This window comes from Lampetra planeri, chromosome 54, assembly GCF_965212315.1.
Source record: "Lampetra planeri chromosome 54, kcLamPlan1.2.h2, whole genome shotgun sequence".
Lineage (NCBI taxonomy): Eukaryota > Metazoa > Chordata > Hyperoartia > Petromyzontiformes > Petromyzontidae > Lampetra > Lampetra planeri.
The window spans coordinates 6333312-6577104 of NC_136160.1; the positions used below are offsets into that span (position 1 = coordinate 6333312).

Consider the following 243793-nt stretch of genomic DNA (forward strand, 5'->3'; position numbering starts at 1 on the left):
ACATCGCTGTCTCGTAACAATTCCCATGCTACATTTATTGTCACAAGATTTTCTTCCCCACAAATAGCAACAACTTAAACATAGCATTAACTCAAGAGCTCTTGGAAAATAAAGTTAAAAGTAAAATGTTACCACAACTTTGAGGTTTACGCTTTATATGTACTCGTTTAATGGAAGAACATTTACATTTTTAGAATCTTAAAAGTATAATACAGGAACACCTGGCCAAACACGGTTTTATCGTATGCGTTTTTCGATGACACGGTTTCCTAAGAAAGGTCTGTTTTCCAAAACACAGGGGTGGACGTTTCGGCTTTGCGCGGTTTTACGCTGCTTAAGATTCTCATCTCCACGTGTGTCTGTACTCCTGCTGCGTGACATGGTTGTATTATACAATATTGTATATGATATCTTGTCACCATCTTCCCTCGTGCACACACATGCATGCGGTCTCATTTTTTTTATTCTGGCCCCAAAGTGTAAGTTGAATGGTGGTGATTGTAGTCAAAAAAAGCAGAGAAAGTGCACTTCTTGCACCAGTTATTTTGTGAGCTAGGTTTTGCAAGAGGTGAGAGTGCTGCATCCATTAGAGGGTACCACTGGGGTGAATGAATCGACTTTGAGAGAACAATTAAAATAATCGGAGAACTAGACAACAATCCCATGAGAACATCACCTTCACCGCGAGTTTAAAAACATCACTTTCACTTATTTTAATTTATTCCACGTATTCATAGATTTTATTATATTTATACGTGCAGGAATACCTTGCACTTTCGTCTGGTTAGGGACCAGAGCATAGACAAATGTCAAAAATGGACGAATGTTTAGCCTTGCTCATTAAGTTTGATTATGTCAATCTTTTCTTGCAAATTTAGAACCTTATAGGTTATTTTAGCTTTACCATCACCACACTTAGGACTCATCATGAATATATTAAAGCAGAAAAAATAAGTATTTTACAGTAATCACAAAAATAAGCACAGTATGAATACTGTACACGTGTTTAATGATCATGAAAATAACTATGGACACTGTAGTATTATACTGTTATCACTAAAATTATGATGAATTGTTTACAGTATAATCACAGAAATAAGTACAGTATTTATAATATGAACACAAATATAAGAGATGCTCACTAAACGACTTCTATTCAAAGACTGAACGAAAAAGATGGCGCGTGGCGCGAACGTCGTGGAAGGTTTGGGATGAAATCCGTCGAATGAGGAAAGCACGTGGACGACATTTGAAATGTGGTTATAATTGAAAACGGCCGAAAGAGCGAAATTCAAGTGGACAAAAGTCAAGATATCGCTGTACATTTTTATTTTTTTTAACGTGATACCAAGTGGGGGGGTAAAAAAATTATTAGGAACATAATACCCTGGTGTACGGCGAAGTTTTCCTCTTACGTGGAATGGAAGACAAGTGTGTGTAGCAGCTGCGTGTAGATCTTACCTTTTCTGTCCGGACGCGAGAGGGATGGGAGGCGGCATTGTGCTCTATAAAGCCTTCATAGCTTGGCGTGCGAAACTTGCATTGGCGGCACACGTAGATCGGATTGGGCACCGCGGTGGGATGCGCTCTCTTTAAATGGTCCGTAAAGGCTGGCAGGCCTTGCGCTTGGAAGGAGCAGTGCTTGCACACGTAAGTTATCCGAACATCGGTTTTCACCAATGGATGTTCTTTAATGTTCTTTGCAAGCTCCCAGTCTGCATTATTTCTATCACTGGACCTTGCCTCTGGATACTTAAAAGTTGCTCCGGTAATTTCGACATCGTCCACATCCGTGTCATCAATAAGAATCACTGCATGCGGTGACTTCCTTCGCCTTCCCATCTATGGTTGAAGAACAATTAAAAACACACATGACAGGAAAAAAAACTGTGCATAAAAATATTATTCTAAATTTAAAAACAACATGTTAATCAAAAGCTGTATACAGTTATGTATATTTTAAAATATAAACACACACGAGCTTTAACGACCAATATTATGATTCATAATAGTTTTTATTTAGATTGCTGGTGTTTTAATTCGTTACATTATAATAAAAAATGAGTTGATGACGTGCAAATGGTACAAGTTGGTTAGTTGTTATAAATGTAGCAGTTCAACTGAGCCAAAAGCTATAAAGTGAGTGGTGCCCGAAACGTAATTATAAATGATTTAATCAACCATATTATATAACACCTAAATTCGTCACGAGCCAACTCCTGCCATTATTAAATTACATTACGTGCATAACTGCCAATGATGACATGGCATCTACTTAAGGACCCGGATCAGGCAGCACTTTCACCTGAGATCTGAGCTCTGTTAACAACCTGATGATGCTGGATGTAATCTCCAGTGAAACCACTGTACTCATGAAAATGTTGCGAGGTGACGCTTCAAACACCATCATGCTGACTGGTTATAAATTTGGCACATTTGATCGTGACATTTATGAATTCGTTGTCATATGGAGGATCGTTTACACGCATTTTTACATGACCAAACCCAAAATATAGCAATTATGAATCATATTTTTTAATGTTACGAAGTGCAATTGTGCAAAAACAAAACATCTCTGAATAAATATAATACATAAAACATTTTAAATACACGAAATTTAGTTTACATCTTTTTCGCCAATACAGTACAAAATACTGAAATTACTGCATAATGCAAGCACTTAAAATGGACAAACGACTGAAATGGTTGGAAACGTAAATTTTCTCAAAGTATCATCTTCAATCACGGAACGGTTGAAAGGACCCCATGGATACAAGTTTATATTTGAGATTGTGACCCAAAGAAAGTCATAGATGGACCTGAGATTTTACGGAACAATTGCGGCATACCAATGCCCACTGGAATGGATCGAAACAGGGCAGTCACGGGGAGAGGTTCTAACGTACCAATGTACAATGAAAACTGATTCTGCCATCACATTAATTAGATCTTGAAGCTTTGTCGTGGCAATTTCATTTAAGAAATCAAATAAGCCCCCAAAAATGAAATAGGTCACTTTCAATCCACTGGTGGATAAAGGTATCGCCACGACATCCCACGTGATCCTTTGATGCCACATCCCATGTGGCTTCTGAGGATGAGATGATCTCTGCGGTGGTGTTTGTACTCTAGGGCAGTGGTTCTCAAATGGGGGTACACAGAACCCTGGGGGTACTTGAAGTGAATTATAAATGTTAAATTATAATCATACATGAGTCATTGGTGAATAAGCATGCATTAATCTGGCAATATAAAATAAATATGATAAAATGTTAATACATATGGTAATCTAGAACGATATAATATACCTTTTTTAAACTCATTGGACGCAAACAGTAGTTTTAAAGAGTAACCAGCGGCGAGCGTAAAATAAATGACGTTATATATGCAGAGCATCCGTTGCATTTTTGTATTCACTTGTAGTTTCTAGCTACTTAGGATGCCTACGTGACTTTACCGAAAGAACTAAAGAGTATGCTCAAAATATTCCTGTTCATTATACATACCGTTATTTCTCAGAACCATGTTGGGTCAGGCAAGGGAGTACTCGGTTGAAACAAAATTCTACAAGGGGTACAGTCGCCAACAAAGGCTAAGAACCACTGCTCCAGGGCTTGTTCCCCCTTTTCCTGTCACTCTGCCCATCAGCTAGTATCCCTTCATGGGAGGCGTGTACTACTGAAACCCATTTACTTTCCTGAATAATAAACATCTCTTCAATTCGAATTTGTTCATCCACATTTTACACAGGTGTGTCTTTGCTGAATGAGCATTCTTTATGAAAATTCGTGTTATAACGAGCAATATGAATTGAGCCCGATTTGTTCGCAAAACGAGCAAATGTTCACTTAACGAGCGGAAACCGATGGCTCAAATGCGTTTTTGGTCGTGAGGGAAATGGGCCTCGTGGTAGCAGTGTAATGGGTGGGCATGGAGAGCGGCAGCGTAGAAGTTCGCGCGCAGCGCCACATACCCGGCGACCCAAGTTAAATTCCGGCTCACGGCCAACACCAGCGACGATTATCTGAACCGGTCCTGAGTCTCCGCTAGGTCGACTCAGCCTGCTGCAGTGTATAAACATGACCACTAGGGATACAATGGTGGACGGGCGTGGTACTGGCTACCCACCCCTCGTGTGCCGAACTGGCCTTCGTAGGTGCTCGCCAAAAGCAATTGCCCCAAGTCTGTGAAGGCTATATGGGGGTTATTATAATGTGGTCGCTATTGTATTTCATGTTTTATGATTTTTTTTTGTATTTCTCATGTAATGAAAAGTTGTTTAAGAGAGGAACATTTTGGGGTTGAAACGTAGCTCAGCTGTTTTTGCAGAACGTATCTAGCTCGTTAAGCGAGACATGCCCGTACCGACCAAAAAAATGGGTCCCATCGATGTTACTCTTTTTATCTGTAATTCTAAGCACGCACCTCTCCATGTTTCCCTGTACACTTGAGCTCATTACATTTTATTTTGTCAGTCCACGTTTCTGATCCACGTCATGACTGGTAACGTCCATAGATTTAAAAAGGTCTTCTGGACACATTATTTACCATTATGAAATACCCCCGCACGAGTCTTTTTCAACATTTTGATCCCAGTGTGCCTTCAAAGATTGAAAACCTGAAGGCGCGCACCTAGGAAGACACACCGAGGTACAGGCAGACTTTGCCTTGCTTTCAAGATGCGTTTCCCGGAGACGTGAGCGCTAATCGAATCAGCGCAATAAGGAGTCATACTATTGTATGGGGATGCGTTCCCCACAAGCATTATTCCTTTCATATGAGTAGTAGATGAACACTTCATTGGGGTATCGGTAAGTACTAATACAATTGGAAAATATTTTACAAATAAAAATATTTATTTATTAAAACGTCAGTATTATGTACTGTATTCACGAGTGCATTCTGGTGTACTCCTACAAGGTACCGGTAGGGGACGAGGATGGAGAGACTGCAGCGCTGCTAATCCGGGGCATTCTCAAGAGACAGTTCCAGGACCTCGGTGATCTAAGCGATGTCCTCAGCCTAAATTTGTGGCGAGGTTTCTTTTAGGTGAGCCTGAGACTCTATCCTAGTCTTGTGATTTCTCATCTGTTTCTTAATTTTTGGGGGGAAATGTTCAAGGACATAGAGCACTATAACAAATCAGGGTTCTACCGAGTCGCGCTAAACGAGGTCTGCCTGTACACTCAGATGTGACATCCAGTAGTATTCTAATTTTATTTCAAAATTTCTTCCCCCCCTATTTTATTTTGTTGAACAAAAGATAAAATGGCGCCGCTCCAGGAAGTAGGGCCAGAGCACAAAAAAAAACGCGTAGACCCTACCAGGAAACGAGTCGCGTATCCCCCAAAAGTACTTAGTACAAAACCCACTAATCTACGCGTCCCAACCATTTCACAAATAAGGGTGCATATCAGTGGTTGCTAGGGATTACGTCATCACTCCCATTACACCAGCCAATCAGCTACTAGAAAATCAATCCTGATGCAACACAGCTTCCGTTATTGCATCATTTCCCTGTGCAACATGACCACTGTCATATCAACTTCTTGACTGAGGGTAAGTTGTACGTTTTAAAAAGTAATGATTGTGTACATTTATTTGTGCGATTGTATGAGAGTGCGTGTAATTGTTACTTTGTGTAAATTGTATGTGATGGTATACGCGTTTGTGTGTGCGCGTGTTTGCGCAGGCATGTTTCGATGTAATTGTAAACTTAAGGTTGCTGTACCACTCTTACATCTCACAGAAATGCATTCTCGTTGCCTATATCCGGTAGAGAATCAAAAACGGGAGAAATCTTGGCCTACGCAATTTATAACCGCGCAAGCCCTTCGGTACCCGGGCGCCAGATTCTTCGTGGACCTCGCCGCTGCCAAATTGGAGCAGCGCAAAAAGACATTTCAAAAGTATCGTTCTTCAAACTAAAGTCCTAACTTTTCCCAATGACGAGGGGAAAAGCAGTCAACATTAAAATTCAAGTTTCCAAAGATTTAATTTCAACCCAAACCAAAATATATCAATTTGGCCTCGTGGACCTCAGACATCGCAACCGCCATTTTGTGTCAGTTGGCAGCCATTAGGAAGCATAAGGGGTGCAACACTTTCATTAGATCTTCAGCACTTCAACAGCCGTGGTACCTTTTTTTTAAACACAAGATTCTTTTATTTGCCTTCTTAAGAATGTGTAACGCCAGAAAACACCCCCCCCTCCACCACATTCCATCCCTCGTAAATATAAAAAACACGCAAGAGTCTCCTTCTTTTACCCCCCTCGCCTCCCAATAATCTAGACCGGGCCTCAGGCTTGGGGGCAGCCCTTTCCTCGCGAGCGTTTTAAAATAAATTAAATCCCCACACACGGCACGGTGAAGCAGACAACAAATAAACACGGCGATATAAACCCTCCCCACCCCCCCACCCCCACCGACGACGCGTTAATTCACAGGCACGGCGTAGCACGAAGCAGCCTCGTACCTTCATCGCGGCTGCGTCTTCTTCGCTGGTGACGGACCCCGCCATGTTGAGGCGATTCGCGTCCTTCTCTTCTTTGTCTTCGCGCGGTCTTTTGCCCCCTTAACCTCCACCACCACCGGCTACATCGCAAACATTTGCACGAACGACGCTTCTAAACGAGGGCGAACATTACTAAAAAAAACTCGCGCGCGAACGCCTCGCAAAAGTCTGTGCCGCAGTTTAAAAAAAAAGGTTTGAATTAAAAAAAACAACCACCACCACCCCCAATCCTGTCAACTTGTTCACGTAATGCGATCGATTTGCGAACACGGCAAAAGCGCGCGAAGATGCAGCCGCGAGTTTGCTTTGTAATCACCCCCCCCCCACCACCACCTCCTCCCTCCTTAAGGCGACTAACTTTGTTCTTCCCCCTCAAACCTTCGCCTCCATTTCTCCACCACCACCAACCGCAACGAGGAGAACAGCGGCCTCAAAGGAAGAATGAGAGGGGAGAGACCACGGGGACGGGGAGGGGGGGGGGCAGTGGCAACGAACGCGGCAAGATTCACGACCATAAAAGAACGAGGTGGGTGATTAGAGAGGGGCGAAGACGAAGTTGAGGCGAGTGGTGGTTCGGGGCAATGGAGAGGGACGAGTTAAAGCGAAGCCGGCGGGTTACCTAAAGCAAGAGAGGCCTCCCCCCTCACTCACTCCCTGTGTGTGTGTCGCTGCCTACGTCACGTCCTGCTCTTAAAGGGACACCAGCACCACGTTGCCCGCCCGCTCCCAACAACATTCAGTTCAATTTCATTTATTTGGTGGTATAGCCCTGTGAGCCATTCGGATCTTGAGTCGGGTACAACCGCAATAAAAAACTAAAACGTGAACAATAAAACATCTTAAAGTGACTGTGTGACTATGGGCTAATAGAAATCCAAGGCAAGACAGCAAAATATTGCAGAAAAAGCACCGTAATCCAATGCTGTGTGCAAAAATCCCAGTGGGATGCAAGTCAAACAACAATAACCACAAGACAACTTAGATTAAGGCCATCAGTCTAACTCCGTACTACAACAAACAAACATTGCCAAACCAAAAAACTTTCAAAATCACCAAAATAAAGCCATAAAAGCAATGTAACAGTGATCATAGAAACTAGATTTGAAGTTTTCGTGACTGCAGGGATCCATACTCTTTGGTTCTTTCGGTAAATTCACGTAGGTATAATTTTATATATATAATGACAACACGCGTTACAATTATATATAGTACACATCAACACGCGTTACAATTATATATATAATTTTCTACCTACGTGACTTTACCGAAAGAACTAAAGAGTATGGATTCCTGCAATCACGAAAGCTTCAAATCTCGTAGATAGGTTCAAAAACATTTTTCTTTTTTAGAAAAAATTACGACGTTTCGACCGCAACACAAGCGATCGTCATCAAAAAAGTGCCTACATTATTACAGACTAATTCAGACCTTATTGGTCACCCCGTGCTCTTATCAATCTCAACGTTCATCCTACAAAGTTCCATCACAAGGGAGAAACACAAACAAATAGACACTAACATTGTTTTCCCCGTATTGAAACGGCTGTACGCCGTATGGACCTGAAAACCCAATTTCCACGTACAAGAATACGGGTAAACCGTATGGGTTGACAGGTATTGTATAGTGTAGTAGTGTAGTGTATAGTAATGTGTAAAGTAGTATAATGTATAATGTATAGTAGTGTATAGTGTATAGCAAACATGTCAACCCCTTATCAGTGCTCTACCTTACTACAGACCAATTCAGACCTTATTGGTCACGCCGTGCCCTTATCAATCTCAACGTTCGTCCTACAAAGTTCCATCACAAGGGAGAAACACAAACAAATGTCTATGTTTTTGCCCGTATTGAAACGACTGTATCTAGTATGGACCTCAAAAGTCAATTTGCCTGTACAAGAATACGTGGTAAACCGTCTGGGTTGACACGGTATGTGACTGAGATGACTGGTAGATGCACCAGCTGTGACCACCAGCACCACCAACTCCGACACGTTGTGCAAAGACAAATATCAACGGTTTTATTACCTTTCGATTTAAAGCTTTCGTGACTGCAGGGATTCATCTTCTTGGTTCTTTCGGTAAAGTCACGTAGAATGGAAATTATAAAATAATTAAAATAAAACATAATAAAATAATTCTCACGACGTTTCGGCCACGACTTTACTGAAAGAACCAAGAAGAGGTTTTATTACCTTTTATTTTTGTTGAATTTGATTTTCTGGACGCGTTGTGTGTGAAGGCCGGGGAGAGTTGAAGTCTTATGCGTTGTATTTTTGTCCTGTATTGTTAATTCATGTCAATTCACCATAGGTTCATGGGGGGATGGAATGGAATAGGTTGTAATTAATGTTTTAAAACATACGTGCATTACGATACAATGTGGTCGTGTGAAATGGTATCATGTATATTTGTTTTGCTCGAACCTCTTGATGTGTACGGTCTGAGAACTATATAAGGTAAGGGAATTGTTAATGCGGGGACTATGTAAACGTTTTTTGCTACGTACGGTGCGAAAGAAGTTAATTGTAACGCGTGTTGTCATTCGCGACCGATATGATTCAAAACTGTTTGTTTTTTTTGGAGGTCAACTCGCGTAAATAAATGTTTGTATCGATCACCATTGCACAGCACGTAAAGTTGTCAGGGTATAATAAATAAACCGTGGCCAACTTAACGATTCACCGCTTCGGCAACATCGGTGATGTTGGCGAGCGATCTCACAACGTGCGATGATGATGATGATCTTTAATAGTTGACACTGGGTGGTGGACGAGGATGGAAAACCACGCATGTTATTTACGCGATCTGACCGAGCTAAATTTTTTGTTATTATGAATGCAGAAGTTACCGTCGGAAAAGTTTGAGTTTTTTCGGTTTTTTAATTCATAGATCAACTTTATATCTACCGCTGTTTACAGTTTTCTCATCTGGGATGATTAAAACGCTAATATTTAACCACACATCAAAGTAATCAATCGTCTTAATTGCTCATCATTTAAATCAGTGTAAATCCTGAACGGGAACGTGTTTAATCGGGTTGTTAGAAGCGGTCACGATCTCTAATTCAAGTGAGGAGATCGGATAATAGTCACGAGATAATCGATGTTCGTTTAACAGCACGTCTTTTAGATTCTCCGTGAATGTATATTTTGTATTTCCTTCATTCAAGTCACGCAAAGACTAAGTACGATCTAAACTCAAGACCAAAATCACCACCGTGTTATCCTTTAATGTGGCGTTTTGAGATAATTCCAGTGGCGGAAGGCTCTACAATTGCGTTTAACGTTTCAAGCCATCCCACGGGGAGCATCCTTGGGACAACTTAGCCGAGTTAAGTCGGAATTAGGGGTCGGCACGGTTTGGCTCAAACCACCAAACCGCGGTTTGAACCGAACCAAATCGGTTTGGTTTGGCTCTGTTTGAACTGGTTCGGTTTGGTTTGGGGCTACGAAAACCGACTCGGTTTGGCTCGGACAGGGTGGAACCGGCTCAAACTAGTTTGGTTCAAGCCAACTTAAGAGGTTTGGTTTAGCTTAGTTTGGTTTGGTTTTGGTTTGGTTTGGTTCAGTCGTCGCTGGTTTGGTTTGGATTGCTCAATTTGAAACCAGTTTGAGTCGGTTCAAACCGTGCCGACCCCTAGTCGGAATCTTCTTTGTTCTACCAGAATATGCGTGTTGGTGGTGTTGTTGTTGTTAGTGGGAAGTCATCGGTGATATTAACAGTGCGCCCGATGGATTTGCGATTTGGCGAGAAGCCCCCTTCTTTATTGATCGTTCCGTTTATGGAGTAAAATATCCTCCTCATTTACTCTTTATTTTTTTCGGTAAAGTCACGTAGGTAAAAAAATGAAAATAAATTAAATCACGAGATTTCAAACATTTCAAACGTCGTGATTAATTTATTTTCCTTTTTTTACCTACGTGACTTTACCGAAAAAAACAAAGCGTATGGACCCTTGCAGTCACGAAAACTTCAAATCTAGAATCTTCCTCACTTGTTGTTGGGTAACGATTTGCGAGCGATCATCACAGGGCCGTTCTCCTTCGAGGTGCTCTCACCATTACCGCACTGAATTCAAACGGAGCCCAACCTTAAATTCTTATTGGGCCAATAATAATGACAAAAATAATGGTGACTTAAAATTTTCGTGACTGCAGGAATTAATATTCTTGGTTCTTTCGGTAAAGTCAGGTAGATATAAAATACAAATAAAATCATTATAATCTTTAATAATTTATATTTTTGATTTTATTAGATTTTTTTTTTATCTACGTGACTTTAAAATAAAAAAATATTTTATTTTATTTTTATTTTCTATCTACGTGACTTTACCGAAAGAACCAAGAATATGAAAATAAAAATAATGGTGCCGCTTCACAGTTGCGAAACAATATTTAACACCAATTTTTTTTTATTTGTTTAGAAAATCGCTAAAATATGGTAACGTCGACAGAGCAAGCCACGTGCTGAACCAACTCTTGTAGGATTCAATCTTGATTTGAAGCTTTCACGGCTGCAGGAATCCATACTCTTTGGTTCTTTCGGTAAAGTCACGTAGGTATAAAATAAAATAAATCACGACGTTTCGGGCGCAACACAAGCATCCGTCATCAGGTCTTGTGGGATTGACGGCGGTGGGCCATCGTTCGCTGTTAAAAGGGGGAGAGCCTTTCTAAATGTGCCCTGCTGCCAGGCGCCTTTAAGAGCCCCGTTGGGCGACGTTATTTATTTAATTCCATTCGACGCTGGGAATTTTCTCCGCCTCCTCCGGTCCCGTGTGTTCCCCCCCTTCTCCATCTGTCACAGCAGCAGCAGCCAGCCAGCCCCCAACGCCGCCGCCTTTCTCGATCTTTCTATCCAGGGCACCAACAACCAAAAAAACCCTCCCCCACGCAGTTGCGTAGCGAGAGGCGTGGTTTGCTTCTGGCCAATAGCAAGCGGGCACGTCGTCGCCTGCCGATCATTGGCAAACCCAAGCACCCGTCCGAGCGAGAGGAGGGCCAGCCCCCGACCATCGCGCGTTAAGGAGTGGTTTTATTGGCACGCCTCACAAGGCGACAAGTCGACTGGTCCCCCGTCCCCCTCCCGCCATTTGGTAGGGTTCTTGCTGTCTCACCGGAAAACAGCCCCATTCTCATCAGGTCAGGGCAAGAATCGGTGATTTTAGAGAACGATGTTTCGCACATGATGGGGACAGGCTGCCCTGTCGGTCGTGGTAAGACTCCCCGGAGATCTTCCCGAGCTGTTAACCCTTTTATGATTCAGAGGTCTTTGAATGACAAGGTATTTTAGTAGTTTGGACCTTGTTTGTCTGACCCATATGTCGTCACTATATATATGGCTAGGATGCCTGGCTTGAACATATTTTTTTTGCCAAATTGATTTTCTGCTCAAATTCACATTTGGACGGTGCTCATCTCCTGTTTACATCCCTGAGCCAGTGGTGGAAATTCCCCGTTCCTATGGCAGGGTTGAGTCCACAGAACAACTACTGTTGGATTTGACCATACTTCATACTGGTCAACGTGGGTTGGGGAAGTGGAGCGCCCACAACCATTTCAGGCATCACTTATATTTATCAGCGTCTGGAAATGTAACTGAGATTGCCGAGTTCATGGTGCAACGTGCTGGTGGTCATGTTTACGGTACAAGAGATTAGTTGCAAGTGCTCTAGTAATCGAGGAGGGGTTTACTAATACCAGTGAGGGCCTGGGGGTGTGGGTGGAAGAGATGTAATTAGATACCGGAGACTAATCCTGAGACAAGAGGTGGAACCTGGCAGGAAAACATTTTGAATCGGACGCAACGAGACTTGTTTCCTTGTGTGCCACCATTCATAAGAAAGGACCCTACCACGTCACAGCTTTGTCACCCTTGGGTGCTCAAGGTTGCCCTTCTCACTCCCTACTACCCAGTAGGGCTTCTGCCCACGCATCTCCACTTATCTTGTATTGGCACAGAAAACCCCCCAGGACCTTTGGGCAAACACCCAACAACTAAAGACGGACACGCCAAACTACCGGGAGCCAAATAGAAGGCCAAACATCTGAGACCAAGCACATCAATCTAAACCGAGACCCAGGCAGCCCAAACTGTGGGGACACTGCACAGTCCCATAGTATAGAATTAGCAGCTCTGGATGCCTCTTTTTGGACCAGGATGACTCCCCAGCACACGAGACTTAAGGTTTTAGCACCCTGACTCCACTGCTGAATGCACAGCCTCTTCGGATCATACCACCACCCTTGAAGGGGCAGTTCAAAAGGGTCAGCAATACACCCGTGCACACTCTGCCCTGAAAACAATGGCAGGAAGGCTCCCAGAAACCACGTATCCTCGACGGTACAATATGACCATCTAATTAAAAATCTCCTTGCCAAACTTGTTTCACTGAACACAATGTATATTACAACATGACACGCAAAGTGCAGTGTATCATACACTGAAAACACAAGAGCCACGTGCAGAGCTTACGAAACGTGACAACCTAAGTTCAATTCATGCTAACGGCCACTAACACTTTTGACGATTTTCTGAACTGGTCCTGGGCCTCCCTAAGGTTGACTCGGCCTTAAATAATTACCTGGTGCGGTGTATAAACATTGCCACTAGGTGACTAGGGAGACAAAGGTAGCTGGGTGTGGTGCTGGCCAACCCACCGCTTTGTGTCCCGTGCCGGCCTTCATGGGTGCTTGCTAACAGCACCTTGCCCAAAAGTCTGTTAGGCTATATAGGGGATCTTTGTCTTGTTGCACTGGTGCGTCAAGTGGTTCATCAGCCTCTTGCACCGTGCCAATTGTTTTGACATCCCCACTACATGTTCATCCCTGGTATCTTCGGTTTTGGCACAGCAATCGTCCTGGGATACCAGGACAGAGCTCCACTGCTCCTGTCGGTTCAGGGGGCAGGAGACAAAAAAAATAATCACACAACAAGACATGCATGCCCATAGCTGTTGAAAGTGATGTACTATTAAATATATTATAAAGTACAATAGATGGTTTGAAGTTTATGCTAAGGTCCCATTGCTATTGGAAAGTGAACTGGAATGTTTTACAAACTAGGCAGGTTGACTTGGCACCGACTTCCCCTGGTAGCCTTACCGGCCAATCCAGCACTAACCACACTGTGCCGGTTCTCTTATATGCTACACATTCACAATCCTCTCCCACTACCTTTTCTTCCTTTTTTCAGACGTTGGAGAGAAGTTATTTATATATATATTTTAACAAGGCTTAAATAGCTGGGCTAGATCATGCTATCACAAGATAAAATATATAACATTTGTAATTTCTGCCCTTATTTGCTCGATAGAAATGCAGTTCAACTAAGCAAGAACGTCATCAGGATATCAGAAAGGTTACTACTAATGAGAGGGGGTCGTTAAGTCCAATAGTATGTTCATGCAGGTAATTACAGAAAAGCTTGAGGGCAATCAGAAACCAACACCGACAATTGTTGTAATTGGCAAGAAAACGTGTACACTCTCTTGCAGCTTGCATGTCTCTGGGATATTTGATGGCAGAACGTTCGCAAGTATAGGGAGGTAGGTAGGCCTCGGCAAGGTAAGGTAAAAGTTAAAAGGTAAAAACAACGAGCCTACCTTTACCCTACCTTTTACTTTGCCACAATACCATCACTCTACCCTACCTTTTAGCCTTTAGCAGGTAAAGTAAAAGGTAAAAAGCAACGAGCCTACCTTTACCCTACCTTTTACCCTTACCCCATACAAATTGCCCGATTACAGGGTAATTACTGGGGTACTACTACACGTGAAAAAGGTTTATAATGGTAAATGCTAGGTAGAGTGCTTTATTCATATAGAATACTCTCGATGATTCCAATTTTACACGCTTGTTGTCGTTGTTGTTGTTGTCATTGTTGTTGTCGTTGTCGTCGTTGTTGTCGTCGTATCCTCATATCTTGTAACTCAATTTTAACCCACTTCCCAATGTGGTATCGACTGCAAACTTGGTATACTTATGTCATACTGATGACAATATATTCTATCATAAAAAAAATAAAAAAATGTAAACACTTTTTTATATGTTGTGTTTCGGATTGGGTCTAATTGTCCACGCTCAACTGACGTTGGCTGTAATTGGCCACGGTCCCTTACGTTATGGCAAGCTTTGGGGCCACTTCCTGGAGTCGTGGAGTTCTGCCATTACTCGTACGGTACATTTCATTAAAGCGTGTTTTAAAAAAAGTATTTTTAAATATAACTTTTTAAATGGAGGCCACGGACTGCGCCACGGAGCTTTTAGCGGTAAACAAGGTACCAAATTTACCGGGTAATACTGCGCGCTAACTTTACCCTACCGGGTAATTATTCCATGCTACCTTTACCCTACCCTTTACCTTACCCCTTGGCATGTTGACACCTTTACCCTTTATTATTTGGTTCTTTCGGTTAAGTCACGTCTAAAGATAAAATAATAAATTAAATTAAATAATATAATACGACGTTTCGATTGCAACACAAGCAATCATCATCAGGTATAATGAAATAGCGACATAAAATCTAACCAGAAAACTATAAACAGACATATTAGCAGACAGATATCACCAAGATACATAGAGAGAGCAACACAGGTAACAGAGAGAGGTGATCGTCTCTGTGGGGTGGCCTTAAATAGACAGAGGAGGGCGGACGCAGAGAGAGGGAGGGGGGTTAGAGAAAAAATTAGCATATCAATGAGTGGACAACAAAACGTGGTGCTGCAAGTGCGATGACACGGCAAGCAAGCCTGAAAATCAGGAGAAGGACACACTAAAATTAAATAACCTAGCAAAATATCGAAATGTAATGTAATACAACACAGAGGGTCGGTCAACACACAATTAACGCATAGCCTGGTTGATTACGTATTTCAAAGATTGCTAAGTTAGAATTTAAGTGTGAACATTCCAAAGAGAGGACACAGGCAGAGAAAACAAGTAGTCAGAGAGAGAGAAAAAAGACGATCAGTTTAAAACTTCCCCGTAGAAGTGGTTCAATCTTAATTTTAGAACTTTCGTGACTGCAGGAATTATTATTTGGTTCTTTCGGTTAAGTCACGTCTAAAGATAAAATAATAAATTAAATTAAATAATAGAATACGACGTTTCGATTGCAACACAAGCAATCATCATCAGGTATAATGAAATAGCGACATAAAATCTAACCAGAAAACAATAAACAGACATATTAGCAGACATATATCACCAAGATACATAGAGAGAGCAACACAGGTAACAGAGAGAGGTGATCGTCTCTGTGGAGTGGCCTTAAATAGACAGAGGAGGGCGGACGAAGAGAGAGGGAGGGGGGTTAGAGAAAAAAATAGCATATCAATGAGTGGACAACAGAACGTGGTGCTGCAAGTGCGATGACACGGCAAGCAAGCCTGAAAATCAGGAGAAGGACACACTAAAATTAAATAACCTAGCAAAATACCCTTTACCTTTACATTTTTACCCGGTAAAAAGGGTAAATTACCTTACCTTGCCGAGGCCTAGAGGTAGGGGAATGGTGCCAGTTCAGTGTTTCGGTTATGATGGGCATTGAGTTCTTTAATTGTGCATCTATTAGTTTTGTGTACGAGCTCCTGGACTAGGCTAAAGCACAGTGATAGGGCGGCAGATCGCAGAACATTAGCTGAAGCATCCCACATCATTCCTACACGTTTCTGTAGCAGGGTGATTCTTGATTTGGTCTTTTTACAGATCTGTTTTATGTGAGGTTTGAAAGTCAAACGTCTATCCATGATAATCCCTAGACATCTTGGAATGGGGCCATAGTGAACTGGGCTGCTATAGAAGGAGACATCAATGGTGGAATCTGCTGCATAATTGTTGAGGTGGAAAGAACGTGTTGTGGATTTGTAGAGATTTGGTTGGAGTTACTAGACTACTAAATGCGGTCAAACGTGGCCGCTTAGTGCTGGCTCGACTCAGTGTCACCCCTTTACCATTCGCACATCCAAGTCATGTCAGCACGGGGCCAGAACGGTAGTGGCGTTTTTCCACTGGCATTTTACTGGGCCAAGCCAGAACCAAGTCATGGTACGCTGACTTCACAAGACATCTGAATCTGGCTCGGAGTAAAGCTGTCTTGACATCACAAATCTTACTTATAAAAGGCATTCTTTGTCTGTCTGTCTGTCCGTCTGTCTGTCCGTCTGTTTGTGTGTGGATGCAACTTGCGAAGGATTTGGCTTGCAAGCCGTGGGGTTTACGTTTTAAAAAAGTAGCCAGGTTCCACGCCGTAAGCCGCGTGGTGAGCCAGCGCTATTCCGTTTTCCCATCCGTCAACTTTAAAGTAGTTAAATACAAATTTTAGTGGGGGTTATTATTTAATTATTTCCTTGCGCCACTTCGCGAGCGACACAGCACGCATTTGCGCATGCGCGAAACGCTGACGGGGGTTACCCCTAGCAACGCACACACGCGATAGGTGGAGGGGGGGATTCTCAATTGCGATAAAAATGCAAACAAAAATACACAATGCTGAGGTAAATTATTCACAGTGTTATGTCCTCTTCTCCCCTCCCCACCCCGATGCGTGCAGTTACTACTATAGAGTCGGTAGATGCTACTGCTATAGGCCACACATATTACTGCAGAGCGGTCGGGGGGATCGTGGGTGGGGGGGGGTTAGCAGCCCAGCCCCCAGCCTGCCAAGGTGCCACCTAGGCCAGCTGGGCAATCTAGGTGAGGCCGGGGGCTCTGCGCGGGACGAGGCCTCACCACGTCAATTTTAAGTAAGTGCTAATTTCTTGCTTCTTTCGCTAAACTCACATAAATAGAAAACTGATATTTAAAAAATAAGTTTGGAAACATTAAAATAATAATGTTTGTGTGTAGACAACTAATATTTCAAAATTAAGTTGCTAAATATTAAAATATTAAGTGTGTGTCGATGTCCTTGTGTGCATGTGAGTCGATGTGCGTGTCTGCCACAATGTGTGTGTTAGTGTACGTCCGTGTGTGTATAAGTCGATGTGTGTGTGTGAGTCCATGTGCGTGTCTGCGTCGATGTGTGTGTGTGAGTCGATGTGTGTGTGTGAGTCGATGTGTGTGTTAGTCAATGTGTGTCCGTGGTGTGTGTGTGTAGACAACTAATATTAAAAAATTAAGTTTGTAATTTTTTAAATTATAATGTGTGTGTCTAAGTCCATATGTGCGTGTGAGTCGATGTGTGCGTGTGAGTCGATGTGTGTGTCTGCGTCGATGTGTGTGTGTAAGTCGATGTATCTGTGTGTGTGAGTCGATGTGTGTGTGTGAGTCGATGTGTGTGTGTGAGTCGATGTGTGTGTGTGAGTCGATGTGTGTGAGAGTCGATGTGTGTGTGAGTCGATATATGTGTGTATCAGTCGATGTGTGTTAGTCTATGTGTGTGCGTAGCTCCATGTGAATGTGTAAGTCCATTTCTTTGTGTGTGTGTCGGTCCATGTGTGTGTGTTTAAGTGAAAAAAATCAATTGTGTGTGCGTGTAAATCAATGTGTGTGAGTCGATGTATGTGTGTGTGTAAGTCGATGTGTGTGTGTGTGGGTCAATGTATGTGTAATTCGATGTCTCTGTGTGTGTAAGTCCATGTGTATGTGAGTCGATGTGTGTTTGTAAGTTGATGTGTGTGTGTAAGTCGCTGTGCGTGTGTGTACGTCGATGTGTGTGTGTAAGTCGATATGTCTGCGTGTAAGTTGATGTGTGTGGGTCGATGTATGTGTGTGAGTCGATGTGTGTGTGTGTATGTCCATGTACGTGTGTGTATAAGTGGATGTGTGTGTATGTGTAGGTCGATGTGTGTGTGCGTAAGTCGATGTGTGTGTTAGTCGATATTTATGTGTGAGTCAATGTGTGTGTAAGTCAATGTGTGTGCGTGGGTCCATGTGTGTGTGTAAGTCCATTTCTTTGTATGTGTAAGTTCATGTGTGTGTGTGCAAGTTGATGTGCGTGTGTGTGGGTCAATGTATGTCTGTGTGTAAGTCGATGTGTATGTGTGAGTCGATGTGTGTGTATGAGTCGATGTGCGTGTGTGTGGGTCGATGTATGTCTGTGTGTAAGTCGATGTGTGTGTGCGTGAGTCGATGTGTGTGAGTGTGTGTTTAAGTGGATGTATGTGTGTGTGAGTCGATGTATGTGTAAGTCCATGTGTGTGTGTAAGTCAATGTATGTGCATGGGTCCATGTGTGTGTACATCCATTTCTTTGTGTGTGTAAGTCCATGTGTGTGTGTGTAAGTCAATGTCTGTGTGTGTGAGTCGATATGTGTGTGTGTGTGTTTAAGTGGATGTATGTGTGTGTGAGTCGATGTATGTGTAAGTCCATGTGTGTGTGTAAGTCAATGTATGTGCATGGGTCCATGTGTGTGTACATCCATTTCTTTGTGTGTGTAAGTCCATGTGTGTGTGTGTAAGTCAATGTCTGTGTGTGTGAGTCGATATGTGTGTGTGTGTGTTTAAGTGGATGTATGTGTGTGTGAGTCGATGTATGTGTAAGTCCATGTGTGTGTGTAAGTCAATGTATGTGCATGGGTCCATGTGTGTGTACATCCATTTCTTTGTGTGTGTAAGTCCATGTGTGTGTGTGTAAGTCAATGTCTGTGTGTGTGAGTCGATATGTGTGTGTGTGTAAGTCAATGTGTGCACATGTAGTGACTGGGAATGTCACTGTGTGGTGCCAGGCCTAGGAGGCCACGGCGGGATGTATACTGTTGTGTGTACACCCCGGACACGGGGTGTAGTACCAGCCCTAGGGGGGGCTTGGGTGAATGCTGGTTAAGCGCGGTGGCACCACGCACAGTGTGCGGTGGGCTCCCGTTGAGAGAGCGAGAGAGTGTCAGCCAGCTTGGGTTACGTTGGGGGAATGATACTCTGGCTGACCTGGGGAAATGTGACCGGACGATACTGGAGTGGGGCCACCGGTGGAGGGGGCCGATAGGTGGTCACATGGTCTGGGAAGAACTCTCGAGAGCCTTCGGGCAAGGGGCGAGAGAGATCGAGAAGGTGGGCGGGGCGAAAGGCGGAGCCAGCCCCAGCCCGGCCCAATATAAGGCGGGCCCTGTGAGGGGCTCGGGGTTCTTACTGTTGGAAAGGCAGAAGATCCACATCAAATTTGAAGAAGCCTCCAGCCACGCGGTCCGGGACCCAGCTTGTGGTCCGGACCAGGATAGTGGAACCGTGTCTAGTTCCGCTGTAGCGTGGTTAGTTGGGTGGTCACCACCCGAGAGTATATTGTGTTAATAGCCTCGAGTATGTTGTGCCAATAATTAATAAAACGTGTTGCTCCCTAAGACAATGTCCGCGAATCCGTTGGACTCACTACAACTGGTGTAGGAAGTGGCCAACTTGCGAGGAAATAGCTAGCGGTAGACAGTCATGTCTACATGTCACAGAGTTCGTACATGGGCATCAGACGACGAAGACGATGAAGAGCTAATTCTGCCCACGGCTGTCAATGAAGGAGCAGGGGCGCTGCCAGCAGAGCAGAGCGCCGTCAGAGCGTGCGGCGCCTCGCCATCGTTGGAGGCGCTCGTCAGAGACGCGCATGGTTGCCTTGCGGAGCTTCTTCAGACGGCATCCTCGATCCTCGCCGAGCTGCGTCCTCTATCTGCTGCGGCGAAGGAGGGAGCGGCGGAGTCATCTGGACGGAGCGACTCGGCCGGCATTTCACAAAGGGTGGGAACATCGATGGCGCAGCCCACGCTCGCGGCCGCCAGTTTACCCCCAGCGCGGAGCCCGCCAAGCTTGAAGCGGAGCTGTCCTCGCCGATGGACATCCCGTTGCTCCGCCACTGACTGCCCTTAATTAAATAATTTGTTGCTGCCATCGGCAATTGGGTAGCGTTTAAGCACCGATTTCTCACCAATGCCGACTTGGCGGGATGGACGGAGGCGGAGGCACTGAAAGCACTGCCCACCACTCTTGACAACGATGCCTTGGCGGCGTTCCTCGCCATCCCGCCGTCTGACAGATCCACCCTCACGCGTTCGACCAGATGGGGGCTGTTTGTGAGCCTCCGCTGAACACCCAGCAAAAGTTCGCCATAAAACGTAAAGGGGAGGGTGAGTCGGCTCTCGCCTACCATAGCACGCTTTTGATGCTAACGAAGGCCACGTGCCCTAAAATGGACCACAACGGTCTAGACGTCTTTATCCTCGAGAAGATTCTGGGAGTCGCAAAAGACCTCCATGCTGTGCTTCCCGGCGCAGCAGACCCTGCATCGCGACAGGGTGTTGGTGGCGTACGTCACATCCTCCACAGAGCCGAAGGCCTGCGCGGAGACCGAGCCTGCTCCTCCGCACTCTACACTCGGCCCCGGGGTTCACTTCACCCATCGGGGGGGTCCGACTTGTGTCGGGGTCGTGCGCGGGTTCGGGGGGAGTCGGGACGTGTTCGTGACGCGCACCCGCTCCGACTGGATCAGTGGCCGGAGCTGGCCCATCAAGTGGTCGCGGCGGCCGCGGGTTCGTCGGCCATGCTCGGGTTTATTGAGGGAATGGAAATCCGTATGCTCTTTGATACCGGCGCGTCTTCGACCATTATTTCTGAACTTGTCTAGAACATTTTACCTCCCCGGTGTCGCGTTTTGGAACATGTGGATGCTCCGTGTTTTGCCGCCAATGGCGGATCGTTGGGAATAATCGGATGGATAACAGCTGAGTTGCGTATCGCCAATGTCAAATTGTCGAGCCACATTTTGGTTTCTACGGCCCTAGCCGTCCCGTGTTTGCTCGGGACCAATTTTCTGGGCAAGATGCCCTTGAAGATTTGTGTTGATCAGGGCTGTCTGGAATTGCCGTCGGGATGGCATATGGCATTTCTTCCGTCGCCGACTCGTATGGCTTCCGCTAACGCAACGGTGCAGGCTATTGCTTGCCGGACAGTGCGGATTCCGCCTGGCGCACAAATGTTAGTGCCCCTCCAGTTGCGAAAACCGCTTGATGTGCGCACTGTGGATGAGGGTGTTGTTTTGGGGCCCTCCAATAAACTTAGTCTCGGTATGTCGCTAGTGGCAGCCCAGACATTGGTGTCCCAGGTCCAAGAGCCTTTTATTCAGGTTCTTAATGCTGGGCCGGACACAATGGTCATCCAGGAGGGTACCGTGCTGGCACATGCTTCGTCAGCACATCCAGGGAGGGACGTTGTGGGAAGTGTCGGGGTCAGCACTCAAGCTCGCTGGTTCCGGGATGTGGACGAGGGATAGATTGATAAACTTTGCTCTGACTGCAGCGATTTATCTATGGGACAAAGGGGGAAGCTGCGTGTTCTCTTGCGTGAATTTTCTGACATTTTTAATAAAAGTACATTTGATATTGGCCGCACGTCCCTTTTGAGCCAGCATATTGATATGGGCGATGCTGCCCCGATTTGTCAAAATCCTTACCACTTGAGCCCGGCCGAGAAGGAACACGTTCGTGTGGCGGTTGATGAGATGATGGCCGCGGACAATCGTATGGAAGATTCCCTGGACGCCCTGGCGGGAGCATGGTTCTTTTCCACCCTCGACCTTCTATCAAGATTTTGGCAATTGCCGCTCGATGAGGCTTCCAAGCCCAAGACAGCCTTTCGTACGCCGCAAGGGTTGTTCGAATTTAACCGGCTCCCTATGGGCCTCCACTCCACGCCGGCCATGTTTCAGAGGCTGATGGAGCTGGTTTTAGCGGGCCTCTAGTGGGATTCATGCCTAATATATTTGGATGACGTTATTGTCTTCGGTCATACGTTCGATGAACATTTGGATCGCCTGCGGGCTGTTTTTCTTAAGATGCATGCGGCCGACCTGAAATTTAAACCACAGAAATGTCACCTCCAAAAATAGGTTCGATATTTGGGTCACATAGTGAGCTAATCGGGTATTGCTACGGACCCGGAGAAGACGGCGTATGTCCGCATGTGGCCGACACCCACCTCGGCGAGCGAGGTGCACAGTTTTATCGGCGTTGCAACGCGGGCTTCGAGCGCGGAGGATCCGTCAACCCGGCCTACTGCTCCCCGTGAGGAGCCGGTTTCGGTGGAACATTTGCACATTCCCCCCGGGACCTCCAGGGGGAGCGAGCCCACCTCCCCTGGGGGCCCGGCATCACGCACTCGCTCAAAGACTATTTTTTTTTTATTCCCTTGCACACACGCTCCCACACTGTCAGTTGCTTGTCGTGCTCGCTGTGTCGTGGTGGTCATTGGCTGATCCTGGCCACCATTGAGCTCATGAGCATCGTTACACGGTGAAGGCTGGGAGGTGTGATGGTAAGAGGGATCCCGAGGGTTTATACAGGTGGTGTTGTTGTCGTTACGGGTTCGTTGGTTCACACCCTTCTCACTGTTGGTTTGATAGTTTCATTTTTGTACAGGTGGGTTGGGGTATTTTTTTTTGTTCTGTTATTGTGAGGCACACTATGTTTCTTGCATTTCTATAATTTGTTCGGTTAAAAGGGGGACTTGATAGCCGGGATGGCTGAATGCTTTAAAGGGGGGGGGGGGGGGGGGGGTGATGTAGTGACATCAGGTATGTTACTGTATGGTGCCGATCTGAGAGGGCCACGGCACGCGATGCACTGTCATCGCGTACACCCCGTAGACGGGTGTAGTACCAGCCCTAGCGGGGATTGGTGTGCACTGGGATGGCACGGGCACCACGAATAGCATGTAGTGCGGGCTCCCACAGGGGGGAGTAGGAGAGTGTCAGCCCAGGGGCAGGGTTGCCCCGGGCCATGGCACTCTGGTTGACCCCACAAACATGTGATCTGGAGTGTCCACAGAGAGGCCCCCAGGTTGGGGGGACTAGGGGGTGATCACGTGTCTGGGGAGAGCTCTCGAGAGCGATCGAGAGGGAGCTAGAAGGCTCCAGAAAGCGGGTGGGGCCAAGGGCGGAGCAGCCCCAACCGTGGGAGGATATAAGGCGGGTCCCTGAGAGGGACCGGGGTCACTGCATCCTACAAGCTGAAACTCCACGTCCACAAGCTGAAGCTCTACATCCTACAAGACATCAACACGTGGTCGAGGACCTGAGAGAGAGGGCCCGACCCTTCGTAGCTGTAACTCCTCAGTATAGCATAGTTAGCTGGGTGGTCACCACCCTAGGCTGTATCTGGTAAAGGGGCAGTTACCCCTTTGTGTTAGGTGTTGATGTTCCAATAAAAGTGTTGCCTCCAAAGAACAACGTCTGCTACTCAGTTGGACTCACTACACATGCATGAGAAGATTCAGCATGCCATGACGTACATCAGCCAATATGGCAGGCCCGATCTCTTTATCACGTTCACTTGCGATCCTAAATGGAAGGAGATCCAGGTTGAGCTTTATCCAAACCAAAAGCCAACAGACAGACATGACATCATTGCAAGGGTCTTCAAACTCAAAGTTGATTAACTCATGAGGCTTATTACGACTAAGGAAGGTGGCGTCTTTGGGAAGACAAGATGTAACTTGCACACCATTGAGTGGCAAAAACGTGCTCTTCCTCATGCTCATATTTTGCTTTGGATGAGGGAAAAAATTCATGCAAGTGACATTGACACATTTGTCAGAGCTGAGCTACCTGACCCCCATCAAGACCTTGCCCTTGTTGATGTGGTCTGCAAACAAATGGTCCATGGCCCATGTGGGCAGTTCAATCCAAATTCGCGATGTATGCAAGACCGCAGGTGTACCAACAAGTATCCATGAAATTTCTTGAAAGACACTCAGTCAGGCCATGATAGATATCGTTTATATCGTCGCAGAAATACTGGGCATGGTGGATTTGAAACAATGCTCAGACCTGGCACTAACTCTGAAATGAAGGTTGACAACCAGTGGATAGTTCCCTACTGCCCTCTTCTGTGCAAGATCTGTGAGGCCCACATTAATGTGGAATTCTGCAATTCTGTGCAAGCCATCAAATATGTTTGCAAATACATCAACAAAGGCTCTGATATAGCTGTCTTTGCCTTACAAAAAGAGGGGCAAAGTGTGGATGAGATAAAACGTATTTTCCAAGGAAGATACATCAGCAGCAATGAGGCCATTTGGATAATTCTTGGCTTCCCCATCCACGAGTGTTCAACCACAGTCGTCCATTTGGCAGTTCACCTCCAAACTGGTCAACACATTTACTTCACCAAAGAAAATGCCCAACAGCAGGCCCTGGCTCCATAAGATACCACCCTCATGGCATTCTTTGTTTTGTGCCAAAGTTACCCATTTGCTGCCAACCTGATCTACTATGAAGTTCCCTCCTACTATACATGGACTGCTAAAAAAAAAATGGAAGCGACGTGCTGGTGACGGTGAATCCGATTCCTTAGGAAGAGTCGACACAGTTCATCCTAACAATCAGGAGTGCTACTTTCTCCGAATGCTTCTCCATGTTGTCAAAGGGCCCAAATCTTTCGAAGACCTCAAAACAATAGAAGGAGTTGTCTGTCAAACATACAGGGAAGCTTGCAATGTTCGTGGAATTCTTGAGGATGATCAGCATCTTGATAAAGCTATGACAGAAGCTTCTGTTAGTCAGTCCCCTTCTCAACTGAGATTGATCTTCTGCATAATTCTTCAGGTTTGCAGCCCATCTAACACCATGGGACACACGCGTGAGGACATCCTCCTCGGAGCTCAACGAGAAAATCCAAACCTAAACATCATTAACCAGGCCCTCATCCTCCTTGAGGACTAACTTCACTCCATTGGACTACCAACACCCTACAGGAACAACCTGCATGTCCTTGCTCAAGAGATCCTATGTGAAATATGCTACGATGGTTTAAAGCTTCTTAAATGTATTGAGGAAAATGAACCAAAGGCAATTCTAAAGGTGAAGACGTCTTTCTCCCTCGCATACCTATAATCCCAAACGACACAGTCTTTGATTTTAGGAGGCTTCAATTTCCCATCCAGCTCAGCTTTGCAATGTCCATTAACAAGGCGCGTGGACAATCTTTAACAGTGGTGTGACTGATTTTGTCAAATCCGTGCTTTTCTCATGGCCAACTTTATGGTGGATGCTCTCGTGTAGACAATGACAAATATTTACATTACTTTGCACCAGCAGGCAAGACCAGGAACATTGCTTACAAAGAAGCTCTTTGATAGGGGGGTGCGGCTCAGCAATAAGTGGCAGTTTCATTATTTTGGAGAGGCTCTATTTTGTGTTTCATTTCTTTGGAGAGGCTCTTGCTTTGGTTGGGGATGCGACTCCCCTCCCACGTGTGCACTTTACCCCACGCCTGCTGGGGGGCAGTTCGGCTGTCGGCGGGTGCTCGCTGAACCGCGCCCACACCTCGCTGCCCTGTGCAGTTTTCACGTCGCTTTCTTCCCGGGTCTCCTGCCTGCACCCGCGCCTGCCGGCCACCATTTCGGCGGCCTGGCTGCCGGCGACTGTTCGTGACGGCGCTCATGCAGTGTGGCTTCTTCGCCATCCTACATCTCATCGCTCCATCCCCAAGTCTCCTGCCTGCCTCCGTGCCTGCCAAGTGTCCTGTCGGCAGTCTGGCTGCCAGCGGTTGTTTGCGGCACCGCCCGCGTGCTGCTCTTATGTCGCTTTGGCCATTACCTGCCCTCTCTCCCTTCTCCCCATTCACCCCATTTATGTATTACATATTGTAGACCGCCTTGTGCTTCCTCAAGCGCCTTACTACAGTACTATTAAAAACAACAGGAATAAAGACTACAGTACGATTAACCATTTACTTATGACTCATAGCATTCAATACAAGACAAAGACATATCATACAAGTTAAGTATGACCTTCACCTTCGATTACAGTGTGGTGATCCTCAAAGGTACATTACCAATTGTTTGCATTTTCCCTCTTACTTGGTTCTTTCCTTAACATGACTGAGATAGTAACCGAGTTAGTAAATAGAAAAGTTCAAATGTGTGTGTGTGTAAGTCGATGTCTGTGTGTGTCTTTTTCACCCGGGCAATGCCGGGTACTTCCCGCTAGTTGAATATAAAGTCAGTGGCATGGGGTGTGCAGTGGAAAAGCAACCGGTGTCTCCTGACCCATGCCACGCTGGTTTGGCAAAGCCCTAGCATGGCTCTGGTACCATGGAAATTGGGGCTGAGCCCATTTGTTGAATTCATAAAATGGGCCAGCTCTACTCCCAATAATAGGAACATGGCATTGGTAGGTATTGTGTATATCTTGTCTTTAGAGGGTTAGAACGAGAAGAAACATGGAAGTCAATGCAAAAGAGATGTGGTTCACAGTGCTCCTCAGTCGAATGTTATGGCAATGTTTTTGTAAATAAAACACGGTAAAAATAACTGAAAGATGTGTTACACCTGCATAAAAACACGAGAGATGTTAAACTATAACCGGTAAAACAATAACCATTTTCATAATAGATTTCCGGTTCCAGAAGTCAGAAACCAGTAATCAGCATTGTGCATCTGCGTCCACTCCAGTAAGTGTTGAATGCTGCCGCTCGCCTGATAATTTGTAAGTGAAAAATGTATTTGATCACGACCTCATCTACAAGAGTCTGCATCATCAATCCACTCGACCCTATCTTGCCGAGCAGTGTGTGTCAACCTCAAAAGACCCTAAACGACGGCTTCTCCATTGCCGCAGCCCATGGTGATGCTGCTGCCATACTCAGGTGAAAACCTCGTGTAGATATGGCCAGTGCAGTTTCGGGGTCTCAGGCCCGAAGACATCCTATGGTCAGACATCAAAGAAAAGGTGGTTGGACATTTGATATTCGTTTGACATTCATTTGACATTTGCAACGAAAATACTTAGCCACACCATTTCAACAGGGATATGAATAACTTGTGGAAATGTGTGGTTACCACTGCTTTCGCTGATTCCCATAAAAAACTCACGTAACACACTGTAACGCTTTTAATTCAATAAACAAATCCTACTTTAAACTCTCACGGAAAAAAACAAAGCACTCTGCCACGCAGCTGAAAAGCTGTGTTTTACGTTCTATGCTTCTTCCAATGGTTTCGAGATGAAAGAGTTTTACTATTACAGGAACATCCTGAGTGTGTGATCACCTTTGACTATACAAGTTAGTAAGGTACTGGATAAGTAAACAGACTACACCTGGGGAATAAATTAGAAACTTGCAACCATTATTTGAAGTGCGATGCCGGGAGGTGAAATCAAACTGGCGACCTCTGGATTGCAAGTCTAGTGGCGCTGCTCACGATTCCACCACCATTGTGGAAGCTCCCTTTCTCATTCATTGCTCTGGTAATTGATATGTGTAAAACCTGTTTTTCCGCCCCTATGCGGTTATATTTACTGTGTCCAGATATTTAAAGTATTTGTGAGCTCCTCACACTATCCAGCCAGGTTAAACCCAGGATGGATCGTAGGCAGGCCAGCCTGAATGTTTCTAACCGGCGTAGATTTCCCATTAGGGAGGTCCACATTTCGCAAGCATAGAGAAGAGAGGGCATGACTGTGGCCGAGAAGACCCGAAGCTTCGTGTGGAGAGACAAACACACAGTCATACGCAGCCGATGACAAGACAATGCCGCTCGACTGATTCGGAGTGAGACCTCTGCTGGTCTTAAGCACACTGCTCAGGTACGGTAACGTCTCCACTCTTTCCACACCTGCCCCGCAAATAGGGAGTTGAGGGTGGAGTGTTTGATGATACAAAATACCCAGGCAGGTGCGACGTTTTGGAGGGGATCATGGTAAGGCCCGACCTTTAAGCAGCATGCTCCAGATCAAACAGCGGCGCCTCCAACTCCTCTGAGTGAGCAGCAATCACCAGATCATCAGCATTCGTAACATGGTTGACCAATAGGGAGCCATCCCTCGACCGCACCCGGGCATCAATCAGCCTCCAATTGTATCTTTAACAGATGGAGATTCCTGCAGTACAGCCATGGAAAGCTACTCGAACTATGTGGTTGAAAAAGTTGTTGAAGAATATAGGAGCGAGAGGACATCCATGTCGCACCCCAGGGTGAACAAGGAATGGCTCTGACTCCCGGCCACGTAGTTTCACCAGGGCCTGCCCACCATCATGAAGGTCCTTAATGATTGTGAGCAGAGAGTCAGGGACTCCGAAAACAACCCAGAGCCCAGGCCTATTGATGCTATCATAGGCCTTGACCAGGACAACCACGTGTGTGTGGTTGTGTTTTTTCAACCACGTATGTGGTTGACGATCGCCGAACTGATGCGAACGCCGAAGTACACAACTAAACTTTTCGCCGGATCGCACTCTTTACTTTATGTTTGTATCAATTATCAGTTACGGTGAATGCATTTACGTGCAGCGTTTTAATTGCTTACGTCGTGTTGTTGTACGTAGTGTATAATGTACTCTATTTAATATTTACACTTAAATAAAACAATAGCTATTTTGTTTTTGTCACACACGTCGTTACTGTTCGCCGGATTGGGTTACAGCCTTTGGAGCGGTTTAGCCGGATCGGCCCTTGACCGCCCGATGGATAATGTTGGAAGCAGCCGAATAACACTATGTAACACAATTTTTGTTCCTGGGTAGTAAGTGTTATTTCCTAATTGCTTATGCCTAAAAAGTATAGAAAATGGCTATTATTCCCCAATGAAAAAATGGGCGAATTTGTGTCTTTTCGTTCACATAAAGTCTGAAAAAAACAACATATCAATCAAAATTAACATGTATTTATACTAAAGTAATATCAAAATAACAACAAAAGATTTAGAAGGGAGTAGTTTTTCGAGATTTATGATTATACTGTAAATCACTTTTACGAATCAGCCCCCAAATAAAGTCTCCCATCATGTTTTCGTTATACTGTCCTTGGTCGCGGCGTTCAAAGTCCAGTATATCCCGGTGGAAGCACTCACCTTGCTCCTCCGAGTACGCTCCCATGTTCTCCTTGAATTTATCAAGATGAGCATCAAGGATATGGACTCTGAGGGACAACCTACAGCCCATTGTGCCGTAGTTCTTCACCAGAGTCTCAACCAGCTCCATATAGTTTTCGACCTTGTGATTGCCCAGCAAGCCACGAACCACTGCGACAAAGCTGTTCCATTCTTTGGTTCTTTAGGTAAAGCTGTTCCAACCCGATTTCTCCTTACTAGTGAGCTTCTTGGGGAATTCATTGCACTCCAGGATCTTCTTTATCTGTGGTCCGACGAAGACACCGGCTTTGACCTTTGCCTCAGACAGCTAGGGGAAGAAGTCTTGAAGGTACTTGAAGGCTGCCGAGTCCTTATCTACAGCTCTGACAAATTGTTTCATAAGGCCCAATTAGATGTGCAGTGGTGGCATCAGCACCTTCCGGGGGTCCACCAGTGGCTCCCACTTGACGTTGTTTCTCCCCACAGAGAACTCGGTCCGCTGTGGCCAGTCCCACCTGTGGTAGTGCGCCTTGGTGTCCCTGCTGTCCCAAAGGCAAAGAGAGCAGGGAAACTTGGTAAAACCGCCTTGGAGACCCATCAGGAATGCCACCATTTTGAAGTGAGCCAGGGGAAGAGACGGGTACTTTTTAAATCCTTTATATTAAGTTCACTTGCTTGCTTGCTTGCGCGCTTACGACCGTGCAAATCTTTCGGTCGTTTTTTAACCCACTTCCCGTGATCCAATCGAGCTGATATTTTGCACACAGACTCGTTGTGCGTGACAATTTATTTTCGTGAAAATTGTTTTCCAAAATTTTACACTTTTTAGGAAAAAATAAATTATATTTCATTACCAATTGCTTAATGGTGGCAGGCAATCATCTGACCCATAGGTGGCAGCCATCTCAAGCCAGAGGACGAGAGGACTCTAGCCGCCACGCATATAAAGGATTTATAGTGAAAAACTTTGTTTTTACGGGTTAATTTTTTACCATTATGGAGCAGCACGGCTTTGAGGCTCCTGGATGAGCTGTCAATGAAGAGGTGCCACTCATTATGGTTACAGGCGATTCCGATTGCCTCGAACAGACTGGTCACATTGTGGCAGAAGTAGAGCCCATCTTGACGGCTGAGGAAGCTGCAAAAAAGGTTGGTGACGCTTCCTCTGATCTGCGACTTGCACACTTTCATCCGAACAAGTTCCACTGCTTGGGCCCAGACATCAAAAGCTCGGCATTGGACTTGGTGAGACCAAGATCTCTGATCAAGTCGTTTGAGGTTTTTTTTGGTTGGGGTAGTATGGGTTTCTCTCCTCAGCTCCACCTCTGAAATTGTCATCTGGATCTACAACGTCTTACTCGCTCTTTGACTTGCTGCTCTCTTCTAAAGACGGCTGCTCTCTCTCCGAAGGCGTGGGTATGGGGAGCTCATGGCAGTGTGGCACCGGGGCGATGGATGAAGGAAGGTCCGGATACATGATAGCAGGTGCATTCTTGCCAGTCCGACGTTTGGAAGGGTCCACCATGCAGAAGTAGCAGTTGCTTGAGTGGTCAGTGGGTTCCCGCCAATTTCTTGGGATAGCGAACTTAATGGCTCTCTTTTCCCCTCTGTACCATCCTACAAAAATACATTTATTTCACCCATGACTAATGTGTAAGAGATTTTCGCAACATTTTTCATACATAATATATTTTTTCAATAACATTGAAAATTGTTAAACATTTTTTTATTTAAAATTTTTTACAATTTTGTTTACAAATTTTATAACATCAAATTCCGAGCAACAATTGTCCATCTTACCTTCCACAGTTGTTTTGCATTGCTTGGAGGTGAAATGAGGTGCCCAGGGTTTGTCTTGATCCCCGACAGGCATGCCGAAATATGCCTTGTAGGCCTCACACATCTTAGCAGATGCTTCCACAGAGTACTTTTTCGCTCTTGTCTTGATAAATTGGCCGCAGACATAGCAAAATGCATCTGCCGGATGCTTGCAGCCTCTTGATGCCATTTCAGAAAAATGTAAATATGTATCCACTTAGGCAGCTGTAACGAAACTGAACTGGTGGGCTTAAGGCCCCTGTATTTTCCTAATATTTATATTACAGGAAAGTTCTAGAATGTTCTAGAAGTTCCTCCAAGTTTACTCAGCACTGAATCTATCTGGAATGTTCTGGAAAATAGGTAAATTTTAAAATATCACTGTCCTGGTCACAAAAGCAAAGTTGGTGACGAATAATAGCCATTTTCTGTACTTTTGAGGCATAAGCAATTAGGAAATAACACTTACTACCCAGGAACAAAAAAAATGGTTACACAGTGTAATGGAAGATCAATAGTATTCATCTGCTCAAATGTCCACACAACGATAAGCCACTTCGTCGAGCTATCATTTGTGATAGACAGGTCGCTTCTGAAAAAGAGCTTACGTAGCTTCGTAGAGTCTTGCCTTTGTAAAATAATGAATAGTTTAAAATATGAATACATCGAGTATGATCTAGATTTGAAGTTTTCGTGACTGCAGGGATCCATATTCTTTGGTTCTTTCGGTAAAGTCATGTAGGTATAAAATAAATTAAATCACGACGTTCAGCAATTGTGTCTTGCTGTGGTTGTCCCACCTGATGACGGACGCTTGTTTTGCGCCCGAAACGTCGTGATTTAATTTATTTTATTTTATACCTACGTGACTTTACCGAAATAACCAAAGAGTATACATCGAGTACAAGTTGATCGTGCTTGTGCAGCACTGACGAACACAGCAGCAGGAGTATCACCAAGTCATTTATTTGGAATTTTTCTTTCGATTTAAAGCTTTCGTGATTGCAGGTATTCATATTCTAGATATGAAGTTTTCGTGATTGCAAGGATTCATACTCTTTAGTTTTTTCGGTAAAGTCACGTAGGTAATAAATAAATAAACTACTAAATTAAATCACGACGTTTCGGAGGCAACACAAGCTTCCGTCTTCAGGTGGAACCGTTACAGCCTTATTACAGTGAATTTGCCTGTAACGATTCCACCTGAAGACGGAAGCTTGTGTTGCCTCCGAAACGTCGTTATTTAATTTAGTTGTTTTCATTTATTTATTTTTTACCTACGTGACTTTACCGAAAAAAAACACGTAAAAGGGAAATAAAATAATAAAACAATAAATAAAACAATACAATTCTCACGACGTTTCGATTGCAACACAAGCAATCATCATCAGGTGTGAAACCCACAGCAAGAAATTTTGAAAAAAGTAGCGGTTTTATTTATTCGGACATCTTTAAGAACTCCCTGTGTCATCCTTAAGAGTTCACCCCCCCTCACAGGGCGGTCTCCTTAAGAGTTCCGGAGCCGCCTCCTCCGCTGCGCCGCGTGTTCGAGCCACGTGTTTGGCCAAGCCGCCGCGAAGCAGCCGCTGTGCGTTCTCCCGTACAGTACTCCCGAACTGAAATCTAATTATATTTATAGAAGTAAAACTCCGCAGTTTCCACCGGCCATCCAACGCGATCACCTCGCAGGTTCGCGCGACACTCTTATGGCTGTCGTCTCCGGGTATTTTTCGAATGTGCAAGAGTTGTGCGTTTGCGCGGTTTCCCGGGCCGGTCTCGCCTGGTTGGGTAGCCGGATAAGGTGGCGCTTGGCCGGCATGCGGTACAGGCTTAAGGGGGTCCTTGATGCCTGTAACGTTTTGTAGTGGGCCGTAAATCACACGCTGGCTATGGTGTTATAAGATTGTTAAATATAACACTGGTTTGTGTATACGTTGCTTGTGAGTTGCCAGGAAACTGGCAGTATCACCAACATGTGGTTAATATTGTATATGTTCTGTGCTGTGATTGTGGAGCGGTGGGGCAGTTGTTAGTCAGCGGGCTGTGTACACCTTCACCGAGTTTGATTTTAGGCCACGGCTAACATCAGTAGCGAGTTGCATCTTAACCGTTCCTGTGCCCCCCCCCTCCTTTAACAATCTGTACTATCCAGCGTGGTGAAGTATGGTCATACAACCTCCACGACTGCAACGGCGTGGGTAGGCCTCTATCTAGCAGTGAATTGATCAATGTTTGTGAATTATAGTTTAAAGCACCGCAGACCAACTTCGTGTAGGATGTCAGTTGTTAATACTAGATTGTTTTCTTATTTAAATGCCAAACTTTTCATCTAAAATAAACTCCACACATTCGTCAATATTACTGCTTTCAAAGAAAAAATACAATAGGTAACGTTTCGAGCAATGCCCCTTATTCATGACGCACAGAGAGACCGGAGATACAGAGTCGGTGTTATTGAGTAAATGTGTTTTAGTTTGTGTTAATTGAGCTTTTGCATCATTACCAACACGTACAGCGCCCCATACATTCAACTAACGGGGGTATTGTTTTTCATTAACCGGTTACTGGGTCGTAATGGTTGGACTGCAAGGGGTATCCTGGAGAAAATGGTAACCCACATTTGCTTGTCAAGTGTTTACTGTATTCTTAAGATAACCCACCTTGGTTTGGGTCTTTCCCATAAAATATTATCCATATTGTGCTATCGGCCGTCTTGTTGCAAGATGATGAAACCACTCTGTACTCCCACAGAGCAATGTAAAATCTTCATGCTTAGAGAGTGCGGCTGTGACCTCTTGCCCACACGGTGGAGGGCACCTCCCTCTCACCATTCCCGCTATACAGTAATATTCACGGCATGACAAACCGATAATTCAAGTTCTTGGCCGAATTGAGAACAAACCAAATTTAATCTGGGGAGCCTTTATGCGTAGCCGTTGGTGAGCGGGTTCTGAGACCATCAACTCAATGTACTTGAGAACACGGTTTAATCAGAGGCAGCTGCCTAGCTTGGAACCCCACATCTCAGCGGTGTCAGCTCAGCGCTCATGAAAACGACAGTAAAAAAAATAGGTTTATAGCAGAGGTGTGGACTCGAGTCATGTGACTTGGACTCGAGTCAGACTCGAGTCATGAATTTGATGACTTGCGACTCGACTTGGACTTGCATAACAATGACTTTGTCCCACCTATGAGATGTGGACTCGAGTCATGTGACTTGGACTCGAGTCAGACTCGAGTCATGAATTTGATGACTTGCGACTCGACTTGGACTTGCATAACAATGACTTTGTCCCACCTCTGGTTTATAGTAATGCTCTTCTCCATCACAGTTGCACAAACTAATTGTGTTTTTACTTGACCCCGCGCGCAGGTAACAACTCCGGTTGTTGCGCGTCTCCCCATCGACATGGGGGAGTTCTCCGTGCATCGGGTGCGTCTCTTTGACTGGGTGCCGAGCGCCGCGCGCTGTCTCGCCTACTGTGCCGTGACGGAGCGCATCGCGGTGGGGCGAGCGGACGGCTCCATCGAGATCTACAATGCCACGGATAACTTCTACCTCGAAAGGGCAAGTGTGGCGTCGGGAACGGGGGGGGGGGGCTATGCTTCACAAGTGTGGGCGCCACGGTGGCGAGATGTTATCTCCCTCGCCTGGTATGCAGAGGGTCGTGGTTTCGATCCCGACTATGACGCCTGCTGTATATTTGGAGTTTGGTCCTCTGGGTTTTCCCTTCACATGTAGAAACATGGGTTTAGAGCAGTGGTTCTTAACCTGGGGTGCGAGATATGCCAGATTTTTTTAGAAGGTAAATCATCAAAACACAAATTAAGCATGGGCACGTAAGTCCAACTACTTTGTTTCATCAACCCTATGTATTTATTAACGTTTTTTTTTACGATGGAGAACCAAAGGGGTGCAAGGCAGCAGTAAATGTTAAGAACCACTGGTTTAGAGTATTTGGCTGCTATAAATATCCACATGATAAGCCACTTTATTTAGCTATCAGTTACGTCCAGGTTGCTTCTCAAAAAGAGTCATATAGCTCGGTGAGCCGTACCTGGTAAAATATGAAATAGTTTAAATATTTGAGTTTAAGTATACACAAGTATACCGGCAGTGTACACCGTTTACGGGATTGTGCGCAGCGTAAGCTCTTACAGAATGTATTCTGCTGTTGTGAAACATTTTCGACGAGAACAAAACGATTGGGTTTTTTTGGCCTTCTCCACCACCACCTACTTGCTACCCTGTAAATCGCTTCTATTCACGTCATTTCGATATTCGTCGTCGCACCTTTCAGGAATGCATCCCCACCCCCCCGACGTAAACCGGGGTATTGCTGTCGTTCAGTTGTCGCGCAACCCTGACGATGCCGCGTGCTGCTGCGTGCCACCGCAGGCGATCCCGGGGGGCTCGGGGCGGGAGCCCGAGGCGCTGTGCTGGGCGGGCGCCGGGCGTTTGTTTGGCGCCGGGCTGGACGGCGCCATCCTCGAGTTCGACCTCCAGAGGCTGCGCGTACGCTCGCGCGTCGACGCCTTCGGCGGCCCGGTGTGGTGCATGGCGCCCGACTCAAACGGGTCGCGTCTCGCCGTACGTACACGCAAAATCATGCACGCACGCGTCTACAGACACACTCTGCTATGAGATGGCAAGAAACTCAATTTAACCCGATGGCTTTGTCTGGCTAGGCATTGGTGACCGGGATGAGACAATCGACCCGCTACACATTTGTCATAGGCGGTTGGATCCTGGATGTGATCCCAGGATCATGGCAGTGTAAGCTCGATGTGCTGTGACCTCTTAGCCACCAAAGACAAAGATCTTTCATGTCGCCTTAACAAATTGCTCGGGCAAGTGCTGTTAGCGAGCACCTATGGAGACCAGCATGGCACATGAGGGGGTTGGTGGCCAGCATCACACCCGATCGCCTGTCTCCCAACTGGCGATGTTTACACATTGCATCAGGTACTCATTTAAGGTTGAGACGACCTAGGGGAGGCCCAGGACTGGTTCAGCTATTTGTCACTGGTGTTGGCCATGAGGGGGAATTGAACTCGCGTCGCTGGGTTCATCGTGCAGCGCGTTCAACTCTGCGCCCACCGCTCCCTACCAGACCCCTTGTGACATACGATGCTTGCAAGCGGAAAATTGTGCTGCAAAGTGAAAATAATCTTTGCGCGCAGGTCGGGTGCGAAGATGGATCTGTGAAGATATTCACTGTGAACATAGAAGGCATCCAGTTTGAGAAAAATCTTGAACTTCAGAAAGGTATTCGCCCCCTTCCCACCCACATAACATAAGCACATGGCTGGTAGAGTGACCGACTGAGTGGGTTCATGGTGCAGTGCAATTACCACGTTAAATCGGGGTGGATCGTTGGTTCGTGCCACTGTCAATCCACTGCTGGGTGACGGGGCCCCCCCATGCATTTATCAGTCACGGGCTTCTTTGACAGTACTTCACACTGGTCAGTGCGGTTTAGTGAAGCATGGCATGCACTCTGAGACCGGATCACTCGCTGCTAATGTTAGACGTGGCCGGGAATTGAACTTGGGACCCTGGCGTCAAAGAGCAGCGTGCAAACCACTGCGCCGCCGTTACAACCAAATCTGATTTATAATATCGCCGATGAAGATGCCCGTGTGAGTTTAGATGAACTGTGCACAGAAAAGCGTGGAGAGGTGCACGCTGGGAATTACACTTCTGCCAATACGTGGCGAGGCCTTCACTTTTTCCCATTGTTTTACCTTCGCCATTTTGGTGACCCCAGCTCACTCTTGCAAATGAGACTCTACTCCGTGTCTCTTAAGTTTCTCCCTCGGGTTAAACAAAATAAAAGCTTGGGGCACTTCATCTTTTCAGTACTCGTGAGTGGCGATTCAGCGCCGTAGCCGTGGCGCGTCGGCCCTGCCCTCGAGCGCCGTCTTTGTGTCCCCACGCAGGTCGCGTCGTCTCCATCGCGTGGCACCCGTCGGGCGCAAGGCTCGCCACCGGCTCCCTGGACAACATCCGGGTCTTTGACGTCAACTCTGGTACACTGGGACCGCGTTTCTCGCTCCGTCTCCTCGCGTCGTGCCCTGCGGAAAGTCACTCCGGCCTTGTCGGTCGTTTGCCTCGTCCGTGCAACGTCTGATGATTAGTGTTTGATTTATGTGCGAGCGAGCGAGTGAAGGAGCGGGTAGATGAATGGTTGGGTGACCGAGTGGGTGACGAGTCAATGGATGGATGAGTGAGTGATTATATGGATGGGGGGTGGGGGGGGGGAGTGTGCCGAGTGAGTGCATGAATGACATAACAAACGGATGTGCGAGCGAGTAAACGAGATTCTGCAGGAATCGGGAGAGTGAACGAGATGGCAAGCGTGCAATGGAGTGCAAGTTGGCGAGTGAGCCAGTGACGCACAGCAAAGACGAATTGTGTTGACCGGCGAGCAATCGCACGAGCAGGCGAGCGAGCGAGTAAACTGCGAGAGCGGAAATCCTCGACCGAGCGCGCAAGCAAACGATCGCACGGTCTCCCGACTTTCACCGGCGTGGAACGCAGGTCGCTGCACGCAACGAATGGTGGTGGGGCGGCGTAGCGGCAGCGTGGTGAACCAGGAGACGGTGGTGTGGGCCGTGGCGTTCCTGACGGACGGCACGGTGGCCGGCGCCGAGTCGTCGGGGCGGCTGCAGCTGTGGGAGGCCGAGCACGGCACCCTCGTGCGCGGCTTCACGCTCGGCCAGGCCGACATCTTGTCCCTCGCCGTCGAGCAGGTGTGGTGAGATGCCTGGTTGGTGACCGACCTCCCTCCTCCTCTTCTCCTCTCTTCCTTCCCCATCCTGGATCCTCTTTTCTGCTACTGCGTAGGTGGGGGGGGGAGAATCGACCGCCCCTTTTGCCCTTCTCCTTCGGTTCCGCCGTGGTGCATGGGTCGGTTCCGCCGTGGTGCGCGATGGGGCGTTGTTGGTGCGATTGGATGTATGTAGAACTTCTTTCGCACAGTACATAGCCAACTTTGCTAATCAGAAATGCGGGGGAAGGGCAAAAACTAAACACAAAAAGCAGTTCTACAGAAATGGGTTTTCAATCTAGATCATGTAAAAGTGCATAGCTCCAGTGGCTTCCTAATATCGGAAGAAATAACGTTCTAGTCGGCCGCAGAAGCGTATCTGAAAAAGCGCGATGTAGTGACCGTCTTTGTATGTCCGCACGAACGTACGTCTGTACGTACTTTTAACTTCTTTCGCACCATACGCAGCCAACCGTGCTAATCGGAGGTGCGGGATTAACTTCCGTCGCATGCCGCCCCCCTCCCTCGACTCCACCACCGCAGGATGAGACCAGCATGTTCGTGGGCACGAGCGACGGGCGCGTGGCGCAGCTTCAGCTGGTGGAGTCGAGGGTCGACGCGGCCGCGTGGGTGCGGACCAAGACCTTCAAGTACCACACCCACGACGTGCGCGCGCTCGTGCTCAGTGGCAACGCTGTCATCTCCGCCGGTACGACACCTTGGGCCGACCAACGATGAGTGCCGCTTCACGCGGAGGTTTTCTAAGTCGCTTGGATCTCAAGTGCGCGTTTTTGTTTTCCCCTACTCCAAGTTGGGCCACGCGTTGAGCGTTTCCTCTCTTTCCCCAGAGCTTTTGCCACACGCTACTGTGGGCTCCTTAACGAGTTGAATTATCCTGCGGGAGCTGAATTTAGATTTGGTTTGCGGGCCTCGGTTTCGAAGTGTTAAGCCTCGCCTATGAAATTAACCCGTGGGTCTTAGGTTCCTCACGGCTAACTTATTCTAAAATAATAAAAATAAAACAATTATTTCCCTTCTACGTGACTTTACCGAAAGAACCAAGAATATTAATCCCTGCAGTCACGAAAGCTTTAAATCGAAATTTAACTTATTCTAGTCGTGTTTTGTTTAACTGGGCAGGAATTCGAGAGACCAGGATTGGTTTCATTTGCAAGAGTTAACCTGGGTTTGCGAACACCACAAAAGCAATAACGCTACACAAAGCACAGCAAAAAACGGAGAAAATACAACCAAAGAGAAATCGGAGATAATCCTAAGCGATGCACAATCAATATGAAACGGGATTCCATTTCCTGCGCTCGCATGAATTAATTTTACAAAACTGTCCATGGTAACGTTACCTTACAGAAACATCAAAATGGATTCGGTGGCGACGATTGTACGAGAGCACGAGCGAGCGGACAGGGATGTGCGTTGAACACATCGCGTCTCCGCCGCTGCTAAATATGATCCCCTCCACCCCCGTGTGTGATGATGGACGCGCCAGGCCTGGACGCTCAGGTAGTCGTGCGTCCGCTCATGGAGAGGATGGACGGCCCATCGTACGAGGCTGCGCTTCGCAGGATCCTCTTCCCCCACGTGAGTGGTGTCGCCGGTGGCGTTGCGCCGGCCTCCCGGTCTCTCCCCCCCCACTCCTGCTCGCTCGGAAACCCCCGTGGCACCGAACCCACTCAACGAGGTCACCACAAAAGCAGCGTCGTCATGGTCGCCTTTGCGTAATTGCTACGTCATTTCAGCTCGTGACATGCGCTGGGTCGCCAGGTAAAATGTGGTGTGGGAAAACCCACGCCTTGCACGAAGTGGCAACACAATCACCGTACAGATGGAAACGGATGGAAATCGGTCCACTTGCCGTTTGGCGAGCGAGGGTGTACGGCACCTTCTCGACGCCCACGGGGAAAGGAGTTTCGCGACATCCGTACGGCGATCCGCCAACCCTTGCTGCCGCCTACCGCGGCGCTGGCTCACCGCGTGCGCCAACGCCCCCTCGCCTTGCGCCCGCTCGTTCACCGACCGTGCGTTGTGTCTCCCGCAGCGACGCCTGGTGTCGTGCGCCAAGAAGGCCGGGCGACTCCTCTTCCAGTTCCCCCGGCAGCTGGAGCTGTGGTCGCTGGGCGGCACCGACTCGCGCACCGGTATGCCGGGACTCGCACCGCCCTCCCTGCGCCGGACGGCCCACCCGTCGTGTGCAACGACGCGGCACGCCATCGCGAGTTGCTTCTTCCGCATTGATGGTTGTACACCGATTGCCGCGCTGTACGGACGAGTCCTGGCGAGGGCGAAACCAGTCCACGGGGTTGTGTCCGCTGTTGGGACGGTCGTCGTTTTTCCAAAAAAAATTTGAGTCGCCGTTCTAAACAACAGCCACAGCCGCACGTTCAGCTCTTTGAGCCGGTGGTCTGCCACAGGGCTGCGAGCATTCTACGTGCAGTGCGGTGGTGGTCACGTGACATGTGTGCAAGGCATGCTGGGGGTTGTTGTTTTCGCGCTGTTTGTGAGCGGCGCACCTTTGTTGTTTAGTCTTTATCTTGCAGCCTGCATGGAGGTTTAGGGAGTGTTGGACGTAGCACTGTTTAGCATCTAAGCATCCGAGTCCACATCCAAGCACGCTGCACAGATACAGGTGGGGGGAGGTGGGGGTTGGCTATGTATGGTGCGAAAGAAGTTAAACGTGCATACACAAGCAGCGTCGCTTTTGTGTAATTATTACGTAGTTTCAACTCGTAACGCTCCGCTGGCGGACAACTCGTATCGCGTGACGAGGAACAACAGACGAGCGGCTGTCCGAGCTCTGCGATTCTCTACATATTTTAAGGTGTTATCGGCCAATTAATGAGTGTGTGTTACTTGTGGGAGGAAATCGGAGCACCCGGAGAACATCCACAGATGGGGGAGAGGGGGGGGAAGGTGGGCGGGGGACAGACGTGCACCTTGAGATGATTTGAGGAATTTGGGAATTTTTTTGTTGTAGTTAGGAGAGAATGTGGTGCAGCGGCTCGCGCATTGTGCTTTGAATGCGATGGCCCCGAGTTCGAATCCCGTTCCGTTCCCGTTCCATTCCCGGCCACGGTTGCCAGTATCGGAACCGATCCTGGGTGCCCCCCCCCCACCCGATTCACCAGTACGGTCACAACAAACCCCCACGCTACGCGTGTTTATACCCGCACAGATTGGCTAGACACTCATTCAGCGGTAGATTGAAAAAGCGGCTGTACTTGTGGATTGGGCGGTGAGCCACCACGCTTGGATGTAACCGCCACACCGTCCTCCATTGCCACAGGAACAGCCGAGTCCCAGAGTGGAAAGGGAGCGCCCCTGTGGATGTGTGTATGCCATCGAAGTCGGCTTTTGGCATATTTTAATAACTCTTTGTAATGCTTACGCTTGTTTACCCAGGGAAGCCTCGCCGAGTCCCATGATTCTTAATTCGGGAGGGTCCCACCAAGGTTTGGCAGTAGAGGGCTGACAATTGCTCTGCATCACCCCATCGCAATGGAGTCATCTGCTGTGTAATTTTTTTGTTACCACGACACCTTCATAAAGTGGCCTATTCTTGCGAATGAGGGGAGGGGGGGGGTGATCCGTAGCGTCTCAACTGTGAAACAGCCTGCGCCGGTAGCATATTTATACAGTTCACGCAAACGCCGCGGTAACATTAATCGGGGTGGCTGCTGGACTTGAACCGTGGATGCCTGCAACAAGCGGCGAATGTATCGCCGCGGCCGCCCCGTGATGACGACGACGCGTGTGTGTGTGTGGCTCTTGTATCCGCAGCCCGGGGTCAGGACGGAGACGTCCTCCCCATCACGAAGCAGCCCGTGAAGCTTCTGCAGCTCAAGTGCAAGGTGGGCGGGCGGGCGAGGTGGTGGTGGCGGCGGCTGCGGCTTGTGTAACTAAGGCACGAATCTTTTTGGTTCTTTCGGTAAAGTCACGTAAAAGGGAAATAATAAAATAATAAAAATACAACATAATAAAATACAATTCTCACGACGTTTCTGCCACAACGCAAGCAGCCATTCAGACGCTGTCTTTCCGACAGATCTGTTCTTCACCTGAGGACGGCTGCTTGCGTTGTGGCTGAAACGTTGTGAGAATAATTTAATTATGTTTTATTTTTATTATTTTATTCTTTTTCTTCTACGTGACTTTACCGAAAGAACCAAGAAGATGAATCCCTGCAGTCACGAAAGCTTTAGATCGAAATTTAACGCACGAATGCCACCTGGTGGCCAGATTTTGTGTCGCTCAGAAATAGTTTTTGTGTCTTGGGATTTTGCGGCTATAAAATTGTCCAGACCTCTACGATCGCCGCGAGCTCTATTGCGGCCGCCGCAAGCTCGACGAATTAACGATCTTCACGAGCTCTCGACGAATTTACGATCTTCACGAGCTCTCGTGCTGTGGGTTTTGCGGCGTTGCAGGACGACGAGAACGTTGGGTGCAGCGCGGTGTCGCCGTGTGGCACGTGGCTGGCGTACGGCACAACGGAGCGCGTGCGAGTCTACAGGCTTCACGAGAGCGGAGGCGAGGGCCCAGTCATCAGCAAGGTGAGGGGCGGCCACCTCGTCGCGTTGCCCACGACTGTCTTTGTCGTCGTCCTCGGCAGCGATGCAACTGGAGCCATTGTCATGACAGCAGTGATTACACCATCAATCTATCAATGATATCGTGATCGCAGGAGTTGATCTTAATCGCCAATACTTCCGGTCATCCTCGCATGGGCTTTTGACGAGCCATCGAATGACGACACTCAATGCATCATCACGTGCTTTCGGATGCGCTTCTGCATCTTATAAATGTAAATTGAAAACTCATTTATTTAGAGCTGCTTTTTTTGTTTAGTTCGTTGCCCTTTCCCCGCACCTCTGATTCAGCACGGTTGGCTACGTACGGTGCGAAAGAAGTTCAACATACTTGCATGTCAGCCGTGACTCCACATCGCTGCTTTGACCTTTATCATTGCGATGACAGCAAGTGTCTGACATCCGAACCAACAACCCCCATGACGGACAGGGCATTCCCGATACTTTCATCCAGCAGTGGATGGACAAAGGGTTCTAAGTTATTTGTCACGTCATTCCTAAGCATAATGTTAAAATATTCAAGCAACTCAAACGCCCCACGTTTGTAGACGACTCGCCGAGCTCGGCACAAACTAAATCGACCGCTGCCACCTGCTCAGGCTCTCCACGTTGGTACGACTCGCTCGCCCGCTCACTCTCGTGCGCGCCTTGTGAACCTGTGCAGGTTGGGGGGCTGCCGTGCGCAGCGAGGGGGGCCCACCAGCTGGCGTTCTCGGCCGACTCGTCCCGCCTCCTCGTCGCGGGGGACACGGGCGCCCTCCACGTGGTCGCCCTCGGCGCCAGGCGCCCCAAGCTCCTCCACTCCTTCAGCCCGCCCAACGGTCAGAGCCGCCGGATGGTTGCCCGCTGCTGTGCAGGGTGATGGGTGACCACCTCTCGGCAGGGTGATGGGTGTCCACCACTCTGCAGGGTGATGGGTGACCACCTCTCGGCAGGGTTGATGGGTGACCACCTCTCTGCAGGGTGATGGGTGTCCACCTCTCTGCAGGGTGATGGGTGTCCACCTCTCTGCAGGGTGATGGGTGTCCACCGCTCGGCAGGGTGATGGGTGTCCACCTCTCTGCAGGGTGATGGGTGTCCACCACTCTGCAGGGTGATGGGTGTCCACCACTCTGCAGGGTGATGGGTGTCCACCACTCGGCAGGGTGATGGGTGTCCACCGCTCGGCAGGGTGATGGGTGTCCACCGCTCGGCAGGGTGATGGATGTCCACCACTCTGCAGGGTGATGGGTGTCCACCTCTCTGCAGGGTGATGGGTGTCCACCACTCTGCAGGGTGATGGGTGTCCACCGCTCGGCAGGGTGATGGATGTCCACCACTCTGCAGGGTGATGGGTGTCCACCGCTCTGCAGGGTGATGGGTGTCCACCACTCTGCAGGGTGATGGGTGTCCACCACTCGGCAGGGTGATGGGTGTCCACCGCTCGGCAGGGTGATGGGTGTCCACCGCTCTGCAGGGTGATGGGTGTCCACTGGCCATAGTCAGTTGGGGATGTGTATTGATTTGCGAGCTGTAGCGGGGCGGGTGGGAAAGTGCTGCTGCCCCCCCCCCTACTCTGTGGACCAGGGAGCTCTGTGCTATGCACTCCCTGTGGGCCGTTCTCTTCACACGGGGTGATGCACCGCTCTTCAACGTGACACGTTCACTCGGCCAGCCAGTCGGTGTCTGCGCTCGCCAGGAGTTTGTCAACATTTTTATGTTTTTGGCTGGGCCGCCATCGAAGTGCAGGGGCGGGGCTGTAGCTGTGTGCGTTGGCCTCTCTTAAACAAGGATATGTCCTGTCGCCACAATTGTATCCCAAGTTGCTGTAGGTTTCATGCCAAGACGAAAGAATCAATTCAGATCTGTCGGCCCACGTAAGCAGATCCTCTCCAAGGGACTTCTGATGCAGAGAGTAGGGGGCGGGCAGCACTGGGCCCGAGGAATAACGTTCATCGCACGGGAGTCAAACAGCTGTTGTCAATTCACACGCCGCATTGTGGCGACGACGATTTAATATGGACGATTACGGTCATGATCCTGTCTGGTGGGATGTTTGTGGTCGTGATGACGGTGATCAAGGTGATGATGCTTCTGGAGATTTTTATGGTTCTCGTGACCGTGATGATGACGATGCTGATGACGGTCGCGTGCCCGACGCACGCAGGCTCGGTGGAGCCGATCCAGCTGCTGGCGGTGAGTGAGGACGGGGAGTGGGTGGCGACTGCCGCCTGCGATCGGGCCGTCCACGTCTACAGCCTGAGCAAGTTCCGAGTGAGTCCCCGGTGACGCCACCAATGACCCACTCCCCCCCTCCCAACCCTTACAACCGCTTCGGCCCCCACAACCGCGATCACGCTTCTGCTGCACCGCCCATCATCCCCACCACCACCACCGCCGCCGCCACAGAGACAAAGGTCCCCCGTATAGCCTTGACCGACTGTTGGGGAAAGTGCTGTTTGCGAGCACCTATGAAGGCCGGCACGGCACACAAGGGGGTGGGTGGCCAACACCACGCCCGGCCGTCTTTGTCTCCCGAGTGGCGATGTTTTTACGCACTGCACGACGTTCTCATTTAAGGCTGAGTCGACCTAGGGAAGGCCCAGGACCGGTTTAGATAATCGTGGCTGGTGTTGGCCGTGAGCGGGCATCGAACTCGGGTCGCCGGGTTCGTAGCGCAGCGCGCAGACCGCTACACTGCCACCACATCATCCGCGCGCCGCGACCAATTTCCAACCACGGCCACCGACGGGTGTAAATCGCGGCGACGCACCGGCCGTGGCGACGTCTGTTGGGCTAAGAGGTGTGCACCGTGCAGGACCCTCGTCCGCACGGTTGAACCCAGGGGGGTCGGCAAACCTGCGGCTCTTCGGGGAACCGGTCCAGCGGTGTTTACTTATTTATTAAGGACCAACGCCGTTCTCGTAGTCACCATACGGTGCATCGCGGCTCTTGAAATATTGAGTTTGGTTGTTTTTTTACCGATTTCGAAACAAATGGCTCGTTCTTGTTGTTTTGGTTGCTGGATCCACCTGGTCTAACCACTGCTGACCGATATCACGAGTCATGGTCTAGCCACTGCTGGAGATATGATGAGCCCGACACTGGAGGAAACCCATGACTAGTGGCAGCACTCGAGTAGAGAGGGACCACAACCACTCTGCTGCCACAACCGTCATCCCCACGGCAACCACATCGTCATAACCACTTGTTCACGACGCAACCGCTCTCCTGACACAGCCACAACCGCTCCTCACCACACTGACGTCACCCCATCCCCACCGCTCCTCACCACAATGACTTCGCCCCATCCCAACCGCTCCTCTCCACACTGACGTCACCACATCCCCACCGCTCCTCACCACACTGACGTCGCCCCATCCCCACCGCTCCTCACCACACTGACGTCACCACATCCCCACCGCTCCTCACCACACTGACGTCGCCCCATCCCAACCGCTCCTCACCACACTGACGTCACCACATCCCCACCGCTCCTCTCCACACTGACGTCACCACATCCCCACCGCTCCTCACCACACTGACGTCGCCCCATCCCAACCGCTCCTCACCACACCGACGTCACCCCATCCCAACCGCTCTCCTGCCAGTCAAGATCCTCGCCGCCACTAGAGCCCCCCCCCCCCCCGTGCCACGCAAGAGGGGGTGGGGCTTTCGATTTAAAGCTTTCGTGACTGCAGGGATTCATCTTATTGGTTCTTTCGGTAAAGTCACGTAGAAGGGAAGTAATAAAATAATAAAAATAAAACATAATAAAATAAAATTATTTTATTTTATTATGTTTTATTTTTATTATTTTATTACTTCCCTTCTACGTGACTTTACCGAAAGAACCAAGAAGAGGGGGGTGGGGCTCTCGTCGTCGTAGTTCCTCCGCGGTGTTCATTGGACCACGACTTGTGTCTCGCACTCCTACTTGTATGATCTCAAGTGTGTTCCGTTGTAATATTAAACCTGCTGCTGCTTCTTCTTCCACCCCCACCCCCCGCCTCCCGCCAGCACCACTGCGCCCTGCCGATGTACGGCTCCCAGCCGTGCGCCATCGCCATCGCGCCCGGCACCAACAACGTCGTCGCAGTGCACGCCGACCACCAGGTCCCACGCGCCACCACCACGCTCACCCAGCGCTCGCACCCAGACCGGCTACTCCCGCTGAGACCAATAACTCCCACTGAGTACTCCCACTGAGACCCAAACCTCCCACTGAGTACTCCCACAGAGACCCAAACCTCCCACTGAGTACTCCCACTGAGACCCAAACCTCCCACTGAGTACTCCCACCGAGACCCAAACCTCCCACTGAGTACTCCCACTGAGACCCAAACCTCCCACTGAGTACTCCCACAGAGACCCAAACCTCCCACTGAGTACTCCCACTGAGACCAAGTACATTCACGGAGACCCAGAACTCTCACCGAGTACTAGCACTGAGACTCCTCAGTACTCCCACTGAGACCGACTTAAACACAGACTCAAGTTGAGACCGCGACTGACTCGGTCGTGGTCGAGCAAGTCCCCTAGCCTAGCCCCCCCACCGCCTTCTCTCACCATCCTGCAATGGAGCAATCCGCCTGGCGCCCGCACACGGACCGATTGTCGTCGCTCCGTCTCCTCGGTGGACGTGTCCTTCCCTCTGGGACGCACGGCGGAATGCGTAAAGCTTCCGGGCGCTTTCCGTGTTCGCCCTGGGTTTGCTAACCCCCCCCCCCACCCTTCTCTGCCCCTCTCCCTCCTCCCCCCGGCGTTAGGTGTTTGAGTTTGGCGTGCGGGAGAAGCAGTACACGGAGTGGAGTCGCCGGCAGCGGAAAGCGGGGCTGCCCGCGAACTGGCAGCGGCGCGACACGCCCGTCACGCACGTCGCCTTCCACCCCGCGCGGGCCGAGCTGCTGCTGCTGCACGACGCGTACCGCCTCGTCGTCATCAGCACGGAGGAGGCGAGCAGTCGACCCACCTGCTTCCCCCTCCCTCGCTCGCTCGCTCCTCACCCCGCTTCACACTTCACCCTCGCTTCCCTCCCCCCCTTTTCCCACCTTAATCCCCCATCTCGCTTCTACCTCGCTTCCCAATTGCTACACATTCGCTACCCCCCCCCTCCCCCACCTTTGCTTTGCCCTCGGTTCTGCCCGGTTTTCCTCCTGGCTTTCACCCTCCCTCGAACGGACAGTCATCGGCGTGGCCAGGCTGCGAGGCCATCGACTCCGCCACCCTTGAGAACCCGGTTTTAACCACAGGCAGTGGCCGTACCCTGGATTAGAACCCAGGATCTCGGCGTCTCGGACATCTTGAGTCACCCGTCCTCATCGCTCAGGGCGATGCCCACGATACGGAGCCGAGCGGCTCATAGAGCCCTTGCTGCCGAAATTAAATCGAAATTTTTAAAAATCCTTAAAAACCCAGAATCCATGTCTTAATCTTTTTCTCGACTGCTGGAGGAATCCGATGAACTATTGAAGTTCGTTTTTACGGATGTCCAGTATGGCCCGGTTGGCAAGTTACAAAAGCAAATATTACAAAAAAAACGCAATTATCTGCTAATTGCATTGTCCTTGTCCTCTTTGCCTTTTGGTGTTCTCTGGTCTGACACTGGTGGTGAGACTCGGCCATAAAGAAGTCTGTCTATGGTATAGGCCAATCAGTTTCAAAGGCAATGCATCACATGTTGTCAGAGCATGGTTGTTTGCATGATCAAGTACTGCGTGTGGTTAATGCAGGCTTGATTCCTCGCGAAAAGGTATCTTATTTGGTGTTTCAACGTCTGAACACCTGTTTTATTGCCAGAAAGGGTTAAACCTATTCCTGTTTTTCACAAGTCACTAAATATAAATAATGAGGGCGTTAAGTATATAAGTCCGATTCACCAAGATTTGCCGAGGCAGCAAAAATGAACAACGAATCAGTCCCAGACCTCACCAGGGTAACACACAGCAGTAGTCCCTTAATGGTTGTCAGTGTCAGTGATTCATTTTAATTATTTCCCCCCTCCCCCTTTGTCCCATGCAGACGATGGACTCGATGAAAGAATGCAAGAAGTACCAGGTGAGTGTCACGGTCTTTTGGATTGAATTGTGCCGCTGTAGTGAGATGTTAACTTCCTCGCCTGGTGTGCAGGAGGTCGTGGGTTCGATACCGACCCTGACGCCTGCTGCTGTATATTTGGAGTTTGCGTGTCTCTCTCTCTCATCATCATCACGGTGGCTAGGAGATGTTAACTACCACGCCTGGTATACAGGAGGTCGTGGGTTCGATCCCAACCCTGACGCCTGCTGCTGTATATTTGGAGTTTGCGTGTCTCTCTCCCCGTGGTCGTGTGGATTTTTCTCCGGGTCCTCCGGTTTTTCCCATCACATTTAGAAACGTTCGTGACGAGTATTTGGCTGCTATACATTTCCACACGATAAGCCACTTCGTTGAGCTATCATTTGTGGCCCGGTCACTTCTGAAAAAAGAGCTGTATAGCTCAGTCGGCCTTACCTAGTAAAATAAACATTTTTTAGTTTACTTTAAATGTGATTCTGCCTGTAACGTGGTGGCAGCGTGCGTGTTGGCTGCCATACAGAGAGGCAGAGCCCTGGACCAAATCACGTGAAGTCGCCCAACTTCATCAAATCTCGGAAGCTAAGCAGAGTCGAGCCCGGATAGTGGGCTGCTCAGGGGCTACGTTGAGGGAGCGGTGGACATTACAGCAAAATCCATCGTTGTACTGCACCTCTGTGTTCCAACTAGAGGCCGACCGAAATTTGGTTTCGGCGCCGAAAGTTGGCAAATGGCCTTTTTGGCATATAGTTTCGGTTTCGGCCGAAAGTAAATTTTTTACTTTCGGTCTGGTTTCGGTTTCGGCAGAAACCAGAAATTAGTTTTTGGCCGAAACCAGAAATCCGGTTTCGGCCGGCCTCTAATTCCAACGTCTGTGTTCGCCACCTTCACCAACCCGCCCCGACCAGCGTGGTGAAGTATGGTCAAACCCACACCACCCGCTCTGCCCTCCGCTACCCACCACCTCTATAACGCCACAGCCCCGTGGTGGCAACCTGTGGGGTGCAGCCGCGGTGTTCGCCGGTACGAGCACTCTCCAGGCTTAAACCTGTTTGGCTTCTGAGATGTGACGAGGCTGCGTCCATTCTGGGTGATCATCGCAGCGTTGTAAACTTGAAACGCGTTGCGTTCGTGCGACGTTACAATCCGGGCGTGGCGCTCGCCACTCCCCCCCTCTCTGGCGCCGTGCCCGGAGCGTCATCGGTGCTCGCTGAAGTCACTTGCTCCCAAACTCTCTGTTCGGGCTGTACGGGGTTTTTTTGCCTTTGTAGTTAGCATGCTGTAAGCCGCTCAACATACCCATTTGTCCCCATCAGCCACTGCTCTACCTGGACGTGCTGCACGGCGGAGACTCGCTGGTGGTGGTGGAACGACCTCTGACCTTCATCCAGGCCCACCTTCCTTCCGCCGTACGGCAAAAGAAGTTTGGAACCTAAACGAAAAACACAACGAGCGGAGGGAATGTCAACAAGTCTCTGCAAGCTACGCGGATTGGACGCTGCCAAAACCGCCCACGTACGACGAGACAAGCCGCTCTTTTATAACGTTTTCCGCGCCGCCTCTGCCCTGCGGCACGTCTTATCTGATCTGCTGCTCACACGGAGAGAGAGAGCCCGCGAGTTGAGATAACAAAAAATAAGCACGTTTTCAAGTTGACGTGCGGCTCCCCACCTCCACTCCCCGGACTTACGCGTCTCGTTTTGAGACGCGTAACAAATAACAAGCAGCAGTACAATCGAGGCGGTCACATGCCGATCGTTTTTCGCATCATATCGATAACGTTAATCGAATCGTCAATAATGTGTAAATCGTCACGGGAGCGTTGATGGGGCGTTCGGCCCCATCGCGCCTCGACGCGGAGTGTCAAGAGTAGAAGCCTGGCTCTGCTGAAGCATCCAAGAGGTCAAAACCAGTACACAATTTTCTTGCTTAAATTACCTGAAATAAGCCCGATGGACTCAAACTAATTTGCTACGTGGAGACGCGAAATGGCGTACTTTGCTTTTACCAACAAATTCCGCACAGCATCGCGTCTCTGTGTCGTTATGTGCGTGCGTAAGCACGCAACGACACAGAGACGCGTGCGAGGGCAGAGCGTTTTATAAATCCCGTGTCCCCCTCATTCGTTTTGTCGTCCGGCTTGGTTATTTTTTTTGTTTCGAGAATTTGTCGGGATTTGTACGTTGGAGAGGGGGGGGGGGGACGGGATCGTGGGGTCGCGCTGCCACGCTGGGACCTGTCGGTTTGCTCGAGAGAAAGAGATAATAAAACTATTCGCTTATCTTCCAAAGCGCCGCTTCTCCTCGCTTCACTGGCGCTGTGGGGGAAAGTCCGTGTGTGCACACCAGTGGTGGTAGTGGTGCATCCTGAGAGGTGAACTTTATAATATAAAAGGCAAAGGTGCAGCCCTGGAATTGCTTGCTCGTGCCACTGTTTGAAGGTTCCTCCACCAGAGGGAGATCTGTAGAGCCGCTCTAGCAGAAGCTTCCTCCACCAGAGGGAGATCTGTAGAGCCGCTCTAGCAGAAGCTTCCTCCACCAGAGGGAGATCTGTAGAGCCCCGGGAGAAGTAGGTCCCTCTACGAGAGGGGCTCTGTAGGGCCCATCTGGGAGTATTTTTAGAATATATAGAACTCGTCCACGCTGGTCAGACTAATTTAACGAGGTTGGAGTCCTCACATTTTATGCCGTCACCTGCCGATCGACTCGGGTTACAAATGTAGTGCCGATTATTTTTGGACCGTATGCGGCGGGTTGTGAAATGTCCTTGATGGCGAAGTCGGATTTCTGAATAACAATGCAAACGGTTTAATTGTCACAGGATTGACATTTGGAGGATGGTGGTTAGCGCACTTCACGATGAGCCTGTCAACCCAGGCTCGATTCCCACGCCGTCTTGCATCAGTGGCGAGTGACAACCTGAGCCGGAAGACCAGACCAACATCTGAACCGGTCCTGGGTCCCACACGAAGTGCGGTCAAAACAACCCCGATGGCCGGCACGTGGTGAAGAGGCCTTCATATGATGGGGCCTTTTTGCCAGTATCAAAGTATGAACAATAATAGGGTTTACCCTTTCTGGCAATGAATCAGGAGTTGTGTTAAGATGTTAAACCACAAAATAGATACGTTTAGCAAGGAATCATGCCCGCATTAACCACGCACAGTTATTGCGGTGAACATGCAAACAAACTCTGATAATATATGCATTGTCTTTGAAACTGATTGGCCTACACCAGAGACAGCCTTCATCCAGCAGTGGATTGAACAAAGGGCTCTGCTGCATGAATAATTGAGAGTCTCTGTCGCCACGGAGGCTTTGTTTGGACACTGGAGCAACTTGCCCAATGTCTTGAGCAAGGCGCTCGTGTTTTGTTTAGCGAGCTTGCCGGACAATAACTCACTTATACGGAGCCTAACTCTGTAAACTGCGGCAGTGGTTGACGTGCAAACTCAACACTCGACGCACGCGCGCGAGCACGCGGGCACGTGCAGCAGAAATCCGCGGAGTCTCCACGTGGATCCGCCTCCTGTTGGGTGGGGCGTGGCACGCGGGGTCGTATTCGGCAGCCTCAGCACTCGACCGGCGAGCGCCGGCAAGTTTACACGAACACGTCCAGCTGGCGTTACATTTGCTATACAATTGTAGTGTCAGCGGAGGTTTTTCAGGAGCACCTTTCATAATGAGTTTTCTTTGGGTTAGATCGCGTAAATATATAAATGTGTCGTTAAAACCCGCCACCACCCGACACGGCCAACTAGTAAGGGTTGTCACGTAAACAGAACGTGGCCAATTCGTCACTAGTACAGCACTAGTGTGTAGTGTATAGTGTAGTGTATAGTAGTGTATTGTATAGTGCATTGTGTAGTGTATAGTGTAGTGTACTAGTACAGCATCACCGGTGTGTTGGAGAGCCAAGCCACAACATTTACAATCTTGACTACGACGTTTCACCAGTAATTACAACTAGCTTCAATTACTGGCAAAACGTAATCAGATTGTTGTGGCTTGGCTCTCCAACACACCGGTGACGCTGTACTAGTGACGAATTGGCGTGTTCTGTTTACGTGATGACCCTTGTTGGCTGTGTCGGGTGGTGGCGGGTTTTAACAACACATTTATATTTAGACTTAAAACTTTCGTGACAGCAGGAATTCATATTCTTGGTTCTTTCGTTAAAGTCACGTAAATAGAAATAAAAAAATAAAAGCAAAAAACTCACGACGTTTCGATCGCAACACAAGCGGTCTTCATCAGGCGGAGATTTATATATTTACACGATCTAACCCCAAAAAACCTCTTTTGGATGATATTGGTCACGAAAGCCTCCGTGTTAAAGCACCTTTATTAACGCCTTCAGGTTCACAGGTTCACCCTCGCACTCTCCTTAGTCGTCTAGCCGAGCCTTAACACAACCCTAACCGTGTAACACCCACGGCGCCGACCGGGACAGCCACCAACTCTCCGGCCGCACAATATCTCGTGAAGACGACAGCGACGACAGGACGAATCCACTCCCAGAACCGGCAGCCCCGAGCTCCCGCTCTCCGCTGCTTTTATTCTACTCGGCACGGCCTGGCTTCGCCCTGGCCGCGTCTCCCTTCTCGAACTCACTAGCGGGTTCCAGGGGCTTCCAGATGAGGTCTTCTTTGACCCTTGCCCCAGTTCCTCCGCCCTGCCGGCACACATCCGCGTATATGCTCACCGGCGTGTGTACTGCTCGTCCACCGCAGTTGCCGTTGCTGGACAACAGTTGGCGCTCTTACACTACACAATTGACGAATAAAGTCGCAATTATTGGGGCGTGCACAGCCCGTTTGTCAATCCACTGATGGATGAGGGAGACAAAGGCGGTCGGGCGTGGTGTTGGCCACCCACCACCTCGTGTGCCGTGCCGGCCTTCATAGGTAAACGCTAAAAGCACTTGCCCCAATAGTCGGTTACAGGCTATACGGGGTATCTTTGTCTTTGTTTAAACCTGGGTAAAAAATAATGAAATTAATCTTTTGGTTTGCAGTTCACTCGCTCGTGAAGTTTGTGCGTGTCTAATTGTGTGTATGTTGAACTTCTTTCTCAGTGTACGCAGCCAACCGTGCTAATCTGTGTGAGTCTATGGGTCTCTTTGTGAGTCTATGGGTCTCTGTGTGAGTCTATGGGTCTCTGTGTGATACTGTGGGTCTCTGTGTGAGTCTGTGGGTCTCTATGTGAGTCTGTGGGTCTCTGTGTGAGTCTATGAGTCTCTTTGTGAGTGTATGGGTCTCTGTGTGAGTCTATGGGTCTCTGTGTGAGTCTGTGGGTCTCTGTGTGAGTCTATGAGTCTCTTTGTGAGTGTATGGGTCTCTGTGTGAGTATGAGTCTCTTTGTGAGTCTATGGGTCTCTGTGTGAGTCTATGGGTCTCTTTGTGAGTGTATGGGTCTCTGTGTGAGTCTATGGGTCTCTGTGTGAGTCTGTGGGTCTCTATGTGTGAGTCTATGAGTCTCTGTGTGAGTATATGGGTCTCTGTGTGAGTCTGTGGGTCTCTATGTGAGTCTGTGGGTCTCTGTGCGAGTCTGAGTTTCTGTGTGAGTCTATGAGTCTATGTGTGAGTCTATGAGTCTCTGTGTGAGTCTATGGGTCGCTTTGTGAGTCTATGGGTCGCTTTGTGAGTCTATGGGTCTCTGTGTGAGCCTGTGGGTCTCTGTGTGAGTCTATGAGTCTCTGTGTGAGTCTATGAGTCTCTTGAGTGAGTCTATGGGTCTCTCTGAGTGAGTCTATGAGTCTCTGTGCGAGTCTATGGGTCTTTGTGTGAGTTCTTCTTTCTCACCGTACACAGGCAACCGTGCTAAATCGGAGGGTGCGGGTTGATAAAGCCGGGAGCAAAGTACATTAAAGTGGAATGTTTCAGCACCGTGCTCTCTTACCCGTCATCATCATAATCGATTTACACGGCATTCCAACAACGCCGATGACACAGCACTGTGGAGGGCAGCTAGCGGGGATTGGTGGATCACCGCACAGATGTTGCCAAACTCCCATCCCGTGGGTGTCGAGGGTGTGCCGTACTTTATCTCGCCAGGAGAAGGCGGATACGGCAAAAGTGCGGGCTATTCTCCATCCGTTCCATTTGTACGGGATAGAGCGTTGCTCCCTCGCACGCGTGGGTCTTTCTCAGTGAGGCCAGTCTTCTTCTGTCGCATGCTCTGCCGATGTAGATGTAGAGCAACGACCACGATTTCACATTCACGTGGGTCAAGCCAGACAACCGAGTGAGGAGCAGCGGAGTTTATCGCCGTGATGTATCCTTAGTATGTGTGGATCGAGGGGCATTGCGTCGTTAGGGGCCGTCCATAAATGACGTCACGCGATTTTAGACGATTTTTGACCCCCTCCCCTCGTCACACGGCGTCACAAAAAGTCAGACCCCCCTCAACTATGACGTCACAAAGCTCTGCCCCCCCCTCCGAGTAAAACATGCTTCAAATCGCTTTAAACTATTGTCATTGTAGTGCGTATTTAATGTGGCGCTGCACTCTGATGTTGTAGGAGAAAACATTTATTAAAAAGTCTATTTAATTAAGTAGAACGTGTTGTCTATATTTATTTAAAGTTGCGCATTTTGATGTGACGTCATATTTCTCAAACCCCCCCTCGTCACACATCGTCACAAATGTCTGACCCCCCTAGGTGCGTGACGTCATTTATGGACGGCCCCTTATGCATTGTTACGGTCTGCTCTGGATGACCGCCAGTCGCACACCGGATAGTTTTTATTTCAATTTGTGCATCATCAAGGTGTCCGCATCTACCGCTGCCATGGTTTGTGCAGCGAATGTGGTTTATTGTGGACCGTGAACTTCGTAAAAGATGAAAACCCCAGGGACCTGCTGCTGCGTTGGCTCTTTCTCGGCATCGTGTTTGGTAGCTCCTTTGAACTCCGTTCAGCCCCTCCAAGCTTCATCGGGGTCGGTGAGGCCGAGAGACTCGCATGGATACCCATCGACTCGCACGGAGATCGATACGAAGGAGGCATCGTCCCAGCGATAGACCAACTCAGCTGCTCTACGCTAACAACGACTACAGCAGCAGCAGCCATCCGAAGAACATTTGATCCTTTTGGCGGGACCCAGGGGTTAAACAATAATATAAACTGGCCGAGGCAATTAAACACATTCCTGCGGAGGGAGCTGGTGGGAACGTTGGGTTGCTCGGTCAATGGCCAGGGTCAACGGCGACGTGGTGTATTCCGCAAATATGCCCGACTGTGAGGGCGCGCACAAGCCGGCGTGAGTAGGTTAAACGTTGAGTTTTATAAGGGCACCACGGGGTGACCAGCCCCTCCCCACCCAGCAACACCCCTCCCACCCCCCACCCAGCCCCTCCCCACCCTCCCCTCCCCACCCTTCCCTCTCCACCCAGACCCTCCCTCCCCACCCATCCCCTCCCTGCACGACGGACACAATAATCCCGTGGGCTGGTGTAACCAGGAAGTTCCTACCAGTAATATTTTATTTCAGGGACACTTTTTTTTCCAGGGGTGTTACTTAACTCCGCGACTGCGGTACCAATCGATCCGAAATCAGTGCCACACTACGCGATGTCGCAACGCCAAACATGAGTATAAAAAATCCGTTATCGACAAATTCAACTTTGAACAGTGCATCGTGCACAGCTCGTCGAGATGAGTCGATTGCCGCATCGCCGACCACCAACAGACTAAAAATGACTGAATCACGGCAAGGCCGTAATTATAATATATATTCAATATTCAAATATGCTCAAAATGCCCCCCCCCCCCCAATATATTGCTATGAAATAGATTTCTGTTTATATGATTGTGGTTATGGTTGTACTTTATTCACCCCTAATCTCTGCCACTACATACAATGAAACAAGAAAAGGTAAAAAAGAAAAAAACAGAGCAATGTAATACAATACACTACTAGACATTATTGTAAACAAGTCAATCCTGTGTGTTAGTGATTTTTGAAAATATTTTAGGCAGGAAATTAGTTTTAAAATTTAATTTTTTTCTGGGGGGGGACCCCCAAACCCCCTGGAAGATTTGCCCCCCCCCCCCCCAATGTTGACTTCATGGCTACGGCCTTGCATCACGGGCGAGAGCTGGGGTCCTACGGTGACCCCGGGATACCGCCATAAGGTTCACTTTATTCTGATCTTAAATAAACAAAATAAGAACTCCGTGGCCGAGCGCTCACGAGCCTGGCGCTAGGTTTCCGATTACGATCCGGGCCACGCGGGCCCGTGACGCCAGCACGAATGAGGTGACGTGGGGGGTGGGGGGGAGACGTGGGGGGGAGACGTGGGGGGTGGGGGGGGGAGACGTGGGGGGTGGGGGGGGGAGACGTGGGGGTGGGGGAGACGTGGGGGGAGACGTGGGGGGCGGGGGGGAGACGTGGGGGTGGGGGGAGACGTGGGGGTGGGGGAGACGTGGGGGGCGGGGGGGAGACGTGGGGGTGGGGGGAGACGTGGGGGGTGGGGGGGAGACGTGGGGGGCGGGGGGGAGACGTGGGGGTGGGGGGAGACGTGGGGGTGGGGGAGACGTGGGGGGCGGGGGGGAGACGTGGGGGTGGGGGGAGACGTGGGGGGTGGGGGGGAGACGTGGGGGGTGGGGGGGCAGAGGTGGGGAGCGGAGCCGGAGGAGGAGAGGTGGGGCGCAGGGGGAAGAGGGAGGAGGAGGGAGAGGGGGGGCAGAGTGAGGGGAGGGGGCAGAGTGAGGAGGAGGTTGAGGGAGCAGGGTGAGGGGGAGGAGTGGAGGGGGAGGAGGCAGAGTGAGGAGAGGGGGAAGAGGAGGGGGGGGCAGAGTGAGGAGGAGGTTGAGGGAGCAGGAGAAGGTGGCAGAGTGAGGAGGGGGGAGAAGGGGCAGGGGCATGAAGGGGCAGGGGGAGGAGGCAGAGTGAGGGAGTGGGTGGAAGGAGGGCAGGGGGAGGAGGCAGAGCGAGGGGGGGAGAGGGTGGGCAGAGTGAGGGGAGGAGGCAGAGTGAGGGAGTGGGTGGAAGGAGGGGAGGGGAGGGGGAGGAGGCAGAGTGAGGGGGGAGGAGGAGGCAGAGTGAGGGGGGAGGAGGAGAAAGTTTGCGCCACCACCAGCAGCAGCAGCGAGGGAGCGAGGGAGGATTTTGTCCTCAAGGCAGCCGCGCAACTCGCGGGAGTCGGCGGCCAGGACGTCGCTGCCGCTGCTTTACATTCAAGTGAATTGCAGCTCCGTTGGTTCATAACAATAACAACAACAATAACAAGACGACGACGACGAGGGGACTGATTCATTCGCCCGCGTGTGAAGTTGCCGACGCGTCCGCTCCTGAGGTTGTTGTGGCCGGGAAAAAGGAAACACCAGCAATGAAGGTCGGATCGGTGTGATTATCATTCATTGCGGGTACGTGCGCGCGCGTGCGTAAGTGTGTGTGTAAGTGTGTGTAAGTTTGTGTGTGTGTAAGTGTGTGTGTGTGTAAGTTTGTGTGTAACTGTGTGTGTGTAAGTTTGTGTGTGTGTGTAAGTTTGTGAGTGTGTAACTTTGTGTGTAACTTTGTGTGTGTAACTTTGTGTAAGTGTGTGTGTGTAAGTTTGTGTAAGTGTGTGTGTGTAACTTTGTGTGTGTGTAAGTTTGTGTGTAACTGTGTGTGTGTAAGTTTGTGTGTAACTGTGTGTGTGTAAGTTTGTGAGTGTGTAACTTTGTGTGTAACTTTGTGTGTGTAACTTTGTGTAAGTGTGTGTGTGTATAAGTTTGTGTAAGTGTGTGTGTGTAAGTATGTGTGTGTATAAGTTTGTGTAAGTGTGTGTGTGTATAAGTTTGTGTAAGTGTGTGTGTGTATAAGTTTGTGTAAGTGTGTGTGTATACGTTTGTGTAAGTGTGTGTGTATAAATTTGTGTAAGTGTGTGTGTGTAAGTTTGTGTAAGTGTGTTTGTGTAAGTGTGTGTGTGTAAGTTTCCGTGTGTAAGTTTGTGTAAGTGTGTGTGTGTAAGTTGGGAGTGGTAGTGTAGCGATTCCCGCTCACGGCCAACACCGGTGACGATTAGCTGAATCGGTCTTGGGCCTCCCCTAGGTCAGCTCAGCCTCAAATGAGTATCCGGTGCGGTGTGCAGTAAACATCACCACTGGAGAGACAAAGGCGGCCGGGCGTGGTGCTGGCCACCCACCCCCTCGTGTGCCGTTCCGGCCTTTATAGGTGCTCGCTAAAATCACTTACCCCAATAGTCTGTTACAGGCTACACGGGGGATCTGTCAATTAATTATTTGGTTTGCAGTTCACTCGCTCGTGAAGTTTGTGCGTGTCTAATTGTATGTATGTTGAACATCTTTATCACCGTACGTAGCCAACCGTGCCAATCGGAGGTGTGGGGGAAAGACAACAAACTATGGGTCTCTGTGTAAGTGTATGGGTCTCTGTGTGAGTCTATGGGTCTCTGTGTGAGTCTATGGGTCTCTGTGTGAGTCTATGGGTCTCTGTGTGAGTCTATGGGTCTCTGTGTGAGTCTATGGGTCTCTGTGTGAGTCTATAGGTCTCTGTGTGAGTCTATGGGTCTCTGTGTGAGTCTATAGGCCTCTGTGTGTGTCTATGGGTCTCTGTGTGTGTCTATGGGTCTCTGTGTGAGTCTATGGGTCTCTGTGTGAGTCTATGGGTCTCTGTGTGATGAGTCTATGGGTCTCTGTGTGAGTCTATGGGCCTCTGTGTGTGTCTATGGGTATCTGTGTGAGTCTATGGGCCTCTGTGTGTGTCTATGGGTATCTGTGTAAGTGTATGGGTTTCTGCGAGTCGACGTACGTGTGAACTTCTTTCGCGCCGTACCGAGCCAACCGTGCTAATCGGAGGCCTTGGGGCAAGGACCACAAGATTGATGCTGTTGTTGATGTTGTGTCGCTGTGTGTTGTTGTTGAGGTAGTGAAGCAGTGGGACAGAGCTTCACGGCTCCCTTGCGAGGAAACGGAAGTCACGGCAGCCGGGTTGGGCCAGGCGAGGTGAAACGGAGACCACCTCCAGAGGACAATTTCAGACTTTCCGAAGTAGATTATTCTTTTATTACAACGTCCACCGTGGAAGTTTAATTAATTGCAGGAAAGGAGATTAGATCCGGGCAGGGCGAGATTGTAAAACTTCTCGAGAAGAACGAGAGAAGAGGAGGCTTTAGGCTAGAGAGATCCCAACAACAGGAGGAGATCATCATCATCACCACCGCCATCATCAGATTTGACGCTACCCTCAGCAATCCGGAACGACTGAATCCGCGTGCACATCACCAACAAAACATCACCTCGAGACCAAGAATTTAGCGTCCTCGGAAAGAAACAGAAACATTTGGTCGAGCGGTAAAGAAAACAAAGTCAGAAAATATTTTAATTTAATTTGCCCCACGATGGCTTCTACGGGGCGCGTGCGCGGGGCCCAACGGAGCGGCCTGCTGGAGGTGCTGGTGCGGGACGGCGGCTGGTGCCGAGTCCTGGCCACGCTCGGCGAGGACAGCCTCACGCTGAGCGCTGAGGAGGCCGCCGCCGCCACCAACAACGGCGGCGGCGGCGGTGTTGGTGTTGGCCCGGGGGCGGGTGTCGAGAGCAGCTTCAACGGCCTCAACGGCCCTCCGTCGACATCCCCGCAGCAAGGACGCGGCCCGGCGGAGGACGAGGGGCCTGAGGAGGCCGTGCCCGAGTCGATCGCCAACATCAAGCGGGTGGTGCGCGTCCTCAAGCAAGAGGTCGGCGGCCTGGGCATCAGCATCAAGGGCGGCAAGGAGAACAAGATGCCCGTGCTCATCTCGAAGATCTTCAAGGGGCTGGCGGCCGAGCAGACGGGCGGCCTGTACGTGGGCGACGCCATCCTGTCGGTGAACGGCGCGGACCTGCGCGACGCCACTCACGACGAGGCCGTGCAGGCGCTCAAGAGGGCCGGACGCGAGGTCGTGCTGGAAGGTGAGCGGGCCGAGCAGGGCGGGCGAGCGGCCGCTTCGTGCCCCTTGCTGTGGAGGACCGCGCCCGGTTCGCCGTCGAATTGCGAGTGCGAGTCTAGCCCTGTGTGGTGCTCCGGGAAAGTAGGGGGTACAGCTGGTGCATCTACCAGTCATCTCAGTCGGCCATCGCAAAGCACTACCTGGATCTGTCCAGAGACCTTCTGTCAGCGAGCCTTAGACACTTCACGTGGCCTCAAGGTGCACCTCGCCTGGCACAGGCGCTTGGGGAGGTCACCGTCACTTAGTGGCGAATGGAGAGTGTTGGTATTGGTACTCCGGGAGGAGAGAGCGGTGGTGTCGCGGTTGCGTGTGTGTGTGTGCAGCTCTTTGTACCACATGTTGAAACTTCATTCACACCGTTATGTAGACAACCGTGCTATGAACCCGGCGTTCCGAGTTCTAATTATATAAACCGGTGTTGGGCTTCCTCCTCGGTCGATTCGGGCTCAAATGAGTACCTGGTGTGCTACTCGCTAACAGCACTTCCTCCAAAAGTCTATGAAGGATATACGGGGGATCTTTCTCTTTGGTGCCGTGTGTGGGGAGCGGTAGTGCCGCAGTTAAAGCGTGCTGCGCTACGAATCAGAGTTTGCTCGATTCCCGCTCGAATTATCTGAACCGGTCCTGGGCCTCCCCTAGGTCGACTCAGCCTCGAATGAATACTGTACGTGGTGCGGTGTGTGAACATCACCATTGGGGAGATAAAGGCTTTCGGGCGTGATGCTGACTCCCCCCCCCCTCATGTGTTCATAGATGCTCCTCGCTAACAGCACTTGGTCCAGAAGTCTGTTGAGGCCATACAGGGGCGGGGTGGGATCTTAGTCTCTATAATTGGTAAAAAATCTGGTCTGTGGACCAATGTCTGGTCTATAATTGGGATGCAAATGTGCAGGGATAGCAGTTTCTTTGCCTGCATCTCCGGGGACAGCAGTGTCCAACTCCTCAAATTTGCTCGTGGTCATCCTCCACATGCTGTTGATGTCGGTGGTCGGGTAAAGCTTTTGGAGAGGAACGATTTGTTTTCGGTGGCCCGAAATATTTGCCTTGCGCATGTCACATTCACGGCCAGCTGCGTGTGACCGTACGTCGGGAGTGTTGAGAGGGGCCTTGGGAAAAAAAAAGTGTTCATGAAAGAAGATGTTGTGTGTGAACAATGTTGATGATGTTGCAATGGTAATAGGAGAGCCATTGTATCCAGAAGGGTTTCGACGAGTCTCAAGACTCATTTTCAAGGGGGGGGGGGGGCTGCAGCATTGGGATGTCTGGCAAGTTTCTTTTAAGGAGTTTTATTGAAGTCATGGGCTCATGTTAAATTTAGCTAGGCTTTATAACGCGTGCATATTTCGCGTATCGGACGCAATGTTTGATCGAGGTGAGGGCCTGAGAAAGGTGAGGGCCTGAGAGAGGTGAGGGCTTGAACCAGGTGAGATGCTTGAGCAGCTGCTTGAAGGTAGATGGATGCTCCAGGGATGTGTTTGCGGGAGTGCAGCAGTGGGAAAGAAAGAGCGTTCCAGACGGCTGCTGCCGGTGCAGCTATGGAGAAACGTCACTCGGCCTGGACACAGGTCCTGGCTGTGGGTTGTTAGACGCCCTCCATCCGTCGGTCGCAGCGGTTTGCCGTGGTCAGTAGAGTGGGTTAGGGTGGAGAGGAGCTACGGTGCCGGAGCCTGAAAGATTGGAGCCGAACTAAACTCTACAAACGAGACGGTAATCGAGGAGTCAGTAACAGGGGAGGACATGCTAGAAATGAGACAAAAGGTTTATTGATTCCAGCGGCCGCCGGGCAAACGCTCGCACGCCTCCTCCTCCTCGTCGCTCTCATCCAGGCAGCGGCTCGCAGTCGGAAGGTTGCGGGTTCAATTCCTAGTTGTGGGTTGACTCGGCTCACCACCGTCACTCCCTCCGGAGGGGGTCAATAAAATTAGTACCCCCCCCTCCCCACAACACAGGAATGTGGAATTTGCACCACCGGCTCTGACAGCGTTGCGAACAGGAGATGAGCACCAACGCCCGCCGCTGCTCATCGGAGCAGGAAATCACCTCGACTCTTCTGAGTTACCGCAGGAACATGAGGAGACTCCCCCCTCCCCCGCATCATCGAGGATCGAGTTATCCATGATGGGATGAAAGTTAAAAACTCGGGAGGCAGTCGTCCCCCAGCCCAACCTAACCCTCCTCTCCCCCCAATTCCGATACCTTCGTGCGTTTTGAAACACCCCTCGCCCCCTGACGCCCGCTCGGCTCGCAGCTCCGCACAAGACGCACAACAAGCGAAGGGAACACTCGCTGCGAGCCGGCCTCGTCAGCTGTTGGCTGTCGATCCGCCAGGCCACCCCCGAGCGCGCGGCGGTCACGTGGGTTAACAGGTGCTCCCCGAGCGGGCGGGTCCCGTCTCGGCGCGCCGTTTTGGCACGGGGTGGCGGTTGGGATTGGGTGGCACCGAAAGTTCGCAAAGAAGTGCGGAGAGATTTGTCGATTGTTTTTTGGACGGCGGAAACACCCGTTGGGCAAGAAATGCACATTTTTCGATGGGAACCTGGGGTTTTCGCGATAAAAACCGGATCACGGCAGCAACAACAACATCTACAACAACACACGAAAAAACACGTGATGAAACTATTTACAAAAAAACAATGGTGCTTTGCACGGTCACGTTTCCGAACGTGGCACGGTAGAGCATTGCTTTGGGATCGCAAGGGAGAGAAAAGGGATTTTTGGAATGCGTGGACGAGGGAAGGGGGTTGGCTGTTGAGAAGAGTTCGCCGACTGGGAATGGACGCTTCGTGGTTGAAAGCGATGACGGCCGGCGGTCGAGGCTGGAGACAAGAGTGGCAGCTGAAGGAGATGTTAACGACTCGATGAGGCAGGCCTTCATCCAGCAGTGGATAGATAATGGCTGCTTCTGCTTATGGTGGTGGTGATGATGATGATGCATGCAGGTTTCAAGATGTAATCCCGAGTAGATTTGATTTGCATGAGGCTCTTTATGGCAGTGGTCAAGTCAAACGTCCCCCTACTCAAATGAGTAATGGCTACAGGATATCGCCTGTTGCAACGTTGCAACATACGATTACCGTATTCTCTGGATTGTAAGATGCACATTCACCACCCACCCACACGGTGTTGAAAAGCTACATTTGGGGGATGCCTTTTTTAAATCCGGAGAATCGTCTCCAGGAAGACAGTCCTCCACAGCAAAACCTGACCATGCAGACGGGGGAACACGAGAGACGCCACGAGCGTCATCTTCCAGAGGGGCATCCCTGCCCATTTCAAAGCAGCGTGCTCATGATCACCTTCTGGCAAGACGGTGGGACCCTCCGTGGGAGTTACCGTATTCTCCCGAATATATTCCTCGCACGTCTATTTGTCGTTGTGGTCAAATGACCCCAGAGTTTTGAGACTCCGTTTTACTTTCCGGAGTGACTTACGCTCCAGAGAATGCGGTAGTGATGCCGGAGTGGAGTGGGGTTGAGCGCAGAGTTTGTTATCGCTCGGTGCGTGCGGAGGAGTGGGTCAGGGGGTTTGCTCCCGGGGAAGATTAGACACGGGTTGGGGGACAGGATGGGGGGGGGGTCAAGGTGAGGGCCAGTGCGGTTAGCGAAGTCGCCCATCGTTTTTTTTTGTTTCCAAAAAAGTTCACCCGTGACGACTCGAGGGATTCATTCATTGGTGGAGGGAGGAGGGAGTCGCGGACGAAGCTGGGTGATTCCCCCGCCCCCACCCCCAATGCGAAAATAATAATTTGCAGCCCCCTTTGCCAATCCACTGCTTTACCCCTCACCCTGCCGGTTGTCCATACTTCACCGCCGTAGTCAATGCGCGTCGGTGAAGTGTACGTACGTATGTACGTTGAAATTATTTTCGCACCGTATGTAGCCGACCGTGCTCATCGGAGGTTGCGGCGGCGGCGGTGGTGGACCCAGGGCCCGATTCGAATATCACTCGCCAGCTGATGTCAGCCGTGGCCTCGAAGTCAAAAGGCCCAGCTCTCCAGGTCCACAGTGCGGTGCCGCTGCCCGCTTCACCCCCGCGTAGTGTAGGAGTGTACTCTATACACGGGCGTTCTGCAACGGGAAGAGCCGGCTGCTCTTGCCTCGTCTGGTGAGTCTGAGATCACAACTGCGCCACCACAACCCCTCCCAACACTGGCAGCAGCAGCAGCAGCAACAATAATAATAATTACGAGCATGTCCTTTATCCAGAAGAGCGTCACGGAGGCTCAAGGAAGCCTCTTGTACCGGACGGCCTTGAGTGGGAAGTTTGGCAAAATAGCACGTGGAAAAAAAACGAAACGCCCACTGGGATGCGAGTGGGGCGGCATGATGGCGAGATGTTAACTACATTGCCTGGTATACAGGAGGTCGTGGGTTGGATCCCTACCCTAACGCCTGCTGTATATTTGGAATTTGCGTGTTTCTGTCCCCGTGGTCGCATGGATTTTTCTCTGGGTTCTCCGATTTTTCCCTCCACTATTTAGAAATATGCATTTCGGATATTTGTCTGCTATAAATTTCCACACGATGATAAGCCACTTCGTTGAGCTATCGTTTGTGACCAGGTCGCTTCTGAAAAAGAGCTATACAGCTCAGCAGGCTCTACTTGGTCAAATAAAAAAAATCGTTTAACACGCGGAACTCTGTGCGCGAGTAGATCGACAGCCTCCTTGTACCAGAATGAGAGGGGGAAAGGAATGGTGGGAAAATATTAGACGTTCGGTAATGGTGACAAGTTCCAAACCTGCGAGGCAGTCAAACCTGGCTTAACCGCAGGCAGCTACCGGGATTTGAACCCAGGTTCTCGGCGATGCTGGCTCCGTGTCTCTGACCTCTGAGCCACCTGGTGACCTCTGCAGGGGGAGGGGGGGGGCGGCTTTTGAAGGCGGTGGCACCGTTTAATTTTAGGGCGGCGAAGTCGGGTGCACTGACCGCTCACACACACGCTCGCACACATGCTCGCACGCTCACACGCACGCATGCTGACGCTCGCACGCACACATGCCCTCATGCAGGCATGCACACACGCTCACGCACGCACACTCACACACACACGCTCACACGCACGCACGCACGCTCACATGCACACTCGCATACTCGCACTCACACATGCTCACACGTACGCACACGCTCACACTCTCACACTCTCACATGCTCGCACTCTCACACGCTCGCACTCTCACACGCTCGCACTCTCACACGCTCGCACTCTCACACGCTCGCACTCTCACACTCTCACACGCACACACTCACATGCTCACATGCTTACACGCACGCACACACTCACACGCTCACATGCTTACACGCACGCACACACTCACATGCTCACATACTCACACGCCCACGCACCCGTCCAGCCACAAAGAGAGAGCAAGAGGCCACTGCGTAGGTTTTTGCGGTTGTGCTGATCTGGCGCGTCTCTCCCGATTGTACCGCGGGTTGTTCGGCATGACGCCCGCTGCCGACGTTTCGCGTCCAGCACACGTGGAGAGAAACGTCGGACATCGTGCCGAACGAAGATGCACGTTGGAGCGCCGTAGAGATAGAGAGGGGTGGAGTCACGGCAGCTGTCGAGCACTGGCCCCAGTGACGAAATACGGCCGGAGCTAACGGCCCTCCTCAAATCAGCCGGCTTCATGCGTCCTAGCGCTGGGTCTCTGAATTTTCGCTGATTGTTAGGGGTGTGCGCTTGTGTCCCCCCCCCCGCCCGTTGTTGAATGAGTGAAAAGAAAAAATTCAAATAACAGCGCGCTCGGGTGTCCGTTTTCCTGCACGTCTGTGCTCTCTCCTCCGCGAGCTGCCGAGTCTCTGCCGCCCGAGTTCAACTCCGATTACCCGTGACCTTTGGTCGTGACTGTGTGCACACGCGCCCGCGAGAGAGAGGGAGAAACAGCAGTGCGACGTTAATTACTCGAGCTGATACGATAAGCACGATTATTGTGGTGCAGCGTCGCAGGTGCCAAGACCCGCTCGGCCGTCGGGGTCGCGCGATGACACATTGACCTTGGCGGATTTTGTTTATTCGTGGCAACAAGAAATGAACTTGTTGAGCAAGCCTTCCAGACAAGGACTTGGGGATTACTGAGTGGGGAAATAAACCGAAATGTTGTATTTGCTTTTTCAGTGGCGCAAAAAAATAGTGTGTGTGTGTAGAAGTGGTTTTCCAAACATTGTAACAAGACACTCGGGAACTTGGTGGGCAAAAGACAAATGTCATGTTTGTAGTGCCCCATCGAGTTGGGTTAACAGACGGGCGGACAGAGGTCGCCTTACTAATAGAATGGCGAATCGGGAACATTCAGTCCCCGGGTGCGGAGCGACACGGTGAGTGACTCTCGCATTAGGTGGCACAGGGACACGGTGACACCGATCCCAGCTCTCTCAGTGACACTGAACACAGCTGATAGTGGCACGGTGTCACTGAGATCAGCCCTCTCGGTGACATCCCAGCTCTCTGCTGACACGGTGACACTGATCCCAGCTCTCAGCGACACTGAACCCAGCCCTGTCAGTTACACGGTGTCACCGAGGCGCAGCTCGCTGATGTATATGCATCCCTGTAAATCCCCGCCACGTCATCATCATCATCATCGCGGTTCGTTACGATCGGCTTCCAGAACAAACAAACCGACGACCTTCAACAGCCGTTCCGTGGCGCCGCTGCCACCTGTGGTGCCACCCCCGCTCCGACCGTTCCCCTGCACCCGGCTCCCGTCCAGCCACAGCAAGCAAAGAGAGGAGAGAGAGGGGGGCCACTGCACAGGCTTTTCGCGGTTGTTGCTGGTCTGGCGGTGTGTCGTCCTCCGGGTTGCCCGGCACGACGGCCCGCCGACGTTTTCGCGTCCAGCACGTGGAGAGCGAAACGTGCATTCCCCCACGGCCACCACCCTTCCACCCCATCGTCCTCAACTTTCCCTGCTCTTCCTCCCGCCGTCCGAGCTGTCGACTCCCCTCTTTGCCACACCCGATTCAAGTCCACGGCGCGCAAGGGCGTCTCTCTATTTTTAAATTTGTTCGCGAGGATTTTTTTTCCTCCGTTCTTTTCTCCCCCTCCAACATTTATAATGAGCACCACACGCCTTTAAGAGTATTTCTTTCTTTTTTTGACCGCTGCTATACATTTTCCCACGTGGTGACGATTGACTATGATGATAAGCCACTTTCGTTGAGTTTTTTTCGTCATTCGCAATGGCCACGAAAAAAGAGCTTGCGTAACCTCAGTGGGCCTTACAACCTGGTAAAATAAATATGGGAAAAAATAACAGCCGAAGTTTTAGTTTCTCACCATAAGAGAAGTGCCGCCCACGGGGTGAGATGTGGCAAGTCGCAGTGGGACGCCGCTACACGAGTACAGTACAGCGTCGTCTCGTATTCTGCAGGACGGGGCTGTGCACAGACCCCGTTTTGACCTCAAGGGCGGTGGCTGCTCACGCGTCGAGTGAACTTGACGAGGTTCATTTCTTGACTCTTACCTCCCAACCGCGCCACGAGTCCGTCGTCCCGCGTTGAAAGTGTTCCGGCTGTGATGAACCGATCCAGAGCCCCCCGCTGTACCTGTACCGACCGGGCCGGCGTGGTGAAGTATGGTGAAACAGCCCTCACGACTTGACAACTGCTTGGGGGGATATGCCTTCATCCAAACTTGGATTGACAAAGCGCCGTAAATTATCATTCCTTTTCATGTAATTATTGAAAATTCGATTAATCAGCCATCGTAAGATTTGAGAATGTGAACACTCAAGCCAAATAATTTCACTGAGACTGATAGCGTCAAGGGGCATAAACCATCATCACGCAAACTCCAGTCATCCTCGCAGCAGCAGGTTTTGGCTAACCATCAAACAAAAACGGTGACCACAACACGCGCTTTCAGATGCGCTTCTGCGGCCGCCTGGAACGCTCTTCCTTCCGACATTAGTAAGCCACCGGGAGCTATGCACTTTTAAATCATCATCTAGATTGAAAACTAATTTCTGTTAAAACTGCTATTTGTGTTTAGTTTGTTGACCTTCCCGCGCACCTCTGATTAGTGCGGTTGGCTACTTACGGTGCGAAAGAAGTTCAACATCCAGTGCATACATCCACAATACAGGTTTTTTGTTGGATTAAATCTCGTAAATATAAATGAGTCGTTAAATCTGCCGCCACCCGACACAGCCAATTAGTAAGATTTTTCAAGTAAACAAAACATGCCAATTCGTTACTAGTACAGTACACCATTGTGTTGGAGAGTAAACCCACTACAATATTTATAATTAGAGTTCCGTGACATTTCGCCGGTAATTACAACCAGCATCATCAGGCGACAGCCAGAGTTGTAGACAAATCCTCCTCCTGTTTCGGTCTTAAATAGAGGAGGGATAAATATAGAGATAAAAAAACAAGTACATAAATGCGTCCGTCATATCCAGCGAAACCAGCCACACCTGGTCAGCCCTCGCCAACACATTCATACCCTAGCCTCTGCAAACAATGCACCGTTGTCGAAACAACACTAACACCACCACCCCATCCTCCCAGGTACCAATACAGCTGGGACTCTGTCGCTACGAACCATAGGTGCGGGCGGGGTAGCAGCGCAGTGGTTCACGCATGCACCTCGCAGCAAGAAAGCGCCTGGGTTCGATTCCTGACTCGGGCGCCTTTCTGCGTGTGGAGTTTTGAACGTTTTCTCTCTTTCTTTCCTCCCCGCCGTGTTCTGCGTGGGGTTCCTCCCGGGTTCTCCGGTTTCTTCCCATAGCTACGGTGCGATATGCTGGTATCTTGGCCAGAACGCCCCAATGCTGGAAATCTACCTGCAATTATGACTCAATTGGGATTCGACATTGCAACATTTGGCTAGCCACTCGGTGAGGCTGAGCACAACAATAACATGAAGAATAACAACATTTTTCAATATACCCACATCGCGCTCGCAACCGGTGTGTTTGCAAGTCATACGTGCGCCGATATGTTTCGGTGACGTGTGAACACGCAGTTACACATTTGGCATCGTCGTCTGTAAAGCCAGAGAAGAAACCGGTCCCACCAAATTATGCGACGCTTTCAAGCCGTACCGATTTAGTTATGTGGCTGAGAGCAAATAACTTGATACCGGCCCCACTCATTTCAAACGGTTATCACATAATTGACAGTTATTTTGTACGTATGCATGTTGAACTTCTTTTGCACCGTACGTGGCCAACCGTGCTAAACGGAGGTGCGGGGCAAGGACAACAAACTAAACACAAAACTCGGTTCGAAAGAAATGAGTTTTCAATCTAGATTTAAAAGTGCCTAGCTCCAGTGGCTTCCTAATATCGCGAGTAAGAGCATTCCAGATGGCCGCCAAAAGGAAGAGCGTTCCAGACGGCCGCAGAAGCTCATCTGAAAGCGCGCGATGCGGTGGCCGTCTTTGTTCGATGGCTAGCAGCCAAAAGCCGCTGCGAGGCTGACCGGAGTTCACGTGATGGTTTATGCGCCGGGTGGTTATCGCATCATTCACTATTATTGGCCACGTAGAGAAGTAAAAAACACAGAAGGGATGCCACCTCACGTGGAGCTGACGTGTTCGATATCGGGCCTGGGCTGGGGGACTACGAGAAGAGGCTGGGCATTGACGCGGTGAAGGAGGGGGGGTTTGCCCAGAGAACTCAATGCCTGTGCTTCCCACACAGCTGCGCTCAGATGCAGGGGATGATAAAAGCACAAAGGTTTAATGATAATAGAACACAGATCGTCTCTGTGTTCTGTTTTTTAAAACAAGGTCTTCTACCCGCACTGCCGCACCGTTAACTTTGTAGAGAACTGCATTCCACAAGGATTCCCATGACCCCACCCTTAATCTCCACCATCACTCACCACCACCTTCGCCGACCACCACCACCTTCACTGACCACCACCTTCACTGACCACCACCTTCACCGACCACCACCTTCACTCACCACCACCGTCACCGAGGGCCCGTCGAGCTAACGCGCATCCAGATCTCGAGGTCCCTCTCGGCGACAGTTAAACAAACCAACCCCACCCCCCCACCCCCCTTGTTAAATTATGTGTGTTCCGCTATCCTCCGAGTGCGTCCGCAAGCAGCGGCGGTAACTTTGACAAAGCGCAGCGGCGTCTTTGAGACGCCCTCGGAGATCTTTTACTACTTTCTCGGCACCAGTAAAGTAATTTTTTTTCCTCTCCCCAACTCGTTACTTGAAGTATAAAACATTTTACGCGCTCGGTAGACGAGGTCAAAGTGCCCCTCCCCGCTCTCAAGCACCTTTGTCCCATGGCTCAAACTGCCCTTAAGCTGGTGAGTGGAAATTCCACATTCCTATGGCACGGGCCGGTTTTTTGCTTCGATAACCACCGTTGAAGCGACGTAAAATGGAATACATTTTAATGATAGCAATCAATGATAATAATAACAACACCTGAGATGTTACGGGCCTTTGTCAATCCGCTGCTGGATGAAGGCCTCCCCGTGCTGTGTCGTCGGACAAGGGGGTTGTTTGACCATGCTTCACCACGCTGGCCCACCGCCACTCTCGGCAAATCATCCCTTCGGGGTTCAGTAAAGAGAGCACCCGTAACCAGTTTGTGGGGGAAGTTTAACAGCGGTTGTCCTTTGGGTAGACTCGGTCACACCATAGGAATGTGGAATGTCCACCACTGGCTCAGAGGTGCAAAGAGTTGATGAGCCCCGTATCAACGCCCATTTGAGCAGCAGGCCACACACACTTGAATACGTGGAGCCCAAACACCGGGGAGAATCAGTCGTTCCCATGCCTGTTCCCATGCCTTATCAGTGCCCTGCCTTATTACAGACCAATTCAGACCTTATTGGTCACCCCGTGTCCTTATCAATCTCAACTTTTATCCTATACACCACTTTCCATTTCCATACAGGGAGTTTAAAAAAATTGGACCCAATTTCAAAGCAGTATATTTCACGATGGAAACATGTTACAATTACACAAAAAGTTACAAACAGTTTAATGAGTTATCAAGTTTTAATTACCTTTTTATAAATGCTCTATGTGCCCTCCACCTGCTGTATGGACAACATCGAGACGATAGTTGAATTCGTCCCAAATGCCTCTCAAAGTGTCTTCTTCCACTGAAGTCACCGCTGCCGTGATTCTGTTTTTGAGTTCATCCAGATTAGTCGCTAACGGTGGCACAAAAACACCACGGGTCTTTGACGTATCCCCACAAGAAAAAGTGGCAGGGTGTGATGATGTCTGGGGATCTTAGGGGCCAAGAGTGTAGCGCCAAGTCTTGGGGTCCCGTGCGACCTCTCCAACGTTGAGGCAGCGCGTCTCGCGAATGACTGAGGCTCGGGGCTGTTTGTGCGCTGGGAGAGGCATCTAGCGGTTATCATTTGAAACTCTATGCCCCGCCCTCTCTATGCCCCGCCCCCTCTATGCCCCGCCCCCTCTATGCCCCGCCCTCTCTATGCCCCGCCCCCTCTATGCCCCGCCCTCTCTATGCCCCGCCCTTTCAAGTGGTAAGAGTTTTATTCATGGGCGGTTCGTGGTTGCAGAGATATAGCGATTTTAAAACCCCATTTCCCTGCACGAGAATACGGGGTAAACCGTATGGGTTGACAGCTCTGCGGTCGTTTATCGAGTAAACATTTTTAGCACGTCGTTTGCGTCGGCCTCCGAAGCCTTTTATTGCCTCTTTTTTTACTTGAGCAGCTTTGTCAACCCAATCAGCATAAGGGTGCAACGTTCGCAATTGCGTTTCGCGAGGGGTAAAGCCGTCGGTTCTCATGCGTGCAACGCGGTGACTTCAAGTCGGGGGGCGGGGGGGGGTGCGGTCGCTGCACCCAGGAGGCCGTGCGTTCCGGCCACTCCGTCGCGACCCCACAAAACCCTCGGCTGCTCTTTTAGGAGGGCGGCGGTGACAGCACGTGTCCCCGTTGGTCTCCGTTGGTCGTGAGCCCGACAGGAGGCGCGTCGTCGAAGGCGGCGTGCCCTCAAACCCGAGATGGCTAAGTATAGAGTGGACCAGTAAAGATCCCGCCCTGGGTACGGGAGAAAAATCCACGCGGCCACACACGGAGAACACGCAAACTCCATGTATACAGCAGCAGGCCTCACGGTCGTGTTCGACCTCATGACTTCCTGTGTACCAGGCGAGGTAGTTAACATCTCCTAGCCACCGTGATGATGATGAGAGAGAAAGAGACACGCAAACTCCAAATATACAACAGGCACGGTCAGAGTCGGGATCGAATCCACGACCTGCTGCATACCAAGCGAGGTAGTTAACATCTCCTAGCCACCGCGGTGCCCTGTCTTGCGATCCTGTGGCCACCCGGACGTGTGCTTGTATATTGAGGCTGGATGAAAAAAAATAAAGATAACGATTCTCATTCGTGTCGGTGCACGGGCGTGCGCAAACGTGGACGCGCGTTCTAAGCGCGTGCGCACCTCAACGGCGCACCGCTCGCAGCGCACCTGCACCGATCTCCCCGCGGCGCTTGGGACGTATTCGTGGCACTGGCCGTGGTTAATTCGTTTTTTTTTCCACCGTAACCGCCAGCAAATGCGGACGCCCCTGTCCTCGTGTGACCCCGGCCGATTGGCGCAAAGCCGCGGCGGCTGCCGGTGAATTTAAATTTTCTCTTTTGGCAGCGGCGGCGGCGGCGGATGGAGGCGCTGACCCAACAATAAAAAATCTTTGGACAAACGAAAGCGTCGCTTCCCGGCTACACCATCCCACAGCGCCGCTGCCCCGTGGCGTGGGGGGCGGGGATGAGCCCCCTCCCCACTCCTGCAGAAGGCCGAACCACCCCCCCCCCACTAAAGTTTTATAGTCGAGTACAAGAATGTTGGTACAATATTTAACAAGTGGACGATTCTATTTTCAGGATGCCCACACCGATGGTGCTTTATCTGCTGCAGTCTCCTTGTGTGCATGCATGCATGTACGAACTTCTTTCACACCACCGTACGTAGCCAACCGTGCTCAACGGAATCACGGGGAAGGACAACAAACTATGGGTCTCTGTGTGAGTCTATGGGTCTTTCTGTGAGTCTGTTGGTCTCTGTGTGAGTCTATGGGTCTCTGTGTGAGTCTGTTGGTCTCTGTGTGAGTCTATGGGTCTGTGTGTGAGTCTATGGGTCTTTGTGAGTCTGTTGGTCTCTGTGTGAGTATGGGTCTCTGTGTGAGTCTGTTGGTCTCTGTGTGAGTATGGGTCTCTGTGAGTCTATGTATTTATGTTGAACTTCTTTCGCACCGCACGTAGCCAGCCGTGCTCATCGGAGGTGCGATGCTTGTGTAATTTGCCAAGCGTCATGTGGTGATGCACAGGCTGTCTGCAGTAGTAGGCTGAGATATCCTCGATAGAGGCTCGCGAGAGAGATGGATCTGGTGGGGAGCCCCTTTCGTCAGCGGTGGCGGTGTGAGCGAGCGATTGCAGGGCTCCACCTTTGCAGTTTTAATGTCTGTGGTAGAGTCGACGCAGCCTCAAATGGAGTGCCTGGTGCGGTGTGTCGTAAACATCGCCGCTGCGGAGACAAATGTGGCCCGGGCGTGGTGCTGGCCACCCAGCCCCTCGTGTGCCATTACGGCCTTGATAGGTGCTACTCGCTAACACCACTTGTCCCGACAGTCTGTCAAGGCTATACGGGGATCTTTGTCTGTGGGGGGGGAGGGCGGGCAGGGAACGACCACAATGTGGTGAAGTACGTCACAGCGTTCCCTGCACAGGAGGGGGGGGGGGTGGCGGGGAGCGGAACGCACGACGGACAATAGCGGACCGTATCGTCGCGCATTCCCTCCGGCGTTCGTTTAAAGCCCATTGAACGTTGACCGTGTCGTGCCTCCCCCCTTCCGGAGGTTTTGTTTACCCCCACCCCCGACCCCTCCCCCCACTGAAGGTCAGGCGACAAGGCTGGAACGGCAGAGTGAGGGGGTTAACGTCACGGCTTGGCGCTGCGGGGAAGTTGCTCACTTTCGCGAAGTGGATTTCTCCTGGGCGTCCGAAACCCGGGTTGAACCCGGGCTCCCTCGGCAGTGCTGGCTCAAGCATCTCCGACGTGGCCAGAGCGAGCACCCAGCCACCTCACATTGTCAATGCAGCATTCCCTCGTTATTCATGAGCTTGCTGTCCGCGATTTTGGCTATCTGCAAATCGTATCTGGAACTCTACACGACTGCATCTCTCTCTCTCTCGAGAGAGAAAATAACAGAAAGTGATGATATAAAGTGACGAGAGATAAAGAGATGAGATGTTTCGATAATTTTCATGTATTTAATCGGTTATTTACGTATTTATTTAAGGTGATTAATTACAAATATAGGTTTTCGTAGGCCAATATTATTACGCGCGAAATGTACTACTCGCGAGCATCTCCGGAACGTATCCCTGGTGTATAACGAGGGAACGCCGTATTTTCCGTCATCTGCATTGTTTCGGGATGTTGCCTCCCAGTCGCGTGGTGGCAACGCGTGCGGGGTAATCGGTGGTGGAAACCTGCCGGTGTGCGATGGTCGGGCATGCCACGCCGGTGCATCCCAGCGACGCGCCAGCTGCCGATAGCGGAACTCGTCAGAACGGTTCTCCTACTCTCCGCCGTGTCTCCGCGGAGGTTTAAGCCGCCGTGAGCGCGTGGGCCCGCGGGCAGGGCAGGATGGGTTTCGCGAGGGCACGTCCACGTTTTAATTTGGGTAAATCGTGAGCACAACATCATCACAGAGGGGCTTTTTTTAATCCGGGTCGTATCGCATCGACCGAATGGGGGCTCTTGAGTCAAGATATTAATAACCAGTGGACCTTTCCTGATAGGGGGTGGGGGGGGGGAAGAGGTAGGGGGGTTAAAGACGTGCAAATAACATACCGGGGGCGCTGTTGGACGTAATCAAACGATTTGACCTTCGCACACAGCCGGTAGAAGGAGCGGGGGAAACGTTCGCCCCAGGGAAATAATATTCATTCCTCCCCTGGGGGTGGGACGGGGGACTAAGAAAAATATTCAATCCTTCCCGGTAGGGTGGGGGGTGGGAACAAATATTCTTGGGGGGGGGGGGGGACCAATATTCGTTTACACCGGCAACAGTTGTGGCTATATCCGGAGGTGAATGTGACCGCACACGTGCGGCATGCGTTGGCACTTGGGTGGCCTGCGCGCACCCCCCCCCCCCAACGCTTCCAGCAGCGTTTGTTCTCTCCCTCTTCTCACCTGTGATGAGAGGAGGGAGCGAGGAAGAGGAGAGAGAGAGCGAGGACCCCCTGAGAACACAGAGCACGCTCGTGTTGAATAGAAAAAGCCCGTTGCCGCGCCGGTGGCGTCGGGCTCCGGGGATGACATTTTAGCTGTTTTGCGATCAAGCAAAAAAAACATCTGTTCCCGCGCCCTCTGACCAGCCGTCACGCTCCGCCGGCTCGTTTAGGGGCAAGGTGGAAAATTTACGCGGTCGCGCATCGGTGCCGGCGGCGTCGGCGGCGGTGACGGTGATGGAGGGAGGAGAACTGACGAGCCGGGGGTTGGGAGAGAAGCGGGAGTTTGGGAGCTATGGAAAATGCAGTCGTGGCTGAGCAGTGGTGGGGCGCAGTTGTCACGGGCCCTGGTGCATCTCCACCGCCTGCACACTCGATAGCTGGCGCCGCTGACCGAACCCTAGGGGAGCCTTGACACTGAACCCAGGGGCGTAGCGTGGTTGGCACGGGCGCTCGTGCAAAGAATGAGATGGGGGCCCATATCCAATTTCCCTCATCTTCTTCATAGCCCAGTGCCCGGGCCTCTGTGATGAGATGTTAACGACCTGGCCTAATATGCAGGAGGTCGTGGGTTCGATCCTGACCCTGACGCCTGCTGCTGTATATTTGGAGTTTGCGGTGTCTCTCTCTCTCCCCATAGTCGTGTGGATTTTTGTCCGGTTTTTCCTCCCACATTAGAAACATGCGCGACGAGTATTTGGCTACTATGAGCTGATTTCTGAAAAAGAGCTACATAGCTGAACGGAGCCTTACCTGGTAAAATAAAAAAAATTGTGTTTCGTTTAATTCTCTAGTTTAGTTTATGGGCCTTGGTGCAGCCCCACTGGCTGCACGCTCAATGTCTGGCACCATTGACTGAACCCTCGGGGGGGAGACTTAAGTGTGGCCCTGTGAGCCTCATTAACACAGAGCCCAGGGGCATAGCGTGGTTGGCATGGGCCTTAGTGACAGTAATCAAATGGGGCCCCTCTCATTGCTCCATCTTGCATGCAGATACGCCGGATGGATTGTTGCATTGGTGCCCGTGAGATGACAATGACTTTGGGGATGCCTTTATCCAGCAGTGGATTGATCATGGCTACTGTTGCTGCTGCTGCTGATGCTGACGAAGGCAACTCGCGCGCCTGTGAGTACGTGTGTCGAACTTCTTTCTCACCGTACGTAGCCAACCGTGCTAATCGCGGGCGCGGTTGAAGGACGTCAAACTAAACACACAAAGCAGTTCTGATGAAACGAGTTAGCTTCATTGCGAAGGGCAAAGCTGATTAAACAAACGGGCGCCGCGGGAAGAGTGCCACGTGCCCGCGATTGAAAATGCCAGCGTGGGGCTGGTGGCGGCGCAGAGTGGGGGAGACGAGAGACAAATAAATAGATAAATCGAAAAGGTAACATTCGCAATAATTCCTCTCTCTCTCTCCCTGCGGCCGGCCGGCAGAAGAGGAGCGCGTAAATATTTGGCCGCTCCAGAGCACGCGTGGAATGTGACGCGAGCGGCAGCTGCGCCCTGTGTGTCGGCCAAAGAGCGCACGTGGGAGTGTGGGCGCTCACCCGCTCACCCTCCCACTCGCTAGCCCGCTCACCCACTCGCCTGCTCACCCTCCCGCTGCCTCGCCCGCTCACCCTCCTCCCGCCCGCTCACCCTCCTCCCGCATGCTCACCCGCTCGCCCATTCACCGTCCCACTTGCTCGCCCGCTCGCTCACCCCCCCACTTGCCCTCTCACTCTCCCACTCTGCTCACTCAGCCTCCTGCTCGCACGCCCGCTCACTCGCCCTCTCACCCAACACGCTCATTCTGTTCTACCAATCATGTCAACTCGCACTCTCTCCCACACGCCCGCTCACCCTCCCACTCATTCACTTGCTCATCCTCCCGCTCATTCACTCGCTCACCCTCCCACTCATTCACTCGCTCACCCTCAAACTAATTCACTCACTCACCCTCCCGCTCATTCACTTGCTCACCCTCCCACTCATTCACTCGCTCACCCTCCCACTCATTCACTCGCTCACCCTCCCACTTATTCACTCGCTTACCCTCACACTCATTCACTCGCTCACACTCCCGCTAGCTCGCTAGCACCCACGGCAGAGATGGAGCGACGAATTCTGTTCGTTCATGAGATCCAAATCGATTGCTGCAATGTGAGACCGTGAAAGATGTGATGACATGGGAGGGAGGCCTTCACCCAGCAGTGGATAGATCATGGCTGTTGATGATGATGATGACGACGATGATGATGCTTATCCAGTGGGCATTTAAAAAAAAAAACTCTTGACCGGTTTTGACCTTTGGGGTCTCACCAGCATGATTCCACATCAATGTAAGTATTTGGCTATGAATGTCCACATGATGAGCCACTTCGTTGAGCTATAATTTGCAATAGCCAGGTCACTTCTGAAAAAGAGCTATTTAGCTCAGTGGGCCTTACGTGGTTTAGTTTTAAAATTAGTTTGTATGCAAAGAGTGATGACGACCATGATGGAGATGTCAAAACCGGTCCAGGGTTTGCTTGTATTGAACCAATGCTGGTGAGATTACGCACTTCTCAGAGGGTCTTACGGCTGATAGGAAGTGTAATCTATTTTTTTTCCTTTTAAATACAAACTAAAAAAACACTTTTATTTATCACGTGGAGGGACAGAAATATAACGGCGGTGCATTGTCGTCCCCTCCGAAACCGGGACGTGCGAAGCCCTCGTCAATGTCCTGATGCGACTCGGTCAGACATTGGCGAGGCGGTGGCGGTGGCGGTGGCAGCCCCAGCAGTTTCGCGGCCGCAGCGTGTTCGGCGTCGTTTGTGGAGTGTGTCTCTCTCCGCTGCCGGACCCTCCGTACCCGGACGCGCGCGGCCACGAGTGGCAGCTGTTTTTGCCCACGTGGAGGGGCGCGCGCGTTAACGGGTCAACACGCGTCGCCAAGTGCTCCGTGGGCCACGGCAGAAATTAAAGCCTGCGCCGGTTGTTTTATACGGCCGATGAGGTGCGATGTTGTGTTCATGATAAAAACCCCGGTCAATTCGCGTGGTTACCACATAATTCACTGCTATTGGTGGCCTGCGTAAATAAATTGGAACCGGTCAAGTAATGGCACCTCTGGGCGGGTCGGGGCGGGGCGGGGAGTACCAACGAGTGGGATACCTGGTCTGGGCTCATGGGACTACAGCGAAAGAATCCACACGACCTTCGGCACCGCTCCGGGTGGGCGCCGTTTGCGAGCGCCTATTGCACACCGGGCAGCCCGGCGCGGGTGCGGCAGCTGCGTTGGGGAGGCCTTCGTCCGTGAGTGGACGGACAAGAAGGGCCGCACGTCGTTGTGTTTGCCGACTCGTCGGGAGTTTGTGTAACTGCTTAGGTGGCCTTCTGCAATGTCACGTGCCTTCCTCTCTGTGCATCACCAGGCTCAATAGCTCCTTGCTCTCCTGCTCTCTCTATGACTGCATCGCTCTCTATGAAGTGTCTTCTCCCCCCCCCTCCACACCGATCCTCTTCCCATCTGAAAATAATCCTTCCTCTGTGACTTGCTCCCAAAATATGGGAATCCACCCCGCTACCCACCCCCCCACCTTTTCTCGACTCTTTGTATAGCATCTTGTGCCGTGTAGCAGCAAGTACAGATGTAACAACTACTGTAACTTGCACCGACAGCGGACGTTATGCTTGGCAGGGTTTGCCGGGTTGGGTTTGCCGGGTTGGGTTTGCCGGGTTGGGTTTGCCGGGTTGGGTTTTGCCAGGTCGGGTTTGCCGGGTCGTGCCACGTGTTGAGCGTTGCTTCTCTCAAGCTGATGCCACTACGACACTTGCTACTGGGCGTCTCCACACGTTGAATCCGGCGATGTTTGCCGAGTGTTCGACCGCCTGACTCAACTCCTGAAGCCCGACCCGGATAAGCGTGCTTGCGTAACCGACAGCCCTTATGTCGATCCACTGCTGGATGAAGGGCTTCCTATCGTCGTGTTGGCTGTAGGGGGTTGTTTACCCCACTGATAACTTCACCACGCTGGTCATTGCAGGTATTGTCCATGCCCGCGTTTCGGATCCACGCGTATTCGAGGATCGTAAAAGTTATTTTATGCAGACCCCCACAAAAGTTTTTTACGATTTTTATTGTTTGCCCAGCCACTGCCGACCGCGAACTCGTAGCACTCCGCGCGTCTTACTGCCCACGGTCGAAACCTGGATTAGCACCCAGGTTCTCAGCGGCGGCAGCTTGGCGGCTACGACACGTTACTCCCCCCCCCCCGAGCCACTCGACCACCACCACCTCACCCCTCGCCTTTTCGAGCAACGGCTCGAGCGAGGCCTCGAGTCACCGGATACAGGAAACGAAAGGAACGGGGGGGGGGGCATCATCGATCTGGTAACTGAAAATACCCAGCAGCGGCTGTCCCCGTCGCACTACGCGGCATTGGCGGTGGCGTTACACCGCGCCGTCAATATTCCCGCGCCACTGGGCGCCACGCTAACGCCCAAGCTGGCGTGCGTGCGTGTGTGAGTGCGCGTGTATGTGAGTGCGAGCGTGTGTGTGCGCACGTGTGTGTGTGCACACGTGTGCGAGTGTGTGAGTGCGTGTGTACGAGCTGGTGAGCCGGCTGCAGCCCCCTTTCCTTTCCAAGGGAAAGGTTTTGGCCACGGATGCTCCATTGCCTTGACGAGAGAGGGGTGCGTTGGCCTCTGCTGGAATTTAGGCCGTCGGTGGGGTCAAAGTTTTCCCCGAGCCGGGGGGCGTTGCCGCGCCCTGGAAGTTGGGCGCACGCTCCGAGCCAACGGATCCCGACGGTTATCCGTTCGATGAAAAGACGCAGAGTGGTGATGCATTATGTTCGCTCGCGCTCTTGTCAATTACCCTTGCCACGTGCTCCGCACGGTGGACTGACGAACCGTTTAGCAAAATTTGAACCACCGATGCTACTTTAATATTAAAGTCTGCCCAATGAAACTACCAGCATCTGGAATTAATAAAGTGAGCTCCACCTGATGGGACCGCATCACTGTGAGAAAATTCAGTGGAGTGGGGGGAGGGCAGATTTTTTTTTGGGGGGGGGGGGCGTTCTAAGGGGAGATGGATCCTCACCATAAAAAATGTGAATCTCTGCCACTTGCCGTAGAGTGCCTGTGGGAGATGAATTCCTGGACCCGCGAGGTCTCCCTAAAAAAAATAAAGACACACGTGTGATCTCATCGGGCTCCCACCTGGTTTAAATACACAACATCAATCGCATCACTGTATACGTGTCCATATTCTGGTTTAGGGCGCTGAGCTTTGTAACATTTCCCCCCCCCACTCCATACGAGAAAACTGCTCTCAACTTCAAACACGGATCCAAAACCGCAGCTGTGCCACGTTTTATTTATTTAAATTGTATTTCTTTTTTCTTTCCCCGTTCTTCTTCTACTTAAAGGAGCCGGCGAAAGGGGCCGGGTGTGGGGGGTTGGGGCGGCCAGTGGGCGGCTCCCAGGAATTTTTCGGAGGAATTTCCCTGCCACGAGTGGCCGTGCGGGCCCCAGGACAGGAGCGGGAGGGTTTGCTGGCGTCTGCGTGCGCGCAACGGCGGCTTCGCAGCGCTCTCTGCTCGCCGGCTCGTCGTCTTCCCCACGTGGACGCTGTTTAGCGAGCAAACCCCCCCATCCACCCCCATGTTGAGATCACGGTAGCGTCAAGCAACGACTTTCGCACGCCTGGCAATGTGTGGTGGCGGCGTGAAGAACGTTCGACGCACTTGCAGGCGTGCGTCAGCGCTCACGCGCGCGCAGATTCAAGACACGCACGCAAAATTTGAGATGTCCGTATCGACCGATGAGAGCGGTTAGCGGGTGGGAGGGGGGGGGGCCTTGGGCAGGATGCGTCGCTCGTAGTGGTGGGTGGACGGTTTGGGTGGGGCGAGACTAAGGATGGAGTGGCAGCCAAAGGAGGGAATGCGCCCGGTGCAGGTCGCACGCCGCGGAGATGGAGCGATGAGATTAGCTCGTGCGCAGGCGCTTGACAGATTGTTTCATCCTGGGACGGTGAGGGACAGCGACAACGTGGGGAGGCCTTCATCCAGCAGTGGATTACGGTTGGGGATGATGGCCCCCCATCGTGTGCCGTGCCATTCTTTCATAGGTGCTCGCACTCGCACACGAAAATCCCCCCAGGAGCCAACACGGACTGATAAGCGAGCAACTATGAAGGCCGGGATTGTGCACAGAGGGGTGGCATAGCTGATGTAAGCCGTGGTCAGGGATTGAACTCGGGTGGTCCGGGTTTGTGGCGAAGCGCGCTGACCGCCAGACCCCACCGCTCCAGCCCAGACGTGGGAAAACTCAACAAGGCCCGCGCGGAATTGACGGACGCTACGTTTGTCCGGGACGTGCAATTACGGTGGCGGGAATTGTGCAGGCAGGGTGGTGGAGGTGGGGGGTGGGAGGGCGTGTGGAAGAGGTGCTTCAAGGTCTGTGGGGTGACGCCGCTGCCAACGTCTCTGCCACCGCCTCGCCTGGGGCGTTATATGTCCCCGTGAGCCGCTCGCCGCGGACCCAAAATAGGCAAGCCGAGCGGTGCCCGTTTACTTAAAATATCCCCCGCGGGCGTTGGGTTCTTTGGGCACCGCGAGTGGCCACTGGAGGTAAGGGGGGGGGGGCAGCGTGGTTGGGCGGCGGGGAGGGGGGCGGGATGTGACCATTAAAAAAAAAGAAGTCTGGTCTCGTGTTACTTGGCGTGTCGACGAGGATTGTTGTGCGAAAACCCCGAGTGCGTCGCTCGGTTTTGGTCCGGTTCATTGGAATCGTCGCATGGGGGGGGGGGATGCAATCCAATCCGTGCGGCAGCCGATTCAAGCGAGGTGTCCAAACAAACGTGGGCGTCACATTCATCCAGTGTACAGTTACTTGCAGCCCTTTTATCATTATATAATGCCGGATGAAGGCGTCCCCCCCGTGCAGCGTTTGATTATGAAGAGAGGGGTTGTTTGACCATACTTCACGATAGTTAGTCCTGGGTGATAAAGCGGATGGGGGGCAGGGTATGCCCCCCCCCCCGCCAGGAACCAGTTCGCACATCACTCACCACTGATGTTGGCCTTGGCTAGGAATTGAACTCAAGCGGCTGGTCTATCACACGAACTCCGGTCGTCATCCTCGCAGCAGGAGCGGCTTTTGGCTGCCAGCCATCGAACAAACACGGTGGTCACCGCATCGCGCGGCGCTTTCGGATGCGCTTCTGCGGCCGTCCGGAACGCTCTTCCTTCCGACATTAGGAAGCCACTGGGAGATGTGCACTTTTAAATCGTCATCTCGATTGAAAAGTAATTTCCTGAGAACTGCTTTTTGTGTTTATTTTGTTGTCCTCCCCCCCCCACACGTCCAATCAGCACGTCTGGCTACGTACGGTGCAGTGCGCGAACCACTGCGCCACTATTCCAGCCAGTGTTGGTCGAGAGTCATAAATAGACAAGGAGTTGGGAGAATCGTTTTAGGCGTGGCCTGGTGACGGTAGCTCCCCTGCTGCTCGCGGCTGCCTGTGACCCAGCGCTGTGGAGTCAGCAGCGAGGGTCGGTGGATCACACACAGATGTTGTGAAACTCCCTTCCCCGTGGGCGTCTAGGTGCCGTAACCCTGCTTGGCTCGCCAGGTGTAGGCAACGAAGCAAGTGGACTCATCGCCATCTGTACGGGGATAGAGCGTTGCACCCTTGCGCAACGCGTAGGTTTTCTCCGAGTTGATCCGATTTTCTCCCACGTGTTTCACAGAGGCACCGATTGGCTGAAAATCTCTTAAAATAAAAACCCAGTGCAGGGGACACAGCTGAAAAAGATTCCGATGACTCAGTGTGGCTTTCCTATATAAATAAGTTAATTATAATTATTAATATTCGCTTGAAAAAATATTCTGAGCACGAACAGAAGCAGACGAAGCCGCCTCGTTTCTCAACATTTCCGCTGCCGCAAGTGCGCTGAGCCCTGTGCAGTCTTCCTCAGGGGCTGGACGGCCGCCGTAAAATGCATTGGCGGCCAATGGCAGCCGGTCGCCAATGGCAGGCGGTCGCAAGCATCGCGTCACCAGACCGGGGGGGTCGGCAACCCACGACTCCGAGGCCACGGGTTGCCTTATTAAGGACCCACCGTCTCGTATTCAGGACGTCCACCGCAGCTCTTGAAATACTGTCGAGTTTTTTTTTGGACCGAATTCGAAAAGAATGGCTCTTCTCCCGTCATGTTGGTTGCCAACCTCCTAACTTAGTTCCAACGGAAATTTGACCAAAACATCCAAATGCAGGTGCCTCCTGAGGAAATGCCTTGACGCACTTATTATTATTCTTGTTTTGTGAGCATCCAGAGGTCAGTGATCAAAGGGGAAGACCTACACCCAGATGGTGGTGATGATGTTGAGACTAATAACAAGCCTCCAAGAAGGACACGTTGACCACGTGACCTCTGAGGGCGCTAGCAGAAGGTATACAGGTTTGTTGGTGTACGTATGTATGTTGAACTTATTTCACATCGTACGTAGCCAACCGTGTTAATCGGATGTGAGGGGGGTGGGGGGAAGGACAACAAACTAAACAACAAAAAGCAGTTTTAAAGAAATTAGTTTTTAATCTAGATGATGATTTAAAAGTGCAGAGCTCCAGTGGGTTCCGAATATCGGAAGGAAGAGCATTCCAGACGGCCGCAGAAGCGCATCTGAAAGCGCGAGGCGATGACCGTCTTTGTTCGATGGCGTAGCCAAAAGTTGCTGCTGCGAGGATGACCGGAGTTCACGCGAAGGTTTATGCTCCTTGACGAGACCAGTAAGGTCATTGTAGTTCACTTGTGGAAAGCACTTTGTGTGTAATAAGTGCGACCTTCCAACGTATCTGATCGGCAACCGGAAGCCAATACAGCTCAGCGAGCACTGGACAGATTTGGTCGGATCTTGCAGTGCCCGTCACGAGACGCGGCAGATAATTTTGTGCAATTGCGGCATCACCGACATCGTCCGTGACGACCTATTGACCTTGACCTACTCTCTCCCTCCCTTCCTCCCCGCGCACGCGCCAGTCAAGTACCTGCGTGAGGTGACGCCCTACTTCAAGAAGGGCTCTCCCATCGGAGAGCTGGGCTGGGAGGTGGCGCCTCCGCTCACGCCCAAGCCCAGCCTCGCGGTGGCGGCAGCGGCCGGCAACGCGGCGGGCGGCTCGCCGGACGCGGGGGTCCACGACGCCGCCAAGGACAAGAAGCGGATCCCGCTCAAGATGTGCTTCGTCACGCGCAACCTCAGCAAGCCGGACCCCGAGAACAGGTGGGTCGGGGGCGGATCAGTGGGGCTCGGGGGACAGGATGAGCCCGTGTGGTTCGGCGACACGGATTCATTGGTTATTCTTCTTCTTCCCTCGTACGGCTTACCGACGCAGATGCAGAGCAACAATGACAGCCTCACGTTCAGCCGGAGCAGCAGAGCGTATCGCTGTCATCTCTCCTTCCTATTTGTGGATCGGGCATTGTTAGACGTTGTGTGGTCTGTCCTGGATGACCACAGTCGCACACTGCTGGAGAGTTTAAAATTTTCCAGCGGATGCGGTTGAGGGTGGACCATGAGCTTCGTGAAAGCTTCGTGAAAGCTCATGGGACCATGATCTTTCATGGACCATGAGGGATCTTTTGCGTTGGGTTTTTCACAGCAGGTGTTTGTTTGCGAGTTTCTTTCAACTCCTTTCAGCTCTCCAAGCTTCATCGGGTTGATTTGGTGATCGCTCGGATTGAGGCCTTGTTAAGGCCCGCACCCGAGCACGTGACGGTTAACCCCTGTGCCCCACCGCTCCATCCCACTGCAGTGTCCCCGCACTTGTATAAACACTCAGAAGTGGAGTTGGCCAGACATCCCAATATCGTTCATAATACAGGTTTTTTTTGGGGTTAGATCGCGTAAATATATAAATGTGTCGTTAAACCCGCCACCACCTGACACAGCCAAACTAGTAAGGTTTGTCACGTAAACAGAAGATGCCAATTCGTTACAAGTACAGCACACCGGTGTGTTGGAGACCCAAGCGACAACATTTACAATCTGAGTACGACGTTTCACCAGTAATTACAACTAGCTTCATCAGGCGACAGCCAGATTTGAGGAGAAGGCCTCCTGGCGGGTTTAACGACACATTTATATACAGTGGTACCCCGGAGATCGAACTTAATTCGTTCCAGAAGGCCATTCGAACACCGATTTATTCGAACATCGAATTAATTTTCCCCATAAGAATTAATGTAAATGACATTAATTGGTTCCAGACACAAGAAATCTCTCATTATAAAGCATTTTTACACGAAGTTTACAGTAATTACATGCATAAAATCATACAAAAAAACAAGAAACACAATAAATAAATGGAATAAATGAATAAATATATGGAATAAATGAAATAAATTAACATTGAACTTTACCTGCAGTAAGGAGAGTTATTGGCTTGAGTGGAAGGTGGTGAGGAGGAGGAGGGTGGTGGTGGTGTTATTGTTTGGAAGGGGAGTCACCTTTGTCTGGGCAAGCGTCATGCACGCTGGGCCATACGCGTCTCAGCCGTACAGTTTCTTTCAAGATTTCCCGTTCGACCTCCGAATTTAGTTCGGTTTCTGGGGCAAAAAATGTTCGGAAATATCGTTCGAACACCGATTTGTTCGAGTTCTGGTTCGTTCGATCTCCGAGGTTCTACTGTATTTACGTGATCTAACCCAAAAACAATGGCATTATGGATGATGTTGGTCGCGAAAGCCTACGTGTGAAACCATCCCAATATAAGTTCACAGAGCTCGGGCAGTCGTTGGCGCCGGTTCTGGCCGCCTTCCCGCTCGCCTGTGGTTTCCTCGCCGCCGTGCGAACAGAGACGCACACGTTACAAACTCTGCAACGCCTCTGAGATGTGCTCAGCAAGAATGACACTGGAGTAAAATAGAAACGATGACCTTGTTCTGTATTTTTGACCATTCTTGACCAGTAACCTGACTGTGTCCCGTCCAGTGCTCGCCGAGCTCCATTGGCTTCCGGCTGCTGAATGAAAACATTAGAAGGTCGCACTCGTTACGCACAAAGCGCTCGCCACAAATGAACCGCAATACCTCGCTGATCTCGTCAAGGAGCATAAACCATCATCACGCGAACTCCGGTCATCCTCGCAGCAGCGGCTTTTGGCTCAGACATCTGACAAAAACGGTCACTGCATCGCGCGCTTTCAGATGTGCTTCTGCGGCCGTCTGGAACGCTCTTCCTTCCGACATTAGGAAGCCACTGGAGCTATGCACTTTTAAATCATCATCTAGTTTTAAAACTCATTTCTTTAGAACTGCTTTTTGTGTTTAGTTTGATGTCCTTCCCCCACACCTCCGATTAACCCGGTTGTCTACGTAGAGTGCGAAATAAGTTCAGCATATATGTGTGTACATTTGGTCACGTCTCGCCCCCCCCCCCACCCCCCGCGACCAGGCTGATCGAGCTGCACTCGCCAGACAGCGCTCACACCATCGTGCTGCGCTGCCGCGACTCTGCCGGCGCCCACGCGTGGTTCGGCTCGCTGCACGCCAACGCGGCCGCCCTGACGCAGGCCGCGGTGCGAGAGGCCAACCAGCTGCTGCAGGCCGCCGGCGGTGGCGGCGGCGGCGGCAACTGGGGACCCGTGCAGCACATGGGCTGGCTGGCGCAGCAGGTGCGTGAGGTCCGGGGGGTGGGCAGTGCCCTGCGTTGTATTTGGCAGGCCACGCGATATTTAAAAAGCGTATTTACACAGAAAAGCCACACCGAAACCGAATACTCTTTATCGAGAGGGTCCTTTCTGCATTGTTTGGATGTTTGGCCAACGCTAATGACGTCGTAACGTTTATAGCGATGGGAAGTAACCGGTTGGGCCGGAGGAAACCGATGCAGAATGGGGTGGTGGACCGACTGCACGCGCTCGCGGAGAGGCGCCGGAGTGAGGAATCGAGCCCAATTCTTCCCGATGATCGCGCAACAATAATACAAAAAAATATCACCAACCGAAGGGTAACAATTGAACAAATTAAATACTGTGGAAATAATTTACAGCCATCGGCCCCCTAGATGGCCTCCATGGTACTTTGGTCGTTGTTTGACCATACTTCACCACGCCGGTGATGGTGATAGACGTGAAAAAAAGTACCTCTCAACCCTTCTAACCCTTTTACCCTCCCTCCCCCCCTATCCTTGGTGTCTCCCCTAAGTCTGTTGGTTATTTCTGCCTCCCCCCCCCCCCACCTTTTTCCCAACCCACCCCCCCCCCATATAAAGCTTCACCCCCACCCCCCTGCCCCCCCCCGACGCAGGGTCCCCACTTGACTGGGGCAGCGAGTCCAATACCCTCCGCCCCGTCGAATTTTCTCAGATTCTCCATCACCCCCTCCCCCCCCCACACACACGTCTGCTGGTTACCGGGGGCGTTGTACCGGGGGGCTCGCGCTTTTGTTGCAATAAACCTCCCCCCCCCCCAAACGAAACTAACGTCACTCACGACGCATCCCGTGTTACCCCCCCCCCGCACCGTCTCAGGTGACGGCAGAGGGCCACTCGCAGTGGAAGGCCGTGCTCATGGTGCTCACCGACAGAGACCTGGCGCTGCACCAGACCATGCCGTGGACGCGCGAGGCGTGGGCGGCGCCCCTCGTCAGCCACCCGCTGCTCGCCACGCGGTGCGGCCACGCAGACACGGTGGTGGGAGGGGGGTGGGTTGGGGGGGGACATGCTGAGATTGACACTTGACGGAGACAGAATCGGAATATTTATTTGTACTGGAGGAATCTGATGAGCTGTGAAGCTCTTTGTCACAGATGTCCAGTAGGGGGCACGGGGTCAGAACGTGACAACAACAACCGATACAAAAACACCATGGGAGTGCAAAGTTTAGGAAAGGTAAACAAAGCACTTGTAAAATTATATACAAATACAACTAAAATATTTTTTTACGAGCTAAAAAATTTACGAAAGAACCTTTTTTACCTGACCAGGTAGAAGCCCACCGAGCTTTTAGCTTCTTTTTCAGAAGCAGCCTGGCCACAAATGATCGCTCAACAAAGTGGCTTATCATCATGTGGACATTTATAGCAGCAAAATTATCTAAACGCATGTTTCTAAATGTGGAGGGAAAGACCAGTTGTGCTCTTGATACATGGGCACACGTGGAGCATGGGAACAGGATAGCGGTGGAGGGATGACACAGGACACGGGGTACACATCGAGCAAAACGTTTTCTAATTCAAATTGCACACACGGTACGAATGTTGAAATTCTTTTGCACCGTGCATAACCAACCGTGGCAATTGGAGGTGTCCCATGGCCCTCACAGTGTGTGGGAACACACAAAGGACACGTGGAGGGAATAGGGCACTCGGCGGAATAAAAATATGAAATGTTGCACTTGAGGCCCATGGGAACGTGACATTAGTAGCACGGGACATGGGGCACGTGGGAACATGACATTAGTAGCATGGGGCATGGGGCACGGGGCATGTGGGAACATGACATTAGTAGCATGGGACATGGGGCACGTGGGAACATGACATTAGCATGGAACTTGGGGCACGTGGGAACATACCCCGGAGATCTTAGGTGTTGGGTCTTTCAAAGATGGACGTATTTGCACAAGGCTTGCTTATCCACAGACATACATCTGTTGCATGCACGCACGTGTCAGCGCCCGTAGTACCACCGTCATAACCCGGCCCCCCCCCCCCCCCAACACGGCCACCGCCTGCAGGCTGGTGCACTCGGGGGCACTGCACGGCTCTCCTCCGCCGCCCCACACGGAGCTGACGTTTGCGACTCGCACGGGCTCGCGGCACGGCGTGGAGACGCGCGTCTTCCGCGCCGAGACGAACCGCGAGTTGGCGGCGTGGACGCGGCTCGTCGTGCAGGGCTGCCACACTGCCGCCGAGCTCATCAAGGAGGTGTCCGTGGGTACGCGCATAGACGACGAATCAACGTCGTCCATCCTAAAAAAACACATCTTACACTCGCAATGAGCGCATCCCAATCGTTCGCGCGAGAGCCGATCAAAAGCGATTCGCGTGTCCGCCCCTGGTCCCTCAGCGTGCAAGCTGCGGGACGCCGACTGCACGCTGAGCATCCACTTTGAGGAGGGGTTCTGCCTGAGCCGCGACGGCGGGGGAGGCTCGGTGGGGGGGGCGGCGGTACCGACGCCCATCCTGCGCTACCCGTTCGAGCGCCTGCGCATGTCGTCCGACGACGGGGACCACGCCCTCTTCCTTGACTTCGGTGGCCCCGAGGGCGAGCTGGTGAGTGAGCCCCCGACTCCCGACAACCCCCACCCCCCTGCTGCTTGCGTAGCGAGCTTTATAATGGATATTAAATCGATATTCAATCGATGGGAGTGAGGTAATAATCAGTGCACGGACGCTATGAACATGACGGGCTCAGTTCGATTCCCGGTCATGGCTAAGATCAGTGGCCAGTTATATCTGAAAAGGTCCTAGGCACCACGCCCCCCCCATTCACCAGCTCGCACTGACCGGCATGGTGAAGTATGGTCAAACAACCCCCTGACCAACACTGCATGAGGAGGCCCTTGTACAGCAGTGGCTTCACTAAGAGAGAGTATTCAATTGACGATTCGAAGCGTCTAATCGCCCGCAGGGTCTTAATTTTAGAGCTTTCGTGACTGCAGGAATTACTCTTTGGTTCTTTCGGTAAAGTCACGTATAAAGATAAAATAATAATAAAGAAAATAGTAGCTATTATTTAATTTATTATTTTATCTTTATACGTGACTTTACCGAAAGAACCAAAGAGTAAGCCCGCAGGGCGCTTAGCGGCAGCAGCGTGTCCGTGTCGCTGACCACGCCGTTTCCGTGCGCTTGTCCCCCGACTGCAGCAGCTGGACCTGCGCTCGTGCCCCAAGCCCGTGGTGTTCATCCTCCACTCGTTCCTCTCCGCCAAGGTGACGCGGCTCGGCCTGTTCGCGTGAAGCCGCACGCGACGTCACCTCGCACGCACTCGAGAAGCGCGCAGGGATAACGACGAACTTTCGGGATGAGCGCGAGGTCACCGGGAGAACGGCGCGCGCGTGTGAGCGAGCGCCAAGCCGGCCGACGACGAAGTTGCTCGCTTTGTGTCAATTTTGAGCGAATCGGCGCCCTCGTTACGGTGAAGTTTTTTCCAGGGGCGTTGGGCTTCCTTGGGAACACCCACAATGCATTGCGAGGAGCACAAAGAGAAGGGGGGGGGGTGCGGCTGTAAATCCGACCTCGTGTTTAGCGCTGTACGCCAGACGGGTCAACGCAAACACCGGCATTGTACACGGTTTTGGGGGGGTGGAGGAAGGGTGCCCGAGTGTTAACGTGGAAGCGTTGTAAATTAAAACAAATTAGTCAAGTCGGTTCAACCTTTGTGTGATCCAATGATGTTTGTGTGCCTGCTCCAGCAGTGTGCCTGCATTCATAGCAGCAACGAGGACCGCAATTGTTGACGAGAAACTTCCATCGATGCCATGCTCACAGTTGTGCACAGTGAATAAACTGTGTAAAAAAGAGAAAACGACGTGTAATTACAGACCTATGCAAGAGACGTAGAGGTACAAGGTACGCAAGTATAGAATTTAGAGTTTGTGATGGATGACTGTTAATTGTTTTACTTTTAAAAGGGCTATGCAAATGTGTTAAAATCTACCACATTACGACATCATTAAGAAAGACAATGGTATAATTTGTGTTGCTGCTGCTGCTGCAAATATTTTCCTTTTTAATGGCATGAACTTGACAAGAAATCCACTCGGTTATCAAATTTTACAGTGCATTTTTTTGGAAAATAAAATAATAATCCGTTACATGAGAAAATGTTACGAATAATTATTCGTATTTTCTTTCACTTATATTTGCCGAAGCTGCATGAATTCAGCTTAAGCTGAAATGTAGGTTGCAGTGAACTTAGTAATACATAAAAAGTTTAACTTTACTCCTTAGATATCTAAAGTATGTATTTAAAAACGATTATAATAATATATTTCATTGTATTCCCTAGCCTGTGCCAAATTAACTACAATCTTATTTATTTGCTCAAGTGCAAGTATTACAAAAGTGAATTGCAGTGGTCCATGCAGTGACCAACTACCTAAAACTGTCCCCAATTTAAGTAAAACTAAATAAAACTTTTTTTTTATTTTACCAGGTAAGGCCCACTGAACTATATAGTTCTCTTCAGAAGTGACTTGGCCACAAATGATAGCTTAACGAAGTGGTTTATTACCATGTGGAAATGTATAGCAGACAAATACTCTAAACGCAGGATTCTAAATGTGGAGGGAAAAACCTGAGGACCCAGAGAAAAATCCATGTGACCGGCGGGGAGTACATGCAAACTACAAATTTGTATTCGTCAGGGGCCGGGATCAAATCCGCAACCTCCTGTTTACCAGGCGAGGTAGTTAACATCTCACCACCGTGGTGCCCAAGTCTAAAGAGGTCCTGTCTGCGATATGGGCGAGAGTCATCGGGATTGGTGGCTTCATTTCTCCATGGATATTTTCTAGGACATTTGGGAGACTGGAGTAGGCACGTGACTAGCATGCGACTAGCAGCCATAGGCGAGAAGGCACACTGTACGTGGAAATATTTTTAAGGTCACTGACCCGGACAGACCCGGCTAAAAGTAAGCCAGCCCTGGCCAAAACGTGCCAGCTAAGAAGTGGGTTGCCTGAACTAGAGACCTTGGCGATTTGACCATTGGGGACACAATTGCAAGGCCTCTTCCTCAAGATGAAATGTCAGGGACAACATTGGCAGCGGTGGAGAAACGCAGGCTCGAACCAACTTTTCCGTCGTGGCTGCCAGTAAATTCCTTGTTGGCGAGGCCCTTCCAACGCTGCTACTGCCGCCGCAACGTCTTGCACAAATTCGTAACGTCGTTAAAGTAAGCAAGTGAATGAAGTAATTTTGATAGCAAGATTAATAACTAAAAAGGAAAATGTAACAAAATACTGAAACGGTCTGTGATGTAAATGCATGTTTATAGTAAATTGTTAATTACGATTATATTTGAGGCAGTGAGTCACGTTGCCTACACATTACTTACAAATACCTATTGTATGAAAATTATACTTTCATGTCTCGCGTGGCACGGATAATTAAGTGACTTTTGCCAAAGATAATAGGGGGCAGAACGTGTATTCACGACTTTTTCTTGGCACTGGATTGGTTAAAAGAACATATTAGCATTCAACCTTAAAGACATTTCAAAACTCTTGCCTTTCCCTCCTGCCATACGAAAGAAGAAAAATGGCACGATCTTACGTGGAGCACTGATGCAGCGCACTCACAATGTGTCGGATCCGAGGTGTGGTCACACACGACGATGCCGCATCGCACGCATTTGCTCGGGAAGCGACTCGAACTTTGTTTGACACCATCTAAAAACACGAATTCAATCCGATTTGTTTTTCACCGTCCGGGTAAAAACATTCGAGGCTTAACGATGCTGTCAATTCGTCAGCAATATTACATTTGGCTAAGAATCATGAAAGTGACTGATAAAATACCACAGGCCTGACACAAAATTGCAACTCATAACTTGAAATGTGTTGTTACAAATTATTGCCAAACGTGTACATCCATAATTATACGCTGCTTGTGTTAAAAGTGCCTTAACCTGTGCTGCAATGTGTAAGGGAAAAAAATAAACAATAAATACCGATACATACTTATAAACGTTCCTGCCCATTGTCTCCAAGCATGCACCTCGACACATTTCTTCGTACACGGCTCCACTTACGTTCCATTTTCATTGTCAATGACGTGCGCGAATCGTCTGTTCGTCAAAGTGAGCGGGCTAGGACAAGTTGCAGCACGAAAGGAGTGGGGATGCTGGCCAGAGCAAACATGCCCTAGAAGACATCCGAAGTGGCGATGGAGCAATGAAATCAGCTCGGTGCGCAGGAACGAGACGGACTGTTCCTCCACGAGACTGAGGGGATGGCGACAGCCTGGGAGGGTCGTCATCCAGCAGTGGATACGATTATGGCTACGATTTCAAAAATATTTTTTTTGGCTGCACGGTGTGAGCAATGACATTGGTGGTTCTTGAATGCAGAAACAGCCACAATCACAGTGTTGGGGGCTGACACTTTGAACGATGCTTTGATGGAAACACCTGCTATTTTTTTTCTAAATCAAGAGCCCGTTTGTGTTATCCCAACGGCTGTTTGATTATGATGTAATTTACTTCGTTTATCGATTAATCCGTTCAGTTGCTCGACTATTCGAATCACGAATCGAGTTTGGAGGGAGGGGGAAAGTGTCACCGTTTCCACGTGTCGGCAATGTCATCGGCAATATCAGCCCCATCATGCTTGGGGCGCAACTTGTCGGGGCTTTCCTGCCTTCTGGAGGCAGAATTTTTCAAGGGGCCCCCCCCCCACGTAATCGACTCCAAATTAAGTTCATCAAATACATATTCTTTGGGTCTTTCGGTAAAGTCACGTAGATAGGTACAAATTAATAAAAAATATAAAATAAACCAAAAACTACGATGTTTCGATCACAACACAAGCGATCGTCATTAGGATGACGATCGTCAGGAGGATGATGATCCCTTGTGTTGTGATCGAAACGTCGTAGTTTATTGTTTATTTTATATATATATTTTTGTACCTATCTACGTGACTGAAAGACCCAAAGAATATGACTTCCTGCAGTCACGAAAGCTTTAAGTCAAGATTTAATCAAATACAAATTTTAAAAATATTTTTCCAAGTTATATATTTTTTAGACAAATGCTCGTTCAATATTATATTTGAGCGGCTTTATTTCCAAAATGTAAGCTTAAATATGGTAACACAGTCCGTTTAAGAAACAAAAGTGTGCGGGATAAACATTATTTGAACAATACCACAAAACGGCAGTACAATAAAAACACATGTAAAAAAAACTCTAAGATTTCAGTTAAAAGCTCACACCGAAACAATGTTAACACACGGGATCTCAAGCCGTTCCTGCTTGCCCAAGTTGTGTAGCACAATGCCAGTTAAAACAACAGTGGAACTAGCCGTGTAAAAATAAGCGACACGCTCCGTCTGTGATGAGGGTGTCTGGTTCACAACTTACCACAGAAGTAAAACTTACAATATCACGAGGGTGCCACAGACCGGCACGGGTGCTGCGCTAATTCTATAAAAGGTCGCGAGCACAGATGCGACCAATTTTTTAGAAACACAGAGTGCATAAAACCACGCTGAACATTCTACGGAGAATCTCAAGGAGACGTAGAAGCTTCAAAAACACCTCCAGGGTCAATTGTACAAGTAGACTGTCAAACGTTGCAGGGTAGGGTTTCGTTTTGTTGGCTTGGGAAGGCTTTCATCCGGGTGAGGCTATATCATGGCTTGATGATGAGTTTTTTTCAAAGTAGCAGACGAAAATCGCATCATTTTTTGGCATTTTTCTCCAGAACCCACTCCACCACCTGTTTGTGAAACAGATCAATAATTACACTCTTTGGTTTTTTCGGTAAAGTCACGTAGGTGAAATAAAAGAAAATTATAAAACAACTAAATTAAATCACGACGTTTCGGAAGCAACACAAGCATCCGTCATCAGGTGTGACTGCTCCAGCAAAATTACTGTAGCGTATGAAGAGAGCTATTTAGAGACACGTGTTTATATAGGGTACTAGGGGGGGGGGGGCATGCAGCAGGCCGTGTGGCGTCGCGGGCGGTTGTGCAGGGGATTAGCATGAGTTAAGCCGATAGATAACCATCTTTTTTTTTGTGATGCCAGGGGAGGTGTACGACAAATGTGGCGGTGGGGGAAATGGGGGGGAGGGGGAAGAGTAGGATGGGGGGGACAAGATAAATAATTACCAAACCGCTTTGGCGTTGTCGCCCAAGTCACTTCAACACTACGTCCCAGCAGCAGTGTGATTTGTGAGCAGCTTAAAATAGCGTAACATTTGAAACATTTCCAAAAGTGCATTGCATATTAAACATGTTTTCATCAACGTTTTAACAAATAATTTGTTCATCCAATTTCAAAACCGCACCCTCCATCTTCAAGATCATCCATGGACTTGTGCAAGCCTACATCTCCCTTCTTATCTCACTCTCCTCCATGCACTCTCCTACCTCTCCCCTCTCATCTCACTCTGCTCCCCTCCATGCACTCTCCTACCTCTCTCCTCTCATCTCAATTTACTCCCTTGCATGCACTCTCCTACCTCTACCCTCTCATCTCACTCTACTCCCCTCCACGCACTCTCCTACCACTCCCCTCTCATCTCACTCTACTCCCCTCCATGCACTCTCCTACCTCTCTCCTCTCATCTCAATTTACTCCCTTGCATGCACTCTCCTACCTCTACCCTCTCATCTCACTCTACTCCCCTCCACGCACTCTCCTACCACTCCCCTCTCATCTCACTCTACTCCCCTCCATGCACTCTCCCACTTCTCCCCTCTCATCTCAATATACTCCCTTGCATGCACTCTCCTACCAATGCCCTCTCATCTCTCATCTCACTCTACTCCCCTCCATGCACTCTCCGATCTCACCCTCTCATCTCACTCGACTCCCCTCCGTGCACTCTCCCACGTCTCCCCTCTTATCTGACTCTACTCCCTTCAATCTAGATTTGAAGTTTTCGTGACTGCAGGGATCCATACCCTTTGGTTCTTTCGGTAAAGTCACGTAGGTATAAAATAAAATTTATTTATTTTAAAATAAATTTTATTCTAATCACTTCCATTCACTGTATGCTAAAGCAAAGCAAGGATCTAGTGTCAAAGTCCCCAGTTAGCTTTCGATTTAAAGCTTTCGTGACTGCAGGAAAGACATTCAGACGCTGTCTTTCCGACAGACCTGTTCTTCACCTGAGGACGGCTGCATGCATTGTGGCCGAAACGTCGTGAGAATTGTATTTTATTATGTTAAAATTGTATTATTTTATTATTTCCCTTCTACGTGACTTTACCGAAAGAACCAAGAAGATGAATCCCCAGTTAGCCTTTTGCTCTATGGGAGGTTTCTTGTTCTCCTCAGCTGCCTCCAAAGGCTGGAACTCCAGTCCTCCAACTGTCCAATGCCTGTCCCTCTTCAAGTCTTGGCTCAAGACCTTTTTTATCTCCTCTGCCCATGACCGACCACCTCTTGAGAACTCCTCTGCTTCTGCGCAGCGTCTTGACATATGGTCGCATTTAGCCGCTACACATTGTATTTGAATGCCGCGTGAAAATCTGGCACTGCGTAAACTTCTCTACGTTGCTGTGCACAATCGACCATTGGTCGCCGCCAATGAAGCAAGATGTAAAAGTCACAGTGGATCAATTGTGCTCAACTATGAAAGATGGATTTAATTACATAATGCTCACAAACAAGCTCACACACAACCACTTATTTCTGCAGCAGTGCTTGAAGCGAAAGCTTAGGTCAATCTTACAGACGAGCCTTTACTCGTCGCGAATTTTAAACTTGAGTTAGCCTGTAAAAAAGGTTCGTGCCACTGGGTCCAGCAGCAGCGTTAATAAAATAAAAAATTGATTCGTTTATGAAAATGGATGCCACCGTTCCTAATACACGCATTGAATCGTGCGTAAGAATGAGAATATTTTACAACCATTTAGTGAATCTACCTTGTGTTCGTTCTCATATTTTGGACTGCTCAGTGCGAGTGCGCATCTCTCCACGCTTCTGTGCGCACGTTTCGACTTTTGCTCCAATTCTCAAGGTCAAATTTCCTACCTTGGGTCGCAGACGTTAATCTACGCCGACTCAAAACTTTTCTCACAAAGCATAATTCGAGCGTAAGCGTCGATTTTAATTGATGATTAATCGATGCAATGTCACCTCCCTACGGAGCCCCAAGGAGGAGGCGGCGGAGGGACATACGTACCTGCTGGACATTGTTTTTGGCCGACTTGATCATCTCTTCGTGTAGACCTCTTGACGTGGTCAGATCCTGCCCAGGAGGAAAGGGAGCATAACGAACCTTCAGAAAATCTCGTTCGCTCTCTCAAGAAATATTCACTCTCAAATATTGAATAAGAATTTACAGCCCTTTGTTGAGCCACTGCTGGAAGATCTTCCATACTTCACAACGCTAGGAAGTGTGGGTTTGTGACAGGGGCAGATATATCCATCACCGGCCGCTGTTAGCCGTGGCCGGGAATTGAACTCGGGTTGCTGGGTTTAGAGTGCAGTGTGCTACATCTTCCGTAGATGCTTGGCATGAAATTATCTATTCCATCAAAATCAATTTGTCGCGCCAGCAGTGACATTTACACACCACAGCAGGTACTCATTCACGGCCGAGTAAACCTACTCGGGGCCAGATAAAATAATCGCACCTGATATTAGCCATGATCGGGAATCGAACTCGTACCACTGGGTTCACGGCACAGTGACTAAACTAAACAATTTTTATTTCATCAGGTAAGGCCCACTGAGCTATATAGCTCTTTTTCAGAAGCAGCCTGGGTATCACAAATGACAGTTCAACGAAGTGGCTTATTACGTGAAAATGTATAGCAGCCAAATACTCTAAAACGCATGTTAATTTTTAAATGTGGGGAGAAAAACCAGAGGACCTGAAGAAAAATCGACACGACCACGGGGAGAGAGAGACATGCAACCTCCAAATGTTCAGGTGTCAGGGTTGGGATCAAACTCGCGACCTCCTGTATACCAGGCGAGGTAATTAACTTCTCGCCACCAGTGGCTACGACGGTGGACATCCAGTGGAGCCCTCACTCACCTTGAGGTACAACTTTGAGATCTGGAAGAGGCGTTTGCTGCACGCGTCGTAGCACGGGTGCCCGAGGGCGATGCCGTGATCCTCTACGGCGCGAGAGACGACCTCAAGCAGCATCTAGGAGCGAGGGAGGGGCCGTAGAGACTCTTTTGGGAACGCTACACGATTCCCGCACAACTGACGTTGCCGCGGCTAAGTTGCAATAACGCAACTGCCGTGTTCGTTGGGACGCCAGCTTATACGTACATTCATTCATGCATGTATGTTGAACTTCTTTCGCATTGTATGAAGACAACGGTGCTAATCAGAGGTGTGGTGGAAGGACAACAGTTTTAAAGAAATTAGTTTTCAATATCGGAAGAGCATTCCAAACGGCCATAGAAGCGCATTTGAAAGCACGCAATGCAGTGACCATCTTTGTTTGATGGCAAACCAAAAGCCGCTGCGAGGATGACCAGTGTTCGCGTGATGGTTTATGCTCCTTGATGAGATCAACAAGGTATTGTAGTTCATTTGTGGCAAGCACTTTGTGTGCAATGAGTGCGACACACAAGGCGTATAATAATTCACCCCCATTGCAACGAGTCACGATCCAAAGTCATACTTTTATTAAAAAGTGGTTTCTTAAAAAAGAAAGAAAATGTTATATGACGCCTCCATGGCTGCAGGAGTTAGGTGAACGCACAACATCTAACGCTCCCGAAAGTAAGCTGTTGTTGAGAATATGCAGATTAAGTAGACGATCAAAGCTAGATTTGGGCGAGGGTGCATCAACAAGCCAGGCGGGGCACGGTGTTTCCGAGGCACGACAGAGCCGCAGTCCGTGCCGTGGCATACTGGCAAAGCGGGGGAGCGAACTCCGGCTCGCCGAGGAGGAGCTGCTGCTGCTGCTGCTTACCCGGTTGTGTTTCTGCAAGCGAGACTCCTTGGGCCTCTTGGAGGCTCCGTCTGAACTCGAGTCGAGCGACCTCCGACCTTTCTCAGATGCTTGCGCTTGCTTCTCGTCGTGCACCTGTTCCTGGAATTTGTGGAGAACCAAAATAAGAAACGGGGAAAACATTCAACGTCGCACTGGCCGACCTTTTCCAATAACATTCTCACGTAGCCGAAAACCTTTATGTAGATGATTGAATCCTAAATTAGTTCTTCAATTCATTAAAAATGTGAATCAAATGAAGTTTTAAATAGAAATAAAATGGTGTCCATCAACCCATGGCCTTTTTGGAAAGATATTTTCAGCAGCAGTTGTGTTAGTAGGAAGCCTTAGACTATAACTCGTCTACTCAAATATTTTTCTTGTCACGGTTTATATAGCGAAACAAACCGGTATCAGTTTGCTGTTTAAATTCCGTTACCCACAATCCATCATTTCTGCGCATAGCAAAATAACATGCATGTAACTACTTACATGTTGGCACCAGTTAAGTTTTGCATCCAACGAGAAGCACCGCCATGTGGAATATTTCATTCATCTGGACGATATGCTGCATGCCAACAACGTGGCATGTAGCAATGTGTCGACAAGGCTCGATTATTGCAACTCACTACTCTACGGGATGTCTGGCAAAAATATTAGAAGGCTGCAACTTGTGCAAATTATTTGGCACATGTCGTAATGGGTACCGCAAAATCCGACAGTGTCCGTCCGGGACTCGTTGAACTGCATTGGCTACCGGATGCTGAACAAATACATTATAAGGTCGGACTCATTGCACACAAAGTGCATGCCACAAATGAACCTCAGTACCTTGCTCATCTCGTCACAGAACATAAACCATTATGCAAACTCTAGTCATCATCGCAGCAGCTTTTGGATAATCATCAAACAAAGACGGTCACTGCATCTCACGCTTTTAGATGTGCTTCTGCGACCGTCTGGAGGGCTCTTCCTTCCGATATTAGGAAGCCACTGGAGCTATGCACTTTCAAATCATCCAGCTTGAAAACGAATTTCCTGAGAACTGCTTTTTTGTTGAGTTTGCTGTCCTACCCCTGCACCTCTGATAAGTACAGTTATCTATGTACAGCGCGAAAGAAGTTCAACATACATAGATACGAGTAAAGATATTGAACTGAAATGTGGCACCGTGTGGCGTGGGAGCGATGGCGTGCCGTCTGTAGGTGGCGCGTCCCGCGAGGGCCCTGGGGGTCGGCACTTGACGGGGGCGACCTTGCTGCCACCACCACCACCGCTGCTGCTGCTTTCGACGGAGGCGCTGTAACGCAGGGACGACCAGGAGCTGAGCGACTCACCGCTCTCCGAGCGCAGCATCCTGCCGCTCAAGCGAGAAAACGAAGAATGTAATTTTCGTAAACAGTATGAACAACAATAATGTTGATGTTACTAATCAAGGATAGCATCACTGACATTAAACACATATTGAATGTCAGTTAGCAGCACAACCTCCTTTTATAGAATCAATGGCATAGAGTGGGGGCAGGATGGTAAACGTGAGAATAGGTTTTCCCCTTTTTTCTGGCAACAAACAGCTGTGTTACGATGTTAGGACACCAAACTGAAACCTTTTACAAGGAATCATGTCTGCATTAACCACAATACTTGTGGTCAGAATGCAAACAAAAAACATACTCTGATAATGTATGCATTGTCTTTGAAACTGATTGGTCCACACCAGAGACAGCTTTCTTTTGAGCCTAGTCTCAAAACGGTGTTAGACCAAAACGGTTTAACACCGTTTTGAGACTAGGCTCAAAAATAAAACTGACCATGCTTCACCATCCTGGTCTGTGTGGATTAGTGAAGGCAGATCATGGATGTGGACATATATATACAGTATAATCATGTTTTTTGCTGTATTGCCCACAATGTAGCGCCACATTATAAGTTTGCACTCATTACACACAAATTGCTTGCCACAAATGAACCACATTACCTTGCTGATCTTGTCAAGGAACATAAACTATCACACAAACTCCGGCAATCCTTGCAGCGGCTTTTAGCCAGCCATTAAACAAAGATGGTAACTGCATCGCGCACTTTCAGATGCACTTCTGTGGCCGTCTGGAATGCTCTTCCTTCCAATATTAGGAACTCACTAGAGCTATGCGCTTTTAAATCTAGATTGAAAACTCATTTCTTTAAAACTTATTTTTGTGTTTCGTTTGCTGTCCTTCCCTCGCACCTCCGATTCACACAGTTGACTTCATACAGTGTGAAAGAAGTTCAACATACATACACAACCTCCAATAGCAGTAAGGCACGCTAATCTTCAATTTAATCACCAGCCAGGCTCAAACAGTCTTAGCTTCTGAGATCTGCCGAGGTTGTGTGCATTCCAGGTGATTTGGTCAAGGGCCATTAGCTTAAGATTCGCATAAATTCACACAAGCGATATTCAATCACAAGAACTTAGGCCAATCGATTAAACCGACGCGGCCACTCCACGCCTAGTGCTCTCACCTCTTGCCGATTCCAGGCGGCTCAGCCGCCCCCCTGCTTCGCTTACGCAACCTCTCGCCGTCCAGAACGCTGCTGCTACTGCCAGCTTCCGGGGCCCCGGGCGCCGGCGACGGAGCAGGCGACGGCGCTGGCGACGATGCAGCAGTGGCGGCGACGGAGTAAGCGATGTCTCCGCCGAGGCCGCAGGGCGATCGCGTCTCGTGCCGTACGCAGCGGGACTGCAGCAGAGCCAGTGTGCGGTCGACCTGCAGTGACCGCTTGCTGTCCAGGCAATAGCTGGAATGGAGAACCGTGGAGGAGATGCGGAAACCAGCGGCCAATTAGCGAAGGGATGTTTTAACTTGACTGGGTCAGGTGTAATGAGGTGACCGTGTGGCTCAGAGGTCAGAGGGCCGAGCTGGCACCACCACTGGGATCTTTGTATCTCATTTGTGTTTCAGCTGCCCGTACTTAAACCAGGTTCTCAATTTTAGCAAGTTGATGGTCCCAGCCCGATTCACATCAGAGTCCTATATAATTACACCTAATGAGTTGTAAGTTGACTGAGGTTCTCAAGTGTCGTGAGTTGATGATGGACTCAACCTGGTCACCAATATGCTTCCGTGTTTAATTTAGGCAAACTCAAGCTCTGATAATTCAATATATTGGTGTCACCGTCATCCTGCAAACTTTACTCTCGTTGGCAGCGTAGGTGAGAGGTGCTGCTTTGATGAGGATGAGAGGGCAGAGGTACCTCTATGATATCCAACAATGAATTAACAAAGGGAGTGTAGATTAGTATTTTGTTACTTGAGGCTCCTGCAAGCAGTAGTCACATCAGAGTGGTGAAGGTTTTAGGGTATGTTTGTATGAAATGTATACCTTGAAGTGTTTATTCTGATTGTTCTTTAACAAAGTATGCCTACTGTATTTACTTTGTTGTCAAAGGTTAATGTTTGATTTAGTTTTTTTTTTATCGCTGTATTGCTCGTTTCCTACTGAAATATACTTAACATTCCTTATTTTACACAACAGGTCTCCCTTGCAAAATAAACCGATCTTATTTTGGTTATAAAATTCACGTGTGTGTCGGTATTTTCAGGAACACAGCAACCCAAGTTCAATTCCTGGTCATGGCTAACATCAATGGCGAGTAATATCTGAACTTGTCCTGGGCCTCCCCTATGTCAACTCAGCCTTAAATGAGTATCCAGTGCATTGTATCAACACCAGAAAATGGGAGATAAACGCCATCGGACGGGGTGCTCGCCACACCACACTGTTGCGTATCGTGCTGGCCTGAATAGGTGTTCACAAACAGCACTTTCCAGATCAGTCTGTAAAAGGCTATACGGAAAAATATTTGTCTTTTGTATGTAAGTCTGGCTCACGCACCCTACGGTGGCAAACGCAGAAACAAAACTTCAACTCAATCCTCAGCTTAGTGTTAAGCTCAACACATAAACCTAACCGACACTCGAAACAGCATGTGGCTCACCTATTATCGGACTATTATTATTATTTTTTAAACTGGAATATCCATGATGTTCCTTCCTTGACTGTGTGTTTCATAGTTGTATTTTTGTTTCAAATAAAAACATTTATTTAAGACCAATGTATCATTAAAAAGTGTATACATTGCCATACTACCTTATAAATAAACTATTAAGCTGTTTAAGGTTATAAATTGAGATTAGGTTTTCTCCTGGCATCTCATAACCCTAAAAAAGAGATGTAAAAACGGGTAGTATACGATCCAATTAACTACCACTTATTAATAAGTGATAGGTAAAACTGCATTCACAATACAAGTTGTAGGATTAAGAATGTGCTCAACGTCCCTTATGTTATAATCATAACACTGTGGAACGCCACAGGTTAACACAAAGTTTAGGATGTACTGCACCAAACAATCCTCACCATCAACATGTGTTAAAGTTTGTTTCAGTAATTATTTTTTAAACCACTTGTCTCATCCTGACAAAAGTTACCAAGATGAGCATTGGACAACGTAGAGTGTGGCACTACATTTTTGCCGATTGTTGGCGTTTAAAAAAAATTATAAAAAGATTTCACTTTGTGATACTGGGCGGAGAAATTTTATCGCTGGCTGCGTGGCATGCCTGGCTGGTACGAGAGGGCACGTGAGACCCTGCTAACCCTTTCCCGTTGTTTATTTTTAACTGGGACGGCCGGTTACAGAGTGCAGCCAAAAAACACTACGCCAGCACGGGTACAATTGGGCGATGGGTATGGAGCCCACGGGCGGGTTATGTTCGCCTATTATAAAGCGTTAAGGAAAGCTCAATGAAGGTAAAAAAATATATATATTTAGCCAGAAGGCTTTTAAAACAATGTCACAGGACATGACAAAAATACGATTCAGCAATTGTGGATAAAGAGCCCTCTATTATTGTGGGGACTTCAGAAGGCATTATGCAATCTCATCTTCTTGAGCCGTTTTCCCTGCTCCTTGCTGCAAGAGTTAAAAATGCAAAGTTTCATACAACCTGGCAGAAAAGTCCATATATTCCAAACTCTCCAAGCATCTCGCTCCATGACGGTCAGTCAGCTCCTTATCACTCTTCTATAACTACAGCCAACATCTATTGTTCCATAAACATTACCCCCTGATTCCACCACCTATGTTGAGGACTTGGTCTACCACACGGACCGTTTTGTCTCAACCACACTGTTCAACCACCACCAACACTGCAGGTCACAACGCTTCTCTTTCTGCTTCTTCCCTCCCACTTCTCCACTTTGGAATTACCTTCCATCGTCTCTTTTCCCAAACGCGTATAATCTTGCTAAATTTAAAAAAACGTGCTCACTCTTATCTCTCACAAATTTTATCGTGCCGTTTTCCGATGGCTGCAGTTTTGGTCACTTGGGCCTGTGCTTAGTAAACATGTTTTTAAAATTAAATGAATAATTATTATTTTAATTTAAAAAAACTCTTCTATCGATTGCACAGGTTATAGTCGTGAAGGTGGAGACAGAGGGCATGGTTGTCTGTGCCCACTATTCAGTTGCATGCATGTGTGGGCAAGGGAGCAAGTTGTCCTTGTGGGTACACTTTGTAAATGTGTCATAAGGCAGGGGGTGGGAAGTGACTATACATACCCCGATCTGCTCAGACGCCTTCAAAGCCCCCATGGGAGTAGGCTTTTTTAGAACAGGACCACCACCTCTTAAATACCTCCTGTACTTTACGGAGTAACCCTTACCACTATGTAAGCTTAAAAAATAACTGGATAAGCAATGACTGAAGCGCTACTTTCTTTTTATCCGAGCTGCATGTGAGAAGTTTAACTCTGAGTGAGAAGTCATTGCGTGTATCACTTCTGCCAAACAGGCAATGTTTTTTACTTAATACCGAAAAAATACGTGAAACTGCTCTGCTAATTAGGTGCATTCAGGTACATTCTAAAAAACAACACTTTGGGTTAATATAGTCAAAACAATTAAACAAGGTGTGGTCTGGGGGCTCAGAGGTCAGAGTGCTAAGCTGGCACCATTAAAATCTTGGGTTCAAATCTCGGTGTCTGCCTGTGATCACACTGGGCTCTCAGTGCAGTGAGGTTTTGAGCGCACCCCAGACACCAATGACTACACTTAAATGTTGCTACATTTCACCTCTGAGGATTAAAAATATCAGTTGAGTTCTTCTTGGTTCTTTCGGTAAAGTCACGTAGAAGGGAAGTAATAAAATGATAAAAATAAAACATAATAAAATAATTCTCACGACGTTTCGGCCACAACGCAAGCAGCCGTCCTCAGGAATTATATTATTTTATTATTTTATTATGTTTTATTTTTATTATTATATTACTTCCCTTCTACGTGACTTTACCGAAAGAACCAAGAAGATGAATCCCTGCAGTCACGAAAGCTTTAAATCGAAATCAGTTGAGTTGTCATGAGACGAATATTTTTCTCATTGGCAGAGCTGGTGGGCTAGGGCTGGCCTTTACTGTGTACAGCAAAGGCCACTTTAAGGCATCTTAGAGGTCACTCTGTGATATCTGCTTCCATGGGACATTCTCGAACACATCATGGGAGGGGTGGCACTGATCTAAGAAAGATATGAAGAAAAACTTTGTTCAATGACATGCCGCCAGTGGCACAACCGGGATAACACTGAGTAAAAAGCGAGTGTTGATTAAATTAAACAAAAAAAAAAGATGTGCGAAGCCAGGGTATGGACAGATCCTAACCACTTGGCACACCACACTTGGCAAACTCTGGCAGGATTAACGAGGAAGCAGGCTCTGTGACTCTGTCAGGAGAGACGGGTTCACTTAAATTTTTTTCGCGACTGCTGCACTCACTCGAGCCCGTGGAACCGGCAGTGTTGAAGCTCCTTGAAGGGCAGGGATGAGAGCTTCTCCACGGTCAGCCCTTCCGTCCACCTGCTCAGACCGCCACTGAGACAAACCAAAATAAATCACGACCAATCACAGCACGGTCAAGATTAAACAACGAGGCAGCCAAGCAGGATGGCTTGGGACTATTCTCCCACTACTATCCTTAGGATCTGCACGAAGTTGCTTTTGTTATGCGTTTGGAGCCTCTAGAGCCCATAGTTAAAATCCGAAACATGGTCTGGTGTGACGTGGGTAACTTGCAGACATGCGGTTCTTAAGCTGGTTGTGAAGGATTTAATCTTCTTTTGAGTAGTATTGTTCACATGCAGTACAAGATGTGCTGTTGTGCACAACCATGAAGTAAACAAATATATATTTATTTAATAGCTATTGTGTAAAATTGAAATTCTTAAATTGTGCGTTTTTTAAAACTATGCGTATTTGTGATTTCAATTCGGAGGCCATGAGCTTCAAAATTTATTTAACCTTATGTTTAAGTTTGTTTTGAAAACTCACCCCTTTAAATTGGTCTTCACCCCCTAGTTCTGGCCGTTAACACTGCAGTTTCTGTTTATTTCCTGATTTTCATTGGTGGGATCTACCGATTAAATGCGCTTTACAAATGTACATTATTATTATTTGTAGGTAATGTCTGGGTGAAAAGGGTGGGGCTATTTACCTATTATGTTATAACGAGCCTTTTGCCCGTCCAAGGACGTGTGTATTGCAGTAAATCTGAAAATTGCAAGCGAAAAGCAGACCGAGACGTGATATTCATTGCATCCATTCGTGTGCATTTTGTAAGGCTGCGGTGACACAGACTTATTTGATTTAAAGGTTATAATCCCTTGTTCATCATGACGTCCTTTTTACTTCTATGTCTCAACAGCGTTACGGAGATCGCGTGACGTGAGGGTTCTGCCTTTGTAGTGAGGGTTGTAAGTTGACGCTGAGGAGGGGGGAGGAAGCGCCTCGCCCCCCCCCCCGTGGATTGACGTCACCCTCTTAATTATTATTAATGGGGGGGGGGGGGGGTCCATTTGGAGGACGTCACCTGTTCATGATTATTAATGAGGGGGGCTGGTCGACGTGGAGTGACGTCACGCGTGGGACACACAGACATTCTTGGCTCATTATAGTAGTAATGTATATTTGTATATGAAACTAACTGGCCTTACATGATAAACATCTACCAGATTGACGTTTCAGGCAATTGGCCACCTTAAAGTATCCCAGATGGTGGAATACTGTAAGAGACACAGACCTTGGAGGTCAGATGTACACTATGCAACAGCTGAGGAATCTGGTGGAAGGAAGAGACTGCAAGCTGTCGTATCATTCATTACAGGAGTCCCATCTAAAGTTTAGACCAAGAAAAGTAGACGCACATAAATACTCCTCCTCGAATCCCAATGGGAAACTTTGGATACAACGCCCATAAGCGGCACTGGTCACGATGATATCTTGACCTATGTAGCATGGTAATTGGAGGCAAGCAGGCTGGAGTGTTTGGCTTGCGGATTTGGCTGTGGGACAACCTCGGGGGTTTTGCATGAATGGCTTTCGTCCACACGCATAACAAAAAAAAACTCAGTGACATTTTGACCAAACAGAACCCTTCTATAAAATATTCCAAAGGCTCGGCTGACACATTTTTGAGGAAGTAAAATACTACAACTGTAATGATTATCATTATTACGAGCATTAACAATGGGTGAATATTTATTCACAAACGATTCTCACGAAAATGAACCGACTTTGGCCTTACTGATTTAATGATCACTTAATTAGTCATAGGGAAATTCATACATTCGTTCAAGAGCCCTCTTTAATATATTTTCATTAATAAATGCAGAGCAAGCACTCGCCAGGGAAAATAGGGACAGAAAAGCACTGCCAATGCCAATTGGCAAAGCTCACCACAACACGCGGCCAGCCCACCGCATGAGCACCACCTTAACATCACCCCAATATATTGTTCATTCAAACCTTTTCCCGGGCAACCACACAAAATAATGACCTTCAAGTGTTATTGCTACAGAAACAAGCCCCATTTTGTTCATAATACGTTTGAAAGAAATGTTCTACTTTCAATGCACTTCACCAAATTCCTTCAGAACGGAAATTGCAGTTTCCTTTGACAATCCTCTTAAACAGGCTGCTCTAAACGTCAACAGGTCGAGGCTCGTCGTGCTAACGAGAGGATTTAGCGGAATTACTCTACGCGGCGGGGACGAGACTACGACAATCGCACCGGCTTGCTTCTGCACTCAACGACGTTTCAAAAAGCCCTCCCCGGTTACCGTTTCTTTTCATTTTACAAACAAACCATCTGCTCACTCCCCCCCCCACGCCCTCCCTTCCCAGACCAACACTCCACCATCCTTTTCTTGTCTGAATCGAGATTAAGAAGATTTTTTCAATCCGGCAGTAGGTATGCTTATTCTTTCACTGCACATAATTTAAGAACCACATTATTAACGCACAACAGCACTGTTAATGAGATTTACCAGACTGCAATTCTATGGAAACCAACTCAAGAGCATCACCTGCTGTTTAGAAAAAGGCTCTTGTCAGCACCAGTACAAAATGTCGCGCAAATAAGTTAAAGATACAACCACGCAATTGCTTGCTCACGCCACTGTTGGAGGAAGTGCCTTCACAAGAGCAAAATCTAGAGAATATTTGGCCTACTCTTCCACGCTGACCGGATGTGTGTTGGAAGAGGTTAACTGTAGTGAAATGTAATAATAAATATAATAATTTGCCAATCCACTCAGAAATTAGGGCCCCCCCATGTCGTGTCGGTCATGAAGGTTTGTTGGAACATATTTCCCCATGGTGATCAGTGCGGGTTGGTAAAGATGGTGTGGGGCAGCGCAGGACAGGTTCAGAAAACACTTGCCACTTTCCGTGGTCGGAAATCAAACTCAGGTCATAGGGTTCATAACACGGTTTCGCTAACCACTGCATCACTGCTTCTGATAAAACATAAACCAAGCAGAATGTCTTTAAAGGAATATACAATAAAACTACAAACATCTTTTAGCTTGGGAGATAGGTATTTGGGGGCTCTGTGCTCCAAGCAGAGTCAGCATGGAGCCCTCACAGTATGGCTGGTTTTCCACTGGATATTTGCAGTACCGCGCTGGAACCAAACCATCATATATTGGCCCCAAAAGAAATCCGAATCTGCCTCAGGGCCAAGCAGGGCCAGGGCTAATGACATATTCGTTCTGTGTGATATCAGCGGCATGGCTTGGCTAAAAAAACCTGGTGCTTCTCAAGCGATGCCAGGCTGGCAAGGCCCTAGCGAGGCTTTGTGGTAGAGTGTCAAAATATATTTATCTGAGTTGGACTCAGTGCTCTGACGTGGTCCTTTGGATGAACTGCCATGCCTTCAACAAGCCTTCTCTTGCTCAAAAGGCAATGGGAACCCGCCTATAATAACCTTCACAGTTTGCCTGACGTGTCCTCTTACCGTACGGGTGCCGGCAGGGTGGCGGCTGTGGTCCCCGCCGCGGCCGTGCCGTCCTTGTTAAAGAGAAGCAGCAGCTCCCGTGCCGAGAGGACCCCTGAGGGGCCCGAGGGACGGGTCCCGCGGACGGGCCCCTTGGCTGCCGCCCACGGCTGACGCTCGGCGCTGCTCAATGTGGACGAGAGACGAACACGTGTCTGTGGCGTGGCTGAGCGTTAGCGAGTTCGATGCTTGTAGGATCAAGCAACCCAATAGCATGTCTCTCCTAATAAAAACCGTCTCGAGACACAGAAAGGCTTTCCTGGATAAATATACATTATTACACACATACAGTGTAGACACGTGTGGACACATGGATTGTTAATGCACACTGAAATGAATTATGCAGTGTGCGCGTGTGGGGACAAATGAACTTACTCACACCGCTCATCTGAAAAAACTGACTCACTCCGCTTACCTGACTTGACTCACTCACTCTGCTCACATGAATAGACTCACTCACTCCGCTCACCTGCGACCCTGTGCCCAGCTCTCGGCTGCTTCGCGATTCTGCAGTGCCCGGATTTCCAGCTGCGTTGATGCCCTCCGACCTGTGGTTTGGGCCCGGGAACAAAGGTTACGGCTCAAGAGTTCAGGGCACCATGATAAATGTTCGTTTTGCATCGTAACAAAAAATATTCCGCGGCTTTCATGGAAATGGAACCTCCAACTTTAGGTGTTGAGACCGAGTGGCAGGCAGGCTGATGGCTAGGTTATATAGTGCCATTGTTAACATTATGAGTGATAGCTTGGTTAAGTGTAAACATCACAGTTAACTACGTACAATGTCAGCATCATGGTTGTTATCTTTTAAACCTGGTTTTAACACAATCATATTGATCACTACCATATTTTAGACACGCTCACCATCATCGTTATCACATAATTAAGACCCTTGCTGTCTCGTGTTCATCTCACTAACTCTACTGTCATCCTAATCATGGCTACTGTCTTTTAAACATTATCAGGATAATTGTTAAGAATTTAATCTGGGTGCCACGATTGTATTATTATGAATATTACGACAATGCTGAGAGGGTTTATGAGGTGGCAGCAATGAATGTAAGAATATCCATAAGGTAGTTACAACGACTGAGAGTTTGTTATGAAAACGATGGCACCAATTCGGTTAACGCGACAATACCAACCATAGCAAGAATGTAAACACACCTGTCAACGTCGTTATGTATGTATGTATGTGTAATGAGTGACTTCCGCGACACGTCGTGTAGAGGGTACTCTCTTCTTTATTCACATTCGGGCAGACCACAGGCCAACCTTATCCTCTTCCTTCTCCGAGTACACACGTAGATATTAGCATCCCTACAGGCTACACGTGGTCGATCCCACGATCCCACAGCGTGGTTCTGTCCGCCCACTCCCGGCCTCGCCGCTGGTTGACGGCGTGCCGGCGAGGGTGGTGGGACTTCGCAGATCTGCCACGTGGCCGAACGACGGCGAGAGATGACAGCGAACAGCGAGGCAGTCCGGACCCAAGGCTCCCCACGTCGACCACGAGTCCTCCTCCGCCTCCGCTTATATTGCCGCAGGCACGGCTAGGCTCCGACTCTGGCCACGCCCTCTCGTGGAACCATCTAGCCGGTTCCCGGAGTATCTCGGCCATCCCCGCCCTTTACCTTTGGCCCAGATACCTCTCCCTTTGGGATTAGATGATGTTTATAGTGGTGTCTGTGCCTCTCTTTTCCAACCAGTAGATGTCACTATGTCATTACATATGTATGCATGCTGAACTTATTTTTCACCATACATAGCCAACCGTGCTATCTTTCCTACAACCTCGTGGGCACCACAGCCGTCACCCATCACCGTTGCTCTCACCGCTCTCTCCGTAGCGGGTGATGTGGATGGGATGTGAGTCGGAGGTAGGGAGGGGACTCACGTGCGGCAACGAGTTGGGCGAGCGATGGGCACGGGCGCCGGGCAACGTGGGCGAGAGCGGTGGCTCCCCGGGGCAGCTCCCGCTCCGCTCGCTCCACGCAGCGCGCGCGGCACTCGCGTAAAACGTGCACCAGGTCGTCGTCCGCCTTCTTCGGCGCCTCCTCCGCTCCGTCACCACACTTCTCACGCCGGCCTACGGCACCACCAGTGGTGGACTTTACTATCATTCACCCGCCCGTTCACACGTTCGGCCAAAAGTACGCTCGCTCATGACTTTAGTACAACAGGAATAATAATAACATGATAATGGAGCGAACTTGTCAAACCACTACTGGATGAAGGCTTCCGCGCTGGTCATGTGGGGATCTTTGAACATACTTCATCACACTGATCAATGTGGGTTCGTGAAGGGGGATGCACAGGACCAGTTCAGATATCACTTGTCATTGATATAAGCTGTGGTCAAGAATCGCACTGAGGTAGCCAGGTTCATAGCAGTGTGAGAACCACAATAAGTAGGTAGTACAATTAGGTAGAAGGCAGTACATCAAGTAAGATGTTTACTTATCCATTGGCAATTTTTAGGGGACTTTTATTCTCTGGCATTTCATTTCTCTGTTACACGTAAAAATACCTGGAACGATGTTAATTTTAGCCATTTGCCTTTTTGTTTTTGTGAAGAAGTTTTGGCAGAGGGGTGTGGAAGGAGCCCGAGGTGTTGCTCACCATTCCACTCCTGCAGCATCAGCATCTGCAGATGGGCCACGCTCATCTCCACGGCGACCAGCTCATCGCCGCGGTAAACAGGCAGGCGACCCAGAAAACCCATGGCGTCAAAACCTATCGGAGGCACGCGTTTGTTAGAAACCATATCTGCTCCTTTGTTCACTTACGACAATCAAGGGAAATATATTTTATCGGCAGAGAAAAATACATCTTTTTTTGATATGCACATATACATAACGAGGATAAACTCACTGATACCATACTCATTTGTTAACTCTACTAAAATTTACAATAAAGTATAGTGCTTTGTCATGTTACTGCTGGATGAAGGCCTCCCTCCCCACGTCATTTCGTTCATTAAGATTGATCGTCTATACTTCACCACACCAGTCCGCGCAAGCTTGTGAAGGGCTTAGGAGGCGGCGTAGATCAGCTCAGACACCCCTCGCCGGTGAAATTATCCACGGCAGGGAATCAAACGTAGGTCACCGGATTCATAAGGCAGTGTGCTAAATGATGTGCCACCAGTCCCCCACCCTCGGTAACGCTTTCAACATTTTGAAGCTTTAACTTTCACGCTGATTTGCTCTCCAAACTTCGTGCCATGTGTTTTTGCTTTGCCAGCTATGTCACACAGCATACCAGGCAAGGTCAGACTGATCAATTCCCATGCATTCCGTGTGCATATAAGTCATGCTAATAGTACCACGCCTCCCCCCCCCCCACCATCCTAACCCTACTTCATAATTTCCCAATGGTCTCACGCCACCACCACTAGTTAATCATCATGCCCCCACCCCGCCCTCCACATCCACAATGGTTACAATGCACAGAAAACGCGAACTGGATGATTTGATGAATTGTCACTTTTTGCAGTTGCTATTTCAGCTAAAATCATTGATTAGAGTTTGTGCGAACCAGTTACATATTCTAACATGCACAAGGCATGTGTAGTGACACAGCGACGACTGCTGTCCAGCAGCGGCAACTGCGGTGGACAGTTAGCGCACACACCGTCGAGTAAATACACGGCTGTGTGCCGGCAGGGCGGAGGAACTGGGGCAAGGGTCACGGAAGACCTCATCGGGAGGCCCCTGGAACCTGCTAGTGGGTTCAAGAAGGGAGGCGCGGCCAGGGCAGAACCAGGCCGCGCCGAGTAGAATAAAAGCAGCGGAGAGCGGGAGCTCCGGGCTGCTGGTTCTGGGAGTGGACTCATCTCATCGTCGTCACCGCATTCGCCCGATCATTGCGCGGCCGGACAGTAGTTGGCTGTCTCAGTCGACGCCATCAGTGCAAAGCGTTCAGGGTTGTGTCTAGGCCGGGCTGTACGGCAACGTAGTCGAGAGAGGAGGCGATCCGAGCGAGTGTGAACGGCCGGAGTGGTGTAACGGAAATAAAGAGAGAGAAGGTGCCTCCTGCAACTACCTCGTCTCTGACTGAGTGTGTGCCACACACACCGAGGACACTACACATGTATAATGAGTGGAATAGCTGATTTTAAATTGATTAATCGATCCATTGTTACTTGCCCAATACACAACACACAAACAACTTCTGCGCAGACTTTAAAGTGATTCAGATTTTAATCTATCTATATATATAAAAAATTCACAAATTGCGTGTGGGTTTGTGGCGGGGTTTGTGTGTGGGTTTGTGTGTGGTCGTGCGCTTGGCTCTCCAACGGTGGGGTTTACGTCAAAACAAAATTGCCAGGTACCACGCCGTAAGCCCCGCGGTGAGCAAGCGCTATTCCTTTTTCACATCCGTAAACTTTTAATTAGTTTAATTGGTGATTTAGTGCGCTTCCCATTTGTTTCTTTATCTATAACGCGTGCACGACCATACCAACTAACGCGCCTTTGGTGGAGGGGACGGTCCATGCCAAGTCGTAGTGAGGGGGACATTTGCTTTTGCGTAAAAAATGCTATAAAAGTACACTAAACGCTGACGTTAATTCTTCACTGTGTGATGTCCCCCCCACCCCGATGTGTGCAGTTACTAATATATACAGTCGCTAGATGCTACCACTTTAGGCAGTAGACCGTTTAGGGGTAGCAGCCCAGCCCCAGCCTGCCAAGGTGCCACCTCGGCCGGCTGGACAATCTAGGCGAGGCCGGAGACTCTGCACGGGACTAGGCCTCACCACGCCACTCTGTCAGGTGAGTACTTTGTGCTATACAATCGATAAATACTGCTATAGAGTCAGCATGTACTACTGCAGTGATAGCAGGTACCACCACAGTCGGTATGCACTGTTGTAATCATAACAGGTACCACCATAGTCGGTATGCACTGCTGTAATCATAGCAGGTACCACCACAGTCGGTATGCACTGCTGTAATCATAGCAGGTACCACCACAGTATGCATTGCTGCAGTGAAAGCAGGTACCACCACAGTATGTACTGCTGTAATCATAGCAGGTACCACCAGAGTATGCACTGCTGTAATCATAGCAGGTACCACCAGAGTCAGTACGCACTGCTGTTAGATTTTTAAGAGTAGTTGTGAATTATTTTTAAGACCCGGGCAACGCCGGGTACTTCCCGCTAGTGTTTTATAAAATAGATTTTGTGGTAGGACGTAGACGCAGTTGTTAGCACACTCCGTTACGAGTCTGGTAAACCGAGTTCGATTTTTTGGCATGGCTAACAGCAGTGCCGAGTGGACTGTGAACAGGTCTTGGGCCTCCCCTTTCACCAACCCCCACTGACCAGCTCAGGAAAGTGTGGTCAAACAACCCCCATGGCAAGGGAAGTCCTTCATCCAGCAGTGAATTGACAAAGGGTTGTGAAATATTATTTGTAAAATACATTTTATCAAAGTTTTCACCTGTTTAAGTGCAACAGGCTCACTCAGTACCGGTGCAATGGAGTTTGTGGCTTGTGCTGATCAGCTGTTGCGCGATGGTTGCTGCTGCCGCTCCATTTATCCCGTCGGCCGTCCGTATCAGCGTTGCGCGGCAGCCATTTTGGCCGCCCCCCTGGACGAACAGGAAGCGGCTGCTGCTTTCGCCTTTGACTTTGACATTGGGCACTGGTGGGGAGCAACGGGAAAACACAATACTTATCACCAATAGTAGACTAAAGTAATCATCAGCCATGATCACTCCACTGCTAGATGACATTTTAACTATTTTTTTCATATTTTACCAGGCAAGGTCCACTGAGCAATATAGCTTTCTTTTAGAAGCGACTTGACCATAAATGATAGCTCAACGAAGTGGCTTGTCATGTGGACATTTACAGCAGCCAAATAAATGCTCCAAATGCATGTTTCTAAATGTGGAGGGAAAAACCGGAGGATCCGGAGAAAAATCCGCGCAATCACGGGGAGAACAAGCAAACTCCAAATATATAGGTGTCAGGGTTGGGATCGAACCCACAACTTCCTGCATACCAGACGAGGAAGTTAACATTTTGCCATTGTGATGCTTCGGCAGAACAAGTCGCTTGAAGGGATGACAACCGATGGTCAATAATAATAATGGAGTGGCAGTCAAGGAATGGAACGCATCCAAAAGGATGTCCACTACTGAGATGGAGTGGTGAAGTCCGCTCATGTGTAGAATCTACATTAATTGATACATTGCAGGATCATTAGAGATGGTGCAGCATAGGGAGATAAGTAATGCATAACCAAAAAAACTAAAAAGGAAATTACACTTATCTTGGAGACACATCTAGGGTTTGTGTCCTAGGTGGGCCCACATGAGACTCAAGCTTAATTAAAATATATATACTGCATGGAACACCGTTACAATACTTTAGTGATGTAACGATAATGTCACTAGGGCACAACAGCAACACGTTTGACTACAACTTTAGAGTGTTTTCTCATGCGCAAAACTTTAAACGCAAGTGTCTGGAACACAGTTTCAGTATTTCAGAGATGGAGGGATGAGATCAGCTAACGTGAGTGAGGGTTTCAGAGGACTGTGAAGGATGGTGATGATGTGAGAAAGTCTTCACACAGCAGTGGACAGCTTTTGGCTGATGGTAACGATGACAAGCGAGAATAATGTACAAGAAGCAAGCGCTTCAGCTAATGGTTACTTATTTAAGGGGAAGCTGCATGAACACTAACATTTATTATGGGCTTTTAAAAAAGTGTTGTCTTTCCCCACAAATGTATCGCTGATTAGACTGTTGGTGTTGTCATGAGACAAAGTATCCATTCAGATTTATTCAAGAGCCACGTATCCCTCGTATTAAAGAATGGCCCACAAAAAGCAGATGTCAGAGAGCGACTACTGAAATCCCTTCAACCGACATCTGGTCCACACAGTAGGGGGGCAATGCTTTCCCACCCATTCTGCCGCTTCGGAAAATGTTCACCGCATGACAGTTCAACAAATATTTTGAGTCTCAGAGCTGAAATGAACAAAATAAAGCGCAGAACCAAATTTAATTTCAATGGTTTGTTCATGCAATCATCAGTGACCGAGCTGAGACTATCAACTTGCTACACTTCAGAACCTGGTTAACCATAGGTGGGCTGCTGGTTTTCAAACCCTAGATCGCAGCTGTGTCAACTCAGCGCTTTGAGCCACCCAGACACCCCATCCTGGGCTCTTTTTGTCGAGGACAACTTGCCGGAAGAGTGATCCGACTTCTTAGCTTTCAGCTCCTTCCACTTGCTGTAGCTGCGCTCACTGGGCGGTGGCGCCGCAGTGCCAGTGATGGTGCAGCCCAGGCGAAACAAGGCTCCCACCTGCATGGGGAGTAGAGGTTATTAGTTAATACTGGTAGGAACGAAGTGAACCAGCCTACAATAGATTATATCGTCCGTCCGTCCGATGTCCGATTAGGTGTAGCAACATCGCCCCCTACTGCAAACACTTGGCAGGACCCTACAAAAACCTTTACACTCAGTGAGGCTTTCCTGGCTAAACAAGTGTAATAATACATTATGTTTATATTCTTTGGTTATTCGTTCTTATCAGCCCACCCCGCAGGGACCTGTTTCACCTCCATACTTTGCTGAATTGTGAAAAGTCTGGGTAAAGACAATAGTCAAGAATTTGTTATTTTACGTCTCGTTTGCATCATCTGTCTCAAATGATCTGTTTGGTGTGTTTTTTCTGCATCAACCTACAGGTTAACACGGGTATATTATTTCCACGATGAAAACAATTAATTGTAATGTGCGCACTTCAATGTGTGTAGTGTTTTGGTATAAAAAAAAGCAAGTTGGCAGTGAGGAGCACAGGTGGTGCATGTGCCAGTCATCTCAGTCAGTAACACATAACACTTGGGGGTCTCTCCCGTGACCTCTTGCCAGTGAGCCTTCCACACTTCGCATCACCTCAAAGAGTACCTACACTGCACTGTGGAGATGTCACCATCAGTTAGTGGTGGACAGAGGCTGTTGTCGTTGCTGTGTCTGTATAAACGTGTCTGTGTGTGCGTGTCTTTGTATCCGAGATCTGTGTTGTCTGTAAGTCCCTTGTTATATTCTTATCCCCACCACAGGTGAGAAGCAGAGTGTGTGGGGCTACAAATAGAGACTCTAGGGGGGACTTGAACAGTGGAATATTTACAGGCATATTATCGCAACAAGCAAGTTGGCAAAGAGGAAAGTATGCAATATATTACACTTCATAAAATATATACCTAAAGATCTGCTTTCATGATTACTTGAAGCTTAGGGTCTGCAGCGTGAATCCAAACATTATAACCAGAATGCCCTATTGTGTAGCCGATCTCGTACCGTCCCCTTTAAGGCGGAAAGCTTTTCCAGGAATCGCACAGCGGAACCAGTTTCATCCTCCGCTACACTGTCCACAGCACTCAGTCAAAGAACTTTCAAAAGATGGAACCAATGCAAAAAAAAACAAACATAGATCTTATTTTTGTAGATACCTGCCTGAGTTATGCATCATACCTGAGGTATGTATCATCCGAACAACATTACATGCAGGGCATGTGGGAAAGAGCACCATTTAGGGTGGTTAAGAGGCAATTGGAGTGACCTCAGAAGTAGGTTCTGTGACATCAACTTCCAGGCTCCATACTGACACATGGCCATACACTGCGAGCTGCAAGAGTCAGAAACAACAACTTCCTAGGCTCATAACAACATGCCGCATACACCACAACCGTAGGCCCTCGTGCTGGGTGTAGGATACAGCTCAAGACGAGTGGCTGAGATGAGGTGAGCCGGGATTGTCGTTGCGTCTACCAAACCGACCAGGTCGAGGCTCTGCCCAAAGTACAGGCGCACCTAGCACACGGTCCAAAGCACGCACAGATTCACACCATGAAATTCGATAAATACAGGGTGCTTCAAAAATCTTTTAACACTTCTGAGAATTTGCAACAATATCACAAGAAATGTGCCTCCAGGCTCTGGAGACCACCAGCAGAAGATTCAAGGCATGTGTTGAAAATGATGGTGAACAAGTGGAGACTCTGACTTTTTGAAGCTATTAACATACATTTGTTATCATGTTACCGTGTATTATTAGTTATTTTTCCATTAAAAACGATAGTCCTATATCAGTGTTAACTGTTTTTTTAAAGCACCCTGTATATCTACTGCTTCACCTTAAATGGCGGGGAAATTAAAGAGAACACAACACCTAATTATAAAGCCTCTACACGTCTCCCACTAATTTCAATACACAAATAAAGTATGCTTAACACTCCTGATATGCTTTATGCAATAACACTGTGGGCCACAAAATTAAATTACTGTGAGCTGTTGCGCAATGTGACGTGTACAGACGTTACGATGTCACGTCGCGTCATCACGCCATCTCACCACCCCTGTGTTTCTAATTTCAATTTTTTTTATATAAAATCAGCTGTTACGCATAATATGTCACTAAAGCTGCAACCTTATGTTATTTGCAGTATAGAACTAGTTTCCCTTTAGTTACATTTTCCCTCTCAACTTATATTGGTGGAAATTTTCCATTTAGTAAAGCAATATAAGTTTACGGAGAAAATACTGTAAACCTAAGGTGTTACATGTCACGAGCCACTGGTCTGGACCCAGTGACTACAACAAGCACCTCTGGAACGGCGTTCCTCCTCCACCCTCTGGCGTTCCTTCTCCGCGGTGTTTTCTCCGCTGTCGAGTTGACGGGTGGGTCCAGGGCCTCCGAGAGAGAATCTCTGGGCAGCGTCTTCAGCTTCACTCCTGGGAAGATCACATCCGAACCCGGTGCCTGCGCAGAAGTCAGCGTACAGAGAACAGCACGTTTTTACTGTCCTGCAAAGTACATTAACTCGGGATCCTGCCAGATCCAAATTCAAAGATGAATAGTAAATCTGACTTTTTTTTAGATACACCAAAACGTTCAGTTGCACTCTGAAGCCCACAGCTTCTCGAGCACAGACCCTCCCCCTCACACCCAACTACCCCTCAACAAACACCTCACCACGCACCCTGCTACCACTCACCACCCACCTCTCACTACGTAACTCTCTCCACCAACACAGCAACGACTCACCCCAACGCTTTACTGCCAGTGGCCTCTCACCACACACACCACACCCTGCCATTCATCACCACACTCCGGTGCACTGAGTCGTGGAACCGATTAGCACGGTTGGCTACATACGGTGCGAAAGAAGTTCAACATGCATACATCTCCTTGCCACCACACATCCCCTACCAGTTAATCACTCGCCACATGCTCTGCTACCACTCACCACACATCATGCCACCACAATACATTTGTCGAGGAATCCATACATATGCATCATTTTGTGTTCCTTGCTTTGCATTGCATTATACTTTCAGGCCACGGGGACGACGCTCACCTCGTTGTTGAATACGCGTACATCTCCCCGCCACACCATGTGCACATCCACGGTCCTTGCAACGTCCGCTGGACACAACACACCGTCACCCAACTCACACGTGCGCGCCTGTAGGAAGCTCACAATGCCAGGGCTCACCCTGTGCCACAAAAACAACAAAACATGCAAAAGAACAATATGGATTCTCCTCGCTAGCACTGTGATTCGGGTGCCTACAGTCGAATGCTCACAAGTTTAAATCCAGCATCTGTGTGCGAATCAGCTCATCATCAATACGGAGTCCACAAAGTGGGAAGTGAATGGTGGTAAACCCACGCAAATAATGTCTCTCACAGTGAGAATGTAGAATTTGTAAAGAAAGGGCGGCTACAATGATCTTTTGAGCAAGAGTAGAGAAACACTTGGCAGCTCACCATCATGAAAATCATATTTAATTAAATATCAAACCTCTCTTGGTGCAATATGTACAGGAACCAGTTGTGTAATATGAAAGAAAATCAAGCAGACTGCAACGTGAAATTGCAACGTCATAATTTTTTTGTGGAGTGCTTTCATCCACTCTGCAATGATGTCCTCGCCACTCTGTATCGACCGTGGAGGTTGTCGGACCACACTTCAGTGTGGGTTAGAGAAGCAGGGGAGCCCAAGACTGGTTCAGATATCACTCCTAGCCACTGATATTAGTGGTGGCCAGGAACTGATCTCCGGTCGTAGTATGCTTCTAACCTAATAAAAACTGACAGTTAATTAAACGTAATGTTGGCTGCTTCGGTACTACTGCATCTGCGTTGCCGAAGGTGGTTACATTTACCGTAAAGTGTAGACCGTTTCATCAGCAAAGTGTAATTAGGGAAATAACAGTGAGGGGCGGACGTACGTGAAGGTGCCCGACGAGAAAACGGAGATCCGTGCTGCATGCCACTCTGCCATGCGCCGCAGAGCTCCGAGCAGAGGGAGGAACTCGAGAGGGGAGGGCAGGCGGTACGCGGCCCATGTGACGTCCAACAGCGCCCGGCCTTGTTGCACACCGCGGAAATAAAAATGAAAAATAACAAATGCACAATTAAGACCGTGCAGGAATTATGACCGTGGGGTCGGAGCAGAAATTATAGATATAAAAAAGACAAATAGATAACTTGTCTGTTTTACAACAAGATAAAGTCAATTGTTGGTGTAGGCCCATGACTGATAGAAGGAAAGCCTGCATGGTTCGTCACCTGGCGGTGGGAGATCGTTTGCCAAACGGTGCAAACACTCGGCCGCTTCACCAATGTGACACCTGCTGCATCACAGAATGGACGAGAATTCAAGTGAGACCTGAGAGTCCATTATCAATGACAATTTCACGAAAAATTGCTGAACAGTACTCAAGCACCAGCTCAAAACGGACACTTGTGCTATTATTCATCACATTTTTTATTCTCATAAGCAACATGACACTGGAGGAGATAGATGTTGAAATAGTGGAGAGGGTGCAGCGTAGGCACCTGTCCTCGCCATTGTCTTGGCTGTCCACCTCGTCCTCATATGACCGCACAGCTGACAAACACTCGGCCAAGGCTCCATCCGCCTCCGAGCCCACCTCCAACCACTTGGGGCTGCACACCTGCGCAGCGTGTGGATAGAGACACTGAGAAAAGTGTGGCAATTTCAATGCCAAGTAGTCAGGCTTAGTGATGATCCAGCACAAACTGATTCACTCCAGCAACTCGACCACCGGCGTGTCAGTCACCTGCTTATTACTCTACTTCTATTACCATGGTTACTGTTCCTGTGAACTTCAATCAGCCATGCTGAGAAATCAATCTAGCAGACTGACTATTTCACCTCATCCATCCTGCGTTCAACCACCACCTTACCATAGGTTTAAACAACTTTTGTGACTGTGTCTTTCCCTGTGCTGCACGACTTTGGAATTCCCTCTCATAGCTTATTTTCCCAAATTCTTATGGTCTTATTCAATTCAATAAACGTATTAAGTTTTAATTATTGCACCTTCAAAAGTGCTGTTTGTTGCTGGCCACTTGGTGTTTTGGGCCTTTGGGCATGTGCTCAGCAGCTGCGATTTAGAGAGAAAAAAACCACATCATCATTTCATGGGTCCTGGCTACAGCACTTCTGGCCAGCATGGGAGAAAGATGCAAACGCCCACTAGAGGAGCTCTCTAGAGCTTCTTCTAGCCAAGGTGCTTCTACCAGCAGGGGCATGAGAAAGAAATTGCACAGCTCCACCTTTACACCTTTATTTGTAAATGCGAGTGACATTGCACCGATGTGTAACGACCGAAAACGTACCTCAAGCCAATGTGCAGCCTAACGGCTATTCGAAGATAAACCAAAGTCTCCGATTGGCGGAAAGAGGCCTCCACAGGGATTGTTCGGGAGACAGGCGTTTGAAGTGATTGGAGAAAAGGGTTTTCATGAGAATAGGCAGGAAACAAAGTGGAACCCAGAGGCGACAGTTAGGATGCGTTAGAGGGGAAGGACAGTGAGGGAACATTTGAGAAAGGGGACTGGAACGATATAAAAGGGCAGAGGACAAGGGGAGGGCACGTTCGAGGGAAAGTACAGCTTCAACTTTAAGCACAAAGCCTGGATTGTTCTGTGTGAATAAAGTGGCTCCTATACTTTGCCATCTGGGTCATTACACTTGTACATTTAAGTATGCATTATCATTGACAAAGATACCAAATCTTGTCAGACAGGCCAAGTAGGAAATCACTGAAGCAATGCGCTTTTAAACCTAAATGTAAAACTAATGTAAAATACGTTGTTTGTGTTTAGTTTGTTGTCCTTCCCCCGCACCTCCGATTAGCAGTTGGCTATGTACGGTGCAAACGAAGTTCAACACACAGGAGAGGCCTACCCTGGGTTTGTGTAGCAGTGTCAACACACAGGAGAGGCTTACCCTGGGTTTGTTTAGCTGTAAAAGACGTGGAAAGGGTAAAACCTATTCTAATTTTCATCATTTTGGATACTGGCAAAAAAGGTCCCACAGATATAAAAGAGGTGTTTGTGTTGAACATTACAGCACCTGGTAATGTTTTCCCACAACTTGGACAGCAAAATACCAGCGTGGGGGAGCAACGGTGTGTGGAGAGCATTCTGTGAGAAAATAAGAACAGCTTAATGTAAAACAAGTCAACATAGCTCCAACACGGTGATTAGCGATTTTACACAATCAAGCAAACGTCTGTCAAGTGCTAGCCACTAAATTGTAATATTACGCAACAAAAAACTTAAGGTTTTTCTGTTTTTTGGGTGCATTATTTGTGACAGAAACAAAAAATTTTCTCATTGTTTATGATCTAAATAAATTCACTAAAATAAAAATTAATTAAAGATTCTAAAATTCAATAACATACTTTTTTCAAGGTGTGTTCTATTAATGCTCTGCGATGTTATTTTTTAAAATAATCATTGGTACTCACTCAAATTAATCATCTCATCAGAAACCCACTCCACATATTGCACGTTGGACTGTTACCTGAAAGGCAACGTGCTCGGTTATTGTTGACGCTCTCCACAAAACACTCCTTGGTGTGTGCGTAGAACTCCTTAGCTGTGGTGAACTCCTCTGGTTCGCCTTGAATAGAGCAGAGAAGTTTAGAGAGGTCTGCATACCCATGAGTAAGAAGATTGACAGTGCAGTTACCTGGATGCAAAAGGGTTATTCTGTAATGTAACTCTGGCACAAAATATAGACATTAATGTGAGTTGCTGTATGGGTATAGACTTAACATTATCTTAAAACGTAGGTTTTCGTAGTAAATAGGTTCACATATTTGATTTGGGGTTTGGCCACTTAGTGTTTGGATGGCAAATTAGTGGACATTCCAGCAGTCACGAAAGCTTCAAATCAAGATTATTGGACATTAGTTAAGGGCAAGAATATTGGCATAAAACTACTCACTGTGTGGTTTAACCTAAATATAAATATGGATCGGACTTAACATTGTTCTACAGTACTATAACCGCATGATAGACTGCACAGTGGACTTTATTATAAATTGCAACATTGGTCTGTGTTATCAAATGTAATGTGGCATGTACAGGAGCACTTAGCCACATCATTCCAACTCGTATATGATGGAACGCGCTTGTGAAAATGTGTCGTACCACTGGTTTCGTTGTGAATCCTATTCAAAAAGCCGATAAACATATCAAAACTAAATACAAGGGATCATGTTTGCAATAACCACAACACAAGCAGTCAAAATGCAAACAAAAATAAACTCTGATAATGATATGCACTGTCCTTGAAGTTGATTGGTCCACACCCGAGACAGCTTTTCTTAGAGCCTAGTCTCCATGGATCCCTTGTATAAAGGTGTCAGTTTTTGTACCAGTTGAAAGGGTAAAAACCTATTACTATATTTTGCCACTGGTAAAGGAGGTCTCATAGTATATCAAAACTTAGGTTTTTTCGGTAAAGTCACGTAAGCAAAAATAATAATAATATAATAATAAATGAAAATAACTCAATTAAATAACGACGTTTCGGAGGCAACACAAGTCTCCGTCTTCAGGTGGGACCGTCACAGCTAAAACACCTAAGAGTATGACATCTTGCAGTCACGAAAGCTTCAAATCTAGAACTTATCAAAAGTCCAAGCAGCGTGTGACCTGTGTCATAGACTACATTGCAGAATGTACAAGCTGGTCCAGATGTCTTGTCACCCCCCCCCCCCCCCCCCATTGAATTATCAAACAGTGAATAATTTTAAGTGAGGTTTATTTAAAACAGAAATGAATATGCGAAAGAAAAAAGTGTTTAGGGGTCAATCAATTGGTGGGTCACAAGACATATGGACCTCCCTGTACAATGGGACGTTACATTAAGGTGCAATTCGTGCTGTATTGGAGTACACACTAGATTCTAGTACATAGAGATACACGTAGGCTGTGATAAGTGTAAATTGTCATGACTACTACGTGTTAATTGACAAGAGACTGCTTGAATCGGCCAGTCTGTTCTCAACGTTCAATGCGTACGATAGTTCTTCTTTAAAACCCATCGGCAAGATCCCTTTAAACTTTACCTCAGCGCATGGTCAAAGGCCGCCGCATATTAAAGTACAACTGCAGTGCACGTTGCTCGAATATGATAAAACGTCAGACCAGACTCACGTTCATCATCGCCGCCCACGTCAAGCGAAAGCGCGACAGTGTACACAAAGTACCTGTCCATAAAAATTAAAATAAAACGCTACGATTTAAAATTACAGACTAAAAGTCAGGTCTAAACAAAGAAATCAGACGAATAAAATCTGTGCGCGAAATAAAATAAGACTGAACACTTAACGAAAGTGATCGGAGCGAGACACGTTTAAAAGAACTCCGCGACTTCCCGCCAAAATAAAAGGGTACCGCCCACTCCGGGTCCGCACAGCGTGGGGGCGGGTTCCGGTCCGGGTGGAAACAAATATGTAACTCCGCCGCGACTTTTCGGTTCCGAGTTCACGAATGTAAAACAACTTCAAAGTGTACCACAAATAAGCAGGCGTCTCTCCATAATAGAGGTGTTTAGGGGTTAGATCGCGTAAATATACACACACACGTGTCGTTAAACCCGTAACCACCCGACACAGCCAACTAGTGAGGGTTGTCACGTAAACAGAACGTGGCCAATTCGTCACCAGTACAGCACTAGTGTATAGTAGTGTATAGTAGTGTAGTGTATAGTATTGTAGTGTATAGTAGTGTAGTGTATAGTGTAGTGTATAGTAGTGTAGTGTATAGTGTAGTGTATAGTAGTGCAGTGTATAGTAGTATAGTGTATAGTAGTGTAGTGTATAGTGTAGTGTATAGTAGTGTAGTGTATAGTGTAGTGTATAGTAGTGTAGTGTATAGTAGTGTAGTGTATAGTAGTGTAGTGTATAGTGTAGTGTATAGTAGTGTAGTGTATAGTGTAGTGTATAGTAGTGCAGTGTATAGTAGTATAGTGTATAGTAGTGTAGTGTATAGTGTAGTGTATAGTGTACTAGTACAGCACACCGGTGTGTTGGAGAGCCAAGCCACAACATTTACAGTCTAAGTACGACGTATTTCCAGTAATTACAACTACAGAAGCTTAATCAGGCGACAGCCAGATTCATAGGGCGACAGACACATCTGGCTGTCGCCTGATGAAGCTAGTTGTAATTGCTGGCGAAACGTCGTACTTAGACTGTAAATGTTGTGTTCGAGAGTAGATCCACAACAATCCGTCCCATAGTTAGTAACGAATTGGGGGGCGTCCATAAATGACGTCACGCGATTTTGGACGATTTTTGACCCCCCCCCTCGTCACACGGCGTCACAAAAAATCAGACTCCCCCTCAAATATGACGTCACATAGCTCTGACCCTCCCCCTCCCCAAATAAAACATGCTTCAAATCGCTTTAAACTATTGTCATTGTAGTGCGTATTTAATGTGGCGCTGCACTCTGATGTTGTAGGAGAAAACATTTATTAAAAAGTATATTTAATTAAGTAGAACGTGTTGTCTATATTTATTAAAAGTTGCGCATTTTGATGTGACGTCACATTTCTCAACCCCCCCCCCCTCGTCACACATCGTCACAAATGTCTGACCCCCCCCCCCCACCAGGTGCGTGACGTCATTTATGGACGGCCCCTTATTTGCGGTTTGTGACGTCAAATTTGAGGGGGGGGTTTGACTTTTTGTGGCGCCGTGTGACGATGGGGGGGGGGCAGAACTTTGTGACGTCATATTTGAGGGGGGTCCTGACTTTTTGTGACGCCGTGTGACGATGGGGGGGGGCAGAGCTTTGTGACGTCATATTTGAGGGGGAGTCTGACTTTTTGTGACGCCGTGTGACGAGAGGGGGGCAGAGCGTTGTGACGTCTTATTTGAGGGGGGGTCTGACTTTTTGTGACGCCGTGTGACGATGGGGGGGGCATAGCTTTGTGACGTCATATTTGAGGGGGGGGGGGTCTGACTTTTTGTGACGTCGTGTAACGATGGGGGGGGGGGTCAAAAATGGTCCAAAATCGCGTGACGTCATTTATGGACGGCCCCTAAGCCTCCACGCTAGAGGGGGCTGCACTGCGCACGCACGTGCACTTTGAAGTTCAAACAGCGTAACCTCGGCTAACCTTAACCGCGAATTAAGGAACCGCGGACGTTTCCCGACCCCTCTAATTGTATGCAGACAGTACTTTAAATAAAGCGACATTCAAAAAGTGTGAATCGTAAATAAAAAGAAAGGCCGTGGGCATTTTGCGATGTTAGCAGCACTGACGCTGGGCCCGAGGCGCGGGCTTCCCGCGGGGTGGGGCGGCCTCGGATGGAAGCTCTGCCCGGCTCGGGGTCGCATCGCCGGGCACGACGGAAGGCCCGAGCCGGTCTCGATGCCCCGACTCGCTTCAACTTCTTATTCTTCTTGTGCCTTCACCGAGGGTGGTTTGTTTGACAAAGTGCGTTTATTATAAGCACAGTGATAATGTTCATAAACAGTAACATCGGCGTTGGCTTTACACGATCGCGTGCTTGTTGATAATTTCGATTGCTTATGTTTTCGGTTCGGATTTGGTCCACGGGGACACGTTTGTATTTTAATTGGTACAACACAACAGACTTTATAGTTTGTTTAACACGTAGGCTTTCGCGACCAATATTATTCATAACGTTTTTGGGTTTAGATGGCGTTATTTATAAATGTGTCGTAACCCTCCACCACCCGACACTGCCAATCAGTAAAAAACTGTCACGTTGACAAAAGACAAAATATTTCACTGCTTTACCCACCGGTGTGTTGAAGCGTGAAACCACAACATTTACAATTTTTGAGTAGCACGACGTTTCGCTGGTAATTGCATCCAGCATCATCGGGCAATTCTGGCTTCAACACACCGGTGGGCTAAAGCAGTGAACTATTTGTCTTTTGTCAACGTGACACTTTTTTGCTGATTGGCCGTGTCGGGTGGTGGAGGATGACACATTTATAAATAACGCGATCTAAACCCAAAAACGTTGATTATATATAGTTTGTGTATTCTAATCTGCTCTTTTGGCAATTTCATGTTTTTTTCTGGGTACCAGTGTACTGTGGATTAACCACTTTTAGTAAATATTGCCTTTAATTTGTAACGCGCCCATTTGACAGACAAATGAGCAGTTGACCAATAACATCTATTGCAGTATTCGGTATATGTTTTGTAATGATAAAGCAAGGGTTATTAAGGAATGTGACGTATTATCTTTGTTATTGTTAGTATTTATGCTATTGTAAGCAACTGTGTAGTTGGTGCCGAATTGCCATTGGCTGGGTAATTTTTGTTGCAGTAAGTGCCCGTTTTATTAAAATAATCTTTTTGTGCAATTTCTTGACAATATTTCACCATTTTTTATTTAAAGCTTTCGTGACTGCAGGGATTAATATTCTTGGTTCTTTCGGTAAAGACACGTAGAAGGGAAACAATAAAATAATAAAAATATAAAACAATCTTTTTATTATGATAAAAATATAAAACAATCTTTTTATTATGTTATTGTTTCCCTTCTACGTGACTTTACCGAAAGAACCAAGAATATAATGTTTCACCATTCACAGTCTTGTGTGATTGATGGCCGGTCTTTCTGCTTGCTCTCAGGTAACTCTGCAAGCGTCACGCTGGCGGCCGTGGACCAGACGGGGCTTGTGCAGCAAGGTGAGCGGTGGGTCGACCGCCTCTGCTCAAGGGTGGCTCATCTACGACGGCAACTTCACCAGCAGAGTCCGAGGTGGGTGGTGGTTGCTGCTGCTGCTGGTTGTTCTTAGGAAGGGGATAGTCCTAATTAGGGGTCGGCACGGTTTGGCTCAAACCACCAAACCGCGGTTTGAACCGAACCAAATCGGTTTGGTTTGGCTCTGTTTGAACTGGTTCGGTTTGGTTTGGGGCTACGAAAACCGACTCGGTTTGGCTCGGACAGGGTGGAACCGGCTCAAACTAGTTTGGTTCAAGCCAACTTAAGAGGTTTGGTTTAGCTTAGTTTGGTTTGGTTTTGGTTTGGTTTGGTTCAGTCGTCGCTGGTTTGGTTTGGATTGCTCAATTTGAAACCAGTTTGAGTCGGTTCAAACCGTGCCGACCCCTAGTCCTAATTCCATTGTGTCCTTTGGGTGCTACGGTGGCGAGATGTTCACTACCCCGCCTGGTATGCAGGAGGTCATTGGTTCGATCCCAACCCCTGCTGTATATTTGGAGTTTGCGTGTCTCTCTCTCATCATCATCACGGTGGCTAGGAGATGTTAACTACCTCGCCTGGTGTGCAGGATGATCATGGGTTCAATCCCAACCCCTGCTATATATTTGGAGTTTGCGTGTCTCTCTCTCATCATCACGGTGGCTAGGAGATGTTAACTGCCTCACCTGGTATGCAGGAGGTCTCGTGGTTTAAATCCAGACCCTGACGCCTGTTGTATATTTGGAGTTTGCAAGTTCTCCCCGTGATCGTGTGGATTTTTTTCTCCGGGTCCGCCAGGTTTTCTCTCTACATTTCGAATCAACGTGCATTTCGATTATTTGGCTGCTACAAATTTCCACATGATGATAGGCCTCTTGGGCTATCATTTGTGATAGCCAGGTCGCTTCTGAAACAGAGCAATATCTTTGAGTGGGCCTTACCTTTTTTTTTTCGATTTAAAGCTTTCGTGACTGCAGGGATTCATCTTCTTGGTTCTTTCGGTAAAGTCACGTAGAAGGGAAGTAATAAAATAATAAAAATAAAACATAATAAAACAATTCTCACGACGTTTCGGCCACAACGCAAGCAGCCGTCCTCAGGCGAAGAATGAAGCACCTCCAAGCTTGGAGCGTATATTTAAGCTGGGTTAGAGGGGGGGAGGTGGGAAGAAGAGCGCCTAAACAAAATAATTTGCATATCAAGAGGAATTCAGCATATGGAAAATGCGTAGGAGGTGGGCGGGGGGGGTTCCAAATCAATACTATGCCCGTGCATTATGCAGGATTAGCAGCATCAAAGGGGGGGGAGGGGGGGTAGCATTAACAAAGGAAAGGAATGTTAATAGTATGTAGCTGCAGTTACTAAACAACCACGTAAAAAACTAAAGTAAAAACTGCATAACAAACTAAAGTATAAACTACATAGCATCATCAGTATACTTACTATACTCTACAATAAGCTGAGTTACTAACAGTAAGTAATACATAAAAATTCTACGTAGTAAAAAATTATATAATATGCTTCCATCTAAACTTTATTCTCTTACATCACACGCGTCTATACCGTACTATATACTGCCATAGGCCAACCCAACATTAAATTACATACTGTATTGCTATAAACCACCTTATACATTTTAATATAACACTATGTATTATTCTACCCACCGTAATGTGTATCGAAATGGTTTATTACGTCCTTCCAGTGATTGCTAAGCCAGAATCCATCTTCTCGGTTAAAATTGTCTCTGTGTTTGTATATGTGGATCGCCTCATGAACGAATCTCTCATGATAGCCAGATGGCTTGCAGAGAACCTCTGTCTTGGAGAAGTCAATGTCATGTGAGCCCACTGAGTTGTAACAGTGATCTGCCACGGCTGAGGTGTTTGTCCTACCGTGTTTCAGGTCAGCTTTATGTTCACGGATGCGGTCTGAGACATGTCGTTTGGTTTCCCCAATGTAACTGCTACCACAGAGGCAACTTAGTTTGTAGACACCAGGGTACTGTATGTCTGGAACCACATCTTTTACAGACGGTACCAGATCACGGATTTTATGTACTGTGTTGAATCGGACCTGGATCTTGTGTTTAATCAGGATTTTGGAGATCTTTTTTGTGACCCCAGCAATGTAGGGTAAGGTGATGGTCTTGAAAGGCTCCTCAACCGGATGCTTCTTGATGGTTGGAGTGATGGCTTTGCGGATTGTGTAGTCGGAGTAACCATTAGCCTTAAGAGCTTGGCGTACGTGTTTGAGTTCACTGGAAATGTGTTCATGGTCGGAGATGCATTGGGCTCTATGATATAGAGTCTTGATGAGGGAATTCTTCTGGGATGGATGGTGGTGGGAATCCGGTTTTAGATAAGCATCCGTGTGGGTGGCTTTCCTGTAGACAGAGTGGCTCATTGAACCATCAGGTCTCCTTTTGATTAGGACATCCAAAAAGGGTAGCTTGCCATCATTTTCGACTTCCATGGTGAATCTGATGGCTGGGTGTATGGAATTGATGTGGTCGAAAAATTGGTCTAGAGCAGGCCGGCCATGTGGCCAGATGACAAAAGTGTCGTCTACGTACCTCTTCCATAAGGTCGGGCGTAGAGTGGCAGTCTGGATGGCGTCCGTCTCAAATTTCTCCATGAAGATGTTGGCTACAACCGGAGATAGGGGGGAGCCCATTGGGGTGCCCTCAATTTGCTTGTAGAAGGTTCCATTCCAGGTGAAGTATGTATTGGTTAAGCAGTGTCTCACCAGGGGGGGTACCCCAGCATTCAGTCCTTGATGAACCAAGTCTTCAATGATTGCGATGGTGTCAGGCACAGGCACCTTGGTGAACAAGGAAACCACATCAAAACTAACAAGCAGGTCGTCTGGGGACAGGGCAATCCCCTTGATTGTCGATACCAGGTCAGTAGAGTTTAGTACTGCAGAAGTGGTTTTTCCAGTGAAAGGCCGTAGGATTTCGGACAAAAAACGAGCCAGTTTGTAAGTGGGGGAGTTGATAGTAGAGACAATGGGACGAAGAGGTGTATCTTCTTTATGTATCTTTGGCAAGCCGTACAATCTTGGTGGCCTGGCTGCAGAAGGTTTCAACGAGAACTGTTTGGTCTGATCAATTAATGCGGTTGAAGCAGAAATGATGTTGTTGGTTTTGGAGACGAGGCTGTTGGTGGGGTCTCTTTTTATTTTTGTATAGCTGCCATCGTTGAGTAGTTCTTGAATTTTGTTGTTGTATTCTATTTTGTCCATGATAACAGTGGCATTGCCTTTGTCGGCTGAGAGGATGACAATGTCATCCCTCTTTTTTAATTGAGCTAATTCAAAACGCTCATCTTTGCTGATGTTGCTAGCTGGCATCTTAGCGTTTTTGAGGGTTACAGAGATTTCAGATCTTGCTACGTCTGCAGCGATGTGACTCAAGCCCTTGAGAGCTACATCTACTCGAGCAATTATATCATTAACTGGTATGTGTCTAGGTGTGACTGCAAAGTTTAGTCCTTTAGCTAAAACGGATTTCAAACCTTCAGAAATAGGACTGTTACTGCGATTAATTACGACTTTGTTAACATCTAGCTTTTCAATGTGTGGGTCCAGTTTCTTGTTTGAGAGGCGGTTGAATTTGGAAATCAAGTTGTCCTTACATTTAGTCGACATAGCGGCAGCTGAAGAGGCAGTCATTTTTTCCACATGTTCCCAATCCGATGTGGACATTGTTGCACTCAAAGATAAGTGTGATTTGTAGAGTGTCTTGTCTAACTGATCTAGTTCGGTGCGCGTAAGTCTGATTTTCTCTGAGATAAGAGCTAAGCTAGTTCTAGACAGAATTCGTTTCGCATTAGAAGAAGTTACAGCAGCAGATGTTAGTGTAAATGCGTTTGGTATTACCTTACAGTCGCGGCATCTCTTCAGAAAGGTGAGAGACTCGATTAGCTGAGCCTTCTTATCCCGGAGCTTGTTGAAGGATCTCAAAGTTATGTGGAAACCCTCCCCGTAGAGGCGGTTAAATTTCGATTTAAAGCTTTCGTGACTGCAGGGATTCATCTTCTTGGTTCTTTCGGTAAAGTCACGTAGAAGGGAAGTAATAAAATAATAAAAATAAACATAATAAAACAATTCTCACGACGTTTCGGCCACAACGCAAGCAGCCGTCCTCAGGCGAAGAATGAAGCACCTCCAAGCTTGGAGCGTATATTTAAGCTGGGTTAGAGGGGGGGAGGTGGGAAGAAGAGCGCCTAAACAAAATAATTTGCATATCAAGAGGAATTCAGCATATGGAAAATGCGTAGGAGGTGGGCGGGGGGGGTTCCAAATCAATACTATGCCCGTGCATTATGCAGGATTAGCAGCATCAAAGGGGGGGGAGGGGGGTAGCATTAACAAAGGAAAGGAATGTTAATAGTATGTAGCTGCAGTTACTAAACAACCACGTAAAAAACTAAAGTAAAAACTGCATAACAAACTAAAGTATAAACTACATAGCATCATCAGTATACTTACTATACTCTACAATAAGCTGAGTTACTAACAGTAAGTAATACATAAAAATTCTACGTAGTAAAAAATTATATAATATGCTTCCATCTAAACTTTATTCTCTTACATCACACGCGTCTATACCGTACTATATACTGCCATAGGCCAACCCAACATTAAATTACATACTGTATTGCTATAAACCACCTTATACATTTTAATATAACACTATGTATTATTCTACCCACCGTAATGTGTATCGAAATGGTTTATTACGTCCTTCCAGTGATTGCTAAGCCAGAATCCATCTTCTCGGTTAAAATTGTCTCTGTGTTTGTATATGTGGATCGCCTCATGAACGAATCTCTCATGATAGCCAGATGGCTTGCAGAGAACCTCTGTCTTGGAGAAGTCAATGTCATGTGAGCCCACTGAGTTGTAACAGTGATCTGCCACGGCTGAGGTGTTTGTCCTACCGTGTTTCAGGTCAGCTTTATGTTCACGGATGCGGTCTGAGACATGTCGTTTGGTTTCCCCAATGTAACTGCTACCACAGAGGCAACTTAGTTTGTAGACACCAGGGTACTGTATGTCTGGAACCACATCTTTTACAGACGGTACCAGATCACGGATTTTATGTACTGTGTTGAATCGGACCTGGATCTTGTGTTTAATCAGGATTTTGGAGATCTTTTTTGTGACCCCAGCAATGTAGGGTAAGGTGATGGTCTTGAAAGGCTCCTCAACCGGATGCTTCTTGATGGTTGGAGTGATGGCTTTGCGGATTGTGTAGTCGGAGTAACCATTAGCCTTAAGAGCTTGGCGTACGTGTTTGAGTTCACTGGAAATGTGTTCATGGTCGGAGATGCATTGGGCTCTATGATATAGAGTCTTGATGAGGGAATTCTTCTGGGATGGATGGTGGTGGGAATCCGGTTTTAGATAAGCATCCGTGTGGGTGGCTTTCCTGTAGACAGAGTGGCTCATTGAACCATCAGGTCTCCTTTTGATTAGGACATCCAAAAAGGGTAGCTTGCCATCATTTTCGACTTCCATGGTGAATCTGATGGCTGGGTGTATGGAATTGATGTGGTCGAAAAATTGGTCTAGAGCAGGCCGGCCATGTGGCCAGATGACAAAAGTGTCGTCTACGTACCTCTTCCATAAGGTCGGGCGTAGAGTGGCAGTCTGGATGGCGTCCGTCTCAAATTTCTCCATGAAGATGTTGGCTACAACCGGAGATAGGGGGGAGCCCATTGGGGTGCCCTCAATTTGCTTGTAGAAGGTTCCATTCCAGGTGAAGTATGTATTGGTTAAGCAGTGTCTCACCAGGGGGGGTACCCCAGCATTCAGTCCTTGATGAACCAAGTCTTCAATGATTGCGATGGTGTCAGGCACAGGCACCTTGGTGAACAAGGAAACCACATCAAAACTAACAAGCAGGTCGTCTGGGGACAGGGCAATCCCCTTGATTGTCGATACCAGGTCAGTAGAGTTTAGTACTGCAGAAGTGGTTTTTCCAGTGAAAGGCCGTAGGATTTCGGACAAAAAAAAAACGAGCCAGTTTGTAAGTGGGGGAGTTGATAGTAGAGACAATGGGACGAAGAGGTGTATCTTCTTTATGTATCTTTGGCAAGCCGTACAATCTTGGTGGCCTGGCTGCAGAAGGTTTCAACGAGAACTGTTTGTTTTTATGTATTACTTACTGTTAGTAACTCAGCTTATTGTAGAGTATAGTAAGTATACTGATGATGCTATGTAGTTTATACTTTAGTTTGTTATGCAGTTTTTACTTTAGTTTTTTACGTGGTTGTTTAGTAACTGCAGCTACATACTATTAACATTCCTTTCCTTTGTTAATGCTACCCCCCTCCCCCCCCCTTTGATGCTGCTAATCCTGCATAATGCACGGGCATAGTATTGATTTGGAACCCCCCCCGCCCACCTCCTACGCATTTTCCATATGCTGAATTCCTCTTGATATGCAAATTATTTTGTTTAGGCGCTCTTCTTCCCACCTCCCCCCCTCTAACCCAGCTTAAATATACGCTCCAAGCTTGGAGGTGCTTCATTCTTCGCCTGAGGACGGCTGCTTGCGTTGTGGCCGAAACGTCGTGAGAATTGTTTTATTATGTTTTATTTTTATTATTTTATTACTTCCCTTCTACGTGACTTTACCGAAAGAACCAAGAAGATGAATCCCTGCAGTCACGAAAGCTTTAAATCGAAATTTAACCGCCTCTACGGGGAGGGTTTCCACATAACTTTGAGATCCTTCAACAAGCTCCGGGATAAGAAGGCTCAGCTAATCGAGTCTCTCACCTTTCTGAAGAGATGCCGCGACTGTAAGGTAATACCAAACGCATTTACACTAACATCTGCTGCTGTAACTTCTTCTAATGCGAAACGAATTCTGTCTAGAACTAGCTTAGCTCTTATCTCAGAGAAAATCAGACTTACGCGCACCGAACTAGATCAGTTAGACAAGACACTCTACAAATCACACTTATCTTTGAGTGCAACAATGTCCACATCGGATTGGGAACATGTGGAAAAAATGACTGCCTCTTCAGCTGCCGCTATGTCGACTAAATGTAAGGACAACTTGATTTCCAAATTCAACCGCCTCTCAAACAAGAAACTGGACCCACACATTGAAAAGCTAGATGTTAACAAAGTCGTAATTAATCGCAGTAACAGTCCTATTTCTGAAGGTTTGAAATCCGTTTTAGCTAAAGGACTAAACTTTGCAGTCACACCTAGACACATACCAGTTAATGATATAATTGCTCGAGTAGATGTAGCTCTCAAGGGCTTGAGTCACATCGCTGCAGACGTAGCAAGATCTGAAATCTCTGTAACCCTCAAAAACGCTAAGATGCCAGCTAGCAACATCAGCAAAGATGAGCGTTTTGAATTAGCTCAATTAAAAAAGAGGGATGACATTGTCATCCTCTCAGCCGACAAAGGCAATGCCACTGTTATCATGGACAAAATAGAATACAACAACAAAATTCAAGAACTACTCAACGATGGCAGCTATACAAAAATAAAAAGAGACCCCACCAACAGCCTCGTCTCCAAAACCAACAACATCATTTCTGCTTCAACCGCATTAATTGATCAGACCAAACAGTTCTCGTTGAAACCTTCTGCAGCCAGGCCACCAAGATTGTACGGCTTGCCAAAGATACATAAAGAAGATACACCTCTTCGTCCCATTGTCTCTACTATCAACTCCCCCACTTACAAACTGGCTCGTTTTTTGTCCGAAATCCTACGGCCTTTCACTGGAAAAACCACTTCTGCAGTACTAAACTCTACTGACCTGGTATCGACAATCAAGGGGATTGCCCTGTCCCCAGACGACCTGCTTGTTAGTTTTGATGTGGTTTCCTTGTTCACCAAGGTGCCTGTGCCTGACACCATCGCAATCATTGAAGACTTGGTTCATCAAGGACTGAATGCTGGGGTACCCCCCCTGGTGAGACACTGCTTAACCAATACATACTTCACCTGGAATGGAACCTTCTACAAGCAAATTGAGGGCACCCCAATGGGCTCCCCCCTATCTCCGGTTGTAGCCAACATCTTCATGGAGAAATTTGAGACGGACGCCATCCAGACTGCCACTCTACGCCCGACCTTATGGAAGAGGTACGTAGACGACACTTTTGTCATCTGGCCACATGGCCGGCCTGCTCTAGACCAATTTTTCGACCACATCAATTCCATACACCCAGCCATCAGATTCACCATGGAAGTCGAAAATGATGGCAAGCTACCCTTTTTGGATGTCCTAATCAAAAGGAGACCTGATGGTTCAATGAGCCACTCTGTCTACAGGAAAGCCACCCACACGGATGCTTATCTAAAACCGGATTCCCACCACCATCCATCCCAGAAGAATTCCCTCATCAAGACTCTATATCATAGAGCCCAATGCATCTCCGACCATGAACACATTTCCAGTGAACTCAAACACGTACGCCAAGCTCTTAAGGCTAATGGTTACTCCGACTACACAATCCGCAAAGCCATCACTCCAACCATCAAGAAGCATCCGGTTGAGGAGCCTTTCAAGACCATCACCTTACCCTACATTGCTGGGGTCACAAAAAAGATCTCCAAAATCCTGATTAAACACAAGATCCAGGTCCGATTCAACACAGTACATAAAATCCGTGATCTGGTACCGTCTGTAAAAGATGTGGTTCCAGACATACAGTACCCTGGTGTCTACAAACTAAGTTGCCTCTGTGGTAGCAGTTACATTGGGGAAACCAAACGACATGTCTCAGACCGCATCCGTGAACATAAAGCTGACCTGAAACACGGTAGGACAAACACCTCAGCCGTGGCAGATCACTGTTACAACTCAGTGGGCTCACATGACATTGACTTCTCCAAGACAGAGGTTCTCTGCAAGCCATCTGGCTATCATGAGAGATTCGTTCATGAGGCGATCCACATATACAAACACAGAGACAATTTTAACCGAGAAGATGGATTCTGGCTTAGCAATCACTGGAAGGACGTAATAAACCATTTCGATACACATTACGGTGGGTAGAATAATACATAGTGTTATATTAAAATGTATAAGGTGGTTTATAGCAATACAGTATGTAATTTAATGTTGGGTTGGCCTATGGCAGTATATAGTACGGTATAGACGCGTGTGATGTAAGAGAATAAAGTTTAGATGGAAGCATATTATATAATTTTTTACTACGTAGAATTTTTTATGTATTACTTACTGTTAGTAACTCAGCTTATTGTAGAGTATAGTAAGTATACTGATGATGCTATGTAGTTTATACTTTAGTTTGTTATGCAGTTTTTACTTTAGTTTTTTACGTGGTTGTTTAGTAACTGCAGCTACATACTATTAACATTCCTTTCCTTTGTTAATGCTACCCCCCTCCCCCCCCTTTGATGCTGCTAATCCTGCATAATGCACGGGCATAGTATTGATTTGGAACCCCCCCCGCCCACCTCCTACGCATTTTCCATATGCTGAATTCCTCTTGATATGCAAATTATTTTGTTTAGGCGCTCTTCTTCCCACCTCCCCCCCTCTAACCCAGCTTAAATATACGCTCCAAGCTTGGAGGTGCTTCATTCTTCGCCTGAGGACGGCTGCTTGCGTTGTGGCCGAAACGTCGTGAGAATTGTTTTATTATGTTTTATTTTTATTATTTTATTACTTCCCTTCTACGTGACTTTACCGAAAGAACCAAGAAGATGGGCCTTACCTGTTAAGATTAAATAAAATAAAAAATTTGTTTAGTATTCGCAAGCACCGGAACAAAAATTAACCATGCTAATTTCTTTGGTCAGTGTGATATGCAACTCATTTGAAATGTTATAAAATATCGTATTGGATATTTAAAGAAATGAGTGGGGTGGAGTGGTGGCGCAGTCGCTAGCATACTGCTCTCTGAAATTACCGATCCGAGTTCGATTTTCGGGTTACGACTCGCAGTGGCAATATCTTTGAGTGGGCCTTACCTGTTAAGATTAAATAAAAGAAAAAATTTGTTTAGTATTCGCAAGCACTGGAACAAAACTTAACCATGCTAATTTCTTTAGTCAGTGTAATATGAAACTAATTTAAATGTTATAAAATGTATTGGATATTTAAAGAAATGAGTGGGGTGGAGTGGGGTGGCGCAGTCGCTAGCATACTGCTCTCTGAAATTACCGATCCGAGTTCGATGTTCGTGTTACGACTCACAGTGGCAATATCTTTCTGAACTGGTGCTGACTTCTCTTTCACCAACCCTCACTGACCACTCTTAACAATCAACAGGAATTGAACTCATGTTGCTGGATGTATAGCGTGATGTGCTAACCACTGTGTCATTGTTCCACCCCATTAATAAATAACTATATATTTCTGAATTTAAAGCTCAACAAAGTACACACCTAACCCATTCCTGAGATATCTTAATTCCCATTATAAGTCTAGTGGGACTACTTGGAGAGTGTATACGTGTGTGGGGAGCGGTAGTGTAACGGTTAGCGCGCAACGCATTCGATTTCTGCTCATGGCCAACACCAGTGACTATTATCTTGAACTTGTCCTGACCCTCTCCTAGGTCGACTCAGCTTTAAATGAGTACCGAGTGCGGTGTTTAAACTTCGCCACTCAGGAGACAAAGGTGGCCGGGCATGGTGTTGGCTACCCAACCCCTCGTGCACCATGTCGGCCTTCATAGGTGCTTGCTAACATCACCCCGACAGTCTGTTAAGGCTATACGGGGCATCTTTGTCTTTGTGTAATAATGGATGTCTGTCGGATGTGTAGGAGTGAAGGTGCTATCTTACTCATCCAGTGTGATGAGCCTGGCCATAGCCCCTACTCTGATGGCTCAGACTGGACTCGCTGAAGCAGGTACTGCCTTCCAGGTATGTCTGCCACCCTTTTCCAAACCTCTGCTGAGGAGATGTCTGTGTAGTACCGTTGAGGACGCGTGGACAGCGGAGTAGAGGCACACGTATTTATTTCACAACAGTTACTGGGGACATACAGTACTGGAGGGGGTATCGGCCCCCTCACCCGGATAGCTGGGAACACACGGCTAGCTACCCCTAGCCTGCCCCGACACTGGTCAGTCGGGCTACGGTACCCGGAGTCCCAGAGCACTAGCTCTGGTTCTCGGGACCACGCCGCTGGCTCGGTCCTGCGCGGCCCTGACAAGGGCGGCGTCCCAGGGGAGTCCAGGGCTCTAGCTAGACGATCTTCGGTCTTCACTGGTTTAGCTTTAACATTCTGCCCCGAGCCCTCTGACACATCCCCCTTTATACTCAACCCCCGCTGAGGGGTGGGGCCCCGGGCTGCCTGGTGCGGACGTCGTTGAGAGCACCCCCCCCCCCGTGCACTCACGTAGCCCCGCCCACTGTGTTTGTTTCCCATAAGCTGCCATGCATAACGGCTCTCTCTCTAACACCCCTACACATACAGCTCCTCCGTAACACCCCTACATCTGCAACAGCCATAGTTTTTAAGAAAATCCAGAAAAACTGTGTAGCGTCGTTTTTATGCATCATTCATTCATGCTCCAATGTAACACATCTTTGCGTTTTTTATCAATCATCTTCAATTGTTTTTCCATGACAAAATATTTATCACTGTACATAATTGGTATATATAGCTTTTATGTTCTTTGCAAAGTAACCAATAATGAGCGCTAGATAACATTTACCAACTCTCCTTTGGATACATTTTTGCTAGATTACAACGAACATCTGAAGGTTACGCATTGATGCACTTTGAATTGCGTATCATAAAGATGGCCACACACCTCAGCTTGCAGATATTTTTTTGACAATGCACGTAACAAAAATAAAACATAATAAAATAATTCTCACGACGTTTCGGCCACAACGCAAGCAGCCGTCCTCAGGTGAAGACCAGGTCTGTCGGGGAGACAGCGTCTGAATGAAACAACACCACGCTTGGAGCGTATATTCAAGCTTCACCTGAGGACGGCTGCTTGCGTTGTGGCCGAAACGTCGTGAGAATTATTTTATTATGTTAAATTTTTATTATTTTATTATTTCCATTCTACGTGACTTTACCGAAAGAACCAAGAAGATGAATCCCTGCAGTCACGAAAGCTTTAAATCGAAATTTAATGCACGTAACATTTTTGTTCTTTACGTGCAGGCGTTGCTGGGCACGGCATGGCTCATCTTCACGTTCATGACTCCGGCAGCACTGCACTTTATCACACGCTCCTACGTTAGCCGCCTCTACCACAACCCGGAGTGCGAGGAGTACACAGCCGTCACGCTAACCGCGTTTCTGACCGAGCGCCACACCTCCTTCCACCGCGATGCCGTCGCCGTGCCGGGCGTGGCGCGCATGTTCACCACCTTCACCGCGGCCGGGCGGCCCTTCCTCGTTGACCCGTCGCAGTTCCGCGACTACCTGGACTTTGCGCACCTAATGGGCCACGACCAGCCGTTTGTTTTCAAGCAGGAGGAGAGCGTGCACGATCGAGACGACGACGACGACGATGACGTTGTTGTTCCTGAAAAACCGCGGGAAAAGGAGGAGGCCAAGATGGCACGCAAGGAGTAAATCACTGCAGGGCAGAGCCACGTCTCCCTCCCTAGCCCCCTTGGAGTTCAGATGGATTGTGGCAGTCGTTGGAAACAACAGTATGGACTATTGTGCTTCCTTTCAATGTCACTGGAATCTGTTCACTGCAGATCTTGTTGTTTTTCCTCCGCAAAAAATAAGAGGTTTATTAATGTGAGTGAATGTGTCGTGCGATATTTGTTTTCTGTCTGTGAGAGATGTGTTGCCGTGGTGTTAAGATGGTCAAGACATGCTTGGGAAAGGCAATGGAAATTGGATATTAATTGACAGTGTGATTGTATGTCCTTACAACCCGGATAATTCCCAACAAAACCCAATTTTTTTCCGTAAACACACATGTACAGCTCGTAATGTTATTTATTTTATGTTTAAAATATGGAAAGCAATATTACTGCTTATGAACATCGCTGAAACCACCTAAAATCACAAAGTAATTCTGTATCGCGCAATCTAATGTGAAAGTAGCTACTGAACAATACAGTACTAAACTGGCACTACCTGACGTGATATTTCTGCACAATGTGGATATGCAGCTAATAATAACTCAGCATTGCTTGGCATGCTGTAACATTTTTGAACTTCAGAGAGTTGAATTTTCATTGTTTTTTTATATATGTGGGAAACATGGCCACGTTGTTTCAAGAACAAACTATACCCAAACTGGCAATGCACACCAACAGCCACTATTCACGAATGGATATGGCGTTGAGACTAATTGTGTTGCCCTCATCACTTTGCGTATTTATTTTGCGGAGAGATGCAAAGCAAGCGGGTCTTGTTGGGTTTCGAGGAGGCCTTCAAATCGTTGCACACAACTGCTTCGCCACTCTCCCAGGTGCATCATACCACCCGATGTAGCAGTGAATGAAGTACCCCAAACGTTTTCGAGAAGATTCATGTCATTGCACTTAACAAGTGTGAATAAATCTACAAATTTCCTTATCACCCAAAATATAGTTTTCTTGTACTTTTTTCACACTATTCTACATATGTCAAAAAAACAACACGAACATTATATTTCACAGTATAAATTCTGTTTAGTTTAATCGCTATAGGGGGGTGTGTTCTGGAGACGCTATGGTGATATCTAGTAAGTCCAACAGCCTGTTGATTTGCAAACAAGTGGCAGTGTTTGCTGATCCTGCGTTATGTCTAAAACGTGACTGGGAATCAAGGCGATCATCTGATGTGCTTAGCCTCCTATGGCTGTAGCCCTCCCAAGTCTTCCACAGTTGCTCCATAGTATATACCAGAGGTGGGACAAAGTCATTGTTATGCAAGTCCAAGTCGAGTCGCAAGTCATCAAATTCATGACTCGAGTCTGACTCGAGTCCAAGTCACATGACTCGAGTCCACACCTCTGGTATATACTACACAGTAGCGTACATTATGTAAGCCCACTCTTAACGTCTGGTGACATTTTAGCAATTCACAAGCTCCGTTGCAGGTTTAGCGTCACCGCGCCAGTGAACTTTCTGACGTATTTACGAAATGCAGCAACGTCGCCACCCATGTACAGCCGTACCTCGGTTTACGTCGGGGATGCGTTCCTGAAGGCTGCGACGACGGATATAAAAACGACGCCAAAGCAACTTAGAGGGTAAGAGGTGGAGGCGACGGATACGAGAAAGGACGGACGATGCTGCCGGCGACGTAAGTGAGGGTTGAGGCGACGCAAATCGGGTCGTGGTGTTCATTACGTGACGACGTCTTTGTGAAACGACATCAAAGGAAGACGTAAACCGGGGTATGACTGGATGACGTTTCGATGATTTTGCTGCTTATACATGTCCACGTGATATGCTACCTTGTTGAGCTATCATTTGTGGCCAGGTCGCTTCTGAAAAATAAGCGAATAGCTCAAGTGGGCTTTACCTGGTAAGATGAAACAAAAATGTGTTTATCTTTCCTATACCTTGCATCGCGCGCGAGCGTGCGCGGGCGATATTGCGTCATCGCGAGCGCGAGCGTGCGCGGGCGACATTGCGTCATCGCGAGCATGCGCGGGCGACATTGCATCATCGCGAGCGTGCGCGGGCGATATTGCGTCATCGCGAGCGCGAGCGTGCGCGGGCGACATTGCGTCATCGCGAGCATGCGCGGGCGACATTGCATCATCGCGAGCATGCGCGGGCGACATTGCGTCATCGCGCGCGAGCGTGCGCGGGCGACATTGCGTCATCGCGCGCGAGCGGGCGCGGGCGACATTGCGTCATCACGCACGCCGGCGTTTTAAAAAAAAAATTTTAAATCTCGGTGGGCGGATGCGCGCTGTGCATTTGCTAGAGCGGATACGCGCACCCTGCCGGGGCCCATTCCACCACCATACGCGCTGGGAATTCTAATCGGGGTGGCGTGCAGGTGAGTCGGGGGTTACCTGTTTGACAACGCTGTTGTGTCTCCTCGTCGTCGGTTGTTGTTGCTGTTGTTGTTGTGGTTGCTGCTGTTGTTGTTGTTGCTGTTTTTGTAAACCGAACGCCGACCCAACGTTGCGCGTCGTACCGGGGCGAGTGGGGGGAGCCGCCTTTGGAACATCCGAAGCGGTGCCGGGCCTCCTCTAGGTCGACTCGGCCTTAAAACGAGTATCCACGCGTGCGGTAGGGGGGGAGGAGGGGGAAGACAAAGGCGGCCGGGCGTGGTTTGCTGGCCCACCCCACCCCCCTCGTGCGTGCCACGACACACACGCGGGGATTGGCAATCTACTGCTGGATGACGATCTCCACCCCCCCCCCCCCTGGCACGTGCTACGGGTCGTGGTGGTTTTATTTGACCATACTTCACCATCCCGGTCACTGGGGGTTGTTGTTAAGGTGCGAATTCACCGTCGACGTGGCAGAATAATACAGTACAATGGGTTTTTTTTTTGCATAATAAAGGTAATTTTGTCGTGTGGTTAGATCGCGTAAGTAAATACAAACGTGTTGTTAAATCCGCCACCATCCGACGCAGCCAATTAGGTTTGTCACGTAAGGGGCCGTCCATAAATGACGTCACGCACCTAGGGGGGGGGGGTCAGACATTTGTGACGATGGGGCCCCCACCTTAACAGCACTCGAGCACGTAAACTCATGTACGCGTAAACTCATGCACACGTAAACGCATATACGCGGCTGTGTGCCGGCAGGGCGGAGGAACTGGGGCAAGGGTCACGGAAGACCTCATGAGGAGGCCCCTGGAACCCGCTAGTGGGTTCGAGAAGGGAGGAGCGGCCAGGGCGGAGCCAGGCCGCGCCGGGTAGAATAAAAGCAGCGGAGAGCGGGAGCTCCGGGCTGTCGGTTCTGGGAGTGGACTCGTCTCGTCGTCGCTGCCGCCTTCGCCCGATAATTGCGCGGCCGGACAGTTGTGGGTTGTCTCGGTTCGACATCGTCGGTGCAACGCGGTTAGGGTTGTGTCTAGGGCTCTAGGCTGGGCTGTATGGCAACGTGGTCGGTAGAGGAGGCGATCCTGTGAGTGTGAACGCCCGGAATGGTGTAATAAATAAAAGGTGCCTCCTGCAACTACCTCATCTCCGACTGTGTGCTACACACACACACACACACCGACACTACACATACATTAAGGCAGGCATACATACATAAATGTAGAAATACATAAACTCGTACATTATGCATACATAAACTCAATCTTTAATTGAACCTCAACACGTTCATCAATTCATAATAAACGTTTGTGGGTTAGATCGCGTTATTTATAAATGTGTCGTAACCCTCCACCACCCGACACGGCCAATCAGCAAAAAAGTGTCACGTTGACTAAAGACTAATAGTTCACTGCTTTAGCCCACCGGTGTGTTGAAGAGTGAAACCACAACATTTACAATTTTTGAGTCGTACGACGTTTCGCTGGTAATTGCATCCAGCATCAATAACACTGTGGATGACGCCCGACAATGAAAATAAACAGACGACGTTTAGGGCAGTGGACCTCCCGCGTGGCGATGACTGTCGGCGTGTCCTCTACATCTCAGGACATCCCCGCTGCCACACGCCACGCAATGGACAATGCCGCAGGCGCAGCCGAGGTGGACGGTGGAGAGAAGTTCGTGATTACGGGCGGCGGCGGATATTTTGGATGCAGGTTTGTCCGTTCCGCACAACCGCCACCGCAACGGTCATCATCACCTGTCGACTCGAAATGTATCTAGTAGCGCCTTTAACCGAGGCGATTTACAAAGAATTAACAACGGTACAACAACAGCAACGCGTGTGGGTGTAATGGTGGACATGAGGTGAATGAAATAGAGAGGAAGCGATGGGGGAGGATCTGTGATGATCGGTGAAAGCGAAATTGGTGATGGTAAATGATGATGAATGGATTTAAAGAAAGGGTTTATGAGTTATAGCCGTGCAATGGGAATATGAAGAGGAAACAGTAACGGTGGCGGTGATGACGGGGAGATTAAGAAGCGGTCGTGGGGTGAGCTCGGGAACAATGAGTGAGTTTTGAGTGAGGAGTGGAAACTTAGCGAAGGTGACCACTGAATGTGGAGGGGGAAGTTTGTTCCAGTGAAGGGGGGCGAGAAGAGAGAGAGAGCAGCAGTGTGGATTGAGCATGAGGAGGAACAGAGAGAGACTCCCCCTTCCGATATACCTCTCTCTGTAACACGTCGCCAAACCACCTGGATTGCCCACCGTGGCCATTGCAGGCGTGAAGCCATCGCTTGCAATTGAGAAACATGGAAAAGTCACGTAGATAAAATGTTTTAATAAATTAAATCACGACGTTTCGGAAGCAACACAAGCCTCCATCATCAGGTGTAACTGCTCCAGTAAAATTGCTGTAGCGTATGAAGAGAGCTATTTAATTTTTTACCTACGTGACTTAATCGAAAAAAATCCACATGATTTTCATGCCACTTCGTTGAACTATCATTTGTTGCGAGGTTACTTTTGGAAAAGAAGCTAACGACTCGATGTACTTTATCTGGTAAAAAAAATAGTTTATTTGAAAAAAAAGCAAAATTTTTGTTATATATATTTTTTAATGATTTGCTTACTTTTCCTATACTGTGCACTCCTATCGTGTTTTATGTTGTAACGTTCTGACTCGCCCCTACTGGGCATTTGTGAATAAGCTCTTCATAGCTCATCGGATTCCTCTTGCAGTATAAATAAAGATTCCGATTCTCTGACCCGGGTCGCCGGTGCCAGGCTCGGTGCGGCGCTGGCGGCGCGGGGACACCGCGTGCTGCTGCTGGACCTCATGCCTCCGCCACCGTCCGTGCCGCTCGCTCCCGGCATCGACTTCCGCCAGGGCGACGTTACGGACGAGCGCTGCCTCGAATCGGCCTTCGCCGGTGAGTCGACCGCTTCTCTAACAGCCCGTTGTTGCCGATGGTGCCCCGGGCCGCACACAAAAGAGGGGCCCCCCCATAACGTGGCCTGGTTTTTCTTGGTCACTCGTGAACACGGAGGGACCCCACTTTTGGCATTCTGTACTGGGCCCCAGGCCATGGGACCTCCAGGAACCTCTGGGTGGCGCTATGTGGTGGTGACGGTTTAGACCCACATCTATGGGGCAACTGATCCCATCGATCGACAGTGGGGGATACCTTCCGATCACTGGGGTTGATCAGGACTCTGGAATGACTTTGGCTGGCAACGACACTTGAACGATCGCCTCAGTTACTTCTGTCCCCGCAAGAAGCCCCTGCAGTGCCAGAAGCAAGTGAGCGCGCTAACGTTAGGAACGGTGTTGCCAGGTCGAACATGTGCCCCTCTGGTATCCGATTAGTGCAGCGAAGATGTGTGCAATGAATGAGAAATATAGCGTGCGGGCAGTTTGTAATTTGGTAGGCCTCATGAAGCAGAGGATCAGTTCCTGAAGAAGCTCCCAGCATGTGAAGTGAAACGTCGGACATGACGCCTAACAATACGTGCTGCAACCCAACAAACACATCGGAGAGTTGGACAGCATAACCGTGAACACCTGCATGGTAAGAAGACACATTCGCCTTGTATTGTATTGTTCGTAAAGCAACGACATTGCCCAAGCTCATTTCCTCCCTTTCCGTGTATGTGCGTGTGTGTGTGCGGGAGAAGTGGTTGTGTAGCGGTTAGTGCACTGCGCTACGCACCCGGCCACCCGAGTTCGATTCCCGCTCACAGCCAACACCAGTGACGATTATCCGAAACGGCCGTGGGCCTCCCCTAGGTCAACTCAGCCTCAAATGAGTACTCAGTGCGGTGTGTAAACATTGCCGCTCGGGAGACAAAGGCAGCAGGGCGTGGTATTGGCCATCCCCTCATGTGCCGTCGCCGGCCTTCATAGGTGCTCGCTAACAGCACTCGCCCCAATAGTCTGTTGAAGCTATACGGGGGATCTTTGTCTTTGTATGTGCGCGCGCGCGCAGGTGCGGACTGCGTGTTCCACACGGCATCGTTCGGCATGTCTGGCCGCGAGCAGCTGAAGCGTCGCCGGATCGAGGAGGTGAACGTGGGCGGCACGGAAGCCGTGCTGCGTGCATGCGTGAGCGCCTGCGTGCCGCGCCTCGTCTACACCAGCACCTACAACGTCGTGTTTGGCGGGCAGGTGTGGCACACTGAGCACATCTAATAATAACAATGCAATTTATGAAGCGCGCAAATTTGCGGACGTAACGGCCGCACCTCAGAGGCGCGGAGCCAAGCTCAGAGTCGCTCGAAAGCGCGGTCGTAGAGGTGAGTTTTTAAGTGTCTCTTGAAGGAAACGATTGAGGGGATGCTGCGAATGTGCAGAGGGGATGGCGTTCCAGGCTGTTGCGGCAGCCACCAAGAAGCGGCGCGTAGACATGACCATCCTGGATCTTGGTATAAAGAGGAGGTCGTGAGTCGCACTGCGATGGCATCTGCCGTGTACTGTGCTGCAAGTTGTCAATAATGAAGAGAGGTACGGGGGGCAGGCAGATGTGAAGGCGCGGTGGCAGAGGCAGGCGATCTTGTACGTGACCCTGCTGGCAATGGGTAGCCAGTGGAGGGCACGGAGAGAGGCAAGGGAGTCGAGACGGGGATGAGTGCGGCCAATGACGACGCGTGCCAGGTTGCTTTGTAGTCTTTGAAGTTGTTTGAGGTTGCCAGAGGAGGACCGGACGAGGACGGAGTTGCGATAGTCGAGGCGAGACCCAACTATGCAACGTGCCAATGTGTTGGCAGTTTCAGTGGAGATGAGAGGACGTAGGTGTCCGAAAGCCTTCAGGTGAAAGTTACATGTACTGATGATATGATTGGTTTGACGGTCGAAGGATAAAGTTGAATCTAGGATGACACCGAGGTAGCTGAAGTGATCGGTGAACCTCAATGTTAACTGCCTCGCCTGGTATACAGGAGGTCGTGGGATCGATCCCGACTCCGACGCCTGTATATTTGGAGTTTGCATGTCTCTCGCCCTTGTGGTCGTGTGGATGTTTCTCCGGGTACTTCGGTTCAGATTATATTTACTCCACCCAGGCTGTGTACAGGAAGAGGTAAAAAAATTAGTCCTAACCACTCTTTTACAACGCTCTTTATAGGATGGAATTGGTGCGTCTCTCTCTCTCTCTCTCACCGGTCGTCGTGTGGATTTTTCTCAAGGTCCTCCGGTTTTTCCCCTCCGCACTTAAAATCAACGTCACGCGTCTAGAGTTATTTGGCTGCAATACATTTCCACGTGACGACAAGCCACTTGGTGATAGTCAGGTCGCTTCTGAAAAACAGCCATAGAGCTCAGTGGGCCTTACCTGGTATAATGCGCATGCATAATGTACGTTGATTATACAAAATAACCCAACCTTCAATGGTTACCCATTGTCATTTATATGCATTAATTAATCCCCTCCACTTCACTCAAGAAGGGTTCACAAGTGACGTCATCACATCTATCCCTCTATTTAAGGAACGAAACAGGAGGATTTCTCCACAAATCTGGCTGTCGTCTGATGAAGCTGGTTGTAATTCCTGGCAAAACGTCCTACTCAGATTGTAAATGTTGTGGCTTTGCTCTCCAACATACCTGTGTGCTGTACTAGTGTAGAGATGTACGCAGTGTGCGCAGATGAGCGGGTGCAATCGAGGACGAGCAGGTGTGCGTATTGGAGCATGAGGTTGGCGCCTTGGAGTGCCGGCAGTAATTAAGGGGAGAAGCGGGTGCAATCGAGGACAAGCAGGTGTGCGCGCTGGGGCAGGAGGTTGGCGCCGGAGAGACAGGAGATGGGGGCTTGGTTAGGGATTAATGAGTGCGAGAGGCACCGTGCAGGCGACAGCTTCAGTGGGGAGCACGCGAGGACTCGGATTGAGGAGGGGTATATAAGTGGAAGTGTGCGTGAGCAGAGTTGAGTTGTTCGGGGACCAAGAGAGAAGACATCTCGCCGTTGCAGGTCGAGCCGTCAACGGGACCTTGCCCCTCACGCCGTCGCTGGGCGGGTGTTGGCTGAACCCCCCGCCCGGGACAGACGGGTGAGTGGGTACGGGGCAGCGTAGGAGAGGGCAGTGGCGAGATAGGAGAGAGTAGGCGAGATAGGAGTAGGTCAGATGCAGAGTAGGTGAGGTGCAGAGTAGATGAGAGCGGGTAGTAGGAGAAGCAGAGAGTGTGGTGACAGTGGAAGGTAGTCATAGGAGTGCCTACAACGGGTGCGAGAGTAAGATTAATAAAGTATAAGCAGGTGACCTGTTACTCCGTGTCAGTGTGAGTAATTTTAAGACACTACACTACTAACGAATTGGCTACGTTCTGTTTACGTGACAAACCTTACTAATTGGCTGTGTCGGGTGGTGGTGGGTTTAACGACACATTTATATACAGGGTGCTTCAAAAAAATGCTAACACTTCTGAGAATTTGCAACAATACCACGTGGAATGTTACTCTTGGCTCTGGAGACCACCTGGACAAGATTCCAGGCATGTGTTGGCAATGATGGCGAACAAGTGGAGACTGACTTTTTGAAGCTATTGAAATCCATTTGTTATCATGTTACAGTGTATTATCCGTTCTTTTTCCATTAAAAACGATAGTCCCATATAAGTGTTAAAAAAATAAATTAACCACCCTGTATTTACGCGATCTAACCCAAAACAAACCTGTATTATGGATAAAAAAAATAAAGTTAAATAGTTAGAAATAGTAAACCCCATCGTGGTCGACCCGCTGCCTCCCACCTGCTCGCCTGCTGTCGTCGTGCAGGTCATCGAGAACGGCGACGAGTCCCTCCCCTACCTGCCCCTGCACAAGCACCCGGACAACTACTCGCGCACCAAGGCCGTCGCCGAGATGGCGGTGCTGCGCGCCGACGGCAGCGCCCTCGCCTCCCATCGGCCCGGCGCGCTCCGCACGTGCGCCCTGCGACCCGCCGGGATCTACGGCCCCGGCGAGCGGCGCCACCTGCCGCGCGTCGTGAGCTACATCGAGCGCGGTCTCTTCGCGTTCGTGTACGGCCGGCCCGACAGCCGCGTCGACTTTGTGCACGTCGACAACCTGGTGGACGCCCACGCGCTCGCGGCCGACGCCCTCCGCGCCAGCAGGGGCAGCCCCGCCGGCGGGCAGGCCTACTTCGTGTCGGACGGCAGGCCCGTCAACAACTTCGAGTTCTTCCGGCCGCTCGTCGAGGGGCTCGGGTACGAATTCCCGCGCACGCGGCTGCCCCTGCTCGTCGTGTACGCCGTCGCGTTTCTCACCGAGTTGCTGCACGCGGCCGTCGGGTGGGCCGTCGACTTCCAGCCGCTGCTCACGCGCGCCGAGGTGTACAAGACGGGCGTGACGCACCACTTCAGCGTGGGCAAAGCACGCCGGGAGCTGGGATACGCGCCCGCCGAGAAGGAGTTCGGCGAAGTGGTCGAATGGTTCCGGCAGCGCGGGCACGGGAAGCGGCGGCGCCAGCAGCAGCAGCGGCATGGCCGCTTCGGCTCCGTGCTTCGAGACCTGGTGCTCATCGCCATTTTCGCCGCGCTGGTTTTGGCGTTTCTTCCGACCGTCACCACCGCGCTTTCGGACAGCTGACGTTTGGGCGAAGGTGATCCACGGGTAATGAAAAGTCTCCACGTGACTTTTTGCTACCCTTTCAGTGGCGCCGATCAGTGCAGGTTCGTGAAAGGTGGGGGGAGGGGAGCATTGACATGGGAGTGCTGGACTGCCCTCTGCTGCCCACAACGTAGCCCCCACAGTGCACCAAACGAATAACGCTCGCGTTACTTGCATTCCAGTGCGGCGCATTCTGCTACCGCGCAATAAATAATGTCAGACTGCTGGGTAATCACGTCCCTCCGCTATCTCTTCCGGTGGACATTTCTCCCATTCAGTGGAACGCTTCTCTCCTGCGCGCCGCCCTTTAGCACGACGGGGAATATTCACTTCGAATAATTAAGAAGAGATGACGTGGGTGCCAATGTTGAATTAATAAATAAAAACAAATTCAACTAATAAAAAACTGTGTTAAGAGTTAAACAATATTGAGTGTCCTGGCTGTAGCTGTATGCAAAACAATGCAAATCTGTCTCTGACTGTAATATAAACATTACATCAATCATGTAATTGTAATTGAAAGTTAGCCATGGTACCCAACATAAGGGAATAAAAGTTCAAACGTGTGTGTGTTTGTGTGTGTTTTGTTTTACCTACCTGCTGACAACGTTTCTGCCTGTGAAAGATGGTCCTTCTGGCGTTTGCCTCCCACAGTAATGTACTTGTCCGTTTTCATACAAATTATGCACAAGGCAGAAAGCACAGGACCAGCACAAGCTACTGGCAGGCCGGTCCTGGACCTCAGTTTTTTTGCGGGACAATCAACTGCAGCGATACTAACGTTACTACTCGATGGCACAGGCTGGCCTTGATCTTGAGCTTCAGGACGCTGTGTGGCCCGTTTCTCGGCCGCATCCAAGCGCTTTTTGTCAATGAAACGCCTTTAGCAAGTGGAGTGAAACCCAGCGTCTTCGGGAACATTTTTAGACAATGTTTGTATGTTTATGCTATTCTCCGATTCTCACCTTGCAAAAAAAGCCACCGTTTGACGCAGTTTCTGAATGTATCCCACCGTGTGCGTGTAAAATCCTTTGTTTCTTCTTTCTTTATGGACGTGAGATGCATGTAGCATTGTTTAAAATACTTTTTACGCACTTTTGAAGGAGGTCTGGCCGTAATTTCCTCCTCTTCACTACTCGATATTGACAAGGGCGCAGACATCTTGGACTAATGTTTACCTCTCGTCCCAAAAAAGCGGCCACCTTATTGGTCTAGCGGGAAGCACGTGACAATTGTTCCGCGAAGCCTCATCACTGATGATCAAAATGTGATTACGCGAGGAAAGAAATATTGCCGACTTTAAACAGTAATAAAAAATAAACTGCAGGATTAGACATGGAGAACTTTTATTTTCACGCCCAAAAACAATAAATCTTTTTATTAAAATGAAAATAATTTAGTGCCCCATATATGGGAACGGGATTAAACGTAGAACGTCTTCACCTTACGGCCTACATTTAAAAAAACATGCATTTAGAGTATTCGGCTTCTATACATTTCCATACGATAAGCCACTTCATCGGCCTATCATTTGTGATGGCCAGGTCGCTTCTGAAAGAGCTACATAGCTCAGGTGGGCCTTAACTGGTCAAATAAAACACATTCCTGCGGAGGGAGCTGGTAGGAACGTTGGGTTGCTCGGTCAATGGCCAGGGTCAACGGCGGCGTGATGTATTCCGCAAATATGTCCGACTGAGGGCGGGCACAAGCCGGCGTGAGTAGGTTAAACGTTGAGTTTTATAAGGGCACCACGGGGTGACCAGCCCCTCCCCACCCAGCCCCTCCCCACCCTCCCTTCCCCTCCCCACCCTCCCTTCCCCTCCCCACCCTCCCCTTTCCACCCAGCCCCACCCCTCCCATTTTTGGATGCACGACGGACGGACACAATGATCCCCTGTGGGCTGGTGTAACCAGGAGGTTCCTACCAGTAAAATAATTTCAATAGTTGAGATAAATCTGGAGTCATGCTGAACAGAGATGGAGACTCCACTTGCCCGCATCGTTGGACATTTCCAGGAAACCTTGGTGAAAAAAAACATTTCATTCCAATAAATTTTGAGGGGCGTGTATTATTGCTGTTAAAAGAAAACAATGGGCTTTGGGTGTTTGTATGTCCACAATAAAGACCACTCGGCAGCTTCTGGAAGTAAATGTTTTATTGGAAATTACATGATCGATATGGATAAACAGAGAGCAATGACATGGCTACATGGAGCCAGTTTGTAGTCTACAAAGATGAGACTCGAAAAAATTAAGGGGGGGGGGGGGTGGGGGGGGGGAAACAATATAAAAAGCGACACACAACGTAGTTTATTAACGACTATGTTTTAAAGTATTAAACGCAACTGAACCTCGGCAGCGGTTTGACAAATACATGATTAAAAAATTACGCAATAAATCAAAAGGCAGTGAAAGCTGTAAAAATGGAACTGCAATGGACTTGAGGGGGGGGGGTGGTGGGATAGGGCCGGGTCGCACTGTAAAATTAAAACCTAAAAATCTTTCACAGCGCCGAGTCCTTTCCTTTCAACACGAGAGGTCGCTTATGTTGGTCTCTAACGGCCGCGTGTCCGTGCAAGAGCCCGCGACGTCTTCCGTCGGTCCTCGCACAGCGTTTTTAACGAAGCATTTTTTTGTGCGATCGTTCTATCACCGTTCTTGACTGGCTGCCACCTCGCCTTGAGCCGGGGCCCACCCTTGCCATACACGTGCGCGCGCGCACAGAGTGAAAAATACACAGGCAAGGTCACGGGAAAGGGCGCTGCTGCGCGTTGATGGTGGCGGTTCCTTCCGGAGCGACCGTCCAAAAAAAAATTCCAAGCCGTCCATGAAGTGGCGAGGGGCAGTAAATTGCGTTCACGAACTCCGCTAGGTTCCGCCGCCTTAAATCGGGAGGCTGCCGAGATTTGCTGTAATGAAAAACACTCCTGCAACCAAGCAGAACCCACTTTGGGGGGGGGGGTGGTTACTATGGTTGTGTTAACGGCCATGCCATAAATAAACTGTAGGGCGGGGAGACAAAGGGGATGCCGGATTTGGGATGGGATTGGGCGATGGGGTTCGGGGCTTCCGACGAGTTGCAGCGCTCCTCCAGAGTGGGGGTATTTTAACATGAGTAGCAGCGCACGCACCCTCCTCAGCGCGAGCCAAACTGCAGTGCAGGCAAAACTTCGTGTGTGGGGGGTCGGGGGGGGGTCCGGCGAGGTCAGTTTCACTGCCAGCGGCTACTAGCACACCCGCACGTCAACGTTATCGGCTTCCCGAACCAACTTGAGCCGTCATTGGCAGGCTAGCACAGTGCGGGTGCCCCTCAGCACAGCAAGGATGCTGGGTTATATTCCCGATTTTGGGTGCCTTGTGTGCGGAGTTTGTATTCTCCCCCCTCCCCCCCCCCATGCTGCTTGGGTTTGCTCCAGGTTCTCCGATTTCCTCCCACAGCTCAAAACGTTCAATGTCACTGGCGTCGGACAAACATCCCAGTGGCAGGACCCTCTTTGAAAGAGAGGCTCCGGACTGCCGTGTGGTTTTCCTGGGTGAAACGAGCGATTATTACTGGCAGGGTCGCGAGGCGTTTGCTCGACGACCCCTAGTAGCGGTGAACGGTCCCCTACCCGACGGTTCCGTTTTACGAGCGGCTGAGTCGCGGCCGTAGAGCTTCGTAAGCGAACGCTACAAAAAAGACAGCAAGAGATTAGGCTGGGTAGTGAATATAAATGTCGGCGCTCGGTTTCGTCGGTTTTTTTGGGGGACACCGCACTCCTGGGTCTCTCCGCGTGCGCCGAGGATTGTACTGCAGCACAGTGATGCTGCCTACGCGTCGCTAAAACATTCAAAGGAGAATCGACAAGGTAAAGTGCAAGATAGAAATACACCATCTGAACAGGACGCAAGACGTAATCATCGCAGGACTGTTACATCGTTTTTAGCGAGTACAATTCCAGGCCCTTAGCACAGGTAGCCCCCCCCTCCCCACAGTGGCCTACACCGCCTGTATTGAGCACAGTGCGGTAGGTCGTAGGCAGTGGAGGGCATCGTTGTACTATCACACGTCCGTGCTACCACGTCCGCCGTCTTCGCGAAAAACCGCGCCAATCGGCGTGGCGAATCGCGGTCAGGTAAACCGTCATCACGGCCCATGCAGTGTGAGGTGTGAGGAGGCCCTTATCCAGCAGTGGATTGACAATGGCTGCCGCGGGTACCTTTCCAGGGTGGAGTTGTTTGACCATCAGTGTCGCTTGCCATCCAGCAGAATTCACTCTTTGAATTCGATATTCTACACACTCGAGCAGATCCTTGCAGGACCACACGGTCATGTCGTTTCTCAAATAAAACTTCACGCTCAACGCACACCAAAGTCGTGCCCTACCGTGTGCAACACAAACTTGTCCGCGGTGTTGCATTTCCCAAACCACTGTGGACAAAGCGATCGAGGGCCGCCCACACTCGGCATGTAGGCGTGAGAGAAGCGGCCCAGAGGTTAGCGCAGCGTGCCATCCACCTGGCGACCTGAGTTCGAACCATCGCCACGGCTAACATCACAGGGGCGAGTAAATGTACGAAGTGGTCCAAGGGATCACCCCTTTAGCAACCGGCACGAACTATGGCCAAACAACTCCCGTGACTTACACGGAAGCGAGGAAGCCTTCGCCGAGCAAGGCCGGACGGCGGTAAGCTAAAACTATCGGCATGCGCAGGTGAGGTGGGGTTGTTATCAATAGTTCGCCAGACGGAAACATTTTGCATCCAAACACTCGGTACAACAGTCGGCGTCAGTGCGATCCCTGAGTTGAGGAAACGTCAAGTAGTAATTAACATTGTCATAGGTTCACAGACGCCTCCCTGGCATCCAAGACTGGGTCCACGCAAAATACTTAAAACACCTTCCCCCATTTGAAATCGACGGCAAATAAAAGCTGGCGGCCACCTTCCGGATCGTAACGCTAACCGTGCCGCAACACAAACCCCGACCTGTACCCGTGTGTCGTGAAGCGATGACAATTTTACGACTGCAATTGTAAGATAATGGGGCGAGGCTTTTTTTTCTCATCTCTTCACTTGAAACTCATCGTGACGTCTCTTAAGAGACGTTAAAGCCATTTCTGTTTTTAGGACACTTCAGCAAATTACTTGACCCGGGTCGTTAAACGTAGCAAGTTTTTGACACGTGTGCGCTTCGGAGAAAACCTTGCTCCAACGCTTAACTCCTTAGGGCCGGGGGCATCGACATGCCACACGGACCGAGCGTTCGTTTCAGCGTTGAACACTGCAATCAAACAAACGGACCTCTTAACCCTTTCCCGCTCCGAGACGTCTGCAAGTTGCAGGGTGGGTGTCCCATTCAACACCGAATCTCGGAACCCGCAAGCAGTTCAGTGTTAATATTATTTAGAGGCGGCATAGCGCCGCTGTTTTTGAAGACATTGTGCTCACCGCAGAGAACTGTAGCGACACGACCGCCGCACTCTATGATAGCTGGTGCAAAACTGTGCCCACACGCCCCCCTCCCGCATGGCATTGTTCTTCCGATGACGTACCGTGTACCTACACGGAACGGAATCAGAAAGGAGACCGATGACGTACATGCACGCTAAAACACACACACAGCTTGGTGTGCGATTGTTTTTCCTTAAGGGGGGTAAAGTCGCAGGGTGTAGTTGTAATCGCGTGTCGTCGGCAAACTACGCGCAAGGTCAGACCTTTCCGCTCAGTAGCTCACCATCCTCCCTCCTGCAAGAGATCTGCATCTTAGAACTGCATAGCGCCGGAGGCTAACATGACAGAAAGGATATTTCACCCTTTCGCGCACAAACTATTAAAAGCAAAAAACCAAAGTTTGTTTTTGGTTTAACGCGAGTTGTAGGGGTGTTATGGAACCCCTTCCAAGTTTGTTTTAAAAACGCCACAATTTTCACGAGCGTATAATTTTGGGTGACACTCGCACACGTCACGCGTCGAATAGCCGCCCAGTGACCGTGGATCACGAAGTGGGGGGGGTTTAAAACGCCATCAGTCTCCGACGAGGCGGTGGCCGTTCCGATTGGATCGCACGCACGTGGACGGGCACGTGGACGGGCACGAGTCTCCGCAGATGGGTCGCCATTCTGTGACCGCCGGGTAGCCCACAGCCGCGACTGTGGGCGGACTGTGCGCTCTTCCCAACGAGGACGCGTGGCGGCTTTAGTGTTTACGCCCCAGCGCAAACATTTCGAAACAATTTTTTTTTCTTTTTACAAACAGATAAGTGCTTAGCTTTTTTTGTTTTGCCCAAGACCACAGCTGTGGAATGTAAAACGTAAACTCGCGCTCGTCGGCGGCGCGTTACCCTTGGGGTGTTGCAAGGTGGGGGGGGGGGGCATTTCCATCACACGGGGCTTTGCCCTCGTGGCGACGTTTAACGGTATCCACGTGCCGCCACCTTTCTGCCAAGACGCCGTTGGCAGCGAAATCGTCTCCCCGTTCCTCACGCGGGTTTGGAGGCAATTCACTGCTCATCTCCGTTTGCAGCCAGGCGGGGGAAATTCCTCACGCGCACTCCATAAATGGTAGATAAAACCGCCGACGACTTCCCACAAAGCGGTACTGACAAACACGCAGCGTCGATCAAATGAGTCCACGTAGCCGAACCGTGCCAGTTCAGGATGCACACGTAGCAAAGGTCAACCGAACGGCTCAGCCCTGGCTGGAACTGGAAAGGAGAACACAATTTTGTCGGTTTCACGACGATTAAACTAAAAAGTGGGGATTGAAGCAACGTCTTAAGGCCCACGGTGCGTCCAACGTTTCGCAGACCGAAACCGAACACCGTCGCATCAGCAGTGCCAAGTTGGCGTTTCTTCTCCTCCGTGCCCCTCAGCTGTACCACCAGCCCCCCCCCCCCTTTCCCAAGAAATCTTTAACATACAACTCGTCCGTCATAAATGTTGTAGTGTACTTCCTAGTGTTCTCCTGCCAAACTGAAACTCGTAATGCTTTAAGACGCACTCGTGACATTGCAACCGACTCCGAGCGGCGGACAGTTTCCTGATCCCCGATATACTCCACATCGCCGAGCGCACGGCAGTGCTGCTCGGCGTTCGTTAAATCGCAGAGCGACTTTTTGGTTGCGACGACGGAACTATTGACGACGACGACGACACAAAGGGCGACGGGCGTGCGAGCTCGTGCAAATGCCAACACGTCGGAGCGCCGCGCAGCGCAACCACCAAAACGTGCGCGCAAACGACGCCGGCGTTTCGTCGTCGTCGTCGTCAAAACACGGGAGAGCAATTGCTCGCGTTTGTATAAAACACGTCTGTGATTGTGGCGCAGCGGCGGCACATGCGTACAGAGTGCCGTTAAGATTCTCCGTTGAACACATGCACAATTTATCGTAGCTTCTGAAATGTTTTTGTTTGTTTTTCGTTAAGAAAAGACGAGAGATTGAGGTTAGGAGGAGAGATGCGAGCCCGCGCGCCGGCGTCCGTTGCGACGCCTTCATGCAATGGAAAAAGGTTCTCCTCTTTGCCGCTTAGTCCATTTTTTTATGGAACAGAAATTTTAAAAACCTTTTAAAGTTGCTTGCTCAGGTGAAGTATTGGGAGCAGCCGGCGGAGGGGGGGGGCACACGTGGATGAGGTGCAGTCCCCACCTACACAGGGGATGCCACTTAAGTGCGCACCCCCCCCCCCCCCCAATTTTTCATTAGCAACAAAAACTCGAGGCCTGGGACAAATGCTCCCTTTTAACCCCCTCTCCCGCTACCTCTTTGCAGCCCTGGGTGGCAACTTAAATCAGGACCCTCCGATGCCAATCTGGCTACAGCAGAGGGAAGGTCAGAAGAGGCGGGGGCACCGCTCGATTTTCAATCGCGTTCTTCGCGCGGTTTGCTCGGTGACGTGCCATTGGCCCCGTGTTGCGATCAGTAGTGGCCCCCATTGAGGCCTCCTCAACCGTGGCGTTCAGATTGCGACAAAGACACCAACCATCGGGCGGCCCAAGCTACGCATCATTTATGCCTGGTCTGCGCTCTATTAAAACTTTCTAAAAAGCCTATTTTTATTTTACCAGGTAAGGCCCACCGAGTTATATAGCTATATATAGTGACCTGGCTATCACAAATGACAGACCAATGAAGCGGCTTTTCACGTGGAAATGTATAGCAGCCAAAGACTCTAAACGCACGTTCATTCTAAATGTGGAGGGAAAAACCAGAGGACCTGGAGAAAGATACACGTGACCACGGGGAGAGAGAGACACGCAAACTCCAAATATACAGCAGCAGGCGCCAGGGTCAGGATCGAACCCACGACCTCCTGTATACCAGGCGAGATAGGAAACATCTTGCCACCGCAGCCAAACATCCCAATATAGAATCGCAGACCTCAGGCAATCGTTGATGGCGGTTCTGGCCGCCGTCATCGTTTGTGGTTTCCCTCACCTCCGAATCACTCTCTACTCTCGGAGTCAGAGATAATTGTGCGCGTGTTTATAATGATCAATTCCGTGCCTTAAGAGGTTCGTGCGTGGGCCGGATCGGTTTGGGCTGAGAGATATTCATGGCCCCCCCCCCCGCACCCCCCCCCTACACCCCCCCCTACACCCCCCGACCACCGAATGTTTGCACCGCGGTCGCCGAAGGTCAAGCGCTCGGCACACGGACGGCCCGCGATCCGGTTCAGACGCCAACAACATAAATAAAAAATGAAATTACCAGGGGTGGCGAGCTCATCCCCGTTGTTTTAGTGTCTGCATTGAAGTCGTCCGATTATTTAAAATAAATAAATAACCGTAGCCTAATCATGATAATAGGAATAATACACCGCACATAGAGATGTTTAAAACTCCCCAATCACGGCGCTGTCGTCCCCCCTTTTAATGCGTCGCTGTTTGGGCACGGCAAGCAGGCAAAGGTTAATTTAAGTTAAAATTATTACCGTATTTTCTCTTTCCTTCTCTCCGGGGCTCGGTTTGAAGCCGACCTCAGCTCAACCAAAGCCCGAGCGTTCACCAGACGCTTGCACAACGCACAAATAAATACGTTCGGTAACGTTAGGTCACGCCAAGGTTCATCTTCCTGGGGGTCCCTAACGCCACCTTTCCTCCCACCCCCCCCCCCCCCAATCCACTCACAGCCTCTCCTCCGCTCCCCCTTCTCCGTTTCTCCTCGAACAAGAGACCCGCATTTCGGTCCCGAAAGATCTCGTCCTCACAACGCCACCACCACCACCACCGAGCTCGCACCACCACCGAGCTACCAGCGTTACATTCGTAAGACGGTAAGAAAATGGAAAGAAAAAAAAGCTGAACAAGTCCAGCTTTTTACCAAAACTGAAAACCTAAAACTGTCTCTCCCCCCCCCCCTCCCTGCAACGGGACAGAAGCGGCAGGGCTCACAGTGCGTGTGCACGCGGGCGCGTTGGGCACAACACAACGGCTTTGCTACGCTGCCGATACGCAGACAGGCGGGAGGGTGGTCCAAGCGCTGCCCATCGCCCGATCTCGGCCGGTGGGGGGCGATGAACGTTCAGAGGAGGCGTGCGCCCGGCTCAGCTGTGCGCGTCTTCTCCCGCGCGGTTGCGAGGACGAGCGCGCCCAACCGTGGGACCAGCGACGGCCGTACCGCGTCGGCTAACTCACAGCCGCGGGGGTGATGCCCGTAATGCGACGCGTCGCCTGCCTGAAACGTTTCACGAAGTAAAAAAAAATTGCACCGGGCAGCGTTATCCTCCCCGTGGGGGGGGGGGGGGGGGGAGATGGGAGAGCTGGGAAGAACGTGCTAATTTAGGCCTGGCTACGGGATGGTGTTGGGCTGCGTACATAATAACGGAAAGCGAAGATGGGAAAAGCTCCGGCAGCTCCCGGGAAGAACGTCACATGCACGCGGGCGTGCGTCGGTTCCGTCCCGAGTTCTCTTCGGCTGCCCGCCGCCACAACCCCGAGCGGCGTCGCAAACTGCGGCGAGCGTGAAAGCACCCTTGTGTGAATTTTTATTTTCTATTCTATAAGGGAAAGGCACCGGAGGAGTAAAGAGGCACGGACGCCCAGAACGGCAGCCGCCGCGGGCCGGAGCGCCGGGTGACCGAAGGCCAACGATCAACCGATCGGCGGCGAAGACGCTCCCGATGATGATGTGACCCCCCCCGTTCGGCTCCCTCCCCACCACCCCCCCCCCTCCCCCGCAGGCGTGGGGAGGGGGGGGATGACTATGCGTTTGGTCAAGGCGGTCGGTGGTGAAACGAATGCCGAGTCCTCGTCGCGTTCGTGCAACTCCTGGCTTGCCGCGACGGTGACGGCGACGTCGCTCGGCACGTTGTTTTGTTTCTCTCTCTCTCCTTCTTTCCTTTGCCCGATTCTCTTCGCGGCCACGGCACGCAGAGGCCGCACCGCCAGCTCTTTGCGCTCACAAGTTGCGTTCGCGAAGGTTGGTTGGAGGATGTTCGGCAGCAACGTCCGCGCCAGCCTTTTTTGTTTTTTAGAATCCTCTGCGTGCCTGATTGGTCATTTCTCGCCTCCGACGGTCTTCCTTCTTCTCTCTCAACCTGCGCGGAAAATTTGCAGAACCGGTGATGTCATGGTGACGACAATCGCAAACAACCAAGGCAGGTGGCGGCTGGCGGGCCACATCTGGCCCACGAAGGCTCGGAGTGGCCCGAGATACCGATTTAGGAATAATGGAGATACATCTAATGGTACCTCCCCCCTTGCCAGTATCAAAATATAAGTATAGGTTTTACCCTTTCTGGCAATAAAACAGTTGTGTTAAGATGTTAAAACACCAAACTGAAACCTTTTGCACGGATTGATGTCTGCATTAACCACATATACTTGTGATGAACATGCAAACAAAAAAATGATCTGATAGTATGTGCATTGTCTTTGAAACTGATTGGTCCACACCAGAGATAACTTTCTTTAGAGTCTAGTCTCGAACATTGATAGACTGGAGGTTTGAGACCAGCGACGGCCGTACCGCGTCAGCTAACTCACAGCCGCGGGGGTGATGATGCGACGCGTCGCCTGTGGTTATAAAAGAAAAAAAAATCGCACCAGGCAGCGTTTTCCTCCCCGCGGGGAGGGGGGGGGAGATGAGAGAGCTGGGAGGAACGTGCTAATTTATGCCTGGCTATGGGATGGTGTTGGGCTGCGTAGATAATAACGGAAAGCAAAGATGCGAAAACCTCCGGCAGATCCCGGGAAGAACGTCACATGCACGCGGGCGTGCGTCGGTTCCGTCACGAGCTAGACCAGAGGTTTGAGACGAGGCCTAAAGAAAGTTGTCTCTGGTGTGGACCAATCAGTTTCAAACACAATGCACATACTGTCAGAGCATGATTTTTGTTTGCATGTTCACTACAAGTTTACGTGGTTAATGCAGACATGATTCCTTGCAAAAGGTTTCTGTTTGGCGTTTTAACAGCTGTTGTGTTGCCAGAAAGGGTAAAACCTATTCTTAGCATAACGGAGGAAGGATTTGCATTTACAGGGTGCTCCTCCGATTAGCACGGTTGCTACGTACGGTGCGAAAGAAGTTTAACATGCATCATTACATACATATGCCCTACAAACTCGGAACACCTTTCATCTCATCTCGGCGACTCCGATGCCCAACTGTAGTTTTTTTTACTTTCGTTTTTATCCTACATTAGTGAGACGCAAGGAAGGTGAACGAGCAATCGTGACGAGACAGCTGGAGACGAGAGGTAGAGATGAAGCGGTCACGTGTACGGGGGCGTCGTGACGTCACAACGCAACACGTATGGCATCACGTGCCCCCCCCGCCCCCCCCCCCCCAATATTATTCCACGGCCCGCTGCAAGGAAACCAGGGCTCAAGCACCGCCGGCTGAGTCGACAGCCGCAAACGACAACAACAACTACAGCCGTGGTCGTACCTGGTGTTCCTCTCCTCCGTGAGCTGCACCAGCTGCTCCTGCGTGGCCCTCAGCTCGTCCAGCTGCTGCTGGTAGTGCCGATAGCGCGCGTCGAAGGACGAGTCCGCTGCTCGTCCGTTAGTCCCACCGCCGCCGCCACCGTTGCCGCCGTTGCCGCCGCCGCCGCCGCCGTTGCCGCCCTCCAGCGCCGCCAGCTGCCCCCGCAGCTCCGTGGTGCGGTCGCGCAGCCGCTGGATGGACGAGTAGAGGTCGTCCTCGCCCTCCTCCTGCGCGGCGGAGCGGCAGGGGCGAGAGTCTACGCGGTGCTGCGGTTCGGGAGCACGCCCACTTGCCCCCCCTTAAGCTCTTCGTTTATACGGGAAGAGGTGTAACACCACACACCTCTTCCTAACCGCTGTTACCAACGCCATTTACAGGACGCTTTGCCAATTGCTCATTTGGAGTTTGCATGTCTCTCTCTGTCTCTCCCCTTGCGTGGATTTATCTCCGGGTCCTCCGGTTTGTCCCTCCACATCGGGAAGTCGCTCATTCTCCTCTGCTGCCCCCGTCGTCTGAAACTCCATTCCCCCAGCCGTCCGTGCTCTCGACTGCCTGCCTCTCTTCCAGTTCAGGCTCGGGGTCTCTTCATCCTCCTGCCTTTAAATGGTGCCACGGTGGCGAGACGTTAACTACCTCGCTTGGTATACAGGAGGTCGTGGGTTTGATCCAGACCCTGATGCCTGTATATTTGGAGTTTGTGTGTTCTCCCAGTGGTCACGTGGATTGTTCTCCAGGTATTTGGCTGCTATAAATTTCCACATGATGTTAAGCCACTTCGTTAAGCTATCATTTGGGGCCAGGTCGCTCCTGAAAAAGAGATGGATAGCTCGGTTGGGCCTCAGATGGTACATTTGTTTTTTTTAATTTAAGTTCAATTAATTAGTCAAATCAATAAATTTCGCTACGTTTCGTTTTTCTTCCAGCGCAAAGGTTATGACGACGGTGCTTCTCGCCATGTTACACTGACGGTATCGTCTGCATTAGTAACGCCACCACCCGCTTCGTTCAATCGCCGGCAGCGTTTTTCAGATATTCGCCAGGTATGTGCGCGCGAGTCTTTGAGTGTCGCTACGAGTCTGTGGGTTTCTACGCAACCCTACGAATCTCCACGGCAGTCTCGGTCAAACAAAGCGTGGACCGCTACGGTCACCCCCCACTGGCCGCTTCGATCACTCGCTGGCAGCGTTTCGGGTATTTCGCCACGACGCTGCACGCGAAGCCTTTCACTGGCTCACTCACTAGCTCACCGACCTCCACACAAACGCTAAAATCAGCTTAGCGCGCTTTCGCTTTGGGTTGGATCACGAGAATATAAATTCTGATGAAGCCGGTCGTAATCGCCAGGGAAACGTACTCGAATTGTACCGAAGTAGTAACTAATTGGCATGTTTTGTGTACGTGACAAACCTTACCAAGTGGCTGTGTCGGGTGATTGGCGGGTTTAACGATGCGATCTAACCCAAGAAAACCCCTTTATTATGGACGAAAATCAACGCCTCGCCGTACGAACGAAGAAGAAGCGGAATTCGCCGGTCTCTGGCGGAACGTGCGGAACGTCCGTCTGTCCGTCGCTCGAGAGCCACGCGCTCGAGAGCCACGCGCTCGCCCACCACCCGACGTGCCGGCGCCGGTGCCGGCGGCGGGGCCGAGCCAGCCGTCACCTTCGCGTTGGTGACGTCGATGTGAATGAGCAGCGAGGCGAGCTCCAGCTCCTCGCTGTAGCTGTTCTTCAGCGGCACCGAGCGGTACCCTGCAGCGAGAGCGCAGCGAGCGGTTAAGAGCTGGCCCTGAACAAGGCCGTGCGCAGCATGCACACAAACAAGGACGCACGCGCACACGCGGGGCCCCGGTGACGACACGCGACGCTCAAGGCATGACGGGAGGGACCGAGCCAGTGGCCGCGGTCGTGCCTTGCGCGGTCGAGACGTCACGGTGCGTTATCACTCGACGCGCGTGGCCGACGAGGCTTCTCAAGAAACTCCACGGCATCTCCCACATCTCCCGCTTACCACCCCCCAGCTCGAGGCCCCCTCCTCATCCCGACGACCTCAGCTACTGCAGCTCTCCCCCCTCCACGGCCTCCCCCAATCCCTCACCCTTCAAACCCCAAAACACGTCATCCCATTACTCCGATCGATTAAAATGACTACTGATACGATCCCGGATCAATGTTAAAATCGCACTCACCGTTTTCCAAAATCCTACATGGACTTCCCACGACCTACCTATCCCCTCATCTCACTCTACTCCCCTCCATGCACTCTCCTACCTCTCCCCTCTCATCTCCAAGCACCCAGTCAACCTTCGCTCATTGGGAGGTCGCTCATTCTCCTCTGCTGCCCCCATCATCTGAAACTTCATTCCCACATCCGTCCGTGCTGTCGACTGCCTGCCACTTCCAGTTCAGGCTCAGGGCCTTTTCATCCTCCTGCCTTTAAATGGCGCCACGGTGGCGAGATGTTAACTACCCCGCTTGGTATACAGGAGGTCGTGGGTTCGATCCCGACCCTGACGCCTATATATTTTGAGTTTGAATGTCCACGCGACCTCCGTGGTCGTGTGCATTTTTCTCCGGCACCTCTGGTTTTTCACTCCACGTTTATAATCAACATCCGTTTTAAATTTCCACGTGATATAGCCAATTTGTTGAGCTATGCTTTGTGGCCAGGTCGCATCCGAAAAAGAAAGAGCTTCATAGCTCAGTGGGCCTTACCTGGTCGAATAAAAGAAAAAAAATTGTGTTTATAGGTTTAAAATGCCACAGGGGCTTATGATGACCACACTCAAGTCGCGTGACCACTGTCTACGGCCTCATCGTGGGCGGCAGCGCAAACTCGGTTGGGCGCCATCCCCACCCCAATCTTCCCCCCCGTTCCCCACCCCCCGCCCCCACCCCCCAACGTACCCGGCTTGAGCCCCTTGATTGGGAACGTCGCCTGCGCCAGGAAGTTTGGATCGCTGAACATGTCCTCCTCGTACACCACGAAGCGCAGGAACGAGAACTCGGGGTTGTTGACGTCGAACACCGTCGGGGCCACCTTGGGAGTCCACACGGGGTTCAGGCCGTTGTCCGCTGCGGGAGGTCACAGAGGTCACCCGGCTCGTCAATCTTGCTGCGTCTCCCTCCACGGAGAGTCATGTTCGTGTGTGTGCGCGTGTGCGTGACCCAAGTTCGACTCACCGCTCACGGCCACCGACACCAGGTGACAATTTTCTGAACTGATAATGGGCCTCCGCCCTAGGTCGGCTCAGCCTGAAAAAGGAGGACTTGGCGAGGTGTGTAAACATCACCACTGGGGAGAAAAAGGCTGCTGGGCCGGCCTTCATAGGTGCTTGCTAACAGCACTTGCCCCAACAGTCTGTGCATGCGCGTGCAACGCGAAACCACAGCCTCATTCGACCGAGTTTCTGAGACAATCGTTCAATTTGGCAACGACACAAAGTAGCAGCCATCTCCACCGGTGACGTGGTCGAGCGGTGGTGCATTTGCCGATTGTTGCAGATGGTTTGCGGTTCGGGACCGGCGATCGCCCTGGTTGGTACTGCGGGCGCATTAACCATAATGATATGTGCTTCGTCTGGTCGTAAACAAATCCTGTGACGTTACTCGAAAACAGAGAGCGCCACGTCACGATCCAAAGTTGCCAAATTACCCGCCAATGACTTAACCCTTTCCCGTTCCGAGACGAATGCAAGTTGCGGAGAGGGTGTCCCGTTCACCGCTGAATCTCGGAGCGCGCGAGCGGTTCAGCGTTAATTTTATCCAGAGAGGCGTAGCCCCGCTGTTTTTAAAAAAACATTGTGCTCACCGCAGAGAACCGCAGAGAGCCGCAGCGACACGACCGCCGCAATCTACGATAGCTGATGCCAAACTGTGCCACACGCCCTCCCGCATGGCCTTGTGGGAGCCTCGGAACGATAAAGTTATTTTACTTTGGTTTTTCTTCTGGCTCCGTTCCGATGACATCAAGTGCACGTCATCATAAGAAAGAAAACAAAAAAAGGGTGACGTATACACGTGAAAGGGTTAACTGGATAAAATTGACTGCGCAGCAAAGGCGCTACTCACGCACGACCTCCGTCTTGTACTTGCTGTAGTCGTAGTCGGCTCCGCACACCTCCACCTCGACGAACGGACACGCGATGCCCCGGCCGTTCTTCGGCAGGTGCCGAGCCGCCAGGATCTGCGGTGACCGTGCGGCCAAGGTGAGGGGGGGGGGGGGCGGGGGACATGGGTAGCGGCGGTGGTGACGGTGGCGCACAGCGATGTATCGACGGACGCAACCGACGTGCGGTCGAGAAGGAACGCGGGCGAACGAACACGAGAGCGGCAGGTCACGAAGACATTCGCCGCACTCATCTTATTCTTCTGGGCATCGGTGAAATGGATCTCTACGAGGCTCAACGGATTTCTGCAGCACGAATAAAAGATCCCGAAAGATGAAGATATCCGATTCTTTGGCCAAACATCCCATCACGGCATAGATAAAAAAAACGCGCGACGTGCTGATGCTTCGTCGGCAGTGGTGCAATAAGCACAATTAACAAAAGCGCTCGGCACATTTGTCAATAATAACACTTTGCGAGTATGGCATTAACAGGAAAAATAGAAACTAGGCGACGTTTCGGCAATGGCCGATCTGCATGGCATAGAGCGAGGTTATTATTACATGGGGTCGGCTGCTCCAATTTGTTTCTCCAAGTCACGTATATTCTGTGCCTCTGCCCACGGTGACAAGATGTTAACTACCTCACCTGGTATGCAGGAGGTCGTGGGTTCGATCCTGACCCTGATGCCTGCTGCTGTATATTTGGAGTTTGCGTGTCTCTCTCCCCGTGGTCACGTGGATTTTTCTACGGGTCCTCCGGTTTTCCCCCTCCACATTTAGAATCAATGTGCGTTTAGATTATTTGGCTGCTATACATCTCCACGTGACAATAAGCCGCTTCTTTGAGCTGTCATTTGCGGTCAAGGTCGCTTAAAAAAAAAAGAGCTAAATAGCTCAGTGGGCCTTACCTACTGGACACCTGTGAAAAAGAGCTTTATAGCTCCAGTATAAATAAATATTGTGATTTCTGATTACCTGGTAAAATAAAAAATAGTTCAGTTTAGTTTTATACTCTTTGGTTCTTTCGGCAAATTCACGTAGGTAGAACATTTTAATAATAAAAATATCACGACGGTTCGGTCGCAACACAAGCTCTCTCGCTGGTTTAGCAGTTCCACTGCTGGATTATTTTTTCCGCCTGAGGACGACCGCTTTCTGTTGCGATTGAAACATCGCGATATTTTATTTTTAGTTTAGTTTTAGTCGCATCCACTCTCCTTCACCCCCCCTTCTGCCTCGCCCTCCCTCAACTCCTTCGTGCCCTGCAGCGGCATCTCTGCAGAATGAACCCGAAGCAAACACCCTTGGCCCCCCTCTACGCGGGCGAGTAAAACCAAGCAGCACAGCGCCGAGCAGAGAGATTTCGCCACACGGGCGCCGTACAAACCCACGCGGCCTTTGCACTGTGCCAAGTGGACCGTCGGAGGACAGTCATGAGGGTCACGCCCGGCAAATAAACAGATGCAACCCGAACAAAACAAACAGCCCTAATCTTGTAGTTACCTACCGAGGCTGTGTGTGTCCGCCGCTGCCCGACATTTAGTTCAACGCTTCATTGTCATCAACAGCCCCGATCTATCCGCTGGTGGATGCAGGCCTCCCGTCCTCCAAGCGACACTTCGCTCCGTACATAGCCAACCGTGCGCACCTCCGATTAGCACGGTTGGCTACGTACGGTGCGAAAGAAGTTCAACATACATACTTGGGTGTTACGTTTTTAGAGAATCGGGGGGGGGAGGTGGTGGCGGTAGGTGGCGATGATGTCACCGCGCCCCCCACCCCCCTACCACCTCGACCCCGAGCTGCCAGGGAACCCGGACTTGCGCGCGAACCGCCGTGCGCCCTCACCGTCAGCTGGATGCTGATTGGCTCGAGGGACTTGAGCGACGTTTTGTCAAAGGGGTCGAAGGAGTCGTCGCGCATGATCTCCGGCTGCAGGACGTAGCCGCTCCGGCCGCCCAGCAGGAACAGGGCCTGGTTCAGCTGCATCGGTTTGTCTGCAACCACGACGACACCGCGTGTGAGCAGCACCGCCTCAGAGATGGCCGTAGGCCGGCTCTGAGCCAATCCGCTGCGTTCGTGGCGCCGCCGCGGGTGTTAATGCACGCGTACGTCTACGAAGACAAACATCCCCCCCCCCCCATTCCTTGCCCGCTTGTATAGCCCTAACAGACTTATGAGGCAAGCGCTGTTAGCGAGCACCAATCAGATGGATGACTCGCTCTCGCACTGTCATCTTCACGTGAATGCGCACACGCGCTCGGCAAAGACAAATATCTCCCCCCCCCCCCCCCCGTATTAGATGTAACAGACTGTTGGGGCAAGTGCTGTTGGCGAGTTGCTCCTATGAAGGCCGGAATTGCACACGAGGGGGTGGGTGGCCAGCACCACACCTGGCCACCTTTGTCTCCCCAGTGGCGATGTTTACACACCACACTAGGTACTCATTGGAGGCCGAGTCGATCTAGGGGAGGCCCAGGACCAGTTCAGATAATTATCACCGGTGTTGGCCGTGAGCGGGAATCGAACTCGGGTCGCCGGGTTCGTAGCGCAGCACGCTGACCCGCTGCACCACCGTTCCCCACAAGCACAGAAACACACGAGCGCGTGCTGTTTGCGAGCAACTGTTATCACCAACACACACGAGAGGCTGGTGTGGCCAAGCGCTACACAAAGCTTGGCTTGCACTCCACACGGCCCCCCCGCACCCTCTCCGCTCATCTCGTCAAGCGATGGTGCCGATGCAAAGTGGCCCGTAGGCCAGCACGGTGAAGGCAACGAGCGTTAGGGTGGATGACTGCACAAATGTTGCGAAACTCCCCGTGGGCGTCGGGGTGCCATACAACTGGTTTACCAGAAGAAGGCGGTACAGCATTGTGTGGACTAATATCTGTACTTTCTATATGGGATACAGCGTTGCCCCCTTGCACACGTGGGCTTTCTCTGTGTGCTCTGGATTCCTCCCACACGTATAAACATTCAGTTTATAACAAACAAATGTATTTTTCGATTTAAAGCTTTCGTGACTGCAGGGATTCATATTCTTTGTTCTTTCGGTAAAGTCACGGAAAACAATAAAATAATAAGAAAAACATTTCAAATTTTCTTGCTGTGGTTTTCATACCTGATGATGATTGCTTGTGTTGCAATCGAAATGTCGTGATAATTTTGTTTTATTTTTATTATTTTATTGTTTTCCCTTCTACGTGACTTTACCGAAAGAACCAAGAAAACTAATTTATATATAGAGGGCTGCAGATCTTGGGCAACTGTTGGCGCTGGCTCACCGCCTGGTTGCCTTCCCACTTACCTGTGGTTCTTTGCACCTCAGGGTCGTTGCCATTTTCTTCTCCTCCAGATGAGTGAATATGTTACAAATTGAAGTTATTATTATCATAAAGATACTATCATCATCATCACATCTCGATCCCAGCGCCACCGCCCCGCGTACCGGGCGTCTGGAAGTTGAGCGCCACCAGCTGGCTGCCGCAGGCCCACAGGGGCAGCGGGTCGTAGTTGGAGGAGTCGAGGCGTTGGCCCTTGGGGTAGACGCGGCTCAGCTGGCGACGGTTGTACTGGAGGAACTTGCGGCCCTTGTTGCGGTTGGCGTACTTCTCGGCCTTCGTCTCGGGGAAGGACGACATGTCCTTGAAGGACGCGCGCTCCGTGCCGATTTCTGCCGCGGGGGTGGGGGGGGCGGGATGAGAAAAGACACGCATTTTTTTCCCCTCCAAAAGTCTTTTTTATTGAACAAACGATTACGGTACACACAGAGGGCATGTTACGGGACACTGACACCGGTAGTAGACACAATGCCAAGTACAATGATTACGAACGTTTTATATTTTGAACCTGTCTTTGCCGTGTGTTTCAATAAACTCTACCATGGTGTCGACTTCCTGAACTCCGATAACCCTCTCGGGAATGGACAGAGGGTGGAGGGGGGGGATAAAAGGGAGGGGGTGGGCACAGATACATTTTTTTTATCACAAAGCCATGATCACTCCACTGCTGTATGATGACCGCCTCCCCAAAACCGATGTCATCTTCTCACGTTCCTGTTTGTCTCCGTGTGTCTCTGTCCGTTCCTTTGTATCTCTCTCCTTCTCTCCCCGTGTCATGGAATCTTTTCCACGCCCGGACCACACTCAGAATCTCCTCGCTTCCAGCGGATTGAGGGAGACGCGAGGAAACTTCCGTCACGTGAATGGTATCACACGTTTGCGAGCGTGACATCGGCGCCGCGTTTTTCCGAACGCCGCGTCGCGAGAGCGATGGCGCCATCACGAGGCCTACACTTAAGGAGGTGGCAGAGCAGGGGCGGCGCGATTCACTCACTCTCCTCGTCGAAGGGCACAGGACGGCAGTAAACGACGAGCTCGGAGAGCTCCAGGGCGATCTTCTTCCTCCGCTCCATCTGCTTGCCCTCGCTGAGCTGCACGAGCAGGAGTGCACGCACGCACACGCACGCACACACACACATGCATGCACGCACACACACGCAGACACGCGCGCACACACACGTACACACGCAGGCACGTACACACACTCGCAGGCACGTACACACGCACGCACACACACACGCAGGCACGTACACACATACACGCAGGCACGTACACACATACACGCAGGCACGTACACACGCACGCGCACAGGCAAGCAGGCATACACGCGCACACACACAGACACACGCAGGCACGCACACTCTTGCACATGCAGGCACGCACACACGCACAAACACACCCAGGCACGTACACACGTGCGCACAAACACACACACGGATGCACGCACCACATTACACACATGTATCACATTGCTACAGAGACATCATTATTGATTGTCACTAGGAGAGTCCGATTGGATTCCTCTGACATCACACTCCACCGCCCACACCCTCCCTCCCAGCCTAGGCATCCGTGCAGCATAATCGCGAAACCACCACCGCCACTTTCGACCGAGTTTACGAGAAAAGCTATTAAAATCGCCGCACCGCCACGGATCGATGCCGTTTCGGTAACGGGAAAAAAAACAGCGGCCGTCCGCCGCCAGCGACATGGCCAAGCGGTGGTCCGCTTGGCGCTTGTTGCCGAGGTTTGGTGGTTCAGAACTGGCGGTCGCCCTGGTTAATACCGCGGGCGTGTTGAGCAAAGTAATACACACCGTCCGGCTTGCAGTAAAAAAAATCCCGTGACGTTACTGGAAATTGTGGAATTCCACGTGTGCCGGCGTTCTGGTCCAAATTTGCCAAATCAGAAAATTTACGCCGCAAATTACTCAACTGGGTAAAGCCACACAAGCAACGTCGCCCTCGGCTGGCACACCAGACCCGTCCGTGAAACACGCCTCGCGCCCTCGAGAATGGCGCGATCACCAAATCACGATCGTAATCGCCGTCGCCGTCCTCATCGCCGTCGTTATCCGACGGCTCGGTCGTCGCGCGCACGTGCCTTCATGTCGGCGGCCGACGCGGCGTCCTTGACCTTCGACACCCACTCGTGCAGCTCCTCCAGCGAGGGTGCAGCGATCTCCAGCGGCTTGGGCAGCGGCGGGTGCATGTGTATCGACTGCACGCTGAACACGTAGCGCTGGGCTCCCTTGCCGTCCCGCGGCACGACTTCCACCGTGGTGGCGGTGCAGAGGTGCGCGGGGAGAGAGGCAGACGTGAAGCCGCGTCGCAAACATCGCCACCCACCCCCCCCCCCCCTACTGGCAAGACTTGCCGGCTGCTGCTGCGATGTACCGAGTTGGAGGCGTGGCGAGATGTTAACTACCTCGCCTGGTATGCAAGGAGGTCGTGGGTTCGATCCCAACCCTGAGGCCTGCTGTATATTTGGAGTTTGCGTGTCTCTCTCGCTCCCCGTAGTCACGTGGATTTTTCTCCGGGTCCTCCGGTTTATCCCTCCACATTTAGAATCAACATGGGTTTACAGCCTTTTGGCCACTATACATTTCCACGTGGGAGGTCGAGACACGGAGCAGATTAGCGTGGTTGGCACGGGCCCTGGTGTAAGGCATTAGACGAAACAGTCAAACAATCGCTCAAGGAGAAAGCGATTTTCCAGTGACAATTTCAGAGATGAGATGAGGAGTTCACCCCTTGCAGAAATTAAAACCCTGGAACAGCGACGAAGCAAGGGGACCACGTAGAGAGTTCATCTTCTCTTCTCTCAGTCAGGCCACGGACCTTCGTAATATCTCCCTCCTACCAACGCGATGATTCATCGCCCTCCCACCAACCATACTGTTAAATCACCCTCCTACCAAACACGACGATTAACCCCTCTCCCCCCCACCAACGCGATGATTAAATCAACCCTCCCGCCAACGCGATGATGAACAACGGACGGGGAGGCACTTACCCACTGTGCACGTGGTCACGTCAATCATGCCCTTCTGGAAGTTGCCCAGGGGGCTGTTCTCGACGGCGGCGGCCTGCAAGGAACGACAGCGCAGTGACGTTGAAAACTCGTTTAGTTACAACTGCTTCTCGTTGTGTTAAGTCCGTTGTCCTTCGTCGCCCACCGCCACCCACCTCCAATTAGCACGGTTGGCTACGTACGCTTCGGAAGAAGTTCAACGTACGTGCGAGGCAAAGGCGCAACCCTGCCATGAAACGCTCGCGTCACTGCCAGCGGAAGGGCCTCCATTGAAGGGAGGTCGATTAGATCCCCTTTGTGAAAAGGGTAACTTGGACTGCTCTTCCACAATGGGGTGACAGTACCCAGACTGCATCCCACCGCGCGCGACCTGCCGATCCCGCTCTCTGTGGTTGAACTCATTCATTCCGCTGGGCGGACCAGAAGCGCTGTCGATTATTGATGGTGGTGCGATTTACGATAAAAAGACCCCCATGACCAAATCACCCGGAATACTCCTGGCCCAAACCGGATTTAGGATCCGATTCGCCTGCCCGCCCGCCTTTTGACTCCCCAGTGCCGATGTATACACACCGCACCAGCTACTAATTTAAGGCCAAGCCGACCTAGGGGAAGGCCCAGGACTGGTTCATCATATAACCGGTCGCTGGTGTTGGCCGCGAGTGAGAATCGAACGCGGGTTGCCGGGTCTGTCGAGTAGCGCGCCAACTGCTGCACCACCGCTCCCCATACACACACGCACACAAAGACAAACATCCACCGGATAGCCTTAACAGACTTTTGTGGGGCAAGTGCTGTGGGCGAGCACACGCACGCACTCTTTCTGGCAAGATTATAAGTTGCATAGTTGCATCCACAACTTTTGCTTAAAATACACAGGGGGGGGGGGGGTAGCTGAGGGACAAAAAGCAGCGCCGCGACCTGGGAGAACCGCGACGGGCGTGCGACACTCAAGTGCCCTGGACTCACGGCCTCCTCCAGGCCTTGCGGCAGGGTGCAGGTCATCTCCTCCACGTAGTTGGAGGGGAACCACAGCTGCTTCTTGCCGCCGTAGTCTCCTCGCCACCTGCAGGACGACGCACGGAAAGAACCGGGCGCGCATGCCGCGTCGCAGCGCAGCCGGTGAGCACGGGGAGGGGAAACGTTCCACCACCACGCACCACCTGACCCCCCACATCCTGCCCCGTCCCCCCCACCCCTGTTTCTCCTCCTGCCCCCCAAGAGCAAGTCCCGATGAGCGGTCACAATTGGGGGTCGTGAGTCGGAGTCAATAATCGATTGTCGTGTTCTTGTACTGTTTGTTGTTGTAACGTTCTTACCCCGTGCCCCGACTGGGCAACTGTGAGAAAGAGCTTTATAGATCATCGGATTCCTCCAGCGTGAATAACTATTCTGATTCTGATCTGCACGTCTCGTTGTTGCCGTCTGGCTCGTGCCGACGTCTCGTTTCTCCTCTGGCTCGCCGGTCGAACCGTTTTGTTTTCCGCGTTACACAAATCGTATATACAGCCGCATAATTCAGAATCGCTCATCTTTATTTGGACCGGAGGAATCCGATGGCCTACGAAGCTCTTATTCACAGATGCCCACTTAGGGGCGCGTCAGAAATTTGCAACAAACGATGCAACAATCAAGAGGAGTACGAAGTTAAGCAACATTAATCTAAATAAAGTATAATCTTTCGTATAAGTACATCAACTCCGCTCACATTGTGCACAAATAATCAATATCTCAAACGCGCCTATCACTGGACGTCTCTCCTGAGCACAACACATTGTTTTATATACAGATATTTAGTTTTTACTCAAAAGACACAGAAGTTGATTTGACGCGGCGATTTCTTTTTCGGCGCGCGGCCACCGGCAATGGGCCCGAGGCCGCCACCTCGCGATACGTGGCAACCCGGGTCTAACCACGGGTGGTGGTGGTGGCCGACACCCGGATTGGAAACCCCGAATCTCGGCAGCGCCGTGCTCGCCGGCATGCCCTCCGTACGGCCCGGTCGCCTAGGGCCAGTGGTGAAGGCGTCGTCGGCCAATTAACGAGTGTTTGTACTTGTGGGTAGAAACCGGAGAACCTGTGTGCGAGAGAGCAACACTCTATCCCAGTGGTTCTCAACCGGTGTGGGGTAAGCGGACCACCTTGGGGAGGGGGGGGGGGGTACGTGGCGATGTCCCAGGGGTTACGAGAGGCAATTGATAAATGTGTGAAATTATAATCGCACGTGAGAGTCGTTGGTGAATAATCACGTCGGATGAATCTGCCAATATAAAATAACTACCGTAACATTTAAATCCATATGGTAACCTAGAACGATAAACTCATTGATCGTACACAATGCGGTTTCCAAGAGTAAGCAGCGAGCACAAAGTACATCATGCATGCAGAGTGTCCGTTGAATAATGAACATCGACGTTCAATATTCATGAATTTATTTCTCAGGCAAGGGGGGGGGGGGTAACTCGGTTGAAACAAAATTCAACAGCGGCCAAAAAACGTCGAGAACCACCGGTCTCAACCGTGGCGAGCGGCCCTCACCAGCCTCCATCCTGCTTGTCCACGCCGGTGATGATGGCGTGCTTGCAGAAGGAGAGCTCGTCATCGCGCTGCGCTCGGTAGTCGTACAGCGCCTTCACTACGCACTGCAGAGCGGGGGGCGGGGGCGACGGCCCTGCGTTACACGAGTGCTGAGCAACAATGAGTGACTGCTACAACAACAGTGCTGCTACAGCAAGTGCTGCTACAGTAACAGTGTGTGACGGCTCCAGCTACAGTGTGACCGCTACTGTGTGTCACTGTTGCTACAACGAGAGGCGGGAGACGGAGTCCGCCGCTCACCTTGGACACGGCCATCTTGTTCGCCTCCACGTAGTTGAGCTCTGGGTTGCGTGCCTCGTACAGCGCTCCGTAGTCCAGCTCCTGTGGACACACACACACACGCGCGCACACACACACGCACGCCGGTCATCATCATCGCAGCAGCAGCCATCGAACAAAGACGGTCACCCCATCGCGCGGTTACAGATGCGCTTCTGCGGCCATCTGGAACGCTCGATATTAGGAAGCCACTGGAGCGATGCACTTTTAAATCATCATCTAGATTGAAAACTCATCTCTTTAGAGCTGCTTTTTGTGTTTAATTTGTTGTCCTTCACCCCCGCACCTCCGATTAACACGTTTAACTACGCACGGTCGGGAAAGAAGCTCAACTTACATACGCAAGGCAGCCAGATGATTCCCCTCCATCTCCTCCATCCCATGGCACCACGGACTTCCCCCCCGCAACCCAACCCAGCTTCCAACCTACTCTGACTTTTGTGTTTAACAACAATAAGTATGTATGTACATGGTATGTTGAGCTTCTTTTAGCACCGTACGTCGCCAACCGTGTTAATCGGAGGTGCGGGGGAGGGAGAACAAACTAAACACAAAAAGTAGTTCTAAACAAATTAGTTTTTTGTTAGGTTATTTATAACGTGTGACATTTCGGGTTGGCTATAGCGGGGGGGAGGGTGGGGGTGGGAGGATGGGAATCTTTATTCTTTGTGCGCGAGCGAGAGGCACGCACGTATGTGCCCAGTTTTTCGAGCGTCTCCTCGTTGATGGCGTAGCGCAGGCGCATCTTGCGGTAGAGCGGGTGCTTCTCGTAGTAGCACACGAGGTCCACGAGGCTCTCAAACTCCGCCGAGTTGCCCAGCAGGAAGAGCCGCCCCTCCTGCTGCACACGGCAGTGCTTGATCTTCCCGTCCGCCCTGCCGGGGGTTACGGGAGGGGGGGAGCGTGGGTTACAGCGAGAGGATGGGTTGGTTGGGTGGGTGAGATGGTGGGTGAGATGGTGCGCGAGTGGGTGTGCGAGTCGGTGGGTGGGTGGGTGGATGTGTCGGTAGGCCGGTGGATGGGTGCAAGGGTGTGCGGGTGCCTTGCGTGGATGCGTGAGTGGGTGTATTGGTGCATGGGTGGGTGCATGGGTGTGTGGATGGAATGGTGTGTGGGTGTGTGGGTTGGCTGGTGCGTGGGTGTGTTGGTGGTTGGGGGCGTTCGTCAGCGAGTGGATGCGTGGGTGGGTGTATTGGTGCATGGGTGGGTGCATGGGTGTGTGGATGGAATGGTGTGTGGGTGTGTGGGTTGGCTGGTGCGTGGGTGTGTTGGTGGTTGGGGGCGTTCGTCGGCGAGTGGATACGTGGGTGCATCGGTGTGCGTGGCACCGGAAGGTGATGGCGTAGGAGCTGGGGTCGCTGCGCTTGCGCACGAGGAAGGCGCCGTCCTTGGGAACGCGCATGAGCCAGTGCTCGGCCTCGGCGCGCGTCAGGCTGCTGTGGTACCACCTGCGGCGCCACGGCACGGGCAAACGAGCGGTCACGGGAGCTTGCAAGTACGCTGAACTTCTCTTGCACCGTACGCAACCGAACGTGCGAAATCGGAGGTGCGGGGGGCGAAGGACAACAACACCGAAGCACAAAAAGGGCTCCAGTGGTTTGCTAATATCGGAAGGAAAAGTGGTGGTGAGGGGGGGCGAAGGGGCGAGGGGGGGGGGCGAGGGGGGGGGTGAGGGGGGGGCGAGGGGGGACGAGGGGAGGACGAGGGGGGGGGGGCGGCCGCTCACTCTTTGCTCTCGTGGGCGTTGGGCTGCGGCACGGGGTCGGAGAGGCGCATCTCGAACTCGTTGCAGCGGAGCGGCACCTCGCGGTAGTGCTGGATGAGCGAGTAGAGCGAGTCGAACACCAGGTTGTCCGTCAGGAAGTAGCGGATGGTGCCGGCCTCCTGCCGCGAGTGGATGCGGCAGTGCTGCACGCGGCCCGACCGCCTGCCGCCACGCGGGGGGGGGGGGGCGGGGCAGGGATCAGAGGTCGCAAACGGGTTTTGATTCCTAACCCATACCTGTGTAATGCGGGCGAAAGCGACCTTCCGGATGTGACGTCACGAGGAGGCGGAGCCAGGTGACGTGGGTGAAAGGTTGGGGGTCCTTAAGCGGGTAAACCGGAAAGAGAAGGCAGTCGGGTTGTGAATGGAAAAGGGTGAGGCCACGAGGGCGAATGAGAGGAGGGGGGCACCGCCGGCGAGCGGGAGCCGACCCCAGAGTACAGCCAGGAAGGCTGTGTGTTAGAGGCAGCGGTGTGGCTGCAGAGAGTCGCAGGAGCGACGAAGAGAGAGAAGAGTACAGCCAGGAAGGCTGTGTGTTAGAGGCAGCGGTGTGGCTGCAGAGTCGCAGGAGCGACGAAGAGAGAGAGACAGCACGAGTCTGTCAGAGCGCTGCGGAGTAAGCAAGAGCGAGAAGAGCAGCAGCGATTACAGCCAAGGGGGCTGAGAGTGAGTAACAGCAGCGGAGCTGCTGTGGGGCTGCAAGAGCGACAAAGAACAGCAGCGGGGCTGCTGATGGTGACTGGAGTGACATCGGAACCAGCACTGAGAGAATAAGAGAGACAGCCGTGTGGGAATGCAGTACGGACCAAATAAAGGACACTGAGCCAGAGATCGTGGTCAAGTCTTTTATTACACTGGTGTCAGAAGTGAAACGGCTTGTCAAGACGGCTCGGAAGAAAGAATATTCCTGTGCCATCATCTGCTACATCATCCGACTTACGATTGAGACAGATGGCGCAGCTGGAGACCTGGAAAATCGTGCTGGCGAAACCGTGTGAGCTCACCACGCCGACGACGGCAGTGGGGAGAGCCGATGGTGGTCTGCAGGCCGACGCCTTGCCTGCGCTGCCAGCGCCATCTGCCACGCGGCACGAAGACGCCATCTTGGGCGTGGCAGGGGAGAAACGGCGGGAAGCCGCCATCTTGTCTTCACCGCGGCGGGGAGACGCCGCCATCTTCAACATCGCGGCGGAGAGGCAGCCTTGCGCTGCCATCTGGAGGTGCCGCGGGGAGAGCAGCCTGCTGTGAGCTGCTGTTTTGCGAGGGGGAGCTGCGAGGAGAGGACGACGACGCTACAGCTGCTGGGGCGGGAGCTCTCCCGTCCTGGCTCGGGTGCGTGACAACGGAGCAGTCAAGTCGCCGAACGAGTTCTGCGAGACGACTCAAGTTGCCGCCCTGCCGTCCTCTTCTTGCTGCAGCCCCGGGCGGGTCGTAACGATACGCAACCGGCCTTTACACACACCTCACCCATCTTTCGAGGGCCGGGTGGGGGCGATTTTGTTTTCTCTCATGACTCGATTGTGCGGAGCGCGGTTCGGACTGTGAGTATGTCTGTGTAATAACGATGAACGCGCTATCTGCTTGTTGCTCGGTGTCAATTAAAGTGTGTACGTGTGTTGAGAATGGACGGAGAGTATGCTGTGCTTGCTGAGTGTTAAATTGTGTGTGTGCGCTGCGGTGTGGAGTTGTTATATTGATGGCGAAGTTAATTATTAACTCGGGAGCGTCGGGTATCTTGCGCTGTATCATCTCGTGGGTTACCTTGTGCGATGTCCTTAATTGGAAAATATATATATTTTTTTTGGTGTATTGTGCTGCGAGGTGCTATGTGCGATGTGGTTGTTGCAAGAGAGAGAATATTTGTGTTGTTGCTGCAATGTTACGACTGGATTAATGGTGTGTTGGTTACCTGCAGATCGGTTTGCTATTGTGCTTAAATGTGCGCGTGTGATCGCGATATGCTGACTGTATGTGCTGTTACACCGTTCTGTACGGTTATGGGGTGCGATGCATTGATTGACTATTGGGATTGGGATGTTATTAATTGTGCGTACCTGTTTGGAAATTGGTAACAAATTCGAGGGGGACCCTATTATTTGGTCGTATGGATGTTATGTACACGCGATTTTGTGTATATTATGGGTAACGGCGCTTTGTGAGAGAGAGAGCGCGCTTTGAGGGTGCGTGATGACGCCGTTGTGGGTGTCTCAAAGGTTAATGCTAATGGGACCGTAATTGGCGCCAAGTTGCGTCGCGTATTCGGTTGGTCGCATGCAGCCACGAGTTGCTTTGCGAGTTGGGTTGTGTAACCAATGTGGTTGGTAAAATATTGGTTAAAAATTCCCCGATATGACTGCTGCGCGCAGCAAGCTGGGGCTGTGCGTCTATCGTTGTTGGGATTGTTACAATAAGACGGGGGAAGCAATTTGTGACCCCCAGCAAAGGGAAGCTGGGGTGCACGAATGGAGAAAACTGGCCACGTGTTCGCACGTTGGGCCGCCATTTTGCGCACACGCGGGGTATGGCGTCGATGCGCTTTGCGGAAAGGGCCGCCATTTTGAGTGCGCGCGAGATATTGCGCGAACGCGCTGGGCGAAGGGGGCCGCCATTTTGAGCGCGTGGGAAAAACCTCGGTGGGGCAAATATTCCATCTGTTATGCCTGCCATTGTTGATTGGGTGATGCACGAGTGGTGGTCACGTCGGCCTATGGCTGATGGCTGACCTGACAGCCCGGGGCGAAACCTCCGTGGTATGTCTTAAACTAATGGGCCGTGTGCCCATATGGCTCGGGGAGTCATGGTTCAGTTGTGCGGTGGCAGACTGAACCTGGTGTGCCGGGGGCTCACGGGTTTTGGGTTAGGGCGTTATTGTCTCTATGAGAACATTACCCCGTGGGGGGGGTCGTTGATATCTGGCCTTGCCAAGGGATTGATCTTCCCTTGGCTATGAAGCACATTTCAAAGATTGATGGAGCTCGTCTGACGGGGTTGCAGTGGCAGACGTGTCTTATATATTTGGACGATATCATTGTCTTCAGCCGCACATTTGAGGAACATTTAACACGGCTGGAGACAGTGTTCACGAGGATGCGCTCTGCGAATTTAAAATTTAAACCAAAGAAATGCCACCTACTGCAACGGTCCGTCCATTATCTGGGGCACATTGTGAGTGCTGAGGGGGTGTCCACGGATCCGGAAAAGACGGCGTGCGTCCGGGATTGGCCGACTCCGGCCACCGTGGGGGATGTTCGGCGGTTTTTGGGATTTGCCTCGTATTACCGAAGATTTGTGCCGGGTTTTGCGACGATTGCGAGGCCCTTGCATCTCCTTACGGGTAAAGGACGGAAATTTGTTTGGGGACAGCCGGAAGAGGCGGCCTTTCGGAGTCTGCGTGATCTATTGGCTACGGCTCCGACATTGGATTATCCCGATTTTGATCGCCCTTTCATTCTTGATACGGACGCGAGTGACACAGGTAAAGGGGCGGTATTATCACAGTCTAAAGGGGGCGTAGAGCGCGTCGTGGCGTATGGTAGCCGAGTCTTGTCGCCTGCGGAAACACGCTACTGTGTCACTCGTAGAGAACTTTTGGCGGTTGTTTTTTCCTACGGCAATTTCGACCGTACCTTTACGGTCGTTCTTTTATTGTGCGTACGGATCATGCGGCCTTGCAATATGCACTTAAAATGGACCAGCCATCGGGACAGTGGGCACGTTGGTTGGACACGCTGCAGGCATTTTCCTTCCAAATTCAACATCGGAAGGGAGTGCGCCATGCGAACGCTGACGCACTTTCCAGATTACCAGGGCGCGCCCCTTGTAAATGTGCATCGGGGACGCATAGGTGTTCGCCGATTCTAAACCCCCCTCAGCCGCTTACGTTGGCCGTCGAGAAGTCGGATACTCCGATGGAACCGGGACCGACTGACGGGGTTTTGAATCTGCCGCGGTCTGTCTGGATTCGGGAACAAATGATGGATGAGTTGTTGTTGTCCATGCGGAAGCGGTCTATGAGGGACAATGGGAGTCCGAGTACGGCTGTGGGGCCGCGAACCGCTCTCCGAGATGGTCTGCTTATGTGGCGAGAAGGGTTCCAGGAAAGCTGGCGTGTGGTGCTACCAACGTCCTCGCGATTCGAGTTGATGAGAACTCTCCATTGTGACACACTATTGCAATTAGGGGTTGTTGGTTTGTTGAGAGTGACTGTGGGTACATGCTGTGTACGTCTGAGGTCTGTGCTGGTCCTCAAGGGAGGACTGCTGGTGGGTAAGAGCAGAAATTTTTTTGTTGTTGTTTTCACGTGTAAATAATATTGTTGTTAAAATGTAAATACTGGGGCGTCCATCGCGGTTATTTGGGTAATTATTGGGGTTTTCTTAAGCGGCCCGGAATTACATCATCTCCACTACCCTGGGGCCGGGTGGCTGTCGTGTACGACATGCGGATGTGCGTTGTTGTGCTTTGTGCTGTTGTTGTTCTTGTTGTTATATTACATGCTTAGTGTCCTTTAAGGGGGAAGGTCGGTTCACCGCATTACGCTTTGGTATTGTTCAGCCGAGGTCGGCTGGGTTTTTTCTATGGGGGAGGGTGGTGTAATGCGGGCGAAAGCGACCTTCCGGATGTGACGTCACGAGGAGGCGGAGCCAGGTGACGTGGGTGAAAGGTTGGGGGTCCTTAAGCGGGTAAACCGGAAAGAGAAGGCAGTCGGGTTGTGAATGGAAAAGGGTGAGGCCACGAGGGCGAATGAGAGGAGGGGGGCACCGCCGGCGAGCGGGAGCCGACCCCAGAGTACAGCCAGGAAGGCTGTGTGTTAGAGGCAGCGGTGTGGCTGCAGAGAGTCGCAGGAGCGACGAAGAGAGAGAAGAGTACAGCCAGGAAGGCTGTGTGTTAGAGGCAGCGGTGTGGCTGCAGAGTCGCAGGAGCGACGAAGAGAGAGAGACAGCACGAGTCTGTCAGAGCGCTGCGGAGTAAGCAAGAGCGAGAAGAGCAGCAGCGATTACAGCCAAGGGGGCTGAGAGTGAGTAACAGCAGCGGAGCTGCTGTGGGGCTGCAAGAGCGACAAAGAACAGCAGCGGGGCTGCTGATGGTGACTGGAGTGACATCGGAACCAGCACTGAGAGAATAAGAGAGACAGCCGTGTGGGAATGCAGTACGGACCAAATAAAGGACACTGAGCCAGAGATCGTGGTCAAGTCTTTTATTACACCTGTACCCGGCCGCACCAGGGTCGCAAATGGGTACCCATACCCGTACCCGGCCGGATACGGGTACCCGTTCCCTACCCGTACCCGTACCCTACCCGTACCCGTACCCTACCCGAAATGAGTGACAAACGGTTACTCACCAGTGACTCACGGCCTACCCGTACCCGTACCCGGCCGCACCAGGGTCGCAAACGGCTACCCGTACCCGTACTCGGCCGGGTACGGGTATCGGGTATCCGGTTGCCACCTCTGGCGGGGATACGGAATACTCGCAATGCGAACGTACGTCGCCGGAACGGGAACGGGTTAACGGCTATACGGGGCGTCTTTTGTCTTTGTGGCGGCGGCAGCGAGCGGTTACCAGAAGGACAGCGTGTAGTCGCCCACGAAGGTCTCGCTGTCGCGCACCAGGAAGGTGCCGTCCTTGCCGCCGTTCTCCAAGCAGTAGTCGAGCAGCAGGCGCTCGGCGATCTGGCGCCCGTCGCGCCCGCCGCCCAGCTTGCCGTGGAACCACTTCTCGCTGAAGTGCAGCTCGTTGTTGTTGGACTCCTGCAACGGGATGCGATCGAGCGGCTCAATTCACGACGGCAGCGGTGACGACAACCGCAACCTCCGCTGCTCGTAACCCAACCCGCCATCACCTCGACTATCTCGGTTCCTGCACCTCCGATTAGCACGGTTGGCTAAGTACGGCGCGAAAAAAGTTCAACATACATACGTCCCACTGCTCGTACCACAACCACCACTACCACCCGCTGATATTACCACAACTACAACTCATGTGACCAACTGCTAACACGACCCATCACCACTGCTCCTACTGCACCCATCACCACCACCACCAATACCACGAACAAAGATTCCACCTGCCCCCCCCACCACCCAACATAGCCTTAACGGACTGTTGGGGCAAGTGCTGTTAGCAAGCAGCACCTTTGAAGGCCGGCAACGGCACATGAGGGGGCGAGTTGCCAGCACCATGTCCGGCCACCTTTGTATGCCAAGTGGCGATGTTTACATGCCACACCAGGTGCTCGTTTCAGGCAGAGTTGATTGGGGGGAGCCCCAGGACCGGTTCAGATAATCGTCACTGGTGTTGGTGGCCGTGAGCAGGAATCAAACTCGGGGTCGCCGGGTTCGCAGCGGAGCTCGAAAACCACTGCGTCCCTGGCTCCCCACACCACAACCACCGCTGGCAGTGGCGGTGGCGGTACGGTAGGTGCCCCACTCTGTAGTGCCGTTTGTACGTGGGTACACGGCCCTTTTGCCAATCCACTGCTGGACAAGCGCCCGTTCATGGCGGTTGTTTGTCCATACTTCACCACGCTGGCCAGTGCGGGGGGGGGGGGGGGGCGAAGGCAGGCAGCATAGACGTTGGAGCACAGTACGGTACGACAACCCGTTTAATGCACAGCGGTGGCGGTCGCCAATTCACGCGCAATCTAGGCTCACGCCCCCGCCGCTCGGCTTCGGAGGTCTGACCAAGGCTGGACGCATCTCTGGGCAATTCGATCACGGACCGGTGGCCTTGAACACGGACCGGTGGCCTTTAGGAGGGACCGGCGACCCGCACGTCCGACGACAACGTCGGCTCGGCCCGTACCTGGCTCTTGGTGTCGTCCTCCTCCTCCTCGTCGTTGGACTGGTTGACCGTCGTCTCCTCCGAGTAGTAGATCTTGTTGCTCGTCAGCACGAAGAAGTGAGGGTTCCACTCCTGCGCCGGAGCGAGAGGGGTGGGGGGGGCGCACGAAGGGGCGAGCGGGCGTCACACGTCGCCCGCACCACGCATCCAGCACCTGCCGTCTTTGGCGTCACCACCAGTGGGGGCGCCACGGTGGCGAAATGTGAACTCCTTTGCCTGGTACGCAGGATGTCGTGGATTAGAACCCGACGCCTGTATACTTGGAGTTTGCGTGTCTCTCTCCCCGTGGTCGCGTGGATTTTTCTCCGGGTTCTCCAATTTTTCCCTCCACATTAGAAAGGTGCGTTTAGAGTATTTGGCTGCTATAGATTTCCACGCAATCAGCCACTTTGTTGGGCTATCATTTGTGGCCAGGTCGCTCTAGAAAAAGAGCCATATGCCTCTGTTGGCTTTACCTGGGAAAATAAAAATAGTTTTAGTACCGCTTGAGAACATGGCAGTTGTTGCACCCCAATTCAAAACCCGGATTTTCAGCAGCAGCTCAGCCCTGTGACCTCTGACCTCTGAGCGACACGGCCATCTGGGTAACGTTTTTATTTTAAACTGGCGACTGGACCCAGATCAGCAAATCGCCGCACCACAGAGCCCAGTTTAATCCCGGCTGGGCAGCTGAAGCCCTGATTCAAACCGAGAATAAATCTCAACGGTGGTGCCAGCTTTGGCACTCTGGACCTTTGGAGCCAACCGGTGACCTCCCACCAACTCACGTGGTTGATGGGGTCCTCCAGGTAGAGGATGCCGTTCTTGATGGAGTTGCTGATGTCACACTCCGAGTAGCTGCCGCTGGAGGCCACCTCGTCGGAGTTCCCCTCGCCGAGCTTCTTGTGCTGCGCGACGCGGAGCGAACGAGCGACCGCCATCATCACCGTGATCAAAAGTTTCAAGCTACATCATTTTTACTCTTTGGTTCTTTCGGTAAAGTCACGTAGATAGAAAATAATAATAAAAAATTAAGTGGAAAAAAAACCACGACGTTTCCGGTCGTCATTATTTTAATTTTTATTCACTTAATTTATTATTCTTTTTCTATCTACAGGACTTGACTTTACCTAAAGAACCAAAGAATATGAATTCCTGCAGTCACGAAAGTTTTAAGTCAAAATCCTACTTCATTTTGTTCAAGCAGGCGAAAACTCAAGAGGCCAGGACGAGCATTAATCTGCTGCAAGCAAGGGCTCAGGATTGCTGGCGTGTGCGTGCAGAATCCCAACCGAGTAATTTGCGGTGTAATTGTTCGACTGGAGCACATTCGAATCCATCACGCCGGCACGCGGTGGCCTTCTCGTGTCAATGACGTCACAGGGTCTTAAACATCCACTGGGAAAGCGGACAGCGCGGAGTGTTCGTGCTATTACTAGGGTTAGTAGTACACCGGCAATATCATCATCAGCCACGGTAAATCCACTGCTGCACGAGGCCTCCCCAATCCGTCGACTCTAACGCGTCCAACAGTCGACTATGCAGGGGTTGGGGGGAGGGAGAGGTGGCGTAGTGCAGCACACAAACCACCCTAGTGCAGCACACAAGCCATCCTAGCGCAGCACACAAACCATCCTAGCGCAGCACACAAACCATCCTAGTGCAGCACACAAGCCATCCTAGTGCAGCACACAAGCCATCCTAGTGCAGCACACAAACCATCCTAGTGCAGCACACAAGCCATCCTAGTGCAGCACACAAGCCATCCTAGTGCAGCACACAAACCATCCTAGTGCAGCACACAAGCCATCCTAGTGCAGCACACAAACCATCCTAGTGCAGTACACAAGCCATCCTAGTGCAGCACACAAGCCATCCTAGTGCAGCACATAAACCATCCTAGTGCAGCACACAAGCCATCCTAGTGCAGTACACAAACCATCCTAGTGCAGCACACAAGCCATCCTAGTGCAGCACACAAACCATCCTAGTGCAGCACACAAACCATCCTAGTGCAGCACACAAGCCATCCTAGTGCAGCACACAAACCATCCTAGTGCAGCACACAAACCATCCTAGTGCAGCACACAAGCCATCCTAGTGCAGCACACAAGCCATCCTAGTGCAGCACACAAGCCATCCTAGTGCAGCACATAAACCATCCTAGTGCAGTACACAAGCCATCCTAGTGCAGCACACAAGCCATCCTAGTGCAGCACACAAACCATCCTAGTGCAGCACACAAACCATCCTAGTGCAGCACACAAGCCATCCTAGTGCAGCACACAAGCCATCCTAGTGCAGCACACAAACCATCCTAGCGCAGTACACAAGCCATCCTAGTGCAGCACACAAACCATCCTAGTGCAGCACACAAGCCATCCTAGTGCAGCACACAAGCCATCCTAGTGCAGTACACAAGCCATCCTAGTGCAGCACACAAACCATCCTAGTGCAGCACACAAGCCATCCTAGCGCAGTACACAAGCCATCCTAGTGCAGCACACAAGCCATCCTAGTGCAGCACACAAGCCATCCTAATGCAGCGCCAATGCCCGGGCGTCCAGGCTTGGCTCCGCGTGCGTGTCAGGCCCCCCCCCCCCCCCACCTTGATGAGGATCTTCCCCTTGAGCTGCGTGGGCGAGGGCAGCTCCTCGGCCTGGGCCTCCACGGGCTTGATGAGCAGCATGTCGCCGAAGACCTTGCGGAAGAACGACGCCATGTTCCTCTGCTGCACGATGCTGCAGTGGTCCTCGATGGAGAGGACCACGGGGTAGCTGTGGGCGACATCGCGGGGGTCAAGTCGCGTAACCCCCCCCCCCCCACCACGCCGCGCCGGATGATGCGTTGGCTCGGCTGCAGCGCGGCCACACACCGGGCTGGTGCATAGAGCCGCCCGCCAACCCCCCCCCCCGCCCAACACCGCCAACCAACCAACTGCCGGCTCTTCAAATTCCAGCATCAATGAAACATTCCACTTCTGAATTCCGAGCGTGCATCTCAGCGCACATTTTTTGTCAACTTTTCTCCGTGTTTCAGTAATGTCGGTATTTTAACACGAATGAAACAATACCACTTTTATTTTACCAGGTAAGGCTCACTGAGCTGTGTAGCTCTTTTTCAGAAGCGACCTGGCCACGAATGATAGCTCAACGAAGTGGCTTATCACGTGGAAATTTACAGCAGCCAAATACTCGCGTGATGTTGATTCTAAATGTGGAGGGAAAAACCGGAGAAAAATCCACGCAACCACGGGGAGACACGCAAACTGCAAATATACGGCAGCAGGCGTCAGGGTCAGGACTGAACCCACGACCACCTGCATACCAGGCGAGGTAGTTAACATCTCCTAGCCACCGTGATGATGAGAGAGAGACACCCAAACTCCGAATATACAGCAGCAAGCGTCAGGGTCGGGACTGAACCCACGACCACCTGTACACCAGGCGAGGGAGATAACATCTCGCCACCGCGGCCGCACCATTACGCGGCTCATTACACGATTTATAAACTATGTAAGAGCTTTCGTTTAATACGTGCTCATCAAAAACTCTCTTCATTCAAAACATTGGGAGCTGCTCGTCGTTAATCAATTTCGGTTTTCCAGCAAGCATGCCAACCTGCTGACCGCTCACCTCTTTTACTGTGGCCACACTTCATCGTTTTACTTTCATCACCACTACGCCACTACGCCACTACGCCACTACGCCCGCCACTACGCCACTCACTCGGACGTGACGAAGGCGTGCTCCTTGATTGTGTTGAGGACGTCCAGGAACTTGATCTTGGAGGTGAGCGTGTGGCCGTGGTAAATGATGGGCATGTCATCCGGGCCGTCCCAGCAGTCCACTGTGCGGACAGTGGCAGGACACGTGTAAATTCAGTGGGGGCTCTGCGGACATTTCGGACCCGCGCGACACACTTCCTTGGGGGAGCAGCATCTCCATCCAAAGGTTCACGTGAACGCAAGAGTGGTGTACGGCATTTCCCCGTCATTCACGAACTTGCTATCTGATATTTTCCCTATCCGCGAATCACATCTGCACATCTACATGACTGCATCGAGACAGCGAGAGAAAAAAAGTGATGAGATGAAATGATGAGATATAAAGTGATGAAAGATAAAGATATGTGTTATGATGATAATTTTCATGTATTTAACTGCTTATTTATGTATTTATTTAAGGTAATGCATTAAAAAGATTTTCGTAGGTTTTCGTAGGCCAATATCATTTGTATATATGTATGTTGAACTTCTTTCACACCGTACGTCGCTGACCGTGCTAATCGGAGGTACAGGGGAAGGACAACAAACTGAACACAAAAAAGAAATGAGTTTTCAATGTAGAGGAGGAGGAGGAGGCGCTAGCAAGGAGAGGAAGGACACGGAAACATCAGCAATGGATGGGATATGACGACGATGATCGTTAAGAGTGGCAGACTGCCACTGTAGCTGCCAGAAGTTCACAAACCCAGGTGCCTTCATAAAGAGGCCGAATGCTTTTACCTTTTGTGTGTTTAGTTTGTGGTCCTTGCCCCGCACCCCCGATTAGCACGGTTGGCTACGTACGGTGCGAAATAAATTAAACATATATACATTGAACTGCTTCATAACGACAATCCACTCCCTGTTGCACACACCTCATCCGCCAGTGGGATGTAAAAAAAAAAACCCATAAACTATTGTCATTGTATCAGGTGTAAGGCCCACTTAGCTATGAAGCACAGTTGGCTATGAACGGTGCGAAAAAAGTTACATACATACGAACATACGGATAAGAAAAGGGAATAAGAAGAGACCATGAATGGCAAAATGTTGAGAAAACGAACGTTCAGCCAACACGTCACAACAGGTCCCCCCCTCGCCGGGGACGTGAGACCCGAGCGTCGCAACGGCCGCCCCGTGGGCTCCGCGGGGACTCACGTTCGATGCAGCGGCAGCCCATGCGGAGGCAGCGTGCGTAGGCCTCCAGCGACGACTCGCTCGAGAACTGGTCCCCTGTCAGGTAGCTGTGGGGGCAACAACGGCCGCAGCAGCAGCGGACAGCCGCCGGTCAGAGTGCCGAACCAACCAATCGGTGGCTTAGTTGTATGACGAAGCGACCAATCAGTGGCCTAGTTTTACGACGAAGCGACCAATCGGTGGCTTAGTTGTACGACGAAGCGACCAATCGGTGGCTTAGTTGTACGACGAAGCGACCAATCGGTGGCTTAGTTGTACGACGAAGCGACCAATCGGTGGCTTAGTTGTACGACGAAGCGACCAATCGGTGGCTTAGTTGTACGACGAAGCGACCAATCGGTGGCTTAGTTGTACGACGAAGCGACCAATCGGTGGCTTAGTTGTACGACGAAGCGACCAATCGGTGGCTTAGTTGTACGACGAAGCGACCAATCGGTGGCTTATTAGTATGACAAAGCCACCAATCGGTGAACACAGCACCCAAGATAAGCTGCGTTCTGCCGGGAATTTTACGCAGTAAAACACACAAATCAAGCACAACGGTCAACTTAAAGCATTAATGATGAAAATCAATGTTTTTTTTATATATTAGCGTCATTAATTGCAAACATCATCTCATACCTCTTCGCAATCCACATCACACGGAGGCGCGTGTAGATTAAGATGTTTTCAGCCAATTGACGACGAGCCAATCGCGTGCGTGGAAAAACCCACGCACGCGAAGAGGCAACCCTTTATCCACGACAGATGGGACAGATGGAAATTAGTCCACACTTCCTGTACCGCCACCTCATGGCAAGCCAGGAACGGCAACCTCCTCGACGCCCACGGGGGAAGGGGAGTTTCACACCGTGTGTGTGGCGATCCACCCACCCTCGTGCTGCCTCCGCAGTGATTGATTAAAGGCTGCCAATGTGTGCATAGCCACCACCGCCGCGCTCATGGAAATATTGATGCTCAGCTCGACTCCACCATGGGAATATGGAATTTCCACCAGACTCGAGGCGACTAAGGAGATGAGCAGCACCCTAAGCTCATCTGAGCAGGAGCCTCTTCAACTGTTTATTGTGGAAGGCGCGGTTGAAATTTTAACATACGGGGTGTGCGGAGGCATACGCACGCGTATCGACACGCACCACACACGTGTGTGCGTGTGGGGTGCGTGCGTGTGGGGAGCGGTGGCGTAGCGGTTAGCGCGCCGTGCTACGAACCCGGCGACCAGAGCTCAATTCCCACTCACACCGGTGACGATATTCTGAAACCGGTTCCGGGCCTCTCCTAAGTCGACTTAGCCTCAAATGAGTACCTGGTGCTGTGTAAAATCACCACTGGGGAGACAAAGGCGGCCAGGACGTGGTTCTGGCAACCCTACCCCCTCATGTGCCGTGCCGGCCTTCATAGGTGCTGCTCGCTAACAGCACTTGCCCCAACAGCCTGTTACAGGCTACACGGGGGATCTCCGTCGTCGCTGCCGTGCACGTGTGTGCACTCACGTGTTGTGCGAAGATGAGATCCAGTAGTGCGACAGCGGGTTGTTCATCTGCTCGGCGCACACCTGGTTGTATTGGCTGTCCCACACGCAGTTCTCACGGGAGAACAGGTACGTCAGGAACTGCGCCACGCGGGGGGGGGGGGGGGGACAGGAGGATAAACAAATGTCCACATCGACGACGACGACGACAACCACACGACGATTCGCAAAAAAACGGCGACGACCGGCAAACGTGTCGCACGCCGGTTCGTCGAAGCCGCTCGTAATTCACGCGCGCCCTTTCGGGGGTGGGGCCGCGCGTTTGAGCGTCTCGGAGGGCAGAAAGCCCGGACGCCCCCGATCGATCGCCAATTTCGAGGGTGCATTGCGCCGAGTTTGTTACACGTTACCTTCCCTCTTTGTTGCCCAGCTTTCTGAATTCGACATTGTAGTCTGGGTTCGTGAATGACAATATTGACTTATTTATTAATTAAATATAAAAACTGTCAATCGTGCCGAGCACGCGGGAAGCGGTGGGCCTGCGATGAGAACTATCGGGGCTCGGATCACGGCTCTCGGCCGAATCCCTCAAGGCAACACACCTCTACGTTAAAGTTTTGTTGGAAATAAATCATTATGCACGTACGTATGTTGAGCTTCTTTCGCACCGTACGTAGCCAAGCGTGCTAATCGGAGGTGCATGGGCAGGGGAGGGGGAAGGACAACAAGCTAAACCCAAAAAGCAGTTCTAAAGAAATCAGTTTTCAATCTAGATTTAAAAGCCCACAGCTCCAGTGGCTCCCCCATCACGAGAGTTTTCTTGCCGCCTCGTTGCAGACAGACGGACAGAGCTAAAATAAGTATCTACGTCCTGCAAGCTCAATCGCAAAGCGTTAACCCCCCCCCCCCCCCCCCCAAATAAGGCAGGCCAAAGAACTCCTTCGCTCAAACTCATTCAATTTAAGTTTGCGCATGTGAAGTACTTAACGAATGAGAGCAGGGCAAAATGTATTAACATTTCTTTAGACGGCCCCAGACGTTCTCCAGGTTCGGTGCAGAACTCTCTCCATGCCTTCTGTCACTGCGTGGATGTGGCGAAGCCTTACGGCGAGGTCGCGTGGGTTCATCAATGACCTTAGTGGCACAGACTTGCCCCCCACCAATAGAGGAGACCTCATGGGGATTAAGGCCTCCCGCGGCCTCAAGGCACCAGGCGCGCTCTCCTGCAGACTTTCAATATCATAGCCCAGGAAGGTGATTTTGACCAGCTGGAAGAATCACACGAAACCACCCACGTGGACACAACGGTGCAGTACGCTTATGGCGCATTGCGGTGTGGAACACGTGAGCCGTAAGCTCAAGGGAAAGGAAGTGGAATTCGAGGCCAGATGGTCCCCCCTCGCACAGAACAACTTCAATAAGTTAGCAGGATGGAGGGTCGGGAGACGGGGACTGGGCGTACGAGGCATAACCACTGCAAATTAGATGGGAGCCGGATTCGGAGGGGCCTCTTGTGTTTTTTCTTCTTCTTGTCAGGCGTGTTTCCCTCGCTCTCCCCTTGTCATCCCTCCCCCCTCGCTTAAAATAAAATGTACCCTCTCCCCTTTCGGTGGGACCCCCCCCCTTGTGTGGTTCAGAGCAGCGAGCCCATCCCTCACCTTTCTATATCCCCCTGCTCTTCACGACCGGTTTGGCTTACGTCGACGGTGTGTGTACTACGTGCGTCACGACGTGACGTAACGGGCCCGCACATTGCCTCGATAACGTTTTTATATTTACAACAAAAAACTCCCAAAAGGGAGGCGTCCCAAAGCTCGCGCCCCCGGATTCGGCTTTCGCTCGGCTCCGTGGACCCCCACACCCAACACAGCTGGCGGGCACCTCCGGGGCGTCGATAATAAACACACGGCAAGGGGGGCGGGTGTGTGGGCGTGGGCGGGCGGGCGGGCGTCACCTCCTCGAGGGAGAAGCAGGGCTCCTCGCTCTCGCGCGCGCCGTCACACAGGATGCGGAACATGAGCTCCCGCACGCACGCCAGGTCGCTGGCCCACGGCTCCTGCGGGGGGGCAGGGGGGGGAAGGGGGGGGGCAGGGGGGGGGGATGGTCCCAAGGAATATTCAGCCTCGCCTGGGGAGGGGCGGGGGGAGGCCGACAACCGACAAGGCAGCCGTGCTGGACGGCCCGGGACGGTTCTCCCTGCGATTTGCTTCTGTGGATCTGAGCTTGCGTTAGTTTGGTTGTCGGGAGCATGTGTGGCGTTCTCATCTTCCTCGCCTGGTATAGAGGAGACCTTGGGTTCGATCCTGACCCTGACGCCTTCTGCTAGATATTTGGAGTTTGCGTGTCTCTCTCCCAGTGGTCACGTGGATTTTTTTTTCCAATTTATCCAGTTTTTCCCTCCACATTTAGAAACATGCATTGAGATTATTTAGATTATTTGGGTACTATAAATGTCCAAATGATTGTCCACTTTGTTGAGCTATTATTTGTGGACACTTCTGAAAAATAAGTTAATACGTCAGTGAGCTTTTGGCTGGTAGGATGGGGATGGTTTAGTTTTATTTTGATGTTTTTGAGTGATTTGTTTACCTTTCTTGTCATTTGCACTCCTATCGTGTTTGCGTACTGGTGGTGTTATGTTCTTACCCGCCCCGACTGGAGATCTGTGAAAGCGAGCTTTATAGCTCATCAGATTCCTCCAAGATAAATACTGATTCTGATTCGGAGACACGGTCTGGTATTTACTTGAACAACTTGCAGCGACCTACAGTTTTCAAAGGTATTCCTTTTATTGTTATTAGTCAGGAGGATTATTATTGTTTTTGTTATTCACTTGCGTGTGAAGGACCCTACTGGGCAGTTGGAGGCGGTCACCCTTCAACAACAGCAGAGGGCAGAGGAGCGACGTTCACAACAACGAGCGGAGCGTCGGGTGGCTAAAACGGTAGCAAGTTGGCACCACAGGTGGTGCCATCTGCCGGTCATCTCAGTCAATCAACCTATAGCACCTGGGTTTGTCCCGCGACCTCCTGCCCAGCAGCGAGCCTTCAACACTTCATGTGGCCTGAAAGTGCACTTAGTCTGGTACAAGTGCCATGGTGACACCACCATCACTTGGTGCCTAATGGCGGTTGCTGTTGCTTGGTTTGCTGTGCGACACGTCTCATTACCGCTATGCGGAGCTGTTGCATGGCAACAGCTCCCATTGTTTGCTATTATAGGCTGCTACTGATGGGGTCACGGGGCCAGCTCAGACATCACTTGCTGCTGATGTTAGCCATGGCCGGGCATCGAACTCGGATAGTCAGCTCCATAGCACAAACCAATGCGATTCTACTCCACCTGGACTTAACGTAACGAGCAGAGCTAGACAGGACCACGGAGATTCCTCCAGGATAAATAAAGATTCTGATTCCGATTATATGAAACGAAGAAGTGAGATGGACAACACAAACAATACTAAATGACAGTATAACCCTGATGAAAAACTATTCTTGAATCTTCTAAATCGCGACTCTGCATCCTGGCGACTTATCTGTACAAATCAGGGTATCTGCACTACGGCCGCCCTGGTTGATACTGCGGTGGGTGTAATAACCGTGACAATACGTGCCGTCTGCTTTCACAGTGGACAGTGAAGATCCCCTGACGTAATTCGCAAGAGTAGGCTGACGTGTGCCAGTGGCGTCAGGGCCCACACAATTGCCAGGAAGAATCATCTTTAACGCGTAGGCTTTCGCGACAAATATCATCCACAATACAGGGTTTTTTTGGGTTGTGGCTTCGCTCTCCAAAACACCTATGTGCTGCACCAGTAACGAATTGGCACGTTCGGTTTACACGTCGGGTGGTGGCGGGTTTCTCGACACATTTTTATATTTACGCGATCTAACCAAAAAAAAAACTGTATTATGGAGGAAAAATCATCATCGGCCCCAGGTCAATCCTGCAAATGAGGCTCTATCCCCAGCCCCTCGAATTCACAGCGGGCTAAACAACATCAGCTCAAACGTTCATGCCCTCACCTTCTGCTCGATTTGCAGAAACCTCTGGAAGTCGTGTAGCGTTACGGAGCAGACGTCCGGCCGCTCCGAGTTCCTGGACGGCACACAGGGGTCGGGGACACGTGGGGTTACAGACACGCGGGGGTCGGGGACACGCGGGGTCACGGACACGCGGGGTCACGGACACGCGGGATCACGGACACGCGGGGTCACGGACACGCGGGGTCGGGGACAGGTGGGGTCACGGACACACGGGGTCACGGACAAACGGGGTCACGGGCACGCGGGGTCACGGACACGCGGGGTCACGGACACGCAGGGTCGGAGACAGGTGGGGTCACAGACACACGGGGTCACGGACACACGGGGTCGGAGACACACGGGGTCACGGACACACGGAGTCACGGACACGCGGGGTCGTGGACATGCGGGGTCACAGACACGCGGGGTCACGGACACGCGGGGTCACGAACACGCGGGGTCACGGACACACGGGGTCACGGACGCGTGGGGCGAGACAACGTCGGCATGCCAGTGAGAGACGCGGTGGAGAGATGTTAACTGCCTCGCCTGGTATACAAGAGGTCACGGGCTCGATCCCAACCCAGACGCCTGCCGTATATATGGAGTCTGCATGTTCTCCCCATAGTCGCGTTTTTCCAGCCTCATTTAGCATCAAGTATTTGGCTCCTACAAATTTCCACGTGATAAGCCACTTCGTTGAGCTATAATGTGTGGCCAGGCCATTTCTGAAAAAGAGCTGTATAGCTCCGTGGGCCTGACGTGGTAAAATAAAAATAATAAAAAGCTTAGTTTATCATTTGTAGATGCCTGCACAGGTGAAATTGTACACATGACACCGCAAAACAAACATTTATGCATGTTCTACACCAATAGAGCGAGACCAGCTGCGCTTGGCCCGCGACTGGAAAATGCTAGCTGACATTGGCCGGCAACTTGTGTTTCCTCCGGAGATCGCAACCACCACCCTAAGACCTGACATGGTGCTCTGGTCCCGTTCGCTCAAGAAGGTCTTCATCATTGAGCTCACAGTACCCTGGGAGGACTCAGTAGATGAGGCTTATGAGCGAAAACATCTGCGCTATGCCGATCTAGCTGCCGAAGCACGGCATCATGGCTGGAACACAGAAGTCCGACCAGTGGAGGTGGGCTGCAGAGGTTTTGTGGCAACATCTACAACCAGACTGCTTAGAGACCTGGGAATTAAGGGCCAGAGCCAGCGTTCGGCAATCAGAGCTGTATCGGAGGCGGCAGAAGGCAGCAGTCAGTGGCTCTGGATGAAGAGGAAAGACCCCAGCTGGGCCCCAAAGTGAGAGGGCCAGGAGGTATGCAGTCAACAATACTTGACTCAGGGAGGAGGACGCCCCTGCCATGCATAGTCCCATGGGATGCTGGCTATCAACAACAAGGCAACTCCTATGACTAATTGGGAATGGGACGCAAGCGTAGGATTGATCACCCTGTCGCTGGCCGCCTTTGGGGAGGGTGTATAGTATGAAAGGCCGAAACACCCTAGGAACCAAAGGTTCACTACTGACGATGCGCTCCCCAAATTTCACCAGGCTCACTGTTCATGAACTCTTGGAAGTGCTTGCACAAAGGATAGTAACATCTCATCCTGTGTTCTTTGGAATCTGAATTTGTATGGTGAACTAAACACGAAAAGCAGTTGTAAAGAAATTAGTTTTAAATCTAGATTTTAAAGTGCATTGCTCCAGTGGTTTCCTGATATCGGAAGGAAGAGCGTTCCAGACGGCCACAGAAGCGCATCTGAAAGCGCACGATGATGCGGTGGCCGTCTTCGTCTGATGGCTAGCAGCCAAAAGCCGCCACTGCTGCGAGGATGACCGGAGTTCGCGTGATGGTTTATGCTCCTTGACGAGACCAGCACGGTATTGTGGTTCATTTGTGGCCAGCATTTAATATGCTTAACAACGTTTGGATTGCTAGTTTATAGACGATGAATACAACTGACCAGGCCACACGTGGTTCCCGCTCTTAATGGCCAGATGGGCCACTTCCCTGGGCACTGCAGACGAGTTTATACCTTGGTGCTAATATTTGCTCTGAGGCATTGAAAATGGAGTTGTGTTTTTAGTATTTTTATGGCTTTTTGATGGCTAGTAGTGTTGGTTTGAACTAAATAACATTTTTTTTAAACAAAGACCTCCCCCCGTATAGCCGAAAATTGACAATACACACACACAAATGTTACAACAAAATCCACCCTTTACTACAAATGATAATAATTATTAATTTTATTTATCATCATTCATGCAATGGCATCCCACAACGCTGCACATCAATTACCCAGTTCCGTACACAGATAATACACAAACAAAACCCCACTAATTAGCAAATAAAAAATGAATACATAAATAACGAGAAAAAAAATAATCGCAGAGAAAATAAATGAAAATAAATAAATCCATTCGGTCTCCATGATAATGGCTGTGATGATAACTGTGCTGGGATACAAATAAAGCGGTGGGTGGGAGGGGAGCGGGTGTGGGGGATTTATTTAGAACTTACCGAAGAGGGACGCAGAAGTCTATCTGCTCAACGATCTGTAAGACAGGAGAAGAGGCATGATTTAAGGTTTAGCCACGCTGTGAAAAAGGCCCATCTCCGTTCAGCGAGGTTGGCTGCGAAAGACGTTCAATATACATTACACTAATTTCCCGAAACGTTGCCGATAATATATTTTTTACTTTTATGGCCACACACACACACGATGTTTGTGTATTGTGCTTGTGCGCCACTGCCAACACAGCAGCAGAATCATCACCAACGTATCTGTTATATCGCATGTAGCGTGCAAACAAATGTTAACATGTAAACGAGATATTTGATTTAATGCAGTTTTATAGTTTGTAGACTCAAGAGGTACGTCTGACAAGTCGCCCGTGTAAGCAACAACAACAACAAAAAATCGAGCAAGAATTGGCAGGACAATGGGCGCCAATTGGAACTGGGCGTCGTGAGCAACAGCCGAATGAGAGGTGAGACCAAGCAAAAGTGAACTATGGGTGGAGGAGACCGAGAAAGGGGAAGAGGATCAGAGGGAGACAGCGGAAGAGGGAGACGGCGGAAGAGAGGGCCATGACCAGGCACTAAGACGAAACCGTTTTTGATTTTACCAGGTAAGGCCCACTGAGCTACGTAGCTCTTTGTCAGAAGCAACCTGGCCACAAATTATCGCTCAACGAAGCGGCTTACCATCGCGTGGAAATTTGTATCAGCCAAATACTCTAAACACGTGATGTTGATTCTGAAAGGTGGAAGGAAAAACCGGAGGACCCGGAGAAAAAAATCAACGCGACCAAGGGGGGAGAGAAAGAAAGAGAGAAAACATGCAAACTCCAAATGTGCAGGCATCGTCAGTGTCGGGATCCAACCCACGACCTCCTGTATACCACGTGAGGGAATTAACATTCCGCCACTTGTGGCACAAGCAACTGAGGAACGAAAGAAATGGGAGAAAATGGAGGGGGGCTTTTGTTTCAGCAGTGGGAAGCCGAAGGCCGACCACGACCACGTCAACAAGCTCCATCGCAGCCACCTCGTCCAAATGTGTCTGCGAGAGCCGCCAACCCCCAACTTGTAGTGCACCGCAGAGAATTTGCTCGCTCTCGAAGAGAGAGGATGACTCGGGAGGCGTGCAAGGGGGAACCACAGACAACCAGCGAAAGAGCAGCAGCAACAGCAGCAGCAGCAACAGTAGCAGCATCAGCAGCAGCAGCAACAGCAGCGGCAACAGCAGCAGCAACAGCAGCAGCAGTCAGCAGCAGCAACAGCAGCAGCAGCCAGCAGCAGCAGCAGCAACAACAGCAGCAACAGCAGCAGCAACAGCAGCAGCAACAGCAGCAGCAACAGCAGCAGCAACAGCAACAGCAGCAGCAGCAACAGCAGCAGCAACAGCAGCAGCAACAGCAGCAGCAACAGCAGAAACAGCAGCAGCAGCAACAGCAGCAGCAACAGCAGCAGCAACAGCAGCAGCCACGCGTTGAGCCAGCACCAACAATTGCCCAAGCTCAGTGGGTCCTCTGTATATTACGGTGTTATCGGTCAATTAATGAGTGTCCATACACGTGGGAGGAAACCAGAGCACCCACACGTGCGAGGGGGAAACACTCAATCCCACACGGAAGGAACAGGTGGAGTCCACACTGCTGCCGCACCGTCGTACGGCGCCCTCCGCGACGACCACGGCAAGGGAGTTTCGCAACATCATCGGTGTGCGATCCGCCAACCCTCTCCTGCTGCCTCCATGGCGGTAGGATCACGGAGGCCGGCCACGTAGTGTAGCGGCTTAGTCACCATCACCGCCGCCGGTCGGCTCACAGGTCGACGGCACCGCGCCCGGTAAAGCGTGGGCGAGCACGCGTGCCGTGAAGGCCGGGCGAGCGTGCGCAGACATTCCCGCGGAGCCTCACCGATCTTTGCGCGTCGAACATGAGGTTTTTGTAAAAGGCCACAAACTGCGTGAAGGAAATCTCCCCCTTCCTCGCTTCCACTTCCTGCAAAAGACGTTAACAAAAAAACTAAACATTTGTGTTTGAAAAAATAATAAATGTGCGCGAGCATACTTTTGTTGTTGTTGTGAACAAAAAGCGCTCGTTGTGTCCATAAGAGGTTTTTTTGTTGGGTTAGATCGCGTAAATATTAATGTGTCGTTAAATCCGCCACCACCTGACACGGCCAATTATTAAGGTTTGTCACGTTAACAAAATGTGCCGATTTGTTACGAGTTCAGCACGCCGGTGTGTTGGAGAGTAAACCCACAGCATATTCAATTCGAGTGCGACGTTTCGCCAGTTATTACAACTAGCATCATCAACCTCCATTAAGGATAATATTGGTCGCGAAAGCCTACTGCGTGTTAATCTCACTTGTTGTGTGCTCACACGAAGGAAGGTTTAATAGAAAAACCTTAGGCCAAACAATCGGCACGTCACGCGGTGCGGAGCCCGTCATCCAGCAGTAGAATGACAATGGGAACTCAACTGTTGCTATGCAGCACGCAAAGCACGCGGATGGTCGTTAACCTTCGTGGGACTTCATCGCGGCTGTCGGCGAGCGGATTTTGTCACGCGACGTAACCGAGCTCATGAACGCCAAGTCACTTTCCGAACTCCGAACCGACGGTAAAGCGATGGAGGGCGAGCGACAGCGCGGCCGTCGCGGGTTACCGCAAACTTGTCCCGCAGTTGCCGCGTGTTCGGCAACTTGAAGTTCAGCTGCGGCAGCATAGCCTTCAGGTCCTTGCGATTCACCCTGCAGACAACGCAACGGCGTTTAACGGGCGCGAAAAGGCCGGGGTAAAAACGCCGTGGGCAACTCCAAAAACGCCGGTCCAGCATGGCATGGGTCGGCTAAATACCCTGTAGAGGAGCGATCTCTAGCACTAGGCCCTTCCGACGGCAGTCGCGAGCGCAAGTAATTGCAGGGACTGCACCTTTGCCGTGGACGCTTGTGCATGTGCCTACGAACGGCTCGCGGGAACCCAGAAGCCACTGTTGACTGTTAATCCTACTGCACAAGTTATAGTGTGCATGGAATCACCACGATGGCGAGGGCACCACAGTGGGGAGATGTTAACTACCTCGCCTGGTTTCCAAGGAGGCGGTGGGTTCGATCCCAACCCCTGACGCCTGTTTATTTGGAGTTTGCGTGTTCTCCCCGTGGTCACGTGGATTTTTCTCCGGGTCCTCCGGTTTTTCCCTCCACATTTAGAATCAACATCGCGCGTATTTGGCTGCTATAACTTTCCACGTGAAAAGTCGCTTCGTTGAGCTATCATTTGTGGGCAGGTCGCTTCTGAAAAATAGCTATGTAGCTTAGTGAGCCTCAGCTGGTAAAATTATATATTAAAAAGTCTGCCTTTAGTTTTTAGTTGAATTGTTACCCCAGAATCGTGGTCGCACGCGGAATCACGCGGGGAGTGGGGGTCAATCATCGCGTAGCTACTTCCTGTCCATGCGCACAAAAACCCCCTCTCTCAACTCTTCAAGTCCCATGATAAAAAAGATCCCTTCCTGCACTGCTGTGTTATCAGCAAGGCACAGATTTCCTTTGTCCTATTTTTGGGATTGTGGAAAGAAAGGGGAAAAAAAGAGAGAGAGAGAAAAACATTTCCAGCCGCTATTCTCCGTATTTTCCAGCCCGAACTGAACAAAGAGGGAAAGAAAAAAAGAAAAATAATTCGTGCAGATGTGCGAGCCGTTCTATTTTGCTTCAAACACGCGGTGGCGAGATGCTAACTACCTCGCCTGGTATACAGGAGATCGTGGGTCAATCCCAACCCTGACGTCCATATATTTTGAGTTTGCGTGTCTTTCTCCCCATGGTCGCGTGGATTTTTCTCCGAGTCCTCCGGTTTTTCCCTCCACACTTAAAATCAATGCGCATTTAGAGTATTTGGCTGCTATAAATGTCCACGTGATAAGCTACTTTCGCTGAGCTATCATTTGTGGCCAAGTCACTTCTGAAAAAGAGCTACATAGCTCAGTGGGGCCTTACCTGGTAAAATAAAAATAGTTTAGTTTTTCGTTTCGTACAGGTTTAACATCTGCTCCGGCACAGAAATCGCCGACTCACGTACGCGGCATTGGGGGAGGGGGGGGGGAGGTGCTTGTGCAGACGTCCGTTGACGTAACCCTGCACGACGTGATGAAAGAGCGTTTTACATGCGGGAGGGAAAACTGCAGTGGCAGGAGAAAACCCACGGTGCACTGGGGTGATATAACACGCAAAAGGTCCGCGCACAGACGGGTTTCAACGTCGCCACGCCACTTACTGGACTACCCGCCTGCCGGACAAAACTTGCATCTCCCAGCTGGCATGAACGTTTCGCGAATGTACGCACGCGCGACCCACCAACCCTTGCCTCGCAAGCACTGCATTACCACAACGGGCGACCGAAACAACGCACTTGTTCGTGCGACAGGAGAGACTCGACACTACCTCTCCCCTCCATAGGAACGTGTAATTGATGCCCATCCAATGGGAAAGGAGCAGCACGCAAGCGAGGCTCTCGCACGGCGGTGGTGGGGGGGGGGCGGGGGTACACACTGGCGGCCAATCGCGCGGCGCCCACAGACGATCACGGCCCGCTTCTCAAAACCTTTTCCTGTTCAATTGTTAAACCCCCTCCCCCCAGCTGTACCCCCTGCCCCCACCCCACTACAACGAATTAGAGCAAACCGAATGAGCCCACTGTGACATACACCTCGTATTATCCCCCTTTAGGGCGGATATTCACAAAATCTCTGGGTTCTTGGAACCGGCGATTTCATGGGACCATAAAAAAAGTCGGAACTCGCCACACCCTGGCTGGCCGACCGACTGATGGCCGACCCGCGGCCGGCCCAAGGCAGGCCCGAGGCCGACCGACCCACGGCCGACCATCGGCCAACCGACGCCGGCCGACCCGCGGCCGACCATCGGCCAACCGACGCCGGCCGACCCGCGGCCGACCATCGGCCAACCGACGCCGGCCGACCCGCGACCGATCCGCGGGCCAACCGATGCCCGGCCGACTGACCGCCCGACCGCTCGGATGGTACCCGACACGCCTGGGCGATAACGCAAGAACCGCGGTGACGCGGACTCACCCGTTTCCCCGGTTCCTGTCCATCGCGTAGAACTGCTTCCTCAGCCACCTGTAAGGTGACAATCAGACAACAAAGATAAAGATCAACGCCTGCTCCTCCCCCGTGTAGCTTTAACAGACTGCCGGGGCAAGTGCCGCGAGTGAGTAGCACCGATGAAGGCCGGCACGGCACACGAGGGGGGTGGGTGTCCAGCATCACGTCCGGCCGCCTTTGTCTCCCCAGTGGCGATGTTTACACACTACTGCACCAGGTACTCATTTGAGGCCGAGTCAACATAGGGAAGGCCCAGCACGGTTCAGATAATCGTCACTGTTGGTGTTGGCTATGAGCGGGAATCGAACCCGGGTCGCCAGGTTCATACCAAAACGTCGCTAACCGCTACACTACCGCTCCCACTCGGTGACATCAGACGCATGCACACGTATGCTAGCGTGCACGCACACGCATGCTCGCGCACGCACACACACACACACGCCTAATACGACTTGTATTTACTGCACATCGTGTCGTCTACGCGCTGCCGCAACCCAAGCCGCTGTGGAGAAACAGAGGGACGTATTTTGTCGTAGTGGCAGTCGGCCACTGTAATCACCATCATCGGCCATGATCGATCCTCTGCCGGATGAAGGCCTCCCCACGCCGTCGCCACATCTCACGTTCCCGCGATGTGACGATCCGCCTACGAGCCTGCACACGAGCTCGTTTCATCACTCCACCTCCGCGGTGGACGTCCCTCTGGGGCGCATGTGACCTCCTGCGGCTGCCGGTCACAGACCATCGTCCCTTCTCACGATGTGTCCCGGTCCCAAGCCCTCTTACTTTTCTCCGTGGGTCAATACGACGTCTTTCTCACTCGTTTCTTCGTTCTCTAACCCACGTGCTCTTCTAGCCGTCTCTGCGTCTCATTCTAAACGTGCATCTCTCCTTGCTTATTTGCGCCCTCTTCATCTATAATTCCCTTATCCTTGTCAACGTCCACGCAGGTGACACACACATCATAGGCAGGTCAGACACACACATGTCATAGGTAGGTGATATACATACACACATAGACATCACAGGCAGGGTAGGTGATACACACAAACACGTGATAGGCAGGTGATATATATATATAAAAAGCACACACACATACGTGTCATAGGCAGGCGAAACACACACATGTCAGAGGCAAAGAATATGTCATAGGCAGGTGATACACACACACTCATCACAGGCAGGGCACGTGATACACACACACAGTCATAGGCGGGTGATATCATTACACACACATATCATAGGCAGGTGATTAGCAATGCTGATAAGCACTTTCTTTAGGGACATTGCCGCTTTCCAAGTTCAGAATTTCAAAAGCACTCCGACCCGTATGAACAGTGCAAAACAAGTTCAACGTTGAACTTCTTTTGCACTGTACATAGCCAACCGTGCTAATTGGACCTGCTCTCGTCCACAAGACTAGGGTAGCCGAGAGGCAACGTGCAGATGCCGTACCGACATTGGTAACGCAACAGCAGCGTTATCCTCGCCGGGGTGGCCTAGCAGGAGAGCGAGTGGCTCGCAATTGGAAGGTCGAGAGTTCGAATCCTGCTTGAGGGTTGACTGCCTCCATCAACCCTCGGGCGTTGATAAAATTACTGCCACACTTTGTGGGCAAGTTAATGGTGGTTGTTTTGCCATAGAAGTGGAGCCGAGCACCGTCTCGGTGCTCGCATAAGCGGGGGGGGGGGGAGGGGGTCACCGACTCTGGTTAGCGAACGCAGCAAGAAGAGGAGGTTGCAAACTGCCACGTGCCGTCAGATCCAAAAATCGGGGATCTAAAGCGAGACAGAAAGCGCTCCGAGTTGAGCAAGACTTCTCCCCAACGGACGGCGTTACGGACGAGAAAAATAACACCGTCCCCCCCCCCCCCCGTTTGCCTCCGCGTGTTCCGAGGCACCCCCCCCCGCGCCCCCCCCCCCATCCCCCGAGGGAAGCGAGCGATCGTCACACCTTTCTATCTGTAGCGCGGTCGGAGCCCAGAGAGTGTCCGTCAGGAGCCAGTTGAGTCCCGTCACCCAAACGGAGGCCTCCTCCTTGCTGTCGGCTGACACACGACACACAACGCACGTCCCTCTCGCATCCAGCCCACGACGCTCGCTGCAGCAGGAGGATGACGACGACGGTGAACCTACAAAGGTGCGGGCAGCGGTGGCCACGCACGTGGCTTCTATCGCGCCGTGTGTAGCCGACCGAGCTAATATCGGAGGTTGCGAGAGGGTTGGGGGATCGCCGCGCAAATGTTGTTCCTGCGGGCGTGGAGCAGGTGCCCATACCCTGGCTCATCGAGAGAGGGCAGTATAGCAAGTGTGGACTAATCGCCAAACACGCCATCCCATACACAGGGGATAGACTCCCAACACACCATCCCATACACAAGGGATAGACTCCCAACACGCCATCCCATACACAGGGGACAGACTCCCAACACACCATCCCATACACAAGGGATAGACTCCCAACACGCCATCCCATACACAAGGGATAGACTCCCAACACACCATCCCATACACAGGAGACAGACTCCCAACACACCATCCCATACACAAGGGATAGACTCCCAACACACCATCCCATACACAGGGGACAGACTCCCAACACACCATCCCATACACAGGGGACAGACTCCCAACACACCATCCCATACACAAGGGATAGACTCCCAACACGCCATCCCATACACAAGGGATAGACTCCCAACACACCATCCCATACACAGGAGACAGACTCCCAACACACCATCCCATACACAGGAGACAGACTCCCAACACACCATCCCATACACAGGGGACAGACTCCCAACACACCATCCCATACACAGGGGATAGACTCCCAACACACCATCCCATACACAGGGGACAGACTCCCAACACACCATCCCATACACAGGGGATAGACTCCCAACACACCATCCCATACACAGGGGATAGACTCCCAACACACCATCCCATACACAGGGGATAGACTCCCAACACACCATCCCATACACAGGGGACAGACTCCCAACACGCCATCCCATACACAGGGGACAGACTCCCAACACACCATCCCATACACAAGGGATAGACTCCCAACACGCCATCCCATACACAAGGGATAGACTCCCAACACACCATCCCATACACAGGAGACAGACTCCCAACACACCATCCCATACACAGGGGACAGACTCCCAACACGCCATCCCATACACAAGGGATAGACTCCCAACACACCATCCCATACACAGAGGATAGACTCCCAACACACCATCCCATACACAAGGGATAGACTCCCAACACACCATCCCATACACAGGAGACAGACTCCCAACACACCATCCCATACACAAGGGATAGACTCCCAACACACCATCCCATACACAGGGGACAGACTCCCAACACACCATCCCATACACAGGAGACAGACTCCCAACACACCATCCCATACACAAGGGATAGACTCCCAACACACCATCCCATACACAGGAGACAGACTCCCAACACACCATCCCATACACAAGGGATAGACTCCCAACACACCATCCCATACACAGGGGACAGACTCCCAACACTCCATCCCATACACAAGGGATAGACTCCCAACACACCATCCCATACACAGAGGATAGACTCCCAACACACCATCCCATACACAAGGGATAGACTCCCAACACACCATCCCATACACAGGAGACAGACTCCCAACACACCATCCCATACACAAGGGATAGACTCCCAACACACCATCCCATACACAGGGGACAGACTCCCAACACACCATCCCATACACAAGAGATAGACTCCCAACACGCCATCCCATACACAGAGGATAGACTCCCAACACACCATCCCATACACAAGGGATAGACTCCCAACACACCATCCCATACACAAGGGATAGACTCCCAACACACCATCCCATACACAGAGGATAGACTCCCAACACACCATCCCATACACAGGGGACAGACTCCCAACACACCATCCCATACACAAGGGATAGACTCCCAACACACCATCCCATACACAAGGGATAGACTCCCAACACACCATCCCATACACAGGGGACAGACTCCCAACACACCATCCCATACACAAGGGATAGACTCCCAACACACCATCCCATACACAGAGGATAGACTCCCAACACACCATCCCATACACAAGGGATAGACTCCCAACACGCCATCCCATACACAGGAGACAGACTCCCAACACGCCATCCCATACACAAGGGATAGACTCCCAACACGCCATCCCATACACAGGAGACAGACTCCCAACACGCCATCCCATACACAGGGGACAGACTCCCAACACGTCATCCCATACACAGGGGACAGACTCCCAACACGTCATCCCATACACAGGGGACAGACTCCCAACAAGTTGACTCGCCGCGTCCCCGTTATTATATTTTGTGGTTGTCTCAGCACATTATCTATAACTCCCCCCCCCCCTCTTCCCTCTGCTTCCCCTAAAATTACCACATTCCCGACCGCTACCCGTACGCGAGTAGGGGGGCAGTAAACCCAATCGCCCTTCCCTCCCCTCGCCCCGTGGCGACCTGGCCTAGGGCGTTCGCATTATTTAGATGACGTGGCTGCTATAAATGTCCACACGATGCTGAGCCACTAACGTTGAGCTATCACTTGTGGCGAGGTCGCTTCTGAAAATGAAGGTCGACTCAGCGGGCTTTACCTTGTGAAATAAAAAGTTTCGTTTTATTTGTCTATATTTTTTTTACGATTTTCATACATTTCCTATTCTTTGTGCTCCTAACGTTGTTTTGGTTTTAACGTTCTGGATCTGTGCCCTTCACTGTACATTCGTGAGTAAAAGAGCTTCATAGCTCATCGGATTCCTCCAGGATAAATAAATATTACAGGTAGGAACAACAGTTCCACACTGCCCACCAGGGATTATTTGTCTGTCGTGCATAGCCCTGCCCCACCAGAGCCCTCCCATTGGCTCCGGGGCGCCGACCAATGGGAGCGGTGGGTTGGGGTTGGTAGAGGGGGGTGTTAGTGGTGGGGGGGGGGGGACCACCGCGACTCGGGCCAATGAGGAGACGGACGATGTTTCATTCACAAAATGGAACTGGGTGGGAGGGGTGGAGCTGGGTGGAGAGGGGCTGGTCACTCTGTGGTGCCCTTATAAAACTCAACGTTTAACCTACACACTACACTATGCACGACACAATACACTACACTTATACAGGGAGGAACAACAGGTTCCACACTTCCCACCAGGGATTATTTGTCTGTCTGTCGTGCACGAATGCGCTGTCCAACCAAGGTCCTACCTGCCCACTCCGAAGGAACGTGTTCTGGATTCTGACTGTCATCCGCTCGTGCTTAGTAATGGGCTCTTGTTTGAAAAAAAAAAGAAAATGCCGGACAAGGAAGGGCGACGCTCACCGACGATGCTGAGGGTCTTGAGGCGGAACTCGGTGCCGTAGAGGACGACGAAGCACAGCAAGGCGTCCACCTTCCGTGCCTCGTCCTGGTACCGCTCAAAGTCGCGCGAGTTTTTCCCGGGCCTGATTTCTTTGATCTCGCGAATGTCAACTGTGCACGCGCACGGGTGGAAGGAGATAGATAAACGCAGAGCACACACACACGCACACACGTGTGAAATTAATCATTGCATATATGGTGGCTGTACAAAGACAAAGATCCCCCGTATAGGCTTAACAAACTGTAGGAGCAAGTGCTGTTAGCGAGCACCTATGAAGGCCGGCACAGCACACGAGGTGGGTGGCCGGCGCCACGCCCGACCGCCTTTGTCTTCCCAGTGGCGATGTTTACACAACGCACCAGGTACTCATTTGAGGCTGAGTGGACCTAGTGGAGGCCCAGGACCAGGTCAGATAATATAATCATCACTGGTGTTGGCCGTGAGCGGGAATCGAACTCGGGTCGCCGGGTTCGTAGTGCAGCGCGCTAACCGCTACACTCCCGCTCCCGCGACTGTACATGGACACACACACACACATAGACACAAAGGCAAAGATCCCCCCCTCACCAATAGCCTTAACAGACTTTTGAGGCAAGTGCTGTTCGTGAGCACCTGTGAAGGCCAACATGGCACACGAAGGGGGTGGTTGACCAGCACCACGCCCGGCTGCCTTTGTCTCCCCAGTAGTGATGTTTACATACAGTCCCAGGTACTCCTTGAAGCCGAGTCGACCTAGGGGAGGTCCAGGAATCGCTGCACTGCCGATCCCCACAAGTATATAGATACAAAGATCCCCCGTTTAGCTTTAACAGACTGCTGGGGCAAGTGCTGTTAGCGAGCAGCACCTATGAAGTACACACACACACAGACAGACTGACTGACCAACAGGCCACAACCGGTACAGCTCACAGCAGCCATGCACAGCAGGGGAAGGAAACAATTCCTCACGGAGGGCCGACCAGGACACCTTTGGGCGGCCACACATCGCACACTCCGGGTGCACGGGGAACCGCAGCGGCGTGCCATTCACGCGTGACGAGTACACCAACCGCGGTCGCCCAACGCGAAAAGCGTGACCCCTGCCGTGGGAACGGGGAATTTCCACCACTGCCTCGTATCCGCCCACAAACGGGCGAGCACTGGGAGGGGGGGGTTAGACCCTCCGCGGAGACGGAACGACGAAAAGCAAGAGACAGAGCTGGATATCTGCGCCGCTTGGCCGCGAGAGACAGCCACGGGAAGGCCTTCGTCCAGCATTGGATAGCTCATGGCTGCGGGAGATGTTGACGATGACGACCACCACAACAGTGACGAAATCGGTGGGGGGGGGGGCGGCTTGGTGGGGGAAGTGCAACTGCTCGCGCCAACCGAGGACCCCGCCCAGAACGGTGCCAACTTGGCACCAAGCTGCTGCACGGCGCAGGCCGGAGTGCGGCAGGACGGATGACGTCCGGCGCACGGCAGCGGCGGTGACCGTGGCGGCGGCGACGACGCTCGCACGCGCACACCCGCACGTCCGCACGCCACGCCACGATTTAATTTCGCGTCTGCCGTGAGCGCGAGGCAGCGGGGGCCACCGGTGCGGCCAAGCTGGGGCTGGGGGGGGGAGAGGCGACGGACGAGGAGCGGCGAGCGAGTTACAAAGCGCACGAGCGGGCACATGACGTCCTCCGTCAACAGACCACCCACAAGGCCGTGGGGGTTGGGGGGGATCCTATCGATTGCGTAAGGAATTTTTTAAAATGCCCGTGAATTTACAAATGGGATTTATCCCCTCTTTGTATAATTTGTAACTATCCTTTAATTTTTTTTCCGCTCCATTATTCTGTAGTTGGGTTCCGGTGCAAGTCTTGAGTGGGTTTACGTACAACGGAGTCGAGGTGCGATCGTTTAATTCATCTGCGGAACACCTGCTCTGTCATTTTTCCCCTCAGCTTTTTTGCCATCCATTCTGACCGCAGTTAGTCCGAATCCCGAATCGGACGGTGAAACTGTAAACGACGACACGACCCTCGCCTCCCTTCTTCACGAGTGCCCTGCTCGCCGCGGACATTCATCTCTCCGCAGACGCCCACCCAAGAACCGTCACGCGAACGCCGTGTTTACGCACGTCTGCCAAGTTCGAACAAGGGGCGCCGCGCTGGCGAGATGTTAACAGTCTCGCTTGGAACACAGAAGGTCATGGGCTCGATCCCGACCCCGACTCCTGCTGTATATTTGGAGTGTGCGTGTCTCTCTCCCGGTGGTCGTGTGGATTTTCCTCTGGGTCTTGCGTTTAGAGTCTTTGGCTGCTATGAATTTCCACGTGATACGCCACTTCGTTGAGCTATCATTTGTGGCCAGGTCGCTTCTGAAAAAGAGCTGTGCAGCTCGGTGGGTCGGAACTGGGAAAATAAAAAGAGATTAGTTTAGTTTCCTCCAGGCGCACCGGCCTCCTCACACGTGTGTATGCATGATAATCACTCGTGCGTTGGCCGAAAACTTCTTAATATGTCGAGGGCCGCAGAGCTCGCTGTGTGCCGGCTCACCGCTCACGGCATGGCTACTGCTGCCTTCACGCTCGCCTGCGATCTGGAACTCTTCCTTCCGATATTGGGAAGCGACTGGAGCTATGCGCACTGAAACTCATTGCTTTAGAGCTGCTTTTTGTTTTCTGTTTGTGGTCCTTCACCCGCACCTCCGATTAGCACGGTTGGCTATGTACGGTGCGAAAGAAGTTCAACATACACACGTACACTCTCTCCTACTCACACCGCATCACTACTCCTACTTACCCCACCAGACAAAGCCTCACTCACTCAACACGCACTCACCGATTACCACCGCAAGAGAAATCGCTCGCCCTCCACGACACTAACCATCGAACAAAGACGGTCACTGCACCGCGCGCTTTCAGGTGCACCTTCTGTGGCCGTCTGGAACTCTCTTCCTTCCGATATTAGCAAGCCACTGCAGCTATGCAGCGTTACATCACATAGATTTTAAACTCATTTCTTCAAAACTGTTTTTAGTTTTTAGTTGGTGGTCCTTCCCCCGCACCTCCAATTAGCACGGTTGGCTACGTATGGTGGAAAAAGGAATTGGACATACACACACACTGTGTGGTGGCGGCGCAGCGTTACAAGTTTAAATTATTACAAGACTAGTTTGTGCATTTTAGAATTGTGTTATTTGGTGGCAGATGGAATTTTTTTCAATATTTTATGGATTTTCTTTCATCGATTCATGCAGGATTTATAACGAAACAAAGTAAGTGTATTACAAGCCGTAAGTGGCCTCTGACAGGCGCACGTGAAAACAACGGGCTTGATTTTGCTAAGGAAATGGATATATACCGGGGCACCCCGTCCCGGAATTAACCCGGTATTCCGGGGACACGGCGTATGCAGCAGAGCAGCGAACATTCGTACCCCACCAACAGGAAGCGAGCGTCCGCATTCGAGCGGAAGGCGCACGAAGAATATACCGGGGAGAGCGCGACTACCGCAGCAACCGTCCGATAACCAAGACTCGTGGCTGCGAACAAAGGCCAGGGGATGCAGGCGGCGGTGCGTCAATTCCACAGCGGCGGCGGCAACGACATTGACGACGATGCGTCCGGTACCGCAATAAAATTCACTACGCAAAAAAACTGCACGCAGTGAACTACCTTCCAGAACCAGTAAATTATTGCCGGGCCGGGCCGGGCCAGGCCGGGCCAGTGGGGGCGGGGGTGTAGAAGAGGGGGGCGATATCATAAATATTTTCTCCAACGTGCAAAAAAAAAATCCCCGCAGAAATCCAAAGTTGCTCGCAAAAACCCCCCCACCCCACCCCACCCCCACCCCACCCCACGAAAAACAGCAAAAATGCGACGAGAATAACTCTTCCCAGCGAGTCGCGCGATCGCTAAACAGAGCGCTGAACTTTTACCCTCCGTATAAACCATCGTGTGCAACTGCACGCCACGGCAATGCCACGACACGCTACAGCACGGCACGGAACGCGCGCGTATGCGTGTGTGCGCGTGTGTGCGTGTGTGCGCAACACCAGCCCACGCGCTGCCTGGGCGCAGCTTCTCCCCTAACAGGACGGACCGGCGACGCGAGTGCCAAGCGAGCGCGGCCCCGAGCGCGGGCCCAACGGGTTTGCGGGATCGTGCAAGAGAGACGGGAGCGTCGCGTCCGCGTGCGATGCGGTGCCCGTGGGAGGCAGCGTGGCGAGAGCAGGCTGCCCAAAATACGATTCTGCGGGATGACGTTTTCCTTTAAATGACGGAGCGGCGGCAAAGTGGTTAGCGCACCGCGTGATAAGCCCGGTGTGCCGTCTTCGATTTCCCGGCAAACGTCGGTGGCGGGCGATGTCTCAGCCCCGTCCTTCACCAACCCGCAATGACCATTGTGTTGAAGCACGGACAACTGAGGAGGCCTTCATCCAGCAGCGGATCGACAAAGGGCAGCCGTACACACCGCGGGTTATATAAAGTTTTTATAGTGTTGCATTACGATTTAAAACAAAACTCTTTTTTATTTTACCAGTGAAGGCCCACTGAGCTTTGTAGCTCTTTTTCAGAAGCAACCTGCCTATCACAAATGATAGCTCAACAAAGTGGCTTATGACGTGGAAATTTATAGCAGCCAAATACTCTAAATGCGTGATGTTCATTTTAAATGTGGAGGAAAAAACCGGAGCGCCCGGAGAAAAATCCACATGACCACGGGGAGAGAGAGACACACAAACTCTAAATATACAGCAGCAGGCGTCAAGGTTGAGATAGACCCCACGACCTCCTGTATACCAGGCGAGGTAGTTAACATCCCGCCACTGGGGGATGTTAACTATCGCCACTACTACGAACTTGGTCCAACGGCGGCTCCGCTGCTGGGGGTGTGTTGGGGAGACGCACGGAACGAAAAGATGACAGAGAAAAGTGAAGTGGAATACATTTTCCTTTAAAGAACAAAAAAAGATAACAAGAACCCACCAAGCTCCAAGAGCGGGTCGCGCTCCTGACACGAGCGGCGGGCGGCCAAATTCGTAAAACGCCGGAGTCCCAAAACGTGGGTCTCACTGGGGCACGGCGCGTCGAAGGCAAAAAAGAAAGCACAAAGATGAAGTCACCGTGGACGCCGCCACACAAGGGCCGACCCTGTTGCTTGCTTCTTTTCCCTTCCCCCACCCAAATAGATTTTTATACATTAACGCCAAATTTGAAAACTAAAATTGACGGGAAAAAAAATAACCTCCCCCCCCCCCCCACCCACCACCGTTGGAATGGAGGAAAAAAAATCCGCTCGAGAGTTTAAATAAAGTTTAACGGGGGGGGGTCTTTCTCGCACCCCCGCAAAACGCAAAAAAATAAGCAGGCCCGCTGAGCGCGAGGTATATTTCACGGTGTCGGCAGGCAGGCTGCGTAAACAAAAGCGGGCCTTTACACCCGGGAGCGGCTTGGAGAGAAAAAAAAAATCTTGGGATGTGAGCAGCAATTAAGTTTGACACTGGGCAGCATGCGAACGAACACGCGCGCGCAAGAACCACGCGCACGCGCGCACGCACGCAAACACACGCACGCACACAAGCAAGCAAGCAAAGGCCACGTGCGAGCAGACACTGGCCTCCTTTCTAGTCTGGCTGCTCCACCGGGGCGCGCGCTGTCAGCGAGCACCTATTAGCGCAGCGGTAATTGCAGCGGCGCGGCCAGAGCCGGGAATGCCTGGCTGCCTTTGTATCCGCAGCAGCAGTGTTTGTTGATGTAGCGCGGCCGGGGCACCGATGATTTCTTTAGGCCGGGGGGTCGACAAGCAAATGAACAAGAGGAGGCAATTTTTTGCGAATTCGGTAAAAAAAAGAGCCGCAATGCACGTGAGCACGAGACAGTGGTGGTCCTTAATGATTATCGTCACGAAGCCATCGTTAACGAGCCGCATGCGGCTCCGGAGCCGCAGATTGCCGACCTCTGCTGAAGGCCGAGTTGACCTAGGGGTTGGCCTTGGCCTGGTGTTGATGTAAATGAAAAAGAAAAAAATGTATCGAGGAAAGCCTCGCCAAATCTCAAGCCTCTCCTGGAGGAGGGTCCTGCCACGTTGGAGATGTTTGGCCTTTTTACAGAGAGTGCTGCTACGTGCGTGATGATCGGTCGGAATGTAACGATTAATAATTTAATCGATTAAACTTGATTGATCCCACAACTCCAATTAGCACGGTTGGCTACGTACGGTGAGAAAGAAGTTCAGCATACATAGCGATCATGATAAACGCGTCGAATTGCGCGTGCAAGAGCGGCGTTATTCAACGTTTACACAAAACTACGTGGAAACGTCGTCTTCGGGCCCAGTGCGAGAAAGGGGGAGAGAGAGACGACTGACACGGCAGACCCAAACGACAGAGACACCACAAACGTGAGCTTTTAGACAGATGAGAGGAACAGGAATATGCGTTCTTCTTTGGAATCGTGACCAAATGACGATGTTGAAAAACAGATTCCCGCACCAGGTTTATTTTGCTGAACCGTCGTTACGTGCGCCAGTTGTTTTTATTTATTAAAACAAAACCGCGTCATTTTACAGCGCATTGTCAATCTGCTGACGGATGAAGGCCTCCACCACACACAGTGTCGATTGTTCAACCATACTTCAACACGTCAGTCAGCGCGGGTTGTCAAACAGCAGGAGAAAGTGGATGGGGGGCTGCTTGGCTTGGACAGCGCACGCCGACGACGTTCGAGAGCCAAGGCCTGAAATCAAAACTCAGGCCGCCGAGTTCAAAGCGCAGTGGCGACGCCGCGACCTGCCGGCAACGCGCCAACGCACGCCGCCCTCGACACGTGTGGAAATCAAATTGAAAACAAGCTGCACAAGTGTGCTTTCTGATCGACAGGGCGAGCGGGCAAATTAACATTTGCGTGGTTATAAACAGAGCGGGGCAGGGGGCGCGGGGCGGAGGCTTTGTATATTACGCAAAAAAAACTCCCCCCCCACCCGCCTACAAAACTTTCCATCACTGTTTACGATCTTACAGCAACAACAAAAATATGAAGGCTGACATTTCCAAGACGAGGCTGGGGGTATGTTGGCCAGAGACCACCATCGACCCGACGCACTCACCCTGCACCCATTTGCCTGCGCTGCCTCTAAATTCTTAATGCGTTCCTTAGAATACGATCCCCACCTTGGGATTTGGAGCGCGGGGGGGGGTTCGGCGGGAAGGCTCGGGGAGTGGTGGTGGGGGGGGGAGCGCGCGGGCAAGGGCACGGTGCAGGGGAGAGAAATTAAGTAAGGGGGAGCTGGAACGATATTGAGAGAGAAAAAAAACCATCTGAACAGTGAAGCGCACACGACGCGGGCAGCTGCCCTCCGCGCCGAACGAGCCGCCGTGGTGTTTTTAATGGACGGGAGAAAGTAAATTGGAGGGAGTGCGTTCGAAAAAGATTTGTAAAAATTTCGACGAAAAACTCTTTTCGCTCGAAATGAAAGTCGCGACGTAACGGGCGGATTGACGCAGAACTGAAAGCACGCGGGCAATTCACGCGTACGGCAACTATCAATTTCCCCATGATAAGCCACTTTATTGAGCTGCTATCATTTGTGATAGCCAGGTTGCTTCTGAAAATAGAACTCCACAGTTCAGTGGGCCTTCATACCTTGTAAAATATAAAAAAGTTTACTTTCAGTTCAGTATTCACACGTACAATTATTTCCCAAAAATATTTTTTACAAAAACGCACGAGAGAGAAGAAAAAAAAAATCAATGTCCGTTTTACGCAGAAAAGTCTCAACGAGCCCGAGAATTATTTTACGGAGAAATTCGCCTCGGGGTTGTTCGCCCACTTCCGTTACCGAATATCTCGTACTGGTAATAGGAAATCGGAAAGCCCGGCAAAAACCCCCCAAAGGGGAAAAGACAAAACTCAAACCGAGTTTAGATAGCTGGCTTATGCAGCCTGATGCAGACTCTACAATAAATAACGCTGTGAAACTTCAGGGAGGCTCAACCAGGATACGGGACGGGTGGAGGAGCTGGCAACCCCCTCTCTCTCTCTCCCGCGGGTCAGCCCCGCCCCGTTTTCACACAGCCACGCCCACCCAGCCGCTAGCCCCCCGGCCTCGCACAGCGGCGAGTGGCCTCGCCCTTTGGGCTTTTGTTGCCCCCGCCGACTACTTATGAGGCTCCGCACATTTCTCTGCCACTCCCCCCGCCCGCACCAGACTCAGGGTAGCCCCGTCGATATCCGGGACGGAGGAACGATGACTCTGGCGCAAAAAATCCCGACACGATACCCGGCCAAACCCTGGTTGCTTTCCCGAACCTCCAAGTTACTTCCCGCCATCTCTCTGCCACGGTGCCAACGTGGCAGCGAAGACGTCGGCAACGTAAAAACACGAAGTGCAACAAACGACGGCGGCCTCCACCGTTAGCCTCCATTCCACAATAAGTCAACTAATCAACACGTTCCGTGGCCTAATTTACACACCGTTTGCATCATCCGTGTTTTCATTTGATCCGGGTCGCCTCTTCCCCCTCCCCCATCAGTAACCCCCCGATAGTTGAGCGTGGACGAACGACGGCGACCGAGCATCCGGTCATAGCCAGGAGGAGGGGACGCAAATCTCGATGCGGGAAGCGGGGAGGAAAAAAAAGTCCTTCGGCTCAGCGGACGCTCTCAGACGCCGGCGCGACCCTCCACTTACATGGCGCCCGCCCGCCCGACCCGCCCGCGCGCCCGTCCATTATGCTATCTATCTGGAGCCCGTCCCAAGTGCAGATTTATCGATGGGCCGTTCCCGCTCGTGTGGGCGAGTGTGGAAACGATATAACCCGCCGCGCGAGAGCCACGCTGGAAGCGCCAAAACGTCGTCGGCAAACGGCAGAATTTGGCGGAAAAACACGGTGAGAACGAGCAAAGCTTCACCGCAAGATTCTTTTGGAAACCCACGCTTTTAGTTCATGATCCGCCTTCGATGATCAAACGGTTTCTCTTCTGGGACCTTTTTTTTTCCAGTATAAAAATGATGAGAAAAACAAGGATACAGCCTTTTGGCGTTGTTAACACTGGTGGTAATCGACCATAAAGAAGTCTGCTTTCTCTGGTGTAGGCCAATCGGTTTCAAAGACAATACAAGGATATTATCAGAGCATGTTTTGTTTGCATGTTTTTCCACAAGTACGTGTGGTTAATGCAGACTTGATGCCTTGCAACAGATATATCTATTTTGTGTATGAACATCCTAACACCTCGTGCTTAATTGGCAAAAAGGAGCAAAGCCTATTCTTATTTTTTCATCACTCGCTTTTCTCCAACGATCACTTTCCCACGATTGATTATAGAATTGAGGATCGCCCTGCAACATCCATCCCTTGCGCCAGGGCCCAAGCCGAGCACGCTACGCCAATCGCCAGAGGCGAGCGCAGTCGCAATCGCCGACAGAGAGGAAGCGCTCGCAGCCACAACACGACCGCCACTTCCCAACAGCCCCTGCCACAACAACCACAACAACCACAACCGGCCACAACAATCAGACATGTGCGAACCGCCATCCCCTCAGCCGCGAACAAAAATTCTCGTTTCATACGTTACCAAACCATGGGCCCTAAACCACGCGGGTAAACGAGGTGCATTCTAGCAGAGGCGCTTCAATGCCCGCGCCCGCTCAAGGCGCCTTCCGTAAAATACTCAGCAGCAAAACGTTCGAAAACGCCACCCGCGTCATGGAACGGGCGACCCGGGCGTCCGTTCCCGGCCACGGTCCTGGGTGACCCCCTCCTCCCACCCCTCCCACCATAACCAACCCCCCCCCGGCACTGACGAGAGTGGTGAAGTATGGTCAAAAGCCTCCCCAACGACTGATCAAAATGCACTTTTTTTCCCCGCTTCTGGGAGGACGAGGCTCGGCGTCAAGGGCGAAAGCGTCGCCGCCGCCGCGAATGCTGCCGCTGCTGCCGCTGCTGCCGCTGTTTTATTATTGTTTCAAAGAGAATGCCTGGAAGTCGAGGCCTTTTTTTGCCTATTTTGTAAGTCCAGTTGTTTGTTTCCCCTTCTACAATGAGAAAAAAAAACACAGCGACACCTTGGCCGGGATATCCTGCTCCGTCACGCGATTGTTTTTTGCGATGCGGTGGGGGGGGGGGAGGAGGGCATTAACGACACGCCACCCCCTCCAAACGCGAGACCTGTTCCGCGGACTCGCCGCGCATCCAGCAGCGGACGGAGAATGGCTTGCGGCGGAGGGTGGCCGCTCGGAGGAGACAACGCGGGAGCCAGCACCGCTGGAGCTGCTGGGTTCACATCCAAGCCGATGGAGATGGCTCTGTCAAGCAGAGCGGAGTTTGATGGTTACCGGCAGCTGGGCGCAAAACTGAAACCTCACGAGAGAAGAAAAAAAAAATGTTGTTTCTTCACTTAAAATTCAGCCGCTCCATCAAACACTCTGGTTTAGTTTAACACGTCGGCTTTCGCGACCAATATTATCCATAAGAGGTTTAAATGGGGTTCTGTCACGTAAACAAAAAGTGCCAATTAGCACACCGGTGTGTTGGAGAGTAAACCCACTACAAGATTTACAATTTGAGCACTGTGATGTTTCGCCGGTGATGACAACAACAACAACAACCAGCATCATCAGGTTTAACTGCCACATGGCCAAACACTAGTGGCATGCGCTGCACCCCGAGCCTGGATATAAAAAAAACATTTGGCAGTGTTCATCCCGTTTTTAATCTGAAATTATAGAATTAACTCTGACACCCACAAGATTTGGCACGCGTGTTTGTGAGTGCAGCAAATTCAATATTTTTTTTATCGATAAATCAGCAGCGTCTTTACCCGCCTTAGAAAAATCCCCGACGGCTACACGGCAATCCCGGGCTTGCCGTGGCAACCGCGGACATCGTCGCAACACGCAGAGACGGTGCCGACACGTCGCCGGTGCCGCCGGCGCCGCCGGCGCCACCGGTGCTGCCGCTACCGCCGCCGGCAGAGAGAATGATCGGTCGACCCGGGTGTAATTAATCCCCTTCCAACGGGTCTCGGTAGGTCACGAGTCTCACCTGCTCCCCCACTCAACAACCCACTCACCAACCCACTCACCCACAATCACTTTAAATGGACTGGGCAGCTCAGGAGAGAAACCTGTAGAAGTTGGGCTTCTCTGGAAACCTGCCTCACCCCCTCACTCCCCAACCCACCAACCCACTCATCCACTCAGCTCACAATCACTCAAACACTTTGAATGGGAGTCGGGAGGTCACGAGTCAACGTGCGGAAGTGGGGCGACCCGAGTGACACCGCCGCGTGTGACTGCGGTGAAACGCCGACAGCGTCTGCTGATACGTCAGGGCTACAGAACGGGGCCACATCACCATCACGAGCCAAGGTCTATCCACTCCTGGCTACGTCGTCATCATCATCGCGTACCCCGAAACTGGATAGGCATGCGACCGCGGTGGCAGCACACGGGGAGAGGAAGAAGACCGGCTAATGCCATCGATTCGGTCACGCTCCCTGTAAAGAAAACCTCCCCCCCCCACCACCCCCGACACAAACCGCATCTCTGCAGACTTTGTGCAGCGAAGGAATGAGTGCACGTTAATCATCGCCGTCATCAGCAAAGATCAATGGATGAACTTCCGGATAATGGCCCGGCCACTCCATCGTTATTCTCGTGGGTGGAGGATGTGTGCACATACATATGATGCATTTTGAACTTCTTTAGCACCGTACGTAGCCAACCGTGCCAATAGGAGGTCCGACATGTGCAGGGATATGAAATGAGCTCCCATCCCAAACAGGCTGAAATATAATACATTTAATATGCCCACCGTTGCTGTATCGCGTCTTCAGATGCGCTCGCATTTAGACGCCCCGTAAAATTCAAAGGTTTACTTGTGCGTGTCTACAGCCATGTTGGCAATCCACTGCTGGATGAGGGCCTACCCTCCACACCGTGCAGGTCACGGGAGACCATTCGACCGTACTTCTCCGCACGCCGGTCAGCGTGGGTTGGTGAAGGCGGGCGGCACAGACGACAAAGCATAATGCAGTACAACAACGAAGCGGCCCACAAAGCGGCCTCGCAGGAGCAGAGCGAGAGACCTGTCTTTACACGGAGGTTGCCAGGGCTCGGGCACAAGACCAGTAGAGGCTGCAGCCTCAGCGAAAGATATACGGGATGCTGTGTGCCAGGTGCAGAAATATTTTCGGGCGCCGCGGTGGCGAGATGTTAACGAACTCGCCTGGTACACAGGAGGTCGTGGGTTCGATCCCAACCCTGACGCCTGCTGTATATTCGTAGTTTGCGTATCTCTCTCCCCGTGGTCGTGTGGATTTTTCCCTCCACAATTAGACACATGCATTTACGAGTATTTGGCTGCAATACATTACCACGTGAAAAACCACTTCTGGTTGAGCTATTATTTGTGGCAGCCAGTGGGCCTTACCTGGTAAAATAAAAATAGTTAATAAAATTTTTGGGGTCACTTAAACAGCCGATATCAAGCCACGGGCGATCGCGCATCCAAGCGCTCCGCAGGCAATCACAAACCGCACACCGATTCCTAATCGTGCCGTACAAACTCCCCGAGCCGCTCCCGAGCACGTTGGTGCCAATATCGGGGACATCGTTTCCGAACGTCAAGCGGCAACAACCTCGAGATCCTACCGGCGAGCCGTGCAGCGCAACGGCGGGAGTCATTCCCAAAAAGACATGCGCGACCACCGCCGCCACCGCCACCACCGCCACCACCGCCGCCACGGCAAGCGCTCCCCCTCACCTATCCCCTCCGTCTTGTCCGGCGAGCGGCTCCACCAGACCACCTGCCGCGTCTCGCCCACCACCTGGAAGGTCTTCCTCTCGGGACGCTGCGATTTCTTCTGCTGGAAGAGCGTCATGCTGGTGCCCTGCCGCAGCTGCCGGCACGCGGGCGCCAGCGTCTCTGGCGGCGCCGGCGAAGCGGGCCCACCGCCGACGCTCACCGTCTCGGCGGGCGGCGTCAGCGGCAGCAGCAGCGGAGATGGTGGCGGCGGCGGCAGCGGCAGCGTCGGCGACGGCAGCGACGGCGGCGACCCGGGGCCGGGGCTGGACGCCGGCGGGGAGCGAGGGGTGGCCGGTCCCGGGGAGTCGGCTCCCGCTTGCGTCTCCATGCCGTTGAGCAGCATGACGCCGGAGAGGTCTCTCAAACTCACCGCCATGTTCCTCGGAGGCCCTGCGCGCGAACCAGACGCCAGAGGTTGTTAAATCAGCCCAGCCCCCCCCCCCCATTGGTGCATTCAGAGGTCGTAAAGACTGCGATCCCCCGTATAGCCCAAACGGATTATTGGGGCAAGTGCTGTTAGCGAGTAGCCCTTATGAAGGCCGGCACGGCACACGAGGGGGTGGGTGGCCAGCACCGCGCTCGCCTGCCTTTGTCTCCCGAGTGGGCGATGTTTTACACACCGCTCCAGGTACTCATTTAAGGCCGAATCGACCTAGGGGGAGGCCCAGGAACAGTTCAGAGAATCGTCACCGGTGTGCGGGCCGTGAGCGGTAATCGAACTGGGGTCGCCAGTTTCGTAGGGGAGCGCGCTAACTGCTGCGCCACCGTTCCCCACACACACGCACACACACACGCCCGGCCTGTTGGCCGAGTGGAAGAGCCGAGCGCTTCCTGGTTCAGGGTTTCACTCGGCCCATCGTTGTGGTTAAGCTCACTGACACCCCCCCACCCCCCCCCCCATCATGGAAATGTAGAATTTCCATCTGGCTCTGCAGAGCTGCGAACAGGAGTAGAGCACTGCCTCAATGCTAATGCGAGCCGGAAAGCACTGTGACTTTGACGAGCACACAAGCTGAACGAGGGGACGTATGAAACATTAAACTGGACTTGCCGAAGCACCTTTGAAAGTAGTTCCGCGACGCTCATTGGTGCAATTGCTTTTATTATTAGGACTAATATTATCATTATCATCTCTTGGCTTTTCGATTTTATCACCACTCACTCCGCACAGCATTGCAACATCACGCCGTGGAAGGTTACCGGATATCGACACGGCAGAACTACTTCTGGGAGTCGCTCGAGCCAGACTCTCGCTCGGCACCACACGCCGCACCTCCTCGCTCTCCAAGATCCGTTTGTCGACAAACGCGTGGACAATTCGGTGCATTGTGTAGACATTGCACTGCACGATTTACTGCAATGTGAAGTAACAATTCTCAATAAATGCGGCAGGGTTACTGACGGGCCACTATCCATAGGATTCCATTATCCATCGTGATTTGAAGCTCTCGTGACTGCAGGAATCCATACTCTTTAGTTCTTTCGGTAAAGTCACGTAGGTAGAAAATAAAATAAATCACGACGTCCTGAGGACGACTGCTTGTATTGCGATCGAAACGTCGTGATTTGTTTTATTTTATCCCTACGTGACTTTACCGAAAGAAGCAAAGAGTATACATTATCCATGTTCATCTGCAACAGTGAGACGACAAATTTAATTAATACGGCAGCATGTTAAGGCACTGTACTCGGTGTGCGTAATGATTATATATATAGCGAGAGAGAGGCAGTCAGCCATAGGCAGACAACAAGCAAAGGTCTTGAGCCTGGACTTGGGGCAGGAAGTCGACAGCACAGACAGCTGGGGGTGAACAACGTTTGCTTCCTAACTGGGGGGGGGCTGTGGAGGAGAATGAGCGACCTCCCAACTCGGGCGAAGGTCAACTCCCCTTATCCGCATGGAATCTCACGGGTGAATGCAGATTATAGCAGCTATTTGTCAATGGTTAGCGGTGCACCCTTTGATCCTTAAACATAACGGATAAGGGGAAATTTAGCCGTTCCGGAGACCGCTTCTGGGCGACGCAAAGCCGTGAACAAAACGCACGACGGACGCAATTTGCCACGTCGCTCGCCTTCGTTTCCGCGAAATTTCCGCGGGTGAGCGGAGAGATCCGACCCGCGGGAAAAAATACAATTTTAGCAGAGCGGGTCGCGGATAGAGCGAGCCTCGCCGCTGCACCGCAACAATGAAACGGCCCCCCCCCCCCCCGTCGCATCGCCACGGCTCGCCGCCAAGTGCGAAGCGGAAGTTGCGTGGGCGCACGGCGGCGACGACGGACGGAGCAAACGCCGAGCGAAGACGCTTTTTGAAATTGTCAGGCGCTTTTTTGTTCCTACGGCTTTTACAAGTGCGTTCCATACAAGCTCGCCAAGTGATTGACAGGACTTCGTCGACAGGATTGATGGGAACAAAATGAAACGCCGCCTCTGCCGGACACACCTAACCGCCCTAACGTTGCACAGAGCGATCCCGATGATTTTGAGTTCACGACGTTTCTCGTCGTCTCCCTGGCTGTCATTATTTTATTTTCACACGCACTTTTATTGAGCTTGCCCTGTTGTCCGTTTATATTCTTTGGAATATTTGACGCTTAATCTTCGAATCTACAAAGCCTAACGAGCTGATATTTTAAGATAAAAAAAATCGGCCCAGGTCCCAACCCGTCGTGGTCCTATTTGCGTGTTTAACTACATTTTTATAATTAATCGTACATTTTACCCCCCCCCCCCCCATTTTTAAATCACGAATGGTCCTTTCAATGTTTTATTATCTTTATGCAAGCCACCCACTTTTATTGAGCACATCAAATGTGATTAATTCTGGGGTCAAAACAATGAATTTTCTACTTTTGAGTGCAAATAAAAGTGTGTCCTTAAAAAACCTAGTTTTTATTACCTAATTATTTTTCCCAGCGCAGAGAAACTGCGGCCACGGAGGTGCACAGATTATAACCGAGTGCGCATTTTTTAAACGAAATGGAATTTTTTTTTTTAAATGCACGTTGGGGGAAAAAAGCACGGCAGCCACGCCGCTTACGGAGCACGACGTTTAAACAAAGTGGCAGAGAGTCATATCTCGGATGCCGGGGGGCAGGGGCGAATGTGGGATCATCGGTCTTGGATGGGCGGCCACAATGTTTGAAAAAAAAAAATACCGGTTGCTACAGGCAACTACGTGGTGGGCAGCAGAGGGCAGTGCAGACACATCCATTGTTGGAATGTTCCTATAAACGTATACTGTGTCTATGCACCCCGCGGCATCACCAACCTGCACTGACCAGCATGGTGAAGTATGGTCAAAAAATCCCCTACCCACCACGATGCTCGCGGGAGTGGGATGTTGAACGTCTTTTGCACCGTACGTAACCAACCGTGCTCATGGGAGGTGCGGGGGAAGGACAAGAAACTAAAACACAAAAAGCAGCTCTAAAGAAATGAGTTTTCAAACTGCTGGATTCATGATGGCCCTAATCTAGCAGTGGCTTGACAAAGGGCAGTACAAGTACAATGATAAGTAATACTTGTCAGCAGCGAGTTGGCCTATCTTAGTGGAGGTAATCACAGACAGAGAGCCGAGTTACAGTACTCGTGTTGTCATATCAAGAGTCATTGCAAGAAGTCGCAGAAACACACGAAGTAGCCATGAAAAGTCGCCGGGTGATTTCTCACTCGACCGATGTCACAACACGCAAGAATTGTTGAACTCCGGGTGCCACGATCCTTAAAACGCAAAACGTGGACTTTGTGAAAGCCACGTTCCGGCATGGTTTACAAATATGCTATCGAGTTCCCTTTGAAGACTGCTACGTGACAACACCGTACTGATCGCGAGCGTTGGTGTGCGGGGGTACGGCTTCGTTCACCAAACATGACAAACTGCATGTCAGGGTGCGGTAGGATTTTTTTTTTTTATAAACTGGACAATGCAGGTAATAGATATGTAAAGAGTAACATTAAAAAAAATACAAGCAGATTAGTTAAGGTGACCCTTATCCTTTCAGGCCTAGTTGAACCGTTCATTTGGCCGCTACAATTTTGCTGCCTTGTAAATTTGTTTTTAAAACAGCCGAATGTTATTCTGAACAGACGTTTCTTCTCAAGGCACGAACAAATATAATAATGGCCGAGTGAGGGGCACACTCAGGGCTAGATCCTATTAACCCGATTATCCGTGCAACTGATAATAGGGTTAATTTTCCGGCGCTTGCGGATCACCGCCTCTTATCTGCGTGACAGTTCGGTTATGGATAACGTCGCCCTGTTGTTATGGATCACGCCGCGTGTCAGGGAGACCGCTTCCAAGCTACTCGTTAGCTCCAGGGCGTGCATCACTTCCGTTTCATTTCCTCTTATTCCCCATCACGGCTCGGATATTCTCCATCCCTCTTTCTGCATTTCTCACGCGGTGGGGAGGGGGTGATCCCCTCCTTCTCCAATCATCCCTGGACGGCTTGGGCATCTCCAAGTCCACTCCACAGTCCTTCACATCCCTGGTTCACCACTTGGCACCACCTCTCTCCGGGTCCTCCTCGGCCTGCCGCGCCCCGGTGGCTCCACGTTCGTCGCCTTTCTTCCGTGGATCGGGATTTTCTCAAGACAGTACTTAAGACGTGCCCCTAACAACCAGTCAACTTTCACACCTCACGTGGCCTCAAAGTGCACATAGCCTGGCATAAGCACCGTAATGACATCACCACCACTTAGTGGCAAATGGCAGTTGTTGTTGTTGGCTCAGATACTAATATCAATATTCTGACAATAAACTAATTTATTTATTTTGACCAGGTAAAGCCCCACTGAGCTATGAGCTCCATTTCAGAAGCAACCAAACAACACATGATAGCTCACTGAAGTGGCTTACATCATCGAATGTGGGAATTTATAGTCGCAGCCAAATAATCTAACAGCACGTTCCTTTTTTATTATTTATTGTATTTCAATAGAAGCCCAACACAAAGCACAAACTGTGCCACGTGGGGGGTGGGTGGGTGTGGTTACACTAAAAGCATGATTCTAAATGGGAGAGAAAACCCGAAGGAACCCAAAGGAAAAATCTCCGCGACCACGGGAAGAGAGAGAGAGAACACGCAAACTCCAAATATACAGCAGGCATTGTCAGGGTCGGAATCGAACCCGCAAACTCCTCCTGTCCAGGTCCGCTTCCTCTTATCCGTGCCACGAGTACGGCACGGATGGTGGGAACGTGCGTGGATCGCGTGGGATGCGCCGGATACTGGGAAGTGCGTAAAGCTGGGCGTGGAACGGCAGACGGGTGGCACTGCACCAGCGTGCTCGCGTCGGCACAAACCGGATAAGACGTCGGATTTTTAAAGAGCTGACCGAGCACCATCAGCCACAGATTCATCCACTGCTGGATGAAGGTCCACCCCCCCCCCCCCAAGCCATCGCCACTAACCCGCACCTCCGATTAGCCGAAAGAAAGTCAACGTACATCTCTCACGTCGCCATCCGTCGTGGGCCTTCGATGCCAGCGTTGGCACAAACACGGCTGGGAAAGTGAAAGCGAAGGCGCTGCTGCCACTTTTTATTGGCGACAGCGCCACAGCCACGCACAAGCCCCAATGTTCTGCGACTGACAAAACAAGGCTGTGATAATAATGGAAGACGCTCAAAACGCGACAGTTGTGTAATGTATGGGACCGGATGTTGTTATTCTACGATGTGCACCTCATAAGCTCGTGAATTATAAATCCGCACACCACAAAAGCTGTTGCTGAATTGATATACAAAAAAAACCTACGTCTTTGTTCCAATGTCATACAGAGAGGTAGGTGCTTTATTCATTACCACATCTATTATTAAATGTACGTTGTACACAAAAGAAATGGGAGATTAAACCATCCCTGCTGGCGACAGACGCCGTTTCAACGTGCTGCTTTGAGCACCATCAGCCATCACCAATCCACAGCTGGATGAAGGCCTCCACCCCCACACCCTCGCTAAGCTGTCGGCATCTCTCATGGCCCTTCGACGGTGTCACAATCCACCCAGTGCCCGCACCGATTTTAAATCGCTCCATCTCCACGGTGGGCCCTCTTGGGCGCGTCACTCCGGCGTTAAGCCTCGACCACCCCAGCCGTCGTCCCTTCTAACGACGCGTTCCGCCTGCTCCAGACACGCACACTCGCTCGCCCTGACAGTCAACACAGAGGAGTGGGGGGGGGTCTCTCCAACTCTCCAACCCACCGCATTCCTCCTCCTGCCTCTCATCGCATTTCCAAGCGTGCGCGCTTTCTCTCTTTGCACACTTTTCAGCTTTTGTCCCATGTTTGTTAGGTGTCCCACGGCTCGCGATGCACGAAGGTTCCCTTCTGTCGGTACCGTACGACAAACAAAAAATAAGGGCGCTCTTGCAAAACGGTCCTCATCTAAAATGGCAGCAGAGCATCGTCGGCCGCAGCAGTTGTTGCCTGCTACGAAGCCACGGCGATTCACGCAAGTTCCCAGACAGGGCTTCAAACTGGGATTAAAGGACTCCGCTGAACCCTTGAGTTCACCCTGCCCCCATCGTTGGAGCTCATTCTCCACCAAATCCCAACTCCAGCACGTCCCACACAGCCTTTGTCCCAAATCCAAGCACGTTCACTTTGGCACCGGTAAACACCCAAGGCTTATTATTCCCCCCCCCCCCCTGCAACAACTCAAACCTGGAGGCCTATCTCAAACCCTGCCGCTGACCGCAGCTCTGCTGCATACACCACAACAGTCGTCACTGTTAACCCCAACACACATTCAGAACTCTTAATCGCCAACCTCGAGCGCGAACCATAGCCCCTGGGCTGATACTCTAAACCACAACCTGATGCATGTACTTGTCACTGCCATAACTCTGATATATATTTTTTTTAAACTGTATATCTAACCCTAAACTTAAGCCACAAAGCTCGACTCAAACGCTAACCCATAAACCATATAACCTTACCCATATAGCCAAACTTAACCTTATCCATATAACCTTACCCATATAGCCAAACTTAACCTTACCCATATAACCTTGCCCATATAGCCAAACTTAACCTTACCCATATAGCCAAACTTAACCTTACCCATATAGCCAAACTTAACCTTACCCATATAGCCAAACTTAACCTTACCCATATAGCCAAACTTAACCTTACCCATATAGCCAAACTTAACCTTACCCATATAGCCAAACTTAACCTTACCCATATAGCCAAACTCAACCTGACCCATATAACCTTATCCATATAGCCAAACTCCCCCCAAAAAATACGTAACCCTAGCCACGTACCCAAAGAGAGCCCGGCGTCACAAGCGACGAGGTGCAGATCAAAGTAATCAGCTCCGAGCCAGTGATGGAAATTCCACATTACTTTAACAGGAGCCAGGACCCCAGCAAAGGCCAAACCCGAGCTCTTAAACACAGCCGCCAGCTAACTCCAACCTCAACACGAATGCCAAACCCTAATCACAGCCCTATAACCCGAACCATAACCACAGCTCTAACCCTAGCCGGATTATATCCCCTAATCTTAACCCTATCCTGAACTATATCCACAACTCTACTCCTAACCACATATACCCAAACCAACCGCTAGCCCCACACAAATCTATATCCCTAACCATTTAGTAAACCCAAGGCTTGCCCTATCCATATCGATAACCCTACCTCAACTAATACACGCAACCTTCACCATAGCTCTCACCCGATGTGCTTCTTACAGTGATGCAAATTGGGTTTAGAGCCTCGTTTAAAATAACTGCATCAACATCAACAACCACTCATCCCACACACTCACACCAAACACCGCCGTTTAAACGCCAATTTTCAGAGAATTATTGAACATTCATATATATCTAACCCTAACCCACCCGAACTAACGCCAGCCTTGCAATGATTAACACCAAGCGCTGCCATTTAAATGCGAATTTAAAGGGCGTTGTCCGAAGGCGTGTGTCCGTTCAACTCAATAGATACGGAGTATTCACTATTCATGTGCCTATTCACAAGCGGTTCCATTCGGAAACATGTTTGACATTGAATTCTAATCAGACCCCCCCCCCCCGCATCACCCTGTAAACACGTGGAGTCTCCGACTCTTAACCACCCAACTCTCATCTCTTCACTACTGGCCACTCTATTTCATGGGCTCTGAGTAAGGGCCAATGCCCAAAACGTCGCCTGTTTCTTGTTGAGGCCACATATACACCAACACGTGCACAGCGTTGTTAGAGACAAACGTGTTGAGTGTTTGTGTTCATCGTGTTTGTGCGGCGCCACCACCACCACCAGATCACGTGGTGAATTTAAAAAGGCAACTCCTGTATTGTTCATCCACAATCACCGATCATCCCCCCCCGCCCCCATAACTCACATTCTCCTAAACCCTACAACTCCATCCGTACGTCCTCTTGGCGTCGAACGGCAACAGGAGATCAAAGTTCAAATAAAATCAACATCCTTCACCCAACAACACCTAATGTGTGTCCTTATAATGAGCAGCAGGCAGCTGACACACTGACCACCATCAACACGCGACAAAGATCCCCCGTGTAGCCTGTAACAGACTGTAGGGGCAAGTGCTGTTAGCGAGGAGCACCTATGAAGGTCGGCACGGCACACGCCACGCCAGGCCGCCTTTGTCTCCCCAGTGGTGATTTTTACACACCGTACCAGGTACTCATTTCAGGCTGAGTCGACTTAGGGGAGGCCCGGAACCGATTCAGATAATCGTCACCGGTGTGAGCAGGAATCGACCTCGGGTCGCCGGGTTCGTAACGCAGCGCGCTAACCACTACGCTACCGCTCCCCACCATGAACACCACCACCAGCAACCACCACCAGCAACCACCACCACCAGCAACACCACCATCAACACCACCAGTAGAACCAACACCACCATCACCACCATCAACACCACCACCAGCAACCACCACCACCATCAGAACCACCATCCCCAGCAACCACCATCATCAACACCACGAGCAGAACCAACACCACCACCATGAACACCACCAACATCACCATCAACACCACCATCAGCACCAACACCACCATCAACACCACCACCACCATCAACACCACGAGCAGAACCAACACCACCACCATCAACACCATCACCATCACAACTATCAGCACCATCACTACCACCATCACTACCACCAGCAGAACCAACACCACAACTATCAGAACCACCACCATCAACATCAACACCACCATCACCACCAATACCACCACCATCACCACCATCACCATCACCACCACCATCACCACCATCACCACCATCACCACCACCATCACCACCACCATCACCACCATCACCACCAGCAGCAGCAGCAGCGGCCCCGTTATCCGCAGCAACGACGGCGCATGAAGCGGCCTCGCTCGCCACGAGTAGTGACGGCGCACGAGCAGATGGAACACGACCGGACCGGCCCCACACACAGACACACACACAGAGACACACACACAGACACACACACACAGACACAGAGAAACACACAGAGACACACACACAGACACACACAGAGACACACACAGATACACACACACAGACACAGAGACACACACAGAGAAACACACACAGACACAGAAACACACACACAGAGACAGAGACACAGAGACACAGACACCCACAGACACACACACAGAGACACACACACAGACACACAAAGACACACAGACACAGAGACACACACAGAGACACAGAGACACACAAAGACACACACACAGAGACACACAGAGACACACACACACAGAGACACACACACAGACACAGAGAAACACACAGAGACACACACACAGACACACACAGAGACACACACAGATACACACACACAGACACAGAGACACACACAGAGAAACACACACAGACACAGAAACACACACACAGAGACAGAGACACAGAGACACAGACACCCACAGACACACACACAGAGACACACACACAGACACACAAAGACACACAGACACAGAGACACACACAGAGACACAGAGACACACAAAGACACACACACAGAGACACACAGAGACACACACACACAGAGACACACACACAGACACAGAGAAACACACAGAGACACACACACAGACACACACAGAGACACACACAGAGACACACACACAGACACAGAGACACACACAGAGAAACACACACAGACACACACACACAGAGACAGAGACACAGAGACACAGACACCCACAGACACACACACAGAGACACACACACAGACACACAAAGACACACAGACACAGAGACACACACAGAGACACAGAGACACACAAAGACACACACACAGAGACACACACAGAGACACACACACAGAGACACAGAGACACCCACAGAGACACCCACAGAGACACACACAGAGACACACACACACAGAGACACAGAGACACACACACAGACACACACAGAGAGGAGACTGATCAACGTTTTTCACAACACGCCGACACCGAACGAAGGCGTTGTATTTGCTCTTGCAAATAGCGATCACTCAATTCTCACAGCGACAGGCGGCGAACGAGCGAGCGAGCGGATCCTTACCGGAGAGGATGAACCGAGCAGGAGGAGGAGGATGATGATGAGGAGGAAACGGGACGGGCCCGCTTACATCTGCAGCATCATCATCAGCATCATCATCATCAGCAGCAGCATCTCTCTTAATCCTCTTTGTCAAAGAGAATGAAGACGAACGAGCAGAAGCAATGTGACCCTCTCTCTTTCAAATAAACTTTATCATTTACTAACCCTGCCCGCTTGTTCGCAAGCTCCCACCTCGGCTAAGGGGGGGGGGGCGTTGGGGATGCTGTTGCTGCTGCCCCCCGACCGCGTGAGATGAGAGCGAGCGAGCGAGCGATGGATGTTTGGGGCTGTCGCGGGGTTATTCTTGAACAAGGAGGACGAGGAAGAGGGGGGGGGCAGGAGGCCCAGCAGGAGGATGGGAGGAGGAGGAGGGAGGGGGCAGGGATGATGATGATGAGGAGGATGATGAGGAGGATGATGGAGCGAGACGTCGCTGCGCTCCGCGGTGCCGCGGCTGCTTCTTTGGTTGGGGGCGGGGCGGTGGGGGTGGGTGGGGGGTGCTTGAGCCCACGCGGTTGGAATTCACAGCCTGGATAAGTACGGCGTGCACAGCCTTCATTTGTTTATTTATATATATCTGTGTGTGTGCAATTAACATAATTTACCTGGACAGGGAGGATGAGGTCCGTAACAGTCCACGCGCACACACACACCAGGAGGGGACAGGAGGCTGTGTGAGCCATTGCCCCCCCTACAACTCGCATCGGCCGCGTTTGTAAAAATAAAAAAAATTTGCACCGTGGAAAAACGACGAACGTTGGCTCAACGTTGGCGTGCGGGTGAAACCGTTGGGTGAACGTTGTGTGAACGTTGGGCGAACATCTGCCCAACATTGTTGGCATGTGGTTTACTGGGAATCTATTGTTCATGAATCTAATTGCACATTGCACCGAATTTAAGCCTCCTGACTAGTAGCAACATCTATTCACACTTTTAAAAAAAAAAGTCCACTTCAAATTCTATTCACAAACTACACTGCACACATAATACCTATTTTCGTAAGTGCATCTATTGCACAGATAAACGAAATGTATTCACACGCACGCTATATACCCCCAAAAATCACATCACGGCTACATTGAATCGTTGGATTTAATAACCCCAAAGAATTCACAAGCCTATTCACAAATGTTGTTAACTAAATATAAACCTCATCAGAAAATGTTCACAATCACGACAGTACTGACGTTCTAATAAAACATAATTTCCCCTCGTCTTTCCCGTCACGATCATCCGCCTTGTCGTCATTTGACCCTTTGGCTCGTCATATCATTTACACAGCACCCCCTCCACCCAATTGTACACAACGGATAAACAACACACGCAATCGAATGACGGGCCAAAACAACTACAGTCGTGTTGGACTGCACTTGTAAGCTCCCCACGTCTATGCTCTGCGCCTTCGCGCGGTGAATTATGGCGACCTGAGCTAGTCGTGGGGAGGCCCTTATCCAGCAGTGGATTGACAAAAGGGCTGTGCGTGTACTAATCGAGGTGAATGGGATTGGCCAGATTTCCCAAAGTAGCAGGACTGGGCTTTGAAAGACAGTCTTCAGACCCAGTGAGGATACCCTGGGTAAAGAACCCACGTGATTACTGCCTTATATTATCCCAGAAGGCCGTGTGACTAATGGGATGTGGCAAACATACTTTCATATGCAGGGTGAGATATGGGAATGTGTGTATTCTGCTTATTTATGTTTCTTGCAGTGTTTAAATGCTGTCTCTTCTGGCAGGAATAGCTTTTCTCCGGGCACCCCAAGTTCTTTCCACATAATATTTCATTTACAGAATTTTTTTAAACTATCCTTTTTCCAAGAAGCCCTCAATGTGCCTCGACATTTCTTTATTGTTTTCAGACTCATATTGCTGAGTTTGTGTATGCATTTGAAGGGGTTGAAGAGAGTTTAAGACATTTTTGTGTGACCGCATATAAATTGCTTGGCGAGCCTGCTTCTGCGTTGGCAGTGGTGCACAGGCACGAAAGCTCAATAAAACACTGTGTGGCCTTAAAAATAAAAATATATAATAGGCGACGTTTCAGGCAATGGTTGTTCATGGCACAAAACAATAGAATTTGGTGCCGCGGTGGCGAGATTTTAACTGCCTTGCCTGGTAAACTGGAGGTATATTTAGATTTGGCGTGTCTCTCCCCGTGGTCGCGTGGATTTTTCTCCGGGTCCTCCGGTTTTCCCTCAACATTTAGAAACGTGAGTTTAGAATATTTGGCTGCTATACATTTCCACGTGATGAGCCACTTCGTTGAGCTATTATTTGTGATAGCCAGATCGCTTCTGAAAAAGAGCTACATAGCTCAGTGGGCCTTACCTGGTGAAACAAAAGCAGTTTAGTTTAAAAATGTTAAGTAATTTATTGACCAAATTCCAGGTCTTTAATGGAATTTGAATGCAATTCGCAGTGAAGTTGAAGGCAGTTAATGACATTTTAAGTACTTTTATGATCAGATAAACGGGCATTACACGTCATTTTCTGTAATTCCGTGACCGCATTCAGCAAACTTATTGACATTTTATGGAAGTTAAAGGCCGAAGAGGACATTTAATGTCATTGCATGGAATCTAATCGCCGAATTAAAATAATGTAGTGGCATCAACCAAACGTCACTGTAACACTAATTAATACAAGGCTCCATAAATTATAGGTTGTAATATTTTTTTGTACATATGCAGTATAAAACTAATCACAAACACACACACATCATAGCACTGTATATTGATTGATAGCTAAAAAAATATTTTACGGTGCCTGGGGTTATCGCAGCGAGAGGCCATGTGGCCGTCACATGAGGCCTCAATGATTATCCCCACGGACGCCTCCTGATTGGTCAACTTTGGCACCGAGAGCCACGCCTCCGCTCACCCTCCCCGCCCCCCCCGGCCTCCTCTCGACCAATCGCGTGCGAGGAACGCCGCTCATCCACATTGGGAAATGCAACGCGGTAATGACGTCACCCATCCCCCCCAAGGCGCGCGTCGCCGCCCCCCCCTCCCCCCGCCCCTCCCCCCGCCCCTCCCCCCGCCCCTCCCTCCGTCGCCGCCCCTCCCCCCATCGCCTCCGAGTGCGTTTCTTGGGATTCATCACAAATCTCAACACATTCGTCAGAATCTCACAATTGTTTTCTTATACTGGAGGGGGGAATCCGAAGAGATTTAAAGCTCTTCACCCCCTCCCCCGGCACAGATGCAAAGTAACAGCAACAAACGATACATAAAACGCGACACGAGTGTAAAGTAAAAGAAAGGTTAAACACAAAAATGTACTTTAAAAACAAGTTAAAATAAAACTAAACGTTGTTTTAATGTTACCTGTTAAAGCCCACCTGAGCTATTAGCCACAAACGGTAGCTGAACAAAGTGGCGTATCATGTGGAAATTTATAGCAGCAGAACAATGCAAATAATCTAAATGCATGTCAATGACATTGTGTGGCATGACCGGAGATAAATGTAATATATCCGACGTTTCGGGCAATTGCCCTTCTTAATGGCACATTCTTCAAAGCACGTGCTTCGGCCCAAATATTCCTTCTTTATGGAGCGATGAAGTGTTATCCCCGAATCGTTGCCTGTAAGATATTTCTAGCACTTGTGCTATGAAGAAGGGCCATTTCCCGAAACGTCGCCTATTTTCATTTTATTTTAGTGCCACTGTTTTTGTTGTTAATTGAGCTTTAGGGCGCCACTGCCAAAGCAAGCATTGCCAAATACAGTGCACAGTGGTCCAAATGTCTTGTGACCCCCCCCCCCCCCATTTAATTATATAAAACGTCATTGTTGTAATAGATTGATTTACAACAGAAATGAAGATTTTCGATTTAAAGCTTTCGTGACTGCAGGGATTCATCTTCTTGGTTCTTTCGGTAAAGTCACGTAGAAGGGAAGACCAGGTCTTCACCTGAGGACGGCTGCTTGCGTTGTGGCCGAAACGTCGTGAGAATTATTTTATTATGCTTTATTTTTATTATTTTATTATTTCCCTTCTACGTGACTTTACCGAAAGAACCAAGAAGAGGAATGAAGATGCAAATCAAACAAAACAATTGTAGGGGTCATTTAATTGGGGGGGGGGGGGTCACAAGACATCTGGACCACCCTGTACAGTACAGCAATTAGGTTTCATCACCAGCTCGTCCAGCAGACTCCACAGAGCCAGACTTCGGCATGGCCCACAGGCGTCTTCAAGATACAAATGAGCAGAGGTGTGGACTCGAGTCATGTGACTTGGACTCGAGTCAGACTCGAGTCATGAATTTGATGACTTGCGACTCGACTTGGACTTGCATAACAATGACTTTGTCCCACCTCTGCAAATGAGTAATTTACAAACGCAATATCATTTCTACCAACAATTCACGCGTTTTACTCGCATCGTAAGAGAGGAGCAGTCCCCTGTTGAGGTCGTCCGCGCGTTTGCAGTTTAGCATCGTTGCCAGTCCAGTGGTGGAAATTCCACATTCCCATGGCCGGGAACTAAAAACCACAAACTGATTCCAAATGTCATCTTCGAAGGGATGGTGCATTGAGTTGGCCCTCGACCGAGATTGGAACTCACAACCTTCCGAATACGCGTCGAGGTCTGAAGTAATGTACTCCGTTACTAACTACATTGCAAATGACAGTTCAGAGTAAAGGGCCGTCCATAAATGACGTCACGCACCTAGGGGGGGGAGGGGAGTCAGACATTTGTGACGATGTGTGACGAGGGGGGGGGGGGTTTGAGAAATGTGACGTCACATCAAAATGCGCAACTTTAAATAAATATAGACAACACGTTCTACTTAATTAAATAGACTTTTTAATAAATGTTTTCTCCTACAACATCAGAATGCCACATTAAATACGCACTACAATGACAATAGTTTAAAGCGATTTGAAGCATGTTTTATTTTCAAAATGGAAATATGTTTTTTTTTGGGGGGGGGGGGCAGAGCTTTATGATGTCATATTTGATGGGGGGTCTGACTTTTTGTGACGCCGTGTGACGAGGGGGGGGGTCAAAAATCGTTCAAAATCGCGTGACGTCATTTATGGACAGCTCCTAATGGAAAACAAACAGGACCCTGCGGGGTGGGCTGGTAGGAATAATACTTAGTACCAGAGGTGTGGACTCGAGTCATGTGACTTGGACTCGAGTCAGACTCGAGTCATGAATTTGATGACTTGCGACTCGACTTGGACTTGCATAACAATGACTTTGTCCCACCTCTGCTTAGTACCGGTACAGGGATATCGACCGGGTATAGAGGAGTTAAAGAAAAAATTACTGTATTCTAGTGTAACATTAATTAAAAGTGTTTGTTTTGACAAGAAACGCTGTGAGATTTAAAGACCCCCCCAACACCACCCTCAACACCACCCCTCCCACCAGCCCTCACCACCCCCCCACCACCCACCACCACCACCCCACCACCCCCCACCACCACCTTCTGCACTAGGCCTCGCGAAGCCTCCCGCACTAGGCCTAGCGAAGCCTGCCGCACTAGGCCTCGCGAAGCCTTCTCTGCAGTAGACTTAGCGAAGCCTTCTGCACTAGGCCTCGCGAAGCCTCTGCAGTAGGCCTCGCGAAGCCTTCCCTGCAGTAGGCCTCGCGAAGCCTTCTCTGCAGTAGGCCTCGCGATGCCTTCTCTGCAGTAGGCCTCGCGATGCCTTCTCTGCAGTAGGCCTCGCGAAGCCTGCCGCACTAGGCCTCGCGAAGCCTGCTGCACTAATGCCTCGCGAAGCCTTCTCTGCAGTAGACCTAGCGAAGCCTTCTGCACTAGGCCTCGCGAAGCCTTCTCTGCAGTAGGCCTCGCGATGCCTTCTCTGCAGTAGGCCTCGCGAAGCCTGCCGCACTAGGCCTCGCGAAGCCTGCCACACTAGGCCTCGCGCCGTGCTTTTCGTGCACAAATAAGGCGATTAAATATATCTCGTCTCTGTGTTAATAAATGTTTCTTGTCTCTGTGTTACAAAAACGTGCTGCGTTTCAGTTAAGTAATTTTTTAAAAAAACGTGCTGCGTTTCAGTAAAGTAAATTTGAAGCGAAGTTTAAAGTTTCGCCGTGAGGCGCCGGAAGCGACGGCCATCTTGTTTATTTCACAGATCGCAGGGGGAGCGGGCGGCCATCTTGTCGGACAGGGTCATGCCAAATGTTTGCAGTAGGGGGCGATGTTGATACACGGACGGACGGACGGACGGACGAACGGACGGACGGACACATTCATCTATTGGTGGTCTGGTCCACTTCGTTCCTACCAGTATAATGATCGCTTACAGCCCTTTCTCAATCCTCTCCCCAAGTCACGTCAATCACGGGGGTTAATTGGCCATACTTCCCCACGCCCACAAGTGCGGGTTCATGAACGAGAAGGGGAGCAGTGGATTGGATGACGTTCGTCGGTGATGTTAGCCGTGGCTGGGAATCGAAGAGATCGTCACTGCGCTACGAAGCCGGCGATTTGACACGATTCACGGTCACCGCTAACATCAGCGGCGAGTGATATCTGAACGAGGTCCTGCACTGACCAGCGGGGAGAGGGATGGTTAAACAATCCCCATGGCCGACACCGTGGGAAGCCCTTCAATCAAAGAATTGTAGAACATTATTTGTTTTGACTTAAAGCTCTCGTGACTGGAGGAATTAATATTCTTTGGGTCTTTCGGTAAAGTCACATAGATAGTCACGTATAAAGATAAAATAATAAATTAATGCTATTTATTTATTCTTTTATCTTTCTACGTGACTTTACCGAAAGAACCAAAGAGTAATTCCTGCAGCAGTCACGAAAGCTCAAAATTTTAGATCGAACCACTTCTACGGAGAAGTTTCAAGTTTATCTTTTTCTCTCTCTCTCTAGGTTTTTTTGTTTTCTCTCTCTCTGCCTGTGCATTTAGTGTACTTTTTCTGTCTCCACTCGTTTTTTGTCGTTCTTATGTTCTGCTCTGTCTGTGTGTCTCCGTTCCTCTTGTTTTATGTTTTGTCTCTCTTTGGAATTTTCACACTTAAATTCTAACTTAGCAATCTTTGAAATACGTAATCGAGCAGGCTATGCGTTAATTGTGTGTTGACCGACTCTCTGTGTTGTATTACATAACATTTCGATATTTTGCTAGGTTATTTAATTTAGTGTGTTCTTTCTCCCTCTTTCCTAGGGTTCAAGCTTGCGTACTTGACCACGCGTCGCCATACTCATTAACATGTTAATTTTTTCCCTAACCCCTCCCTCTCTCCGCCCCCGCCCCTCTGTCTATTTAAGGCCTCACCACAGAGACGATCTCCCTCTCTGTGCCTGTGTTACTCTCTCTCTATGTATCTTGGTGATATCTGTTTGCTTATATGTCTGTCTATAGTTTTCTGGTTAGATTTTTGTTGCTATTTCATTTATACCTGATGATGATTGCTTGTGTTGCAATCGAAACGTCGTATGCTAGTATTTAATTTATTATTTGATCTTTATACAGGACTTTACCGAAAGAACCAAAGAGTCACATAGATAGGTTCAAATAAAATAACAAAAAAAAACCTATCTACGTGACTTTACCAAAGAATATGATTTGTTTTCTTGTGTGATGAATATACCGCGATGCAAAAATCCTCTCCACCCTTGTGTGTGACAATGATTGTAGGACTTTCTTGGCAAAAAGACTCATCAGCCACAACGCTGCAACCCTCCGTGAGTGAAGTCCTGTGAGTCGGGGGGACAAAAAATCGCCTTCCAATTCACCAGGACCTCAATAACGTCCCTCCTCATTGCTTGAAGTCAAGCAATCCCTTTTGGATCCATGCGCTGAGCCTTCAACAATGCGAGTTAAATCTCAATGAAGCTTGGAGGAGAGCTGAATGGAGTTCAAAAGAACTCACAAACAAGTTGCTGTGAAAGAGCCAACTCAGAATATCCCTGGGGTTTAATCTCCCACGAAGCTCACGGTCCACCCTAAACCGCATCCACTGCACAAACCTTGTCAGATGTGCATACCTGATGCACAAATGGGAAATTAAAAAGTCTCCATTGTGCGACTGTGGTCATCCAAAACAGAGACCGTGCAACGAAGAAACGACGCAATGCCCCCCGATCTACAAATACGAAGGAGACACCACGGCGATAAACTCCGCTACCCCTGACGCGGTTGTCTGGACTTGACCACCTGAATGTGACATCAACCGTAGGGAAGAAGAAGTTGAAGAAGAGAGCAAGAACAGAACGTGCCACGTGAGGTTTGTGGATTATGAGGTGGCAAAAACACGGCTGCGCTGGGTTGGGACACGTGGTGCAGGATGGGGTGAAAGACGATAGTGTAAAGCAGTGTTCTCCACTCATTTTTCAGAGGGGGCCACTTTCGCCGATAAGACATCATCGGTGTGTGAGGGTGCCGCAACGAATTTGAAACCATTGGGGGTTTGAAAGCAGCACGATGATGGTGATGATGCTGGGGGGTGTTTTCACAGGGGTCGAACTAAAGGCCACCAGGGACCTCCAGTGGCCCGCGTGCCTTGCGACCAAAGGGAAGAGAAGACCTAAGAGCCGATGGTGGGAGAATGACAGGGCATATCTTGGAGCTCATTGCATGTCTACTGTGCAGCAGCTGCGGGATCTGGCAGAGGGGAGAGGAACGAGTTGGCAATGAGGTGGTGGTGATTAGCAGAATCATAATGTTTATTTAGACTGCAGGATGAATCCGATGAGCTATGAAGCTCTTTCATCACAAATGCAAACCTGTCAACCCCTTATCAGTACCTGCCTTATCACAGACCAATTCAGACCTCATTGGTCACCCCGTGCCCTTATCAATCTCAACGTGCATCCTACAAAGTGCCATCACAAGGGAGAAACACAAACAAATAGACACAAACATTGTTTTTCCCATATTGAAACGGCTGTACGGCGTATGGACCTGAAAACTCAATTTCCACGTACAAGAATATGGGTAAACCGTATGGGTTGACAGGTATGGCATAGTGTAGTAGTGTAGTGTATAGTAATGTCGTGTAAAGTAGTGTATAATGTATAGTAGTGTATAGCAGAGGTGTGGACTCGAGTCATGTGACTTGGACTCGAGTCAGACTCGAGTCATGAATTTGATGACTTGCGACTCGACTTGGACTTGCATAACAATGACTTTGTCCCACCTATGAGATGTGGACTCGAGTCATGTGACTTGGACTCGAGTCAGACTCGAGTCATGAATTTGATGACTTGCGACTCGACTTGGACTTGCATAACAATGACTTTGTCCCACCTCTGGTGTATAGTGTATAGCATACCTGTCAACCCCTTATCAGTGCCTACCTTATTACAGACCAATTCAGACCTTATTCTCTTAGGTTTTTCGGTAAAGTCACGTAGGTAAAAAATAATAGAAATAATAAATAAATAAAATCACCACGTTTCGGAGGCAACACAACTCTCCGCCATCAGGTGGGACCGTCACAGCCAGATTTGCTGTATCAAGTGAGTAAATCTAGCTGTGACGGTCCCACCTGATGACGGAGACTTGTGTTGCCTCCGAAACGTCGTGATTTATCATATTATTTCTATTATTACTTACATTTTTTTTATTACTATTTTTTTTACCTACGTGACTTTACCGAAAAACCTAGGAGTATGAATCCTTGCAGTCACGAAAGCTTCAAATCTAGAATCAGACCTTATTGGTCACCCCGTGCCCTTTATAAATCTCAACTTTCATCCTACAAAGTCCCATCACAAGGGGCCGGCCATAAATGACGTCACGCGATTTTGGACGATTTTTGACCCCCCCCCTCGTCACATGGCGTCACAAAAAGTCAGACCCCCCCTCAAATATGACGTCACAAAGCTCTGTCCCCACCACAAATAAAACATGCTTCAAATCGCTTTAAACTATTGTCATTGTAGTGCGTATTTAATGTGGCGCTGCACTCTGATGTTGTAGGAGAACACATTTATTTAAAAGTCTATTTAATGACGTAGAACGTGTTGTCTATATTTATTTAAAGTTGCGCATTTTTATGTGACGTCACAGTTCTCAAACCCGCCCCTCCCCTCGTCACAAATCTCTGACCCCCCGCCCACAGGTGCGTGACGTCATTTATGCACGGCCCCTTAGTGCTGCCACCGCACGCAACAAAAAGGAGACGGACCCCGACACGCCGTTTCATTGCAGCAGAGGGCAGTGCTGCTACACGCGCGCGGTGAATGGAACCTGATGGCGGTGCCCCGGGGTTCCATCGTACCCGGCTCTCGCACGATGTCCGTGATGCAGTCACGTTTAGTCTGTTGATGGTCGGCGATGCGGCAATCGACTCATCTCGACGTGCTGTACTCACGATGCACTAGTGTTCAAAGTTGAATTTTTCGATAACGGACTTTTAATGCTATGGTTTGGCGTTTCGACATCGCGGAGTGTGGCACCGAATTCGGATCGATTGGTATCGCAGTCGCGGAGTTAAGTTCAGCCCTGGTAAAAAAATTTGCGACCCAGAAATAAAATATTTAATTGCCTCGGCTAGTTTGTATTATTTGGTGCCCCGGGGTACCGCCATAAGGATAATTTCACGTTTAAAACAAAAACACATCAGTGCGATCAGTGCGCCAATGTAACCAACGGCGTTCTAGACTCGTCGTTTAAGTTTGTTCAAGAAACGACATGTTCTGTAATTCCGTGACCACAATCAGCAAACTTATTGACATTTTGTGGAAGTTAAAGGCCGAAGAGGACATTTTATGTCATTGCATGGAATCTAATCGCCGAATTTAAATAATTGAGTGGCATCAACCAAACGTCACTGTACCACTAATCAATATAAGGCTCCATAAATTATAGGTTGTAGTATAAAACTAATCACAAATACACACACACATCATAGCACTGTATCTTTATTGATAGCTAAAAAAATATTTTATGGTGCACGGGGTTATCGCAGCGAGAGGCCATGTGGCCGATGGGGGATAGCCGGGTGGTGGTGGTGGCGGTGGTGGTGGTGGCGGCGGCGGTGGTGGCGGTGGCGGCGGTGGCGGAGGTGGTGGCGGCGGCGGTGGTGGCGGTGGCAGTGGTCGTGGTGGTGGCGGTGTTGGTGGTGGCGGTGGTGGTGGCGGTGTTGGTGGTGGTGGTGGCTATGCACGTGGCTGAACTGTGGTCCTCCAGCACTGTAGAGGCAGCAGCGAGGAGGGTTGGTGGATCACCCGCACAAATGAGTGGTTCTCAACATTTGCCGGATTGTCTTACACACCACCCCCCTCCCCCCCTTCTTGTTGAATTTTGTTTCGGCCGAGTGTACCACCGCCCCATTGCCTGACCCAACGTGGTTCTGAGAAATGAAAGTATGACTAATGGACATCGATATAGTAACCGACTGTGTATTTTGTGAGGTTAATCCTAACTAGTTAAGTAGCTGCGAGCGAATGTCAAAGTGAAACGGACGCTCTGCACGCGTGATGTAGTTTGTTCCCGCTCGCTGTTTACTCTTGGAAACCGCATTGTTTACGATTAATGAGTTTATAAATGTCTCTTATATCGTCCGAGGTTACTGTTTGGATTTTAACATTTTATGGTATGTATTTAATATTGGCACATTCATACGAAATGTATGCTAATATAATTATTTATATTGTGTGACTTGCTGAGCTTTCTTACACCAACCCCCCCCATCTGTTATGGAGAATATTGGTCGCGAAACCCTACGCGTTAAACTGCTTAGGGGCCGTCCATAAATGACGTCACGCGATTTTGGACGATTTTGACCCCCCCCCTTCGTCACACGGCGTCACAAAAAGTCAGACCCCCCCTCAAATATGACGTCACAAA

The 243793-nt window shown here is 50.3% G+C and overlaps 7 protein-coding genes across 19 annotated transcripts in view; 4 read left to right on the forward strand and 3 right to left on the reverse strand.

The window, feature by feature from the left end:
* LOC144735228 (uncharacterized) overlaps window positions 1–7178 on the reverse strand; it is a 22621-nt gene extending 15443 nt beyond the window's left edge. For all 3 annotated transcript variants that reach the window (XM_078617711.1, XM_078617710.1, XM_078617712.1), the window contains exons 1-2: window positions 6478–7178; window positions 1462–1842 (exon numbers count right to left, since the gene is read on the reverse strand). In XM_078617711.1, the coding sequence (XP_078473837.1) occupies window positions 1462–1842; window positions 6478–6522 (426 nt within the window). In that variant the 5' untranslated portion in view covers window positions 6523–7178. The remainder of the gene's footprint in view (window positions 1–1461; window positions 1843–6477) is intronic.
* A 25423-nt stretch (window positions 7179–32601) lies between these two features.
* On the forward strand, window positions 32602–50803 carry UTP4 (UTP4 small subunit processome component). 3 transcript variants are annotated; one of them, XM_078617778.1, is made up of 17 exons: window positions 32602–32691; window positions 34477–34671; window positions 35503–35694; window positions 36288–36372; window positions 37047–37136; window positions 37648–37859; window positions 38420–38585; window positions 39384–39475; window positions 39933–40032; window positions 41672–41742; window positions 42319–42444; window positions 43145–43301; window positions 44627–44733; window positions 46480–46575; window positions 47229–47414; window positions 48481–48516; window positions 49830–50803. In XM_078617778.1, the coding sequence occupies exons 2-17, from the start codon at window positions 34513–34515 to the stop codon at window positions 49947–49949; spliced, it is 1995 nt and encodes a 664-aa protein (XP_078473904.1). In that variant the 5' UTR covers window positions 32602–32691; window positions 34477–34512; the 3' UTR covers window positions 49950–50803. The 3 variants fall into 3 exon arrangements, with proteins under 3 accessions (XP_078473904.1, XP_078473905.1, XP_078473903.1); XM_078617779.1 differs by having other exon boundaries at window positions 32630–32826; XM_078617777.1 differs by having other exon boundaries at window positions 32630–32792.
* Window positions 50804–57553: 6750 nt separating this feature from the next.
* LOC144735244 (beta-1-syntrophin-like) lies at window positions 57554–93315 on the forward strand. Of its 4 annotated transcripts, none has more exons than XM_078617739.1 (8): window positions 57554–57883; window positions 59389–60409; window positions 84661–84901; window positions 87074–87293; window positions 88151–88290; window positions 89355–89554; window positions 89687–89892; window positions 90489–93315. In XM_078617739.1, the coding sequence occupies exons 2-8, from the start codon at window positions 59860–59862 to the stop codon at window positions 90579–90581; spliced, it is 1650 nt and encodes a 549-aa protein (XP_078473865.1). In that variant the 5' UTR covers window positions 57554–57883; window positions 59389–59859; the 3' UTR covers window positions 90582–93315. The 4 variants fall into 4 exon arrangements, with proteins under 4 accessions (XP_078473865.1, XP_078473866.1, XP_078473867.1 ...); XM_078617740.1 differs by having other exon boundaries at window positions 57560–57883; window positions 59394–60409; XM_078617741.1 differs by having other exon boundaries at window positions 57560–57852.
* Window positions 93316–94393: 1078 nt separating this feature from the next.
* On the reverse strand, window positions 94394–125408 carry MTBP (MDM2 binding protein). 4 transcript variants are annotated; one of them, XM_078617774.1, is made up of 23 exons: window positions 125160–125408; window positions 123517–123615; window positions 123064–123134; window positions 121518–121636; window positions 121248–121309; window positions 120908–121046; window positions 120031–120169; window positions 119277–119432; window positions 118389–118483; window positions 117971–118037; window positions 116854–116971; window positions 115121–115294; window positions 112260–112373; window positions 111535–111726; window positions 110107–110185; window positions 109599–109760; window positions 106082–106177; window positions 101769–102044; window positions 100434–100626; window positions 99246–99365; window positions 98351–98464; window positions 97490–97555; window positions 94394–95068 (listed from the first exon to the last, which is right to left on the reverse strand). In XM_078617774.1, the coding sequence occupies exons 1-23, from the start codon at window positions 125218–125220 to the stop codon at window positions 95030–95032; spliced, it is 2751 nt and encodes a 916-aa protein (XP_078473900.1). In that variant the 5' UTR covers window positions 125221–125408; the 3' UTR covers window positions 94394–95029. The 4 variants fall into 4 exon arrangements, with proteins under 4 accessions (XP_078473900.1, XP_078473902.1, XP_078473901.1 ...); XM_078617776.1 differs by having other exon boundaries at window positions 99246–99359; window positions 121248–121312; XM_078617775.1 differs by having other exon boundaries at window positions 100434–100620; window positions 121248–121312; window positions 125160–125407.
* A 1655-nt stretch (window positions 125409–127063) lies between these two features.
* On the forward strand, window positions 127064–142233 carry TMEM70 (transmembrane protein 70). Its single transcript, XM_078617565.1, has 4 exons — window positions 127064–127452; window positions 128629–128758; window positions 139482–139582; window positions 140844–142233. The coding sequence occupies exons 1-4, from the start codon at window positions 127261–127263 to the stop codon at window positions 141258–141260; spliced, it is 840 nt and encodes a 279-aa protein (XP_078473691.1). The 5' UTR covers window positions 127064–127260; the 3' UTR covers window positions 141261–142233.
* Window positions 142234–143554: 1321 nt separating this feature from the next.
* SDR42E1 (short chain dehydrogenase/reductase family 42E, member 1) lies at window positions 143555–151814 on the forward strand. 3 transcript variants are annotated; one of them, XM_078617580.1, is made up of 5 exons: window positions 143555–143642; window positions 145249–145358; window positions 146432–146577; window positions 147634–147812; window positions 150415–151814. In XM_078617580.1, exons 2-5 carry the CDS (start codon window positions 145276–145278, stop codon window positions 151225–151227), a joined length of 1221 nt encoding a protein of 406 aa, XP_078473706.1. In that variant the 5' UTR covers window positions 143555–143642; window positions 145249–145275; the 3' UTR covers window positions 151228–151814. The 3 variants fall into 3 exon arrangements, with proteins under 3 accessions (XP_078473706.1, XP_078473705.1, XP_078473707.1); XM_078617579.1 differs by having other exon boundaries at window positions 143573–143642; window positions 145185–145358; XM_078617581.1 differs by lacking the exons at window positions 143555–143642; window positions 145249–145358 and adding an exon at window positions 145369–145926.
* Window positions 151815–160347: 8533 nt separating this feature from the next.
* PLCG1 (phospholipase C gamma 1) lies at window positions 160348–232472 on the reverse strand. The gene is made up of 33 exons (XM_078617736.1): window positions 231976–232472; window positions 221402–221833; window positions 208618–208767; window positions 205170–205263; window positions 203184–203231; window positions 200760–200844; window positions 200004–200087; window positions 198100–198134; window positions 195568–195640; window positions 193497–193598; window positions 191565–191683; window positions 190033–190118; window positions 188837–188957; window positions 187717–187885; window positions 185897–186016; window positions 185091–185201; window positions 183849–184036; window positions 178246–178446; window positions 177848–177967; window positions 177211–177394; window positions 176481–176561; window positions 176181–176284; window positions 174612–174708; window positions 173625–173697; window positions 172713–172879; window positions 171604–171700; window positions 170717–170941; window positions 169114–169262; window positions 167226–167340; window positions 166062–166229; window positions 164818–164906; window positions 163118–163383; window positions 160348–161765 (listed from the first exon to the last, which is right to left on the reverse strand). Exons 2-33 carry the CDS (start codon window positions 221817–221819, stop codon window positions 161699–161701), a joined length of 4206 nt encoding a protein of 1401 aa, XP_078473862.1. The 5' UTR covers window positions 221820–221833; window positions 231976–232472; the 3' UTR covers window positions 160348–161698.
* Window positions 232473–243793: the final 11321 nt, after the last annotated feature.

Coding starts and splice junctions, on each gene's coding strand:
- UTP4 (XM_078617778.1), top strand. CDS start 34,513: ATGGGGGAGTTCTCCGTGCATCGGGTGCGTCTCTTTGACTGGGTGCCG. Junction 38,586..39,383: donor CAACGCTGTCATCTCCGCCG/GTACGACACCTT, acceptor TGGACGCGCCAG/GCCTGGACGCTCAGGTAGTC. Junction 42,445..43,144: donor AGGGCCCAGTCATCAGCAAG/GTGAGGGGCGGC, acceptor GAACCTGTGCAG/GTTGGGGGGCTGCCGTGCGC.
- LOC144735244 (XM_078617739.1), top strand. CDS start 59,860: ATGGCTTCTACGGGGCGCGTGCGCGGGGCCCAACGGAGCGGCCTGCTG. Junction 60,410..84,660: donor ACGCGAGGTCGTGCTGGAAG/GTGAGCGGGCCG, acceptor CGCACGCGCCAG/TCAAGTACCTGCGTGAGGTG. Junction 89,893..90,488: donor GTGGCCCCGAGGGCGAGCTG/GTGAGTGAGCCC, acceptor CCCCGACTGCAG/CAGCTGGACCTGCGCTCGTG.
- MTBP (XM_078617773.1), bottom strand. CDS start 125,220: ATGGACAGGTACTTTGTGTACACTGTCGCGCTTTCGCTTGACGTGGGC. Junction 121,313..121,517: donor CAAGACAATGGCGAGGACAG/GTGCCTACGCTG, acceptor TCTGTGATGCAG/CAGGTGTCACATTGGTGAAG. Junction 118,484..119,276: donor GGAGGAACGCCGTTCCAGAG/GTGCTTGTTGTA, acceptor ACCGTGTGCTAG/GTGCGCCTGTACTTTGGGCA.
- TMEM70 (XM_078617565.1), top strand. CDS start 127,261: ATGTTAGCAGCACTGACGCTGGGCCCGAGGCGCGGGCTTCCCGCGGGG. Junction 128,759..139,481: donor CTTCACCAGCAGAGTCCGAG/GTGGGTGGTGGT, acceptor TCGGATGTGTAG/GAGTGAAGGTGCTATCTTAC. Junction 139,583..140,843: donor AAGCAGGTACTGCCTTCCAG/GTATGTCTGCCA, acceptor CTTTACGTGCAG/GCGTTGCTGGGCACGGCATG.
- SDR42E1 (XM_078617581.1), top strand. CDS start 145,763: ATGTGGAGGGGGAAGTTTGTTCCAGTGAAGGGGGGCGAGAAGAGAGAG. Junction 145,927..146,431: donor GCCCACCGTGGCCATTGCAG/GCGTGAAGCCAT, acceptor CGCCGGTGCCAG/GCTCGGTGCGGCGCTGGCGG. Junction 146,578..147,633: donor CCTCGAATCGGCCTTCGCCG/GTGAGTCGACCG, acceptor GCGCGCGCGCAG/GTGCGGACTGCGTGTTCCAC.
- PLCG1 (XM_078617736.1), bottom strand. CDS start 221,819: ATGGCGGTGAGTTTGAGAGACCTCTCCGGCGTCATGCTGCTCAACGGC. Junction 193,599..195,567: donor TTCTGCAAATCGAGCAGAAG/GTGAGGGCATGA, acceptor GCCCCCCCGCAG/GAGCCGTGGGCCAGCGACCT. Junction 169,263..170,716: donor GCTCAACTTCCAGACGCCCG/GTACGCGGGGCG, acceptor TCGTGGTTGCAG/ACAAACCGATGCAGCTGAAC.